The following is a 288358-nucleotide window of genomic DNA, read 5'->3' on the forward strand; positions in this document are numbered from 1 at the left end:
CCCGTAATACCAGAGTGTTCCATGAGAAATTAATGGACACAGCGGCTAGCATGGGAATAGATATTGGTAAATCTAAAGTGTTGCCAAAGCCCTACAGAGCAGAGTTCTCAGACAAAGATCTGGAAAACATGAATGTGTCAGGAAAAAAAGTACAGATCAGGGAATTATTAAAAATGGAAAGCCAGGTGGGCAAAGAAAAAAGAAGAAACTAGATCTAAACAGATGGTTTCAGAGTATGTCTTAAAAGAAGCAGACAAGGCTGAAAAATTATATCCTATGTGAGAAGTGCCAGGTGGAAAGTATGTACATGTTCCATGGTCCCGACAGGATATTGTGTCCTTTACCAATGACTTCCCAAAATTACGAGAAAAACCTGTAGATTGGTACAGACAGGTCGAGAGATTTGTGAAAGTGCAGAAATGCCTCCTGAAAGATTTAGATTGGTTCTTCGACATTGTAGTACCTGTAGATCTGTGGACAGAATGTAAAATTGCTGTAGATTGGCCTAGTGAGGAGTTCCAGAGAGACCCAAACACAGGGGCACCTTCAGCAAATTTAATGAAAAAATACAATCAGGTAATGTTGTATCTGAAAGGAAAGGTGCCTGCAAAAGAAACTGATTGGATTCGAATAGACAGAACTACCCAGAATAGAGATGAAACTGTGCATTCCTATTATGAACGACTGTTACAGGTGTTCAAAACATACAGTGGATTGGATAACATTGAGATGAAAGACATGACCCACTTCATTTATCGATTTGTGCTAGGGTTAAGGCCTGAGATTTCACAGTGGATCAAAGACAATAAAATCTGCTGGAAGTCTAAACCAATTGATGAGGTCCTGAAGTATGCTAAATATTGCGAGGATGAATTGGCAGATAAATGGAAGGAGTTAAAAGAAAAAGTCATGTGGGCTCAGGTAAAATTAGCCGAGCAACAGGAGCTAAATAAACTGACCAGTAATCAGAATCAAGGCCCCGGGGGTGGGGAAAAGCCCAGAGTAAAGATGAGCTGAGAGGAGGCCAAAAAGAAGTTCCCCTGTCACGGGTGCGGACAGATAGGACACTGGAGAGACGAGTGTCCAGCTTTAAAGAATGGTAATATTCAAATTAATGATTTAAATCCACAGACGCAGAAAGAGACTCCACGAAAGACTCAGTAACAGGTAAAGCAAAATCAGTTGCCGCGTGCACCTAGGCCAAATTATAGGAGCAAAGCACAACAAGGAGAAGACACTGAAGTATGGGAAGGAAGGGACGATAGAAATGCAGCAACTTCACAATTTCTGTTAAATTACACATTTCTCTGTGATGACACCTACTGACGGTGCCTGAGGGGGGAGGACGAGGAGTGCGTGCTTGGCGCTACTTACCGGTGGACCAGGCAGGGCCATACATTGAAGGTAAGGTTGAAGGAAATGATGTCACCTTTCTGTTGGACACTGGTGCTACCCGTTCTACTGTGAGAACAGCAGACGTTCCAAACCTACCCCTCTCGGGAGAAGCAATCCAAGTAGTGGGCGTTTCTAATCAACTAATTAGTACCCCAGTTACTGAACCTATGGAAATTAAAATTGGGAATTTCAAAGAAATGCATAGATTTGTTGTGTGTGATTCCAGTCCTGTAAATCTGCTAGGACGAGATTTGTTGTGCAAAATGAACTGTACTATCTTTTGCACACCAAATGGCGTTGAAATTCAGACCCCAGACGAAGACGAAATATACAAATTAATGTTAGCAAGACCCGATTCAGAAATTAAAAGACTGACAATACAAGACTTACCTGAAGAGCTCCAAGAAAGAGTGAAACCAGAAGTTTGGGATTTTACTGGAAAAGATGTAGGATTAATGGAAAATGATGACCCAATTAAAATAGCCATAAAAGAAAATGCAGTATACCCAAATATTAAACAGTACAAAATTAGTGCAGAAGTAAAAGCAGGAGTTGCTATTGAAATAAAAAGATTGTTAGAAGCAAAAATCAACAAGAAGTGATGAGCTTGGGAGGGGGGAGGAGGGAAGGGATGGGGAGGGGGGGACGTTGGGGTCTTGTTATTCCAGTTTTGTTCTCTTACACTGCCTATCATTTGCCTTCTTGGTATCAAGCCGCTACTTTGGTATATTTATCTCACCTTCTATGCAATTTACAGAGAAGACATGCTTGTCTGTCTCGCTCGCTATGTTTACCTGATATATTTGCATTGTAGCACGATGCCTCTTTTTGCTCTCAAAAGCAATAAAACACATTTGAAATTAAGAAGTGATGAGCAGCCCATGTAATTCGCCCATAATTGGAATCAAGACACCTAGTGGTAAGTACAGGGTAGTACAGGACCTGCACATGGTTAACAAAATTGTGGTTCCTTGTTGTCCTGTCGTGCCAAACCCTGCAGTGATTCTATACCAAATTTCATGGAATGCAGGATGGTTTACCGTCATTGACTTATGTCATGCATTCTTTTCAATTCCATTGCATCCAGACAGCAAATTTCTTTTCTCATTTGAGTTCGACAGTCACGTCTACGTCTGGAATCGTGTCCCTCAGGGGTACACAGAAAGCCCCTCAATTTTTTATCAGATTCTGAAAAAGTGCCTTGAAACTCTAATATTGCCCGGAAAATCAGTGTTGGTGCAATATATAGACGACCTCTTGGTGGCATCTAAGAGTCGAAAAGACTGTGTGACTGACACAATTGCCTTGCTGAACCATTTAGGAGAAGGAGGGCATAAAGTATCACCAGAAAAGCTGCAATTCTGTACCACGTCAGTAAAATATCTGGGGCACCAGATAGAAAGAGGTATCAGGAAAGTCACCACAGAAAGAATTAGGATAATTCGAAACATGGAATTGCCAAATACTCAGAAGGAAATTAGAATATTCCTTGGAGTTGTAGGGTACTGTAGGCAGTGGATTGTGGGATTTGCAGACCTAGCAAAACCATTGATAAAAATGACAAAGAAAGGAGCAAATTACCCTGTGGAATGGGATGACGAAAGCATGACAGCTTTTACAAAACTACGAGAATGTCTGTGTACTGCTCCTGCATTAGGAATGCCTGACTATTCAAAGGATTTTGCACAGTTCTGTGACACACAAGATAATTGTGCACTTTCAGTCCTAACTCAAATTCATGGTTTGACTCGACGTCCTGTGGCATAGTTTTCTTCCACATTGGACCCAGTAGCAGCTGGATTACCTGGATGTTTGAAAGCTGTAGCTGCAACATGCATGAGTCTTGCACAGAGTGAGTCCATTGTTATGGGACATCCGGCAACTGTGTATGTTCCACATTCTGTTGTAATTTTACTGACAAGAACAAAAACCCAGTATCTCACACCTAGTCGGCTGACTAAGTATGAAAGAATCCTTGTAGGTGCAGGAAACTTGACCCTTGAATGATGTAACATTTTGAATCCAGCTACCTTACTACCTAGCTCATTCGCAGCAGAGGTGAGGGAAGAATTTGCACATGATTGCATTGATTTGACTGAGTTCAGTACTAAACCACGCCCAGACATAAAAGAGAACCCCCTGTTTAGTGAAGATTATGAGTTGTTCGTAGATGGATCGTGCCTGAGACTTGAGGAAGGTGGCCTAAGCGCTGCCTACTCCGTGTGCACACTAGAGCGTCCAGTGGAAGCATCCTATTTATATGGAGTCAAGTCTGCACAAATAGCTGAATTGGTTGCATTGACAAAAGCTTGTAAATTTGGGAGGAATTTGAAAATAACCATATACACTGATAGCCAGTATGGTTATGGGGTTGTGCATGACTTTGGCCAGTTGTGGCTACAAAGGGAGTTCCTGACCTCTTCAGGCACCCCTATCAGAAATGGAAAATACGTGCAAGATTTACTGGAATCAATCCAGTTACCAAAAGAATTGGCTGTGGTCAAGTGTGCTGCTCACAAATCTGGTGATGACAAAGTGACAGCAGGTAATCGATATGCTGACCAATTAGCCCAACATTGTGCAAAATACCGAATTTCAATTAATATAAAGGTTGGGGGAAACGGAAACAGCTGCCAACTTTTGATGCTAGAGGGAGTGAATACATGGGAGGAAGTGAGAGACTTGCAGGAAGCAGCAGAGCCACAGGAAAAACAAAGATGGAGAAACTTCGGTTGTCGAAGGAGAGGTGCAGATGGTGTCATTGTTTACATTGATGATACGCCTGTGTTGCCAGACTGTATGCTTGCTCCTATGGCGAGGTTAATACATGGAGACACACATGTAGGCAGAGATGCGATGATTCGCATGTTCCGCCAAATATGGTTCAATTCGAAATTCAGAAGCGTAGCAGAGGCACTCTGCCAGAGGTGTTTGACCTGTCAGCAATTTAACCCTGGAAAGAAAACTATAGTGTTACCAGGGAAAATTGGAAAGGCAGAAGGCCCTTTTATTAGATTACAACTTGACTTCATTCAGTTGCCCCCTTGTCGAGGAATGAAATACCTACTTGTCATTGTCTGCCTGTTTTCAAAATGGGTGGAAGCATTCCCTGCACGTAGAAATGACAGCATCACAGTAGCCAAATTATTACTTAGGGAACTTATACCTCGTTACAGTTTCCCAGTCTTAATTGAATCTGACAGAGGAAGTCATTTCCAGAATGAAATAATAAAGCAAATCTGTGAAGCATTCAAAATCACGCAAAAACTGCACTGTGCATATCGCCCAGAGGCTTCTGGAGTGGTAGAACAGATAAATGGCACAATCAAATCAATATTGGGAAAGATGTGTGAATACACTCAGCTGGAATGGCCAGATGCTCTGCCTCTTGTGTTAATGGGACTCAGAAGTATTCCAGATCGGAACACGGGCTTGAGTCCACATGAAATCCTGATGGGAAGAGCAATGCGGCAAGCATGGGTGCCAGGATACAAAATAATAAGCATATCTGAAGATTTGGTACTAGAATACTGTAAAGAGCTGGCTGACCAAGTACGTTCGATCTCTCGCCAGGTTGGGGGAAAAGACGTCGCCAGGCCAACGACTCCAACACATGACCTGAATCCAGGTGACTGGGTCGTAATAAAGAAGCACACCCGGAAGAGTTGCCTTAAACCCAGGTGGGGAAAGCCACGACAGGTGATCCTGGTAACCACCACAGCTGTAAAGTGTGCAGGAGTACCTCGCTGGATCCATGCCAGCCACACGAAGAAAGTGACTGAACCTGACAAAACTGAGGCTGAAGGTTGCGCAGCTGAAGGATCCCAAGATATCGGTCCTGAAGTAGCTGAAGAAGAACAACTGAGCTCCAGTCAAGAAGATTGGGTCCCGATAATCGATCTGACAATCAACCCTATACGAACCAGAAGTCAGACTCAGCTAGATAGACAGTGGGATAGTGAGGACGAGACAGGTGAAGAAGAAGCTACTCAGGTTTTCGAAATCCACGTTAAATCTGATTCTGAGGAGGACCAGATAGGGAGAGAGCAGGTAATAGACACTCCTCCAAGGACACCTGCACCAGAAGAGGGACAGATAGAAATTAGGGCGAAAGTTCAAGCGGAAGAAAATGAAGAGCTCGAAGAGCTTGAACAGGAACAGGAAGGATTAGACAATTGTGTTCAGGAAGAAGAGATCGAAACAGATCAAAGCCAAAATCAGTATATACCTGAACAAGGCCAGTTTAGGGACCAGGCAGAAGAAACAGATGAAAGACCTGGACCTAGTCAGTTAGGGAGCAATACTGAAGACGAACTTGATCCCAATGTGCCACAACTGAATAAAAACAAAAGGGTGTTTGAAGAAGGCCAAGACACAGTGCCAGTTAAAAAACTCAAAAAGGGTGACTCAGTACCTAGATTTGTGAAAAGGCTGAGATTGCGTCTGAAGACGATAACCGAGGAGCCTGAACAGATAAATGAGGTCTCGAGTCAAACTGACCCAGTAGTGACAAAGCCAAAGAGAAGAAGTGCTCGAATCAAGAAACTGAATAACAAGTACTCGAGCCCTGAATGGACTTACTTTGTATTGGAAGAGTTTGAGAATTTGGAAGTAAGTGACGAAAGTAATGAAAGTGATGAAGAATTGATTGCCGAACAGACTGAAGAAGAAGCAGAAGCAACCTGAAAAGTTACTCGAGTAAGCAAGCTGTACAGAGTTACAAAGAGGGGTTGAAGCTTCTTTGGATCCAAAATGTCTGATTCTTCTGAGGATGGGAGACCGGGACGAAGTTGTTGTAAAACATGCTGCCAAGTATGTTTATGTAGTATAGCGATAGTACTAATACTTTGGATAGGACTAACCATAACTATTCCTTCGATGATGAGTAAAAACCCAAGTCTGTACCCAAATAATAACCTACCTGATGACACTGTAGAATCACACACTAGAATTACACCACGGAGAGTAGACGCATTGGACAAACCGCTTAGCCTGAAACAAACAAGCATAGATTTAGAAGCACCAGATGAGGGAGGATTACACGTTAACAAAATAAAGAACAAAACTCATTTAAATGTATTCGCAAACCTATTAGCACATTATGTAGAAACTATGGAAATAGACGATTGTTATGTCTGCATGAAGCTACCCACTTCAGTAGCTGAAGGTGTGACTTACCACCATTTGCCCTTAACCTATGGAATTTCCTGTAGTATACTAACTAGTTTATTTTATAAAAGAGTACCTTTACAGTACTATTATTCAAATTCTGATGTGACATTTTCTGAACTTCCTATTCGAAGAAACCTGAACCCTGTACATACAACTAGAGACGTAGCTAAATACATGAGTGATTATTTTCTAACTGTAGGAAAAATAAATGTAGATGACGCACACAAAAATAACTTGACCTGTTCTTTACATGAAAAAGAAAAGGAATTTCTGGATATGGTAGAAAAGAGAAGAGAAAGTTTCCAAAAGAAAGCCAAAGTCAAGAACAGAAAGTTCCCAAATGGGCAGAGAGTATAGGGAGCACCTCAAATGGCGGAGCTAACACTGCGATGTTGCTGGATTTCGAAAAGAAAGGGAAACTTTGTCTTAAAAGAGAGAAAACTAGTTATTATAACAATATTTTCATTAGTTCCAGTGAATGCGAACATAATTACAAGGTAATTGGAGGTTGGGGTTTCAAAGATGGGTCAGAGCCTGTGTTTCCGGGAATTTACTTTATATGTGGGAATAAGGCTTATTTCAAATTGCCCGACCATTGGTACAGAAGCTGTTATTTTGGTATTGTCTTCCCAAAGATATACCATGTGGGGAGAATCACTGGAAGCACTGAAAAGACTAATGAATTAGTACGCACTAAAAGAGAAAGTGCTGGTGAAATTGTAGGAGATATTTTTAGTGCACTGATACCTACAGTGGGAGTGGTTCTGAATACACACAGAATTAGCAAATTGTCAACAGTAGTGGATCGGTTATCTACTGACACTGCTGGAGGTTTCCTGATGGTCAATACCGAAATGGTTGCGGTCAGATCAATGGTTTTACAGAATAGACTTGCTCTTGATACATTATTGGTGAAAGAGGGCGGAGTCTGCAGAATGTTGAAAGCGCAACATTGTTGCATTTACATACCTGACAAAAGTGTACAGATCAAAGGGTATGTGAGGAACATTACAAGTTTGGGAAAAGAGCTTAAACCACTTGAGGTTGACAGTGCCTGGAAGAGACTTACTGATGGTCTCTCCGCCGTAGGTCATTGGTTTGCTAACCTAGGTAAAAGTTTTTTGATTAAAATACTGATGCCAATTGCGGGAATAGGTTTAGTAGTATTCATCATATTCATCTGTTGTAAATGTCGAAAGCACCAAAAGAAGTACACAGTGAACAAGGGAGGAGTGAAGAGGAATGTGGATGAACTTGAATTAGAGGAACTGAATAATCAGATTTATAAAAGGGTGAAAAATTCTCACCCTAATAAAGAGACTAAAGAAAAGCTGAACAGAATGTTTGAAGAGATTGAACTGGGAAAAATTTGAAAAGTTGGTTCTATGAATTTGTGATGATATAAAATATCATCAAAGAGGATTGATGGAGCAAGGAATCGCACGTACAGCGACTTGCTTGGATCAAGAACCTCAAATAACTTTAATAAAATGTAATCAACATATTCGTGTTACTAATATTGCACATTTTACATTACACGGGGTGTCCCAGTGACGCTTGCCTATGTGTTTACTTATCCTAAAACACTTGCCTCTAAAATGGCCGCTGCTTAGCGGGAATTTCTTCTGCGCATGCGTTGGTCACACTCACGTGACGTGACGTACTCGCAGTTCTCGGGGGGAAATCTCTGCACTTGCGCACTAGCTATAAAATGGCCGCTTTGTGTTCTCACATGCCGATGCTTGCCCTGCAGCTTATGCAATGCTGTTCGTTTTGCACTAATCTTAAATGCTATAGTTAGTATAAAGTAAGGGGAGTTATATAGGGATTCCTGGTATACAGTGTATTCATTTATTTCTATGTTCTAAATTGTTTTCCTTTACTTTTCATGTGGCGAGTCTTTTGGGCCTGGGAGGCGCTTAGTATTCCATCTTGAAGTCCCTACTGCGCATGTCACCCTGGCAGAGGGAAGAAAAACCTTGTACCAGTGGAACTCAGCCAGCTGGCAGCCACAGTGAAGATGCTCCTGGGAATCAACCTGTAGCCCAGCAAACGGAGACGAAATGTACTGCATTTGAAACAATTGTAATAAAAATCTGTGTATGCCATTGTTAGGTGGAGACCCATGTCATGGGAACCCCAAATCCAATGGGAGGTCCCTGAAATGCTAATATTGAGCTTAAGAAAGTCAAATCCTGGTTGGTGTGTTGACCTGTCCTTTATTTGGACCAATCGAAATTGGGAATTCTTACACTTGCAACATTTGGGGGGTGGTACACTGACCCGAAAACAGTATAACTAGCCTAGGTTTAGCTAGAGAAATTGTCCGACTTGTCCGAATAGCTGACCTGTCACTGACCCAACGCACTCAATAGGTGACTGATACAGAGAGCTGCGGAGCACTCTGTCCGTAATTTCCAGAGACCCAATCGGGGGTTAGGAAACCTTAAGTGTTGGCGGAGCACTTTGCTGGGAATTCGATAAACCCAATCGGGGTTTGACAGATAGCTGCAGAGAGGGTGTAGCACAGGCGTTGCTACCGAACTGCGGGTGCTGGTCTTTCCTTGGTGGTCCTGTCCCGAACCTAATCTGGTTTTCCTGTCCTATCCTGGGTGTCCATTCTGCACCTGCTGGCCTACCGGCGACTGTCTTTTCCTTGGGTTTCTCCTGTCCTTAACTGACCCGTGGCCAGGGTTGGTCTCCACACCGTTCTAGGTAAATATAAATCTGAGGGAACCCGATTTGCATTCTCTATTTTCCTTGCTTTGAATAAAATCGTACTTGCCCTTTATTCCTTTTTCCTTACCCTCTTTTGCTGACAAATGATAAAGTCCTATATTGTAGTTGTTATACTAGCATGTTCCATTTTTTCCCATCCTTTATGAAACTCCTGATATACTGTTCATGAAATATAGATGTTCCTTTTCTTTACCCATCCTTTAGTCGATTTAAAGTGATTATACCGACTTATTAGTGTGTTCCATTCTTACCTTTCCTATAGTTACATGGTATCTCAAAATTTCCGTAGTACAAATTAAAGTTCTATTTTCCTACCCTCTTCAAGGGGTAATACTCCACTGTGACATTCTAGTATGTTCCATGTTTTCCCCGTCCTTTAGACACTCCATATCAAATATGGATTCTGAAAATTCTTGTTAGTATGTTCCCTGTCTTTACCTTCCCTTTAGAGTCCTAAATGGGTGGTCTTATTTACTTCCTATATGGATATGTACTCTTTATAATCTTAGTTATTGACAGTTTACTTGCTGTGAACCTTATGCTTTCTGAATCTGATGAAAACTAGATAAAGGTTTTAAAACTTCCTGAGTCTGTGGTTATTACATAAATACAAAAATAGTAAATGGTATTTTGTATTTTGTGTCTGCCTTTCTTTTACAGCTAGCTCCCTGATCCATTGTGATCATAGGTACCCGTAACAGTGGATTGGTAAGTCGGGTACAGTGGAAATAAATAGGAAGGAACTGGGTTACTGATAGTAGAGTGTAAGGTTACCCGATTATTAAATATGGTGAATTTAATTTATGGGCCCCAAATGTGCATATGGTAAAATTTATAGTCGGGTGACCTGCGCGCTCTATCAGTCTTCAAATCGGATAATGGCTTAGTCCCTCCAGACATAACATAACATGTGTATTTGTAAAGCGCACGTTCACCACTACGGGTATCTTGGTGCTGAATAACAGATGTTTGTTGTTACCCAACTCAATGATACTCATTTTATCGTCCTCAGATGGATGAAAGGCCAAGTGGACCTATCAGGATTTGAACCTGTGACCATGAGGTCAGACACGGGCCCCTGAAGTAGATGCATTAGTCCACTGAGCCACCAGACCCAGATATCACCCAAGTGTTCTATGCCCAGCAGTTCCCACTTCATAAATCCCTTGACTCCCACCACTTCAGACAAAAAATGACTGTGCCATTCTCGCGGTCCAGCCCAGGAATCTTGTGGCAGCCCTCCAAATCCTGACCACCGTCACTGTATGCTGTGGTATGTCTCTGTCACTCCTCGCCCTCGACCCATCGCCTCTCTATCTACCCTGTATGCAGGGTTTTGCCGGTCGGCAAAGAACCACTCATTAATCACAAGGAGTTATGAGGCTTGGAAGCTTCCCTCCCCAGTGTATTTATTGAATTGTCCCCGACTGAAAATAAAAACTATCATTACAACTTGAGAAAAAAACCAGGCATTGACAGTTAAAAATATATAATTTTTATTAAGTGTTCAGCACTTTCTGGTCGTGTCCTCATGGTTCTACTCGGTCACGACAGCCCTCCGGCGGGCATGTTTGCTCTCCACTTTGGGGACCTCAATATCCTTTCCATGCTCCATTTGGATGATGTTTTGCAGGAGCCGCTGCCTCAAGGCTTCACGCTCATATGGCACCTCTGGGGAGAAAGAAGAGATGAGTCAGCGAAATGTAAGAGCCTAATACCTAAGGCAGCACCTGGACAGAGGTAGACTGGTCAACATATTCATTGAAATGCTCCTATGTAGTCCTAAGGATAGATATACCACCCAACAGATGAGTCAACAAAGAGAATGAGAGTGTCTCTTATGCAGCCCCTGTGGAATGCTGAACTACCCTATTGATGAATCAGCAAAATAATATAGCCTGGCTCCTATGCGGCATCTGGGTGATGGTTGGACTACACTTTAGATGACTCATCGAAATGAAAGTTCCTTATATCTAAGGCAGCCCCAGGCAGAGGAAGGCTGGTCCATAACTGAGTCATAGAACTGAAAGAGCCTGGCCTCTATGCTGTACCTGGCTCCTGATAGATGAGTCATCAAAGTGAAACAGTCTGGGTCTTATGCAGCCCGTGGTGGTGACTATTCTATTGATGAGTCAGCAAAATGAAAGAGCCTGATAGTATGCAGCCCAGGGAGAGGTTGACTACCCTATAAATGACCCATCGAAATGAAACTGCCTGGCTGCTTTGCGGCACTAGGGCAGAAGTGGCCTGGAGTATGGCTTGGTCAGATTAATTAAAGCAACGGGCACCACTGGAGCACCTTGCGAAAAGGAGGTGAAGAGCCAGACTGTTCGAAAAGTGAGTTGGCGCAGTGGAAGGGCATGGATCCTATGCAGCAGCGGAAGACAGGCTGGGTGGACTATCGTGGGTCAGTGAAATGAAAGAGCCCCTGAGCTGGGCCGGGTTGGCCTATAGAAAAATCTTATTTACTCCACACTCCGGAGTGTCAGAAACTCCAAGGGCAGAGCAGTCTTGTGAGAATGTAATTCCTTGATTTCACCAAAGGTCTACAGCTGGATCCCCACCATGGAATTCCATTCCGAATAAGCATTTGAGGACATAAAATTAACCGCCATGGGGTTCATTCCGTTTATTCCAGCAGCATCTTGGAACTGGGTATTTGTTCCTAAAGAAGTCATATGGTTTGATTTGTCATTTTTAATCCAACCAGTAGAATTCCCCTTAGGGTTTCTAATGGACCCGTATAAGCAGGTGATGCAGTCAAGCCTGACAAGCTACATAAGGGACTCCAGTTTGAATTGCCCCTGTCACTCACATTCTACTGCACAGTTAATACATCCCCGCACCGTGCTACCCCTTGAAATGCCACAGAGCATGCATGGTTTAGTCTTTAAGTGTGTGCACTGATAAAGTGTATTATGGTCCAATAATGCCATCCTGGGGTTCTGGTGGTATTTGCAAATATCGCCTTATCATTTATTATCGAGTCTCGTTTTTTAAAAAACGATAAAATATATAGTTAGCCATTGTGCATTATATAGGTCTGTAGGCTTGATAGAAGGAGAGATATTCGGATGGATGGATTAGACAGGCAAGAAGAGAGATAAATATCATGTATTTTCCAAGAGAGATAAATATCATGTGTTATACATACAGGAGGCATGTTGGCCAAAGAGAGAGATGGAAACATGTACAAGCATTTTCAGAACAAATGCAGAATGCTGAAAATCCCTTGAGTTGTAAGATTCTTTAAGGGCAGAAGAGCTAGTGGCCAAATTCCAGGCTTTACTGTATTTTTAGAGATCTGGGATTTTCCTCATGTTGAAGTAGGGGCAATCTTGCAACGTACAGAGAGAGGAAGCCCTCTGTACCTCAGGTTTTTAATGCAAGAAATGTTTGCACCAGGCACATTTTGAGATCTTGCGGCCTGATCTGGAGTTTAGCCGATGGTGCTCTGTCCGTCAGGATGGCAGAGGACATTAAATCTGCCACCCTGACAGACTACTGTCTGCCAAATTTAGAGATCACTGCTGGATCAGTGGTGATATCTGGACCTTGAGATGAACTAATGTCATGGCGGTTCCTGTCAAGGTACAACATGTTTTTGGGATGTCCGCCATCACTTTTCAAATGCGTACTCCAAACGTTAACAGAGTTTTCATCTGTCAACATTTCATTTGTTATTAAAAATAAAAACCTAATGATCCCACACCTCAGGGAGTTTTTGCTTGGGTGTGGGGAATCCTTTTTTTCTGTCTGTCTGGTGATAGACAGAAAAAAAGGACATCACAGCGTCCATCCTAAATAGGGCAAGCAGTGTAATGTCCTTCCTCCGATAGCCTCTACTACTTTGGGCCTCCAGAGGAAGCTTTCTGTGGACAAAGCCAACGGGGGCTCCATTGATGAAAAGGTGGCAGTCTTCTCAACCCATAATTGGGTGGGAAGACCATCAGTTTGGCGGAAAGGGTACCCATTTGCGACAAAGAACACAACCCTTTAACTGTATTTCAGCCCCTTGGACTCAGTGTTTTATCCGAGCTGGTGGTTGTCCGTGGGGGCCAACAGCACTCATTTTTGAGGACCGGCACTTATTTGTCCTGTTCGGACATTCCCAGGAGCAAGAGAGAGAGAAAACCACACAAACAGGAAAGAAGAAGAAAGAGAAAATGGAAAACCCTCCCAAATAGAGAAAGCAGAAACTTGCAAGAGTAAGATAAAGGGAATGGGGTGCCTGACAGTGGATTAGAGAGGTGTGAGATGGTTTGAAGACTACACAGCCTTGGTATTTGGTGGGTTGACGTATTAGAGCAGGCCTCGGAATTCTGAGCAGAGCTTTGGGCACCAGCACTCTTTCTATTACAAATTAAGTACTGCTTAGACTCTTGTTCTGGGATTACTCAAAGTAGGGCCCAGGGGCTGCAGGTGGCCCTCTTAAACGTTTGATAAGCCCCCCTCCTGAGCTGCAGCACTAAGCTGCTGCTTACTTGATAGAGCACAAACATTCAGAAAGCTATAAAATAGGCGAGCAAAAGATGCAAAGACGATGGCCTGCACATCTTATTGCTAGTAACACCTTAAACACCATAGTACAGCAGATTAAATCGCAGCACTGAGAGCCATTTATTAGAAGGGCTGATTTTCAAACATGAACTTAGAATCATTCATGCCTCCCTTTCTGGACAACAATGCCAGAAGTGAACCAAAATGAAAGACATTTGTCAAGCGCACCCTCTGTGTGGCCTAGGTAGTTATTATTATTGGAACAACATTACCATTCAAGAAACCAAAGACAAGAGAAGGTTTTGTACAGACACATCCTGAAGTCATGCCTTTGAAGGTGCTCTCATATGTGGTAATGAAGGAAAAGGAGGCTCAGTGAAATAAAACATTTGCCTAGAATCACACAGCTTGGCCAAGTGGAGAACCTGGGATTGATCCCAGGTCGTCTGGTTTCACACTGTGCAATCCACCCTCAAAAGGAGTATTGCTTTCCTTCTCACGTTTTACTTCAAAAGCGAATTCCTTGTCTTTATTTCTTGCCACATGAGGTTAGAGTATGAGCGGCAGACAGAAGCCACGTGAAGGCTTTGCGTGTTGTCCGCACCATGTACATGTTTCACTTCCGCCTTAAGGCACCCGACTCTCGGGCATGCCACAGACCATACCTTTTGGCCCCTGGGGAAATGTTTACTTGTACCAATGCTCTAGTTAAATCCCCCTCCCTTCCTCCCATCCTCTTCCTCCTTCCCCACACGCACGCTGACGCAAGCTCAGCTCCTGCTCCAGGAAGTTTGACTGGCAGGTACTGCGCTTCGTGAGAATAATTATGCCTTCTCCGGCTTAGGAGGGGGTGTAATTGCACGGTACCAAGCGTGGGCATGGATTCTAAATGTATCCTGGCATACAGTGCCAAGGGAAAGCTCTGCTATGGCTTGCTGGGAGCGCGCACTCATTTGCATATTCATGTTATTGGACTGAACATATGAACAAATAGGTGACATCCAGTCGAAGTACACGCTTGGTGTTTCCTGGGGATTCCGCAATATTTTATTTTAATGTAAGTCATTCTGCTATATGTGTCTAAACCACGGTCCCAATACCGGCCTGTTCTGGGTTTTATGATCACTATTGTTTACATTATTTAGATTGTTTATAAATGTATCAAATGTTGATGTTGCGCCATGGAACCGGTTTCGGTATAAGAGCGCTTTACAAATATTTTAAAATTCAAATTTAAATTCAAATTGTGAAAAGTTGGCATGGATGCCCATCAATATTGGATGTGTTTATGATTATTTGCAATCACTGTGTTAAGACTTCATATAGCATAACATGGAAAACCAGAAAAATAACTCAGTGGCTTAATGCGTCTCACAAGAGCAAATTTGCACGTACTATTGAGCAGTGCGGGTTTAGACCAGCCATCTAAGGCATGCATTTTGCACCATAGAAAATCCGAAGACGTCTGGATCCTCTTTGACATGTTCAAGAGCAAATGGAATTTGCAAAGATACGCTCCGTGCATCTTCAAATTGCTCTCAATATTTTCAGGTTTGCTCAAGTGCAAATCCTGGCAAAAACAATGAGATGTTTGCAAACATGACATATCTCGACAGCCAGTCTTAGGGAATTTGGTCCTTTCTGAATAAACAAAAGACAATAAGTTCAAATCTCTGCAGTGCCGACCCCACTGTTTGTTGTAACAGCCTGGCATCCAAAATATGTCCAGGAGGGTGGAATCCATGCCAGATTTTCAGTATAACCTCTGACTGTATAGATGAGTTCTATTTAGATTCAATTGATGTGAATTGATCTTATGTGGTAAGCCTGAAAGCTGGTAATGGGTCTATGGCAGATGTTCCGGTACTAGAATTTATGTATACAATAAGATGAAGGTAAAAAGATAAGATAAAATAGGTTTATAAAACTCTCGATTGCCATGGCATCTTGGCGCAGGGGAGTGTGAAAAGTAGGCTGCTCTATTATATAGCAGTAGTAGTTCTAAAGCAAGCATGCATCGCTCACAGCACTCCAAGAGCAATAATGTGAACAATATACATAATAGATTACCTGAGGCAGTCGCCACGGGTAGCTTTTCCATAGGAAATGCCTTTTTTGTTTTGCTAATTACGTTGGCACAGTTTGACAAACCTTCATGAACCTTTCCAAAAAAACGGATACTTTTTCAGGGCCGGACTGGCTACCGGGAGTTTTGGCATGCTGCCGAGCTGGGGGCTGATTTTGTTCATGGGGACCTGTGTGTGCTGAACGAAATTCGTTTTGCTTTGTATATTTCGAAGCACACGCAGGTCTCCATCAACAAAATTAGAACTTTTAAACCTTTAAAAGTTTCGGGAGGTATACTTGATATTTAATTTTGAAGATGTCACTAAGTCCGGAGTAATAGATTATCATAATTTGTTTCTTTTTCCCTTTTAATGTAATTTTTATCCTTAGAACTATTGGAATGATTTTTAAGAGTTTTGCTTTCTTATATTAGAATATAATGTTTATTGATAATGTGCTTATGATTCCCTGTATGTTGTGCGTCTGAACTTTTGGATAAGAAATACCATTTGTGAATTTATATATTAAAAATGTACACTTTTATCACAATCAAAGAAATCTCAACCGCGGTCAAATCACTGAAAAATAATAAGGCACCAGGACCGGACAGATTTACAGCTAATTTTTATAAGGCATTTGAAACCTCCCTCAACCCCGTCCTTCTAAACCTGTTCCAATCCTTCCTTTCGAAAGGTAGAGTCACCCCCACGATGAGTGAAGCAACCATCATAGTTATACCCAAAGAAGGGAAGGACCTGTTACTAACGAAAAATTATAGGCCTATCTCATTCATAAACCTGGATTGTAAAATGTATGCGAAAATATTAGCTGACAGACTAAATTGTATCTTGCCAACTTTGATCAGTAGCTGCCAGGTGGGTTTCCTAAAGAACCGTCTATCCAACGACAACACAAGACTCTTATGTCACGTATTAGAGAACTCCAAAATCTCAGACTCACCCGCGGTGGCAATCACTCTTGACGCAGAGAAGGCGTTTGATAGAGTGTCGTGGCCTTTTCTGCGTCAATGCATGCAAATATTTAACTTAGGGGATGAGTACATTAACATGGTCATGGCCTTATACTCCTGTCCATCCGCAAGAATCGCCATTAATAGTTCCCTATCTGAACCCTTTCAATTAGAGCAGGGGACTAGACAGGGCCGCCCACTTTCGCCTGCACTTTTCCTACTGGCTCTGGAACCACTCCTTCGGGAGATTAAACAAAATCAAAACATTACTGGCATATCTTTCGGCGCCACAAATATGAAACTTGCGGCCTATGCAGATGATATCTTGATAGTCACAGAACAACCAGATATCTCTATTGAGGCACTGATGTCATCTATTGAAACTTACTCCTCACATTCAGGCTACAAGCTAAACAGGGATACATCCGAAGTAAAACCTATGAACATCTTTACCAACAGAGAGGTGTTAGGCACATCCGGACTCTGCTGGCAGAGTAGCTTCATCAAGTACCTAGGTATAGAATTTGGTAGCTCCACACTTGAGACCCTCCAACAGAACGAAAACGCGACCCTTGAGAAAAACAAAAAACAACTAGATGGTTGGTCACCCCGTTTTATCACATGGTGGGGTAGAATCGAATCCATTGAAATGATGACTGTGCCTCTGATCAAATATTTAATATCTATGCTACCCCTAACGCTATCCCACGAGTTCCATTACAAACTTGATAAGATGCTCTCAAATTTCATTTGGAAAGGTAAAAGAGCAAGGATCAGTTTACGGAAACTAAGGTTGGACAAGTCACTTGGCGGTGTCAACCTTACGGACTGTAAAATATATCAAACAGCCTTCTTAGCCAAACAAGGCTCATATTGGCTGTCCCCCCCCCGACGGGTACTCACCTGTGTGGCTAGATATAGAAAGGGCCCTCCTGGGGGATATCCCTCCACTCTCAGCACTGTCAATAAAAACGAATCAAATCTCGTGCTCTAAATCCATATTTATTAACACTAAGTTGGCCTTATTTAAAATTGACAAACTGCTGAACGCGTCAGAACGTCGGTCTAGATGGGAACCAATTTGGAATAACCCTAGGATTACCTATAAAGGCAAACCACTGCACAACCACTCCTGGATTGAGAAAGGCATCCACTTTCCGCACCAACTTTATAAAGGTGCGTACTCCCTTCCTTTTTCAGAAGTTCAATCGAAATTCGGGATGAAACCCTCCGACTTCTACACCTTTCTGAATATAAAATCGTTCTATGTTATGACTGCGCACTACGTGTCTGTAGGGAACTTTTAGTGTAAATGTATTCGTGCTCCACAGGTGTACTCCCTGCACTGGAGTATGTACTTAAATAGATAAAGGTTGCACCTACACAATCAGTATGGGTGTCTCCTGGGGCACAGAAACGTGCGAGAATTCTGCTACCACAAATTCTTCAAAATTAAATCAGAAGGACTATGTGAATGAGTCTTCAAAGTATTTCAATCATACTTCTTTTTATTTCCACGTAATCATTTTCAATTCCATAATTGGACATATATTAAGATGATCAAAAGCAATTTAGATAAACATCATTCCATGGTTTGATTTCATAACTTTATATTCCAATGCATTTTGGCAATAAATGCCTTCATCAGGGAAATCAACAAGGGAGAAATAAATAAACATTCTAATGTTCTACCTCTAGAATTCATAATGTCAGGTATGTACTTTCACATTCGTAAATATACAATTGAACAGTAGAAAATGCATGCACATTAGTACTATCGGTTTCCGTGCCACAGTATTCTGATATATAAATTATAAATTAAACCTAATAACATAAATGAGTGATAACAAAGACATATGTTGAAATGTATTCAACCTGTACACGAAGGAAATTTAAACTAAATCAAAATGAGGCTTTAACACAGTGACGGGTATGGTTATCTGATTCAGATTATTAACATTTCATTAGTGGAATCGTAATCGCTGATGGCGTAAAATCCTAACTCACTCATACCTGGTAACACAGAATCGCTTCACAAACGGAGGACACGGTATAATGTTACGCGTAGCGCTTAACTCGTGAAACGATATTCAACGAAATTTCTTCGTGCTGTATTATTAAAGCCGCTCGATGTGTGCTAACGCTTACCGCTATGAATCAATGAGTCTCCAACACGCCTGGATACGTGCCGTACGTTGATCCAGTCTGCACAGGCGAGTAACCGGCAAGGGTTCCCTTGTCGTTTGAAGTTAGCGTGTGACGCAAGAGGGGGAGTGGCTAAATACATGATACTACGATGCTCCGGGTTAATTAAAGGGGAAGTGTGGAAAAACGGGTGGTGTGTTCTCTGTGAACGAACAATAAAGTGAAAAACATTCAAAACGTTGCTGCAGCAGCGTGGTATACACATTCTAGGAGATGAGAAGAAGATTCTCTACATGTGAATCCTCACGGCTGACTAAATATAGGTAACTAGAGTGTAACAGACTAAATTAAGAATAAGTATGACATAGTAACTGAGTGATCAACAACAGCGCTGAAAGGCAATGGTTAGTAAGCACAGGGTATAACCATTGCCTTTCAGCGCTGTTGTTGATCACATGTAGAGAATCTTCTTCTCATCTCCTAGAATGTTTATACCACGCTGCTGCAGCAACGTTTTGAATGTTTTTCACTTTATTGTTCGTTCACAGAGAACACACCACCCGTTTTTCCACACTTCCCCTTTAATTAACCCGGAGCATCGTAGTATCATGTATTTAGCCACTCCCCCTCTCGCGTCACACGCTAACTTCAAACGACAAGGGAACCCTTGCCGGTTACTCGCCTTTGCAGACTGGATCAACGTACGGCACGTATCCAGGCGTGTTGGAGACTCATTGATTCATAGCGGTAAGCGTTAGCACACATCGAGCGGCTTTAATAATTCAGCACAAAGAAATTTCGTTGAATATCGTTTCACGAGTTAAGCGCTACGCGTAACATTATACCGTGTCCTCCGTTTGGGAAGCGATTCTGTGTTACCAGGTATGATTGAGTTGGGATTTTACGCCATCAGCGATTACGATTCCACTAATGAAATGTTAATAATCTGAATCAGATAACCATACCCGCCACTGTGTCAAAGCCTCATTTTGATTTAGTTTAAATTTCCTTCGTGTACAGGTTGAATACATTTCAACATATGTCTTTGTTATCACTCATTTATGTTATTAGATTTAGTTTATAATTTATATATCAGAATATTGTGGCACGGAAACCGATAGTACTAATGTGCATGCATTTTCTACTGTTCAATTGATTATTTACGAATGTGAAAGTACATACCTGACATTATGAATTCTAGAGGTGGAACATTAGAATGTTTATTTATTTCTCCCTTGTAGATTTCCCTGATGAAGGCATTTATTGCAGAAATGCATTGGAATATAAAGTTATGAAATCAAACCATGGAATGATGTTTATCTAAATTGCTTTTGGTCATCTTAATATATGTCCAATTATGGAATTGAAAAAGATTACGTGGAAATAAAAAGAAGTATGATTGAAATACTTTGAAGACTCATTCGCATAGTCCTTCTGATTTAATTTTGAAGAATTTGTGGTAGCAGAATTCTCGCACGTTTCTGTGCCCCAGGAGACACCCATACTGATTGTGTAGGTGCAACCTTTATCTGAATATAAAATCAGCCATTACAAAAGCGAATCTGTCCTCCTCTCCACCATCGCTGCCATCATAATTCTCCAGACTAAATAGAATAGGTCACCAAGTCTCGAAGATCTATAAATTGCTAGGCCCACAGCCATCTAGTCTGATCGAACACACTACGCAGTTTTGGTCCTCCCTCGCCTCCTTTAATATTTCTGAACAAGATTGGGCCGCGGCGTGGAAGTCTTGCATGTGTCACAATATAAGCCCTACGCTATCACAAACCAAATTCTGACTCATGCACAGAGTCTTCTGGACGCCAGCTCGCCTCTATGCACACAAAATCAGCCCTGATGCCTTTTGCTGGAACTGCAAGTCTGCGGAAGGGGATTTGAACCATCTCATACTCCAATGTGAGTGCGTCTCTGCCTACTGGAAGAGTATTTTTGAATTCATACACAAATTATTCGCCATTTCAACTCCCAAAGAACTTCCCTTTCTAGTTTTTGGCTTCATCAAAGCTGAGCACCTAAATGAATCTGACAGAGCCCTCTTAGACCTCCTACTCATAGCGGCTATTAAAGTTGTACTTAACAACTGGAAAGATACAAAGAAGGCCAACTTCGCATGCTGGTTGAACTGGGTGATTAACCTCTAGGGGCAGACAATATTACCCTACAGCAGTCACCTTGGCGCCCCGCACGAAGGAAGATTTGGATCACACTGGATAACTACTTCAGCGCTCATAAACCTCCTTGCTCACTTTGCCACAGGATTCAAGCAAGCCGGGCTGAAGACGGCTGTAACGCCAGAAACCGGTCCTCGGAAGCTTGTTTCCGGTCCAGGGAAGGCATCGCTTGGCAGTTCGGGCTGGACTGTTCCCATGAGGCACAGGGTCAGACTGATTTGCATATAGCCATGTCTGAACTGGGGTGGCAGAGTGGGCTAAAGAACGGTGATGGATTAAACCCAGATCTTTTGACTGGGTGTGAGTGTTTGATTGGTTCGGATGCTCCGTCCATCACCACCCCCTTTTGTACCGCTTTCAACTGCCATAAGTGTGGCAGGGTATGCTCAGACGTGAGTCCCTTGCTCACTTTGCCACTGGATTCAAGCAAGCCGGGCTGAAGACGGCTGTAATGCCAGAAACCGGTCCTCGGAAGCTTGTTTCCAGTCCAGGAAAGGCATGGCTTGGCAGTTCGGGCTGGACTGTTCCCATGAGGCACAGGGTCAGACTGATTTGCATATAGCCATGTCTGAACTGGGGTGGCAGAGTGGGCTAAAGACGGGTGATGGATTAAACCCAGATCTTTTGACTGGGTGTGAGTGTTTGATTGGTTCGGATGCTCCGTCCATCACCACCCCCTTTTGTACCGCTTTCGGCCGCCATACGTGTGGCAGGGTATGCTCAGACGTGAGTCCCTTGCTCACTTTGCCACTGGATTCAAGCAAGCCGGGCTGAAGACGGCTGTAATGCCAGAAACCGGTCCTCGGAAGCTTGTTTCCGGTCCAGGGAAGGCATGGCTTGGCAGTTCGGGCTGGACTGTTCCCATGAGGCACAGGGTCAGACTGATTTGCATATAGCCATGTCTGAACTGGGGTGGCAGAGTGGGCTAAAGAACGGTGATGGATTAAACCCAGATCTTTTGACTGGGTGTGAGTGTTTGATTGGTTCGGATGCTCCGTCCATCACCACCCCCTTTTGTACCGCTTTCGGCCGCCATAAGTGTGGCAGGGTATGCTCAGACGTGAGCCCCTTGCTCACTTTGCCACTGGATTCAAGCAAGCCGGGCTGAAGACGGCTGTAATGCCAGAAACCGGTCCTCGGAAGCTTGTTTCCGGTCCAGGGAAGGCATGGCTTGGCAGTTCGGGATGGATTGTTCCCATGAGGCACAGGGTCAGAATGATTTGCATATAGCCATGTCTGAACTGGGGTGGCAGAGTGGGCTAAAGAACGGTGATGGATTAAACCCAGATCTTTTGACTGGGTGTGAGTGTTTGATTGGTTCAGATGCTCCGTCCATCACCACCCCCTTTTGTACCGCTTTCGGCCGCCAAAAGTGTGGCAGGGTATGCTCAGACGTGAGTCCCTTGCTCACTTTGCCACTGGATTCAAGCAAGCCGGGCTGAAGACGGCTGTAATGCCAGAAACCGTTCCTCGGAAGCTTGTTTCAGGTCCAGGGAAGGCATGGCTTGGCAGTTCGGGCTGGACTGTTCCCATGAGGCACAGGGTCAGAATGATTTGCATATAGCCATGTCTGAACTGGGGTGGCAGAGTGGGCTAAAGAACGGTGATGGATTAAACCCAGATCTTTTGACTGGGTGTGAGTGTTTGATTGGTTCGGATGCTCCGTCCATCACCACCCCCTTTTGTACCGCTTTCGGCCGCCATAAGTGTGGCAGGGTATGCTCAGACGTGAGTCCTTTGCTCACTTTGCCACTGGATTCAAGCAAGCCGGGCTGAAGACGGCTGTAATGCCAGAAACCGGTCCTCGGAAGCTTGTTTCCGGTCCAGGGAAGGAATGGCTTGGCAGTTCGGGCTGGACTGTTCCCATGAGGCACAGGGTCAGACTGATTTGCATATAGCCATGTCTGAACTGGGGTGGCAGAGTGGGCTAAAGAACGGTGATGGATTAAACCCAGATCTTTTGACTGGGTGTGAGTGTTTGATTGGTTGGATGCTCCGTCCAACACCACCCCCTTTTGTACCTCTTTCAGCCACCATAAGTGTGGCAGGGTAAGCTCAGACGTGAGTCCCTTGCTCACTTTGCCACTGGATTCAAGCAAGCCAGGCTGAAGACGGCTGTAATGCCAGAAACCGGTCCTCGGAAGCTTGCTTCCGGTCCAGGGAAGGCATGGCTTGGCAGTTCGGGCTGGACTGTTCCCATGAGGCACAGGGTCAGACTGATTTGCATATAGCCATGTCTGAACTGGGGTGGCAGAGTGGGCTAAAGAACTGTGATGGATTAAACTCAGATCTTTTGACTGGTTGTGAGTGTTTGATTGGTTCGGATGCTCCGTCCATCACCACCCCCTTTTGTACCGACCTAGGTTCCTGACCATACACACTCGGAGTAGAGTTCCCAGGACGGGTGGAGATAATAGTTTTCTAGTCACTGAGACGTGGTGCACTCTCTGCTTCTTCTCACTACTCTTCCTCTTACTCCTCTTCTTCCTCTTATCTTTATCTTCTTCTCCGTATCTGCTACTTCTCCCTCTTCTTGACTTTCCCCTTCTCATAGCCTTCTGTTAGTAATTAGGGTGCTTGTATAATACTCGGACACACCTGAACGTGCTAATACCTAATCTGACTGCCAAGTTACTTATCAATTGTTTTACCATGTTATCAACATTTCGGATCTAGACTTAGATGTATGGACACCTGTCCACTGATTGTACCCACATTGCATCCTTTTGTCTTGTATCATTGAAATAATTCAATAAAAACATTTGAGATAAAAAAAATGTACACTTTTATGATTCTTTTCTAATCGAATAAAATTATTTATTAGAAATTAGTCCCCACCGTAGAGACATCAGTACCCAGCTCGGCAGCATGCCAAAACGCCCGGTAGCCTGTCCGGCCCTGTACTTTTTGCCTAGTTTGGGCGTGGAAAGTTTCAGGGTGATCTGTCAAGGAGTCGCAGCAAAAAAAGGGGAGTTTCAAAATGCAAAATCCTCATGCATTTTCTATAGACTTTTTTTGAACAGCGTTACCACAAAAATTGCTAAATTAATTATACCAAATTTGGCAGAAAGCATGCTATTTGTAATTTGGTGTAAATCCGTTCAGTAGTTTTTGAGATATTCAGCAATAAAAATATTTTTTTATCTGGACATGTGGTTTCAAGGGACTCTCACGAGTGTCCAGAGTCCCTAGAACCCAATAAAAAAAACAGATTGTTCTGATTGATCATGGGGTCTTTTTTTCCCTTCAGACAATTCGCTCCCACAGGAGACACACTCTAGTGAGAGCTCTGATTGGCTGCCAAACACATGAAGAAAATTGTTGCTGGCAGCCATTACATGACTCAAGGACTTAGTCCCCTATCCTGCATTTTTTATTGAAAAAAACATAAGACAGACGAATAGGGATACCCTGCCCCCACCTGGCCCTTATGGCAGGGTCCTACTGAGAACACCCACAACTCCAAAAACAAATTGCAGGTGTTTTTTTGCCACATTCTTGTGAAACTCCTCTGGGATCGCAAATAAAAAAGAAAATGGCCACCAGTCACTTAAAAAAAATGTCTTTAGGAAAGAGGGCGTTGGTGGGGGCTGCCTCCCTGAGCCCATTCTGGGCCCTGGGATCGCAACCCCAGAGTCAACTTTTAATGAAAGGGTAGGGTGGCAGCAAGCAGAAGAAGCTGCTCCCGCTAAGCAGGAGCAATGCTGGTCCCATGCGGGAGGCGGCTGAGACCGCAGGGGCTCTTCCCGCGAACCCCATTGTTATGTTTTGTGAGGTCCGCTGGGCTTCTTTAGTTTTGGGAAAGGAGGCCGCATGCATCCTCCACTCTAATAATTTTGGCCTCAAGGAATGGGGAGGGGGCCGCGCGTCCTGCCCCTAATATTAATGTCTTTGGCTCCGGGGAATGGTGTCCCTGGGGTCTTCTAAGGCTCAGGGAGGGGAGCCCTGTGCCCCACTCCCCTATAATGAATCTATACCCCCAGTGAATGAGGTCCCCAGGGCAGAATTGACCTGGGGGTGCAACCCCTCCCCTAAAAGGAATGTTTTGGCCCCAGGGGATCTGCAGCAAAAATTGAAAAAAACTTTTCTTTTTAAACATACCGACCCCCGAGATGCGCCAGAACCCGGGGGGTGACAGTAGCTTTTTATTTTGGAGAGGGGGATGCGTGGCCCTATTCCACAGGGTTGTGGTAAAAAAAGATGGGAGGGGTGCGTGGCCTCCCTCATTTTTACTATCCCTCACTGCCAGTATGTTCCTGACAATGACAGACGGTAAAAAAAAGCAAGAGACAGCCCACTCTAAATAGGAACTGCAGGTGGATTGCTTACCTGTAATGGCCAGTACTCCCTTGGGCCGTCGGAGTAGGTTGACCAAGAGTTTGGCAGACAAGTTTTTCTTTCATCGTTGTGACAGAGTATCCTGTCCATCAAACTATAATTCAGGCCCCTACTATAAGACCCTGTTGTTTTATATTCAACGTGCACTAAATAGCACAATACTGTTTAGAAATATCATTGTTGAAATATCAGAAATACATTTGCATGGTGACATTTGCAGATGAGAAAAACATGAGAAGAAAAACGCAAAGGGGACCTGGCTTCTCTATCTGGAAAGTGATGTAAATAAATCTGCCAGAAGGGGGCCTGGACAGAGCCCAACTCCAAATGTTCCCTCTCCTTGTCTGTTGGAAGCTACCAGATGGATGGGGCCAGGAAGAGCTGCTAGGCAATGTCACCACTAAAAACAAACAAACTTTCTCTTTCAAAATAATTTCAGTTTTCTTGGAAACGTTGAATTTTTCTAGGAAATATAAAGCTATTCTAAAAAAACTCCAGACTTACACTGGAATGAACCAGTCGCAGATGCTAGTGAACGGGCATGGGAGGGTGGGGTAGGGCAGGGGGTTCTAGCAGAGTGGGGAGGGAATTAAAACATTTTTAAAAACCTGGATGCGGCCGGCCAGCCAGCCAACCGCTACCTAGCCTCCATCCTCTCTTTTTCTTCTGGGGCAGCAGTAATGCAGCCTGGGTGGAGAACAGGCAAAGTGCGGCCAAATTGTCATGCGCACTTAGGAAGTGCCTACCACTCCTCCCCCAGCCTCTAAACATCCCCGCCAGTACCCCAACCAACTGAGCCAGTACGCTTCAATAAAATGATAATAGCATTAAGTTATTATCATTTTATTTTTCTGTTTTTAATTGCTCAGTGGGGCAACGCTCCTCTGCCTGAGCGGAGGAGCCGCCACTGGATTTAAATAATGACTTCACGTCTCAGTGGACCGCAACTCCTACAGTGACCGTTCTCTTAACCACAAAATCACACCCCAAATGTAGCTCTTCTCCTAACTTCAAAATTGCACTTCTTAGGCAAGTCCATCACATCAAACTCTACAATGAACAAGTGTAATGGCAGACTTGGTTAGACAATTTTCTCATCTGCCATCACCTCCCAAACCTGAAACACCCTCATACACCACAGAACCCAATCATTCCAACACACTGCAGGCAGATACTACAAAATCATCAGCACTGAGGAGCCGGAGGCAAGCTATAGCTCAGTAATGGCAATCACCTCAAATGTCCTCTGGAAGATCTCTACGGTGACATCTCAACCACGCTAAGTCACAAACAACACTTTTATCATGGACCCAGTCAAGCAAAGGTGAAAAACAGCCAGGAGCTTCAGCACCAAAAGACACAGAAGGAACTATAAAGTGCTTAATTTGTAAAAAAAAAAAAAAAAAACTAGAAAGACACCACCAGTGCTGCTGAGTGCTGGGGTTTGTCAAATACCAGGGCCACCCAGTCTTGATTCCATCTCATGCCTCTTTCTGCCACCACACTACACTTACTGTCTATCAGCCGCGGCCGAAAGTGGGAGTACCTGCAGGGCGGTGACGTGGGGAGGGGGAGGGGCAGGGTGCGGGTTAGTAATGTATGGATTACGGAGCTTCCCAGGTAAGTAAATATTTAAATAAATAAAACGAATTTCGTTGAGTGCACTGCATCCCCAAATGCGATGCAGTGCGCGCAACGAAATTCGTTTTATTTATTTAAATGTTTACTTACCTGTAAAACTCTGTAATCCATACATTACTACCCCCACCCTGCCCCTCCCCCTCCCCACGTCACCGCCCTGCAGGTACTCCCACTGCCGTGGCTGCTGTCTATCTGTTGTCCATTTTTTTCTCCTTGATCTCTTTAAGGAAAAAGTATAATGAAAAAATAAGCCCAGGCCCCCAAAAATGTCTGAGCCACCACCAACAGGCACTTACACATATTAAGCACTGGAGGTGTGTAAACAATGTTTAGAGTGGCAACAGTTTGCTATCATGCTAAATGCGTTAGCAAAGCCCCACAGATGCCACGCTGAAACTGTATTGGGCGAGGCCTGAAAAAGTGGCTATAGAGAGGGCAAGGCTGTGTGGCTGCTGCTAACAGACGCAAACTTCAACAGTGACAGACAAGGAGCGTCAGACAGCAGTTGGCTCTGGCCTATCATGTAGCCCCTGGTGTAACACTGTTTAAATAACTATTATCCATTTCAGAAGACCCTCGTCCCATTAATCGGGCCAAAATCAACCGGCCCTCTGCTACTGGTTGAGATGAGTAACCCCCTTCATCATGCCCAGGTGAACGAGGGGCAGGGGAAACCTTACTTGCGGTGGAACTGGTTGAGGTGGCGTAGCAGTGTGGATCATCATGACATTATGTGGTGCAAAAAGGCATCAAAGTAGACGTAGCAGGTAAAAATGGAGAGCTTCGCCTTTCTGAGGGATATAACAGAAGGAAGAAAGCGCAACTTTAAATGCTCGATCACAGGAAAACCCTGTCACAGAGGAAGAATCCATGCTGAGACAGCCCATGTTGGTCCTGAAAGACGCCAAAGTTACTCTTGAATCAGAAATTGATACTGTGATGATAAAAGTTGTGCTTTTGAAAGACTTTAGAAAGGTCGGTGAGACAGGCAGAATCCTTGCTCATGACACTTAAGGAGGAAGTGACAACATTGAAGTCTACAGTGTTCAAGAAGGAAAACGTACTGGCGCAGGCCCAACTGGAAGACTTGAAGGGGGCTCCCGCAGAAGCAACATCCATCCGGCGTGGGCCCTTAACTAGTAGACGGGTCAAGCATGGACTTATTGGTTGAAGACTCGGTTTTGAAGCACCTGTGGATTAAAGAGCTGTCTGACTTCTTTTCTGTTGATGGTGGGTACAGTTCGTCGATGCCCCCATCGAAGTCATACGTATGTTCATAGGGAGAATGTTGAACTACCGTAACAGAGATGTTATCCTGCAAGCGGCCAGAGAGCATGGAGAGTTCAGATTTGATGAAACCACCATTAGAGTTTATCCCAGACTTTACCTTGGCTGTTCAAAAGCAAAGGCTATCCTTCGACATGGTGAAGAAGCACATAAGGGACCAGGATAACAAGTATATGATGCTCCTCCCCGTTAAGCTCTGGTTCATGACAGATGGGAAGTTGTGGACATTCTTCTCACCGGACGATGCCTGGAGGGCAGGAGGCCGGTGTAACAGAGGGCCTCAGCCAGTACAGCAAGGGGTGGACAGACCAACAAGGGAACCCTAGGGGAGATGACACTTGTGGATGATCCCATGGAGGCGAGGAGGGAACAAATCATTGGCCCCACCTCCCTGCAAATAGAAGGCACCATTAACATTGACAAGCTGGAGGCAGAAACAGCTGTCAAGGTGGATGATCTGGTGACAAGCAGGAGAGCCCATGTCGTATGTGGGGGGATGCCAAAGGCTGGGCATGGGAACTGCACACCAATGCCATTAAAATCAGAAATATCCTACCACTCACACACATGGACAACACTGAATCAAAAAATATGGGTTTCGATCTGTGGTTGACAGCCTCCGACCAAATTTAAGTGGTGGATAGTTTCAACATGTATTGTACCGAAATGCAATGCTGAGCTGGGAAAAGATGGGGCAAATAGCAGAGATAAAATGCAGAGGGAAATAACCCAGAATGACGTCTTCAGTTGCTTGCGGCTAGAATGATAGGGGATTTAAAATTATATCCTGAAAAGCAAACGGACTGAACTGTAAGATAAAAAGGGGTATAGTCTTCCGAGTTTTAGGCGCTGTTGCCCTGATGTGGTCTTTTTACAAGAAACCCACCTTAGGGGGGGACAACTGTAGAATGCTGAATAGAGGTGGGTATAGGCTGTTGGTACATGTAGGATACACATCTGACTCAAGAAGGGTTGCTGCAGTAACAAAGAAATCCCACCCACTGAAGGTGGAAAAAGTAGTGAAAGATCAACACAGCAGATAAGCACTATTGGTGGAGCAGGGGGTGGTCTGATTGTGTGCTCTGTCTACCTTCCTTCCCACTTGCAGGTTGCGGGGCTGCAAGACCCATTTGCCAGCACTTTTCTTGCCTTGGGGGGACTTCAATCTAACAATGGATGAAGACATGAACAGGCAGCATCAGGGGACATCGAGTGAAGGAGCTCATTGCCGGAGATCTGCTGATGCCCATGAGTTATTAAATATATGGACGCAACATAACCCACTAGTCCGACAGGTCTTCTTTTACTCAGGGGCCCTCAACTCATGCTAATGCCTGGATTACTGATTTACACAGGTACTGAACATACATAGATTTTCAGATGATAGGTTTTTGGCTAGAAGGATTTCAGATCACTTGCCTCTGATGGTGGACATCGGCCCCCGCCAAAGGGGGGATCACCAGGTATGGAGATTGGATATGTGGTACCTGTAATGCCCTGAGGTGTTGGAGGAACTGTGGCACACCACAGAGGACTGCTTCTGTGAAAACCAGGGCATGGTACATTTTGGGGAGGCCCTTTCGGAGGCATAAAAACCAGTACTGCGGGGTCAGGTGATTTTTCTCGCCTCGGCTACCCAGAAATGTAGATGGAGGGATATGCAGACTACTGAAACACAACTACGAACCATCGAACTAAGACATGCAGAACAGTCAGCTACTGAACTGCATCATCAATTGGAATTAAAAAAAACAGGAATACCAAGCATTGTCAACTGATGCATTGATCACAAAGATAGATTAGGCCCTGTGTACCCCATGCCCCATGGTGTCTACTACAATTAAAGGGATGTTAGGTGCGTGGTTCCCTTCCGCAAGCCTTCTTAGGCCCAGAGCACTACTTAAAATGAAGGAGAGGGAGGGTACACTGCCCATCTCCCGGAGCCTGGTTAGGCCCTGGGGAACCTATCCCCCAAGGCCACTATTACAATTAAAGGGGAGGGGGCTGCGTCGTCCATCTTCTTGAGCCTTGTTAGGTCCTGGGGACCCCATTCCGCAGAGGCCACTCTATTAAAGGTGGGTGCCCTTTTGGCCTACCCAGGGCACCCACCATAGGATCGTTGGAGGTCGTGGGGGTAGGCCCAAGGCCCTCGAGGCCACATCCGGCTTCCCGCATGCAGCGGTAGCCGGCACTGCTCCCTCCCAGAAGGAGCATCTATTTATGCTGCTTCCTCCAGGCCGGAACAATATTTAGATCTCTTTTGCACAGATCAAAAGTCTGCTCCCAGCTGGTGAGTGCATTTTCAAAGCTCCCTTCTGCTGGGAGCAGACTTTGTTTGCTCCCTCTTGGCGGGAGATTTAAAAACACAGGGTTCCTTGCCCGCTCCAGTGTGGGGAGAAAATCAATATTTCCCACGGATGGGCTCCCCAGGACAAAGCATATGAACAGGCCCCAGGCAATCGGGTCCCCAGGACCCTGCCTATATACATTCATTTTGGCCAGGGAAGGCTCCCCAGGGCCTGTTATGGCTCAAGGACGGAGCCTGGCGGGCCCCCTCCCCTTTATTATTGAATTCAGCCCCCCGGGGATGGTGTTCCCAGGGCTTCTGGATGCTCGGGGTGCCACACCTTTCCTTATAGAAATTTCAGCCCTGGGGCCATTAATCGTCTTTTTTCATGATTTTAGCCTAGGGATGGAGAGTCGTGTGGCCTGTCTCCTCTTATTGAATAAAGCCCTGGGGGTGGGCTACCCGGGTCCTATAATTTATCAGTGCACCCCAGTGTTTTTTTATCCCATGGGATCGTGTCAATTTTTGCTGATGTATTTTTTGTTTTTGGTCTCAAGCGGGTACTTCAGGTCCCATTCCATGCGGCTTGGGGGGGGGGGCAGAGTATCCCTACCCTGTCGCCATATATCTTTTTTTCCGCAAGTTCAGGACAGGAGGCTAAGTCCCAGAGTCCTGTAATGGCTGCCAGAAACATTTGCCACGAAGGGGTAAAAAGCTCAGTGGGCCAATTACAACACTCCATTTTAAAATTGGTGCTCCCGCGAGAGTCTCACTAACCTCTTGCGGCACACAACTATCCAGATATCTATATTTTTTCTAACTTTAATTTCTCAAAAATTTTTGAACATATTTACATCGATTCACAAAAAGCACAATCTGCAAACCAAGAAGTCTATGGGAAATGCATGGGCATTTTGTGTTTTAAGACTCCCTTTTTTTCTCGGCACCCACTTGCCGGATCACCCCAAAATTTTTAGCGCACAAACTAGTCAAAAAGTAGCAACTTTTTGGAAAGTTTAGTGGGGATTCGCAAACTAGCCAAAGTTATTAGCAACACAAAAAATGGTTGACCTAACTATATCTACAAAGGGGCGACCACCACTGGGAAATATACATACACCCACACACACACACACATATATACGTATATATATATATTTATATCCATAAGAAAATCGCTCCCAATGTCTTCACCTTTTTATTGGTAGGGAAACGGAGCGTACAGCATTGCCCATCCAGCACATTAAAATTCACCAAACGCGTTTCGGGCTTCCATTACCCCCTTTTCACTGGCATCTTAGCAGAGGAACAGCTGCAGAAATCTTCACGCATTTGCTGCAATTGTTTTATGTCCCACCTCAGTGGGCGTATGCACCAATGGCATTGTGGTCTTTGAAGTTCTTATTGTTGTGCTGCTGTGCCCCCAAGAGTCTTAATTCAGTGTGTCGCTGAAACTAGGCAAGGATGGGGCCCCGATTTTTTTTAACTCCTCACCAAATGTGTCCGTCCAGCACATTAAAATTCACCAAACGCATTTCGGACTTCAGAAATCTTCACCGCACTCGCAGCGATTGCTTTATGTCCCGCCTCAGTGGGCGTATGCACCAATGGCATTGTGGTCTTTTGGAAGCAATTTTCTTATGGATATTTACATATGTATGCACCACCCCGGTACCCTTGGGGTCACTAAAGTGAAGCAGCAGTCGTACTTGGAATCGAGGACGGGCCCACTTGTGGAGTCCATACAGGACTTGATTGTGCGCTTTCCGGACCACACTTCCCAGAATGCACAGTCTCATTTGAGCCTCCCATCGGTGGGTGTGTTATATATAAAATGGGGAAGTGGGTTGGCGGTTGCGCACACCGCTTCCGTTAAAGCCCCTAAAGAGAAGCATATGGAGCTTCGAAACGCGTCGGGCAGATCCCGTACGGAGCGGCGTCTACGAGTGGATCCCCGTCCTCACCTATACATAAACCAAGCTGCTGTTCGCATGCTACTCAAAGGTGGACACCTTCGAGCATTGATTTATACGCGGCCGTCCAGCCGCAGAGTATGCACCACCCCGGTACCCTGGGGGTCACTAAAGTGAAGCAGCAGTCGTACTTGGAATCGAGGACGGGCCCACTTGTGGAGTCCATACAGGACTTGATTGTGCGCTTTCCGGACCACACTTCCCAGAATGCACAGTCTCATTTGAGCCTCCCATCGGTGGGTGTGTTATATATAAAATGGGGAAGTGGGTCGGCGGTTGTGCACACCGCTTCCGTTAAAGCCCCTGAAGAGAAGCATATGGAGCTTTGAAACGCGTCGGGCAGATCCCGTACGGAGCGGCATCTACGAGTGGATCCCCGTCCTCACCTATACATAAACCAAGCTGCTGTTCGCGTGCTACTCAAAGGTGGACACCTTCGAGCATTGATTTATATGCGGCCGTCCAGCCGCGGAGTATGCACCACCCCGGTACCCTGGGGGTCACTAAAGTGAAGCAGCAGTCGTACTTGGAATCGAGGACGGGCCCACTTGTGGAGTCCATACAGGACTTGATTGTGCGCTTTCCGGACCACACTTCCCAGAATGCACAGTCTCATTTGAGCCTCCATCGGTGGGTGTGTTATATATAAAATGGGGAAGTGGGTCGGCGGTTGCGCACACCGCTTCCGTTAAAGCCCCTGAAGAGAAGCATATGGAGCTTCGAAACGCGTCGGGCAGATCCCGTACGGAGCGGCGTCTACGAGTGGATCCCCGTCCTCACCTATACATAAACCAAGCTGCTGTTCGCGTGCTACTCAAAGGTGGACACCTTCGAGCATTGATTTATACGCGGCCGTCCAGCCGCGGAGTATGCACCACCCCGGTACCCTGGGGGTCACTAAAGTGAAGCAGCAGTCGTACTTGGAATCGAGGACGAGCCCACTTGTGGAGTCCATACAGGACTTGATTGTGCGCTTTCCGGACCACACTTCCCAGAATGCACAGTCTCATTTGAGCCTCCCATCGGTGGGTGTGTTATATATAAAATGGGGAAGTGGGTCGGCGGTTGCGCACACCGCTTCCGTTAAAGCCCCTGAAGAGAAGCATATGGAGCTTCGAAACGCGTCGGGCAGATCCCGTACGGAGCGGCGTCTACGAGTGGATCCCCGTCCTCACCTATACATAAACCAAGCTGCTGTTCGCGTGCGACTCAAAGGTGGACACCTTCGAGCATTGATATACATATATATATATATATATATTTAAAAATATGAATGTATATATATATATATTTTTTTTTTTTTTAAATTTAAACTTTACACATATTCGCAATTTCTTCCTGCCCCGTGGGACAAATGTGGTCACTCCAGACAACGTATAAATTTCAAAATTCTTTATGGCAGTACGTCCATCACTGACGTGTATCAGATGATCACAGCCTTTCTCAAAGTCTGCATATATATATATATGGCCACACACTTTGCCAAACATCACCAGAGTAATCCCACTCTACTAAACTATTCAGGTATCAAATTAAGCAAAATCTCAGAAAGGGGTGGAGATCAAACTGCACAACTGAGAAGACTTGAATCAAGAATGATATTGAGCATGGGAACTGAGGTGCCGTTTGGGCACAACCTGGATGCTGAACTACATGTACATCTGTAGATAACATTTGAGACTGTGTAAATATGAGACTGAGATCTGTTCACAACAGAGAAATGTAACTAACATACATCATAAAGATGTTGAACTATGTAAAAAATTGAGGAGAATATTGGATACAGCATATAAACCAGAACCCAAATCATAATATCATCCAACCCTATTGTAGCCCTGTATAAGATATAACAAGGGTAGTGAAACGGAGATAACCATAGAAGTCAAGGGACCACTGGGACGGGTACTTAATTGATACAAGGTACTTTACGGATATCATGAATAGTTAACCCGCGAACCCCAACATGAAATTGCCATAGAAATTAGAACCAACGAAATATGTACATACTTGTAAATACATGATTTTTTGCATTGGTTATGATTTGAAAAATTGTACATATATTTGTGGGACTGTAATATGGTGATAAACACATGACAATATGTTTAGAAATTAGTAAACCCTGAAAATGTAAATAGTGGTTTATAAAGGTTGGACTGAATATACGTACTTTACGGTAATTTGGGAATGCAAAATGGCTATGAGTATATGCTGGCCAAAAAATACTGTGTAGGGTTGCTGGTCTAGATGACCATGGAAAGGGAAGAGGGTACTTACACATAACACTTATTTAAAAAGAGGTCTAGACTCGAGGACTCTATGGTCCAGTTGAAGGCAAGGAGCCGAAACGCGTAGACCGTCCGTTCTTGATGCACTTTATTTTGCACAAGGTGTGTAAATAAATCTGTGAAAACCAACCTGTTGCTGTGCCGTGTCTTCATCTGCGGGAATCATGGGAAGGAGAAACAGAAGTTATATATATATATATATATATATATATATATATATATATATATATGATCAAGACCCTCTGGGGTTGAAACGCGTCATGCTGCTGTTGTTTGTTGGAATCAAATAAAAATTGGAATCTGCACCTATTCGTGGTCCGTGCTCCTGTTCCTGAGAGTTCGAGGGGAGGTTGAAGTTCTGTATATATATATATATATATATATATATATATATATATATGTATGTATATATATATATATATATATATATACACTTCACAAAGATGGTACCGATAAACAATGAATGCACACCAGGAATATCATTATTGCTATTTATTACGCTTACACGTTAAAAACCCCAGACAGATGCGTTTCGAAACGTTCGCCTTTCTCAATGTCGGTGTGGCTTCATTTCATTCAACCTTTTAAAACAAATGAAACAGAAAAAGAAAGGCAAATACATTGTTCATTGAAATCGACAAAGGGCAAAGAAGCTCACAATAGCATTTACTTGTGTCGGCCATCTTTGAGTGGATCAAATTATATCATTATCTCTCCACATTTTGAGATACAAGGTTCCACATCCAATATATCCATATTTATCATAACCATTTTATGGTGCCGAAATGCGTCTATCCGGTATTTTTAACATATTGGCATAATAAATAGCAATAAGGATATTCCTGGCTTGTGCTACATTGTTTGTGGTCACAACAGAACCATCTTCGTAGAATTGAAGCATGTTTCACCAATGCAGAAGTTTGCACCCACGTCGGGTGGTGCAGCAGCTGGTAGCGACATAAAGAAAATAAAAAAATAAAAACAAAAATATTTATATATATATATATTTATTTTTTATTTTTTTTTCACTGAAAAAAACCTAGGTTTCAGGACTTATATAGTTAGGAATTAGCATTTAAAAAACCTTTAAAATTCACTCAAAAAACTAGCTGGCGCGTTGCAGAGGGGGGACTAATTCCCTGGGTCATATCTGCCCAAATGCCGAAATTCCGAACAATTGAAAATGACTTTTCTTGAGAAACATTTGGATTATCATGTCCTATACTTTGCAATTTTTGAAAGACCGACTTTGAGGATGCTATAAATTACTCAAGTCTGCCCGAATTGTGTGGGTAAAATGGATACCTAGTCACTTTGAATAAGAATGTACTTACGTCTCGTCTAACATTTGGAAGAAATATCTAGTTAAATGACAACAGGATACCGACATAACTTGAAGGAAATAAGAACGCCCTGAAGAAGTTCTGTTGTACAGAACGAAACGCGTCAGCTGGCTGTGGTACATAAACTTAAGGAAAATAAAAGCATTTGAATATACACCAAGATTCAGCGCTTCAATAAGGACTCTAAGTGATATGATTTGATTGGACTTATTGTGCAAGTGTTGCTGTGCCAAACTTTGGAATATTCTCCACTACTCTCTACTAATTACTCTCTACTACTCCACTACTCTCTAATACTCACTCTCTACTACTCATTCTCTACTACTCTACTACTCTCTCTCTACTACTCACTCCCTACTACTCACTATCTACTACTCTCTACTACTCACTCTCTACTACTCACTCTCTACTACTCTCTCTCTACTACTCACTCTTTACTACTCACTCTCTTCTACTCTCTACTACTCACTCTCTACTTCTCACTCTCTACTAATCTCTACTACTCACTCTCTACTACTCTCTCTACTACTCTCTACTACTCACTCTACTACTCACTCTACTACTCACTCTCTACTACTCTCTACTACTCACTCTCTACTACTCTCTCTCTACTAGTCTCTACTACTCACTCTACTACTCACTCTCTACTACTCTCTACTATTCTCTCTCTCTGCTACTCACTCTTTACTACTCTCTACTACTCACTCTCTACTACTCACTCTCTACTACTCTCTACTACTCTCTACTACTCACTCTTTACTACTCTCTACTACTCACTCTCTACTGCTCTCTACTACTCACTCTACTTACTCTCTACTACTCTCTACTACTCACTCTCTACTACTCACTCTCTACTACTCTCTACTACTCACTCTACTATTCACGCTACTACTCTCTACTACTAACTCTCTGCTACTCTCTCTACTGCTCTCTACTACTCTCTACTACTCACTCTCTACTCTCTACCTCTCTACCTATCTCTACTTCTCTCTCTACTAGTCTCTACCTCTCTACCTCTACCTCTACCTCTCTACCTCTACACCTCTACCTCTCTACCTCTCTCTACACGCACACATATACACATATATATGCTTATGCATTTATATATATGTATGTGTATATATATATATATATATATATATACATACATATATAATCTGTATATCTATATAAATACAAATATAAATGCATGCATACATATACATATATGCATACATATGCAGGTTATTTACATGAAAGTTTAAAAAACACTAATAAAAGCAAAGCTAAAAAGCCACCTCATTACAAACAGAATGGCTTTAACTTAAACGAGGGCGAGATCTATTGTATTTTCAATGCTTGTTTACTTTGGTTCCATCAAGAAGGCATTCAGATGTGTCACACATTTGCCATAAATTCTGAATGTTAGCACTCTAGTTGCTCATTAGATCACTGTAGTAAAGCTACTGCTCACCAGGGAAGTCTGCTGCTGGTATTCAAAGTGCATGTTTCAGTCTGCATGTCAGAATTTTTTTTATGAAATAGAAGAGGACTTGAGAAGTCACTCAAAATGTGCCCTAATTTTTCTTTCTGACGCACTAATCATACTTTCTATGGCAAAATGAGCCCCCTCATTTTGTTCCTTTTTAAATTAAATGTTTTCAGACTTACCACTTCATTCCAATCAAGATGGCTTCTGGTGTGCCATACTTTTGTCATAAGTAAGACTGTTAGCGCTCTAGTTGTTCTTTAGAACACTCTGGGACATTCTGTCATTGGGCTATACTTGGGCTACATCTGGGTGATATTTGGGCTACATTTGGGCTCTTTTGTCTCTGGTGGCCATCTTGGGAGACTGCATGTCAGAATTTTTTAATGAAATAGAAGAGGATTTGAGAAGTCACTCAAAATGTGCCCTAATTTTTCTTTCTGCAGCACTAATCATACTTTCTGTGGCAAAATATACCCCCTCATTTTGTTCCTTTTTAAATTAAATGTTTAAGAGTTACCACTTTATTCCAATCAAGATGGCTTCAGGTGTGCCATACCTTTGTAATAAGTAGGACTGTTAGCGCTCTAGTTGTTCTTTAGAACACTCTAGGAGGCTGCAGTAGAACACAAAGGAATCAAATGACAGTCTCTGTCCTTGTTGGATGTACATGTTTTACTGAGAATGTCAGAATTCATTCTCACATGACTGAGAAAGATAATGTGAATTTACAGAAAATATGCTTTCAGTTTAGCTTATATATCCCCTTCCAAACCACTGTGGGAAAAGCATGAGATAATAGTTTTCTTTCAAACATGATTCATGATATCACAACAGAAGGTTTTTTCACATGGTAAAATCACCTTAGAACACACCACAATTCCTAAAATGAGTATGGTACCAACAACAAATGATTTATAATGTAACTAAAGTCCTAAAACCCTCTATTAACTACAATGCTTTTTAATGAGGTGCAATCATGTATATTGGTCCCAAGATGGCTGCCAACACTTCTTGGATGAAGTGCTGACAGCCAATCAGATCAGATGTGTGGTTAGGCTCCGCCCAGATATATATGTGTTTTTGAAGTTCATTTTCATAAAAACCACTGGAGCAATTTTCACCAAATATAGCAAAGGCACTTCTGCGTACCAGTCCCTACAATTTTGCCAAGTTTGGTGTAATTCCGTTCAGCGGTTCGGGCTGTAGACTTGTCAGAACGTCCTACGGAAATTAACATGGGGAAAACACGTTTTGGGACCCCCCTTTTTTCTCAGCCCCCGCTTCACGAATCCCCCCGAAACATTCAGGGAAGGAGCGCAGCAGAGCTGGCCAAAATATTGGAAAATTACACGCAAATTCCTCAACCGGCGCCAAAGTTATTCCCAATAGAATGTTGCGGATTTCCTATGGTAGCTAGGTCCTAACTATATATACCTACTGGCTATCGCCAGTAGGTAATATATATATATACCCTATTCTTTATAAAGATGCAACTTCAGAACCCACCCTCCGCCTCCTACTCAAGGATTAAAACATAAGACTTAATTTTGTGCACCATATTACTCCGCCTACTCAAGGATTATAATTCACTCACCTTTGAGAACTACAGTAACCAGCATGCCTGGGGACTAGACTCTGTTAGTAACAAACACCCACTTAGGGCGTAACCGTTTCATATAAATTGCATTTGAAGCACAAAAGGTGAATAAGGAGTGATGTACTGTCCATGAAGAAGGGGCGTTTCCAGCCCCGAAACGCGTCGGACTCCTGTAATGTTTTGGAGGGAGGAGATGAAGCTGCTTGGGTGCTAGCTGTTAGACCGGATGGTCGAATGCCGTGGTGAGCTCTCCTACAAGCGCTGGAGCGCATTGCTTTTTACATTTACCCACACGGTCGGTTCCTGTCGTGGGGAGAGGCTCCACTTCATGAAGCGTTCAGGAATGCTGCGCCAATGAAGACTGAGGTGAGATGACTTCATCTCCAGTGCCAGCGCGACATTCTTTATAAAGATGCAACTTCAGAACCCACCCTCCACCTCCTACTCAAGGATTAAAACATAAGACTTAATTTTGTGCACCATATTACTCCGCCTACTCAAGGATTATAATTCACTCACCTTTGAGAACTACAGTAACCAGCATGCCTGGGTACTAGACTCTGTTAGTAACCACACCCACTTAGGGCGTAACCGTTTCAAATAAATTGCATTTGAAGCACAAAAGGTGAATAAGGAGTGTGTTGATGTACTGTCCATGAAGAAGGGGCGTTTCCAGCCCCGAAATGCGTTCGACTCCTGTAATGTTTTGGAGGGAGGAGATGAAGCTGCTTGGGCGCTAGCTGTTAGACCGGATGGTCGAATGCCGTGGTGAGCTCTCCTACAAGCGCTGGAGCGCATTGCTTTTTACATATATATATATATATATATATATATATATATATATATATATATATATATATATATATATATATATATATATATATATATATATATATATATATATATATATATATATATATTAAGGCTCCACAGTCAAAAAATGTATTATATTGTATTATATTATGTATGTATATATTATTATGTAGAACTAATATAAACTATATTTCACAAAACACCAAAGGCTGATTTGACCGAAGATTTTTTTCCAAAATATACTTGGAATCAGCCCCTTCCATTGAATTTGTATAATTTCAACACTGCCAACGTGGCATAGCCTTTTTCGGAGCAGGGCATCGATAGCTTTATCGGCTGATTTCTCTGATGACAAACTTGGAACACATGGGGGGGTCAACCCTGCTCCCACTGTCACGCACTTCAAATGTCATGATTCACAGTGAATCCAGCAGAGAAGTGCTTTTTCCTTTGAACAAAAGGTAATGCAGGGTTTGAGAATGGGATGACAGGATGTCAAATCAGGCATTGATATGAGTGGGAGGGAAAGAGAGAAACAAGACAAGGGGAGAAAGGAAGGCTCTAAGACAGGGAAGTGTTTAAGGTTGCATAGGGTTGAGTGGGTAGAAGATAAAGGATCATTTTTTGCACATTAAACTATTAAACTGTGCAAAGTAGAGGCAAAGTGAAAAGTATTTGAATGTAAAAAAGTTGTTTTAGGATTTCCAGACCCTAGAACACTTTGAGGGAGGCACTGCATCCATTTTTAGCTGTGCATTCTTGTTGGCAGCATGTTATTACACAAGGGACCTTCCAATGAAACAACAGACATCCAATGTTGCCTGCCCAATCCTGCATCACCAACCATCAACAATAGCTAGGATGAATTGTCCGAAAAAGCCACAGGAATTTGCGGCTGGGCTGCAGGAGCCTGAGGCTGCAGTCATATACTGCCAATCCTGGTCAGGCTTAACAATTTGCATTACTGCATTCGCTATGCAGACACGCCCGGTAGGATGTGACACACTGGCGGTCCAGAATCTACAGCAGACTGGGCCACCTATGGGGAGGTTTTGTGCGCAGACGCATCACCACCCCTGCTGGACTGGATGGAAAAATGGGCAGTAACGAGTTTTTTAACTCAACTCTGTACTACTGAACTGTATCCCTAGCACAGAAGCAAATTCATCAAGGTGTTATTAGTAGCAATCTGGAAACTTGGGAAATTTCTTGGTGGCACTTGCATGTTGCGATCTATCACAGTGATCTCTAGGAATTCATGGATTTCACTTTATCCTCCTAGTACAGATGGCATTACTCTGGCACCGTGCAGCTGCTGGTAAACCATTTTTCAAGACTGAGCTCTGATCCTAACTTAGCCCTGAATGTCGGGATATTTGATGATGTCTAGTTTGTCTCTTAGGCCTACTTTGACACAACTCATGCAACGGATCTGTGCAGTAAAAGTGTTCTGAAACATTAAAAGTGAACATCCAGCACTTCTAAAACTCTGTTGTAACAAATTTGCCAAGCATACTGAATAGGGGTGCATACTTCTCTTCCTTGCACTTCCTGTCCAAACATGCAGTGTTCATGTTTTGTCATTGTTAATTAGCAGGTGTCTTTGTGCATAATGTTGCTGTTGATGTGAAAACGCAACACCTTGTATGTGGGCAGACACGGGACATGTAGTATTTTATTTCCAAAATAAAGCGCTATTCTTAAACCAGTAAAACGGGTTAAAATTGTTATTTCTGGTTATTCTGTTGGCAAGTCACTACGTGTCTAGAAGATCTTGGTGGAAAATTGACCAGACTATTGTGTCTTGGTTTATGAATGGTGGGATTCAATAGGCTGTATTCCAATAGGAGTATCAGACATGTAGGCCACATGCCCTCAGAAGTGAGGAACTTAAAATGGATACCTGTGGCAGCCATTTTTGTAGCAGCTGCAACATACATAAATGCTTTAATTGACGTGTATGGGCTACAAAAGTGAACTCTGTTAGGTCGGTACCCTCTTTGGTCTATGCTCCAGGTTCTCCCGAAACCTCTAGTTTATTTATTTATTTTTATTTGATGAGTTTTATATAGCGCTGGCTAGACCCGGAGGTATCAGAGCACTTTACATGAGGTTACATTGTTACATCAGGGCCAAGTTACAAACTGTTCCAAGTATAGACATATGAGAGAAAACATGAAGTTACACAATAATACGAGTTCCTTAAGAATTAATTAATAACGTAAGGTACATCCTGCAGATAGAGTGCCACAACCCCTTGTAGACCTTTCACACGTTGCCACAGAATGACACACAATACCGGCTCTCCACCGTCACCGGATGAGGAGGCGATATCACACTATGGCAGTGAAAACGAGCTGAAAAACACTTTAAACTATGGATTTTCAACACGTATTCATGGGCTTTGAACTGCCAACATTCATTAAGGGGTGTGAAAACACCCCACGACATAGACACCAGCCTCAGCAAGGTTTTTTAGGTTGAGCCTAGTGCAGCACCTATGCGCTGCCCTAGGAAAACGACCTCTTGGAATCACTCTGGACTTTTCACATGCTCGTGCGCTTGTTTTTTTTAAACATTTTTTTTATTGGGCTTTGCGTGCGTCTTTCTAAAAAGACAGCACACAATTGGGCAAAGGCAGGTGCACGACCCACCTTTCCCAGGAACTGTATCCACCCACGGCCTACAGCTTGCGCTTACGAGCAGGGGCACCATCTGTTCGGGGTCATGTCACCATCTGTTTTTGATTACTCCTTCGTTTTGCACCCTGTCTGCTGAACTCGTTCCCTTTTCCCCCCTCTCTGTAAGTAGCATTCTCTGCGTATAGATCTGTTGCTTTTTGTACTTTGCTTTTTACTTTATAAAGACACAAAGGCTGACCCCCCCAAATGTCCTGCTTTCAACTTCGTAATGCTGGGGAAATTTGAAAGGTGTGGAAAGGGGAGCACCCCCACTCAAACTCAATTCGCATTCTTCCAGAGCTTATTTTGTTCATGTCTCAGTTCTGAGCCTTTCTTCCTTTTTCCCTACAAAAGGCTTTGCTGAGCTAAGCAAAAAAAAATCCCTCTCTCCCAGCACGGGCAAACCCCAGATATGGCTTTAATAATGAATGGGGCAAGTCTTTGCTCTCCTCGGCAGGGTGGAGGCTGCTTTAGAAGTTACTTTAAGCAATACTCAGTGCCTGGTAGGAGAACACATTTAATAATGAACTGGTTACTATGGTTCTGTCCGACTGTGGGGCAGCGCACTGTTCTCGGCCTGTTGATAGCTGTTCATTGTAGAAATGGTGGGATGTGATCAGCTTTTCCCAAACAAACATAAATCCGGGTTCTCTCCGCAGCCTGGAATGTCCCTTTGTTGTAGCTGGAGCCATCTTTGTCTGTTTTTTTTTTTAGACCTGCATTGATTTGTGCTGCATGGCTACACATTTATAAGGTTCCAAAGGCGAAACCTATTGGCTATGCCAATGCTTGTTTCTCTTTGTTTTGTAGATTGGGTGTAGGACGGGGCTGGGGCAAAACAGCCCTTGTAGGTACTTCTCAGCACCAGGCCCCGCCCTTCCAAGGTCCGGCCCCCTCCTCACACAATGAGTATTTTGTTTGGTTTGGCAGGTCTGCCCTTGATCACTCTAACACTGATTAGAACTGTGGCCAGCCAATTAGAAAGTCCCCTTTTCATACTATATGTACTGGTACAGGCCCTCAAATGAAGCAGGCAACTTAAATTGTCAAGCCATCCTAAAATGGCCTATCAAGGATTGTCACAATGCAAATCCTCTACCCCCATCCGGAATGGTCTTTCGGGGGAGGAAGGGGGACTGGTTAGTTGGGCAATGTTCCAAGGCGATTAGGTGAGGTCTGATTGTGATAAGGTCAGGCCTTGTCGCCTTTTGAACCTCTTGGTCGCCCCGCCCGTCTCCCTGTTATTGGGCGGTTCGTCTTTCAAAAAGGCGCGCCCAATCCTTGACCATCTTTTTTCGTGGGGCTTTTGCCCTTTTCTCTTCAGGTGTCATGCCGCCGTTAGGGTTTCCCCCGCGGGTCCTTATCTGGTCTGGCTTTGCCGGCCCGCGTCACGTTCCATGCCATAGGTCTGTTCTGTTTATTATGAAACGTTAGAATAGAGTCAGTAGGCCGGACCGGGCTATTGTGAAAAGCATAAGTTAGAGGCAATTTCACTTTTAGGGTGGATTGTTCTTGCACTGTGTTATTATAGTTAGTAAACAGGTATTTTGTTACATGGAGTATCACAATTCACCATGTTTTTGTTGGTGGTTACTCCATCACACACACGGGGGTGGAAGATTTGCACTAATACTATCCATGTTAGGCCCTCTTAGAAAGGACTGTGTTTAGCTTTGCCAACCCTAATTTTTGTAGATATATTTGACAAGTCAATGATTTCACCATAATGAAGATCCCATTTACAACCAGTTCTGAGTAACCGGGATGGGATGTCCCACACAAAAAGAAGAACATCTGGATAAGATATTTTTAAAAAACCTGTACATGTGCAAGTGCGACCACGGTAAGGCTCCTTTGAACTTGCTGGGGGAATGAGCTTAAATCATTTTGTCAACAGAAGCTGTACATCTAACACTACTGTTCCCATTTCTCATTCTGTGGTTTGGTTTTACCAGTGTAAAAAGTGGTAAGAATGAACCTTACACGTCAAAGTATGTATATTTTTCAAAAAGTCCATGAATAGCTGACAGGGCATGCATAGGCAAAAGGACAGCAGGGCACCTGTGCAAACATCTGTATGTGCCCTGGGTACTCTGAAGTGTTTGTTTATTTTCTGTTCACAATGTTCCCAATGTCCCAATGTCTGCAAACATTGGGAGAAAAAAAAAAAAAGGAAAGATAAATTGTAACCAAAAAAGTAAACAGAAAGTAGCTTGGCGGCAGAGCAAATGCTGCATGTTACATAACAGTGTAGGCAAGCCTGCCAATCTAGGAGGATCTCTCCTGGACATGTTTCACAGGCCTCGTAGAGATAAAAAAAAATTATTAAGGGCTGTCTCCTGAACTCTCCTGGCCTGGCGAGGGTCAGAGAGGCTAATTACACTCTTCCCCTTCTTTGTTCAAGGACGGTGATTTCATGAATTTCCTACCAAACTTTGCCTACGTGCCAGGGAGCACGTTGGCACCCATACCTTACCTTCTTGTCTCAGGGCGGCTGGGCAATACCAGGATATCCTAGAACCACCCCTGTGTCTCCTTCCCAGGTGCAAGAGGGGGTTTATTATACTGCCCCATCCTCCCAACGACACTGCCAAAGAGCGAAGAGGGGGTGACTTAAACCCCCCTCGCTTTGCAGGGATCATTGCATAAGCTCCCCCTCACCTTTCCCAATGAAGAGGTAGTTTATTTACTCTCTCCCTTGATTCTGCATAAGTGCTGTAGAGGATTATCGATTAAAAACGTTGTTTATCATCCCTAAGAATGAGTTGCCCCGGCCCCATGCGTTCGGACACTGGCCATACATTGAGGACAGGGCCTGAAATATGAACTCTGGAGATCATTGGAATTATTGGAACTTTCTAATAAAAAAATCACCCCATAATTTCTATTTAAATCTTATGATGAAAATAATAACAGAGGGCCTGATTTATGAATCGGTGGGCGTAGTAATCTGTGTTGGCCTAGAGGAGGACTCAACGTCCACTGGGTCGAGACGACTCCGCATGCCAAATTTAGAAATGACAGACCAAAAAAAAATGGTAATTTCTAAAGCATTGGCAGAAACTGCAGTCACAGCGGTTCCTGTTAATGTTGTGTACAGTTTGGTGCAGGGCTTCTCAACATGGCAGAGCCCCAACATGACTGATCCCTGCACAAAACTGTTTCCTTTATTTAAAAAAAAAGAAATCCTGTAGCAGGATTTTCTTTTTAAAAATTCCTCTCTTGGCCAAAGTGCTGGAAAAGTGTGTCCAAACACAGCTAAGTCACCACATCAACAACTTTCATCAACTCGACGACTGCCAATCCGGATTCAGACCGGGTCACAGTACTGAAATCACCATGCTCCACATTGTTGATTATGCTCTTCTAGCCCTTGACCAAGATAAAACCTGTCTCCTGATCCTCCTCGATCTATCCTCCGCCTTCGACACGGTCAACCACGAGATGCTACTCGAACGCCTTAAACTGAGAATGGGATTAGATGGTACAGACCTCGACTGGTTTAGTTCCTACCTTCAAAACCGATCTCAGAGATTCTTAATCAACGACGAACTGTCCGTCCCCTCCATGGTCACGGTGGGAGTCCCGCAAGGATCAACATTGTCCCCCACCCTCTTCAATCTCTATTTTGAACCCCTTGCCGAAGTCATTCGCACTGCAAATATCTCCTTCCATATGTACGCTGATGACACTCAGATCTACATAAAAATCTTTCCTTGCGGAGATCCTCACCTTGAATGAGGCCCTGAAGCTGACCGTCAGATGGCTCTCCTCAAACCAACTTAAACTCAATGCTAAGAAAACTGAGTTCCTTTTAATCTCCCCGCCCAAGAACAACCCTGAGATCCAGACATGGATTAAAGCCATCACTGCCTTAAACTGTTCTCCAACCATTGTGGATTCAGCCAAATCTCTGGGAATTACCTTGGACCACAACTTGAACATGCGAGACCATGTCAACGCAATGGCCAAATCTGCCAGATTCCACTTGAGCTACCTATGGAAATTGAAACCCTTTCTTGACGCTCCTGACCTAAAACTAGCAGTCCAATCATTAGTTATTTCTCGACTGGAATATGGTTGCTCCACCCTCTCCGGCTTACCTAAGATCTCGCTGGCCCTATTAAAAGCCTGCCTCAATGCAGCCGCCAGACAACTTACAGGCTCGAGAAAATTCGATCACATCACTCCTCACTTGAAAGCTTTGAACTGGCTTCCCATCGAGGCTAGAATCCACCTCAAACTGGCATGCATCACGCAGAAGGCCTTACACTCTAACTCCCCTGCGTATCTTGCACAGAAGCTTGTGATATCTGGAGGAAGCAGAAACTCACGATCGGCTTACACCCTCCTCCTCCGGCCTGCACGTTTCAGGAAAACAAAAACCTACAATCGAGCCTTCGCTGGATCTGCACCAAGAATATGGAACTCCCTCCCTCCTGACATCAGAACAATCCCCTCCCTTGCACGCTTCAAAAAAGAGGCTAAATCCTTCCTCATGGGTAAATTCCTTGGCTAAACCTGCTCCTCAGCTACCTAAGAGACTATTGCCTCATCCTGCGACCCTGTACAGTACTCGTGTGATTTCCTGCCTATTGTATGACTCGTGTCTCTGTAAAATACCCCGATGTATAGTTTCTCCCTTCCCAAATGTACAGTATTTGTTGGAATCTCCTGCCTACCTTATGACCCCGCAATTCTGTAAGCTCTATGATGTACAGGTCCTGTGATATACTGCGCTCTATACTACCCTTTGAATATGTAAAGCGCTCTGATACCCGCACGGGTCAAGTTCATGCTCTATAAAACCTTAAAATAAAATAAATAATAAATGAAAAAGAAAATGCTCCCAACGCCATGGTAGTTCTCTTCCATGTCGAGGAGAGCATTTAGCAGTTTTCTCTATCCCTTATCGCCCGGGATTTCCTGGCAGTGACAGGCAGTGCAAACTGACCTCTAATTCTGTCCATCTAAATTAGGTGGGTGCAATTAAAGATCTACCTCTGACGGTCCTTACTACACAGAGCCATCAGGGTGGTTTAATCACGGCGGAGACAGATTGGTCTCCACTATGATTAAACCTAAGGTCCGCCGGCATTTAAATCGGGTGGGCAGACCTTTATCCGCAACAGAGTACACATACAGTCAAGATATTAATCAGGCCCTGAGTGTTTAAACTTAAACCAGACTCATTTGATTTACCTTTTCATCTCTGTGTTCTAATAAGCAGTGTTAGGCAAGGGATATTTCAACCACAGGTCAAATTAACCGGTCTATTGCGTGGTGCCATCCTGCCTTTTGCCTCTTGTACTGGTGAATGCATGCTCATATTCGGGTGCTTCTGCAGTCAGATATGAAGTCAGGTTGATGGCTGGATGATTATAGTTGTGTTTTCAGATGATGTTGGCGGATGCAGTTATGAAGGAGGGTAGGCTGTTTGGGTGAAGGAGGTAATGATGATGGGGTGTTGGTGGATGATATACATTTGTGTGATGTACTCATTTTTGTTTGAAGACGTGTGTGATATACCAAACACTGTCTGCTGTGGGTAGGAGTTACGGTTGACTTGGTACGGACGTGTTCGGGCACGAAGTAAAGATACCACCTTACCTCTTGTATTTCTTAAGGTTTTTGTGGCAAAGTCAACATAAACACAATCATCAATCTCAACTCCCTTACAACTTTGGTTTATTAAGGGAATTTCTTTTATTTAGTTTGTTTCCCCTATATAATTAAAAAATATATGCATTAACCTAGTGTTAGAGCTCTGCCATCACGTCACTTACAGTGAGATATATTTGAGAGATTTATTGATTCTATCTCACAATTATCACCAGCTTAAAATATTTACACAATGGCGACCTAATCCTGCCCAAAACATTATAAGAGATCTTTGTGTTGCCAGGAAGAAAGGTAAAGGAACAGTATTGATGTCAGAGCCTTGCACCCCAAAGCTCAAGTAGACTCAGCTAAAAAAACACTCAAAAGACGCTCCGTGAGGTGGTAAGAAATGCCTTTAATCAGAATCTCATGAACGCTATAGCTAGGTCTACAAGAAATCTTTTGCAGGGTCGTTTGCTGACAAAATCCCCCAAATCAGACTAGACATCACCGCTAACACAGTCATCACGCCCAAGTTGACATCACCGACAAATTAGAAGAATGTCCTCCCCTCGCTATGCAAACCTATGCAAAAGTGGTCACTGCACTCAATCCATCATGATACATACGAGATTATATATCCATCCGCACTGGATGAGAACTTTCAAAGTATACTCCTAATAACCCACTCATCGAATGGAAGTGGTTATTTGTGCTGGCCTTTGATTCATTTTGAATGTAGAGGTTATAAGGTATACAAAGAATTTTTTTGTTATAGAAAATAAAAATATTTTTTAAGCTGTTTTATCATTTCCTTATGTTTGTTTAATTTACAATAAAAATGATTTGGAAGCCAGTGCATGTTCAATCTGAAAGACACAACTACTTATAACATGCAGTGACACAAGCAAAAAGAGTACAAATCTGTTTATTTTAGATAAATATCAGATCTGTATATAAATTGATTTCTGAGCCTCCAAAAAATCCACTCGTGTGCATTTAAAGCAAAGATTAAAAAGTACCCGTGTCTATCAAAATATTTCTTTTTTAGTATGAAGGTGGCATGAAGTGACAGAGTTAAGGTGGAGGAGCGCCACCCTATTGCTCTTTGAGCAGTGCAAAAAGGAGAAATAAAATAACACAATGTTATTGTAATTTTATTTTTTCCGCTCTGAGGCTGTCTTACAAAGCGGGGCTGTCGTCACAGCCAGCAGGGGGAGAAGCGGGCGGTGGACTTAAGTGCACATGACAGTTTGGCCAGCTGTCTTGGGCCGGCCAAACAGTCATGTGCACTCAGCATGTTCTCCACCCGGCTGTATTGCCCAGCCTGTGTGGAGAACATGCACTGGCTCCATGTGTGAGCGCCGAACCATGCCACTCAGACTAATCACAACGCGCCTGTCATGCTGGTGACAGTAGCATCGTGATTATCTAGGGGAGTTTGGGAGCCTGTGTGCTTCCTATTAAGCTTCAATCAATCAATCAATCAATCAAGAAATTTATAGAGCGCGCTACTCACCCGTGGGGGTCTCAAGGCGCTGGGGGGAGGTGGGCGGTGCTGCTACTGCTCGAACAGTCAGGGTTTGAGGTGTCTCCTGAAGGTGATGTGGTCCTGGGTCAGACGTAGGTGGGCGGGGAGGGAGTTCCATGTCTTGGCGGCCAGGTAGGAGAACGATCTTCCTCCGGTGGTGGTTCTGCGGATCCGTGGGATGGCGGCGAGGGCGAGGGTGGCGGAGCGGAGCTGGTGAGTTGGAGTGTAGAACATGAGGCGTCTGTTGAGTTATTCGGGTCCGGCGTTGTGGAGTGCTTTGTGTGCGTGGGTGAGGAGCCTGAACTTGATTCGTTTGTTGATGGGGAGCCAGTGCAGGTCTCTCAGGTGGGCGGTTATGTGGCTGTGTCGGGGAATGTTCAGGACGAGGCGTTCGGATGCGTTCTGTATGCGCTGGAGTCTGTTCTGAAGTTTTGCTGTGGTTCCTGCGTATAGGACGTTTCCGTAGTCCAACCGGCTGGTGATGAGGGCCTGGGTGACCATCCTTCTCGTTTCAGTGGGGATCCACCTGAAGATCTTTCGTAGCATGCGCTGGGTGTTGAAGTATGAGGATGAGATGGCGTTGACTTGTTTGGACATGGTGAACGAGGAGTCCAAGATTAATCCTAGGTTGCGTGCGTGGTCCGTGGGTGTCGATGGGGAGCCCAGCGCGGTGGGCCACCAGGAGTCTTTCAGGCAGATTGTGATGTTCCCAGGATGAGGACCTCTGTTTTGTCTGAGTTTAGCTTTAGGCGGCTGTATTTCATCCATTTCGCGACGTCTTTCATTCGTTCCTGGAGGTTGATTCTGGCGTGGCTGGGTCTTTGGTGAGGGAGAGGATCAGCTGGGTGTCGTCGGCGTAGGTGATGATGTTGAGGTTGTGTTTGCGTACGATGGCGGCGAGGGGGCTCATGTAGACATTGAAGAGGGTCGGGCTGAGTGAGGAGCCTTGGGGTACGCCACAGATGATTTTGGTTGCCGCGGACCGGAAGGGAGGGAGGCGGACTCTCTGGGTTCTGTTGGAGAGAAATGAGGTGATCCAATCCATTCCAGGGCCTTTCCTTGGATCCCTGCGTTGTGGAGGCGGGATCTTAGAGTTCGGTGGCAGACGGTATCGAAGGCGGCAGAGAGGTCTAGAAGGATGAGGGCGGGGGTTTCCCCGTTGTCAAGCATGATCCTGATGTCATCGGTGGCTGCAATGAGGACGGTCTCGGTGCTGTGGTTGGCTCGGAAGCCGGACTGGGAAGGGTCGAGGGAGCCATTTGCCTCGAGGAAGTTGGTCAGCTGTTTGTTGACGGTCTTCTCGATGACCTTCCTTGGGAGATGGGCCGGAAGTTTTTGACATCCTTTGGGTCCGCTGTGGGTTTCTTCAGTAGGGCGTCGATCTCGGCATGCTTCTAGCTCTCTGGGAAGGTGGCGGGCAAGAGGGAGTTGTTCATGACGTTCCGGAGGTGGGGTGCGATGACGGCGTCTGCTTTGTTGAATATGTGGTGAGGGCAGGGGTCTGATGGTGAGCCGGAGGGGACGGTGTTCATGACGTGGGTGGTGTCCTCGATGCTGACGGGGGTCCAGGTGCTGAGGGTGTCGGTGGGGGGCGTTAGTTCGGTGGCTGGTAGTGGGGTCTGGGCGTCGAAGCTGTCGTGTATGTCGGCGATCTTGCGGTGGAAGTAGGTGGCGAAGGAGTCGCAGAGGTCTTGCGAGGGTGGGATGTCGTTGGAGTTGGCGCTGGGGTTGGAGAGTTCTTTCACGATGCTGAAGTGCTCCTTGCTGTTGTGCGCATTGTTGTCTAGGCGTTCTTTGAAAGCAGTCCTTTTGGTGATGCGGATCAGTTGGTGGTGTTTGCGGGTGGCGTTCTTGAGAGCTGTGAGGTTCTCTGTTGTTTGGTCGTGGCGCCAGGTCTTCTCGAGGGTTCGGCATGATTTCTTTGTGTTCTTGACGTCGTCGGTGAACCAGGTGGCTTTCTTGTTGCTGGGCTTGCCGGAGGGTTTTTTTAGTGGTGCGAGGGCGTCGGCGCAGTCACTGATCCACTGTGTGAGGTTGCGTGCGGCGGCGTTGGCGTCAGTTGTGTCGTTTGTTGGGTTCTGGCTCAGTGATGTGGTTAGCTGGTCTGTGGTGACTTTGCTCCAGCATCTGCGGGGGATCTGTTGTGGGCTGTGGTGGGATGTGGTTTTCTGGAAGGTGAAGTGGACCAGCTGTGGTCTGTCCAGTGTAGGCCGGTGGTGTGGCTGAAGGAGACGTTGCTGCTGGCGGAGAAAATGGGGTCCAGCGTGTGACTGGCGAGGTGGGTGGGATGGTCACCAGTTGCTTGAGTCCAAGGTTGGCGAGGTTTTCAAGTAGGGAGGTGGTGTTCTTGTTGTTGTTGGTCTCCAGGTGGAAGTTCAGGTCGCCCAGGAGAATGTAGTCTGCGGAGGTGAGGGCATGCGCACTGATGAAATCGGCGATGGCTTCGCTGAATTGTGGCGTGGTCCCGGGGGTCTGTAAATGAGGGTTCCTCTGAGGGTGGTCTTAGGGTCAGTGTGGATCTGGAAGTGTAGATGTTCGGCGGAGGGGAGGGCGTCCTCGGTGTTGGTCGTGACGTTGATCGAGTTCCTGTGGATTATGGCGATTCCTCCTCCGGTTTGGTTGATGCGGTCCTTCCGGGTGATCTTGTAGCCGTCCGGGATGGCTATGTAGATTTCGGGGGCTGAGGAGGCATTCATCCAGGTTTCCGTGAGGAAGGCGACGTCCGGTGCAGTTGTGTTGAGGAGGTCCCAGAGTTCGATGGCGTGTTTGTGGACGGAGCGGGTGTTGAGAAGGATGCACATGAGGTGGTTGTTGTTGCATGGTCCAGGGCAGGTGAAGTTGCACGTTCGGCAGGAGGAGGGTCCGTGGGTGCGCTTTGGGGTGGCTCGGTAGCAGGTGGATGCTCGGCCGGTGTTGAGTGCGTGGAGGGTGGCGGTGTCGTAGCTCAGCCTGGTTGTATGGCTCCGGCGGGGGCCAGGGGTTATTGGGCTGGGCGTGGTCCAGGTGCGGACGGGCGCAGACGGGCTTGCCTTAGGCGCGCCGTTGGCGCGCCAGCGGCGCGGCCGCACATCGGCCTGCATTATGACGGGTCGAGGGAGGGAGGAGCAGCTGGGAGGGGGGAGCGGGAGCGAATCGGGGCTCGGTGGGCGGGGCCGCAGGGGAGGCAGCGGCGGGAAACAGACGCGGGGCAGACACGGGATGGGGCGAGGGGAATGAGCGGCACAGACCAGGCAATACAGAATAATGGGATACAACAGTGGGTAAAAAAAACGGCACAGACAAGGCAATACAAGTCGGGAAATAAAACCAGTGGGAAGAGCAAAGAAATATAGAAATCAAGCCAGCACAAAGAAAGACAGACATTAGGGAGAAGAGGCACAGAGAAACAACAGGTACCAATGAAGGAGACCCACCACTGGGCCACCAGGGATCGAACCGGCAGGCAGCAGGTCTCAGGGGCACGACAGGAGCAGGGTGTGCTACCGCGTTGGGGGAGCGACCTGGCCTGAAAACAGGGTCAATGGCCGCTCCTGTGCATAACGGACAGAAGGACGGCGGAGAGGCGTCAGTCGGCGTTCTGCAGGTAAGTCGTCTTTTCTTTAGTTTTTTTTCTAACCTGAATATAAAGCTGAACTTCCTGTGCATAATTTGTTGAAATACCTGGTTTTAATATCGGCATTAACCCTATCCATTCTCTTTTGCTTCAGCCTGCTTCATGCTAAAGACATTACATCCCAATGCTCCTATTCCAGCAAAATGGCGTTCAGAACTGCTTAGTATTGTCTTTGATTATAAAATGTTAGCTTTCTAGTTGTTCATAAGAACTCTACGGTGAGGCCAAAGTAAAACACTGGGGAATTGACGGACAAGCAGCTGTTAGATATCCCTTTACTCAGTGTCAGACTTTTTTTCTCACAAGTATGAAGCAGATATTTGAGATTTGATAGAAGTATCTAACTTCACTTATATCACTAACCATCATTTCCATATCATGAGAGAAAACTGTGATTGTTCATCAAAGCATAGGATCAGCATTTACCTGGGACTGCACCACCCCCATTGGATAATATTGCTTCAGTATCAATAACACCTTAAAAAAACAATAATAATTTTTTGGGGAAAAACACAAAGTGCAGCTATAGTATTCTGCAGCAGTCTGGTGAGCAAGTCAATTAGTAAGAGAGGGAGGAGAGTAAGGCATCCACCGGGGACCTGGAAATACAGGTTCATCAATGTGCGTACATTTGACCCAAGAATGAGTGTATCCTCTTGGCTGTGCTTATTACGCTTCCATACCATGTGTGCCCTGAACCATATGGCAGGTCCAGTTCGGAGGGGGGGGGGGGGGCATGGGGCTGCTGGGTCTCAACCGTTGGGCTTGTGGCTATTTGCCTCTTGTGTCCCAGGAGTTTTCTGCTACAGCTCTGAAAACTTGGCCTAGTACTTCCCTCCAGCACTTGACTCTCAGTGGTAGTGATGGTGAGCAAAGGTTTCTCTTTCTCGGGAAAGCAGTGCGGTGGTGCTTGAGCTTAGTCGTCAATAAACACTCATTAAAATAATAACAGATTGTCCATCCCAGTGCTTGTCTTTCAAGAAGAAAAGGACTTTTAATTTACATTAGAAATTAATACTACACATAGAGATCGCATGTGATGTAGTTTAGTGTCAGGCCTCTCAGAGTGGATTAGAGCATCCTCTCACTACTGACCCCACCTTATGGTCCAGTTGTTACCTTCCTGGCTCGGCTACCTAGCCGAATAGCCTCAGGTGCAGATTATCCCCGTACTCTAGTGTAAACTCATCACAATACTCAAGTGTAAGCCCCTCACATTGCGTAATGGTGGCAAGCGTTTTTTTAATGACCGCCCGGCTCCTCTAGGGCTTGCTCACTTGGTTCTAGGCTGAGATCAAGCCTGCAAACATTCTTGTCCTCTTGGTGGCTGTCTAGAAGAGAGCTGGATACATCTTCTGATGGGTGCTCGTTGCAGCCCCTTTCGGACTATTCAGGTCCAGTTCAGTGTAGCCGAAAGGGCACATCAGGACTCAAGCAGCGGTCAGTCGGCTGGGACCATGCTGTGTATTTTCAATGCAGGTGCAATCTTCACATCTCCGGCACAGTGGTTCAGGTCATGCAGCAGACTTCAACAATTCAGGCACAGCAGCACAGGCTATTCCACAATGTTCACTATTACCTACAAGAATCGCACAAGGGAGTCTGGGGGTCTCTGAAAGTAGGGCATGCAGATCGCTCTCTGCAGTCCTTCTTTTCTGCCACCCAACCCTATTGGGGCTCAGTGCACTTTGCTCCTTCTGGACAGTCACTCCTCCTGCAGGGATGGCAGGTTCCTTCTCTCTCCCTCTCTCTCGCTTTCTCTCAACAGGCAGGCTGGCTTCTAAGCATTTCAGGACAGGCAATCAGCTCTAGCAGCAAAGGATGTCCCCTCAGATCTTGGAAGCTGGCTGGCAAGCAGACACCACATCAACTTTCCCAGCAGTCCTCTAAGTACTCTGTGGAGAACTGATTTCCTTGGTCATAGACAACTTGGAACTGGAACCACAAGTGGGTCAGTTGGTCCCACTTTTGTACAGCCAAAGCAGACAGGAGATGTGGATCCACTGTCTGCATTTTTAGAACCAGTTTGGATTGGTTCCAAGTGTCCCCTTCAGACTACTCTCCAGACACAGGCTAAGATACTCCTCATAGAAGGGTAGTCTCCAGATTAAAGCATCTGCACCACATGCACAAAGAGGTGTGAACGTCTGCACCTGGCTGTCCTCGGCCACGCTGAAGTGAGATCAACGGAAGACAAAAGCATGGCCTTAGCTAAAGGGTCCCTTTCACCTTGAACAACAGAGACAGCAGCCCTTTCCTTTAGCACCCCCCCACCCCCACCCCCACCCCCTTCTACCAATTGACAGGGCTACAGGAAGACTAATCAGCAGCTCCCCTCTGCAAAAGGACAAATGGAATGTGAGCAATACACTTTCACTGTCTAGGAAAAGAACCAGACCTCCATTTTGTGCACAAGGCCAGATTTGGGGTATCCAAATGGAGACAATATACCTCCATTACTCTGGCTCACTTGTGCACACCATGCAGATATTACACACACAATATACACTTGGGATGTTAGTGCTAGGATCCATGTTAGCGGATAGAAGCAGAACCTTCCAAAAGTGGGCAAAAGGCCTAAACTCCAGTGGCACAGATAAAAACGTCTGACCACAACTATGGATTCACAAATCATGGTACATTGCGACCACCTCTCCATGAATTAAACACATGACAGGAACAGTAATCCATCATCAGTACAATGGAGGCATTTTGGTGCACCCCACAAGGTCACAGGCCAGGTCTAGGACCCCAGTCACGTCAAGGTATAGGCCTACGCCCTTGAGCACAGAGCTAGATTAGTGTTAGGCTAGGGACAATATCGAAAACCTGGATATCAGGTACTTGCAGCTGGGCACCCAAGGAAGGAGGTCTTATCAGCACACCAAGCAGGGGACATGCCAGTGCCAGCACCTGGCATGGAGCCGCAAATGTGTTCTCTGGGTTTGCAGTAAGTAAGTAGAGAACTAAAAATGTAGTTAATAAAATGGTTGTGGGAACAAAAAAGGTAAAACAACGATATATACTACACCACTAAGAGATGGCTGACTCATAACAGGTTAGCATAAGGGGTCTCTTAATGACCACAGGTGGTGGCCACATTGGCTGCAAAAGAGGATAAGAGAACACAGGCAGGTGAATGAGGTAAAAGAATGGAAGGAAAATTCCTTTTTAATTCTAGGAGGGCCATGTAGGAGAAGAAAATAGAAAAAAGAAAAAGACACGACTTGCAAGGAAGAGAGAGAAACATGGTGGAAGGATGCAAGGGGGAGAGAAGATGAGGGTAGGAGGGATGACAATGCGGAAGAAGTAAAGAGAGGGTGTTGAAGAAGTGTGGCAAAGGAGTGAGTAAGGGAACTCCGTCCATAAAATTGTGGAAGAGGTATATTGAGATTACCATATCGAATTACAACGGAGGAAAAATATACATAAAGTTAAAAAAAATCATTTTCTCACAGCAATGTTTTTGCAAATGCCTTATGACACAACGAATACCTCTACGTTTTTGTTTACTGTTTTGCAGTCTATTGATATAGATACAAGAACAGGCTCTTCAGTGGGGACTGAACAGTATGTATCTGTGTGTAGCAGTATGCATGATAATACATAACAGAGGCTGCAAGACAGAATACGTAGGTATCAGCTCAAGGCCAGAGCTTGAATCAGCAGTGAACTGTTTGAAAGATACATTTATGGAGCTGCAATTAGTAGTTACATTATGCCACATTTAGGGAATGTCACTGTAGATGCAATTTGTTGATCTGAACGGACAAGCACTTTGGTCCACACTGGACCATGCATAGGACTTTGTGAAGTGCATCGCTCATGATGTCAGCACCAGATTCAGTTTTGGTTTTCACTTATTGTCCAGAAACAATCTAAAGCCCTGGACATTGCATTATATTATAGATACAAGGGAGCATATGTACGAAGAAATGACGCAGCACAGCGCTTCACGCAATTTAGCAGCGCCACATTGCGTCATTTAAAATCTGCAGGGATGAGCCATATTCAAAAGAATACGGCACACCCCTGTGTTTTCCCTTGTGCCGGCGCTAAAGAAGCTGCCTAGCACCAATGGAGACATCGTTGCACCATGGTACAACAAGGGTGCTTGCGTTGCAGGGATGATTGTTTATGTGAGGGAAGGGACACCTTCCTGCACATAAACAATCATTAAAGGCGATTTGTTCCTTCTATGTGTGTGCAGAATCCACCACGAAAGAGCAAACAACGAGGAGATATAAAAGTCTTTCTCTTCGTTGCGACATTGTAACGCCTGCTTTTCAATGGCATTTGTTTTGGTGTAGCATCAGAATTACAGATCCTTGTAAATCTGGGGAAGAGTCCAAAAGCAACAGGTGTTGCTGTGGAACGCCCACACATCACCCATTGCATGCCCCTTTGGCGCAGAAAACAGCATGAAAGGGTACGATATTTACAATGCAGCGTTAAGCCACGCAAAGTGGCTTAGCACTGCATTGTAACTATGGAGCAGGGTATTAACTCCACTGGAGCGTCATAAAAAGTGACGCTCCAGTGGCACAATGCCCTTGTAAATATGCCCCAGGGTATACAAGGCTGTCCTATGTTATTCAGTGCTTGCTGCTATGTCACTGCACTGCGCGCTTTGCTTTTGGGTTCAATGTTAGTCTCTGCTGTGAGGTGACTCACTCTTCGTTAAAGAATTAAGCTTAACTTTGAGCTGTTTCAGGGAGCCTTTGTAGACTTCTCTCTGACAGTCTTTTCAGATACCAACCATGAAAGCAATATAGGTACAGGCCTGCCTCTCATGGGGGACACACAGGCTCAAATACTATTGGTGTTGTCTTTCTGGAAAGTCCTTAGGGCAGTTTGTGTCCCAACATCCAGGCCAAGGACAATTTCTTCAGGTTACCTGCCTGACAGATAGAGCTACCCTGTCTGAAGAGTGGATCATCAGCTTCTGAGTGTCTCAGACCCAGAAATATGATTCTCAGAAGAGGTTTCTATAGATTGCATTTTAGTAGGGATCCCACCTGCCTACTGCATTACCTGTTTTCACCCAATGAAGTTTGTCAAGTACAGAGGAACAGAACTTCAAGTTACCTGTATCATCCGTTTCTTCAGGTTCCGCTTCATCAACGATGATGGGTAAGCTAAATTTAGCGGGTGGTGTAACTTTAAGGAGTCCTGCAGCACCCAAGAAGGGGTTCAGGGAAGCGTCAGCCATGTCTGGTTCTTCTAGATCTTTAAGGCGTTGGAAGGCTTGAATTCTCAGAAGCTCATTGGCTTTCTCCTCAATGACACCTAGGAAACAAAGCCAAAGCTTAACAATCACACAAGAAGCATGCAGGACATATTATAATGATGGACATCTTCTGAAAGGAGAGTATATTAGCCAAGGGAAGGTGTTGACCTGCTAATCACAGTGAAGGGACGTTAGTTGTGTGAAAAGAAATCAAAGTTTAGCACAGGGAAAAATGTAAAAAATATATCATAAGTGATATGGATAAATCAATCACTCATGCTCTACATGCACTGCACTGGGGGTAGTTCCATGCACATGGTGGTAAAAATATGTGTTTGATGTGCCAATCTCTATTGGGAGAAAAAAAACCTGAATGGTAAAAAGAGGATTCATTTGGCGGGATCAATGGCGGATGACCGAGATGGGTGAGGGGTGGATGGAGAAGATGGTCACACGGTAAACAAAATGAGATGTAAGAGGGTTTTTAAATCAGCGCTGTTGCTTCTCTTTTTCATGTAATCTGAAATTCACCTTTCAGCAGTGTGCTTATTTATTTAGTTAGTTAAGTATTTATGTGTTTGTTTATTTATTTATTGTGCAAGAATGGAACATTTAGGCACGAAATGCTGTACAAAGAAACAAAACAATGGTCCTTAGGAGGCAAGTATAAAACAACAACAGATACAATGTAGACCTGAATGGGTGCTATAACATTTACGATGTCCAGCCGGACAACGAGTTTAATATGGAAATAAGAACATAGATTACTTTGATACTGGAAGGAGGAACAAATACAACGGGATGCAGTCCTGCACCCGATCTGTGAGTCAGAAGAACGAAAAAACATTCAACATAAAACATAAACACAAAATAACAGGCAAAATTTGGAGCTTTGGAAGCTTGCGCTATTAGTTCAGTGAATCAAGCTAACCAATTATACCATATTGAACATACATAATAACAATAAATGGCACTATTTAACATGTCGACGACGTTTCGATCCCAAGCTCATTAAATAATAGGGATCATCATCAGGACTAAACAATTTAATTGCCTGGTTTTAACCACACTGCCTATTGGGACAAGACATGGGAAGAATAAAACAGTTGCATATTAAACTCGTTGTCGGCTGGACATCGTAAATGTTATAGCACCCATTCAGGTCTATCTTGTATCTGTTGTTGTTTTATACTTGCCTCCTAAGGACCATTGTTCTATAAAACAACTGATACCCGAGGTCCTTAGTTACTTTTCGGGTTCCCTTGTGTGTTTAAAATAGTACAAAGAAACAGAATCACAGTAGATAAGGTCATAAACACCTTGGTGGGAGAAAGAATCTTGGAGGAAAGATGCATGGTGAACAGTGGATTTGGACATTAAGCAGAATAGACACAAAAGTGCTGCAGCTCCTTTGTGAACATGAGGGTTGCTTCCTCCCAGGTCTGATATACCAGGTATCCATCAGTATCCTTGGATTGTTCAGGAGAAAGTGCACATATTGCCACAGAACAAAGCTCTAGTACTTACTAAAATACAGCATCATGGTTGCATGTGTGATGCCTTCGCTCACTCCCAGCAATCTATTAATCACTGCCGGGTCACAGTCTATGGCCTTGAAGAGATGCTCAATGGAGAGCATCAGCTGGTCCAGGGCCTTGCTGCTCTCTTTGTATTGTTTCTCGTAGCGGTTGGCATCTACTGTGATCTTCTCCAGCTTGGCCTATCCATGGAAAGAAAGGATGACAATGTATTTGGACAACAGAAGGTTTGCGGAAGTCCTCAGAAGACGTTGCAGGGGTGGGCTCTAATTAATATGCCCGAAGAAGCAAAGCACAGTTCATTATGGCATTAGCTTTAACCAATTTCAAAACATTATAACAACCCCAAAGATATTGCAGCTCAAGATGTGTGGAGCATGACGGGCTGCTGAAGGGAGATGGGGACGGGAGCGGTCAGCGAGCCATTCAAGATCTAACGCCTGTGGACATGATATTGTCTAAGGTTTGTCAGACAAAAGTTGATACACCGGGTGCAACCCATAACATGGACCCCTATTTGTGCTACAGTATGTTCTGTTATAGGGGTAACACGCTGGGTGGTACTCCTTTTTGAAGATGCCACAAAGAACCACCCATTTGAGGGCAGCAGGTCCCTTCCTGCTCTAAGTGCAGAAAAAGAGAGCAGCGTGAAGGCTACAGCTACAGCTTTGAAATGAGCAACAGGAAAAACACCCCTTTGCACAATTTATATTTGTTTAAATCTTTGTATTGACATTTTTGGTTCAAACATTAACCATAGTGCAAACAACATCATACTTGTTTAGTCACAATAGGGGTCTGAGGATGAAAACAATATGTTCCTTCGCGCGTTAACGTATTACACATGTAGAAGCGCCACTGCGCTGTTCATAGGGACCGAGGCCCTGCAAGTCCGATACCATGGCCGCCCAGTTACTGGCCATTGGAGACTTTTTTTTTTTTAATTATTTTATTTGTGGCATAAAAAAGGGAAAAAACAAAGTGTTTTACAATCGATTTGGCATTAACATCGACAAACACATCAGATTAAGGCAGTTATACTTTGTAGTCTTTGTTATACTTGACAACAAAAGTTATCCCACATACAACATGCGCAGCAGTCCCCAACAAATCAGTTCTACATGTGAAATGCAAGAAGTACAGTGTTAATGCACAGCCCTCTCGCCCATCCGCCTGCGGCCAGCTTCCCACTCTGCCATCCCAACAAGCAAGTGCAACCCATCACAGATAGTGTGACGTTATTTCCTACGGTAGGGGTCACTAAATGTAGTCTAGGCCTATTCACTCCTGAAACAGGTGTGTCAGCGTGTTCGGTGTTCGTCTTGTATTGTCCTCTTGCGCCTCCGTCCCCAAGTCAGATCGTTTGTCGTCAGTGTCAGCAGTGTCCGTCACGGGCCTCCTCTCTAGATAAAGCGCCCAGTAGTTTTTTGGTCGATTTCGAGGGGGTAACAATTCACTGTACAGGCCTGTTTGTGTGCAACAATATATCTATCCCTAGTCCACCTGCTTAATGTCGGAGCGGGCCCTCTCATCCAGGTGAGTGCTACGCACCGCCTAGCTACTAGGAAGGCTATATCTAGCAATCGGCGAAATTCCGGTGTTATATCTTTGGAATATCCCAGTAGCGCAAGCAGCAAATCAGGGGTTAATAATAGCTCAGTAACTCTGTTTACCTCTGAGTAGACCTCTTGCCAAAAGGTAACCACCTTCGGGCACATCCAGGCCAGATGTAAGAAATCAGCAGAGGGCGCCCTGCATCTTACACAACTGGGATCGTCTCGTAACCCATATCTATGCAGGCGCTCAGGTGTGTAATATACCCTGTTCAGAAATTTAAAATGCAGTAATCAGTGTCTGCCATTTAGAGAGACTTTCCTGACATTGGCGCAGCAATATTTCCATTTGTCCTCTGGGAGATCAATCTCCAAATCAGACTGCGATGCTAGCCTGGGTTTAGCATAATGTGATGTTCTCTCCGCCAGTGTGTCACGATAAAGACGTGATATTAGGCGCGCCGGGGATGTAGCCGTGACCACATAGTCATATGTCTGTACTGTAGGTGGCTCCTCCATGTCTTCCCCAAGCAGCATTCTTAGGGCGCTCCGCACCCTGTGGAACTGGAACCTAGCATGAGGACCATCCTCCACAATTGCCTCCTCTCCCACGTTCGGACCTTGCCGTTAAGGAAAAGATCCCCAATGGTGGTTAAGTTTAATTTTGCCCGTGCTGATATAACACCTTTATCTCTACATGGGCCCAGCCATGAGCACCATTCTAGTTTTGCCCCTGGTGCATACAATAACGAGCAGGCTTGAGCGTCCATTAGATGGTGCCAAGCATGAGTTACTGCATTAAGGGAATCCAATAGGCCCGTACGTCTGTCTCTGGGATGAGCCATAAGTGCCGGTAACGGAGTTGGGTCAGCCACTATACCCTCAATTAGGATGTGGGGGGCGTTAGCAGGGCCGTGCATCCAACTGTACGCATGTGCGCCCTGAGCAGCTCGGTAATATAGCTCTAAATCAGGAGCCTGTAAACCACCGTCCTCATAAGGTCGAATAAGGATATCCCAAGCTACCCTGGGTTGTTTACCGGCCCAGACTAGTCGTAATACCAGTGTATGCAGCTGTTTAAAAAACGTGCTAGATAACACCATGGGGATATTACTGAACAGGAATAAGAAGCGAGGGAGTACAATCATTTTCAGCAGCGAGACGCGGCCCACTAAGGAGAGGGGAAGGCCGATCCATTTCTCTATATCGTCTTCCAGTTTGGAGACAGCAACGCCGTAATTTTCCATTAGGACCACCTCCGCGTCTGTGTGGAGCTTTATGCCTAAGTATCTGACCGAGTCCGTGGTCCATTGTATAGGGTAATCCGAGTCTACTCTGCTAGTGGCCGGAGTGAGAGGGAACATCACCGTTTTGTTCCAGTTCACCTTGATCCCGGATAATGATCCGAACAAGACTACCTCCCTCAAAACGCTCAAGAGGTTCGTATCTGGGTCTCGCACATAAAGGAGAGTGTCGTCCGCGTATGTAGAGACTATCAAGTTATAGCCAGGGAAACGGATACTTCGGTGTCTGTGGTATTCCCGTAGGGCGCACGCGAGGGGCTCCGCCACTAGGGCGTACAGGAGAGGGGAGAGGGGGCAACCCTGTCTGGTGCCACGCTCAATGCCAAAGGGTTCCGACGTGAATGATCCTATTCGGACACGCGCTGTTGGTGAGGTATATAGTGTGTTTATTAGTTGTATGAACAGCTCCCCAACCCCCATGCGTTGCAATACTGCACGTAGAAAAGGCCATTCGACAGAATCAAATGCCTTCTCCATATCCAGAAACACCACAACTGCATGCACTTCCTGTCTCGTGAGTTGAAAGGCCGCAAACACTGTGCGCAAATTGTAGGTTAAAGTACGGCTGGGGACAAATCCCGCCTGTTCGGGAGCCACCAGTGTCGGTATCAGCGGACTAATACGATTCGCGACTATTTTTGCAAAGATCTTGGCATCCACATTAATAAGAGATAATGGACGATAGGAGGCACAGTCCTCCGGAGGTTTACCCGGTTTAAGGAGAGCAATTATGACCGCCTCACACATTGTCGGGGGCATCCGCCCGTCTTCTGCGACCTGTTCCACTAGCTTCAGCAGCTTAGGAATCAACAGCTCAGAGAATGTCTTATAAAATGAAGCAGGGAAGCCGTCACTTTCCGGCGCGCTACACGCCCTCATAGACGACAATGCCCAGACAATCTCCTCCCTTTCGAATGGACGCGCCAGGAACTCGCGGTGAGTGTTGGTGAGCCAAGGTATTTCCCAGACTGTAGGGAATGAGTCTACTGAACACTTGTTTCTATCAAAAAAGTCTTCTATAGTGGTGGCCACCTCTTCTCGAAAAGCGTTGTCAAGCAGTGTATATGGAGGTAGTCGCCAGGAAAATGGAGGCGGTCGGCGCGCCGGGGCGCAATCGGCACCGGGGAATGGTCTGAATAAGTTCGTGGCAGTGTCTTACATGCTCGCACACTAGAGAGGAGGCACGCAGAGAAAAGCCAGTAATCAATGCAGGTATGTATGTCTTGTTGTGACGAGTAGTGTGTGTACCCCCCTAGTGTCGGGTATTTAGTCCTCCAGACGGCCTGAAGTCCCAATCTAGTCATTTCCGCATCTAGGATGCGAGAGGAGGCCAAGGGGCATCTGCTAGGTCCATCTGACCGGTCCATGGACGGGTCCCTTGTCAAGTTTAAGTCACCGCCCCACAGGAGCCATGGGAAACTTACGAAGACCCAACATGTCTTCCCTATTCAAGGCTAATCCCTCTGCCCTAGCCCAGTTGAGAAGTGATCGGTTCAAGGCTATTGCATGGGGGACTAGTGGGGAATTCCACTGCTTGGTGATGAAGCGTTTCGCTGTAACCAGGTCTAGGTCTTGAAAACAGGAGGTGGCCCTGTGTTTCTTATTCCTACTAAAGAGATGCAATATGTATACCTCCCAGCAAAAAGGGATGTTGCGTCCTGTACAAATGACCAGTGAAGTTGCTATGTTAGTCCGGTATTCTCCCAGCGAGAGGCAGTGCCACAGCATGTGTAGGAGATCTCCGTTAAGTAGCCTGCATCTAGGACAATCAGCACCCGTGAGACGAAAGTACTTGTTAATCTGGGCTGGGGTTAGGTATGCCCGGTGCATAATGAAGTATTGTATTCGCTTAAAACGTTCATTGCGCTGGACAAATGTGGGGCTCTCTAATACAGCCATCCACTCTTTATCTGTGAGCGCGTGCCCTAGGTCATCTTCCCAATGTAGCTTTAGAAAGGTAAGGGTGATCGCTGTGTGTTGTCCGAGTGACGATGCAAACCATTGGGTCAGATGGCCCCCATTATATGTAGATATTGCATCATCTGGTGTGTGGGCAGTTCCGTGGTGAGGGTGGCCCATCTAGGAGACAGGGAGGCTATGAGTGCTCTGTGCATTACACTTTGTACGGGGTGCAGGTTCTCCTCCAAATGCCCCTTTGTACAATTAAATACATTTTTGTAATGTGGTTCAGCAAACTGTCCCTGGACACAGGCTTGAGGCATTTCACAGACTAACGGTTCCCCAATATCGCTCACTTTTTGCCCTTTTTCAAGCCGACCCAACACTTTTCTAGTTTCTTGAAAACTGCTCAATAGATTTACACCAAACCAATCACCCGATTCTCACCTGAGTGGGATTTACTACTGCAGATTTCTCCACACTCTTGCTGGAGTAATCCACAGTTGTAAAGCCATTTATGCTTGCCTGGGGCTCTTTAGTAAATTCATGCAGGTGTAAATAAGGTTTCTCAAAGTTCTAAGATTACCTCCATTGGAAAAAACCCCATCAGCAGAAAGAGGGACTTCCTCACACCAACCAGGTGCAGGATAAAAAGTCACCAACAAGAAAGCAAGTCAGCATTGGGGAGGGAAAGAAGCCTCTGTTGTGTTACACTGATCTACTTCTATAAGATACTGCACTGGGAACTCAGCCCTCATGGAGAGGTGCTAATAGACAATGTACATCTCGCCCAGAAATCAGATTTTTTTAATGGGGCCCAGTATAAGGTTTTTTCCCCCCATATAGATCCCGAAAGTCATTATGCAGTGACTTACCTCTGACTCCTTCAGGGTGGAGCGCTTGCCTTCATCAGTGAGTCGTTGCTCAGTTTGCAAGTTAGTGAGGTCCATCTGCAAAGAAAACAAACATTCGGAAATTCAAAGGCTAGTTAAGCAACTTCATAATAGCACAGCTTCAGTAAATATGTAAAATATATTTTATTGCCAAAACCTGAAATGCTCCGGTTATTCTAAAATGTAATCTCACTATTTTTAAGGAATTTAATTAGGCAAAGAAACTGGAAAATTGTTGCTAGGGGTCATGCTTGCAAAGCTTATAGGTTATTTCAAGGCCATAAAGGAATTTGTTTATGAGGGTACATCTTGCAAATGTCCATTTTGAGCCACACAAGTTAGAAAAACATTTTTAACTGTAAAGCCAATAATGTCTACACTAGTATTTGATGCTTTCTGACACCCCCTATATGAGATTTAGAAGAACCTTTAGTATCCTACCAGCTCTTCTTTCTCGGATCACAGGTCCCATGTGTCTTACTGGTTTAGAGGCGGCCTGGGCTGGACATATGCAAGGTCAAGATCTCAGGGAATAAACACTGTGAGAACATTGCTCTGAGAGGGGAAATAACAAACACACGTGGCTTCCATGGCTTGGTCACCAGATACTCTAAGGTTATGTGACGTCTGTCTCTGGAGTGCCTCATTGTTGACCTGATCAAATTGGAGAACCAGGCTAGGCACCACGTGGGACAGTGGTTTAGTCTGTCCGCTCAATACTCATTCCCCGGAAACAGTGGGATTTCTGCTTCAAATGAGGACTGGAATGATGGCTTCTGCCAAGCTACAGTCAGATGATAGCCACATTTTAGGACAAGCAGGTGTCTCACTTTCTTCACCTCAAGCTTGGTACACCCATAATGCAGCAACTGACACCATGCAAGGAAAACTGAAAGGTGTTTTTGTGTATCCCTTCAGAACCTGAAAGCTAAGTTGCAGAGGACGGCTTTTGACTGACAGAAGTACCTCGGTCTACCGTCCATTTCCTGCATATGTGAGTAGCTGTACTCCACTGATAGAACCCGTCAATAAGTAGTGTTGTTTACCTGTGCTCTGTGTTCAATGATAGTGTGTAGAAATGACATAGAGCATACAGAAAAAGTTGCAGTTAGACTTTTTATGCCTCTACGGGGAAGACAAAACAGTTACTTATCTTTGGTGACAATATTTCTGGTGGAGACATAATCTTCCTGTAGATTCCTCACCTTTAGAATATTCACCTGGATTCAGAACAGCTATTCCCAGCAATAGTTTTACAGCACAGCTAGGTGGCGCCAAGCAGCTCCAGCCGCATCGCCACCTGCCAGACATGCCGGCACCTGTGTATAACAGGCACCAACCTGTGCGCTGATGTCAGTTCCTAAACTTCATTCTCGCTTTAGCAAGGCTTACAGAGAAGACCCTAGAATGCAACAATGACTGTAACAGAACAAATATGTTTGGATACCTTAGGAACTTATTATATATGCCTCTGACTCATCAGGGGAGGAGGAACAGAATCCACAGGAAGATTATGTATGCACCAGAAATGTTGCAACCAAAGTTAAGTATCTTTGACTTCTGATGGATGCATCTTCCTACAGATTTCACACCTTTAGAATGAGTCCCAAAGCAATACCCTCCAGGAGGGGCAATGAGTAGTGCCAATTACCCAAGGAAGTCATGCAGCACTGCCTTTGCAAAGAATGTAGCACTGCTTGCTTGGGCTGTGAAGAAGTAATGTTTAGCAAATGTATGCAAGGCGACCACATGCTACCCCTTCCCCCCGGCAGATTTCAGCCACCAAAACACCTCCGGTGAGAACCGTGGAAGCAATCATGGCCCCAGTGGGGTAGGCCTCAAGAGGCTCTTCCTTGGCCATGGTGTGCAAGATCTTAATATATAAGATGACTTAATAACAAATAGTGCATTTTGACAACACCTTTTCTTTCCTGACTGAGTACAGTCAATGTAGCAGGAGACCACATGCCTGGTATCCAGTCTATGAAGTATCTCTTCCTCATTGGTGGGATAAGGGTGAGGAAAGGAAGTAGGTAGAACGATGGACAGGGTCATATGAGAGGCTGAAACCACCCCAGGCAAGATGGCTGAAAAGGTACGCAGGACCGACCCGTCCAGGAGATAAAAACTGTGAAAGGAAGAGGAACTCAGAGGGCCTAATGTTCATGGACCTCACATGGAGAAGTTATTGCAACTAACAATACTGTGTTCAAAGTGAGGAGTCAAATTGGACAGTTGGGCATTGGCTCAAAAGAAAAGATGTCAAGAGATCCTAAAAGATTCAAATACAACTGAAGAACAATTACTGGAGTGAGAGGAAACAAGTAGAGCAAATCTTTAAGGAAACGTGGTGTCTAAACAACTAAAGATAATCAAGGAGAGACATAAAAGCTGACAAGGCAGCCAGGTAAACTTTGACTGTAGCCCTGCTGTGCTAGAGAGAGTGCAAAATGCAGGATGTTTGAAAGATGTGAGCTTAAAAAGATCCAAGCACTTTGATCCACATCACTGCCCACATTTGTGTAAGTTAAATGGATATTGCAACACGTTTCCTGGAAGCCAAGAGGATGCCTGAAACTTCATTAGGAAGGCAAAAGGACTGTAGATGGTACTGCTCATTTTCCTTGTGTGCCGCTGCAGTGTTTGCGAATTAGGGGATTGTTTGTGAATTAGAGTGGAATTAAGATGGAGGACCTCCTCATCATGCTGCAAGAGCAGGTATGCCCTGTGTCGGAGGGGAAACGGCCACTACAACGCGGCCGTTTCCACGAACACCATAAACACGCATGCATTACAACGCATGCGTGGTTACAACGAGAAGCCCTTACTACGCATACTTTTACTACAAAATACGCAGTAAAGAAATGTGTGGTAAAGTAAAAAAAAAAAAGGAGGGTTTGGGGATGTCTCCCCCCCACATGAAAAAGCATGGGTTTAAAAAGAAAAAAACACACCTGTTTCTGGAAAAAAAAGAAAAAGATGTGAAGGCGATCGGCGTAATAAGAGGAAACAGAAAAACACTATCCCTCTTAATGACATACAACGTCATCACGGAAAAACAAGGAGAGGAGAGGTAAGGAGGAATGAGTGGGTGGTGTAGCGGAGAGTTAAATAAAAAAAGTAAATTTTTAGGGTGAAAATCCTTTAACCCCTTCCACGCTCATGACGAGCTGGGCTCGTCATGAGGTAGCCTCCTCGCACGCTCATGACGAGCCCAGCTCGTCATGTAAAGTGCATTTTAAAAAATCTCAGCGTGCAAGCGGAATTCCGCCCGCACGCATGCGGTTAACATGAAAATACCATTTACATGCATACTTTTACAACAAAAATCGTTGTAAAAGTATGCATGTAAAATGATATGCTTGGTGATTGCATTCGCGTTGTAACGCATGCGTGGTAAAGGCATGCGTTACGACGGAATGCTTGTAAAATCATACAACCGTGTCGTAGATTAGCCTACCAGATCTTCATCCCCGCTGGGGTGATGAGAATCAGCTGTGCTTGATACTCCAGCAGCTTCCGCAGAATTTTCAGAAGGTGCAAAATCAATAGAAACATGAACAGACCCGGCAACCAGCTAAATATGAAGGCATCCACCAGGGAACCATTCAGAGGGAAGTGCATGGCACTTCCTGCACTGAGCTGAAGGTGAAGAAATCCATAGAGATGAAGAAGATCACTTCTGTCACGTCAGGATCTGGGTCCTACTTATCGTCCTCATGTAAGAGGCGTCTGAGAGTGTCTGCTGTTAGGTTGAGAAATCATGCCTGTTAGACTGTTACTGGGAAAATACTTCTCCACTGTGCAAGCTGACAAAGGCAAATCTCCTTCCAAAACAACATCCACTAACCCACTCTACCCTACCTGTTAATTTATTGGGCGTTGGTGGTATTATACAACCCAGAATGAAAGATGCTCTTTGATAATGAAGGGGGAAATGCCTTCCTGGCAAGGCGGACCACCTACAGTTCAAGCACTTTATGTGAAGATGCTTCTCTGACAAGGACCAAACTCCTCATCTCATTTTGTCACCCAGATGGGCACCCCAGCCCAGCAAGAAGGCATCCGTTACTGCGGTAGCCTATGCCTGTGGAGTTCTGATTGAATAACCCATGCACTAGCGCAAGTCCAGATGAAATGACTTAAAAATCTCTAACTGAGCTGAGAGACTGACCTCAAAGACACCACATCTGGCATGTGAAACCAGCAGAAGGCAAAAGCCCATGAGACCTTGTATGACCAGAAGATGCACTTGAGTCAAAAATCTCACCTGAATATACAGAATCCTCTGAGGAGAAGGAAAACCACTTTAACACCATGCCTATGAAGGTCAAGCACTGCATTGGAGTTAGGTTACAATCTTGGAACGTGCTGGTACAGCCTAAGTCACGGGTCAGTCATTGTGCATTGAATATGTTCCACGACCAGCCTGGGGGACTCCACCTTCACCAGCCAGGTATGGAAATACATGAACTCACAAATGTCTAAGAGAAGCTGCCACCATTGCCAGCACTTCTGTGAAAATACAAGGTGTGGCTAACACCCAAAAAGGGCAAGTCCACAAACTGTAGTGCTGGCACCCCGCAATGAACTTCAGGTAATGACCGGCATCTTGAAGGCACAGGGATGCCAATCAATCTTCTGCGTTCAGGGCTAGCAAGACTTGGCTCAGGGACACAATCTTGAACTTGACCTGCCAAATGAACAGGTGCAGAAGATGGACATCCAGGATGGGTCCCAATTCTGTTCTTCTTGAGGACCAAGATGTAAAGAGAGTAACATCCTGTGTGTCTTTCTTCCAGAAGCATGACATGTACAGTCACTTTGTTTAGTAGGGCAAGGAACTCTCCTTCCAAAAGTGAGGTGTGAGCCAGAAATCATATACAGGTGGAGGGAGGATGGTCTGGACAGGAAAGGCAGGATGTAACCTTTGCGAATCAGTTGGATGACCCAGCATCCTTCACAATCAAATCTCAAATGGTGGAAAAGTGGGTGAATCTACTCTCAACAGAAGATGGTGGTATAGGGGAAGTCAAAGATCTGGCAGAGGATGGATTGGACTGGATCTGTTATTGCTGATGCTGACCTTGTGATCCACCTTTGCCAACAAAGGATTGGTAAATTTGCTGAGGTGTCTACACTGGTTGAGAGGGCTTTCTCCACTTATCCCCCTTTATTGCTTATGGAACAGCTTTGCAGACAAGGCGAGTTCCAGTGAGTGGGCTTATGAAGCACTTCAGGGAGGAGTCAGCCTTTTCATTATAAAATCTGCTCACCATTGAGGGGCATGTCCATCAGAGTGGCTTGAATATCTCATGAAAAGCCAGTAGAATGCATCCAGGAATGTTGGTGTAAAGTGACAGCTGTGATCAGGCTACGGCATCCTCAGAATCCAAACCGCATTTCAGAATCTGTTTTCAGGCAACCCATCCATCACTTAACAATTCAGAAAATGATTCCTGTATGTGCTCCTGTAGGTTTACAACCTCTAGTTTTGCCAACTCCCACAGGGCATAGAGATAGCACCAAGCAGGCATATTGCACTCACCATTTGTACAATGAAACGGCCTGATGCAATACCTTTCGGTGCATGGCATCAAATATTTAGATTCATTGTCTGAAAGGGTTGTAGGGAAGACATTTGAGTTCAGTTTAGAAGGTGAAGTCAGAGCCATTATGGTCTGAGGGGATGAATGTGATAACAAGAATTTGAGGTCACCCACAGCTGGCCTAAGGAATCTGACAATGTCTCTAAAATGGTGGATCTGAGGAAGGCTTCTCCAAAGCAGGCAGTTGACTGTAGAACCTCGTTTAATGGAATCAAAGGCTTGGCAAGAAGTAGACTGTGCGATTTCTATCTATAAAATAGACTTTGGTACCTTGGAGAGCACAGTTAAATGCAGAATCCCTGCAGCTTCACACACCACTTTGGTTAAAGAGGATACCTTCCTTGTCATGGCTCCAGAGGGGTAAGGAATGGTACCTTCAGGTAAGGTGTGTGGATCGCTTGCATTTTGCAAATCAAGGTAAAGACCTACCTCAAAATAAGAAGGAGGCAGCAGATTACCGTCCTTTGACTCCTTATCGATCATTGTCATGACATCAGAGCTGAATATCTCCTCCATTTAGAAACATGTCTGGGCTGCAGGAAGAGGTTGTTCTACAAAGCAAGTTTTAATTTTCTCTTCCACTACCAGGACGATTTCAGCTGGCTTTCAGGGTGATGCCAGTAACCACTTTAAATATGGTGTCAAAACAAGCTCAGTTGGAGATGTCATGGGTGGCTTCATTTTAGATGCTAGGTCCTCCTGAGTCGTTGGAGGCATAGAGTCCGAAAGCAGTGGGGTCAGCACCCATAGTTGCCGCCCTCTCTGAGTGGCCCAGAAAGTATCAGAGTCACCCTATTAATAATAGCCAGCATAGCCTACCATTGCAGCCTGTGTGCAGTTTACAACTGCCAACTCGACCTGGCAAAATGACATTTTGCCAGGCCTAAACCTCCCTATTTAATAGATACCAGTCAGCCCTAAGGTAGGCCCTAAACAGCCTATAGGGCAGGGTGCAGTACATTAATTTTTTACACATAAACAAGGGAACCCAGAAGGTATAGTATAGGGACCTTGGGCAGTAGCATATTTTATAAAACAGTGGTCCCTATTTTAGAAATGAAATAGTCTGTGAGGACAGACAAAACAATGTTCATACACTTGATAGGTGAAATGACTTTTGTCCAGCCGGACAAGAATTTTTATTTTTATTTGATTTAGAACGATAATTATGAAAATGGAAGAACCATTTAGTATCAAGTGGGCACAGCCGTGACCCATACAATACAAGACAAGACAAGACAACAAAACAACAGTGGCCAATCAGTTGTTACAGATTTTAAATTTCATTATAACACTCCACTGCAAATGATAATATTTCAGTATTTTAATCTAGAGCGGTACCTGCAAACACAACAATGATTTGTGACATTGATCCACATTCTGTCCATCACTGTTGTGTTTGCAATTACCGCTCTAAGTGTACTGGGGATGCTCAGACGTGAGTCTCAGGCACTCCACACCACTGGAGTCAAGCTAGCCGGGCTGATGAGAGGTGTTACCTCGAAACCGGGCCGGTCCTCGGATGCTTGTTTCCGTTCTGGGAAGGGCATGGCTTTTGTAGTTCGGACTGGACTGTTCCCATGGGGCACAGGGTCAGCGCTGATTTGCATATCGCCATTGTCTAACCCAGGGTGGTGTGGAGTGGAAAAACAATGGATTTGGGCCCAGATCTTTGGACTGGGGTGAATGTGTGACATTGATCCACATTCTGTCCATCACTGTTGTGTTTGTATTTTAATCTAGGACATCATCATCAGGACAGGAAATGACAGTTGTTGTCTTAACCATTATATTTAAACTAAGCCTTTAGTCACAATACTAGGTGGAGGCTTAATGTGGCCGTATTCCGTGACGAGGTCGGTCAAACTGTTTTTCTGGAATCTCGGGTAGCAAGGCACACTGTTGCCCCTGCCAGAATAGGGAGGAGAGCCCAATGGCTCGAATAAAGGTCTGCTCAATGGCGTTTGTTCACCTTTCAGACCGAGCAGCAATGGCAATCAATCGGTGCGATTGATTGCCATTGCTGCTCGGTGTGAAAGGTGAACAAACGCCATTGAGCAGACCTTTATTCGAGCCATTGGGCTCTCCTCCCTATTCTGGCAGGGGAAACACTCTCTTTCACAACATGCAGAGGGAAACAGTGGAGGACATCAAGTTAACCAATCAATGGTACTATAGCCTCAAAAAAGCCTATGCTACCACGTCCTCTTCCTCTTTTTTTTCCTGCTCTCCGGCAGTTAAGTTACCTGTCTTACTATTCACTGGATGTTTCATTGTTTGCTTTTCTCAAGATTCAGTGCTCCCGTTGACTTTATTCAGGCAGCGGGAGCCCTCTTCAAACACTTCGCTCGCTGCCGTGTCTGTGAGTTCGGGCCAGGCAGTGGGCCACCTGAGGGCCCCTAGCACTCTAGCGTGTCCGTTTCTCCTCAGAGACGCGCTTCTTCCCTGTGGAGCCTGCATTGAACAGCCTGACGCCCGCGAGGTAGACTCCCTTGCGGGAGTGTTTTTTGTCAATTTTCACCGCGCTGTAAGAGCCGATCCAGCTGTTCGGGCCCAGCCCAGGTGTAACAGTCTCTCACTACATAGGGTGAGCCAGCCCTAGCGTCACCCTGCCTCTCAGTGCACTTAGCGCATCCTATCTAGGCTAGTCCCCAGCAGCCATACTAGCCTTTGGCTGCCTAAATTCAGTGTTTTTAACACCTCATGTGTTTTGACTGAGACTGGTCCCCAGTCACCGCATTATCCTTTGGCTGCTTAGTTACAACTATTTAGCCAGTGGGTGGTCTATATCCCTTTCTTGCTTTCTTGACCTCCCTGTGGGGTTGCAGCTTCTTTCCAGCCTAGGCAAAATGGATGAGGATTATGTTGAGAAGGAGTCACTCCAGGTTGTCCCCCCAGGATGATGATTTTTTCAATGCTGTGGATGCCTCCATCCACCAGGCTGTAACGGCAGCAATGGCCCCTTGGAGCACCGTGTGATGGATATAGCGTACGCCTGTATACCCCCCAGAATGCTCTTGACTTCCCTATGGGTTTGGTACCTAAAAAAGAGCTGAAGCACAAGCAGGAGTCCAGTATGGGCCTCAGCGCTTTTGAGCTCCTCAAGAAGGCTTTCCTAGCCCGACCAGCGCCTATCAAGGAGCCTGAGACCTTAATTGATGCTCCTGATGACCTGTCTCCCAACCTGGAGACAGAGGATGACCCCGAATCTACCGCTGAAGCAGGCCCCTCTATAACCTGGCACCCAGCCCTAGTGGGGTCTTCGGGTCCCAGCAAACCCTCAGATATGCTCAATCTGTAGAACCTGATCCACCCCCGTTCAGCGGAGTAATTTCATTCCAAGAAAGTGGCCGCTTATGTGGCCGCCACATTAGGAAGCCTCTGGACAAGGAAGTCAGAGCTTGCCTTTGTGTGGAATGCCCCCAGCCCTCTCTCCCTTGCAAGGTAGAGCAGACCCCTGAGTTGGACTCAAGCATGGCCACCTTCCAGAAATATATCAGGGAACCCAAGAAGGGGATTGACAGGTCCTGCCGAGCATGCCAGGACAAGCTTCTCAACATCTGTGGCACCCCCATAAAACTTCTGGACCTGGTTGAGGAGGCCATGGTCTTGGGTAACCCAGTACCCATAGAGTCTTTATCATGGTGGGTGCAACGCGCAGTGATCTTCCTAGGGAACACAAACTGCACCCTGTCAACTGAGAGGCACTGATGGCTGCTTTTGAAAGCTGACCCCATGTTGGGGGATTTGGCTTCCACATACGCTGGTGAGGTGGCACAAGGCGGCTCTTTGGAGAACCGTTTATAAAGGAGCTTGGTAAGTTAGTGCCCGTGTTCAGTTTGTTGGGCAAGGCACAAGTTTCAATCAAGATCTTCAACCCTTTGGATTTTGCCGAGGCTGGCCGCAGAAGGGGGTGTGCAGCCAGCCGCATCTATACCCAAGGCCCTTCCCGAGGCTTCAAGGGACTCCTAAACGGCAGTTAACATTTTTTGGTGGATTCAGTGGAGATACCTCTGACCCTCACGACCAACACAATTTTGAAATTGACAACTTCTAAGTTTTGACAAATATTATTTAACACAGGGTGACAACATTTAGCTTTTTTATATATATTTGTAGTTTTTTATTACGCAAGGTCACCCAATAATTTCGCATCACAATGTGCGATCCCTCAGACGCAGAATAAGGAGTGAATGTAGTGTGAATGAGATAGTTTGCTTCAGGAAATTGTAAGATTTGTTTAGGTTTGTTGGTCTCTCCTGCATGGTATGGCTATGTTTTTTATTATTCTAATGAAATACTGTATGTTTTATTAAATGAATTGTGACAATTTGTAAGCAAAAAGAAGTAAAAGATGAATGAGATTTTGTACATAAAAAAATAATAAAAACTACAAATATATATAAAAAAAAGCTAAATGTTGTCACCCTGTGTTAAATAATATTTGTCAAAACTTAGAAGTTGTCAATTTCAAAATTGTGTAGGTCGTGAGGGAATATTTCTATATGTTATTTTTGTTGTTCCTCTCTTTCCCTGACCTAAAAATATATATAGAGGGGGTCCCATATTCATGTTGATACCTCTGACCCTGCCTCCTCCTCGGAAGGTGGCAAAAATGTGCAGGGACCTGAGGAGGCTGTTGTCCAGGTCCATGACCTCCCTCCATCAGGTTGCTTGGATTGTGGGCCATCTCTCCTCGTCTATTAAGGCGATCTTCCTGAGCCCCCTTCATTACAGGGCACTCCAGCATCTCAAGACCTTCCACCTCTAATGGGGCTTCAGTATTCCAAGCTGGTTCCGTTGTCCAACCAATTCAAGGACAGGATGAGATGGTGGCTCGACCACATGGAGGCATGGAATGGTCGGGCTATTTTCAGCTCCGATCCCGATTTGGTGATGCAGTCTGATGCCAGTATGCTCGGCTAGGGGGCATGTTGCAGGGACTCTTTCACAGGAGGAAAGTGGTCAGCAAAAGAGCGGCAGCTCCACATCAACTGTCTAGAGTTGATAGCCGGGTCCTTCGTGATCAAGTGTTGGATGAAGGACAGGGTTGCCTGCAGTGTCCTTCTCAAGATGGACAATGTGTTGGCTGTAAGGTATATCAACCACTTGGGGGACACCAACTTCAAGGTGCTGACCGATCTTGCCAAAGAATTTTGGACATTCTGCCTGTGCTGCAACATCTCCGTGATGGCTGAGTTCCTCCCAGGGGCATCCTATGTAGTGGCAGATTGGTGCTCCAGGGATTGGTCAGACATGAGCCTGTGGCAGCTGAGTGCCTTGGTTTTTCACAGACTGGAAGCTCTTTGGGAACCTTCTCTGTAGACCTGTTCACCTCGCGGCTGGGCCACCAGCTTCCCGCTACTTCAGCTGGAAACCGGACCCCTTAGCTATGGCCCTGGATGCATTCCTGCAGGACTGGGCAGTGGAGTCGGGGTATGCCTTTCCCCCCCTTCACCATCATCATGAAATTAATGGCACAGGTTGGCAGGCAGGTGGCAAGGGTGGTCCTAGTCTCAAGTATGGTTTCCAGTTCTTCTGGAACTTTGCTGGGATTCTTCAATCCTCCTACCCCGAGTCCCAGATCTTCTCCGGGATCTGCTGGACAACCACCACCCTCTGCTCCTCCAAGGTTGCATGTCTCTTATGGCGTGGCAGATTTCCAGCATCCTTGGAGAGTGCCAGGCCTTTCAGGAGAGGCTGAACAGATGCTCACCGCAGCCTTGGCCGATGGCACAAACAAACACTACAAGTTGGCTTGGGCAAGATGGGCTGGTTGGTGTCTTGGGTACAACCAGGATCCCATGGGGTGTGAAGTGGTCCATGTCCTGAATTTCCTGTCTTCCCTGGCTTCTCAAGGCCTGGCTTACCATACGATTAATTCCTATTGGTCTGCTATTTCTGCCGCTCATCTGTCAGTACAGCGTTTCCCTGTGGGGAAGCATCAGCTGGTGTGTAAGTTGATAAGGAGTATTTGGCTAGGTCTTCCTCCAGAGCCTCGATATTCCACCGTTTGGGACATCAATAGGGTTTTAAACCTTTTCAAGGCCTGGCAACTGAATAGATATCTTTCTCGTAAGCAGTTGTTGGCAAAACTGGCCATGTTGTTTTGCTTGGTGTCTTGCAGGCAAGTATCAGACGAGAGAGCCTCGGACATGGCGGGTTGGGTGTTCACACTTAGTGAGTCACATTCCACATCACTCGCAGAACAAAGACAGATTCCAGGTTGGTCTCCTACCCGGCTTTTGACAAAGCATCAAAATTGTGCGTGGTAAGGTGCCTGTGGGCTTACGAATCAATGACGGAGGAATTCCATCCGCATGGCGATTTTCAGTTACTGTTTTCCCTCAGGAAACAGTTCAAGGAGGTTGCTCCTCCAACCATTGCTCGCTGGATCTGCTGGGTAATGCAGGAAGCTGGTATAGATGTTACTCAATTCGGAGCTTATTCTGTCAGGGGGGCATGGCCTCCAAGGCTTTTGTCCTGGGAGCTCGCTTGGAGGATATTATTAATGCAAATGACTGGTCGCCGGTAATGGATATGGTGCCTTTGGTGGTGGACAAGCTTAGAATTAGCATAAATCTATAATCCTCGCCTCCTGTCCTGACATAGAATGAAAAATGTCGCAGTAAACATGAAGGAAAGTTTCAATTTTATTAAGGACATGGAGGTGAGGATTATTCCCACCCATGTTTCAAGGGGTCACTGTTCTCCCTACCCAGGAAATTAAGTTCTTTCGCAATTCTACCTTGGATGTACTCCAATTTTTTCATATCCTCTGTTGCTGCCTTGTTCAGTTGCTGGCTGCTGGTTTCTGCCTTGCTTTTAGGGTTGAGTTATTAGTCCCTGGGGTTGCTATTGTTGCTTGTGCCCTCCCAATGTTGAGTTTCATTTGGGTTTTCTCTCCCTTTCAGGTTCGGAGGGTTTGAAAGGAGAGTGAAAGGGTGATGGGGACAGCCTCATGTCACAGCCAAGGAAGAGGACGTGATGGCATGGGCCTTGTGGACTATGGAACCGTTACTTGGTTAGCCTGTTGACCTCCACTGTTTCCCTCTGCATGCTGGAAAAGAGAGTGTTCTGTCTTTATTGTTGAAAACTGCTGGGAGGAGGAATAAAGAAAATTAAAGCATAATCCTCACCTCCGTGTCCTTAATAGAATTTAAACTTTCCTTCATGTTTACTAAGACATTTTTCATTTTCTACATATTTATTTATTTATTTATTTATTATGAGTTTTATATAGCGCTGGCTAGACCTGGAGGTATCAGAGCGCTTTACATGAGAATCAGCAAGTTACATGTTACAAAATTACAACAGTTACAGGAGCGAAGAATAAACAAAAGGAGAAAAACAGTGATTAGGTAGAAAGGGGGGGTAGCCACAGGATCGTGGAGGGAGGAGGCGGGGGAGGGAAGGAAACACAACGGGGTGAGTAGGAAAAACGATGTCCAATGTCCAGATGGGTAGGTGATGGCCGAGGGGGTGAACCAAAGCCTAACTCCTCTGTAGCTAATCACCTAATCACCCGCAAACACCACCAGCTAATCCGCACCACCAAGAAATCAGCATTCAAGGATCGACTAGACAACAACGCCCACAACAGCAAGGAACTCTTCAGCATTGTCAAAGAGCTCACCAATCCCAGCGCCGGCAACAACAACATCACTCCCTCTCAAGACCTCTGCGACTCTCTAGCCTCGTTCTTCCACAGCAAGATGGCAGACATTCATAACAGCTTCGGCGACCAGTCCACTCCCCTCACCACTGAACCGAAACCCCTCACCACCACTCTTCATGCCTGGGCCCCGATCAGCACTGAAGACACCATCCGCTTGATGAGCTCCATCCACTCCGGATCGCCTACCGACCCATGCCCCCATCACATCTTCAACAAGGCCGACTCCGTCATCGCACCCCATCTCCGGGACATCATCAACTGCTCCTTCAACACCGCTACCTTCCCGGAAAGCTGGAAACATGCCGAACTCAGCGCCCTCCTGAAGAAACCTACAGCAGACCCCACCGAACTTAAGAACTACCGCCCCATCTCGCTCCTCACGTTCCCCGCCAAAGTCATAGAGAAGACCGTCAACAATCAGCTTGCCGCCTTCCTCAAGTCTAACGATTCCCTCGACCCCTCACAGTCCGGCTTCCAAGCCAACCACAGCACCGAGACCGCCCTCATCGCAGCCACAGACGACATCCGGACTCTGCTCGACAACGGGGAAACAGGGGCCCTCATCCTCCTGGACCTCTCCGCAGCGTTCGACACGGTCTGCCACCGCACCCTTGTACAACGCCTCAGGGACGTCGGGATACAAGATAAGGCATTGGATTGGATCATCTCGTTCCTCGCCGGAAGAACCCAGAGAGTCCACCTCCCCCCTTTCAGATCAGAGGCCACCGAAGTCATATGCGGCGTTCCACAAGGATCATCGCTCAGCCCCACCCTCTTCAACGTCTACATGAGCCCCCTCGCATCCATCGCACGCCAACACAACCTCAACATCATCTCCTATGCAGATGACACCCAGCTGATCCTTTCCCTCACCAAAGACCCAACCACCGCCAAAACCAACCTACACGAAGGGATGAAAGACGTAGCCGAGTGGATGAAGAACAGCCGCCTTAAACTGAACTCAGACAAGACGGAAGTCCTCATCCTAGGGTCATCCCCCTCTGCCTGGGATGACTCATGGTGGCCCCCGGCCCTAGGCAGCACACCCACACCAACGGACCATGCTCGCAACTTGGGATTCATCCTAGACTCCTCCCTCTCGATGACCAGACAAGTCAACGCCATCTCATCCTCATGTTTTAACATCCTACGCATGCTCCGAAAGATCTTCCGATGGATCCCCACCGAAACAAGGAAGACGGTCACCCAAGCACTTGTCACCAGCCGACTGGACTACGGAAACACCCTCTACGCCGGAACCACAGCCAAATTGCAGAAAAGACTTCAACGCATTCAGAACGCCTCCGCTCGACTCATCCTGGACTTACCTCGCCACAACCACATATCCGGTCACCTGAGAGACCTGCACTGGCTCCCCGTCAACAAGAGAATCACGTTCCGTCTCCTCACCCATGCACACAAGGCACTCCACGAACTAGGACCCAGATACCTCAACACTCGCCTGACCTTTTACACCCCCACTCGCCAATTACGATCGTCCAACCAAGTCCACGCCGCGATCCCTCGCATCCGAAGAGCCACCATGGGAGGAAGATCCTTCGCCTACTTGGCGGCCAAGACCTGGAACTCCCTCCCCACCCACCTCCGTCTTACACAAAACCACCTCTCCTTCAGAAAGCAACTCAAAACCTGGATGTTCGATCAGTAGCGAACTCCTCTCCCTTAAGTGCCTTGAGACCCTCTGGGTGAGTAGCGCGCTATACAAATTTTGACTTGACTTGACTTGACTTTGACTTGACTAGCTGCCTAAACAGCTCCACCAGGCATCAGCCATGTTGTTCTGTCTCCACGGTGAGTCCAATCTTCATGGTTTCTGCCCGGGGGGAATCGTCATAGATCCATCTGAAGCACCATTACCGGTGACCCTGAGCGTAGTTCAAACATCAAGGCAGCAGTAACGATGAAAAATTTTGGAGCAGATCTAATCCTAAAGATGTTAGAGCACTTGACAGTTTTCAAGAATAGGAGCAATAGTAGTTTTACATTTATAGTTATGGGGAAGAATGACGTTGCTGTTTGTATTTAGAATATTTTGTGCAATAAAGGTTTACATATAGTCAGAGAAGATAACAGTCTTGGAGATAAAAGTCTTGAAGATAACAGTCTTGAAGATAACAGTCTTCTCCAACTAGTGTTCCTGTATCAGTGGGTGGTGTGTATATAAGAGTTATAGACTATACAACAAGGGGGAGCGGTATTGTCATATGTATTATGATGGGTAACAGTGGTGGACTTGGAGCTCAAATAGCCTGGGGAATGTGTTCATACCAGCTTCATAATATACAGAGTGAGTGCAGCCACCTCCAAGAGAATTTAGGGGAGCACATTCTATACATGTTTAAAAGAAAATTGTGTGCATTCCTTTAGGGATGTTTGCCAGGCTGGCCTGCTGATGTCCCCTATGTGTAGCCAACACTAAAAGCAACAGGAGGTCCCCATCACCTGCCCGATCACCTACTATGGCTCAGGGAGAACACACAATGCCCCCCACAACCATGCATCATCCTCCCATTCCCTAGCTTATCCTCAACACCCCACCTCCTCGAACCACCCCGCACAGGCTGCCTCATAGACATCTACCACCTGCATCAAGCAGATGATAAATGTCTGAGTTAAACCCCAATCAACAAGGGATGCTGTATGGAATTCCGCTCAGCAATTCCAGGGCTGTAGAGTTATTCCCCATTTTTGGGGTTTAACTTGTATTGGTGTACATATGTGCAGAAGTCCTGGGTGTTAACAGAAATTGCAGTCACCCGAATTTCTACACCTATATCTACCTAACTGGTCTTCTGGGCCCGAGAATCGCCACATCAAGTTGCTAACTTGACCTGAGCATGTTTTCCTGTCATGTTTCCTAGAATATTACAATGGAGTCATGATATTCTCATGGGTGTTGCATTTCCAAGGCTTCTGAGAGCACAGAGGCTTTAGGACTGAGGATTGCCAGTGTGGCACACTGCTGCTAGAAAATGGATTCATGTATATGAGGGTTTGAGAAGATGCAAAACTCCTGGTCAAGGGGTTCGACTCACCGCCACGTCTTTGATCTTGAAATACAGCCTGTCCACCTCTTGGTGCATTTCGTTGAGGTAAGTGAAGGTAGAAAAGTTCTTCTCTTCCTTCTTGGTAAAGTCATCGATCAGAGAGTTGACATCTTCATAGCCACTCCCTGTGACCAACTGGTCATAAACTGCTTGGTAACTCTCAAAGAGGTCAAATTTCTCCTTTCTCTCCTTCTCCGCTGCAAGAGCTACAAAAATACAGATCAAGAACAGGATTAGTGACCGGTCTTTCTGTAGGACTAGAGGCAATGTTTTCTGGGAGTTATGGGTAAGGGATGGACAACTACACAGTGTGATGCTTCAGTTGCACAGAGACTCGAGTCCAAGTTACCTAAAATTGGAAGCTCAATGTGCATAAGGCATGTCAACCCAGAAATTTAGTACGGAAACTCCCAATTTGTATGACACAACTGCTGCTTCAAAGCCCTTCGGATGCCCTAAGAGACAAACGCTGTGCAAACAGGCCCATGGATAGGGTGATCTGGTCAGAGATTCCGGAGGCGAACATGATGGCCTCCGGAGATCATTTAGCTGGCTGCGACTGGTGTCATCATCATCAAGTAACATAGTAAATAAGTGGTCTGAGGGAATAGGAGGCTCCTTTTTGACTAATATTTAACAAAAAATATTGATATTTTTCATCTTTCTTACTTTCTCCACCCTGTAGGTGAAAGGCAGATACAATGTTTCCAGTTTTCACTCAATGAACTTGATTCACAATGGTAAACTTACACTTTTGAAAAATAGTAAAGTTAGACTTTTCTTGTACCTTTGTGAAGTTTACCTTTGTGAATACTGAAAAGTAGTAAACTTACACTTTTGAGTAAGTTGACTACTTTTCGGTATTCACAAAGGTAAACTTAGAATAAAAGTCTAACTCTACTACTTTTCGGCATTCACAAAGGTAAACTTAGAAGAAAAGTCTAAATGTATTACTTTTCGTATTCACAAAAACTTAGACCAACAGTCTAAGGGCCTGATTCACTAAATGAATTTGAGACAAAATTCTAACTTTATGACTTTCTGTATTCACAAAGGGCATTTAGGAGTAGTAAAGTTAGGGTTTTGTCTCAGTTAAACTTAAGTTTTACTTAAGTTAAACTTGAGACTGAGACAAAATCCTAACTTTACTACTCCTAAATGCCGTTTGTAAATACCGAAAGTCGTAAAGTTAAGATGTTGTCTCAGATTACTCAATATGATTCGGGCCTTATCTTCACTAGCAGTAACTTACCTTTATGAATACCGAAAAGTAGTAAAGTTAGACTTTTGATCTAAGTTTACCTTTGTGAATGCCGAAAAATTGTAAACTTACACATAAGTGTATGTTTACCTTTGTGAATCGGGCCCAATATCTTCCTCTTGGGTGTTCAAGTGGCACTTGCTAAATTTAGATATTTTATATTTGTATTTAAACATAATCCATAATTGACTCGTTACCCACTTCCACCTTTTACCTCCACAATCAGCGCACCTCAGGCTTCTTTATTTTCCGAGGGTAACACCCTGACAAGCTGATTCACCTTTGACCTTTCTCAAATTACACAGTGAGTAACAATGTCTAATAGTAAAACCCCTTATCAAAGCATAAATAGTTCAACTCACTTATGATGTGGTATAGGCATTATATTCCGATTACTTTCACGGATCGATGGTAATGTCGTCTTCATTCATTGAGCTATGGGTGCATGAATTTGGCCTTTACGGGTTTATTTATTTAATGATTGATTTGCTATAGCACCTTTATCTAAAGGTCTTTAACACCTTAGCCGCGGCGTGAATTTCACCGCGGCACGGGGGGATGGGGTGTGAGCGCGGCGCCACTGTGCTCGTGACGGAACTACGGCATCATGAGTCAAGAGCGGCGTGTGCTCATGATGGCGTGGCAGCCGCATGACGGAACCACGCCGTAATGAACACACGCCGCCCGTGGCTCATGACGGTGTGGTTCCGTCATGAGCAGGTAAGGGGTTAAGAAGCAAGGAGCAAGAAACAATACTAGATGGAAAAATGTAGGTATTTGGATCATGTTTAAATCCCTGACGCTGATGCACAAAGCATTGTTTGGTGTAGGTGCTGGATACCTGCGGCGAAGATTGGCCTTCTATCGCCCAGCCCGCTCACTGCGGTCCGAATCTCTCTTTAATGCTGTGGTTCCGCGTGTGAGGAAGGCCCGCACTGGGGGGCGCTCTTTCAGCTTCAAGGCCCCCCAGCTGTGGAACTCACTTCCGCTGGCGCTTCGCAGCACCTCCAATCTGCTTCAGTTCAGGAAGAGCCTGAAGACTTGGCTTTTTAATCTCTAGGCTTTTTCTGGTGGTTTTTTTTTCTTTTCTTCTTTGTATCTGTTATTTCTTGTTGTGTTATTCTACATCGAGCTGCCTGTGGAAAGCGCCGGGACACTCTTCTAGAGTAGCCGTGCGCTATATAAACTTAATATAACATAACATAACATAACATTTGCATAAGTACAACAATTAGGTATCTACATAAACACTACAGGGCTACACTCACTCTCCTACGGTCGAAAAAGTTATTTCAATCATTTCCAGAAAACAGAAATTGCAGGAACGCAAGTGTATAGGAATTGGGAAGTAACTCCATAAGTAAGGAGTGGGGAGTGTGAGGGAATTAACTAAAGAGAAAAAATTGGGACCCAGAACGAAAGGAGAAATTAGTGGTACATGGAGAAATGAAAGACATAGATAAGGTGGAGTGAGTGAATGAAGGCACTTAAAAACTAAGCAAAGGCAGCGGTATCTGAGCTGACACTCAAGAAGTACAGTGACGGGGGGCACGGATGGGGGGAGCTGGAAGCACCCATCTCCCAGGCTCCCTGTAGCCAATAATGTTGTGATCGGTCTGAGCACTGCGGTTCGGCACTCAGCCAGGGACTAGAGGCCTTGGCATGTTCTCCTCCCAGGCTGTAAAACCACTCCTCCTCTGCCCTGCCCCGAGAGCAGCCCCACCCACTAAGCCGCCACAGCAGGGAAACAAAATGATAATAAAAACCAGTTATTATCATTTTGATTCCTTTATTTGCGCTGCTTTAAAGCAGTGGGGCGAAGCTCCTCCACCTTAGCAGAGGAGCCGCCACTGAAAATGGAGCCAACGAAACTGATCCCGGAAGGGAGAAATACGATAGTCAAGAAAAAAGAAAAGCAAGACATAGGAGTTTCGAATAGATGGGGCCAGAGCAGATATTTTGGAAGGCCAACATGTCATGAGGAACAGTAGTTAATTTGATAAATAAAAAAGCACTGAAGCAGCAATTTGAAAAAGAAGAAAAATAGAAGAAAAACAATTCTGATGTGATGCAATGCATACAAAAAATCCAGAAAATTAACCACAAAAGTTGTTTGGAGGAAATCAATGCTAAAGCAACAAGCAGTGGCAAAGCCGAAAGGTTTCGCCTATGCGAGAGCTTTTGGCTATGTTAATGTTCATTAAGTTATGTTGCACTGCAGCACGGGCTGCTATGCAATATGCCTTAAAGTAAAGAAAAAAAGAGCTATGACGGCAACAGCATTGACAGCATCACAGAGATTTTGGTTTTTTACTTTAAGCCATGTTGCATGTAAAAAACATTGACAAAGTCAAATAGTATTCCGCTTTGTTATTTTTTTTTAAACATGTCGCACAGCAACCCGCGCTGCTGAACAACATGTCTTAAAAAATTTGCAAAACCAAATAGCATTTGACTTTGTTAATGTTTTTTAGAAACATTTCATTGATCCCTGTGGACTTCCCAACCATAAGTGGACTACTGACCGGTTGCAGCAAGCCATTATTATTAGATATTGCTCAGTATTTTAGGTATGGCTCAATATGACCCCTCCCAATACATTTTCTGGGAGAAACATTTATATTGATTACAATTGTGTTGGACACAATAATTTGTTATATATATGCATGATTGTTCGTTTAATTGTGTTGATTTATTTAAATTTTATGTGTTGTCTTTTTTTGTAGATGTTTTTGATGTAACATAAAAAACTCAGACCATCAATTAGCTTGTACGATGATGATACTGTCATTTGAATGGATCGAAACGCCATCAACTATATAACCTTGGGCTGTATTCATATTCATGTTATAGTGACAGAAGCATTGCACTCTCATTTCACATGTATCACACTTTTGCCTGAGCACTTTCCTCATTTCACTTGGGTTCACATCCCACTACAGTTTTGTTTTATTGTTTTGAGTACATTTCTAACTACAGATTGTGTATATTAAAAATACAGCTTTTTGATCTAGAACATTGATTATGACTTCAGGGCTATCGGTGGTCTTTAGGGGCCACTGTTGTTTCATAATACTAATAACCACAGGTCCCTATGGTACACGGGGTATCCCTTGTTCTTCATAACAATGCTTGTTACAGGGGCAGTCTGCAACATAATGGACGGAGTGAGGTGCAAGCAACACAAGGGAGGGAGGTCGGGGCAAGAGGATATGGCAATACGGCCAGAGCTGCAGACAACTGGGGAACTAGCTTGAATCTCTGTGTTGGCTCAACATCCTGTAATTTTGAGCCTCACTTAATCATTCCAATACCTAAAAATATTAAGGAACCTGACTTTTTGTAATGTAACTGGTGCACCTAAAAAAGCATTCCAATACATTTGAGTTGCGTCGGCGCACTATAAAACTGTAAAAATAAAAAAAGAACATGGACAGTGGATCAAGCAACATGAGAGAGGGATGGGAGAAGGGGACGAAGAGAGTAAGCAAATACATGGACAGAGGTGAGAGGGGGACGGACTGCAGACACATGCACTATTACAAGAGTGTATGAAGTAAATGAGAAAAAGTACCTGCAGGAGCCTGCGCCAGTGGAAGGACACTGGCCACAGACAGGAAGCTGTACTTGGTCCATGCTCCACAGCAGGACAAACTCTCAAAGCCCTAGAAGGCGAGCAGGAGATGCTGACCAATACGAAGCACTGAACAAGGGTGGCGTTGAAGACATTTATTGGGAAGTAATGATAAGTAACAGGTGGTCTCTAAGCCTGTTTTAAGCGTTTTTATATTTACAAGAGATTTCACAAGCGCGGCACACGCGATGTGCAGGCGAAACCTAAGAATGATTCCATGATTCCTAGCTGAGGCCGAAAATGGAAAAGGAGTAGAGGAAAAGGGAATAGGTGAAAGGTTAAGGGTAGGGGTTTGCAAAGCTTTTATTACGCAACCATAGTTTTGCAAAGTTTTTTATTATCGTTTGGGGAGTTTGATGCTTACCCTTTCCCTACAGCTAAGTGTAGTTTCTCACTACTAACTCAACATTCGAATGGAAAAGGTACACTAATTGACACTCACATACAAAATAATGAAAATAAGGAGTATTAGATTCAGAACAAACGTCCCAATTTTCATTCAAAAGGGTATTGTGTGCAACTTCACAATCTTTGCATATTTGCCATCTTTTTTGTGAGAAACATGGAATTGTAGAGAAAAAACATTGTACACCCCTTTATAATATCGGAGAATTAGACATTGCTTAAGCACATTCAATGTCAACAGGCATGCCAATTGGCCAAAAAATGAGTACTTTTGGGTTTTGTGAAAGCCATCTGGTGAAAGAGAGAAAAAGAGAAAGAGAGGGAGAGAGAAGAGTGAAAGATCGACAGCTCAAAGAGAGGCTGTGTGACTGTTTCGAAAAGAACAATATCGAATAACATGAATATCATGTCACAAATATTGTCTACAAAAATATTGCATTTACATACTTTTGCATGTAAACTAAAAAGTATTCTTTCTGAAATATCATGGAAAAAAATAACGCCAAAAAACGTGCGAGTTAAAAAAATTAGAATAAAAAGATATATAATAAAAATATATAATAATTAATTACATGAATAAAAGTAATATAAAATGAATTCACTTTCTATTACAAAACAAAATTTTACTAAAAATAATACAATACATTTTTTTTAAAAATAAAAACAAACAACGATAGCAAAATAATTAACATATTTCCAATTTAAACAAAAATAGGAAACATTTTACACCTTGCACGTACTACATTTACTATTTTCACTCAAGTGTAAGCAAAAGCACGGAAAGTTTTGGACTATGGAGCAGTTCGATTTACCATTCCCATTCTAGTCTAAGCAACAGTAGGGACAGTGTTGGACTTTGGAGGGGTTAGATGTACTATTCCACTCCAATTTAAGTAATATAAGGGAAAGTATTGGACTTTGGAAGGGTTAGATTGACTTTTTCGGCTCCAATCTAAGCAACAGTAGGGGAAGGGTTAAGTTCAGAGGGGTTACATATGCTAGTCCAACCCATAATAATTTTGTTTAAAAAAAGGACTTACTACATCATATATTAAATAAAAAATATATGCCATAAAAGTTTGAAAAAATAGAATTTTAATTACATTCTTTCCTCTCCCTAATACTCAAAAACTAGAGGTGGGCTCTGACCCCTTCAAATCAGACATTTCTATGGACATGTAACCAGACGTAGCTGGCCCTATATCTGCACATTGCCAGAAGGACTGATATGCTGCCAGGAGGGACTGCCACTCTGCTAACTGGTCTGCTATGCTGCCCTGCTGCTGTTAAGCTGCATGAAGAACTGCCACTTACTTTGCTGCCTGCTTTGTTAAACTGGCCAGCTGCCTGCTAACTTTTCGCTGTGCTGAGTAAAGAGTGTTCTCCAAGAGCTTGAACCCTGTTCTTGAAGTCTCAGGGCCATCAAAGACTTCGCTTTTTCCTCGATGCATTGGGACTCTGCCATCATGAGCCCGGCAGCTACATTTTGACCCAAGCAGACAGTGCCTGATCACCCGCTTGAGCTGTGAAAATCAAGCACCTGGCCGGGAGAAATATTGGGTGCCTTGCTGCCTGATTTCCGAGTATGTGCATTTCCAGCTTCACCTGCTGACACTGCAGTGCCGAGAGAAGCTTCTGTGCTGAATCAGAGGGATGCCGGGCAACACTGTGCCCCACCTCCTCTTCAACAGAGAGATCCGCACAGCGGCGCACTTTGATTTACCCCGAGCAGCCCCCGAAAGAAAATTGCTGCACCAAGAGCCCCGACACCAGCGGCTCACCTCTTTTCAAGCACCCGGAGCAGGTATTGGTTCCCTGGAGGTCCTAGAGGCTTCCAGCGCTCCAACTAACAGGCATTTGGGACTGACTTTGTAGCCCGGTCTCAAGAGACCGTTATGGGCCTTGCTGCGGTCATCCATGCTGTGGAATGATTACCGGCTCAGTAGTAGCCATGTTATTTTACATTCCTCTGCTTTAAGTAAGGCAGAGTAAACTGGTCTGCGAGACCATAGTTACCCGATCAAACACAAGTGTTCCTTCAACACACGAGGAATTTTAAGCATTGCATTTTATTTACCTTTAAAAAACGGGAAACAACCTTTACAACGCAGTCATCACATCGCACTCAATTTACAGTGCAGTCATTACATCACAAACAACGCAACCATTATATTACATGTCACTACAATGCATGACATACAACGCATGACACTACAACGCAGGCATTACATCGCATGTCATTACAACGCATACCATTACAACGCATAGTACCCCTACACTATCCAACACTTACCCTACTGTTGCACCTCCTGGAGTTAGAATAGTCATTTTTACCCCTACACTATCCAACACTTACCCTACTGTTGCACCCCCTGCAGTTATAATAGTAATTTTTACCCCTACATTATCCAACACTTACCCTACTGTTGCACCCCTGGAGTTAGAATAGTAATTTTTACCCCTAGACCATCCAACACTTACCGTACTGTTACACCCCCTGGAGTTAGAATAGTAATTTTTACCCCTACACTATCCAACACTTACCTTAAATGCAATGTAATGGTATGCGTTGTAATGGTATGTGTTGTAAAGGTATAATGTGATGTAATGGAATGCGTTGTAAATGTAATTTAAAAAGATTTGTTGTAATGGCATGCGATGTAAATATATGCGTTGTAAGGGATGTTGCGGTGTAAAAACTGTGTTGTAAAGGCATGCACTGTAAATGTATGCGTTGTAATGTCATAATTTTTTTTTTTAAACGCTTATAACTTGATAAATACTTATGTGTTTTTTATTGTTTTGGTCATGTTTTGTTCAGAGTTTAATACGTTATTTTTTACAAAACTGTGCAAAGCCTTTTTTGTGTAGTATTCATTGTGTTACTGTTTGTGTTACACAAATACTTTACTCACCGCCTCTTTTGATAAGCCTGCCTTATCTGTGCAAAGCTACCAGAGAGAGAGCACAAGTTATCTCAGGTGTATATCTAGCTTATCCTGACTAGAGTGGTGGGTTCTCCCTGGCCTGGGTGCATACCTTAGCCAACCAGAAATCCCATTTCTAACACTTAAGATCACACAATTTAAGCAAGAAAGCTGCGATTTATCCAAGTTTTCTAGTTTCACTTTGTACAAATCAGTCAAGAAATGTGTCTCTATTTGTCTTTCCATACAGTAAGGCTTTGTTTTTACCTCTTAGTTCATTTTCTGTAGTTTTTAAATACAGTACAAACTTGAACCAAAGTAGAAGTGATTTACATGAGCAGTAGATACATTACACAAGGTCATATGCATTGTTTAAAGCCAGGGGAAAATTAAGTGATGTGCCAAGAATCACAGGATGTTGAGCGGATGCCGAAACTCGAACCTGATTCCCAGTTAGCAGCTTTGACAGTCGTGCCACATCCTGGGTAGAGGGAGGAAGGCAGGCAGGCAGAATCCACATGAAATCTCGGCTCATTATGGGCTCATTATGGGCTCGGGGTTCCAAGAGGACCTTGAGTTGAGCCAGAGCCAGGCTCCACGCTCGAGCCTGGCTCAAGCTTTCAGTGGCTCGCTGTCACGGCTCGCGGCGTTGCCGCGGCCGGCCATTTCCGCAAACACACACGGGAGGCCGGGATACTCACTTCCGGCGGAAGTCGAGTACCCGGTCTAGTCACCAGGCAGCAAGGCTCAGAAGCACTTCCGGGGGAAAACGCATAAACCTCGCGTTTCCCGCCGGCTGAGTGCTTTGGATTCCAGTACCTTGCTGGAACACTCGTTTGCCGAGACCTGCATGCCCTTCCAAGCTCTTTGTTTCCGCTGCCTTCCCGGAGAGCCGCGCTGAAGGGATACTTTGTTTCCGCTGCCTTCCCGGAGAGCCGCGCTGAAAAGATACTTTGTTTCCGCTGCCTTCCCGGAGAGCCGAGCTGAAGGGATACTTTGTTTCTTACACTTCTAGGAGGCAAACTTCCCACGGCGGCCGACCTGGCCTTGATTTCGTACAAGAGGTGGTTCGTCTCCATGGCATTCCGTCCGTGGTCATAACGGATAGGGGATCGCAGTTTGTGTCCCATTTTTGGAAGGAGACATGCAGGATACTCGAGATGGACGTACGTCTCTCCTCAGCATACCACCCCCAGACCGACGGACAGGCCGAAAGGACAAACCACACCATGGAACAGTACCTCCGTTGTCTGCTGCTGTCAGTCGAGAAGGAATGGTCCGAAGTGCTATGGATGGCAGAGTATGCGTACAACAACAGCAAGCATTCGGCCATCGGCATGTCCCCTTTCTTCTGCCTCCATGGACGCCATCCCCGCACGTCGGCATGGGAAGAGCCTCAGGACTGCCCCTTGCCCTCCGTACGTTCTTACCATGCGACACTGCGCGACCTGTGGCAAAAGGCACGGTTTGAGTTGGCAAAAGCAAAAGACAACTACAAGGAGCGAGCAGATGCTCATCGACAACGAGAACCCGCGTATCGCGAAGGCGATAGCGTGTGGCTTTCTATTCGGCACCTGAATGTGCATGGGCCCAAAAAACTGTTGCCACGTTATGTGGGCCCCTTTCTTGTGGAGAAGGTAGTCAACCCTGTGGCCATGAAGCTGTCCCTGCCTCCGCACATGAAAATCCATCCGGTCTTCCACGTCTCCCTGTTGCGGGCGGTTCAGTCTGGCGGTTCTCTTCCGTCTCCCCCTTCTCCGGTGGTGGTGGAGGGCCATGATGAATATGAAGTCAGAGCTATCTTGGGGTCCCGTCGTACCAAGGGCAAGCTGTTCTACCTAGTGGACTGGAAGGGGTACGGTCCAGATGAACGATCCTGGGAGCCCTTGTCCCATGTACGCCATGCTCCTGTTCTGGTCCGTGCTTTCCATCTACGTCATCCCCTGTGTCCTCGCCCTGTCTCTCTTTTCTGACTTCGGGGGTGGCTTTGGAGGGGTTCTGTTCTGGGGGTGGGTACTGTCACGGCTCGCGGCGTTGCCGCGGCCGGCCATTTCCGCAAACACACATGGGAGGCCGGGATACTCACTTCCGGCGGAAGTCGAGTACCCGGTCTAGTCACCAGGCAGCAAGGCTCAGAAGCACTTCCGGGGGAAAACGCATAAACCTCGCGTTTCCCGCCGGCTGAGTGCTTCGGATTCCAGTACCTTGCTGGAACACTCGTTTGCCGAGACCTGCATGCCCTTCCAAGCTCTTTGTTTCCGCTGCCTTCCCGGAGAGCCGCGCTGAAGGGATACTTTGTTTCCGCTGCCTTCCCGGAGAGCCGCGCTGAAAAGATACTTTGTTTCCGCTGCCTTCCCGGAGAGCCGAGCTGAAGGGATACTTTGTTTCTTACACTTCTAGGAGGCAAGCCGCGCTGAAGCGCTACCTTGTCTCAGAAAGCGCCATTCAGGAGCGCTTGTGCAATTCTTCACCTGGGGGTTCCAGGAAAAAGCTCATTTTTTGTTTTCATGACCCTTGGTGCGCAGGAGCGCCCTAAGGGTGTACATTGAACCTAGGATTGTGTTTTAGGTGTATACTTTAGTTTTCCCACCGCGCAGGAGCGCTATTGGGAATAACTCTGCCTACAGACCCTGTCACCTTACCAGGGATACCACATGTTTGGTGGTGGTTTCCGGTTGTCAGCTACCCGCGCAGGAGCGCTTTCATTTTGTTTTAGCTTGGGTGAACGCGCAGGAGCGCTTTCTTTAGTTTGCACTTGGCGATATCGCGCAGGAGCGCCTTCCTCGCTATTCACATCCGGAGCTGCACTCATCGGGGACCCTTCGTTTCAAGAGCCTTGGTGAGTCCTCAAGGGTAACTGGTCCTGTGTGTGTGTATGTGGGGTGGTTCCTTTTCGGGTCTGCTTCACTTTCTGATCTTTCTTGTTCTGGTTTCCAGTGACACCGGGACGCCCCACCAGCTCCACGCCATCCTTAACCCTACACCCTGGCTCCCATCCCTGCGTCCATCTCATCCCTGCTGGGTATAATCGTCCACGAGGGTCAGGTGGGTACAGGGACGGGTGCTCTTGTCGCCTCTGCGGAATCGCGCCACAAGCAAAGGTAAGACTTGTGGGGCAAACCTGACACTCGCCCACCTCTACTAAAAACCACAAACACAAAAAATAAATTCAGTAATACATAAAACAAATGTAAATTTTAAATAATACTTAAAGCAAATAAAATTGGAAAAAAAATGGTAGTCAGAGCTCATATATTTTAAAGTACTTTCATACACGATAATGAAGAAAAAAGAGTTTTGGTGCATTAAAGTATTTGCTTAAGATCACACAATTTATGCGAGGAAGGTACGATTTAACCAGGATTTCTTGTTTCACTTTCTACAAACCAGCCAAGAAATGGATCTCTATTTGTCTTTCCTTACATTAAGGCTTTGTTTTTACCTCTTAGTACATTTTCTGCGGTTTTTAAATACCGCACAAACTCAACCTGTTGGCCGAGCGCTTTACATGAGCCCCAGTAACAGTACACAAAGTCACATGCACTGTTTAAAGCCAAGGGAAAATTAAGTGATGTGCCCAGAATTACAGGATGTTGAGCGGATGCCAAGACTCAAACCTGATTCCCCAGTTAGCAGCTCTGACTGTAATGCCACATTCTGGGTAGAGGGAAGATGGCAGGCAAACAGAATCCACATGAAAGCTCGCCTCATTATAGACCTGAGGTTCCAACAGGACCTCGAGTTGAGCCAGGTTTAATGCTCGAGCCAGGCTCAAGCTTTCAGTGGTTCACCCACCTCTGTCTAAAACCACAAACACAAAAAATGTATTCAAAAATGCATAAAACACTTCAAGCGTGGGGCTGTGCTACGATGGGGGAAGAGGGAGATGATAGATGTGCTGCTGCTTCAGGAGACCCACATGCTGGGCTCCAAGGCCCTTAGCCTCCCGAGATATGGGTTTCAACAAGTATACCATGCCGGTTTTACAAGGGGCTCGCGGGGGGTGGCTATCCTGGTGCACCGCAGAGTGGCTTATGTGCATGAGAGGCAATGGATAGACCCTCAGGGCCACTTTGTTTTCATCAAGGGCCAGCTGGGTTCTGAACAGGTGGTGTTTGGTAGCGTGTACGCCCCCCCCCTCTCCAATGGGCCCTGTCTGAGCGGCTGTTCGCGCTGTGGGATGAGATTCCGGAGGTGCTGACCATGGTGGGAGGTGACTGGAATGAGGTTATGGATGTGGGCCTGGATCGTCGGAGGCAGGCGCCGGCTGTGGTGGATCCCCCCCCCGCTGCTGCTCCCACCAGATTGAGCGCGACTGCGAGTGGTCTGGGATGGGTTGATGTGTGGCGCCACTTTCATCCTGCTGAGCGTGAATTCACATTTGTGTCAGCGGTGCATGGGTCCTTTTCAAGGCTGGACTATCTGTTTGTGCCGGGTGCCTGTCTGAGTCGCGTCAGGGATGCGGTGATACTCCCCAGGGGCCTGTCTGATCACTCCCCGGTCCTGGCGACTATGACCCTCCCTTCCCGACGACAGCCGTTTAGATGGCGGATGTCGTCCTGGCAGCTGCAACGGCCCGAATACGTGCATCACCTGCGCGTGGCGATTGATCTTTATTGGCGTGAGAATCTTGTGGGTGATGTGGATGCAATGGTGGTGTGGGAGGCGCTGAAACCCACGGTACGGGGTATTGATATTGCATGGTGTGTGGCTGCTAGGCGGAAGCATCAGGAAGCCATTGTGACCGCTGCCGCCCGTGTGGAGGAGTTGGAACGGCGTGGTAGTCTTGGGAGCGACGAAGACGTGGTGCGGCGGCTCCTACAGGCCCAACAATCGTATGCCTCCGTCTTACACGATGAAGCCCGGCAGGCGTGGCTCGCCACGCGCAGCAGGGTATACCAGTGGGGCGACAAATCCTGCACTATGCTACACAGGTTGTGCCAGGCGACTTTCCAGCCTCTTGTGTTGCCGGGCCTTACGGCTGAGGACGGCTCAATTATGACTGACCCGGCCCTATTGGCGGCCAGCTTTGCCCGCTATTATGAGACGCAGTACGCCCCTTGTGACCAATTGGAGGAGGCTGGGATCTCCGCTTATCTTGACGACCTGCTACCGCGGGCCGTTCCTGATGAGACCAGGACCGCCCTGGACGCCCCGCTCACGGCTGAGGAACTCGGGGAGGCCCTTGGTCAACTGAATGCCGGGAAGGCGCCCGGCCCGAGTGGCTACCCGTGCGAATTCTATAAACAGTTTCACGTCCAGCTGGGGCCCCACTATCGGCGTGCCCTGGAGGCGGCGCGGGTACAGGGGGAGATGCCGCCGGACTGGCGCCATGCCGAGATCGTGGTCTTTTTAAAACCGGGCAGGGAGCCGGACAGGCACGACTCCTACCGGCCTATTTCCTTGTTAAACATCGAGGCTAAGATCCTGGCTAAGGCCTTAGCGAACCGCCTGCTACCCCACATCTCTGACCTGGTCCACCCGGACCAGGCTGGATTCATGCCTGGGAGGGCTACCCGACACAACATCCGACGGGCACAGGCGGCAGTGGATGCTATGGGAGCTAGCGATGAACAGGCGGCACTCTTCTTGGCGGATATGGACAGGGCCTTTGATTCTGTGAATTGGGTTTATCTGTTTGCCCTCCTGGCCCGCCTCAACCTGGGGCCGGTTTTCTTATCGTATGTCCGTCTCCTCTACACTAACGTGACGGCCTCGGTCCGTGTGGCCGGTGCTACCTCTGGGCGTTTCCATATAAGACGTGGCACTCGGCAGGGCTGCCCCCTGTCCCCGTATCTGTTTGCCCTTGCCATGGAGCCCCTGGCGTCGCGGGTACGAGTGGATGCCCGATTGTGTGGCTTTGTCTGGAATGGGGACCTGGCGGACAGGATTGCGCTGTATGCGGATGATGTCCTCTTCTTTCTCACCGACCTGCAACGCTCGGGCCCCCGGGTCCTGGAGATTATGCGGGCGTTTGGCGAGGCATCGGGCCTCCATCTCAACCTCAACAAATCGACCCTGTGGGTGCTGGGCGGCGGAGTGGTTGCCGACCCCTGGGCTGCGGAGTTGCGGGTGGCGACGGGAGGCCTAAAGTACTTTGGGCGTTTTTCTATCGTAGTCGCGGGCTGTGGCCTGGGCGCGTGGAGTCCTGCCGGTGTGGGAACGGGTACAGGCTGATGTCAAAACTTGGTCCAGGATGCCGCTCACTATCTTTGGTAGATCGGCCATCTTCAAGATGGTGGCGCTTCCGCGTCTACTGTACCAGCTCCAGAATTTCCCATACCCTATCGGCCTGGAGTGGTTCCGTCAGGTTAACTCTGTTTTGGGTCGTTTCCTGTGGGATGGGGGTGCGGCCAGAGTAGCACTGAAGACGTGTTTTCTGTCCACATACTGTGGCGGCCTGGCCACCCCGGACCTCCTCTCCTACTACCAGGCTTCCCAGCTACTTGTACTTAATGAGTGGTGGTATGGAGATAGAAGCGATCCAGCTTACGCCCTGGAACGGTCACTCATGGGTGACCATACGCTCCACACCATTCTGTATTCGGCTCGCCTGCGTCGCGGGTTACCCTCGGTCACAAGGGTGGTCTTTGCCGTGTGGCGACAATCCTTGCGCCGCATGGGATGGTGGGGCAAGTTGACGGCTGAGACGCCGCTTTGGCATAATGGTCTGCTCCCTGAGCTAGCGGCTCTGGCCGGCTTTGAGGGTTGGGAGGCCATAGGGGTTACACAACTGGGACAGGTCGTGTCTGGCACCACTCTCAAATCCTTCGAGGAGCTCCGCACGGAATTCCAGATGCCTCAGTCCCAATTCTTCCGTTACCTTCAGCTGCGCCATGCCCTCGCCCCGAGCGTCGCCGGTCTCGACTCCCTGCCAGAGTTTAGCCCGATCGAGGCCAAGGTGTTTATGGGAGACTTGGGAGACAGGAAGGTCTCCAAGATATACCAGACACTTGTTGTCCACTGCTCCTCCACCCTGCACTCCCTTCGGGAGGCGTGGGAGGTGGACGTGGGTCCCCTTGATGACGACGACTGGAGGGAGGCGCTGGAGTCCCCACGTGGAACTGCCATTGCTATCCGGCTCCGGCTCATTCAGTTCAGGTACCTGCATCGGGCATACTATACACGTGAACGTTTGTGGAAAGCTGGTTTGATTGCATCCCCGGAATGCTTGCGCTGTGGTGCGGTGCCTGGGTCCTTACTGCATACTGTGTGGACGTGTGGCCGGCTGACTGGGTTCTGGAGGGGTGTGTGGAGTTGCCTGGCTGAGGTGCTGGGCTGGGACCTTCCTCGTACCCACCGGTTGGGCCTACTGCACATCATGGAAGGGATTGGGGGTAACATGTATAAGCGCCATTTACTGCTCTTGGGGCTGGTTGTGGCCAAGCGAGACCTGGCCCGGGCATGGAAAGCGGTGAGGGCCCCCCCCCTTTCTGCTTGGAAGGCGGGGCTGGATTACTTCATGGGTCTGGAGAGACCGGTCTTTGAAGCAAGGGGCTGTCCCCACAAGCACTTCAAAATTTGGAAGCGTTGGGCTGACTATCGTGGTCTATTCCTGGACCCCCCAGCGGAGCGTGAGGAGGACATTTGTTCACAGTGACACTGTTGGCCCGAAGTACCATTGCCCTGGCGGCGCTGCACCTACTTGCTTTTCTTTATTGCTTTCTATGCACGTGTGGTGGGGGGGTGGGGGGTGTCCGGGGCGGGGGGGTGGTGTTGTGGGCTAGGGTGGGTCACTGGGGTGCTTCTATACTGAGCATATTTTCTGAGTCTACTCTCGCATTTGCTACCTATGTAATTGCTGTTTTGATGCTGTCGTGGTGTTCTTCGGTTGTGGAGATACCACATTCTCAATGCTCATTTGCTCAATAAAATTGGTTGTGGGAAAAAAAAAAAATGCATAAAACAAACATAAAATCCTACTTAAAGCACATACAGTTTAAAACAATAATAAATATAAATTACATGTTACAAATATTATCCATACATTCATAAATAGTTCAAATATAACATAAAATGTACACAATAAATAATCAATTTGAAAATGAAATATTTAGTTATCAATTGAACATTTAAATAACATAAAGAAAAAAAGAAAAAATTACCTCTCAAATAACTTCCCACCTTATGTGTCTACAAACCCAACTACCTGCTTCTAAAATATAAATTAATAATTAAACTATACAAAATCATGTAAAATTAACAAATTTGACTTAAAACAACAAATGAATAATTTACATAATTAATCATCATTAAATATTAACTGTACACTAAATATTAGTATTAATAACAAATGGTCATTTACTTAACTAATAACCCTATTCATCAACAAATCCAACAAAGGTATAAGTTACTAATTAAACTTTTTTTCAGATGCAGCCACTGAGCACACCTCCATCCACAGGGCACCTGGCAAGGCTTTCAGCTCATAATATAGCACTGGAAATTCATCTAGGTTTAAGGTAGCATGGTGCAATTGAGCACCCTTCTATGTTGAAAGTCTGGTGATGCCATTAGGCAATTCACTGTGTTAAAAGCCACATGATGCCATTGGTGCTGATTGACCTGCACATCACCCTACAGCAGTAAGGCATCTGAAGTACCTTGCACCAAAATGTGATGGAATTAGTAACAAGTTCCCCGGGGGAAATCAGTCTTACCCGCACCTCACAGGATCAGAGCGACCGGAGTTCCTGAGAGCCCCTTCCACACCTGCTGGAGCGGCAGCATCCGATTTAGGTGAGTTTGCTGCACGCGCCCAAGTTGGTAGCACTCAGTGGTTAAAAAGTCCTCACACTCGGTTGCACCTTTGCAGCAACAAGAGGTTCTCACAAGCTCCTCTTTGCAGTGTACGTCTCTGGTTCCTCCCAGGATGGGGTGGGTGATGATATGAAGCTCCTGGTGTGAACCCTTTGTGCAGGGCAGGTGCCTAGGATCCCCCAGTGGCCTCACTCCTCTCTGCGACGACTCTGACGAGATCACACAATTTGCTGGTCCCTGTGACCTCCTGTGGCAAACGGGGTGATCCTTTCCTCATGCTACATGGGCTCTGGCCCAATCAGCACAGTTTCAAGAGCCTTGGTGAGTCCTCAAGGGTAACTGGTCCTGTGTGTGTGTATGTGGGGTGGTTCCTTTTCGGGTCTGCTTCACTTTCTGATCTTTCTTGTTCTGGTTTCCAGTGACACCGGGACGCCCCACCAGCTCCACGCCATCCTTAACCCTACACCCTGGCTCCCATCCCTGCGTCCATCTCATCCCTGCTGGGTATAATCGTCCACGAGGGTCAGGTGGGTACAGGGACGGGTGCTCTTGTCGCCTCTGCGGAATCGCGCCACAAGCAAAGGTAAGACTTGTGGGGCAAACCTGACACTCGCCCACCTCTACTAAAAACCACAAACACAAAAAATAAATTCAGTAATACATAAAACAAATGTAAATTTTAAATAATACTTAAAGCAAATAAAATTGAAAAAAAAATGGTAGTCAGAGCTCATATATTTTAAAGTACTTTCATACACGATAATGAAGAAAAAAGAGTTTTGGTGCATTAAAGTATTTGCTTAAGATCACACAATTTATGCGAGGAAGGTACGATTTAACCAGGATTTCTTGTTTCACTTTCTACAAACCAGCCAAGAAATGGATCTCTATTTGTCTTTCCTTACATTAAGGCTTTGTTTTTACCTCTTAGTACATTTTCTGCGGTTTTTAAATACCGCACAAACTCAACCTGTTGGCCGAGCGCTTTACATGAGCCCCAGTAACAGTACACAAAGTCACATGCACTGTTTAAAGCCAAGGGAAAATTAAGTGATGTGCCCAGAATTACAGGATGTTGAGCGGATGCCAAGACTCAAACCTGATTCCCCAGTTAGCAGCTCTGACTGTAATGCCACATTCTGGGTAGAGGGAAGATGGCAGGCAAACAGAATCCACATGAAAGCTCGCCTCATTATAGACCTGAGGTTCCAACAGGACCTCGAGTTGAGCCAGGTTTAATGCTCGAGCCAGGCTCAAGCTTTCAGTGGTTCACCCACCTCTGTCTAAAACCACAAACACAAAAAATGTATTCAAAAATGCATAAAACAAACATAAAATCCTACTTAAAGCACATACAGTTTAAAACAATAATAAATATAAATTACATGTTACAAATATTATCCATACATTCATAAATAGTTCAAATATAACATAAAATGTACACAATAAATAATCAATTTGAAAATGAAATATTTAGTTATCAATTGAACATTTAAATAACATAAAGAAAAAAAGAAAAAATGACCTCTCAAATAACTTCCCACCTTATGTGTCTACAAACCCAACTACCTGCTTCTAAAATATAAATTAATAATTAAACTATACAAAATCATGTAAAATTAACAAATTTGACTTAAAACAACAAATGAATAATTTACATAATTAATCATCATTAAATATTAACTGTACACTAAATATTAGTATTAATAACAAATGGTCATTTACTTAACTAATAACCCTATTCATCAACAAATCCAACAAAGGTATAAGTTACTAATTAAACTTTTTTTCAGATGCAGCCACTGAGCACACCTCCATCCACAGGGCACCTGGCAAGGCTTTCAGCTCATAATATAGCACTGGAAATTCATCTAGGTTTAAGGTAGCATGGTGCAATTGAGCACCCTTCTATGTTGAAAGTCTGGTGATGCCATTAGGCAATTCACTGTGTTAAAAGCCACATGATGCCATTGGTGCTGATTGACCTGCACATCACCCTACAGCAGTAAGGCATCTGAAGTACCTTGCACCAAAATGTGATGGAATTAGTAACAAGTTCCCCGGGGGAAATCAGTCTTACCCGCACCTCACAGGATCAGAGCGACCGGAGTTCCTGAGAGCCCCTTCCACACCTGCTGGAGCGGCAGCATCCGATTTAGGTGAGTTTGCTGCACGCGCCCAAGTTGGTAGCACTCAGTGGTTAAAAAGTCCTCACACTCGGTTGCACCTTTGCAGCAACAAGAGGTTCTCACAAGCTCCTCTTTGCAGTGTACGTCTCTGGTTCCTCCCAGGATGGGGTGGGTGATGATATGAAGCTCCTGGTGTGAACCCTTTGTGCAGGGCAGGTGCCTAGGATCCCCCAGTGGCCTCACTCCTCTCTGCGACGACTCTGACGAGATCACACAATTTGCTGGTCCCTGTGACCTCCTGTGGCAAACGGGGTGATCCTTTCCTCATGCTACATGGGCTCTGGCCCAATCAGCACAGTAATCTCCTTGTGGCAGCCTCTCCTGCCATACAGACTTGCAGGATACTATCGCATACGAGCAACAGCCCTTACCACATGGAAATTTCACACTGCATCCCTTCCTGGCACACAGGGTTGCCGCTTCCCTCTACACATGGTCTTCGGCCGGATTTGCACAGTGATGCTTTTGGCTCAGTTCACGGGGGCCCTCCTCTGGCATACGAAGGTCGCTGACTTCGTTCTGCACACGGGCAATGACCTGATTGGGACAGCAGCCGTCGTCTGACACCTCACAAAGGGAGTCCATTCAACATGGCTCTCCACTGGACCTCGCTCCCTCCAATGCTCTCCTCCTCCTCACAGAGCACAGTGGTCTCGGCAAGCAGGCCAGCACTGGTTCTCTATGCTCCAGTGCAGGTAATCTTGGTTTCCTAGGTGATGTACCCTCCCCAGCAGGAAACTAGAAGATCTTTGTCCCCAGTGCTGGTCACAGGCAGAAGTCTTTAAAGTCTGAGTCTTAAACGTTTATGTTGGGGGCCTGCTTCATTTTTACAGCCCACTCCTCTGCTCTCTTCTTCCTCTTGAAAGCAGTTTGTCACAGCAAAAGCGACTCCAAAGCTGATATCCCCACAACAAAGGCCATGGGAGTGACTAGAGTTCACACCTGGATGTCAGTCACAGTGATTTGTGTATCAAAAGGTTAGCCCAGGGCCCAGCCTACTCCATATGATTCCCTTATCAGCCCCATCTCCTTTCTGAGATGAGCCCAGACCCCTCCCTTGTGACAGCTCACTAAATAAAGAGCGTCCTATGAAGTGTACTGGGGAAGCCTGGCTCTCCCCTATTCAGTGTGTGTCGCACCCAGCTTACACAAAAGCATCAGTACACAAATCTGTCTGATGGGATTTCTCTACCTTCTCTCTCTCTGTTTCACCATACAGGCCTGGGTCTCCCAAAATGGAACCCAGGGCCTTCCATGTAGAGCACAATCCACGGGCAGACATACAACCAGTGCAAGCATACAACTTACACGCACTACACAGCACTGTATCCTTCATGTACCGGACCACTCACAGGCACACATACATCCAGCACATGCATTTACTATGCATGCACTGCACAGCATGACATCCTCCATGAATTGCACCACTCATGGGCACACATCCACCCAACACATGCACTCACCATGCACACACTGCCCAGTACTGCATTATCCTTGTCTTGTCCTCTTCCCAAGCACATATACACCCAGCGCAGATACACTATTCATGTGCTTTGCAGCACTACACACCAAACAAATGTCGGGCAAGGGTGACTTAAGCACATAGCAGTGAAACTTTAAAATAAGTGAGCCTGTCGGCCTCACTCCAGTGACAGAGATTAAATGGGACCTGTTCACTCCTACTGATCACTACGCAGTATGCTGCCACCGCTGCTTTTGTGCAACTAAAACCCTGGTGAAGGCAGAAGCCACTCAACACTATGAGTGTAGAGCTTTGGGCTCCCCTCTTGGTACAGCAAGACCACAATCTGTTAGACAAGCTTATGTCATGGCCCACATGCATCATCCTTGTTTTCCTATAATTCAGCATTAGGAATCTAGACATCAACACAATTGGGCACTCAGGGCAGGGGTGCATGTCCATTATCGTTCAGAGGACTTTTCTGCCCCAACAGTTAGTGTCTTGTTGCAACTCACTAGTATATAACAACAGCACAAACAGGACTTTGCTATGCATAAAAGAACCCCAAGTCTTACAATTGTTTTATCTACTCTATGTACATGTTCAATACCTTCTCTTTTCCTTCGTATTTCTGGTTCTCCAAATTCTAAGCGCTCTGAAGTTTTGATCCTCATGAAATCCTTTAATTTTTTCTCGTGGTCCAAGTTGCGTATGAGCTCTGTAAGTTCGATGTGATACATTGCAATTTCTTTGGCATGCCTCTCCTTTATGGCTGCAATCCTTGCCCCTGCCTCCGAACTAAACAGAAAGACATATTGATAACATATTCATTCATTGCAGTATACCATTACTAATGCTATGAGACACACAGTAGACACAGGTTTAACAGAAAATATAGTATGTGTATAAGCACATGGAAAATTTGCTAAGCATGCTTTAAATCTCTTACGTCAATTAGAACATTGGTATGCATAGAGCTCTAATGCAACCAACTGAGCAGCAGCCTTGTAAGAAATTGGGATATTGTTTGGGAGAGGTAGAAGCCCCACTCAAATAGTAAACACAATACATATCAAGGCAAACAACAGAAGTCATTAAACTAACCTGTGCTAGGTAAGTTGGAACAAAGTAATTAGGCTTAACTTAGCGGCAAAGTGTAAAGTAGTTATTCATCACACAAAAAGTAATAAAGTGAAAACAAAATATAATAAAAATCTCACATTAGAAAATGAAAGTACATTTTAATAAATAAATCGACACCACCATGATCAAAATCCAATCAGTAGAACCAGAGATTTGTAAAGTTTTAGGTATAAAAAGTGTCCAAACGGTACAAAATGCATCTGTGGGTATCTGGTCTCATTGGACTAGGACAAAGTGAACAAAGTGACAAGTTTAGGCAGACTGAGATGGAGCACAGGTCAGGTCCAGGGTGAAGTTCAGGCTGCTGAGAGTGGTACCTTATGTCCTTAATGCAAAGTCTGTGTGTAATTGCTTTGCAGGGCCTTGAGTCGCTCGTCGTCAGATCCAGTGAGACCTTTGGGTCACTGCTGCAGAGCTCTGCATTGCTCTGCATTGGATCTGGTGTAACCCTTAAAATGGGATTGGCGTGCCGCTGCTTTGTAAGGCTGTGCATCACTCTGCATCTGACACGGTGAAGGCTTCGATTCGGAGTGGTGCAGCTTTACAGGGCCCTGCTTCGCTTTCTATCAAATCTGATGGAACATTTAGTTAGGAATGCAGGATTAGACTCTGATGCCAGCCAATGGCCCTGGACCTGAGGGCACCACTTGGAGATCAGGACTCACTCCAGCAGGGGCCAGCAGGAGGGCTCAGGCAAGTCAAGTTAGTGCTAGTCAGATAGGCAGTTGCTGGGCAGGCCCCTAGAAGCGTTTTGTGACCTTGTAGCTTACGCAAGAGGCCCTTGGAGTCCTTCTGGGTAGCCTAAGATCAAGGGAAGCAGGCCCAATATTCCTTCTTCAGACTGCAAGGCAGCCCGTCAACAGCTTGACAGTCCTTCTTCTGAACTTTCCACAGGTTCAGGAGTGTTCTGATGAGTGGGTCTGAAGGTCCCATGTTCATGTATGGTGCCAGCCTTTGTGTGGGGGCATTCCCTGACCTACCCTCAAAACTGGTTGCGGTCAGTTCTTCCCCCAGTCATGGCTCCACACTCTAGGGTGACAATGGCAAGGGCAGATCTGGTGTCAGGTTCCTTTGTGTCTGACCTCGGTAGGGCCCTTTGATGTGTATTCTGGGTGGGGGCAGCTCGTCTCCAGCAATCTTGTCAAGGAGACCTACACCACTCACACCTAGGCCTTCTTTGTTCCCCATCAGGGCCAGACTGGCCATAGCGGGCACTGGGCAATCCCCCAGTGCGCCGCATGGGTGGGGGCCGGTTTTGGGCCCCTGGGGGCCGTTTTTGTTACAAGAAAAGTTTTTGCAGCATAGCTGCAAAATCGGCCCTGTACCAAAATCGGCCAAAAATCGGCCCCGGCAAAGAGCTCGGCAGCAACTCCGGGCATGTTCCCAATACACAAACCTCAACATCAGAGACATTCACCGTCATGTGACCCAGGACACTGGAAGAAAGGCACAGTTGGTTAGGATCAGAAAATGCCAACTTTCTAAAAGTGGAATTTTCATAATTGTAACTGAAATCTGACATTGCCATTAAAGAGGATTTTAAATAACAATTCATTAGAGTGTAATCTGTATAACTCTATATCCTCCCAATCTGAAGCTAGCACTTATCAAATTGAATAAGGTAGCCCAATGTTAGTGTATGGGAGTGTTAGCCATATGGAAAACCTCCTTTACCCCCTACTCCACATGCCATTAACCCGCATTTTTTACTCTGCAAAATCTTTTACAATGCAGGGCTTTACACCGCAAACTATTACAATGCATTCCCCAAAGTAACACCCCAGTGGAGTTAGAATAGTAAATAACGTTGTAATGGGGATTGCGTTCTGATGGATTGCATTGTAAAGCCCTGCGTTGTAAAAGATTTTGCGGTGTAAAAACTGAGTGGTAATGGCATGCGGAGTAAAAGTGAGCGGGGTAAAGTGTCCTATTCTAGCCATTCACCAGCGAAAAACGACCACAGGAGTTTTTCACTGTTAGGGCATGTAAACCCTAAACCCACATGTCCTACTTTTTTTAATACCACATACCCTGTCCTTTGAACCTTTGGGACTTCCCTCGGGAGTCACTTGTAAGTATTAAAACGTATGGTTAGGGCCTGGCAAAAGGTTTATTTTGCCAGGTCAAAATGGCAGTTTAAACTGCGCTAAACGCTGCAGTGGCAGGCCTGGGGCATGATTTAAAAGGCTGCTAAAGTGGGTGGCATAATAAGCACTGCTGCCCCCAGTAGCATTTAATTCATAGACCCTGGATACATATAGTACTACTTACAAGTAAATTAAATACTCCAGTCATGTGTAGGCCCATTATACAATGTTTTCAAGGGAGAGCACACACACTTTATCACTGATTAGCAGGTGAAAAGTGCACAGAGACCTAAAAGCCAACTATAACTCATTCAACGAGAAAAGGCAGAGGCAAGAAAACATCCGGGGTCAGAAAGGGCCAGATGCAACAAAGCAGCTATTAACTTTGATATATGCATTTGAAATTCAGCTGCTCTAAACTACTATTTCTCCCCCTCTTCTCAAGATCAGTGGACATTCAGGGGGAGGGAAGAGGCTGAGGCAAGTAAGAAGCAGTGGTCGAAGTGGGTGGGAACGGCAGGGCACGGCGTGCCCCTACTTCTTTAATTCTGTAGATTCCGTTCCCCTACTTTTTTATTATGAACATGCGTCCCTGGACATCAGAAATATTCTGTTCGTGGACGGGCGGTGAGCAGAGAAGGAAAAAGTCTCTGTCTCTTACTTCCTGCCCAGACAAGACAAGGAAGGTGTCGCTTCTGCTCTGCCGCTGGCAGCTGCCCCCTCTTTCTTACTCTTATTCCGTCTCGTTCTGTCTAACTCCTCACTTTTCCGAAAAACATGAATCAAGAAATGGTTATCACCGTCTCTTCCTGTCGTCCATTTGTACCCCCGTGAAATGGATGCAAAAAAGAAAAACACTTTTGCTGGAAATGCCGTTTTGACATTTTTCTATTCCAAAGTGCAGCCTCGGAAATAAAATATTCAACCTCTGAAAAATAATTAAATAAAGCAAGATGGAGTGTTCTTAAAGTGGCCAGATAATAATTTTTTTCAAACCCCAACACATTAGCGCCACTTTACAGAGTTTGCCAGTAAAGCGCTACTTTTGGTTTCTTGTCTTTCTTTGAACAGCATTGTTTTCCTCCAATACCTCCTACATGGAGGTACTGCAATACCTGGCTGATGGGTGGATTGGAAAACAAAATGTGTACGGCGGCTTTGTGTTTACAAATGTGGTCTTTTGAAACCATACTGCTTACGTTTTGTAAGCATATAAGCAGTGGCCATTGAAATGGGTCCTTTCTGGGACCTGTAGTTATGTCCTTAACTTTTCAGGCAAAAATACTTGTTGATTTCTGAATAATGACTGTAAAAGTGTTAAGTTCACCATGTTCCTGCTTACATTTTACATGCTTTATTAAATCTTTCATTCCTTATGAGTGTTTGCTTTTTCCAGGATGTTGTTACCTTTTCTTTTAGGCAGCATATTGCTCTTTTTTTTTTTTTCCTTTAGTCCTCATTGTGCAACGTTTAAGTAAGGAGATATCGGTGTCCCACTTTCCCTTTATTCCCTTCCCATCCCACCTTCCTGGTGGATTCCGGGACTTATCCTTCTGGGAAATTTTGGGGCCCCTTACTTCCAATTACTATTTTGAAGGTTACTCTCCGGGGTTGGTTGAGCTAGCCATTTTGGCTACTCTATTTGGCCTTCAACCAGTTGGATTGTTGCTTGCACTAATCATAGGACTTAAGGAAAAGAGAAAAAAAAAAAAAAAAAACATATACAACCAAATTAGAGAGGACAACCCCACTTCCATTAGATCTTTAGACGCCAGAATGATGATTCTCCCATAACTCCCAAAACCTATATTTTTTAGAAAAGGGTTTCTTCTTTTTGTCTAAACTATACATTTTTAGAATTGTCGTACGCCACTCACCCCTAGTCGGTGGAATTGGGGTGATCCACTTTAAACAAATCTCTCTCCTAGCCAAGAGAATCAAAATAAACACCAGATTTTCTTCATGTTTTGTTAGCTTGACTACTGGGGGAGAGCCAAATACCCCAAATAATACTAAGCCAATACTCACAGTTAGCTGCTTTCCCAGTACCTCTTCAATAGTCTTACCCACTTCCTTCCAGAAACCGTCGAGATGGGGGCACTGCCAGAACATATGCAGGTCATTGGCCTTCGTTAAACCACATTTTGGACAGGACTTCACCGTAGATCCGCTGAATTTGGATAATTTTTCCGGCGTCCAATAAGCTCTGTGAGTGGTATATAAATGGTTTCTTTTTAATGCCGCAGATGTTACTATTGACCAGCATTTGCTCATTGATACTTGCCATAGGTAGGTCGTATCCAGCGTTGGCAGATCTTTCCCCCAAATTCTCTCCGGCATCCGAAATTCCTCCTCCCCTGCAGCTATGAGAGCCCAGTACCAAAATGATATTTCCTTCTTGAAGGGTTTTTCCAACATTTTCTTTTCCAGGAGTATATTGCCAGTCTTGGTTTCCTTCACGGACTTTGTCCAGCTCAAGAGTTGGTAATACTTGAATTTGGATAATGAGGAATTCATGGTCTGATTCAGAATCTCCCACTCCATGATTTTGTTCTGATATAACAGTTGTCCCCATGTTGTTATTCCTGCTGTTTTTAGGGGAGTTGAAAGGGAGTCCTTAAGGCACTCAGGTGTAGAAGGTGAGTTCCATATTGGGGCTTTATCACTGTGGAGTGGGATATTCACTGTAGATCTAATACAGTACCAAGATTTAGCGGCCGCCCTCAGAGTCTTCAGTTTAATTTTTTTGAAGAATTTCGGGTGACCGAATTTAAAAAGGAAGTGGCTGGTGTTCTTTGTTAACTTCTGTAAATATAATGGGTAGTCTTCATAAGGGCCTAGCATAATTCTTATATTTTTAAATTGAAATGCTCTGCAATATTCCAGGATATCTGGGGTAGCTAGCCCTCCCTGGTTTTTCCTTCTCCTTATTTTAGTCCAAGCAATTCTGGGTTTTTTAGATGACCATATAATGCTTGATAACTCTCCCTGGATTTTCTTTATGTGCTCCCTATTGAATTCCAACGGAATTGCACCAAAAATAAAAGTAAACTTAGGCAAGATTGACATTTTTAGGATGTTCGATTTCCCCAGGATCGTCAAGGGTAGGCCTTTCCATACATTCAATAATCTCTTAACTTCCACCTGTACCTTCTGTGATCAGTTTTTGAAACCCATCGTTCAAAATACACCTACATATTTGAAGGACACTAAGAGTTTACTCCACCAATTACAGTCTATGTCCTTTGACACTAACTCGATAATACTGGCTACCCTAGACATAGAGAGTCTGTATACGAGTATTCCTCAACATGAGACGATCAAAGTTCTAAGTTCAGCTCTCAACTCAGTCTCTTGGGAGTACACCACCCCCAAAGAATTTATAATAGACTGTGCGACCATTGCACTCAAAGAAAACTTTTTTGCATACAAGGGACAACTGTTCCTCCAATGCTCTGGCACCTCGATGGGCAGTACTTTTGCCCCGAGCGTGGCGGGGTTATATGTGTCTGATTTCGAAGCAAAGAATATCCAATCCATTACGAACCCCTTCACTGGAAATATATTCTTTTGGAAGCGCTATATAGATGATGTGCTGCTGATTTGGAAAGGGAGTATGGAACGTCTAATGGAATTTCTCGGATGGATCAATACCATCAACAGATATCTGAAATTCACTCACACTGTAAGTACCACTGAGGTGGTTGTCCTTGACATACTGATAACTAATAGTGGAACAACTCTAACCACGAAAACTCACTATAAAGCGACTGCAAAAAACAACTTGCTACAATTTTCCAGTTTTCACCCACGCCCATTGAGGGAAAATCTGCCCTATGGGCAGTATCTCCGTATTCGGCGTAACTGCAGGAGTACACATGATTTCAAAGAACAATCAACTGACTTGACTAAGAAATTACAACAAAGAGGTTACCCTAACCATATCCTGAATAAAGGATTTAAACGGGCACGTAATCAGCCCCGTGAAGTCCTCTTGGAACCACAACTGAGAACTGTGGAGGAACCTCCCCTTACATGTGTTACTACCTACAGTACCTTGTCCAACTTGATGAAAAAATCTGTGAACAAAAACTGGAAAATAATTTCTAGCACTAAGAAGGATTGGCAGAAACCCCTTTTCTCATTTAGGAAAGGTCGTAGTCTAAGAGACTCCTTAGTGCATACCAGACCTAAAGAACCAGCTCCCTTGCCAACACGCAGTATCACTGATGCATGGAATCTACCTAGGGTCACCGGACATTACCCATGCTCCAATTGCTCCGTGTGCCATCTGACAACGGCCACGAAATCGTTGTCCTTGGAACCGGACAAAACCTGGTGGCAAAGATCGCACACCAATTGTAACTCAGCCAACGTTGTCTACCTCATCATGTGCCCCTGTTCTTACCGATACGTGGGCATGACCACGAGGAAGGTCAAGCAGAGGGTGTGTGAACACAGGAGTAATATAAGATGCAAGAAGACCACCACCAAGATGAGTGATCATTTCTTGCAAGCTAACCATACCACCAACGATCTAAGATGGACTGTAATTGAACAGCTCTCTGAAGGCCCAAATATTGCTGAAAGACTATTTGAAAAAGAGCAGCGATGGGTGTATCGGCTTGGCACCCACCTTAGTGGTATGAATGATGACATTCCTTGGGGGACTATCAGAAAATAAACATTCCCATGTGCATGAACTCTGTCCATTGGTTCGGCGGTCATATTATACCAGGCATCCATGCTATGTATCAGCTTTAACAGATGACCTCACTCTCATTCGTTATTGAAGGGATTTAGCCTAGCTTCGAAATATACTTCGAAATATACTTCGAAATAATACTTCTTTAACACCTGCTAATCAAACTAGTAAGCTTACCTTCAACCAAATTAACCCCCACTGTGACCCTGCTGTTTTTTTAACTTGTTTTTGCTTTTCGAGCTTGTTCATTGTTTTTCCCCCGAGATTAGACTTATTATGGGAACTTCTGCGGAGGGTCCCTGGGTGGGTAGATGAAACGACCCATTCCCCGTCCTCATAGTCGATAAGAGAATTTTAACATACTGTAGTTTTTCTCTTACAGTTTTACTCTTACTGTTTTATTTAATTAAAATTACCTCCTCAGTTTGACTCGCCTTTTCAGTCAACTGGATAGTAGTTGAGACGTCGCAGTCTCTCTATGTCTATGACTGAACGTTTACGCCGACCGCCTTTCCTCATTGGTCGACTACACGCAAACGCGCCTTCGGCCACGCCAATTCCAGGAAGAGCGCGCGCTGTTGACGGAGCCCCGGCTTCATATACAGCTCAACCACATCGGCTCTTGATCGTCGAGACGCGGTCTTGAGGGCTGGTCAGGTTTACACACGGGTGCCTGGCGTAGTGGGCGTGAGTGTGGTCCCGGTTTTCTTCTGCTTCCTTCGGTATGAGCTAAGTACCTTCGAGGCTTCTCTACTAAGTTTGTCTCGTGTTTGTTTGTCTCTCTACGTTACAGGATGTGCCAAATGCGCCGTCACCCCCCTCTCGCAGTCTATGGGGTGATATTTTCTCTCCTTCAAAGTGAGAACCATTAAACGAGCATCTCGTTTTTCTGGGGATATTGGTCACAGGCCTTTGGCCCATTGATCGCTTAGTTCCTATCAAAGAACGCGTTATAGATTGAGAAACGCCCATCCCCCACCATACCACGCAGTTTCCACGCGCTGCATGTAATGACACATGCTCACTGGTGGGCCACATTTGTGTTCGCCCATCAACACTGGCACAACGTGATAATGATATTTCACCGATAACGCTATCATGTAGTACGATAAGATATAGCACAGGCAGAACCACACACCTCTGCGAAATAGTCATGTGCTGTGCACTTTCCTGTACATTTGAGCACTAGTCACCATTGTGTGTCTGTTGGTCTGCAGAACAATAACTAATTGTGCATTTGTCTGTTCATGTCTGTTTGTACCCTTTATCTTTACAGGTGCATCTGATTTTTGAGTCTCTCATTTTGAGACCAGAAGGGTTGTGCCTCCCGTTTTTTGATCGGTGAAGCCACCTTCACAGAGCACTCCGACAGATATTTTAACTTTCACGTCCTTTGGTAGGGTGGGCCTTAGCGTGCCCATACCGCCGGGGTTTAGTCACTTTAGGTCCTGACGAATGCCAGGTTAATTATACCAACATTGGCAGAAACATGTTGACCGCTCACGTAATGTTATTGGAAACAGGCCATCCAAGTTAGTTGACCTTGTTTACCAACACATTTTTTAATATGTCCTTGGTGATCAACCATTAAATTAATTTTTGATACACTCAAGCCATTTTTAAATCACCACATCACTCTATTCACTTGAACTTGTCACTTAGCCTTCACACCTTCACATTACCCGCTCCGCAGTAAATCTGGCGTTGAAGCACACTGGGGTGACATTCGGTCACACCCAGTGGGGCCCGATGATGAAGCATGTCACCGACCAGGTCGGTGAGTGAGGGCTTTCTTAACACACCTAATGGGTGTTGTTTGATTTCTAGTGCTCAGCTATCTTTGTGTCCTTCACTAAGTAGCACTCTTTTGTTGTTAGTTTCCTTCTGGAGATTAGCCTGTGCTACCTTATCTAGATCTTTGAGCAAGTCGATACCCAAGTATCTGATTTTTTCCTTATTATAAGGACTTTGATAGTTCTCGTTCCAAGTCATGGTTTCTGTCTTAGACTTGTTTATTAGGTAGCCCGAGATTTTCCCAAACTTCGTTAATGTTTCCTCAGTAGCTTTGAGGGCCTCCTTAAGATCAGCGGTGAAAATCATGAGGTCATCGGCATAAAGAGACACTTTTTTATGCCAATCTTGATATGAAAAGGGGGCAATATCGGGGTGGTTCCTAAGACATTCCGCTGCAGGCTCAATGTACAGGTTGAATAGTAATGGGGATAAGGGACACCCCTGGCGTGTTCCCCTCTTAATCGAGATTTGGTCAGTCAGCTCCCCATTTATTAATATTCTGGCCTTAGGTAAATTATAAATATTTTCTACCATCTTTGAGATATTAATTCCTACATCAAACTTTTTCAACACCTCACTTAGATAGATCCAATTGACTCTGTCGAACGCTTTTGCCGCGTCGACAGTAATTATAGACAAAGGTAGTTTCTCACTCGTAGCTATGTCCACTGCTCCAATAAGCTCATGAGTTAGTTCTTGTAAGTTTCTTCCCGCCACAAACCCTTTTTGATTAGAGTTAATCAGAGTGCCCACTACTCGTCCAAGTCTCTTCGCCATTACTTGGGTGAAGATTTTGTAGACACAATTTAAAATAGATATAGGGCGATACGACTCGCATTTCTTGGGATTTTTACCTGGTTTTAGGAGGACTGTGATAGTTGCATCGTTCTAAGACTCTGGGAGGCTGCAATTTTCAAGAAAGATTTTATTAAAGAGGGAAGTAAGAGGTGTCACTAAGGTGTCCTTTAGTTTGATATATAGCTCGTTTGGAAGGGCATCTGGACCTGCGGCCTTGCCTCTTTTGAGATTTCTTATGATTCCCTTTACTTCTTCCGTAGTGATTTCAGTGTTTAACTCATCTTTCATCTCTTGTGATAAATTAGGAAGATTTTGTGTATCTAGAAATGTATTTATCTCTTCCACTGTTGGGTTACAATCCTCAGAGTAGAGTTCCCCGAAGAAAGCTGTGAATTCATGCCTTATTATTTCTTCTTCTGCTCCATTATGCGCTGGATTACTAGGGTCTATGTAGGCGATTTTATTTCTGGACCTTTCTGTTCTTGTCTTCCACGCCAGTAGTTTTCCGCAGCCTTCCCCGTATTCATAATGGGCCCACTTACTGCAGTCCCATCTTTCTCTGATTCTATCTTCCAGGATCTCAGAAAGTTTGTCTTTTTGCTTAGTTCTTTCTAATTCTAATTCCGGCCCCCCAGAGTCTGTTAAGATCTGTTGGTCTATTACGATGATCTTATCTTCTATCTTTTGGATCTCTTTTTTAAGCTCTTTTGATTTATGTGAGGCAAGACCCAAAATCGCTCCTCTGATCACTGCTTTATATGAGTCCCAAACTATATGAGATGGGGCGCTCTCGTTATTTATCTCAAAAAAGCTTTTAGTTTCTTGCCTAAGTCTAGTGACAATATCAGGATTTAGGAGAGTCGTGCGATCCAATGTCCACCTTGGGGGTTTCATTACTTCTTTTAGTGATAGTGTCAATTGGACCGCAGAGTGATCTGAGAGATGTGCTGGTAGATGGACCACTTGTTGAGTCTTTTCCAACAGGCCTTGGTCTATTAGAAAAAAATCTATTCTAGATTGTATCCCTAACTTTTTGTTCTTGAACGTGAAGTTCTCTATCTTATCTCCCTTTTCTTTCCAAATGTCAATTAGAATTAGATCCCTTTTATACATTTTCAGCCATTCTCTCATTTTTGGCAGGTTTGCTTGTTTCCCCCTTGGATACCGATCAGCTTTCGGGTCTGGGATGATATTAAAATCCCCTCCCATAATAAGCGAGCCTGGTACAGAAATTAAATGGTTAAACAGAGTCTGCAGAGGAGCAGGGTCATCTAGGTTCGGGCCGTAGTAGCCCACCACCGACAGAGATTGATTGAGCACTCTGATGTTAGCTATCGCCCACCTTCCGTTAGGGTCTGTTTCTACGGATTCTAACCTAACTTTCAAGGAATTCTTAAATAAAATAGCAACTCCCTTTGTGACACAATCTTGATTAGTACATACATATGAGTCCACCCACCTCAAGTTTTTCGCAATCTCCTCCCACTCTTTCTTCAAAAGGTGTGTTTCCTGTAGTATTATTATCTCACTATCTATTGATTTTAAGTATTAGAAGATCTTTCTCCGTCTACTCTTCGTACGTAGCCCATTTATGTTCCAGGAGGTTATCTTTACTTCTTTCACCTTCTGAATCATTTCTTTTTTCTGTATCGCCACCCCCCGGATTTCTCCTTCTTTTTTTTTCTAAAGTGTTTACGGGGACATTTTTTTCTTTTTATTTTTACCCTATCTTGCTCCCCACCCCCGTGTGTTTCCACCCCTTTTTGTTCCCCCCTCCCTTTCTTCTTTTTTAGAATGTGAATATTAAAACTTAAGTAATAGTGAAAGAAAAGAAACAACAAAAGTGGGGAGACACACCCACCCTCCCAGGGGAAGCCTCCCTTTCCTCCTTTGGGCTCTATTTCTGGCCCCTTTTGAGCTCCTTACCTTAGTTCATATTTCTTGAAGTACGCTACTACTCTTTAGATTACGGAGATAAACAACTGCTCTGCATTCAAATTTGTGTTACAGACTGAATCTTTATCTGGTCACGCATAAGCTCCATGAGTGCTCCCACTTCCTTGGGGTCTTTGATATTATGCATTTTATTCCTCCACATTATTCTAAGAGAGGCAGGAAATTTCATCTGGACGGTTGCGCCTAATGATTTTAGTTCTGGCATCAACTGTCCTAGTTCCCACTGCCTGTACTGGGTAACTTTTGCGATGTCAGATCGAATTTTAAACGACCAATTGTCTTTGCTGATATCTCCTCCTTTCAATGCCTCACTCAGGAACCTTTCTTTAAGAGTATATGTCTTAAAATTCACTAGAATTTTCCTCGGGTTCTTTCTCTCTTTTGTTTTGCCAAAGGGGTCTCGGCGTACCCGTTGGATGTCGTCTCCTAGCCCAAGTGATTTACTCCATGGAAAATGTTCTTCCAACAATGCGACCACAATTTTTTTTACATCTGAGCCCTCTTGGCCTTCCGGAACATTAAGAAGTCTGAGGTTGCATCTTCGAGATTGGTTTTCTAAAGCCTCCAGCTTCTCCTCAATATTTTTGTCCTTGGCTTTCAGGGACCTAATTTCCTTCTCAGTTGTTTCCATCTTTTTGTTCAGTCCCTCCACCATTACTTCCACTGTAGTGACTCTCTCTCCCAGGGCATTAAGCTTAACATCCAACCTCTCAAACTTTTCATGCATCTTGTTTTGGTTACTTTCCAAAATCTCAAATCTTGCTCTCATCTCTTCCATCATTTTTTCTAAGAGAATCTCTGTGCTGTTACTAGGAGTAGCCTCTGCAGGTTCTAAATCAGCAACCTGGTTCCAGGAAGCAGATTTAGGCAGATTTTTAAAAGAGTTGTTACCAGGACTTTGTGTCGGACTTTGGAGTGGGCTCGAGGTTGGGCTAGGGCCCAAATTAGCTTTTGGACTAGTGCCTTTATTATACCCAGGACTGGGAAGCTCTGGAATGGGCGAGGATACCCGACTCGGAGAGTGAGCCGGGACTGGTTCCTGGATGAAACAAATGTCCTGTTCAGTTGTCACCCCTCCCGAGCTTACTAGGTCAGGTACTAAGTCGGTATCTAGGCTGTTTTCCACTTCCATTTCCACTCCCACTTCACCTTCAGACGCGAAAGATGTGTGGTTGCTTTTTTCGCAGCTTTCTTCCTAGCTACTATTTTGGAGCTCAAAGTAAGACCTCAGTAACGGGGTAACTTTAACCTTGGGAGCTTTACCCTCTATGCCTGCCTCTTTGTTATCCCTTAATTGTCCTTTTTTATTGTTAGATTTATTTACTTGAGGCTTCAGAGCTTTACGAGTGATTCTCCTGGTGATTTTAGGAACCACCGGTTGTTTAGTAACTGACGGGAGGCTTGCCTTAAGGAATTGTCTGTTTCTAAGGCAATAAGCAGACCTACCCTTATTGTCAGAATTACCTGGGATTGGGGCTAAACCTAAGTCTTTTTTAATTATAGCCTTTTTCTGGGTCTCCTTAGCTTTTTTCTCCACAACCCCCGGGGGAGTCAGACCAGACCTTACCCCTTTCTTCTGGGTTAGAGCCACCCCTACCGGTGCCGCAAAACAATCACTAGCTGCTGGCAAAGGGAAGACTGCCTCATCAAAACTCAAGTTTAACCCCTCCACTTTTGCTGAGGGGACACTCACTTCACTTTCTTTTCTCTGATAGGAAAACGTATGTAAAGAAAACTGGGCTATTAGCAGGTCTTTTGTGATTTTGTCTGAGGTAAAACAGTTCAAGCCCTTTATTGTTGTTTCAAAATTTGAGCCCCTCTGTAATACGTCAGGCAGTACTATTATTTCTCCTGAAACTGTTCCTTTTTCTGTTTCCGAACAAATACCTTCTCTTCCTACAACTAAGCGTGGAGCAGGGAAGCCTCTTGCAGATCTCCCAGCCTTTCCTCGCAAGTAGACAGCAACGTGGCTCGCAGCCCTCCGACAGCACCGGTGAGCCTCTGAAGCCGCCTCCCACCAGTTAACAACTGAGTGGGATGAGTGGGATGAGGTACTGATTCCGCGGCAGCCTTGCTTTGCCGGATTCACTCCCACTCCCTCTCCCTCCTCAGGATATGCCGCCTCCTCCGTTACCGCACCGAATGCCACGTCAACATCAAGATCGGTGTCAGCCCACGCCAAGTTTCCAGGCTGTTCCCTGACCACCATCTCATTTCCCGGTATGCTCCGGTAAGAACCGACGATTCGAAACACGATTCAAACCCGTCCAGGAGCCGTCGGGAAACCGCCGCAGGTGTGGGCTGTAAGGGTGAAATGCTCATTCACTGAGTCGGAGGGATGCTGTGAGGTCCGTATCTTTTTTTTTTATCTACTGGCTGGCCGATACTTGCAAAGTTCCTTTAATCTTTACTTTAGGCACAATGATGTAGTCGTATATAGTTACATTAAGAAATTAAGCCTTAGCTTTGCATTGCAGAGATTCAGCTCCGTTCGTAGCAGCTTCTTCCCATGGTCTTTCCGAGAGAAAGGTGCGGAGCTCACGACCGGCGTTAGCGTCCGGCCGCCATCTTCCCAGCATATTGCTCTTGCCTAGTGTGTAATTTGAATTGAGTCGCATCCAGTTATTTATAGCAGGACAAATTGGATTGTAGCTGAAGGCAGTATGAGTTTCTCTCAGTGGGGCAGTATGGTGTTCAGTGAGGGAGCAGATGTAGCACTGGGGGCAGAGCTGCTAAATTTAAAACTGGGGATCCAATTTCAGCCTTCATGAACAGTCCCCCAGACCACTCTCCTGAGGGAGCACATTCCCATTCTCCCTCTGTCTCACTCACTCTGACTGTCTCACTCTCTCTCTGTCTCTCTCTCTGTTTCCCTCTCCCTCTCTCTGTTTCCCTCTTTCTCACTCTGTTTCCCTCTCCCTGAACTCTATTTCCCTCTCCCTCTCTCTCCTTCCCTCTCTCTTTACTTCCTTCTCCCTCCTTCCCTCTGTCTCCCTCTCTCTCCTTCCCCCTCCCTCACACCGAGGTCTCCTTCCCTCACTCTGTCTCCCTCCCTCGCTCTGTCTCCCTACCTTGCTCACTCTGTCTCCATCCCTCCCTCGCTCTGTCTCCCTCACTCCCCCTCTGTCTCCCTCCCTCTCCCTCGCTCCTCTGTCTCCTCCCCCTCCCTCGCTCTTCCTCGCTCTCCCTCGCTCCTCTGTCTCCCTCCCTCTCCCTCTGTATCCCTCCCTCGCTCTCCCTCTGTCTGCCTCTGTCTCTCTCCCTCACTCTCCCTCGCTCTGCCTCGCTCTCCCTTGCTCTGCCTCTGTCCGCCTCCCTCGCCCTCCCTTACTCTCCCTTGCTCTCCCTCGCTCTCCCTCTGTCTGCCTCTGTCTCCCTCCCTCGCTCTCCCTCTGTCTGCCTCTGTCTCCCTCGCTCTCCCTGTCTGCCTCTGTCTCCCTCCCTCGCTCTCCCTCTATCACCCTCCCTCTCCCTCTCTCTGCCTCTCCCTCGCTCTCCCTTCCTCTCCCTCTGTCTACCTCTGTCTCTCTCCCTCGCTCTCCCTTGCTCTGCCTCGCTCTCCTTTGCTCTGCCTCTGTCTGCCTCCCTCGCTCTCCCTTACTCTCCCTTCTCTCCCTCACTCTCCCTCGCTCTCCCTGTCTGCATCTGTCTCCCTCGCTCTCCCTCTGTCTGCCTCTGTCTCCCTCGCTCTCCCTCTGTCTGCCTCTGTCTCCCTCTGTCTCCCTCCCTCGCTCTCCCGCAATCTCCCTCTCTCTGCCTCTCCCTTGCTCTCCCTCGCTCTCCTTCTGTCTCTGTCTCCCTCCCTCGCTCTCCCTCGCTCTCCCTCGCTTTCCCTCTGTCTCCCTCACTCGCTCTCCCTCCCTCGGCCTCTGTCTCTCTCCCTCGCGTTCCCGCCTTCTCCCACGCTCTCCCTCACTCTCCCTGTCTGCCTCTCCCTCGCTCTCCCTCTGTCTCCCTCCCTCGCTCTCCCTCTGTCTGCACCTCCCTCGCTCTCCCTCTGTCTGCCTCCCTCGCTCGCCCTCCCTCGCTCTTCCTCGCTCTCCCTCTGTCTGCCTCTCCCTCGCTCTCTCTCTGTCTCCCTCCCACGCTCTCCCTCTATCTGCCTCTGTCTCTCTCCCCCTCTACCTCCTCCCTCTCCCTCTGTCACCCTCTTCATCTCACCCTGCCTGTGTGTGCCCTGGCTGAGACAGCTTCCAGGCACACACACAGCCGCACCCGAGCACTTCACAGGTCTTTAAAAGACCACTTGCATGTTAATGAGGTTTTGTTCACCTCTTAGGCCCCTGCAGCTCCACTCTGACTATGGCGGGATTCGCCCGCCTCCACAAGGCAGCAGAGTCTCTTGAGTCGCGCTGCCGTAGGGGTGTTTGCTGACACACTGTTTTATTAAAACACGGGTACGATGTTTGGACAGTCCGCGGGCCGCCAGGGAAGGCTTTCCGGGCCGCTGTTGGCCCGCGGGCCGTACTATGAGTACCCGTGCCCTAGAGCAACACTGACTCTGTCACTGAGGTCACAGGACCCCTGAGAAGAGCTGGCTCTAGGGCGGTGCGACTGGTGTGACCGCATTGGGCGCTGACTATGAGTGGGGGTGTCGTATATTATGGTTTTAAAAGCACTTGCTGCCTCCTTCCTGGCCGCCAGCTATTTTCGGCAATAATAAAAATGTCATGATAACTCTGATGAATAAACTTCTTCCTAGAGCGAGATCAGAGATTTGTCTAGTGGAAGTTTTGACTCATGGAAAGATAGTGCAGAGGGTTAATGTGCCTGCTGCAAAGACAATGGACCAGGCCCATCACAAAGTGCACATATTGTAAAAAGGTCAGTGGGTTACTGCTTTTGTCAGTGAGATCCTTTTACTACTTGCAGTTTATAAGTTAAAATCCTAACAAAGAACAGTGAGCTATTAACTTTCAACTAAGAGCTGCATACAAACTGCAAGGTATAAACTAGAGCGTTATGTTTTTTTCCCCTAAGCCTTTGATTATCCTAATGTTGCAAAAAGTGTTATTTTTTATACAAATCAATAATGATTTTTAAAGAGAACTCCCAATCATGGTATTAAGTTTTAAATTCTGAGTTTGTGTTTCTCCAAGCCAATCACTATTAAACTATACTGTCTACTAGTATGGTTATCATGTGACTCCTACACCTTGTAGTCCTTTGTCTTATGTAACATTTCCTATACAGTCATTTACACACGTAAAATTGATTGTCTCTGTGTATATTGCTGACGACAGAAACCCCATGGCTCGGAAACAAATGGCTCGTGCTTCCACTTTTAAGCATTTTTGGGACATTCTGTGATTAAAATAAATTCACAAAGTGGAATATGTTTCATATGTCAATAGCTCATATTAATCGTTAAATAATCATGTGTATCCATTGGTTGAATTACATAACATAATAAGCTGTAACTGGTCAGTGAAATGCCAAACAAATACTAAAGATTGGGATGTTTTGCGCATCCTGGCCACACCTCTAACTCCGCCCACTGATCCAATCCTCAGGTTATTCCCGCCCTCTGATTCTCCGCCCACAGTTCCCCAACTTTTTTTCCCCCACTTCGACCACTGGTAAGAAGAGACGTCTTTCTACCTCAACACCGCCCCCACCCCCACTGTCATGCAAAGACAGAAGAGGCACTGCAAGATTGGGAAGCCTCCACAGCTTCCACCTAAGCCTCTCCATCTGCCCTGCAGGCTACAGGAGCACAGTAGTTTGGCAAAGGGAGAGGAAGGGGATGTAGAAGACTTGCTTTGAGCCCTTCTGGGGCCCTCGCCTTTGCTGAATGACAGTTGCGGAAGAGTCTGAGCATGCCAGCATGCATGGTCACTGATCAGCTTTCGTTCACTGAGTGCACCTAGTCCATCCATGCTCGGAATCTGAAGCCTCATTAGGGCCACCTAGTCCATCCATGCTCGGAATCTGAAGCCTGGTTAGGGCCACCTAGTCCATCCATGCTCGGAATCTGACGCCTGATTAGAGCCACCAAATCCATCCATGCTCGGAATCTGAAGCCTGATTAGGGCTGCCTACTCCATCCATGTTCGGAATCTGAAGCCTGATTAGGGCTGCCTACTCCATCCATGTTCGGAATCTGAAGCCTGATTAGGGCTGCCTACTCCATCCATGTTCAGAATCTGAAGCCTGATTAGGGCTGCCTACTCCATCCATGCTCGGAATCTGAAGCCTGATTAGGGCTGCCTACTCCATCCATGCTCACCTGCATGTGGCCGTGTTTACCACAATATTGTTGCCTAAACATCGTCTGACAAAAATCTGCAAAAATATAGCCCATTGGGAGTGAATGATGGGAACTCTACGCACATGAGAGTGATATGCTTGTAATTGATATTTATGACACAATATTTTTGTCAGACAATATCATGCAGTGATATCCTGACATACACTCCTCGTGGCACACAGACCTTACATGGCGCCCAACTTTACACGTGTTTACTAGTACAACCATTGTCCGCTTTGTGTTCCATTCTCTGTGAACTCAACGCCCCTCTTATTAAAAAACATGTTACTAACGCATGGTGCGGAAGGGCACTCTCTTTTACGGACGCACATTTCCCATTGGAATGGCCACATAATTCGCACTGACAGGCAGTTTTACTGATAAAACTGTATAGCGCACAAACGACAATGAGTAGAAATCGGGTTTCAGTAAATATGTATTACTGGCACACACAAAGGCCATTAAACATCTGGCGACGATGCAGCACAGCACAGGAGCAACCTTGGTCAACCCTTTTTATGTAGCGCTGTGGTTAGTTTGATTCTGAGTGCAAGCCACCCGCTGCCTTGCCACCTCTAGATTTGATATGTTTTACTTTTATTTGTTCTTGAAACAGCACAGATTATGTTACCACTTGCAGAAGAGGTAATATCTACACCTCAGAGCCCTGTGTGCCTGCGGGTGTGTTTCACCCAGGCTGGCATGGGAACATGCAGTTGTTCACTATACAGCTTTTGTTTACATTTCAAATATGTACAATATAATGCACAGAGAGATAAGTGAGTTTCTCAGAATCGTCCTAACTATTTTTGGTCAAGGGCCGAAGCCGGGTGGGGCAGCTCGGCCACTAGTCCACCCGATAGAAAGATTTCGTGGCTGGCAGCCTTTCCCTAAACATCGTTAAAATGCGACGCATTCTGGTGAAATGTGCGTGACAAGGGCCCATGTGTTTACTGTCAGCAGTGTGTGTTAACGAGTTGTATACACTGAAACTTGGCAGTTGTTCAGGGCGTGCTGCGCAGTGGCGCAGCAAGGAAGGGGGGGGGGGGCAGCGTTCCCTCCCACCCCCCTCTCTCACCTACGGCCCGCGCGGGGGGGGGGGGGGCTGCAGGCATTGCCAGCACCCCTCTCCCCCCGCCCAGCTCGCCACGGCTGGTCTAAGCAGCCGTACTATCGCCTCCTTCACTGCTCGTTTTATCAAAAAATATTGTCTCTTCTGCATGGGTGCCAGAATCACAAAATTATTTCTGGGGCTTGGTCACGTGACTCGATTTTGAATATTAATTGGGAAGAACTGCAGGTGGGAGAGGAATGTGGCCGGTTTAACCTCTGGTGAAATGTGAGCGTTTTTTTACCACTTGAAGTTAGTTAGATACAAGGTAAGGGTTAAAACAGAATTCAGCAGAAGGATCAGACCCGTTAATTAACACACTGGCAAACACCAAAACCACAGCAACAAGTGCTGCATAAAGTTTCTTTTAATTATTTATTGAATTACGACATGCATATTTGGATGGGTTTCCAAATTTATTCATGTAATTGGTTAAAACAAATCCTGTACTTGCATATTCCCACAACTATAGGGCTGACGTATTTGAACAGAGTGCTCATGTGCCTGTATGGCATCTGTTTGTAGGTGCTGGTGTTATCAAAAAGGCAAGTTTGGCTACAATGGGAACATCTGCAAACTTCTCAAACTAAACGAATTACACAGGGTATTGAGAGAGCGCAAATCGAGAAAAAAAATTAGAAGTGCACCATATTTACAAGCACGTTGCATCAGTTTAGTAAAGGTTACATAAGAGTGTCGAATTTATAGAGTGAAAATACATAAGTGTTTAATTAAAATAGAATGCATATATCAGTGTGAAAAGCTAATGTAGAAGTGTGTAGAGATGTTAGAATGATGTTGAAATCCCATGTTATGTGGCTGTTGTAGAGGAGAATGTAATGCTGCTAAACGTAGAAATGTGTAGGCCACATGGCAGTTCACAGAGAATGAAAGGGGTTGTTACCTTCTCACATGATATGGATTTTAATGTTGTTGTAATTCAAAGCATTATTGATCATAGAACTGAAATATATGTTTTATAGAAGTGTTTCATATAACCATTGTGTGTAATAAGTTAGAATACTGTTTAGACTAAGAAATTAAAGGTTTGCAGAGTGCACAGGCCCGTTTCATGTAATTCTAATAGGCCTGAATAGATAAGGTCATTTCTTTTGATCTGCATGTGTTAGTTAGAGAAATGTCATGTTAAGCATAAATTGCGGAGCCTGCTCGAAGGTTTACGACTTAGAAGATACGGTGGAGGCCGGAATTTGGGGCCCACTGTACAAGTGTCTGTTTGCAGGTGCGAGGAGGTTCCAATCAAGAGAGTGATGAATAGGGTTTTGTTCAGAGAGCCAGGCACAGGCCTGGAGGAGGCTTCAGGAATTTCCTGGGGGGTACCGTCCTGCCGGAGAAGAGCCTGAGAAGCAAGGTCAACGCTAACGATGGGCCCAGAGGAGTATCAGCATGGAAAATGCCAGAACCAACACCACGTGAGGGGCGTCTCTAAAGGGCGTTTCTATTGTAAATGTGATTTTTGTATTAGGGACAGCACCCCTGGGTGGAGTTAATGCAGATGGTCTGAGGAACCTAAGAGAGCGGATGGGTAGGCAGATAGGTTAACTGCGAGACACTGATTCACGACGAAGACTAAGGGAAGTGAGTGATCTTCTTTGGAAGTCACCACTGCTGACACCTTTTTAGGTTAAGATTCTACTAAGTAGGGATGTCACTTAGTCTAGTGTAGGGACAGTCTAATCTGGATTTTCTTCCTTTCTGTAAATGACTCACAAGCTACAGCTTGTGTCTATTCTTGCAACTCTGATGATTTTCGAATTGGTTTTGGTGATATTCTTCTGCCGACTAAGAGCATTTAGAAAATTTATGTTTGTATTGTTACCAGTATATCTTTTGAACCTTATTTTGAGATGTTTGTATCTCCAGTTAACTTTGGCTTTATAATAAACTTTTAAAACTTATTCGTAGTAAGTGGTTCTTTAGAGTGGTGTAAGTCCTTAACTGATTGACCTAGTAGTGGATTGCCTTTTACTCTATGACAGGTATCAACGGTTCAGTCGACCTGAGTTGGGATCTAGACCTATAGAAATAGATCAGAAATCCCGCCGTAACAGTTGGTAGCAGACAAGGATGGTTACCTTCTAGAGGAAGGTGATCTAGACTAGGTTAAGATTACCCCAAGGTCCCTAGAGATCGAGAGATGAGCAGCGGAAGAATGGCCTGCCGAAGAAGGTGCTGACGGTGCGAGAGAAAAGCAGCAGGGTCGGACGAGAGTGAGTATAACAAGGGTCATGCGTTGACAGATTGCGGTGTTTTGTGTTGTATCTGTATTGTAATGTCATGCGGAGTTGAATGTCTGTAGTGTGATTGAGAGAGGGTTGTGAGCGCTCGCAACCTGGCAAACTGGGAAAATCTTAAGTTCGGGGAAGAGCTTAAGTGGTTCGGGTGTATCGAACATCCAGAGTAGTTGTCGACCAGAGTAAAGGGGGTCATGAGGTACCATTGATCGCCCGCAGGACCGAGATAGGGGGAACGCAAGAGTGAGTGTGTGGGTAACGGACGCAGGTCGAAAGTTACCGTGTGTAAGTAACCTATCAGTTAAGGTGATTGTCTGGACGTACACGGAAAGACATTTCGTCAGTTAAGGTGACAATTACAGTTAGACTGTGGGCGTACAGTCAAGGAAAGTGATCGCTTGGTCGGAAGTAATCATTTTTCAGAGTATGAATGGGACGCATGCATGACCGGGAGACGAGCGGAGAAAGGAGGGGAACTGCTGCGAAGGGGAGACGAGTGACGTCAGCGAGAGCCGCGCTGTGATAGGCCGGTTGGTGTGAAGCCGCGCTGTGATAGGCCGGTTGGTGTGACGTCAGCGAAAGCCGCGCTGTGATAGGCCGGTTGGTGTGAAGCCGCGCTGTGATAGGCCGGTTAGCGAGAACCGTGCTGGGATTGGTGGATTGTCATCAGGAAGTAAACGAACGCGGAGAAAATAGAAATTTTGTAGATTTGAACATGAAGTGTTTTAAATGTTTGAGAGCGATCTTTAAGAGAAAAAGAAGAGAATCCTATCACGGGGAAGAGGCACCGCCAGAGGGTACACCAGCTCACTATATGGCAACGAATGTTGGGTTGCATACTATACTGTGGCTTGATACTTGGAGTAAAATTACAGAAGGGAATGAGGAACTGACTTTTCCGAAATACGGAACGTTTAGATTAGAAGTGTTGCATCAGCTGAAAGCAGTTATGTCCTCATTGAGACCTTTGCCTAGACCAACACAGTTTGAGGCGCTTAATGCGTGGATTAGGGCGGCGCACAACAGGAATCAGAACAGGCGCCAAGAAAGGGTAAGGCGATCAGTAAGGGCAGTGCAAGATGCCAAGTGGGATGCGGAAGCTAAGAAATGGAGGGTACAGACGATTGAGGTGGATAAGTTGTACCCAGTGAGAGAGGTTACAGGAGAAAAGAGACCCATAGAAGAGGATGACGAGAGCGAGTCGGAGGATGGCCTAATAAATAGGTTGTTGATAGATAGACCGCCTCCGGACAATAGGGAGATAGAAGGTACTGAGCTCCCAAGGGAAGATAGGGTTGACATAGAAGGGAACATGACACTCCCTATAACGAATTGGGTACCTACCAAAGGTGAGGAGACACCTCAACATAGTACGGTACAGAGAGTAGTCGGAAGGGTTGTGGTGCAGAAGATGCCAGCAACAGAGAGGGTTGAGTCTTATGGATTGCCAGATGCTCTTCAAGTACCCGTTACCATAGGTCCTATAGTGTCGGTTTATCACCCAGAGAAAGGGAGAGAGGAAGAACAGGTACGGCTAGACAGAGATAGAGTTGAGATGGAAAGAAGGAATAACACGACAAATGCCTGGAGGCAATTGCCAGGACCGATAACGTGGAGCACCCCATTGGATTCAGCAGTGGATCCCGTAACAGAACAGGGGGGTCAGAGAGGACCGATGGACCTGAGGGGACCACGACCGAAATCCTATAAAGAGTTGAGGGCTGACTTGAAGGAATGGGATAGGTCCACAGAAGCACCGAGCAACAGGTCAAGAGCAGAAGCTGAATGGGGAAGTCGAGGCAACAGGACATTATCTCACTGCGGGGCTAGCGAAAGCAGTCAGGAGCGGGACGGTAAAAGTCAGGAGAGTAGAGGAGTTACACGTCATATTGACGGTGGAAATGGGCAGGAGCAAAAAGGTAGAAGTGCGGAGTGTGGAGAGACGTCTCGTCTCATTCAAAGTGAGGGAGACCAAAGGACACAAGAGTACAGGGATCTTAAGTGCACTCTCCACGCACCTGATGATAACGTACAGCACTGGAATCGTGGGAACATGGGGAACCGCGAAGGATCTTGCCATGCGTCGAGTGATCAGAGATCACAGACAAATTGCGAAGGCATGGGGAATAATGGAATGTCTTACCATGCACCTAGAGAAACCAGGCAGAATGGGAAATGTGGGACTATGGGAAATAGAGAAGTGTTTCACTATACACCCAGAGAGGATGGAACTGCATGAGACCTGGAGAGATGGGAGCATGGGAGGACTCCCCATAACACGCCTGAGCCCAGACGTAGGACTCAGAGCTGTGATGGGAGAGATGTAAATGGACTCTCTAGAGATAGCATACTGAAAGCTGTGATAAAAGCCAAAAGACTCGATGTGACCAGCTTAAAATCTAACCTGGACGAGATAATAGATGGTGTGTTGCCTTTAGAAAGGATTGACATGTACGAACATGATGAGCTGCTGTTTATAGCAAAGGATATTACTCGAAAGGCAAGAGCAACTCATGAGAAACTGTTTGAACTGGCAGACAAGTATATGGTAGATTTGTCCAGAACAAAGGCATTGCAGGGTAACCATAGGTTGCATTATTCAGATCAGGACTTAGAAGAGAGGAGGACAACTGGATTAAAAACACACATAAGGGAAATGATCACAGGAATAAGAGCATGGAGAGATCTGGACAAATGGGAAGAGAGGTGGTCCAAGAAGGGAACTGTTAGGCGGAGCGCAAATGTGATGTCTCCGGAGGGAAGGCTACTGCAGATGGAGGCATTCCCTTTGCGAGAAATAGCGAATGGGAGTTATGTACACGTGCCCTGGAGTAGGGGAGATTTGGCTGCATTTACCAATTCATTTCCGAAGTTAAGGGAAAATCCCGTAGAGTGGTACAAGCAGGTAGAGAGGTTTGTCAAGATTTCAAAAGTATTGTGGATTGATTTGAACACCTTATTTGACATTGTGGTCCCAGGAGACTTGTGGATAGCATGCAAGGTTAGTGTCGAATGGCCAACTGCAGAACCAGAAAGGGATGCTCGTACCAATGGACCGTCAGAAACAGTAATGTTAAAATATGAAAGGGTGATGACATGGCTGAAGGAGAAGGTGCCACCACAAGATATAGATTGGGTAAAAATAGACCGAACAAGACAGGAACCCAAGGAGACAGCCATGAATTTTATGAGCGATTGCTGAAAGCGTTCAAACAGTACAGTGGATTAGATGTAATGGATCCCAAAGATATAGGACAGTTTGTATCGAAGTTCGTTTTGGGGTTGAGACCTGATATTTGTTTGATGATTCAGCAACATTTAATTTCTTGGCAAAACAAACCATTGGATGAAATCTTGAGATATGCAAGGTATTGCAGTGATGAAATAGATTCCAAAGCAAAGAAACTAAAGGAGAAACTGATGATGGTGCAGATGCAGTCGGCTGGAAGGGGTGGACAGCAGCAACAGGGAACAGGGACAATGGGACGGAAACCAAATAGTCAGAATAAGGACAGCGAGGAAAACTCAAGACTTAGAATAGACATTGCTACATTGAAAAAAACGACAAAGTGTCACCAGTGTCACCAGGTGGGACATTGGAAACGCGAGTGTCCCTATAACCCTGAAAACGGAGAACTAGAAGTAGAGGAGGAGGAAGTTCGAGAAGTTCCAGTTCAAAGGGGGACAGTGGCAAAGAGTAAGTTGGCCAAAGGGGGGACTTCGGCTCCACGAGCCCAGTTCCCGCAGCCACCAAAGATTACGACAGGGGGAAAGATCTATAGACAAATGCCTCTTTTTATAGACGAAGAAGAGTGTTACTACGTTGATCCATTGACGGGACGACGTGTAAGTAGAGAGGAGGACTGTACCCTCGGGGCAGTTCTGGAGGTGGATCAAAGAGGACCGTTTGTTGAGGCTGAAGTGGCAGGGTGTCCTACAACATTCTTAGTAGATACCGGAGCTACTCGATCAAGTTTGAGATCGGCAGTGGTTCCAGATCTACCAATGTCGGGGGAAACAATTCAAGTGGTAGGAGTCGCAAATAGGAGAATGACTAACCCTTTGACGGAACCAGTGCTAGTGAGAATAGGAAACTACACCGATGAACATCAGTTTTATAGTATGTGATTCTAGTCCTGTGTGTCTGTTAGGAAGAGACTTATTGTGCAAACTGAACTGCACAATATACTGCACACCTCAGGGAGTGGAGGTACAGACTACAGACGATGATGCTACCTTTAAAGTTGCAAATTCGAGAGTATGCGTAGAACTGTATCCTACCCTGACTGTGGAGGAGCTTCCTTGGGACTTACGAGTTACGGTGTCATCAGAGGTATGGGATTTTACTGGAGAAGAGATAGGATTGATCAAAGGAGTAGAACCAGTGAAGATCATGGTAAAACCAAATGTTGAATATCCAAGAACGCCTCAATACAAATTGACCCCGGAGACGATTGCAGGAATAAAACCCGTAATCGACTCTATGATTCAACAGGGAATACTGAAGGAAATCGTGGGTAGTCCAAGCAACTCCCCGATTATGGGTTTGCAGAAACCTAGTGGGAAATTTAGAATAGTGCAAGATCTTCGAAAGATTAATAACATAGTTGTTTCATGTTGTCCAGTGGTACCGAATCCATCAGTGATATTGTTTCAGATACCATTCCAAGCTGAGTGGTTCACCGTGATAGATCTTTGTCAGGCTTTCTTTTCAATTCCATTAGATGAGGAAAGCCAGTATCTTTTCGCTTTTAAGCTGGAAAATCGTGTCCTAACATGGTGTCGTATCCCACAAGGGTATACAGAAAGCCCATCAATTTTCAACCAGCTATTGAAGAAAAATCTTGAAAGTCTAGTACTGCCACAGAACTCTGTTCTGGTCCAGTACATAGACGACCTACTTGTTGCGTCAGGAACGGAAGAAGCTTGTAAGATTGATACCATCGCTTTGCTGAACCATTTAGCTGAAAATGGGCATAAGGTATCTCCAAGCAAATTGCAGTACTGTCTGACAGAAGTACAGTACTTGGGTCACCGGATAGAAAAAGGAAAGCGCAAGGTGTCACCAGATAGGATAGAGGCGATAATGAAGATGAATGCGCCTACGACACAGAGAGAAGTCAGGATGTTCCTAGGAATGGTTGGTTATTGCCGACAGTGGATAGCTAACTTTTCCCTGAAAGCAAAACCCTTACAAAAACTGACGCACAAGGAGGTGAGTGATCCGGTACCATGGTACAAGGATTGTTTGATGTCGTTCCTACAGCTGAGAGAGGACTTGTGCCGTGCTCCAGCTTTGGGGATGCCTGATTACGAAAAACCATTTTCACTTTACTGCTGCGAAAGAGAGGGTTGTGCTTTGTCAGTTTTAGTACAAACTCATGGAAATGCCCGTAGACCAGTTGCATACTTTTCGACTACATTAGATCCGGTAGCCGCAGCGTTGCCCGGATGTCTCAAATCCGTTGCTGCAACAGGTGTCAGCATTGAAAGGTGTGAAAATATCGTTATGGGACACCAATTAGTGGTGTATGTACCTCATTCTGTAGAACTGTTAATGACCAGGACCAAGACACAGCACTTAACCAGCAATAGGCTCACGCGCTACGAGCAAGTTATTCTTGCTGCGGAGAACGTGACCATTAAGAGGTGCTCTGTTTTGAATCCTGCTACATTGATCCCACTTCCTAATGATATAGAAGGCGAAGAATGTGAAGATCACGATTGCCTTGATGTGACTGAACTATGCACCAAGCCAAGACCAGATATTGTGGATGAGCCGTTGACTGACCCTGATGAAATTTTCTTTGTTGATGGCTCATGTTTAAGAGACGATACTGGTCGGTTGAGAGCAGCTTATGCTGTTTGCACCATTACTGGAGTTGTGGAAGTCGCTTGCCTGGAAGGAGTACACTCTGCTCAGGTAGCCGAAATCATTGCATTGACACGTGCCTGTTTAGCAGGTAGCAAAATTAGAGTCACCATTTATACCAATAGCCAATATGGGTTCGGTGTAGTTCATGATTTTGGGCAATTGTGGTCTCAGAGAGGTTACATGACCTCCTCTGGTTCGCCTATTCGAAATGGGGAATTTGTGCGACTGTTGTTAGAAGCATTACAAGGTCCAGCAGCAATTGCGATCGTTAAATGTGTAGCCCACACCAAAAATACAGATTTTGTGTCGTAAGGTAATCGATATGCAGACGAAGTTGCTCGCTACTGCGCGGAGCAAGGATATTCTTTCACGGAAGTGGAAGTAGATGGGACTCAGGAAAAGACAGAGTTAAACATGATGCTAGAAACAGTTGATACTTGGGAGGATTTAAAAGACATGCAAGAGAACGCACCTGATTCTGAGAAAAAGGCATGGGAAACAGCAGGTTGTGTGAAAAGTGAAATGGGTTTGTGGGTTTCAGCAGATGGAAGGGCAGTATTACCTGATGAACTAGTGAGTCCAATGGCACGACAGATACATGGTCCAGTACACTTAGGAAGAGATGCCATGCTGAGGTTATTTAGGCAGACTTGGTATAATCCTAGGTTTAGGATTGCAGCAGAAGCAGTGTGTCAAAGATGTGTCACATGCCAGCAATTGAACGTAGGGAAAAGAACACCAGTTACAATGAGTCACATTGGGAGGTCTGGGGGGCCTTTCAACAGAATGCAATTAGATTTTATTGAAATGCCAAAAAGCAACCGCCTCAGGTATGTTCTGGTGGTTGTATGTATATTTTCCAGATGGGTCGAAGCATACCCTACACGCAGGTGCGACACACTCACAGTAGCAAAGCTGTTGCTTAGAGAGTTGATCCCGCACTTTGGGGTGCCGACCTCCTTGGAATCAGACAGAGGAACTCATTTCAACAGCTTAGTTGTGAAGATGCTTTGCTCTGCATTAAACATTGATCAGAAGTTGCACTGTAGCTATCGACCAGAGGCTTAAGGTATCGTGGAGCAGATAAACGGAACTCTAAAGTCCCGAATAGCCAAAGTATGTTCATCGACGTCCTTAAGCTGGCCTGATGCTCTGCCCTTGGTACTCATGAGTATGCGTAGCACACCAGACAGGAGGACAGGTCTCTCTCCACATGAGGTTTTAATGGGGAGGGCAATGAGACTTCCGTCTGTTATAACTACAGCCTTGTTGAACATTACAGATGACCTGATCCTGGATTATTGCAAGGGACTTTCTGATGTCATTCATTCTGTGTCTCTTCAGGTGCAGGCTGCTGAAGTTCCATCTTCAAGAGACCTATGTCACGACTTGTGCCCTGGTGATTGGGTCCTTGTGAAGAAACACGTCTGGAAGAACTGCCTAGACGTGCGTTTGAAGGGGCCCTACCAAATAATCCTGACAACGAATACTGCTGTAAAGTATGGAGGGCTGCCAAACTGGATTCATGCTTCCCATACTCGAAGAGTTCCAGCACCCTTAGAAGAAACAGCTCCTCTCACAGATGAAAATCCAGCTGTGGACGGCGAACCACTAGAGGGGATCAGTCAAGCTGTGGGGGTGTCGGAAGAAGTTGGGAGTGCTACAGATCCAGAAGAAGAAAGACAGGACGACAGTGAAACTGAAGTTGCCACCGTAGGAGAAAGTTGCTGTGAATACGGCTCAGACACAGATCAAGACAAGAGTGATCAAGAACCGAGTGTGAGGACAAGAAATAGGAGAACAAGGCGTGGAGAAGCTAGTTGGCCTGAAAGAAAGAAGAGGCCGAGCTTGAAGCCAACTCCAGAGAGAACTCTTGCTCCTATATCTGAAGACTCGGATCTGGACGAAGGTGCACAAAGACAGGAACAGGAAGGTCCGAGAAGATCGAGGAGGGTGCGAGTGCCCTGCAGAAGATACGCTACTCCTGAGTGGACCTACCTAGCTGCAGATGTCCAGTGCACGGAGATCCGGGAGGGTGAGGGAAGTGACATTGACCAGTACTGACCCAATCATAACATTGGAAGTAGTGTTGTTGATATCCGGAGTGGAGGTCGAAGGGTTGCTGACACTCACTATTCCTAATCCTCCTTATCTGAGCAGGATAAGAGAACTGGTTTTAAACAGAATAGAATTTCCGACTTTTTGTTCAATGAGGCCAACACCCGAGGAGATCATTCTTCGTTTGGAAATATTAGAATACGTGATTAGAGCCGCTGGAACACGTATCATTCCAGATTGTTAAAGACTTTGTAAATAAACAGATTGAAAGGTAACCTAGCGCCAAGTGGAAGAAGAAGAAATTTAGGGACTTCCATTTAGTGGACGGAGAAGGGCTAGGGTTGTCTGTTACTATAAGAACTCAAAGACTGATCTTGCAGAAGGGATTATCAGCTTCCAGGTGTGGTTCGGAAAGGCTGAATAAGCAAAGAAAAGAGACTTTGTGTTGTGAAAGAAAATCAGAACTACACTGTCTTGAGATCATGGAGGCCGGCAACCCAAACCGCAAGACAAAATGCATAGTAGGCACACTTTTAGTGGGAGTAATTTTCCTTATAGTTTTAGTAGTTACTATATCATATGTAGTGGGACATGAAAATGAAGAGAAGGCAACAAAGGAAGCAAAAATTGTACCGATACAGAAACCTACTACTGCTGGTCAAAGGGGGGACAATACAGAGAAAGATAAAGCTTTACTAGCAGCAGAGACTCGTAGGTTGCATGTGGATGAATCACAGGGAAATTTCAAATCAAATGCATATGCTAAATTGCTTTATGAATATATTGATGCTATGGAGGCAAAAGATTGCTAAGTGTGCATGCAATTGCCAGCCTCTGTAGACGAAGGTATTAGATATCATCATCTTCCATTGACTTATGGAATCACATGTAGTTTGTTGCTCAGTATATTCTATGAACGTGATGGTTTTGAATATTATTTTTCAAATTTTGATGCTGTTTTACCAGAAGTTCCAAATTACAAGCACATGAACACGTGGGATTATTATAAGAGTGAAGATAGATTAAAGACATTTTTCATTCCTTGGAAAACGTTGGATACTTCACATGCCCGAAGAAATAATTTGACTTGTAAAGTGTCAGAAATTGAGAAAAGGTTTATAGGACAGGTGGATGATCGGTATAGGAGACAGAAGATCTTAAAGGCTTCAGGCCAATGGAAAACAGATTGGACCGAGGAGGAAAGGTCACACAAAAGAAAGGGTAGTAATGGTCCAATAGCTTTAGATCGAGAGCAAAAAGGGAAACTGTGTATATATAGGGGTAAAACCTATGATGAGAATGTGTTTGTGGGAGAAGTAAATTGTGAACATGCTTTCCAATTAGAATATTATACCAAGGATTTCTTGAAGGGAATGCAGGTGATCCCGAATGTATATTTTGTTTGTGGAAGGAATGCATACGTGAAACTACCGGATAATTGTTATGGATCATGTTATTTAGCAATTGTCTTCCCCAAAATATACCATGCTAAGCATTTAGAAATTATAGAGGGAGGAACTCAAGCTAGAGGAAGAAGGGATGTAAGCGATGAGGAGGTAGTTGGAGACGTATTTGGTGCTATGTTTCCTCTTTTAGGGATAGTACTGAATGATGTCAAGATTAGAAGATTGGCAACAGTTGTAGATAGGTTGTCTGCCAGTACTGCTAGATCATTAATGCTGGTGGAGGGAGAGATGCAATCGATAAGGGCAATGGTTCTTCAGAACCGACTTGCTCTAGACGTTCTGTTAGCCAAAGAGGGAGGAGTCTGTAAGGCTTTGAAGGTTCAGGAATGTTGTACTTACATTCCAGACAATTCAAAACCTCTAGAAAAGTATATACGGAACATCACTGAGATTCATCATGAGATTGAGGATTTGACACAGGTAAATGTGTGGGAAAAAGTAGGTCATGGAATGGGTAAAGTTGGAGGTTGGTTTGCCAACCTAGGAAAGGGTTTCATTTGGTACATACTGAAACCTATCATCATAATAGTGATTTGTATAATCACCTTGTGGGGATTGGTGCGGCTGTACCAATGGTATAGATCAAATAGGTTGCAGAGATCCATGAGAGAGCAGGAGAGGAGATTAGCTGCGATGCAGGATAATCAGTACAGGAGTCTGAGGGCTCTAGAGATGATGAAACGAGAGAGTACTGCAACGAGTTCAGTTTGATTCAATTCATACCTCAGGGATGGTGTTGTTATGGTGATGACTACTAAAAGTCATCAAAGGGGGGAACTGAGAGAGCGCAAATCGAGAAAAAAAATTAGAAGTGCACCATATTTACAAGCACGTTGCATCAGTTTAGTAAAGGTTACATAAGAGTGTCGAATTTATAGAGTGAAAATACATAAGAGTGTTTAATTAAAATAGAATGCATATATCAGTGTGAAAAGCTAATGTAGAAGTGTGTAGAGATGTTAGAATGATGTTGAAATCCCATGTTATGTGGCTGTTGTAGAGGAGAATGTAATGCTGCTAAACGTAGAAATGTGTAGGCCACATGGCAGTTCACAGAGAATGAAAGGGGTTGTTACCTTCTCACATGATATGGATTTTAATGTTGTTGTAATTCAAAGCATTATTGATCATAGAACTGAAATATATGTTTTATAGAAGTGTTTCATATAACCATTGTGTGTAATAAGTTAGAATACTGTTTAGACTAAGAAATTAAAGGTTTGCAGAGTGCACAGGCCCGTTTCATGTAATTCTAATAGGCCTGAATAGATAAGGTCATTTCTTTTGATCTGCATGTGTTAGTTAGAGAAATGTCATGTTAAGCATAAATTGCGGAGCCTGCTCGAAGGTTTACGACTTAGAAGATACGGTGGAGGCCGGAATTTGGGGCCCACTGTACAAGTGTCTGTTTTCAGGTGCGAGGAGGTTCCAATCAAGAGAGTGATGAATAGGGTTTTGTTCAGAGAGCCAGGCACAGGCCTGGAGGAGGCTTCAGGAATTTCCTGGGGGGTACCGTCCTGCCGGAGAAGAGCCTGAGAAGCAAGGTCAACGCTAACGATGGGCCCAGAGGAGTATCAGCATGGAAAATGCCAGAACCAGCACCACGTGAGGGGCGTCTCTAAAGGGCGTTTCTATTGTAAATGTGATTTTTGTATTAGGGACAGCACCCCTGGGTGGAGTTAGGGCAGATGGTCTGAGGAACCTAAGAGAGCGGATGGGTAGGCAGATAGGCTAACTGCGAGACACTGATTCACGACAAAGACTAAGGGAAGTGAGTGATCTTCTTTGGAAGTCACCACTGCTGACACCTTTTTAGGTTAAGATTCTACTAAGTAGGGATGTCACTTAGTCTAGTGTAGGGACAGTCTAATCTGGATTTTCTTCCTTTCTGTAAATGACTCACAAGCTACAGCTTGTGTCTATTCTTGCAACTCTGATTATTTTCGAATTGGTTTTGGTGATATTCTTCTGCCGACTAAGAGCATTTAGAAAATTTATGTTTGTATTGATACCAGTATATCTTTTGAACCTTATTTTGAGATGTTTGTATCTCCAGTTAACTTTGGCTTTATAATAAACTTTTAAAACTTATTCGTAATAAGTGGTTCTTTAGAGTGGTGTAAGTCCTTAACTGATTGACCTAGTAGTGGATTGCCTTTTACTCTATGACAGGTATCAACGGTTCAGTCGACCTGAGTTGGGATCTAGACCTATAGAAATAGATCAGAAATCCCGCCGTAACAGTAAGAGTGCGTATGAATGTGCGTCTATAGGAGGTCTGAGAAGGGCCTGGGGAGGAGAGCGAGCCACAAAGGGAAAATGCTGAATTTTCTTTCCCGGAAGGCACAATCCATCAGGAAGGCACAATCCATCAGCCTATGTAAATCATGTTATCTGTCTGGCTATTGATTTAAATATTTGATCTCATATTTTTATCACTGCTTAAGGATCTTTCAATGTTTGCGTAAAACGAGGTACATGTTCTGCTGCAAAACCAAAAGTCACATCAATTGCAAAATGTTTTGAACGGAAATCTCTGATCAGTTCGGAGTAGGAATTGGTGCCGACCTTATGTTGCTGCTTATACCTCCTGCGCTTTTTACAACTTGTTAATTCACGGATCTTTAAAAGGGAAATATGCGTATAGCTTTTGGTAAGTTTTGAATAGCTGGTTGTTTCTGTCTGTTAAAAATAACAGTTTATCAGAAACTCACGGCGACAGAATATTAATAATGATAATACAAATTGCTTAAAAACACCGACCTCATCTTTGAGGTCCAAGATTGTGTGATGTCACTTCCTGTAATGTTATATGGGTTAAACGGTGTTTAACGGCAGATAAAGTCACGTGTACTAGAGCAAGTGATTTTGGGGCATATTATCAAGACCAGCGATAAAATTATCGCCGCTTTAGCGGCAGGAAACTGCCGCTAAAGCGACGATAATGGGCTTGATAATAGGCCCTTGTGAATTCCCATTGCAGCCCAGGTTAACACGAATGTATGACGTTACAACGAATTCCGTTGCAACGCATGCCTTTACCACGCATGCGTTACAACGGAATTCGTTTACCACGCATAACATTTACCTCGAATGCTTGCGTGGTGACGTCATACGTCGTTAAGAGAAAGCGGAAGTTTATTTTCCGTTTTCTCTTAAACGACGCTGATAAAATACATAACCCGACGTGACATCAGGTGAGTTTTTTTATTGGGGGGGAGACCCCCCCAAGCCCCCCTTTTTTTACTTTTTACCTTTACCACATATACCTTTACTACAAACCTCGTAGTAAAGGTATGCGTGGTAAAGGCTTTTGTGGTAACCACGCATGCGTTGTACTGCATGCGTGGTTACCGATTTCTTGGAAACGGCTTCGTTGTAATGGCCGTTTCCCGTTAACACTAGAACCTGGGCTGCTATGGGAATTCACAAGGGCCTATTATCAAGTCCATTAGCGATAATTGTATCGCTGGCCTTGATAATATGCCCCCTTGTTTAGTTGACACCACTAGTTTTATACAAGCACTTTAAGTTTTTGCAAGAACATCAGCTCAACTTAAACAATTTTGTGGATTTTGAGAAATACTTTGCAGTAGCCATTTGTAATTGTAATTTTAGGTCTTTGAACATGTTGAGTTAAATTTAATTTAAACGAGTTTGAAATCAGTGCATTCCATAGAATGGTAGTGCCCCCTTCCGTTACCCAGGACGTACCTTTGTTCGAATGCGCGTGAGGACGTCTCGATGGCATTCGTCATCACGGCCTTGTGCTGGTTCAGCTCTCTCAGCAGCCTCCTGTAGTATCTGCTAAAAGCTGCCCTCTGCAGCCGGTAGTCCTCGATCAGCGTTCGAAGCCTGGCATTCTTGGTCAGCATGATATCAAAATTGACGGTTGTCTGTGAAAATAAATTCCAGTGTGAAATCGCATTTATTCATGTCACAGTGGAAGTTTTGCCTGTCACTTACGTTGCCAGTGCTTTAAAAAAAAAATTCTATTCTTTACACTTGATTTATTTTTTCAATATGTCTTTAGGTTACTGTAATTCAATGCCAATAGCACATTTTATTTGTGACTATAACAGTAATGGTTTTGAGTGATGTGCATTAAAAGTAAAACTTGCCTGCTAGGTAGCACCCTTACTAATCTATTAAAATAATATGCAAAAGCAATTTCCTTTCATTTACATTTTTTATTGCAAGGATATGACCAACGTGTTTAGGTGATGTGATACTTTCGTTTTTCTTCTCATTTTTGTGCCACGCGCACGCAAAAAACATCTATCTGCCAATGCCAGACCTACTGGCTTTGCCAATGCATGGTTGCTTAGTGGAATGACTACAGCAGTTTAAAGTATCCAGGTCGGTGACTGAGGGGCATATTATCAAGACAGGCGATACAATTATCGCCATTTTAGCGGCAGAAAACTGCCGCTAAAACGCCGATAATGGGCTTGATAATATGCTCTATGTGGAATTCCGATTAAAGCCAATGTTAAATGTGAAGGACATCTAACATGGGCTTCAACTGGAATTCCATAGAGCATATTATCAAGCCCATTATCGCCATTTTAGCTGCAGTTTTCTGCCGCTAAAACAGCGATAATTGTATCGCCTGTCTTGATAATATGTCCCTGAGAGTGGTAAGTGACTGAAAAGCGTAAAGAAGGAAGGATGCATTGAAGATAAACTACTGTTTTTTTGCTTTTTAAACTTCTATACACCATTATGTTTTTGATTTTTTACCATCTGAGCTTTCTACACTGAGCCTGAATGGATGTATGACGTTACAACGCATACTTTTACAACGCATACCTTTACAACAAATATTTTACAACGCAACATCCATTACAATGCATTCCATTACAACGCATGCCATTAAAACGAATTTTTAAAAACTACCTTTACACCGCATTCCATTACAACGCATACTACCTTTACAACGCATAACATTACATTTCATGTATGGTAAATATTGGATAGTGTAGAGGTACAAATTAGTATTCTAACTCCAGGGGGGTGAAACAGTAGGGTAAGTGTTGGATAGTTTAGGGGTAAAAAATACTAATCTAACTCAAGGGGGTGCAACAGTAGGGTAAGTGTTGGATAGTGTAGGGGTAAAAATTACTATTCTAACTCCAGGGGGTGCAACAGTAGGGTAAGTGTTGGATAGTGTAAGGGTACTATGCGTTGTAATGTTATGCGTTGTAATGGTATGCGTTGTAATGACGTGTTGTAGTGGTATGCGTTGTAGTGTCATGCGTTGTAATGGTTGTGTTGTAATGGCATGCAATGTAATCGATGTTGCATTGTAAAAGTTTCGTTGTAATGGTAGTGCGTTGTAAAAGTTGCGGTGTAAAGGTTGTTCCCCGCCTGAACTACAGCTCTCTGTCGGACCAGCAGCTCCCCTCTCTCTTCCCCATTTCCAGCGCCTTGAGACCCTTACGGGTGAGTAGTAGCACTTTACAAAACATCTGATTGAGGACATTCCAGGATATACCACAGAAGCTACTGTGATTGGCCAATGGTCAAACAATTCTGCGCAAAACAGAACATCCAGAGTTTGTCTAAATGATCAACCTTGCAAAGATAAATGTCTTTGTTCGTCTACCTGGTGCACGCTTGCCCAATTGTTGTTTTACTTTCTTCAAATAAATTGAGAACCTCAAATAGCTGAAAACACAAAACTAACTTGGACTGGATAGGCTTCCAGTCCAAACATGGGGAACTTTGAGAGATTCGCTTGCTCAAACCATTTTATGGGGGTTTAAAATGCCATCCAATGTTGTAGCCTACTGCAGTGTACTTCATCTATTAAGAGGGTCCGAGTCCCTGGTAGGAAGGAGTTTGCTTATTTAACCTTTTAGGGAATGAGGTGAAAAGATTTCCAATGCTGTTGTACCTGATAGCTGTACATGGTACATTGTTCCTGACACCACTGATGTAGTTACAAGTCAACAATGCTGCCAATCAAATCCTAATTGCCCCGCCCTCTCACCCCACCTCACCTGTCCTGGATGGAGGTTTCTCATGCCTTTACCTAGCAGCTGTAAGAATCTGTGGGAGTCTGTAACTCAGACAACCATTTAGATTCCACAAGAGCAGTGGTTCTTAACCTTTTGACTTCTGATAACCCCCACTTAAACATTACTGGAATGCCAGGACACCCACTGAATCATAATTGGAATCCGTGGATTCCCACTGAGTCATTAATGGAATCCGGGGACCCCACCATAAGCAATTTTGATAATCTGAACCACAAAACAATACACAAATTTACGGAAACTAGCATCATCAAACAGTAGTGTAACAAAGACCCCCGCCGTACGCGGGGGGGCTGAGCAGCAGGGTCCCACCTCAGCACAATATTCTGGCCTAGGAGCTCCTGAGTGAGTCCGGAGGGGGCTCCTCCATGTACTTTGCAGGGGCCCCCCATAACTTACTCTATGCCACTGTGATCAAATACGCAAATTATGTAATATTTATTTAATTTACAAACAAATATAAAAGTATCAAAATTAATTTAGATCTTATTGAGAAGGTCGGAGCTATTCTATTTTAAATGAGGCCACTCATTGTCCATACTATATTCTGTTTTGTGCACTTGTACTACTCCTACGAATCGATCTGAGGATTACAACTTACATTTTAGCCTTCAATTTCAAATTCCTCTCCAGCACGGTGGATTGGATTTATCTCATTTTGTTATTGAAGCTCATATGCCTAACTTTAAGACCAGATGAAGGAGGAGGCAGAAGAAAAGAAAAATATGATCTAGATAAAGGTTGTTTTCTAATTTCTCCAGGCATTTGTCCCCTGGTTGTGCAAACTCCAAGGCCAATGCAAGGTTCTTTTCGTAGGAAGTCAGAAGGCCTGGAGTGGTTCTTTCTCTGTCCGTCGTATCAAACTGTGCCTAAGTCATTCCTAAACCTTTCCCGATTGACAAAGGAAGGAGGGTTTGGTTAAGGGATGTAGTTCTCATTCCGTCTCAATATGGGTATGGTATGTGTCAAACTTATGCTCCTTAGATATTTAAAGGGTAGGCTCTCTTCACAATTCACCCACGTTTCAAAGAATATGTGACTCCAAGTCATCAAAAGGTAAATACTATTGAGTATACAAGGCTTACTCAATAATGAGGCCACATGTGTGGCTCCAAAGGGAAAAGAATCCAGGACTACTAATCTTTGTCTTTCTTTTGCAAAGGGCAATGGAGATTCCTGACCATTGGTGAACCGAAAGCTTATCTAGAAGACATCATTCAACAAGGAACAACTACAAATAATAACACTAAAAGTTGTCTTAGAAGAGTTTGTGGTATCACATGACCTACAGGACGGCTAGTAGCATGTTATGATTTATCATCTTCATCCGAAACTTCAAACATTTGCATAGGATGGGGAGCCATTGACACTTTCAGACTCTGCCATTTAATTCTTTGCAAAGGCAGCGACGTATATGGTCGAATGATCCCCATGTGCCAACGTCCAGACAAGTGGCTGTTGCACACTGTCTTAGCAGAAGAAACAATTTGGAAGTCACAACTCACTGATAAACCTAAAGAACCTGTATCTGAAGCTGACCCAGAGTCTTCCGTTCAGTGGGATGGTATTTTTGGATATGTGTTTTTACCTTAATAACACAAACATTTGTGCAACTTGCAAACTTTATCAAGCACTTCTCTACTACCAGAGCATCGCCTCCAGACCAGTGGAATGAGGAAACTGCAAGCCGGGACCCTAACACCCTTCACGTAATGAGAGCCAAGAAGATAGCACTATGATTAATGAAATAACCTCTAAAAAATGAACCATTTAAAATTATTATAATCCTTTACCCTAGGGAGCAAGAAAGGATCCTAGCCAAAACTTTAATTTGTTCAATGAAGGCATTAATCGGAACCTCATCAGTAATATCAAGGTGCCCACCTTGACAAGACCATTTTAAAAATTATTATCCTTGTATAAGGCAAACCTGGACTCTTGGCTTGCCACTTGCCTGTGGCCTCGAGTGCCTTCTTGTTCTAGACTGATCCAGTGACACCACACCTGCCTGGGTTTTATCTGACCAGGTTTTCCCACTCACCCTTCTTCCCGCCAACAGAATCCCCGACCACCCCAGGATCTACTTAATGCAGGTTGCTGTGCAGGAGATGTGCGGAGCGGGCACGCCGCTGGCATGCCTAAGTCAAGCCTGTCTGCACCTGTCTGCACCCGTCCACGCCTAGACCACGCCCAGCACCGTAACCCATTGCCCTTCTGCCCCCAGAAGATACACCATCGTCGAGCTCTACACCCTCAACCCTGGAAGCAGCAACAAACACTGCCACCACAGTAGGACCTTGCAACTACACCCACTGCCACTTCACCTGCCACAGTACACACACCAGCCCACAGGCCAGTTCCACCACAAAGACACCACAGACACTACCTGAACAAAAATATCAACTCGCATGCACCCTTCTCAACACAGGCTCACTATGCAAGCATTCCACTGAATTATGGGACCTCATCACCACCCTCACCCCGACATCCTCTTCCTCACTGAGACCCAGCTCAATTCCACAGCCGTTTCATACATTGCCCTAGCGATCCCCGACGGATATAAAATCACTCACAAGGACCGCACCAACAAGCCGGGAGGAGGAACAGTCATCGTCCACAAAGAGTCCATACTGTGTACCACCACCGCCGACAACACCACCACCTCCATGGAACATCTTAACTTCAAGCTCCACATGGAGGACAAGACAACCATCATATACACCCTCGCATACCGGCACCCAAGGCCGCAGTCCAGCTTCTGCAACACAATCTCAGACTTCATTGCACCTCTAGCTTTAGACTCCAAGTCTACATATTCCTCAGTGACTAAAATCTCCACAACGACGACCCCAACGACAAAAACACTGCACACCTATTTGACAGTATGAGCAGCCTCAGTTTGACCCAGGTCATCCACAACCCCACAGGCACCGCAGGATACACGCTGGACCCAATTTTCACCTCCAGCAACCACGTCAAATACAGCCATGTCACAGAACTCACGTGGACAGATCACTCCATTGTCCACTTCAGCATCGCCAACCCTGCACCGCCACCCCCAAGATGACCAATGCCCCCATCGGAGGTGGTACAAAATCACAGAGACCATCTGGGCAAATGCCCTCAACACCGTCAACCCTGCTACAGTCAGCAACCTTAAATAGGGAGTGAAAACTTCAACGCCTGGATCCCCAATTGCGCAGACAGCATCGTCCCCATCAAGAGCAACATCCAGAGAAAGCCCTTCTAAACGGCTAGGTGGTACACCCAAGAACTCAGAACAGCAAAACAGGACAGCAAACAGTTGGAGAGAAGATGACTGCCAGCAAGGACACCTCCAACAGGGCAGCCTTTAAGAACTCGCCCAACCTCTACCACCGCTTGCTGAGGGCAACAAAGAAAATAGCCCTTGCTGCACACATCGAAACCAGCACCAACAACAATAAGGAACTTTTCAACATCACTTGGATGCTAAGGCAGTTCCATATTTTTGTACTTCTTCTCCATTGAAATGAATGGCAACTCCATGACGAGTTACCCTTGTCATTAGCATCCAAGTGGTTAAGGAGTTGCTAGCGAAAACAACATCATACCCTCACAAGATCTGTGTGACAACCTCACCCACTTCTTCCACAAGATTGCAACCATATACTGAAACTTCAAACCCCAACCCACACCTACACACTTCCTCGACATATACGCCACCACCATAACCGACACAAAACCCACACTGACCACCTGAAACAAACTTTCCACCCAGGACATCACCTCCACCATGAAATTAATTTACTCGGGCGCTCCCACAGACCCATGCCCACACCACATCTTCAACTTCGGAAGCCAAAGGATTGGCCAGGAACTCACTACCCTACTCAACACCTCTGTCACCACCGCAACATTTCCCAATACCTAGAAGCATGCCAAAGTTAGACCACTCCTCAAAAAATACTCCGCCGACCTCAGCAAACTCAAAAACTACTGCCCAATCTTTCTGCTCCCATTCCAAGCGAAGGTGCTTAAAAAGATTATCAACAATCAACTCATGACACACCTGGAGCAGAACCAGCGACTCAAAGCATCCCAATCCAGCTTCCGCAGCAATTACAACACCAAAACCACTCTGATTGCAGCCACCAACAACTTCCAAACCCTCATCGACAGAGGAGAAACAGCAGCTTTTATCCGCCTTGATCTCTCAGCAGCCTTTGATACCTTATCCCACCACACGCTGATCGAAAGACTCCATCGAAGGAGACGCGTTCAGATGGATCCTCCTCCCACCTTTCACCTATGAACCCAAGGAGATCCCCTACGGTGTCTCCCAGGGCTCATTCCTCAGCCCCATGCTCTTCAATGCATATATGACCCGGTTGGCCAACATTGTCAGATAACACAGTCTCAACATAATTTCCTACGCAGACGACACCCAACTTATCCTCTCACTCACCGACGACTCCACCACCCCTAGAACCAACTTCCACAGATGCAAGACGACTAGATGAAGGACAACTGCCTGCAGCTGAACACAGACAAGATGGAAGTACTGATCTTTGGCAACAACAGTAATACATAGAATGACTCCTGGTGGCCATCAGACCTAGAACCCGCACCCACTCCCTCCAACCACGCCAGAAATCTTCGAATCATCACTGACAATAAGCTCACCATGAAATCACAGATCAATGCTCTCCTTCGCCTGCTTCCTCACTCTGCACATGCTACATAAGATCTTCAAGTGGCTACCTCTACGCACGAGATTCACCATGACAGAGGCCCTCATCATCAGCCAAATGGACTACCACACCTCCTACAGAGACTCCAGACCATCCATAATCCCGCAGGCAGACTCATTTGTGGCCTTCCCTAACAACCCCATATCACAACCCACCTCAGGCAACTCCACTGGCTCCCCATACAGAAGAGATGCCATTCAAGCTGCTGAGCCCACTCACACAACAAGGCTCTACACAACCAAGGACCCGCGTACATTAACCACCACCTGAACTTACATCAACCATCGAGAAGAGTTCACTCCACCTCTACTTCACTTGCCCATACTCCCTGCATCTACCGAAAAAGAAGTGGAGTACACTGCTTCTCCCACATTGCAGCAAAGACCTGGATCAGCTGCCCCACACACCTCCAAACCATCACCTCACTTCCGGATTTCCGAATGGCTTGCAAGACATGGCTGTTTGAATAAGCCTCTGGGACCTGCAAGCGCCTGGATACCCTATCGGGTGATTAGCCACGCTTTATAAATCCTGATTGATTGATTGATTGAAATGTGTTTAAAAAAAGAAATCAACCTGAGCAGCAAATGTTGCTACAATGTGATTCGCATGATGCTATGGTTACAGGGGAGAGGGAGTGTAAAACTGTCTTCTGCTTAGTAAATATCAAATGATTAATCATGAGACCTAGATATATTTATAGGTACCAGTGTCTCATCGTAAATGTCTTTCATGTCGGACTCTTTAGCGATAGATTCTAAGATATTTTGTAAAGAATCCATGGTTTTACCTGATTTAAATCCCAGCTAGTCCAACTGGCAGAAAATACTCTCCATCAATATACCCTTGCATTTATTCAGTCCTCTTATCATGGGTGAGTGGTGTAGGTGAAGGGATATTCTGTAAGTGACATAGAACCCAGGCAGAGCTGGATGATTAAGTGAATAACATGGGTGATGGGGAAGGTGTATGAGTGATGAGTGAATAGGAGTCAGCATGACTCTAGGGGTTTAGTGAAGGTCATCGAGCATAAGTCACATAACTAAGTGGTGAGTGAGCTCACGCAAGGGCCAGAGTAATGGTAAGTTTCAGCATGGTGGTTTAGTGACGGGGTGAGTATGTGACAGAGCTCAGTGATGGTCAGTTACTAGGAGAACAATGCTGATTAGTAGAAGGAGGCTGAGTCATGAAGAGCGAAGATGAGTGATGGGGCTAAGCAGTGATGACTGAGATGGTGTGAATGAGTATACCCAAGGGTTTGAGTGCCAAACGTATGAAGTAGTTGAGTGATGGTGAGAGGTTATGAGTGAGAGGGTTGAGTAACAGGGTGTGTTTATGACTGACGGGTCAAAGTGGTGGTTAGTGATTTTGAGAAAGGGTCTGAGTGACGGTAAAGATCAGTGAGGGGGTTGAGTGATGGCGAATGAGTATGAGCAAGGTGGCCGCATTGTAGTGAGTTTGAATAAGAGAGTGGGCTGAATGATATTGAACATAATCGAGGGAGATGAGTATTAGTTGTGGAGTTTAATTACGGTGATTGATGGTGGCAATCTAGGAGTGACGATTACGAGTGAAAGCAAGTTAGATGAAGAGTAAGAGAAATTGTTACATGGAACACTTTCTCATCAAACCTCATTGTCATCAGACCTCTAATTCATACCCATTCACAACCACTTAGCCCTCTCACTCATCTTATACAATCCCATCACCACTGGGCCCACTCACTCCTACACTCTCAAGAATGCCCTGCTTCTCATTCCTATGTACTGACCACCACTTGACCCTTTCACTGTTACACACCGACCCGTGCTCATCCTTTTTACTCCTACACAGTAACCACCATCTGACCCTTTCTCTCATAAATACTCACCACGATTTGGCTATCACTTACTCACACATTCTCTCTGACACTCTGCCCTCTCACTTAAATGAACTCACAATCATTCATCTCCTCACCAATAAAATCTCACCACCACGCGTTGACATACCTTGCTCATACACATCTACAGTCACTCAGTCAATTACTGAGATTCATCACTTGTACATACTTTTCATTACTCAGTCCCTTGTGCCTATACACATTCAATAAATCACCACACCCCTTACTGCTACATACTCACTGTCACTCACTGTCCTTCGGCCCCCAACTTACACAGACCTTCAGCCACACTTCTTCACGCATGTACATTCCCAGTCACTCGTCCCATCAATCTTCCATTGTCACATTACTGTGTGCCATTTTTCATATACTCTTACCAGAGCTCTACCCCACCACTTTGCTGCATTCCTTGGATGTAAGTCTGACATAAATGAGTAGTTCATGAATGATTTCATGTGCTGTGGAATTCCGCTGCATGCAACTACCAGTAGTCGGGTGTTCCCAATCGGTGTTTATGGGTGCAGGAACAACAAACTCCATTTTAATGGCATGGAATCCAGCAAGTAAAATCCCCTGCCTGCCACTCAGGCAAGGAGCCCAGGAAGCTTCTAAAACCCCAGCCTGCTAGCCAACATTCTCCTACTCCCACCCCCAACTATAACTTCCCACTCACCACTCCCTACTTTGTACCAGCCCTCCTCATACATTTACCTCCTGCTCAGATCAGGTGGCAAATCTATAAGCAAAGCCTCTCGATTTTGGGAATTCCATGTGGAAATTTGTCCAGTAAATCCAGGTCCATACAGTTACTCCCAATTTCAGGGGGGGGGGGGGGGGGTTCAATGTTACCGACAGGGTCTTACCATACAGTAGCAGTGTTTACCGGTGCAAAGTTTCTACCACACCAGTACTGTGCAACTGGTCACTAGGGCCAATGAGGAGAAATAGAGCCAGCAGAATACTATATCTAATGACTGCAATTTAAATATCCATTAAAGGAGGAGATGTGCAGACCACAATGGATGCCTGGAAGGGACATCCGACCTCCTTACAAGGTTATTTGTGAGACTTGCTTTTCACAGACTCACCCTTACAATTCTCTGCGTATATGTACACTGCGACAAAAAAGTTGCTTACATGCATGTTTCTAAGAACCATGTATGACTGTGTAAGTATGTGTTGCTACTTGTGGGACAGAGAGAACTGAAAAGGGGGCGCGACTCTGGATAAGGTACTATTATTGGCGGAAGGCCAAGGGTAGGCTCTCAGGTCAGGGGTAATGATCCTTGAAAAGGTGTGACTTCAGCTTTTTTTCTGAATTGTTGTAAGTGTTAATCTGATGTCAAGAGGCATGGTGTTTGGGTTCTTGGGAGTATGAACAGAGAGGGCTTGCCTTTATTTTGTTTTCTTCTTGGAATGTTTTGCTTCCAGTCTGGTGAAATCTAGGCTTCTGGTCTGGCTTTGTCCGGCAGACATGGCTAGTTTATTTGCCAGGTAAGCAGGGGTCTTGTTGTTCAGGGATTTATAGGTTACGCAGCTGGTCTTGAAGATGACCGGGGCCGGAAGGAAGAGCTAATGTAAGTCGTTTAAAGTCGGGGTGATTTGGATGAAGTTCTTCGAGCCCTTGATGAATTATGCTGCTGCCTATTGGATCGTTTATGGGATGCTACGGAAGTATCGAGAAAACCGCTGAGCAGGACGTTGCCTCTATCCACCTGAGAAAGGACCAAGGTGTTTATGGTTGTTCTAAAGTCTTCTTCCAATAGAAACAGCTTCACTTTCTTGAAGAGGAAGAGTTGAAACCGAACTTCCATGGTCTTCCTGGCAACATGTTGCTTGGTTATGAAACTGGTTTATAGAAGGGGGACATATGTTTCCTTTGTATAAATGTACTCACCATCAAGAGACAACACGGCTGCCATTTTCTTACATAAAACATATGGACACATCCATACAGAGACAAATTGTGCATATCTTTTTCTATTTACGCATTCCCCGTCTGCAAGAGGTGCAAATTCAATATGCTAACCCACGCCTACAAAACCCTGCACAATTAAGGACCAGCATACATCAACCACTGCCTGAGCTTCCACCAACACTCCCAACACCTTTGCTCCACTTCAAGGCATGGAACAGCCTCCCCATCCACCTCTGGACCTCACCATCCCTGCAGGTATTCAGAAAGGAACCCAAGACCAGGTTGTTCAATTGATGTCACCTGAGCAGCAGAACCCCCTGCACCTGGATACCCTCGCAGGTGATTAGCAGCGCTATACAAATCCCGTTTGATAGATCGATCATTCTGATTTGTACATGCACAAACTGTGTTTACACATATCTACAGTGGTGCACAGACATAATATCGACTCCAAAATATCGTCTGGACAGAATATCGAGTTTTAAATATCGTTTGGAGAAAATATCGACTAGACAGAATATCGACAGCCAAAATATCGTTTTTAAGGTAAGTGAAGTAATATCGACTGTAAATAATATAGACAGTGAAAATATCCAAGTATATAATCTAGATAGTAAAAAATATAGTTTTTTAAATAATATTTAATTATTTATAGTGTGTTTATGTTATAATATGTGTGAAAAGTGTCAATTTATTTTATAATTATTTTTAATTATTTTTTTAATTATTGTGTAATTTAATTCTGTAGCGGGTTGTGGGTTTATAGGGGAATAGGGTGGGAAGTAATTTAATTATAATTAATTAAATATGTAAATTTATTAATTGGTAGTAATAATTAATTAATTGGTAATTAAATAATATATGTTAATTATTTAAAATTTAATTGGTAATTAATTTTATTTAATTGATTAATTGCTAATTATGTCAATTAAAATAATGTATTTTCTCTAGCGGGTTGTGGGTTTATAGGGGAATAGGGTGGGAAGTAATTTAATTATAATTAATTAAATATGTTAATTTAATAATTGGTAGTAATATTTAATTAATTGTTAATTAAAAAATATTTGTTAATTAATTAAAATGTAATTGGTAATTAATTTTATTTAATTGATTAATTGCTAATTATGTTAAATGAAAGGGGTATTTTTAGGGTTCAGGGTCAGTTTTTAGTTTTTGGGTAAAGGGGTATTTTTAGGGTTCAGGGTCAGTTTTCAGTTTTTGGGTAAAGGGGTATTTTTAGGGTTCAGGGTCAGTTTTCAGTTTTTGGGTAAAGGGGTATTTTTAGGGTTCAGGGTCAGTTTTCAGTTTTTGGGTAAAGGGGTATTTTTAGGGTTCAGGGTCAGTTTTCAGTTTTTGGGTAAAGGGGTATTTTTAGGGTTCAGGGTCAGTTTTCAGTTTTTGGGTAAAGGGGTATTTTTAGGGTTCAGGGTCAGTTTTCAGTTTTTGGGTAAAGGGGTATTTTTAGGGTTCAGGGTCAGTTTTTAGTTTTTGGGTAAAGGGGTATTTTTAAGGTTCAGGGTCAGTTTTTAGTTTTTGGGTAAGGGGTATTTTTAGGGTTCAGGGTCAGTTTTTAGTTTTTGGGTAAAGGGGTATTTTTAGGGTTCAGGGTCAGTTTTGGGTTTTTGGGGTACATATACAATATTGCCTATTATTTAATTAAATTTTGTTACTATATATATATATATGTTTTAAGAAATATGATTAAAATTTTTTTTTTTTTTACTTTCATTAAATATTTAATTATTAAAAGTTATTTTAAGTATTGTTAATTATATTTTAGTAATTAAATTTTTATATTAATGTAATTAAACATTGTTTTTAGTAAAGTCGATATTTTTTACAACGATATTTTTGTAAACGATATTTTGTAGTCGATATTTTTGTACTTACCTGTTTGTACATACAAACTCGATATTTTTGTAGTAGATATTTTCTCCTCGATATTTTGGGTACTCGATATTGTGGTAGTCGATATTCTTTCAGTGATCCATCTACAGTCAATCTACCCTGAATGTTTTTATTAACGGCTGAAAACACATATATTGAAAACTTTGAAATTGAGAACGTCCAGAAATAGAATAAAGAGGTGAGATTTTTTTCTCTGGTGAGAATATAGCACAAGTAAACTGTAGGACAGTAAACACAGAACATACTTTAACAAATACATATCTTTACCTTTACAATATAGTTAGTGAATACGTCTTCCATTTTTACCATTTCTCCTACTGGCCCCTCACCACCATCATTCTGCATTCTGAGATTTCTTTTCATCTGAACCTCAATTATAAGAAACTATTTAGTGATGATTCTATGCAGTGCATATTTCGTTTAAAAGTAAATGCAAGGGCCCAAACCATTTTCTTAGCACTCTGACGAGTTTTCTGAATACCAAGGCTACCTATTCTTGATATTACCTCATTCTTGCTTGTTTCACTTGACACCCTCTGCAGAGTCACACCCAAATGTTTTCCTTTCACACACTTACTATTTTAGCTGAATTCGTTTTTTTTGGGCTTATGCACTTTACCAATGCTAACCATTGCTAAAGTGCTTCTTCTCACTCCCTAAAACATGGTAAAATGTGCTTACACCTAAATGGCATATTTAATTTACTTATAAGTCCGTAGTAAAATGATACACCATATAACCAGGACTCGTAAATTAAATGCTACTAGTTGGCCTGCAGAACTCATTAGTTTAGTTTAGTTTATGGCATTTGTTAAGCGCTTGGTTGCACAGAGAACAGTGCGTCCCCGCGCTGACGACCCTACCTTCATCTCTTCAGCTTGGCTCGCAGAGGGTGAACACAGGGACACGAGTGAACTATACTGAATTTAACGTAGGGAAAAGATGGGTTTTCAGCCTCTGTCTGAACCTGGTTTCAGACGGCTCCATCCTCAGTTCGATGGGTAGATTATTCCAGTCGTTGCTGGCATGGTGTCTAAATGAGCGTCCTCCCATTCTTGCTCTATGTATCCGAGGCACCACTAATTGCATGCTACCCATTGACCTCAACGGACGTGCAGGACGATAGACTGGGAGCAAGTCCTGAAGATATGGAGGTGCTTTTTTGTAAGCTATACGGTGGGTGATGCACATAGTTTTAAATTTGATTCTTTCCTTCATTGGGAGCCAATGAAGGGAGTGCAATGCATGTTTACCCGAGGCTCTCCTAGGGAGGTTAAGGACCAGCCTCGCCGCTGCGTTCTGGCGCGTTGGAGCTGTGTTAGGCCCTTTTTACTAAGTCCACATAGGAGGGAGTTCCCATAATCCAACTGGGAGGTGACCAAGGCGTGTACCATAGTTTTTCTGGAGCTCGGGGGCAATAGGTCCAGGATTTTCCTTAGGACCTTCAGGAGTCCATAGCATAGCATTGAGCAGCCCTTTAAAACATCTCAGGTCTGCCATTGCCACCTGCTAGATGTTAATTCCACTTAGCAAAATAACCCCCTTGCCAAGCATTAAACTCCCTTTTAATTACATATAAGTCACCTCTAAGGCAGGCCCTAGGCAGCCATAGGACATAGTGCTTTGCACGTTTTAAATGTTCTGGTAGAGAAAAACTCCTAAATTCGTTTTGAACTACTGGGAGGCCTACCTCTCCCATAGGGTAACATTGGGTTGCTTAATTACATTTAATAGGTGCTAACTTTGATTGGGAGCAAGTAGGATTTTCATGTTTGATGTCTGAGAAAGTGAAATTTAAAAATATTCTTTAGTGGTAAAATTGGATTTTAAGTTACAATTTAGAAAATGCTACTTTTAGAAAGTTGGCTTTTTCCTGCCCTAGCAATGGTTGCCTCTAGCCTTTTCCTGGGTCACATGACTGGGTGTAATTTGCAGTTGGACTTTGTTTATTCCTCTCACTCAGTACTGGGATTAGGTGTGCCTGGATGGACTATCACTGGCAGGATGAGGGGTGGGCGGAGCTTGGCACAGCCCCACTTGCAAATCAATAGCTGTGCCCTGCCTTCACACAAAGGACTTTCCAATACCTCATTGTATAGGTATTGGCTAGCCAGGATAGGGGAGGCAGGAAACTCCAAGCACTTCAAAGGGAAAACTCTAGAAACTTCTCCTACTTCAAAGAAGGCACCAGGTATCAAAAGAGGACCCTCAGACCCACTCTTCAGTGTACTTTTGGGGAATGCGGAAGGACTATCAGATGACTTCCTTTTGCTGTGACCTGCTGCGTAATTCAGAAAACTGCTTTGCTACACACTGGAAGTTCTGCTCTGCTTCCTGAAGCCTACCTTGAACTCTCAGAGGCCTGCCCTATTGCTTGAGCCCTGTTCCACTTCTTGATCCCAGGTCAATAAGAGTGGCTCCAAGTGTTAGTTGGCTGGCCTCCTGATCAGAGCCTCAGGGACAGAAAAGGCTCCAACCATCTTGAACCTGCGCCTGGACCCAGCTTGAGTGGGACCTGTGCCCCCCCAAGTGGCGCCTCTCCAGTCCTGGACCCTTGATAGTGGTGCTAAATGTGCCCAGATAGCCAACATCCAAAACTTGGGATTTTTTGTCTAAAAACTGTGCTGAGAACAACCAGAAGACCAGGCCCAACCTTCTACTCTATCTGCCCAAGGTGCATCGCCGGTCTACCTGACTTTGTGGCTTTCTCTGCAGCAATAATTCCTGATCAGTGGTTCTTCGTAGAAGGGGTGTCCAACCTCATTGCGCCCTCGTTGGCTACAGCCCCCAGCCTTGTTCCGCAGGAGATTTTCGACTTCCAATAAAGAGGCTGAAGGCCTGATTATGAGTTTGGTGGTCTCCCACCCACTGTATTATGAGGTTTCCGATGGGCCAGCGGCGGTCTTCCTGACGGCAGTGAATGGTTTTCCATATTGATCAATGCATTTCTGTATATTTTGACTGCACATGTGCCAAATATACACATATACATGACAGATATGAAAACATACCTACTACCCATTGCTTGAATCTGGACCATATGTCAGTCAATGGGTATATGTTCCAAAAAGGACGGAATTTCAGGGTTGTTTTCTTCGGGGTCAAGATGCTGCTGTGAAGGGGGAACCTGGAGAAAGGGATACACATCATAGACTGAAGCAAAGAAAAGGAAATGGGTGAATATGCACCCCAAATACTTCGATTCCGCCAACTCAAAGTAGGCAGTCCCACCGCCACCCTCTGCTTGTCGGACGACCAACTTGTAATATGGACGGCTGTGAATATCTCTGTACCGCCCTATGGCAGCTGTTTTTTGCCGATCACAGCACCTGCGGTCTGCGGATGGCTGGCAGTGTCAGTGGTCCTCTGACGGTCTTTCAAACAGCAACCTGACAACCTTGTAATACGGTGGTCAGACGGCCAAGGTCATGGAGGTCGAATCATTGAGGGCGCTGCGGTCGGCCTGCCAAGGCCCTAAGTCTTAATGTGGAAATCTTCACCGCGACTTTATCCAGTAACGTCCTGATGATCCTCAGACACCGCCTGCAGCCTTGACCCGCTGAACTTTATCGTCTCAGAAATGTTTCCCCACTCCAATGAGGTCAGTCATATTTTTTTTACTTTGACTATTTTTCTAAACTGGTCTGGAATTTTTCTTGTGTTGTGTTTTCCTTTTATTCCTGTTTGTGTGCTGCATAAATACCTTACACTTTACCTCTTTGTTAAGCCTGACTTCTTTTGTGCCAAGCTACCAGATGGTTAAGCACAAGTTAATTTAGTGAGTTTTGTGGTTCACCCTGACAGGGATTGTGGCTGTTGTTCGAACAGGGTTAACACCCCACTCAACCAACAACTCATTTCTCGTACTCCTTCTATCACTACCACACACTTCCTGTCTATCACTCTTTCAAATTCTTTTTCGTTCATGTTTCCCCCCTTTGCCACTATGTTCCTATTCTTCTTTATGCCTTTTCTGCCTTCCTTCCTATCACTTGCTCTGGGTCAGTCTGATGATGAAAAATCAATCCTAATTCCCAAATAGAAATGTGAGTGCCAGTGCCTACCATCAGCAAACTTCTTCACAAATTAAGCACTGATTCTATGTATTTCATGTTTGGAAACATAATTTGACCTGGAAATTACACTGCGGCTCAACCCTTTGTATTATATGACACTTGATACAGATATTAAAAATATTAAGAATAAATACTTCAAGTTTGTGGATGATCCAAGATGGAAAGATTGGGTATGAGCTCAAATATCTGGCTTGTATCAAAGCAGCATAATGGAGAGCTTCCCTGAAGGTACTACCATTGGTTTCTACGGTGACTTGTTGTGATGAATTACATGTGCCATGAAGAACAAACAAGACAAATTCGACTCTTTTCTCAAAATAGCAGTAGGTACCAATAGACACCAATCATCACTTCGAAGGTGCAACTGGAATATTAGCAGTTCAGTTAGTTGTCTCAAACACATATCAACCAGAAACCAGATCTAATACAAACATTTTGTCTCAGGTAAACTGTGATTTTGTCAGGGTTCGGAAGCACCCATTCCCGTCTGACAAGAAATGGACTGCAAGCATGAGATCTGAACCCTGGAAAGCTAATGTGTATGATCATTGATTGGTGCTGAGCAAGAAATGTTTGCTTACCAGGTTCAGCTGGTTCTCCAAATTCCGGATTCGCTTATGCTTCTTCAGAGTTTCCTGAGCGCTTTTTGATGCAGACATGAGACGTTTTTGCTTTTTGACTTTGTCCTCTAGCTCCATGATCTGAAAGAAGACACAACACAGTTTTTGAATTCTTCAACTTTTCCATAGTTGATATTTTTACCTTGCTTCCCCTAAAATTAATTTCAAGAGTTATACAAAGAATGACAAAACTTCAACAAACTCTTGGGTTTAATTGCATGTATTTAAAACTGGACCAATGGTTTTCACCACCCTATTAGAAAGGATCCAATGACCTGATGTATATGTTGGCAGTAAGCATACTCTGTCGCATTGGTAAGAGACTATGCCTACCTCCAACATAATGGTCCATCTACTGAAATTAGATGCATGAGGACCATATGTTGGCCACAATTCTTCAACAGCCCAACAAAGTAAGGGCCGTCAGAGAAATGGCTATATGTCCATCCACCCAATTTAGATGGGCAGACATATAGCTGTTGTTAATGTCCTTCACCGACAGGGAAACCATGGCGGTAAGGGGCAGTAAAAAACTAGAAATTCCTCCCCCACCATGGGAGATAACTCCCATGGTGAGTTGAGTTTATTGTTTTTTTTATAAACAAAAATCTACTTTGTCACATTTGACGCATCCATATTGAAAAGTTCCTACGAGCTGGAAGGAATACCCTTGACAGTGGTTCCTGCCAATGGTTAAAATGCCCATCTGATGAATATTTAAAAATTTGACTGGAGGTTACTCCGTCAGGGCAACAGCGTAATTTACACAGTCACCCTGAAGGTAAAAACCATCCGTCTGTCAAAATATAAACAGGCCGCAAAACCTTATTTACAAATGACGTATGTAGTATAGAACTATTATGTCAAAGCAAAGGGAATGGTGTAGCATTTCCACATTAGAGGTTTCAAGATCCTGGTTTCTTAAACAAGTGGGTTCTTTCTAAATGGGCTAGAAATAAAGCAGGGAGAAAGAAGACAGGCAATGTGGCTGAGAGCTGTATCTAGGATAGATAAGATAAAGTGTAGAAACAATGAGCTTATATGCCAGGTGCTATCCATTGTTGCTTCAGGAGACCTGGAACTGGGCCACATTTTCGGGATAACCACTGACTATGAAAATGATTCTCATAACAAAATGTGCTTGTAATTGTATTCAATGTTATCTTACATGTGAGGCCACAGCAAGTCCACTTATTCATTGCATACAACCTTGTGGTGCCAGGCTTACCCTGGTGAGGTTTTTCATCCTTAAGTCTGGACTTTAAAACTTTCATGAGGCCAAATCACAAACTTCTGTCCTAAAGCATTCCCTCACATTTTGGCTACAGTGAGTCCTCGGTCCCATTCAACTGCTGTGTGGACATTTAGAGGATCATTTAAGGTTAAGTTGAGTGGGTGACCCGCCGTAAATCAACACAGCTTAGGACCCAGAAAAACCAGCGTTCCCTTCCCTTTGAGATGGTGAAATCAATTTAAGTGTAAGTGTAAAGCAACGAAGTGAAGTGAAATAAAATGCAATAACATAACACAGAACCATCCCAAGCGGTAACAGCATATCTAATCACAGTGCATTATCCTCCATTGAAGGTGACTTCAAGATTCAGTAAATTTGTGAATACCATTACTGAAATGTAATGGTTCTGTGACCTCGTGGAGTTCAGCGCCTTCCCTATGTATCCACAAATGCACCACTACAAACAGTATCACCAGGACAAAAGACAAGGCATGCTCTTTCATTTACCACACTGTTGCCGCACACAGTATTACACTGTGTTTTTCATCAGCTGGTAGAGTACCAGAGTGGGGGCTATGCCCAGCTACGCGGGAGCCCCGACCAAGCTCAGCAAACGACTATAACACATCCAAAACGCCTCGGCACGACTGATCCTCGACGTACCACACCACGGCCACATCACCCCCCACCTGAGAAACCTGCACTGGCTCCCCGTCAACAAGAGGATATCCTTCAAGCTTCTCACCCACGCACACAAGGCACTCCACAAGACCGGCCCAGCCTACCTCAACAGATGGCTCTCCTTCTACATCCCCAACCGCCAGCTACGCTCTGCTGACCTCTCACTCACAACCGTCTCGCGCATCCGAAAAACAACCACTGGTGGGAGATCCTTATCCCACCTCGCCGCCAAGACATGGAACACCCTCCCACTGAGCCTATGACAGACCCAAGATCTGCTGACCTTCAGGAGGATACTCAAGACCTAGCTGTTCGAGCAGTAGCGACCCCCCAGCGCATTGAGACCCTCGCGGGTATGTAGTGCGCTTTACAAATGATTGATTGATTGATTGATTGCTAGTGTGGAATCAGCATGTTCCAGGTTAAGTTATCATCTAAGGGGGATTTATTCAATGCACTATCACCATCAAAGGCAGCCCTTTGCCACTGAAGTTTACACATAACAATACAACAATTTAATAAGCCAATCAGATTTGAAATAAGTAGGTTTTAAATTCACACCTGATCATGCAGAGCATGGCCTGGACACTGTCTCTTCACATACGCCAGTTCACAAGAAACATACAAAAAGAAAAGCCTCACAAACAACATGGAGTGAACACAAACACAAGACATCTAGAGTTGCCGACATGGCGTGCAACCAAAGATCTGCCATAGTACCTGTGCATCAAGACGGGCTAGGAGTGCCCTCAACTCCTCAATTTCAGCATCAATTTTGTCCTTCCTTTCCAGCAGATCCCTGAGCTCTACCACATTCACTACATCCTTTGCCATGTTTCTAGGAGATGTTGTCAGATTGATGGCGAATGTCATACTTCCATGTTCCTCATTTAGGGCATCGTATTCTTCTCTGTAAAAGAAGGGAGAATAGAACCAAAAGTTAACAAAATGTTGGTTGCACAGAACATCATTTGCTGCCATTTACAAAAAGTTTACTTATGTTGGGGGAGTCAGAAACAACCATTCTCTGTCATTCCAGAAGTTGGAAGACGTTTCCACTGCCCACAACGCTGGAAAAGAAAAGTGGCCAGGTTTTGCAACATATTGTGAGAGACAATAAGGACCTGAATTAAATGTTGGTAGCAAGAATACTCCATTGCAGTGTGCTTGCTGCCAACATTATGGTCTGCCCGCCAAATTTAAAAGCAGGCAGACCATAGTTTGACACACTGATACTTCTCCGTCATAGCCAAACTGCTCTGATGGATGAAGGGTCATCGGAGATTTGGCTATATGTCTGCTGGCCAAGGTAGGAAGGGCAGACATATAGCCGTTATTTACTGCCCGTCATCACCAGGCAAACCCTGGCTGTAAGGTGCAGTATAAAACCAAGCATGCCCCATCACCATGGGAGGTAACTCCCATGACGAGGGGGACATTTTCTTTTTGTAAAGAAAAAAGAAAACAGTTTGGCGCAGGGCTCCCTCATGTTGACAGAGTTCAGCACCAAATTGCAAAAAGCATTGACAGGAACCGCTGTTTGCTGATAAAAAATTTAAAAATTACAACTAGCTTAATGGTCATTTCATGTTTTGGCAGGCGGAGGTGCACTCAAGGCGAGGGAGTAAATTACTCTGTTGCCCTGACTGCAATACCTCTTACCTCCAATGTATGAATCGGCCCCTAATTTATTTCTATAACTTCACTAATGGCTGTAGATTAGCCCCCTAAACAGCTTTACTGCACACAAGGCATTCTGTTCCAAATCCCTATTTCTTAAGCACCGAGAAGAGCCAATGTCAGATTTACACTCTATACAAGTTAAACGTTGTGATCATTTGACAATAGAGATATGGTACCCGATTATCCACTCAGTAATAATGAGCCCTCATTGGGAAATCCAATAATGTTATGCAATAGGAAGAGTTAGGCCAATGCTCAATGAGAGATACCCACTTCTGCATTCCTTGGCCTTTGCCTGTTTAATCAGTTATGTGAGATCTGTGCCAATGTCACATTGGAGCTAGTTATTTGTGACTAATGGTGGCCATGAGTTTCAGATAGTGTGGTAGTTCTATTTGTCCTGAAGACTATCCCTAGCTTGTTCCTCTGGACAAATGTTATGCCCAAACTTCAATATACCAGAAGAAACTCATTTGTAACAGATTACCTGGTTCATCTACCTTATACTAGTCTGTAACAGCGATGAATAGATGCTGCTTCAAGGGCAGCTTTTCCCATCCAAAGCGAGATGTTCTTCAGCAAATTCAAGAATAACAACGGTACGTGACAGCTTCTTTACAGACAAGAGGATTCTAGAATAACCAGGAATTACCAGAAGTCAACCTATGCCACAATAGGACAAAAAACTTCTGCTGGAAGTTGGGACTCTGGCAAGCCTCAGAGGTAGAACTCCAAATCTGTGATTTGTTCAGTGAACCAAGCATACCCCAGGTTGTTAGTGTGAGTAGGGAATGCCACCAATTGGGGGTCACCCTGCAGAAGTTTAAACCAGGGAAGAGAGGATATAGAACCTGTCATAGTCATGACTAACCAAACCACTGCACAAACTATCTGTTGTTTCCTCTGCTTACCCAGACACCATCACAGTACAGATGCCAATGTGGTCAAACACATGACCAAGCCCAGTGCAAAGGCAGTAGGGGGAGAAAATACAGACCCAGTGAAGATGCAAAGCAGGCCCATTTAGGAAGCTGAATGGCATCCAGGCCTACAAGATTGCTGAAGACAGCAAGGAGAGAGATAGTTCTTTTCAAGTCCACCTATAATACGTTTGAGAATATAACATAGTCCTTCACCTGCCAATTTACAAGATATCTCCTTCCACTCATGTTTTCCTTGCTCAACATCGAAACATCTATTATGAACTCATTCAAAAACAATCTTCAGAACCAGGCAAATGTTATCTATAGAACTAATATGTTAGAATGCCAGTGCTTCAACTAATCTGCCAATTACACAGAGGAATCTGGGAGTAACAACTAACACCTTAGCGGCTTTGAAATCCCACAACAATGACATCATACGATCTGGACAGTTCGATGGTGACATGATACAGTCTGAACATTAATTAAGATACTAAATGTCTCTATAGCAGGGATGTTCCGTATAGGACCAGAAGAGTCTGATGCAAGCCAGATTTGTAGCACATAAACCAAAAAATACATTTATACACAATTAGTGAAAACTGATCTTTTTAGGGCTCGACCTCTGGCAATGCGCAAGCATTGCAGATGTCGAGACATATTGGGGCTTATCCAGAGCTTATCCAAAGGGCGATTTGATGCTGTGCCCGTGAAAAAGCGCGTGCACAGCATCAAAGCCACCAGCCTCCCTCCCACAAGCTTTCCCCAGCGTGCGCTCTGGCATTTCTCCTCCCCTAATTATTCACTGCCCACGGCCGGCCGGCACATCAAAGGCTGCTGCTCCCCGTGCGTCTCCACACCCTTACTCTCCCCTATTCTTTCCTTCTTGCCTCTCCCCTCCCCACCACAGCAACAGTTCTCATGAATGGTACTGCAGCAGAGGTAATTAATGGGCTTCATAGGGATTCGTGTTGTTTTTGTCGTGATAGGACGGCATCATTTCAGTTGCTGGCTTTTTGGAAAAGGACCGGTAAATGAAAAGCGTGCACTTACTTATTGGTTCAGGATTGCTTGCATAGCCCAATCTTCTCTTTTGTGCTGATACCCTTTTGTGAAACTGTTAATGAAGGGACCAAGACTGTGGGTCTGAAAAGCTCAAGAAGTATATCTTTGCTGCTTTAGAGGTTTGTTTGATTTCGCCATGTTTTTGTACTCAACACAATATTTTGCCTTCAAGCATAATAAATTATCTCATTTTTGTCCAAAATAAGATTGTGAGGTTAGAGAAATACATTTCCTTAAATGTTTCACATCACAATTCTAGGTAATTTTTTTGTTGTGCGAGTAGTTCCCAATGGTACTTTTCCTACTGTTAGTGTATGCCTTAAATGCGTACCTACCTGAAGGCCTTTCTCGTTTTAATACCGGTGTCCCTCAGTTCTCTCAGCACGTTTTGGTGTCAGTATTTATCTCAGGCTTTGCTATCAATTATTTTTTCAACATCTGTTGTGCCTATCTAAAGCAATCTCTCCGTCACTGTTTCTTTATGTGTCTAATTATCTCTTCCTCTGGCTGTACTTCATGGTGTGTTCTGATTAGTAGTTGTAAGTATCTGTTTATATATGTGTGTGTGATTCAGTCTGTCTTTTGGTCTGCCAGTTCTGTCCGTATGTTTTAAGCTCTCTCACTGTGTCTGCTGTTAAGCTGGCCTTTGGTCTTTCCTTGTATGTTTATTATTGCTTCAGTGGATAAGAGTATTTATTCTAAGGACTGTCTGTCTGTGATTGTCAGTCTGTCCGCTGCTGTCTAGGACTGTGTAGCTGTCCTGCGCTCACCCTGACCGGCTACCAGCCAGTCATCTCATTTGAGGGATTGTCTGCTGTGTCTTCCCCTCAGAGATCCCCGATGTCTGCTGCTCGTACAGACCGCACGTCCGCTGCCTTCAGTGGCTGCCTGTCTTTCTTCTGCCGGCGTCAAGGCCATCTGCATCCCTTTGGTCTGCACTCCAAGGCTGCCTGCCCCCCTCGGCTCTCCAGAGATGTCTCTTTGTCTGCACTCTGGTCTTCATGTCTGGTGTCTCTCTGCGTGTACTCTTCCACTTTCCTCTGCTCTCCAGGACTGTCTCTCTGCCGGCCCTCTTCTCGTTATGCCTGTGTCTCTGTCTGATCTCCGTGCCCGTCTGTCTGAGTGCCCTGTGCTCTCCGGGGCTGCCTCTCTCTGTCTGTCCTCTTCCTCTCCGTGACTGTCGGTTTGAGTGCCCTGTGCTCTCCAGGGCTGTCTCTCTTTCTGACTTCTGCTCTTCATCTCTGACTTTCTCTGCCTGTCCTCTCCCTCATTGACCGTCTGTCTGAGTGTCCTCTACTCTCCAGTACTGTCTCTCTATCTTCGCTCTGCTCCTCGTGTCTACCTGTCTCTTTGTTTGTCCCCTTCCTCGCCTCTCATAACAGTCTGTCTGACTGCCTTCTGCTCTCCAGGGCTGTCTCTCTGTTTGCCCTCTGCTCTTCATGTATGGCTGTCTCTTTGTCTGTCTCCTTTCTCTCCACTCAGTGACCGCCTGTCTCAGTGCCCTCTGCTCTCCAATATCTCTGTCTGTCCTCTGATGTTCATATCTGGCTGTCTCTCTGCCTGTCCTCTTCCTCAGTGACCGTCTGTCTGAATGCCCTCTCCTCTCCTCCAGGACTGTCTCTGTTTGCCTTCTGCTCTTCATGTCTGGCTGTCACTTTGTCTGTTCTCTTTCCCTTCTCTGTCCTCTCAGTGGCCGTCTGTCTGAGTGTCCTCTGCTTTCAAGGGCTTTCTCTCTGTCTGCCATCTGTTCCTCATATCTGGCTGTCTCTCTGCCTGTCCTCTTCCTCAGTGACCGTCTGTCTGAATGCCCTCTCCTCTCCTCCAGGACTGTCTCTGTTTGCCTTCTGCTCTTCATGTCTGGCTGTCACTTTGTCTGTTCTCTTTCTCTTCTCTCAGTGACCGTCTATCTGAGTGCCCCCTCCTCTCCAGGACTGTCTCTCTGTTTGCTCTCTGCTTTTCGTGCCTGGCTGTCTCATTGTCTGTCCTCTTTCTCTTCTCTCAGCGGGCGTCTGCCTGCCTGTCTTCTGCTCTCTATCGTCGCCGTCGCTTCTCTGTCTCTCGACTGCTTGACAGGGCCTACTCATTGACACTATCCCATCATTCACCGTTCCCCAGTCTTTCAGTCTGCTCACAGTGTTGCCCCAACATGGCACTTTGACATCAGCCTTACTCTGCCCCCAAGCTGCCTCTCACTTTTACCTTTTACTGTGGGCTCATTGGGAAGTGAAAATAATAAAGTCACCCCACTGCCTGTGGGTTGCTGCTCTCACATCACCTCCCCCATTACCCCCTTCATTCACCCGTGGCCAGCCAGAGTGAATGCCAGAAACCGGTCCTCGGAAGCTTGTTTCCGGTCCAGGGAAGGCATGGCTTGGCAGTTCGGGCTGGACTGTTCCCATGAGGCACAGGGTCAGACTGATTTGCATATAGCCATGTCTGAACTGGGGTGGCAGAGTGGGCTAAAGAACGGTGATGGATCAAACCCAGATCTTTTGACTGGGTGTGAGTGTTTGATTGGTTCAGATGCTCTGTCCATCACCAACCCCTTTTGTACCGCTTTGGCCGCCATAAGTGTGGCAGGGTATGCTCAGACATGAGTCCCTTGCTCACTTTGCCACTGGATTCAAGCAAGCTGGGCTGAAGACGGCTGGAATGCCAGAAACCGGTCCTCGGAAGCTTGTTTCCGGTCCAGGGAAGGCATGGCTTAGCAGTTCGGGCTGGACTGTTCCCATGAGGCACAGGGTCAGACTGATTTGCATATAGCCGTGTCTGAACTGGGGTGGTAGAGTGGGCTAAAGAACGGTGATGGATTAAACCCAGATCTTTTGACCGGGTGTGAGTGTTTGATTGATTCAGATGCTCCATCCATCACCACCCCCTTTTGTACCATTTTCAAAACAAAAACATAAATAAAAAATGTGTCATTTACAATACTAATACCTCTAACTTTACTAATGCGAGCCCTATTGCATTGCAACTGCTTATTTATATAGTCGGTGGTTATCCTATAACCTCACCTGGCTCCTACTCCCCTGACCCTGTGCTGGTCACGCCAGTCATATCCTCCCAACTTCACCCATATTCTTTGACCACCATATCGTACAAAAAGTGTGTCACTTACTTGTGTTGTTGCAAGATGAGCTGAATCTTGTCCGTGTAGGACTTATGGTTCTCCTCCATGACGCGGAACTGCTGCTGCACCCTGCGCATCTCGATCTCGGCTTGCATGTCGAGCTCCCGCTCTTTGGCCTTGGTTCTTTGCTTTGCCATCTTCTTCCTCTACAGTGGTACACTGCCATCAATTGACACAAAGAAAACATGGACATCAGTTTGGAACTGCCAAGGCAGCATGTGGGGGACAAGAACTATTTGTGCCACAAAAAATAGATATAGTGGAACTTGTAAAATACATTTTGTTTACTATTCAGAAACAATAGATACCATTTTGTTTAATACATATTTGCCAACATTTACTGACAACGCTTAGATTTTAAGGTAATTGTGGCTGCTTCCTTTTAACAGCTATTCTTAACTTTTATGGGAATAGAGCCCTCCTTACCCAACCCAGGAAGGGAATTTTTACCAATAGTATCTTGACATCTCTGTTATTAGTACTGTGTGAGGCTGTTTTAAATTGTGGCCTTAAACTGACATCTGGGACTCCAAGCTGGGAGACATAATTGATTAATAGGCACATTACTTCATTCAAGTCCATTGTATGCAAATTTAGTTCATGAATATTCCTTGACAAAACCTTGACTACCAGACGGGATCAGTTAAGGATGATCATCAGCCAATGCTTAGTCTGGGAGCTAACCATAGACAACATGGCTAAGATATAACAAAGAGCTTAGGCTGAGTCAAAAAATAATATTTGATATCCTGGATGGGCCAAAAGGTGCAACTGACCTACTGTTACTTTCAACCAAACCCAGAAGAGAAGCTCCCAGTAAAATCAAGGAGAGAGAGAATCTGCTCTTCCAAAGGTGGCAAGTCAAGGAAGCAGTTGCCCTTATGGTTGAAGAAGTGTCAAGCACTTCCTTGACTGGAAAGTGGCTAAAGCCCAGTTTAAACTATACCTATTAGGTCAAGGGTTGAGTACACTCAGGGTGCTGTGGTCTGGAAGTACCATTTACTGTTGTGCTGCCTTCACCATCTGGATTGTATTCATACTCAACTGTTGTACCGCTGAATATCGAGCCCAAGAATATCGAAATACAAGAATATTATAGATAGAATATAGAGGGACAAAGTATTGAACGGCAAGTGCATATACGGGTGTATCGATATCTATTCCTAACTTCTCATCTGTTTACCTTAAAGATATGTATATGATCAAGATACATATATGTGGAGTTCGGTATCAAAGATCTAGACTTACTTACCTTTCGATATTCTGGATTCAATATTTTGCCCTCAAGATTTTCAACATGAGATACAGGATATCCCTCAATGGCACTGATTTATAAATTTAGTGGAGAGCCTGAAAATCTGTCCTGGACCAGGTCTTCGTTACCGAATCATGGACACCCCTGGTAAACATTCAGGAGCAGGCGGATGTGTTCCCATGGGTCATTTTACGTTTATTTTGGGAGGGTACAGGGAAGGAGCTAGAACTGCTTTTGGGAACAAATGAGGATTGATTTTTCTAACACATACAGAGCCATGGGGCATTGACTTCACCTTTCCCTACTACCCAGTGAGAACAACACCCTGGCCACATAAGAATTTGAAAATATGAAAGGAACAGAAGTCAGAAGACCATGCTGCTGGTAAGGAGATAGGAAGGACTTCTGGGTCCTTTTTCACAAAGAGTTGGTTACCAGTGAACAGGAGCACTATAGGAGAGACCGTGCCAGCATCATGTAAAAAGAGAAAAGAAGGTGGATAACAGCTGTGCCCTGCTCACTTTGCCCATATATTACCTACTACCATCCTTCGTTCTAATAATTACTGGCTCACTGCAAGACTTGGCTAAAAATCGAGTTTTGTCATTTGCTCTTCTTTCATCCCTGACAGACACAGTTCAGGGAGGCTAAGAGTTCCTACATAATGCACGGGGCAGTTATGCAGTCTGTACAAGCATTCACATCCCCCATGTTAGCTCTAAGTACTAAAAATCCTTGATAAAGAATCCCTCAGTTAAGAGGCAGGGTGAGGCGGAGAGGGTACAGGCAAGTGAGATTCGAGTTAGGGCAACTCACATGGTCGGCCTTTGTTGTGTTTACTCGGCCATCCAAAAAGGAGCAGTGTAAAAAGGGGCGTAGCCCAGCTGCAATCAGAGAGACAACACTGCTGTCTAAGGCCTGAGCCTTTGAGACACCTCTGCTACCTCGCGCCTAAGTTTAATTCTGTGTTAAAAGGTTAATGCCTCTGGCACCTGAGAGTTGAATATTTCTGTTCTTTATCTTACCAAAGTGTGTATGCTTTAAATCATCTGAGGAATAATTCGAGAGAGCTATTCACAAACTGCATTTTGTAGTACGTTTAGTAGAACTACCACAATACTACTAACATACTACAAAATGGTATTCAATCAATCAATCAATCAATCACATAATTTGTATAGCGCACTGCTCACCCAGAGGGGTCTCAAGGCGCTGGGGGGGGGACGGGTCTGTCACTGCTCGAAAAGCCTGTAGTGTAGTTCCTATCATCCCAATAGGCTCTGCGCATTGGAATAATACCTACAGCAGTAAAGGCCTAGACCAGACGTTAACTAGGTCTACTACTGTCGATACTAGACTTAAAGTTTTGGGTTTGCCAGCTAGCTCAGAGTTCACTAGAAACTTTCTCGAATGTTCAGGAAGGACTTAACTTCCCTGATTAGACAAGAAGGGATTTAGTTTCTGACAACCATAGAACATGACAACTTTGCTCTCCCCTAATCAAGAGTATATCTCGAGAGTCGTGTGAACAAAAGGCAATTTATTTTACTCAGTCAGTACGTGCATTCTTAGTCTCATCAGATTGTAGAGAAAAGGAAGAGACGGGCGTGTTCAATAAAAAGGTGTTATTTATTGATCAGTCTCTTTTCTCATACAAGAGAAATGGATCGATATTATTGCAATACTTATAGCTAAGTAAAGTGCATACATTAAAAGCAATAGTATAAAATAATACTGTAAAAACATTGATATGGTTTCTAAGCCATAAGATGTTTTAAAATGAATAAAATATATTACATACACATATACATTTGACTAAACGTACTCAACTGGTGTTTCTAAATACGCCTACCCCGTGTACCTGACCTAAGCCTAATACGGGGGCGGGAATAGAAAGTTACAGTTTAAGTTAAGTTTGTTTTTGCCAAGTGAATAACTAAAGAATTCTCTGTGAGGGGTTATTCAGTTCTGTACCTGGAATCTAGGTTGAATGAGGGATGGTATCTCTCGTCTCTGGTCTCGATATTCCAGGCTGCCTGCGAGGGCTACCCAGAAACGCCGGTGCTGGATTTCTCGGCAGGAGAAAGCAGCTTCTCTCAGCGCGTCAGGAAGGCGGGGCTGCGCCAGCGGGGTCTGCTCTGCTCTGGGCTTCGGCAAGTATGGCTGCTCCGTCTCGTCACCACCGCGTGTGTTTGCATAGGGCAATATCGGTAATATTTATACCTTTAAGGTGCCGAGATTGACGTAAGGATGGACATAGATACGTCAATAAGGATGTCATACGACTTGCTCGTTAGCACATTCTTTTGCTGAAGTTCTCGGTGAAATCAAAACAATGGCCGCAGGGTTTTGCCCAGGTTGTCATAGGTTTGATTTGTTATGAGAACTCCGTATGCCTTATCAGGGGCTGGAGGAATATCGCTTGTCTAATTAGATCGCAAGCGTTAGGACCTAATCAGATAACACGTTTCTGTGCCGTAGTGTGACTGCGTCAGATAACGGTATCTGCATCATGGGGGTTTTCTGCCTCATGGGCTGACTGTTAGTTAACTTGTTGGTTTGTTTAACCAGAATAGGGTCAGGAATAGGGGGATCGATTCAGAACCTATAGGAATACATCACACCCACTCCACGCTAACTATGGTCATATTTACTAATCTATGCATAGTAAAACATAGTACAACATACTATAGAGTATTGTGTATACCTTACTGTGGAAAATTAGTACGGTCTGGTAAACATTATCTGTGCCATCTTGCCTTTTTCCCCTGATGCCACACTTTTTGTCGTGCGCACCCGCCATTTTAGGTGCCTCGATCAGAACAACCCTTTTGCATGCCACTGGCCCCCAGCATAGCCCTCCTCCCTCACAAAGCCCGCACTCTGACAACCCCCGCTCGCACATGCCTTGGGTCATAAACCCCTCTTCAGCGCAGCTCTGCCTCAGAACCCCATCCTGTCCCCAGCGCGACACCTCCCTTCCTTCCTTTCATGGTCCCAGGCCCTCTTTGATACAAATCCCCTTTTCCTGTGTGCCCGTTTGTCTTCCTCGTTCCCAGGCCGACACCTTGCTCTGCCGATACTGTTCCTTGCCCCTCCCCGTACAGTAGAAAGCTTCCCTCATCAAAGGACCCCCGAGTTGATCAAAGCCCTCACCCTATGAGATCCGACCAAACCCCCACATTCCATGAATCGGCGGAATGTCCAGCTGCGCGGTAGTCATCACCTGTTGTGACCGGGGTGAGGACTTCAACTGTAAATGTGTGTGGGAACGGGCCTGAGGGGGAGATTCGGAGGATATCCTTCCGTACATCAAAGCATTGCCAAGAATGTGTTGTATGTAATAAAGCAATAAACCTGTGTATAAGAGGCCAGGCCTCAGAGATGCGGTTAGAGCACCTCCTGACGATACCTGCTGTCTGAACTGATGTGTTCTCCTCCGGAGAGAATAAACCTTGTTTCCTGCCTTCCCGTCTCCAGCGCCTGCCTCTTCATTGATTAATAATTCGTGGGTTAAAGAGGCGATACCGCCGGGCAAATATAGATTGTCCCTTGACCTTAGATTTAACAATTGGCGTCCCAAGCGTGGGGCCCATCAGCGACTCATGGATCCAGTGGGAGAGGTCCTGACGACAGAGTGAACGACTGCGACGATCGGGAGAGCTCTTGCCCAATAGACCCTCGTCTGGCAGCCGATCATCCGAACTTCACTGGTTCCGAACAGACCTCTCCCGAGTGATCTACGGTCCTGACTGGGAACCATCAGGAGTGCTGCGAGGAATACAAAGAAAAGAGGACGATCGGGCGCTGGATTCGGAAGACAAGAAACTGTCCATACGGTCCGGGTAAGGTCGTGTAGACACGACGAAACACGAAATAATTGTTTAATTGTTCAGAAAATACTAGTATTACTCTTTGTTGACCTATTTGGAGATTCACTGTCTGCACACGAAGAAACAGTAGGCTCTTTCTCTTTGCAAACAGTGAAGGATAGGTAACGCAGCCGTCGCGCCTATCTTTCTCCCCCACTGAATCGATTATTTATTAACGGCCACTGATTAACTGTTTTTGACCCCGAGCTACTGTTCGCGGATTGTTTTCTGGAGATTCTCTGTCTACAAACAGGAAAGAACAGGTTCCCCTTTGCAGATAGTGAAAGGGTAGAGGACGCAGATCTTTTACGAATCTACTTATTCTTCCCACTGGTCCTCTTTTTGTTCATTTGATATTGGTTCATGAGGTATTCACTGCCTGCAAACAACGTAGAATAGAAATATTCTGTCTAGTCTTTGCACACAGTGATAAGATAGGCAGTGCTGACTTTTGTCCCTCGTTGTGAGCTGTCATGTCTGTCTTCTCCCCACTGGTCGATAGCTGGTTCAGCCCGGACCGTTTATTAGAGGTGTATCATCTAGCTCCGCTGGAAGGCACCCCTAATAAAGACATGTTCATAAACTATGGATTAGTTACCATAGCCTATAGTAAACTGTGGCACAGGTATACCAAAGAAAGTCAAGAGAAACAGTGGCCACTGATAGGATCCTTCGATCTTGATAAAATAGAAACGTTAGAAATAGCCCTTCGTGATAATAAGACAACGCCTATTATGCTCGACTGCCTCGGTATGTGGCGCAAAGAAGCAATGCAACGAAAGAATAGAGACGAGGACAGAGCAGGTAAAGGAACATATCGACAGGACGACCCCAGGACACAACGTCCCGAAAGTAATCCCCCGACACTACGCACAGGACGGCCAGACTTAGGGCAAAACCAATGTGCTTTTTGTAGATATGCCGGGCACTGGAAAGCCCAATGCCCGACTCTACTGAACGTGAGTAGGAGCAGAGGACCGACAGGAATAACAGGCCGGCAGAAAGGGAAAAGGCGCGAGACAAAGATGAATCAGACTGACTTGGACAGGCCAGATAGAACCACCACGTTCGATTATGCCCGATGGCACAGATTTCGCCAAGCCGATTTCAGCGACATGTTCGAGTCCTCATAGATCAAACAACGATAAGACGGGAAAACCCAGTGTAGCTCTAAATTGACAGACGACAAACCCCGAAGAAACCAGAAAGAATAATGTACACACATGATCAAGCATCCTTACGTTTAGCCAAGTAGGGAAAAGTTTAGGGTATTTCGAGGTAAGGGTTACACAAGTATCCTTCGCCGAGAGGACTAGGGATATTGCCAATGTCTGAAAACCTACTACCTCCTTTCTTCCGCATCCTTATAGGCATATAACTAAAGCCTGCCCCATTGCTCTAACAAAAAGTATGCGCAGCATATAGAAATAAGATAATTATGGCCAATAACTGTTTTATGTTTGTCTTGGGTCTTTTTATATAATATTTGTACTGTCTCCCCGTCTGAGTTTGTGTGTACGGAATGCATGAATCTGCGTCATCCCTCTGCCTGTGTTACCGTGGTACTTAAACTTCTGTTAACAGAAGCTTTAGCATGGAACAACCTGGAAAGAAAGGAATGGGAAAACGAAATCCGTAGGCCACTGATGAACTTGAACTTTTATTTAACATAACGAACAAGAAACAAATAACAGTACGTAATAATAACACCTATCAATGCCCTAACAACAGAAAACGTTTGAAACAAGAATGGTAAACTAGAAAATGAAAGTCAGCAGAACATTCGCCCCCCCCCCCATTCTGGAACCTTCCAAAGTAGGGCAGGGTTACGGCTACGCCCAGCCGGCAGCAACCCATATAAGGTGGGTCCTGCTGCCAACAGTCGGCCAGGAAATCGTAACATAGGATGGAGCCGGAGGAGAGACAAGGGCCAGCGGGACCCAGCCAGGGGATCACCTTGACCACACCGGAGAGTTGTAGGGGGGGGGAATGTCTATGTCCTCGACCCCCCTCTCTCTCTCCCCCAGTCCGGCCACGGTGGCGCGTGGGAGTTTCAGGTAGTCCCGCCACATGTCTTCCCGGTCCGGCCACCAATGGCCGGGGACTGGGGCCAACTGGATCCGGCTGCAGCCGATGAGCCAAGGAACCCGTTCATGGGGCCAGAGCAAGGGGCGTCCGGCCGACATCCACCGGAAGCCCGGCCCAGAGAAGGACGGGACACTTCTTTCTTTTCTCCTCCGTAATGGCCGCAGCAGCACGCCCGGCGCCACTTGAATAATGGCTGCGACAACTCTGGGGGGAGGGATGTCTTGTACATACCTCCGCGAAAATTAGTCCAGGTCGGGCTGGGAGGGAGAGGCGACGCGGACGAGCCTCTCCCACCTCCACGGATAGGAGGTTTCCCAGCCCCCAGCCCAGCGCCGAACTCCTCCAGCCAGGCGGTGGTGCCAATACCTGCGTAGCACCGAACATACCATGGTGGCGCCCCAGTACTTGCGCAGCACCGAACATGCAACGGTGCCGATACTTGCGCAGCACCGAACATACAACGGTGCCGATACTTGCGCAGCACCGAACATGCAATGGCTGCGCCAATACCCGCACAGCACCGAACATGCACCGCAGGTGGCCATACTTCCGCAACACTGGACATGGGTTCACTCCAAAAGGTCTCCTCCACTCTTGCAGACTCGACGAAGGGCGGCTGCTGCAGGCCTCAAAATGGCGTCTGGGCCCCCTGGAAGGCGGGTCTCGGCCGCTAGAGTAACTTTGAACAACAACGTAACTCGGGCGCTTGCCCACCGGGGCACGAGCCCCCACCTCCGACAGCACCCCCACAGCCTTGAAGATTCTACAAAAGTCCCAGGAGCCCTCGGCCCCTGCAGGCTTCCGGTGAGGAACAACTGCCTTGATCGCTAACGAAATAAGCATGACATAGCCATTCCTTCTGTTAGCATGAATTCTCGAACTGCCGAAAAGGACTCTGGTCCAACTGCCGGTTGTAGGAGACATTTTTTCCCTGACGCTACTTCCGGACTAACCCGGCCCTGCCCAAAATGGCGCCGGTATCAATAGGAACTCACGAACACCTCGTGGTGTTTTTTTAGCTAAAAAGACTCGATGTTCTGAAAAATATATATGATCCTTTGTACACTTGACGAAAAAGAGGGAGGGTTCACTCGATGAACATGTAGAAGGGCCCCGTGAAAACTGTTTTTTCAATGTACGATTCATTATGATATTATCATGTAACCTCGCTTATAACACACACCCATGGCATACCTATAGGAATTTGATTACAACTAGTCCAACTGTGTTTCCAATTATGAAATGAATGCCCCTTGGTCCCTCAACTATTCGATAGACGTTTTTAGTTCCCTGCAAATGAATGAATGAACCTTTTTAAACATGTTTTTAATCCTACAAGATAGCCCCCCCCCCTCTACTGTACGCACTTTAGCCATTGCCGTATCCGGCCAACCCCGATCACACTATCCTATCAACATGCTGAACGATTGTGCAAATAAAGGTTTTCGAAACTATGAACGGGTATTGCATGCTTTATTTAAAATGTGGGATCGGCGGGAGAGTTTTTTTCTGTGCACCCTACTCTGCTCTCTCTTTAAGGTTAATAGAAGTGGTTGCCCAGCCCCGGATGGAGGATCGAATCTAAGACACGACACTCTGCCGTCAAATATGCGACTGACTCAGGGACTCGCGCATGGAGAAAGACCTCGATTTCTGGGGTTGGGTAAGGCGAAACGGTGTAAAAGATGGAATATAAAGGATGGGTAAAGTGAAACGATGTAAATGATAGAATATTATAAAGATACGACACTCAAAGGTACTAGGGAACAGAGTTGACCGAAGAGCTGATAAACCTTAGAACATCACAGCGTTGGAAGAGATTTAAGGACCCCGATAGCTAAATACACCTACCAACTAGAAACCTCGCGCTAAGTGCTTCTGATTCTCTAACGTTTTCCTACTCACAGCCTATAAGGACACACTGCCCCCCCCCCCCCCCTTGGCTCCAGAAACCACAACCCCAGGGATTCTATCCCGAGGAGATAAGACGAGTATGAGGTAAGTAAAAGACCTTCGTACCCGTGCTCTTGATATGCTCGAATGTTGTCCCCCTCCCCTCCCCTCTTTTCCCCCCCCCCTTGCAGGCCACATCGGAATCACGACCAAGGTATGGTGAAGATCTGAAGCCTCGCCATGTCTGATACACGAAGCGGACTAACACTGCCTGGTGGCACCTAAACACACCCACAAACTGCTCTTGTACCAAAAGAGCCAATAAATTGTATGACATGATGAAAGCGATCACCCTTAATCCGTGTTGCGTGAATGGACACCTGTCACGTATGTCTGAAACTATGAGATGATGTTTGTGTATGACTGACGCGTTGACTTAACTGGTTAAAGGACCGAGAATGCAAGAAATACGACACAATGGTGCCCTTTTTACTCGATGCATGTCCCCTGTACCCGGCCTAATGCTCGTCCATCCCAAACTGCATGCTTTCAACATTCTAACACAGACCCGTAATGTCTTATGTTGTATAATGCGCTGAATAGCCTATCTTAATGCACGGCCACTCCCCATGTCGCACGTGTACTATTTAGCCTGTTGTTGCACATCTCTCTCTGTCTCTCTCTCTCTCTCTCTCTCTCTCTCTCTCTCTCTCTCTCGCTCTTCCGAACGACTAGCACCTAAATTGGCAAACCGCCACCCCTAGTGCACCACCAATTGGCTCCAAATACCACAAGTATTTGCTCAAAATTTATCCTAAATAAAAATCACCCTGACGCCGTGTCACTACCTCTCCTTTCTGCAAAAAAATTGATGAAACCGAGATTTGGCCATTAGGGAAAGGACAGGTAAGACGACTGAGGTTCCCTAATCTGACCCAAAATAAGGGAACTACATGTCAGCGGCTCCTGTGTTATAAAAAGATGCCTCAGATAACGCGACCTTCCCCGTCCCGAATTGTCGCAATACCCAAACAGTAAAGGTGATCGAAACATCCTCATGTTCCCGGAACGCCCCCTGTTTCGTATCAGCTGCCCCAGACGAGGGTTATAAAACTGTCCCTCACCCCCGGTCGTAAGAGATGGGTCTATTTACGCCCTTACCACAGTTTTCTATGTCCCTAGTTGTTTCCCATAAGACCCCTGTCTTTTCTAATTAAGTAGTCAGGCCGTAAGAGGCTACGTAGGAACCAGAATGATGTTTTACAAAGTTAAAGATTAGACCGAAGCGAAGAAATCATTGCAATGAACCCTGTTGAAAGCGAAAATGTTTAGTTGAAAGGCAGGATGCCTTGATAGAATGAAAAATGTTTAGCCTATGTTCGTCCCTCAGCAAGATACCTGTCAGACCATGGTGATAGCACACAGCACCCTTTTTAAATATAAAGCCCTGGAGAACGGTATAGCTTCGTAAGGCTCATATTAAGAAGGTGGGTCTCCGTCAGAAGAACTGACGTAACTGTAATGCAATAAAAGGTGCCAGATCTCGTCCCACGACCAACAAACACCAAAGAAATAGCTGTGAAGGAAAGTTATAGTAAATCCAGCAGGCCCATCATCAATCATTTATATGTTAGTTGCGAACCCTAATATAACGGACGTTTCCATTTTTGCCTGGAGCTGGGAGAGAAATGTGATTACCTTCCTCTGCCAATTCTCTAAAGACTGTCTTTTCAAACTCATTTAAGGGTACGACTGTCGTAGGAAAGAAGGACCGGATGTGGGAGCACGTGGCCTGACTACAGATCGTGGAACATCTGCGACATTGGCCAAGGCGAGACCGCGACAGAAAGGAGTTGCAGGACGAGGCACTGTTTCCGTCAAAGTGAGAGGAAAGGGCTGACCTGATGCCCCTGCTCAATGTTCAACGTGTGCCGAAAAGTCCCCGCTCTCTGAATTCGGTCATGAGCCCGCCTACCTGAAATTTCCGCCCCCCTGATCTGTTCCCGATTTGGCCCAGCTCCATCCCCCCTTTTTTCTCCGACCTACCCTATGGACTACACACTCTTCTTCCATCTGAACCTTTTTGACAATCAACTCGAAGGACACAGGGCGAAAAGGACCTTTTTGACCAGAAACGCGAGGAAAAGGTCGTGCCCTGCAACGCGGGACCTAGAATAGAGCTGGACCTGTAGCTCCACCGCCGGTGCTCCACAGCGCCAACAAAAGACGACAAAGAATGCTGAGAACTCATTAACTTCGAACATTGACACCCTCAATTATCGTTTCTACTACGTCTCATTTCTCCCCCAGCCACCATTGTATTAATTATGCTCCAACCAAACATGAACAGAACTCACATATGTAATGACCTATCAATTTACATTCCGAACGACTATAAGTAGCTATGAAATGTACCCAATGCTCTCACTACAGAATCATCTTTGTCTGTTATTGCATTACTATGGCTTTCCTGCAAACGAGTTTTTTTTATCGATAGACCCGCCTCCTAAGATGAAAGATTTTAAAATGTAATGTTTATAACTCCTTCACCTGGGTACCTACTTCTTTTCCTATGACCACCACAGTCGACATGAATTGGAAATAGGCCAGCAAGATGTCTTGGATATGTTAAAGGGAGGACTGTGGAAAATTAGTACGGTCTGGTAAACATTATCTGCGCCATCTTGCCTTTTTCCCCTGATGCCACACTTTTTGTCGTGCGCACCCGCCATTTTAGGTGCCTCGATCAGAACAACCCTTTTGCATGCCACTGGCCCCCAGCATAGCCCTCCTCCCTCACAAAGCCCGCACTCTGACAACCCCCGCTCGCACATGCCTTGGGTCATAAACCCCTCTTCAGCGCAGCTCTGCCTCAGAACCCCATCCTGTCCCCAGGGCGACACCTCCCTTCCTTCCTTTCATGGTCCCAGGCCCTCTTTGATACAAATCCCCTTTTCCTGTGTACCCGTTTGTCTTCCTCGTTCCCAGGCCGACACCTAGCTCTGCCGATACTGTTCCTTGCCCCTCCCCGTACAGTAGAAAGCTTCCCTCATCAAAGGACCCCCGAGTTGATCAAAGCCCTCACCCTATGAGATCCGACCAAACCCCCACATTCCATGAATCGGCGGAATGTCCAGCTGCGCGGTAGTCATCACCTGTTGTGACCGGGGTGAGGACTTCAACTGTAAATGTGTGTGGGAACGGGCCTGAGGGGGAGATTCGGAGGATATCCTTCCGTACATCAAAGCATTGCCAAGAATGTGTTGTATGTAATAAAGCAATAAACCTGTGTATAAGAGGCCAGGCCTCAGAGATGCGGTTAGAGCACCTCATGACGATACCTGCTGTCTGAACTGATGTGTTCTCCTCCGGAGAGAATAAACCTTGTTTCCTGCCTTCCCGTCTCCAGCGCCTGCCTCTTCATTGATTAATAATTCGTGGGTTAAAGAGGCGATACCGCCGGGCAAATATCGATTGTCCCTTGACCTTAGATTTAACATTACCACCCCAAAATACATAAATGCATTTTGAAATTTTCAAATATACGGAAAAGTTGCAATCATATGTATGGTATGCACTCAAGCTGTATAATAATGCTAAGGTAATCACGCATTTGTATACATTATTGCTATTTGGTATATGAGAATTTACACATGAAATGGCTCTTAATACAGAAAAAAAAGTTCGAGACCATTCCATCACAGAATAAAATATTTATGAACATACCAGCGGGCAGCTAATGTCTATAAGCTATCTAAAATTTAGAAACCTTAGTTCTTTAAGAATAGTTCTTACTTTAAGCAGAAGATAGTGTCCCGAAAAATATGAAAAAATATTTTGGGGCTGCTGAAAAATTGCTGTCCGTGAACTGGAGGAAAAATTGTTCATGTGACTTTATTTTTAAAGTTGAAGGCCGAATTCAAGGAACGCCGTGTGCGAGCTTGTTCAAAAGTCTCTATTTCTGCTCTGGTGAGAACATCATATCATTTAGGCTTTCGAAAAAACTGTCAACAGCTTCCTGGGAAAGTTCCACTAACTCGGAAATAGGTGTAATCATGCATTCGTGCGCATGATTGTTTCCATTGACATTCTGATTTGCATTGCTGACAGAAGGTCGTACCTGATCGATGCTGCTTTCATCTTGAACTTCACTACCCATCAATCGTAGTGGTGCAGCTTCCACGAATGCCGTCATCAGGATTGGTAGCCTTTGAGGGCAGCACAAAGCATGAACCTTGATCGGGCTCAACAATCTTTCTGCATCCATTGGCGCATCCGATTGTAGCGTCAGACAGGTGTCTAACACGCATTCTTCTCCGCATAGCAGACACCTTAATACAGGTAAAACACATCTTTGCCACATTGGTCGAAATGATAGAAACCAAGTCATGTTCAGGTCTCTAAGCCGGGTGAGTCCCAGGATTTTTTATATCCGGTCCCGGTATCCAATGGCTAGGATTGTTTCTTCCCTTGTCGCAAGAGTTTTGTCTGTGACATGGGTTGCCATACCGAAAAATAAGGACCAAGAATAGGATTCCTGCAATTAGTCCTAAGATCAGGGGAAGTCCGCCAAAAATCGAATGGACGAAATCTGGAAAAATACCCAGTATGGCTTTGAATGGTGTTAATGCCATCGAAAATACTGTCTTAAATACCTTTGAGACCCCATTGGTATCAGAAATATTTAAGATTTCGTTTAGTATTTCTGCGAAATGTATGGGGGAATTAGTTGATAACAATGAATGTATCTCTGCAGTCGTCCTTGCGACTTGTAGATCATACGTTTCTTTTGATGACGTGAGCCTTGTAGGCGTCTGAAGAAGCACTGTTTTCATTCTGCTTAAAGTATCTATTCGAATAGAAGTAATTTTCAAATTGGGCCATGCCCTTGCCTCCCTGTCTGGAAAGGAGCTGGGGAACAATGAGCGTCCACAGCACTTGACCTTCGCAGTCGTAGTGACTAGATAAGGAGTCCCGGGCATAAGACTACAACATCTGCGGTCTACAATTAGAATGTAACTCCCATTATAGAGTCTTTGAAAGAATGGTTCTATTTCTGTTGCAGGTGCGCCTTGCTGGTGATATGAAATGTTGTATGAATTCCCTTCACAGGCTCCATGCAAACTAATTCCGTTACACAGAAGCGTGCCGCTTAGTGACATCGCACAATTATTGCCACTAAGAAACACTTTCTGTCCTTTATTACTGACACATGCATGTGAATAGGGCAGGTTCCATGATGTTTTAATGTACCCCTTTCCCAATTTCTCGTACATGCCAGCCTGTATATATTTTTGGCAGTATTGAAACCTGAAGGTTGAGATTGGAATATTTATTATCCCATGTATTATCCATTCACTGACAGGTCGTTCTGACATTGTCACTGGTAATCTTTCGAGTTTTTCAATGCTCAAGATTGTATAATCAGCACCCTTTTGTGCCATACTGATTTGTCTATCAGTAAGGTTAAAGATTTGGAATAGTGACGTTGTGTTGATTAAACGCCAAGGCACATAGCCTTAACGCAGATTTTGTAACGTCCAGCCAAGCTGTACAATAGAGCGCAATTGGGACTGACCGTGTTGTAATAACAGTAAGTCTTGCGACAATATGTCGATTGCTGAAGACACAATGTTGTTCAAAGCAAAAATTCTGGAGGACAGGGTCATTAACCCATTGTCCACTACAGAAAGTGATTTTTCCAAATTAATACGGTCAATTTCCCGTATTCTCTCTGCTGTTTCAATTTGAGTAACCTTCCAGGCCTCATTGTATGCTGCATATACAGAGGCTGCTATGAAACGTTTTTGACGCTGTTTGCGCGGTCCCATAATGAAATCACGCAAGTCAGCACCATCAGTAAGTAAAGTTAGGTGTTGTTTAATTTCTGCCAGTGTGGAAGTTTGTAGCCATTGAAGGCATAATTTGCCCACACTGTAGGTGGTTATTATCCCTGGGTGATGTCGTTGGGGATATCTAGGGTCAGGCCTGGTCATTTTGAACCCCTGTGTTTTGTTCAGGAATCTATCTTGACAGTTATTTGTATCTGTGGGCCAGATCAACCACTGTTTCCAATCAGGATGTGTTCTGTTTTGGTTTAATACATAAATTACGTCTATCTCTTCATCTGTAGAGCTATTGCTGAACATTGTTGGCTTTGGAATTGACGGTTTATTTAAGTCTTTGATTTTGGCTAGGCCAAGACAGGTGGTTTGTTGAACAGTGTCATTTAAAAATATCATTTGTTCTGGGATCATGCAGGCTCTAAACATAGATTCTATGCCCTGCACTTGCCATTCTTTTGTACCCCAAACACTTTTCAATTCAACATTCTTGTCCCAATAATCAAAACCAAAAGTATTCATTTTTTCAAAGAATGAGTCTGAATATATCAATTTTGTGTTGGTTATCATGGTCTTTGTCCCTGTCTTGTTTGACAATTTAAAATAGAATGCTTCAGCATTACTTGTGTTAAAACCTGAAAAGTATGAATATTTGTCATAGAAGGTCCTTGAGCTTCCTTTTGGAGGGGTTGCACAATGTTCCCATTGATTATAATTTAAAACATTTCTAGGTTGTGCAGATCTATGTAAAAAATGATTATCATAGTGGTTATAACAGTACATACTATCATAATTTGTAGAACCCTGCAAATAATCATGTTTGGTAAATTTAGCAGACATTACTAAGTCAGACATCATATTATTAATGCTTTCGAAGTCCCAATCATCAGCAAATGAGCTTGGTTTTGCAAAGTCACTCAATGAGATCTTAATTTGGTGTGGATATTTCAGGATTTCGACCGGACCATACATTTCATAGTCAGTGTTGTCCCAGGCTACCCCACCAGGTATCGGATTGGCTGTGAAGTTGACTGAAGAAAGTTCTCTTTTCTCGATGTGTGAAGATGTGTGTGGTTTGAGGATCAAGTTGATTTTCTGACTTGCTGTGTCCATTTTTGCATATTTTCCCTCAATGAAGCGTCCCAAAGTTAGTATCATGATGAGCCAAAGTATGAGGATAAATGCACCAAAACCCACCCAAAATTCAATCCATGGAGAAATCAGATATGTTTCTTTCAGTTGTTTCAAAAGTTCTTTAGCTTTATCTTTAAAGGTTTTTGATGATGGCTGTGTCTTTGATTCACTGAAGCCTTCAGAGGAATCATCGAAGTTTATGAAGTAGCCGGATGCAGTTCTGTCAATTGTTCCAATTGGTTCAGGATTTCTGTTTCTTGCATTTTCACTTGGTACTTCATTATAGATTGGTGTGTCTCTGCTAAATGTTTTTATTTGGGTTTTCAGAGGTCTGAGTTCTATTGCATTGTTGCATAGTCCTTGTTGTTCTTCTGTAGGCGTTTCGAATGTGATGAGCCTCTTCGTTAGGACCTCTGTACTGGTAGCAAACCTTGGTGTTCTGCTACTTATTGGGAGTCCACTTGGCCTACTGTTTGTTATCGGCCACATGTTGTGGTTTTACCAGGTCGATGGATACAACTCGGTTCTCCTTTTTACCAGCAAGTGGCGGTAGTACAACTGATCTTGTCCCGTTGACAGACAAGACAGGAACTGCTTTTCTGCAAGAAGGCCCAAATTCCTTCTTTACCGCGATCTTTTCCCTGACTAGATCCCCGACTTTTGGAATCCAGACAGGTCTTGCTGGGACAGGTGGTGGTTCTTCAGTGGTTGTTGGCTGTTGTTTCAATTTTATGTTGCTCAGGTCTTTTCTTGTTTTGTTTAAGTCCTGCAAAATAGCCAAACGGTCTTTGATATCAAAGCTTTTTTCTTTCACCACTGAAGTCTGACTATCAATGTCAGAGATCAACATCCTAGTTCCAAATAATAATTCGTACGCACTGAATCCCTTCAGAGAATTTCTTGGCAAGTTATTTAGACTACGTTGGACACTTATTAGATGTTTGACCCACCCAGCTCCCGAACCTAATACCTTTGCCGTTATAGATTGCTTTATGTCACGGTTTTTTCTTTCAACAATTCCGTTCCCCTCAGGGTGAAATGGACAAGAGTACCGCAATGCCACGCCCATGCTGACCATGGCCTCCTTATAAGCTCTAGAGCTAAAAGCAGGACCGTGGTCCGAATGCAGCATGCCAATTGCGTATGTGCCGATAAAGACTCGCAAATCTTTTATAACAGTTCTGGCGTCAGCCGTTCGCTGGGGCCACATCCATATGAATCTCATGCATGAATCCACTGCGACCAAGATATATTTATAGTTACCATCCCTTTGTAAGGGACCACAGTGGTCTAGATAAACACAGGCTAATGGTTTATCCGAGATTAGAAGGGGCGTCTGTGCTGGACGTCTCACCGTTGATACTTTCATTTTTTGACATATTTCACATTCTAGAACATAGTTCCTTGTTTGTCTTCTCATTTGTGGCCACCAGTATCTCTGTTTTAATAATGATACTGTGGCTGAGACGCCAGCATGGATCGAAGCAAGCCCTTCGTGTGCCGCTATTATTAGTCCTAACCTGTGTTCCATGTTTGGAATTGCCCTATCCCCCACTCCAGGGATTCGAGCAAAAGGAACATTGTTCGCATCAGTTATGTATGAGTATTTTACTGGAAAGCCTTTCGGGAGTGTTTCTATCGAATCCTTTTCTGAAGCGCTGACAGCTTGTAATATTTCGCTGTCTATTTTTGTTTTTGACCGGGTGATGGCAGCTACGGAAGCCGTTTGCACAGCTGCCTTCGCGGCCTCATCAGCCAATGAATTCCCTGCAACGTGAACGCCATCACGTTGATGACTCAGCGTATGAATCACGTGAGTCTTTGGTAGTTCTTTTTGTAAAAGAACTACTTGTTCCCAGAGCATTTTATGCTTGATTGTGCCTCCTTTTGCATCCTTAAAACCATTCTGAAGCCAGATCTGCAAATATTCATTATAAGACTGAACGCAATAATACGAATCGCACACTATGAGTGTGGGGAATTCTCGATCGGTATTTTCAAGCGCCATCTTGAATGCCAGTAGTTCAGCTCGCTGAGCTGTACAATCTCCTAAAGATTGTGTTTTAGTGATTGCTGGTTTAAATTTTCCTTCGTGCCAGCGACCTTTAACGATCGCGCACGCAGCACTGTAAGCTTGCTTACCCCCCACCGCGGGTTGTGCTGATCCATCTGTATATATTATACAGCCGTAGTGTTCTAGAGGCAAAATTTCGGTCGGCGGAGGACATTCAAATTCATATTGGAGAAATTCTTGTGTTTTTAAATAAGGATCAAATTCGTACGCCACGTCTGTTGCAGCAAGAGAATTAGCCCATTGTATCCATCTCGGATGGAGAGCCTTAGCATTTGGAATGCTTGCTGTTGTTACAGCCTCTAGGGCTGGTATCGGTGTCACGATTATTATTCGTTTACCTTGTGCCAGGGCTCGTTCTTTTGCTATAGCTGTCTGTGTTGCGGTAAGAATTTTTTCCGTTGGGCTAAATTTCATTTCAGCCTTAGTGTACAAGTGTGATTTGAATGCAATTGGTACCTTTTCTCCCTTATTAGAGGTCAGGTATGTGAATCCGCATCTCCCTGGGATGACTCGAATCACAAGATTGCGTGTGTTATCACGTGTTTCTAATTTTGTTTTAATTAGCATGTCTGTTTGTAGGGATCTCAAAATTTCTGTGTGTATTTGAGTCCAATTGGATCTTTTAAAATCGGGTTTTATCAGATCATAAAGGGGTTTGACCCTTTCTGCGTAATTTGCAATGTATGTTCTTCCGAAATTTAGGAAGCCTAGAATTGACTGTAAGTTTTTTAGTGTTCTAGGTGCTTGGAGTACGGCACATTTCTCTAGGAAATTGTCAGCCAGGCTTTTGCCTTCGCTTGATAATTCATATCCTAAGAACAGGACTGTTAGATGGGCAATTCTGGATTTTTTAAAGTTGAATTTGTAACCCTCTGCTGCGAACCCAAGTATTATGGTGTTCACTCTTTTCAAGTGAGTCTCCAAGTCATCATCTGTTAAGTATATGTCATCGACATAAGATAATGCTTCATCATCATATAGTTGTAGTAATTCTGTTAGTCTCGCTGAGAATACCCCCGGGCTGTTCTTGTACCCCTGGGCTAACCGACAGAATTGTTTTTGAGTGCCATTTATTGAGAATGCAGTTAAATATCTGCTCTCTGGTGCTATGTTTTGACAAAAGAATCCATTAGAGATGTCTAATGTTGTTTTGTATTTTTTGCGCACTATGTTATTCATTAGTGCAGCACTATGTGAGTTTTGCACTGCAAAAGTTTTGCAACATGTGTTAAGGTGTCGGTAATCCAAAACTAGACGGTATGAATTGTCTGGTTTGGAGACCGGAAACAAAGGGTTGTTCATTTGTGAGGTGCAAGTTTCAATCACCCCCTGGTATTCTAGCTGATCTAGTATTTCATTTACCTGTTTTTTAGCTTCTTGCTTAATTGGGTACTGCCTTTGTGCAGTTGGTTGTGATTTTAACTGGATTTTGTGATGAGGAGAGTCCTCATCCCATCCCACGTGATTTTTATATAAAGCAGGAGCTAGAGCCACTGCCCACTTTCTAGCAAGTGTGTATTTTTTATGAATTGGAATTTGATTTGAGAAGGCAGGCATAATTATTTCTTCGCCATGAGGGCACTCCCTGACAAACTCTGGTGGCCAGTCTTTTTCAGCTAGAAGGATATCATAGCCCTTGGAGAGATTATCCCAAAATAGTCCCCTTATTTTTCTAGTCTTATCCCCCTCTATACGCAATGTTATTTTGTATATTTTGTGAGGTTTGCTAACTCTGGTGTCCGCAGTTTCCACTTGAAGATATTCATTCGTGTCCACTGTCTCCAGATGATTCATAAGGACTTTGCGAGCTATGCTCACTTCTGCTGCGCTGTCTAGCATTGTCTGAGCCCATTCTCCGTTTTTCAGTTGTGTCCTCAGTATTCTCGGCATTGTTAACTACCTTGATACTGGCTACCTTCTTTTTTGGAAATTGTAATTTCTTTTTTAGCTGAGCAGGTTCCTTGTCTTTGGACTTGGCGTGCTCTTCTCTTTGTTCTGATCGTCCTTTTCTTTCCGATTTCTGCGAGGAAGTCTGAAAAGATTGAGAGGGACGTGTATCAATGTCTTGATATCTATCAGGTTTTTTAATATTATCCCTATTTCTAAGGTTATATCTTTTCCCAGAGGGGTCACTCTGAGGTGACCTGTGTCTTTGGTTCGGAGATTTTTCTCTTCGCCTAGGAGACCTTCCTCGGGACTGGAATTTCTTTTCTTTAGGATTGGATTGTTTGTTTCCATCCCAGTTCTTTTTTGGTGATGTAGAATTATTATTAAAAAATATTTTTTCAGGACTTTCAATTAGTTGCGGTTTTACTGGTATTCCACCTAAACTATCTCTACCTAGTTCCTCATAGGATTTTTCTATGATTCTGGCAATTTCTGCTGGTTGGTCTGCTATATCTGTCTCTTTTAACCTCTGGCGGATCGCCACGTTTGCTGCTTCACCTTTTATGTTGGCTAATAATATAGCCGAGACCTGCTTGAAGTCTTTCAGTAATTTCATACCAAGAGTTAAACCGGGTTCTGGACCATATTCATCTTGAATTTGTTTTAGCACATCTGGTATTACCGAAATGGATGGAACACCGTGCGTTTTTGTGTAGATGGAAGCAAAGACTGTACCCCAAGTGTCACAGTCCTCAATGTGTGGTGCGATTCCCATTGGAAGACAGATAGTCAGAATCCTGTGCTTTTCTAGCGGGGTAGTGTCTGGAAACACCGCCTCTATTTGGGTGATTTTCTGCGCTAGCCAGAATGGTATTTGTTCCCGTTTAGCCGGTACTTTACCTAGGCAGGACTGGATGTTCTGTGGTGTAATTTTATTTGTGTTCCCCTGGTGAGGGGTCAGCTGTGGGAGTTTAATCGCTGGCTGAATTGTTGAAGTCCGCATCACATACTGGACTAATTGTCTATGTATTTTTATTAATTGTTTTAGCTGTGTTAACAGGTTAGCTGCAGACATCCCGTCGATGTCTGGATGTGGTGTGTATCCGGCTAGGACCGGCCACGTTGCTCCTGGTCTACCTAAAGGACCGAGCCTGGTGATGTGATTATTATGTTTTAGGGCGCCATCAAATAAGAGCAAATGCTCTTGAAATTTGAGTGGTACTTCCACCTCCTCGAAAGGAGTGTACGTTTCAGGAGGTTCCTCTATTTTGTAATAGTGGAAGTACTTTGTTACAGGATTTGCTGCTGGAAAATGTATCCATGAATAGTATACCTCTGTCTGCCGATATTCGTGTGCCTCAATTACGAATATGACTGTACCACCTCTAGGTGTCAGTCCATTTTCTATAAGTTTTATGGTTATAGATTTCCTTTTGATGACCGGAATGAGTATTATATTCGGGTCTGCTTCCTGCATGGTAGCATCAGCTTCTGCGAGTTCAGTTGCTAATCTAACTGCCTCTCTTTCTTCATCACTGTCTACCATTTTACCGACAGGATGGTTATTCTGTTTGTTTGCAGATCAGGTTTCTTATGGAAACAAAGATTAGATGCACAATATTTTGGAACAGTGTATCCTTCAACGTTGACTTATACCAAGAACCATACATAGGAGTTCCCTCCTGCGAGGTCTGGCGGATATAACCTTTCACCCACTCCAGACGTCTTTGGAGTATTATGGGAAAAGGGGTCTGAGTGAGAAAGCACGACTGAGTTACTCTAAATGTCTTACGTTAGTTTTATCGCCCTTTCCAAACGCGTTGGGCGCCATGTAGTGTAGTTCCTATCATCCCAATAGGCTCTGCGCATTGGAATAATACCTACAGCAGTAAAGGCCTAGACCAGACGTTAACTAGGTCTACTACTGTCGATACTAGACTTAAAGTTTTGGGTTTGCCAGCTAGCTCAGAGTTCACTAGAAACTTTCTCGAATGTTCAGGAAGGACTTAACTTCCCTGTTAGACAAGAAGGGATTTAGTTTCTGACAACCATAGAACATGACAACTTTGCTCTCCCCTAATCAAGAGTATATCTCGAGAGTCGTGTGAACAAAAGGCAATTTATTTTACTCAGTCAGTACGTGCATTCTTAGTCTCATCAGATTGTAGAGAAAAGGAAGAGACGGGCGTGTTCAATAAAAAGGTGTTATTTATTGATCAGTCTCTTTTCTCATACAAGAGAAATGGATCGATATTATTGCAATACTTATAGCTAAGTAAAGTGCATACATTAAAAGCAATAGTATAAAATAATACTGTAAAAACATTGATATGGTTTCTAAGCCATAAGATGTTTTAAAATGAATAAAATATATTACACATACACATATACATTTGACTAAACGTACTCAACTGGTGTTTCTAAATACGCCTACCCCGTGTACCTGACCTAAGCCTAATACGTGGGCGGGAATAGAAAGTTACAGTTTAAGTTAAGTTTGTTTTTGCCAAGTGAATAACTAAAGAATTCTCTGTGAGGGGTTATTCAGTTCTGTACCTGGAATCTAGGTTGAATGAGGGATGGTATCTCTCGTCTCTGGTCTCGATATTCCAGGCTGCCTGCGAGGGCTACCCAGAAACGCCGGTGCTGGATTTCTCGGCAGGAGAAAGCAGCTTCTCTCAGCGCGTCAGGAAGGCGGGGCTGCGCCAGCGGGGTCTGCTCTGCTCTGGGCTTCGGCAAGTATGGCTGCTCCGTCTCGTCACCACCGCGTGTGTTTGCATAGGGCAATATCGGTAATATTTATACCTTTAAGGTGCCGAGATTGACGTAAGGATGGACATAGATACGTCAATAAGGATGTCATACGACTTGCTCGTTAGCACATTCTTTTGCTGAAGTTCTCGGTGAAATCAAAACAATGGCCGCAGGGTTTTGCCCAGGTTGTCATAGGTTTGATTTGTTATGAGAACTCCGTATGATTTATCAGGGGCTGGAGGAATATCGCTTGTCTAATTAGATCGCAAGCGTTATGACCTAATCAGATAACACGTTCCTGTGCCGTAGTGTGACTGCGTCAGATAACGGTATCTGCATCATGGGGGTTTTCTGCCTCATGGGCTGACTGTTAGTTAACTTGTTGGTTTGTTTAACCAGAATAGGGTCAGGAATAGGGGGATCGATTCAGAACCTATAGGAATACATCACAAGCCAGGTCTTGAGTTGCTTCCTGAGGGAGAGATGGTCCTGGGTCAGCCGTAGGTGGATGGGGAGGGAGTTCCATGTCTTGGCTGCCAGGTAGGAGAAGGATCTTCCTCCGGCAGTGGCTCTGCGGATGCATGGTACGGCGGCGAGGCTGGTCGATCGTAGCTGGCGGGTGGGCGTGTAGAAAGTAAGGCGGTTGTTGAGGTACTTGGGGCCCAGGTCGTGGAGAGCCTTGTGTGCGTGGGTGAGAAGTCTGAAAGTGATCCTCTTGCTGACGGGGAGCCAGTGCAGGTCTCTCAGGTGGGCGGAGATGTGGTTGTGTCGGGGGATGTCCAGGATGAGTCGTGCGGAGGCGTTCTGTATGCGCTGGAGTCTTTTCTGTAGTTTGGCTGTGATTCCCGCGTAGAGGGTGTTCCCGTAGTCCAGTCGGCTGGTGACGAGTGCCTGGGTGACCGTCTTCCTGGTTTCGGTGGGGATCCATCGGAAGATCTTGCGGAGAATGTGCAGGGTGTTGAAGCACGATGATGAAACGGCGTTGACTTGTCTGGTCATCGAGACGGAGGAGTCCAGGATGAAGCCCAGGTTACGTGCGTGGTCCGTTGGCTTGGTAGTGGTGCCTAGGGCAGGGGGCCACCAGGAGTAGTCCCAGGCGGAGGGCGATGATCCCAGGATGAGGACTTCCGTCTTGTCTGAGTTCAGTTTCACTGTTATAAAACAGGGGTAGACCCAATATAGTCAAAGGACCTGGGTATTCATTAGTATAGACAACAAATGGTCCTCGACATCATTTCACTGGTAAAAATACTCATAGCATTTGATCAATCTTATTAACTCCACAATCAGACTTAATCTATAGTCTTTCTGACATGAATGATGTTAGCCCACAACTTCAAAGAACATTTACAGTATGTGCCAATAAATCAATAAACTCGAAAAAGGAGGAGGTTCAGCTGACGTAAGTAATTTAATATATCATGTATTAACAAATGGAAATCAATATTTCTATGTACATATATTTACACAAATCCTAAGACGAAATACATTTTTACTCTAAAACAGGAAAAAAAGGAGAGAACGTGCACAGAGATAGATAAAGCGTGTGCTCAAGTGAATGATCAAGAAGATCAGGAAAACAGTGTAGATCATTTATATACAGGGAAACATTGAGCCTGTCCTAGGTATAGCTTGTAAAAAATACTTCTTTTTTACTCGCTAAGTGCTATCTACAATTCCTTGGTCCTTGAATTGCCCCGTTGGCAATAGGATTACCAGGGAGAAGGGGATGGAAGGTGGACTGGGGACAGGGGTCAATAGGTACAGGCTCCCACAGGGGAATGTCGTCGACGTTTCGACCCAAAAGAGAGTGGGCGGTTTAAGTCCTCAACAGCGGGTCTTCATCAGGACGGAGTGACAAGGAATATCTCTCAAAGTGCACGTCAATTAAAACCATTTGTGTGGCACCCTCCCGTGGTGCCTTGATACGTCCAAGTGCGACGACTGGTCCGCACTTGTAATATGCAAGTGTCCAAAATTTTTTTTACCAATGCGTTTGTCACTGGTGTACTTAATTCAGAGTTGTATGCTGTTAACTCAGCACGTCTGGTGCCTCACGCTCGTGTGTACAATCAGCGCCGAGGTATCTGGTTATTTAGCTTCGTTTCGCGATGTGCAGCCTTCCGTCTTGCACCGCGTTTTGGAATGCTTTGGTCCGCATTCCAAAACGCGGTGCAAGACGGAAGGCTGCACATCGCGAAACGAAGCTAAATAACCAGATACCTCGGCGCTGATTGTACACACGAGCGTGAGGCACCAGACGTGCTGAGTTAACAGCATACAACTCTGAATTAAGTACACCAGTGACAAACGCATTGGTAAAAAAATTTTGGACACTTGCATATTACAAGTGCGGACCAGTCGTCGCACTTGGACGTATCAAGGCACCACGGGAGGGTGCCACACAAATGGTTTTAATTGACGTGCACTTTGAGAGATATTCCTTGTCACTCCGTCCTGATGAAGACCCGCTGTTGAGGACTTAAACCGCCCACTCTCTTTTGGGTCGAAACGTCGACGACATTCCCCTGTGGGAGCCTGTACCTATTGACCCCTGTCCCCAGTCCACCTTCCATCCCCTTCTCCCTGGTAATCCTATTGCCAACGGGGCAATTCAAGGACCAAGGAATTGTAGATAGCACTTAGCGAGTAAAAAAGAAGTATTTTTTACAAGCTATACCTAGGACAGGCTCAATGTTTCCCTGTATATAAATGATCTACACTGTTTTCCTGATCTTCTTGATCATTCACTTGAGCACACGCTTTATCTATCTCTGTGCACGTTCTCTCCTTTTTTCCTGTTTTAGAGTAAAAATGTATTTCGTCTTAGGATTTGTGTAAATATATGTACATAGAAATATTGATTTCCATTTGTTAATACATGATATATTAAATTACTTACGTCAGCTGAACCTCCTCCTTTTTCGAGTTTATTGATTTATTGGCACATACTGTAAATGTTCTTTGAAGTTGTGGGCTAACATCATTCATGTCAGAAAGACTATAGATTAAGTCTGATTTGGAGTTAATAAGATTGATCAAATGCTATGAGTATTTTTACCAGTGAAATGATGTCGAGGACCATTTGTTGAGTTCAGTTTCAGGCGGCTGTTCTTCATCCACTCGGCGACGTCTTTCATCCCTTCGTGAAGGCTGGCTCTGGCGGTGTCGTTGGTGAGGGAGAGGATCAGCTGGGTGTCGTCGGCGTAGGAGATGATGTTGAGGTTGTGTTGGCGTGCGATGGTTGCGAGAGGGCTCATGTAGACGTTGAAGAGGGTTGGGCTGAGTGATGATCCTTGAGGTACGCCGCAGTTGAATTCGGTGGCCTCGGATCTGAATGGGGGGAGGCGGACTCTCTGGAATCTTCTGGCGAGGAACGAGATGATCCACTCCAGTGCCTTCTCTTGGATTCCGATGTTGCTGAGGCGCTTTACTAGGGTGCGGTGGCAGACAGTGTTGAACGCTGCGGAGAGGTCCAGGAGGATGAGGGCCGCTGTTTCCCCGGTGTCGAGCAGGGATCTGATGTCATCGGTGGCTGAGATCAGGGCGGTCTCGGTGCTGTGGTTGGCTCGGAAACCGGACTGCGAGGGGTCGAGGGATCCGTTCGTCTCGAGGAAGGTGGTGAGCTGTCTGTTGACGGTCTTCTCAATGACTTTGGCAGGAAAAGGGAGGAGCGAGATGGGGCAGAAGTTCTTGAGGTCGGTGGGGTCTGCTGTCGGTTTCTTCAGGAGGGCGCTGAGCTCGGCATGCTTCCAGCTCTCCGGGAAGGTGGCGGTGTTGAAGGAGATGTTGATGATGTCCCGGAGTTGGGGTGCGATGATGGAGTCGGCCATGTTGAAGACGTGGTGGGGGCAGGGGTAGGTTGGTGATCCGGAGTGGATGGTGTTCATCGTGCAGGTGGTGTCTTTGGTGCTGACCGGGGTCCAGGCGCAGAGGGTGGTGGTGGGGGGCGTTGGTTCGGTAGTTGGGTGCGTGGTAGGTGCACCAAAGCTGTTGTGTATGTCGGCGATCTTGCGGTGGAAGAAGGAGGCGAGTGAGTCGCAGAGGCCTTGCGAGGGGGTGATGTCGTTGTTTCCGGCGCTGGGGTTGGAGAACTCTTTGACGATGCTGAAGAGTTCCTTGCTGTTGTGGGTGTTGTTGTCCAGTCGTTCTTCGAGTGTTGTTCTTTTGGTGGTGCGGATCAGCTGGTGGTGTTTGCGGGTGGCGTTCTTGAGGGCAGTCATGTTTTCTGTGGTCTGATCATTGCGCCAGGCTTTCTCGAGGGTGCGGCAGTTCTTCTTGGAGTTTTTGAGTTCGTCTGTGAACCAAGAGGCTTTCTTGCTGCCGGGTCTGCTGGGGGGGTTCTTCGGTTGTGCGAGGTCATCTGCGCAGTTGGTGAGCCACTGTGTGAAGATGCGGGCTGCTTTGTTGGGGTCCGTTGTGCTGGTGGGAGGGTTCTGGCTGAGGGATGTGGTGAGCTGGTCGGCGGTGATCTTGCTCTAGCTCCTTCGGGGAGCCTGTTGCGGGTGGTGGTGGGTCGCGGTTCTTCTGAAGCTGAAGTGGACGCAGCTGTGATCAGTCTAGTGTAGTCCGGTGGAGTGGCTGAAGGAGATGTGCTTGCTTGAGGAGAAGACGGGGTCAAGCGCGTGGCCGGCGTAGTGGGTGGGGGTGTTCACCATTTGCTTGAGTCCGAGGTTGTCCAGGTTGTCCAGGAGGGTGGTGGTGTTGCTGTAGTTGTTGTTCTCCAGGTGGAAGTTGAGGTCCCCTAGGAGGATGTAGTCAGCGGAGGGGAGGGCGTGCGGGCTGATGAAGTCTGCGATGTCTTCGCTGAATGGTGTACGTGGTCCCGGGGGTCTGTAGATGAGGGTGCCTCTGAGGGTGGTCTTGGGGTCGGTGTGTATCTGGAAGTGGAGGTGTTCAGCAGCGGTGAAGGTGTCTTCGGAGTTGGTCGTGACGCGGATGGTGTTCCTGTGGACGATGGCGATGCCTCCTCCGGTCTGGTTGACGCGGTCCCTCCGGGTGATCTTGTAGCCTTCCAGGATGGCTATGGCCATGTCGGGGGCTGAGGAGGCGTTCATCCATGTTTCTGTGAGGAAGGCGATGTCTGGTGATGTTGTGTCGAGCAGGTTCCAGAGTTCGACGGCGTGTCTGTGGACCGAGCGGGTGTTGAGCAGGATGCACTTGAGGTGGTTGTTGCTGGTGTCTGGCTTGGCGGGTGCGGTGTAGGTCCGGAGGCAGGTGAACTTGCAGGCTTGGCAGGTGAAGGGTCCGTGGGTGCGTTTTGGGGTGGCTTGGTAGCAGGCGGGGTTCCTGTCGGGTTTGAGTGCGTTGATGGTTGCGGCGTCGTAGGTCCGTCGTGTGGGCTGGCATCATCGGGGGCCAGGGGTCCTGGCACTGGGTGCGGGCCAGGCGTGGACGGGCGCATACGGGCTTGCCTTTGGCGCGCAATTGGCGTGACCGCTGCGCTTACCTGCGGACTCTGCCATAAATGGAGAGTCGGGGGGAGGATGGAGGGAGGAGCAGCTAGGAGGTGGGAGCGGGGTGGCGAATGGGAGATGGGAGAGGGAACAGAAGGAAAGGGGGCAGGGCCGCGGGGCAGCAGCGGCAGGGAGCGGGGTGGAACAGCGGGAAAAGGCGGCAGAAGCGCGAAATACAGAAATACAGAATCAGGGGCACAGCAGAATTACAGAAAGACAAAAATCAGGGGCACAGCGAGAAAAGGCGGCAGAAGCGAGAGATAGAGAAATACAATAAATCAGGGGCACAGCCAAAATACAGAAGTACAAAAATCAGGGGCACAGCAGACAAATACTGGTACTATCAGGGGAGAGACCAGGGGGAAGAGGAGAACCTCGTCTGCAGGGGCAGCGGCGAGCAGGCGGTGGCAACAGGGGGACCGGGTGACCTCAGGAGGAGCCACGCGGCGGGTTGAGCGACCGGCACTGACGAGGTCAGGTTGGGTCACCACATATGTGCAGAAATCTATGACTCATCGTAGCCTATCTTTTATGTACGGAGATCTCCGCACAACAGATGACTTGGGCATAGCAAAGAAAAACACACCTACCACTGTCTCCTAAATATTTAAACAAATAAAGTAAGACAACTTGACATAGAGAAAGGTACACAAGCATGTGGGTTCAGCCACCATAAGCCCTCAATCAATAAAGAATCCTAATTTTCAACAATAAGAAACTGCTACTCCACACAATTGTACTCAAATGGACAAACCATGTTTATAATCACGTTACGGATTAATGTCTTTTCTGTATAGTCTCTAGATAAATAAAAGAAATGGTCCTTGATGCAATATGTGATCAAACCTTTATTGTTAAAATTCTTCTCATGCAAACACCATTCAATTGAAGCCAAAATAAATGGCGAAAACAAGTTTTTTCCGCTTGGGACTTCTTCAGGGCTAAAAAATTCTGAACAAACAGTGTAGTGGTACTGCAATATTCCGTATATTTCCTGCCTGTTGACACGGCTATAACATAGTAATACCTGTTGAGTTTTCAATTGTGAAGGGTGGTAGTGGAAAGAAAATCTTCGAACTCTAAGTACAGCCAAGTGGCAATCAGTTTGGTCCCCTGAAGTGAGACAAGTTGTTCCCTCCGACAGTGTCCTCTGTGGCATGCTCTTTGCACTTTAGTTGAGATTTTTTTTATTTTATTATTATACTTCAGAAAAATTATTTCTTGTAAATATACATTTATGTTACTAATGCTGTAACTTTTCATATTATTTTACATTTTAAAAAAAACATTAATATTTAAGGACACATTCATTTTTTTTGTCATAGGGAAATTAAGTGATTTGCCCAGAATCACAGGATGTTGAACCGATGCTGAGACTTGAACCTGGTTCTCCAGTTCCAAAGTCAGTAGCTCTGGCCGAAACTCTACATAGTCTCCCCTTCCCTTGTCTCCCATTGTGAGCCCTGGTGGCAGAGATCTCCATCTACGTGTCAAAGATTACAAGTAGTAACTTTATACTTGTAAAATAGGCTTGATCCTGTGAATTCAAGTGGTGGGGACAAGTCTCCACTTTTGAGTAACTTTACACTCAGAAATGAAGAATAGCCCAAAGTAGTAAAGTTGGTCAAAAGTCAAAGAGTAAACTTATACATGTAGATTTACTTATGTCAGGACCGCTGGAATTTTATGAATGCGCGGCACAGCATTTTTCGCATAGTTATAGATTTACTTCATTTATCACATAATCTATCATCTGCTGCATAATCTGTAGTTTTTTACAAAACTAATGTTGTTTCTACCTCAAATGGTTCAAAATTTACGATAATCGCAGCAAGACATGTTGCTTTGAAAAGGTTGACTGATCACTTTTCTGTTCCTTATTGCTATACTTGGGTTTTAAACTGGTATTAGTGAGGTGCAGCTAATGACCAGACAGTGTAAACTAGTGTAAGATTGATAAAACTATGAAGTGATACTATCACAAAATGTGCCGCATTATGCCGCATAATTTGCCTTTTCTCGCCACATAATTTACTCAACCTTGCCGCATAATTTGGCCCTCCCTTGCCGCATAATTCCAGTGGTTCTGAGTCATGTGTAAATTTGCCCTTGTGAATAGGCCCCCTAATGTCTAGAGTTAGAATTTAAGAGTCTTATGTATCCTTTGGCGGACGGCCCAACATCCCACCATGTCAGCAGACGGATGTCCTCTGCGGCCCTCGAGGAGAACCACCCACTATAGCTATAGATCCCTACCTGCCTTGCGGGCATCTCTCTGCTATGAAGGGAGATACCTAGCCAAGGTTGTCAAACGAGCACCTTGTTTGACGCGCCGTTTTGGCAAACTTTTTTGTGCTCAAAAAACAAACTCCCAAAGCAGAAGTTTGTGTCTTGAAATCAAAAATCTAATGACCCTGACATGCAGGGACTTTGCTCCCTGCACGTGGACCCATTATTCATTTTCCCTGCTCGTGCCCACCATAGATCATACAGCGAACACAGGCGCAGAAAATGAGTGATGATCGTCTTGTGCTCAATAGGCCTGGACCACCATCGCCGTGATTGACGGCCCATTGGTGGATACGCCGCCAGGGCAAAGGTTTACACCAAAGGACTCGTGGATGATTATCCAGTGGTGTAACAATAGCCCCCATGGGGCAGGGGGCCCTGAGCTCCAGGGGCCCCCTAAAAACACAGTATACTGACTGGGTCTGGGACCAGTTAGTTTGATACGCGTGCAGGGCCATCTTAGCACCACTATAGGTCACTCTGCAAAGCAGTGCACTGAGCCCAGCCTACACAACCAATCACTGGAATAAAAATAGTTAACGGAAAATTTTGTTACATTCTGGTCTGCTATGCTTATGGGGCCACTGGGCACCTGCCCAGCATGCCCATGTGTTAAGACGGCACTGTACGCTAGAGCACGGCTGCACGCAGTCGCACACACCACTGTGCACGAGCAGCGCACCCCTGGCCTGAGAGCTCCTGACTGGATCGGGGGGTGACTCCATATACTTTGCAGGGGGCCCTCTTCAAGGTTTGTTACACCACTGTGCTTACCCGGTGTAAACTTGGAGCTTCCCTGACTCTAAACAGAGCAGGGGAGCTGCATGTGTGGGGAACTGCACGTGTGGTGGGGAAGGAGCCCCGCTCCGCTGCACCAAATGTTCTGTATCACTTCAGGAATAGTTCTGCTTTTTAGGTCGCGCATGCAAGACCTCTTGTATTTACTCTAGTATATACTTATATGTGTATGTACTTTGTGGGCTCTGGAGATCAGCCCTAGGACTTGTCTGCTTCCACTTAGGGACTTTTTTTCGTGTTCAACTGCCTCTATTTAACTGTCTTGAGGAATTATGACAAGCAGAGGTCAGTAAAATACCAGAATTGCTTTCTGCTGAGGGAATTCCTTTCTTTAAATATTTCTGGCAACTGCCTCTATTTAACTTTCTTGATAGAAAACGACCAGCAGGGGTCAGTAAAATACAAAAATCACTTAAGCATTCTCTAGATTCCAGTCCATAGAAATTGTCTTCCACGAGCACCCGTATTTTTTTCAAATCTTGTATTTTCAGTGATATGACCACTGAAGGCCCTGATTTTATGTTAAAAACAGAGCTTTGGACTATACCATTTCCTGCTGAAAGGCAATGTTTCTCTCCATGCGTTCCCATACCTGGCATGTCACACAGTTTGGTACCTACTTTCCCTCCATGTTAAAGAACAGTAGATGTTTCAGCACCCAGGTTAATGTGCTGCATAGCTAAATACATATACGGTTCCAGGGCCGGACTGGGTACCAAAACCGGCCCTGGCAAAGTGCTCGGCAACTCCCCAGCCCCCGGGGGTTGGGGATTCAGGGTGCGGCCGAGCTGTTTGCCACGGCCGGTTTTGGCTATGCTGCAAAAATGGCCTTGTAACAAAATCGGCCCCAAGGGGCCCAAAACCGGTCCCCAACCCTGGCTGCCCACCGAGGAAATGCCTAGTGCCCGCTATGGCCGATACGGTCCCAAAGGCGAGACCGATTGCATTGCAAATGCTTGTTAAGACCAGGGTCCTGTGAGGTTTGTCAACCTCCACATGCACATCTGTTTTGTGACTAAGACCTGTCAGACCTGTGGAAGCTGGGAATGATTCTGCTGTCTATAGTTAATACCTGTGTAACCTATGGGTGTGAGGCAGAGCTTGTAAATTCTGTATTCTCTAAGAGTTAGGTTTGCTGTCTAAAGCCACCACCTCGAGGTTTGATAGCAGATAGTTTGCCTAATGGCTGTACAAACCCCCAAAAAACACTGGAAAACGATAAAAGTAATAAAATAAGGAGCAAAAAAACACTGCACCCTGGTCGTGTCCATCCAGTGCCTCCCACCCTTCATGACCAATTAAATGAGTTTCTGGCTGGGGACATTTCCCACTTTTCCACGGAATGTTTCCACATCCCTGAACGAGCTATGAATCTCGCACTTAGCCACCTTCTCTCTCAGCCCTGCCTCATGATAAAACAAAAAACATCTTCGTCAGCAGTGCGCGCGTGCGGGCTGGCAGTGTTCCCTGGGTTCATTTTTGGCACGTGACCACTATATTCCAGATGGCTGCTGATCGCTTTGAAACTCGTCAACAGGTCTGATGGCGCAGCCTGACACATTTTCTTTTCGCTTTGCTGAGCAGTGGGCAGGGCACCTACCAAGGGTTCTGGGCAGTGCTGGGGCTCGCAGGCTTTCGCCGGACACCGGAGGCCGCTGAACTCTGAAATGTCGGATGGGCTGGGCCCTAGTCAGTCGAGCTGGTACGAGCAAGCCTTCTGGTGAACTTGAAGAACAGATGCCGCTGGTGGAAGTTAATGTTCAGATATAGGCACACAAAAAGCGACAAGCTGTATCCTTAAAACACGTTGTCTTGTGGTCGCTATGGCGACAGAATTCAGCTAGTGCAAAATACTTTTATAATTGCATGCTGGATAGATGTTTTCCACATTTGAGGGGTACTCACATTCTAACCATTGTACCAAAATATATGGTACAAAACGAATTTCCCCTTATTTTGTCAATGACTGGGGTGGGGTTGTCAAGCTGGCCTTCACATTAGGATTCACAAAATCTCACATTTGTTGTGTTGGATTGTGTGGTATGGAACTGTGTGGCAGTGTGCGAAATTATGCTTATTGGAATTATGTGTTATGGTATGGAGTGTATTTATGTGGATTGCTGGTATTCCATCTTGTTGTCCACCTTGAATTCTGTGGGTGTCGGTGGTTCCGCCCTGGCCTGGATTGCTAATTTCCTTTCTGACCGCACTTTTCAAGTCTTCTCCTCCACGTCAGTCTCTTCAACACTCCCTTCCCCTCACGGTGTCCCCCAGGGATCTATCCTGAGCCCTCTTTTTTTTTAATTTATATGTGAGACCTCTTGCTTTTTTGGCAGAACAAGCTGGTCTCAGAATTTATTCGTATGCTGATGACACTCAAGTCATCTACTCACTCTCTACCAATAAAAATCTTCCTACTTCCTCCCTACAGCTCGGACTGAAACAGATATCTGACTGGATGCTCAAACATAAATTAAAATTAAACGGGGACAAAACCGAACTGCTCCTGTTTGGTCCAGATACCTTGCTCTGGGGCCCGCAGCATTGGCCTCCGGAGATGGGTCCTCTACCGACCCCAACTGTGACAGCCCGTAATCTCGGGGTCCTCCTTGATAACCAACTCTCTTTTAAGCAACACGTTGTGAAAGTCTCCGCCACCTGTACTACCATCATCAGGTGGCTGAGGAAAATCACGTGGATGCTTCCTACCGACACCATAAGGACTGTAGTCCAGGCTCTCGTCACCTCACGCCTGGACTACGGGAACATCCTACTCCTAGGTGCTAGTAAGGAGGTAACCAGGAAGTACCAGGTGGTACAGAACATGGCAGTTCGCCTTATATGTAACCTACCTGCCAGATCCTCGGCCGCTTCTCATATGCGTAAATTGCATTGGTTGCGAACTGAGAGCCGAGTCAAATTCAAAGCACTCTGCTTAATGCACCGGATCAAAACTAACAAAGCCCCGAACTATCTATCCTCTTTGGTGCAGCAATATGTTCCCCCCCGTACACTTAGGTCTTCCACTCAGAACAAGTTCAGGATACCGCGTGTTAACAGAGCCAAAATGGGAGGTCGCTCATTCTCCCTGTTAGCACCTTCCTTATGGAATTCTCTACCCCAATTCCTGCGTTCTGAAACGTGTTATTTGACATTCCGTAAAGGTATCAAGACATGGCTTTTTGATAATTAGTCTCTGTGTTCATGTCCCTCTCACCCTGTTTACCTTCTGTTTGCTTTAGCGCCGGGAAACCTCCGGGTAGCTGCGCGCTTAACAAATGTAATTATAATAATAATAATAATGTGGTATAGAGTTCATTTATGTGGGGTGTATTTAAGTTGTATTGAATATAGTGTAATTATGTGGTGTGTAATTATGAGGCATTTAGTGGTATTACGTGGAGTGTAATGATATTGTGTGGTGCGGAATTGTGTGCTTAGAATTGTGTGGTTATGTAGCATAGCTTAGAGTGGTATTAAGTGGCATGGTGTGGAGTAGTATTATATGGTGTTTAATTATGTGGTATTTTACGAAGTTATTTTGTGGAGTGTAATTATGTGTTTTGGATTTTAGTGGATCTATGTGGAGTTGAAATATGTGGCGTGAAATGTAGGTTGGTGTGTAATTACGTGTTGGGGAATTAACTTGAGTTGAATTGTATTGTGTGGAGTGGAATTTAATGGCTTGGTGTGGAGTGGAATTATGTAGCAGAGCGGTATTATGTGCAGTGAGCTTCGGGAAGTCGCTGACAAGAGCAGATGTCATTTGGCCACGGAGCTGGGAGGGTTGGGAGCCCCTAACTTTGAGGTTTATCACCTGGCGGCACAATTGCAGTGGCCCACGCGCAAGCTGGCGGGTCGTTTTACGGAGGAGCTGGAACTTCCTGACGATACCCAAGCTCAGCAGGTGGTACATCACTCCTTTCTACCAAATGCCAGTCTCCTGTGCAGAGTGAACAGTCTGTTTTGAATTGTCTTTCTCAACTTCCAACGCAGCGTACGACTCATGCCACGCATCCCCAGATATTCCTCCGAGGTTCCATTATGTTCACTGGAACCCTTTGCGCGCATGCTGGGTAGTGCGGGGATGGAAACCTGGGTGGCAGCGGGTGTGTGCACGTTAGGTGATTTGTTCCGTGACGGCGCCCTCTTGCCTTACAAGCAGCTTAGGGAGGAGTATGATCTCCCGGTGGGACATTTTCTGGCGTATGGTGGTCTCCTGGCATGGCTGGAGCAATACTGGGGTATTACAGACACTGAACCTTCTCAACACCCCTTAATACGTACACTGTATATTACGGACGTGGGCAGAGAGTTAGCACAGAAAGAATGAGAGAAAGTGTTATGCTACCATAGGAAAGTATCGTGGATCAGAAAGTTCCAATATATCCAGCATAAGATGCTCCATAAGGCCTACGTCACTCCCGCTCACCTGTATCGAGCATTTGATTCCTCCTCAATGTGCATTCAGATGTCCACAATTGTAATTGGACACGTTACAACGCAAACTTTTACAACGCATGCCTTTACAACGCGGTTTTTACATTACAACGCATGAGTTTACAACGTATGCTATTACAACGCATTATTAGAAACTACACTTACAACGCATTCCATTACAACGCGTACCATTACAACACATAATACTTTAGGGCAACAGTAGTGTAAGGGTTAGATAGTGTAGGGGTAAAAATCACTATTCCCACTCCAGTGAGTGCAACAGTAGGGTAAGTGTTGGATAGTGTAGGGGTAAAAATTACTATTTCCCATTACTTACCTTATAATGTGTTGTAGTGGCATGCATTGTAATGGCATGCAATGTAAGGGATGTTGCGTTTAATGACTGCGTTGTAAAGGTAGTGCATTGTAATGGTTGTTTCCCTCCTGCACATGTTCTGGACTTGCCCGGCAGTGGTATCTCTATGGGGGGAGGTTTCTGAGGCACTAAGGGAAGTGACTGGTTGTTTGGACGTGTGCACGATGGAGGGATACCTTTTGGGCCTGTTTACATGTCCTAAGAGGGTAAAAGCGACTGACAAATTTATTGTTTTAGCTTTATTGATCACTCGCCGACATATTTCCATGCATTGGAAGGCACAGGCTTTCCCAGGACTGTTGCACTGGTGCAGTGCGATGCTCGAATGAGGACGCGCAGAAGTGGCGCCGCTCAGGGGTGAAGAGGTTCGAGGACTGCGTAAATACCAAGTTGCAGCTGGCTGATTTTTGCACTTACAGCGAAAGCCTAGTTGCCTAGCGTCCCAGTACCTGCTACCTGTCGTGTACTTTACCAGCTTTGCTCAGTTAGAGGTTATCCTCCCGTCCACGCAGGGTCCTAGCGCCTTGCGTTGAAACGCCCTGCTGGGCTATAGTCGCTGCATGTATATTCGCTGTGCCCACGCTGCCATATCTTAGTTGTCCATCTGCAAGTATGGAATAGCCTTGCAAAGCCCGCGTGGGCATCTGCAGGGGCTCCCTGGGGACTCAATGATCTACTATGGCAGGATGTATCGCAATGGAGGTTTTTAAGACTTCCAGTGATTGAGTATTGTCACTGCATTTTATTATTGGTAATTGCTGTTTTTTTTCTTTCTATTGGTGTACTCCCAATTGCACTGGCTGATCGAGAACTCCTATTGATATCGTACTTATTGCATACTTTGACCTCATCGATGTAATGGAAGCGCTATATGTACGTAATTATCAGGAGACAGTGCTGTAAACTGCCTATGTTGTTTTTGGTAAAAATAAAAATTGTTTGAAAGAAAAAAAAAAGAACAGGCTATTTCATACATAAACCAATGCAGGATCTACAGCGTGTCGCTCTGTCTTTACAGGTGTGCTTTGCTGCCCGTCCAAGGCACACACACGCCAAACACAGTAGCCCCATTTTATCGGTTATTTTGGGAGTATTAGAGTGACAATAACCAAGCAGTAGTGATTGACACCCACAGTTTAGTATATTCTAATGACACTTGGCTACATTGGTATCACGTTGCTTCCAAATAGACCAATGCATCTTATTATGCAACTGGTGCGATGGATTGTTGCCAAATATTGCACATAAATTAACCTTCTCTGACGCATTCAATGGCCCTGCCTGCATTACAGATGGCCCCTTTTATCTTTATTGTACACACTTTTAAACTAGGGGAAAGCAGACTGCACAATGTTTCCTGATTGCAACGCAGCTATATTTTTGGCAGGCCACTGATTACGCTAAAATACATCTCCCGACCATCTGCAGCTTATGAACCAAAGAAGAAATGAATCTGACTACAGTATAGAGAGTAAATACGCATGCTTATATGTAGCTGCATTTGTGTTCGTGCAAAATAGATGGTTAGAGATTTTCTAGCATATAAAAAAAAGCAAAATGGTTATTGTCATACTGTTGGAGCAGAAAATAGTCCTAAAGGGAAGCATACCAGATAATCAAACTCCGATTACCCAATTTGCAATGGAGTTTACACTCTTTAATAACACGACTGATAAAGCAGCGCGAAGGTTTATGTCAATGGTAGAGAGGTGAAGGTCGGTTCAGAGGAGCGAACAGCCTCCATAATTACAGAATGGAAACAAAATGGCTGCCAGGCAATGACATTCACACTGAAGCAGTCCCTATCTGTCCAGAACAGATAATTTGTCGTGCCCTGAAAACAACACCATTGTGTGATGCAAACCCCCCCCCCCACCCCCTTTTTTTTATATGGAAACAAAATCTTAGTGGGGATCAAAACATGTTAGGGAGTTGAAAAAGGACAGTGGAAATGTTTACATGTGAGATGAGAGGAGTTTAAGAAAACCTATAAAGTGGAGTGCTCGGCCCCAGTCGGCAGTGTCTTAACCCCTTCGACGCTCATGACGAGCTGGGCTCGTCATGTGGTAGCCTCCTCGCACGCTCATGACGAGCCCAGCTCGTCATGTAAAGTGCGTTTTTAAAAATCTCAGCGTGCGAGCGGAATTCCGCCCGCACGCATGAAAGCGGGAATTGTACATGCATTCATTTACTGAAAAAGACTGCATTTTTCTAGGACTCCTCCACTGCAACTCTAGTCCAAATAAAACAAGTTATGCAGAGTAAAGACATTTCTCCAGCTGAGAAATTGCAGAAAGACCTCGGAGACACTTGCATAGAAAAGTAACCAAGCTTACCACCTGTCCACTATTTACACCAACAGTAGGTGAACTCAGCCCAACATCAGCTGTCTGCTATTGGTCATTTTAAGGAATACATTTGCGCATAATTCAGTACTTCCGGGTCGCATGGCAGCCAATTGCGTGGCTTTACATATTCCAGGCCCAGTTTTGAAAGTGGGTTGGACTATTAATGTGTACGGCCATATAGAGTTGAAGACTGTTTGTGCAGCCCTGACTGTACCTCAGCCAATCCTGAGTAGAATAGCACAGTTTCTGATTTGCTAATTGACTTTGGAGTCGGAACGCGAGTCTGCATAGTTCTAAAACATTGTCCAGCCACTTAGAGGGTTCCACTGAGATATGAATGAGCTTTACTTTTCTGGTGGATGACCCCCAGGCGAGTCAGATATGATCTTGGTCGTAAAATTTGAGCACAGTGGCGACAACCAGGCGAGGCCGAGATAATGCCCTGCTGCTACCCGATTCTGGGTGGGATGAAGGTGGGGAGTGGGTGGTTGCCGGTTGTGATGGCAGAGGCATCAATTTAGCAGCCAAAAGTAGGATTGACTAGTTTGAAAGATCGGTGTTCGTTTGGATAGCCATGCTGCCATGTGTAGCCCTGCCGAGTGCACACGTCTCAGGTACAGTAATATATGTTACTAATTTCTTATAACCCCCACAAGGATTGGAAATTGTCACGCACAATGTTGGCAGCAGTTAAGCAACAAGTAACATGGCGGGAGGGGTGGGGGACCAGGACTGGAACACCAAGTGGAGTGGGAGGTGCTGAATGTGGCACAACATACAAAGCTGCAAACTTTGGGACTGGGGAACCGGTTTCGAGTCGCAGCGTCAACTCTCCCCGATTATAACAAATAAAATGAAACATTATCGAAATAAAATAGGAAAGGAAACAATGACAAACTACGGCAGTGGTTGATCTCTCTTCATGAAGCATTCAGGGTGAACAAAGAAGCCCTTCATGAACGTGTACAGGATCGGGTAAACAAAGAAAAAAAGAGTGTGCCAACAAATCATATATAAACAAAAGAGTAGGGGGACAAGTAACTGGGGCAGGTGACCTGAAAGTGAAAAACACTCCCAAAGCAGGCTAGCTTGAATCCAGTGGCAAAGTGAACAAGGGACCCACGTCTGGGCATACCCTGCCAGCTTGGTGGAAAGAAAAGGCACTGCTTTAATTGAGCAGGTTCTGTCTGGTACTGAGTGCCTGCACTTCTTTAATTTTGAAAGGGGGTGTACCTGCACTGCTTGGTATTAAGGTGTCGCTGCTGACATCGCGATGTGGCATACCAGGTCACTAGAAAAAAACCTGGCAGGGCCGACACACACCTTCATCCTTCCATGGTCTATATTGAATACCATTAAACTGAGCAATACCCACACCTCTTAATTACAGTGCTACATAGTAGAAAATCCTAATGTTGTTTATAGTCATTTAAGAACAATGTATTACTAAAAATAGTTAATCCTTTAATGTTTTTCTCCATTATGTCCTAAAAAGTGGCGTATCTCTCCTAATGCTTAGCTAAAAATCCTCAGTCGCTCTATTTTTAATAAGCAGATTTGTCATGATGTGTAAAGGGAGGGGTTTGCAAACCACGTAGGGTTTAGGAGGGTTACTGCGGTTAAATGGCCTTGACTAGGACATAGTCAGTAGCCATGACTAGTTTTCAATTCTTTTCTACGTCAAGTTATTGAGGCCTGTTCATTGTGTTTTTTTCGGTCTGCTGTAATTGTGACAAAGGGGTTTTCATTAGATGCACAGTAGGAAACATACCTTTGACTGGAGACCTCAAACCTCACTCATTGAGAGTGAGACTCACACATTTGGAGGGCGCGGTGAGCTGTCACTCACAACATACTTAATGTTACACCTGGTAAGAAGGGCTAGAACTTGAACTCAAAATGCAACTGTTTTCAAAGTTTTGCTGTGCATGGAGCGTCTCAAAGAAGCAGTAAGTGCTTCAGAAGGAAAGTGCATCACAACAGAAACCCTTCTACAGGTCCCTTTAGTCGATGGGAGGCGCATATCGGTCACATCAGAGTGTTTCTCCCTTATTTCTCCCCTATTTCTGGAAGCTGGGAGTCTACTTTAGTCAAGATTTGCTGTTGTTTTAATCATTTTACATTTATTTTTATTCTATGAATAATTTTATCGTGAGCTCTTCGTGTTCTTCATCAAAGTTTGCTCACGTCATTTCCTGTGGTAAACACAAAAGTAAGGGTAGCCGCTTGGATTACTCTCCAGTCTGGGGTTGCTTTTGTTCCCATTGGGAGGGGCGTGACCTGACAGTTCAGACTGGACTATTCCTATTGGAGCAGAACCTAGGCTGATTTGCATATGACGGGTTGCTGTCTGAGGCTGCAAAAAAAATTATGGACTGGGATGCGGCCCCAAGTAATATCATAACATGTGTATTTGTAATTGTAATATAAGTTTGTAGCCGGGTCTGGAGGTTTAGGGGACTAATGTAGGGCCTGTTTGACCTCATAGTCACAGGTTAAAAACCCAGGGGATCCAGTCAGCCTTTCATCCTTCTGAGGTCAATAAAATGAGTACCATCGAGCTGGGTAAAAATAAAAACATCTGTTATTCAGCGCCAAGATGCCCATGGGTGAGCGTGTATTTACAAATACACGATATGTAATAAGACCTCAGTTTGTCCCATGGCCAGATTAACTAGTATTTCATTCAGTCCTGCTTCAACTCTGTGTACTATTTTGCATTTCCCTCAAAAAGTAAATGCTAGATCGTGATTAGTGCTGTCAGTTTTATGGTATTTTTTAGATTTCTGTCTCTATTCATATTTATTTTTTCTAACTCACATGTATGTCTAGTATATTTCCATATTTATTTACCTGACATGTTCACTCGCTCAATGAGTTCTATACATTTTTGTGCAAATAGTCGCGAGCAATAAAACAACACCTAACCTGAAACCATTAAAACAAGCACAGGAGCAGACCTGCAGCTGCTTAAAGGCGCCATAAGGTGATTGTTGTCACAATAGGTGTCAAACCCAAGCAGACCTAATCAAACAACACAACAGCTGGTGAGTGTTAGAAATGAAGGGCTGGGTACAGACCTCTCTTTCTCTCTGGCCCGGAGAGGTCCCTCTAGGGTCATTAGAGAATCTCCAACCCCTCTCTATAGGAGAGTAATCGCTGAGAGCACCGAGAGATAGCTAAAGAAAGCATCATTTCTGTTTTTAATGTGTTTGATAAATAAATGCTGACAGATTACGGATTGCTTTCTGTCTGAATATATATGTAAAGATCAGAAAAAGAGAGAAAACTGGGTGGGGGAGGCGTAATTATAGAGTACAAACCAAGAGGACAGAAAGTCTTGCCCATGCATGAGAGGCCATTTTATGATCTCTCTACCTGCTGAGAGTCAGTGCTGTAAATATACCCCTCAAGCCTTCAGAACAGCAAAGAACTGCCCCCTTTCACCTCAAAGAACACTGGATCACAACTGTTTGAAGATTTAAAGCTGTATTATCTGTAAGTACAATGTCTCTATTATCTGGATTATTACTTTATCATAGCCATCTAGGCTCCTATCAGGAGTGGTACACCTAGTCACAGGGCCTTTTAGTACAGCCCCCGTTACAAGGGCCATATTGCTATCATAACTTTCTATCCACTATGGGTAGAATGTTATTAAATCGGGAGAAAAAGAAAGGCAAACATTGGAATGCTGGATCAGAAGGTCCATGCCAGCCGTTATGGCCTCCTACCTCTAGCTAAGCCAACTTATTGACTCCCTACAATAGCTGGTATAGGCCGAGGCAGTAGGGCTTTAATGCCAATAGAACATACTGCCCAGAAAGGGCGGAAAGATCTAAAATAGGGAAAAAACTTTAATATAAACATTGGAACGGAACAGAAGGTCCATTCCATGCATTATTGTCACTCTATTGTCTTCAATGGAGCTCTCAACATTCTAGTGTTCTAATTACTAACACATAGCCCCCCTATATTCCACACCCCATGCTTCTAACCACAGAGCAGGCCATGGAGGCCCCGCCCTGCAGCTGCGGGCTCTGAAGCCTAGGTTAACCCCCTGGGGCAGAGCATTAATATGGCTCCCTGACTAGCACAGGCTGGCATGAGGCAAAGCCCCAGCTTTTGCTGGGAAACATTCCTAAAATAACATCTAATGCTAGCCTAAAAACAGTTCTGACGGATGCTCATCCCCGGTTCAAAGAGTAGAAGCTATTTTGGTAACTTCATAAAGGGCTGATTAGCCAGCAAGTGTTGACTCATATCACAACAGTTTGTTTCTGATCCACTCAAAAACAGCTGCGAGCGAAATTAAAGCCAACACTGCAGATTCAGAGTAAAAAAATCAAATGTTTACTTGGAGGTCACTGATACCATGTTGCAGTGCATTTCGCACGACATGCAGCCATGTTTCAGCTATGGCAATTGATGCAGAGGAAGGAGAACCCCACTCATTTTTAGGTCTGGTGACAGATTTAGCTGCCTCACCATCATCATATATCAGAAACAAATCAATAAAAAAATTCACAAATATATTCTTACACAGAGGTACTTTGAGTTAGCCCTCTTCATCCATTGGTCTGTTCAGCAGTCATTCAAATTTTGTTTCCACCCACCACAGCATACAGCATGGGGCAATGAGACAATCCTTTTACTTTGAGATGTGGCATTTTATTGATCATGTGAAGTGCACTCCGGCGCCAGGGCTGACAGGCAAATTCTTTTCTTTGCCAGAACTTTCTTATTTCTATTCCTTTCCTTTATTTTATTTAGTCATCCTCGTGTGTTTTAACTATGTTTTCAGGTTACAGCAATTCAAAACCAATAGTCGCGTTGTTTTGCACCAATAACAATTATATTTTCCTATAATGTGCATTAACACTCAAAATCATTTTTACAAATGTTCTTAGTAAACCTGCCTGTTTAAGCACCTGAACTGTTCTGTAAAAATCATATACAATGTTAATTATGTTATTTCTTTTTTAATTTAAAATTGTATTCCAAGCATGTGACTGCCACATTTGCTCAGTGGAATGGCATGATTTATTTTTTTCTTATGTGTGTCATATTTGTTTTAAAAAATTTGCATGATCAAGTTCGCACTATATAAAACTTTATAAATAAAATAAAATAAAATAAATTGCACCATCTTGTCAAGAGCAGACCTATTGGCTTTGCCAGTGCTTGTACTAAAATTAAGCATGATCCTCTTCCCTCGGCAACCTCACCAGAGCTTCGATGCATGGCATATCAACAGACACAAAGAGTAACTGACACAATCTTTGCTTGCTTCCCTCCCATGCATGGGAGCACTCTACTTTTTTTACCCATGTGTACCAGGGCATCACGGTTGTGCATGCATGCGCTCGCACACACTTCATCGCCAAAAAATTGGCTGCCTTTTACATGTCACTCTCCCAAGAACATAAGAGCAAAACCAATGGGGCAGTGATATCTTGAGGTTCAAAGATGATTCAGATAGTTCCAGAGCATGGCTTGGAGCCGTGGCTGGAGGTGGTCATGAGGACGCACCATGCTGAGTCACATAGTGAGGACTAAGGGCCTCATGACTAAGGGACACATGTATCAAAGGGTTTTACCCATTCTGTGTCTGTGGGAATATGTGTTAGTACATATGGGCCCATGAAACTAGGGCTATCCAGTGCATAGGGTGTGGCGTAGAGGGAGCTGGGATAGGCACAATCTCCCCAGGGCTTTTGGGGAGAGCGGGGCAGTCCAATGGAAGCTTCATGGTGAGATTGGCTAGTTAGTCCAGGGACCAGGATCAGGGTGGGTTTAAAGGGTGGTGGGGCAGATTGTAGATCTCATGCTCTGATAGGAAAGGAAGAGAATGCAAGCTAAGAGGGCGAGCACAGGATAGAAATGCACTTACGGGGGGATGAAGCTGGGCGCTTAAATGGAAACTATTTAGAAAGAGGAAAGATAGGAGTTAAAAAGGTTTGAGGCTGATAGGCTCAGATGGGCGACCCCACGGACCTAAACAACTACCGCCCTATTTCCAATATTCCTACCCTGGTCAAACTTCTGGAAAAATGTGTTCACCACCAACTGACAGAACATATTGATCACTTCAACCTTCTTAACAAACACCAATCTGGCTTCCGAGCAGGTCACAGCATGGAATCAGCCATGACACACATTATTGATGATGCACTACAAATACTTCATCAGAACAGTACATGCCTACTCCTCCTACTAGATCTTTCCTCAGCCTTTGATACGGTCAAACACAAGAACTTGATAGATCTGCTGATCCACAGAATGGGTCTATCAGGGTCAGTGCTTAACTGGTTTACTTCTTTTCTGCAAAACCAGACAAAAAAATTCAAGGTCAACAACACCCTGTCCAAACCCGTTCCAGTTACGCTAGGAGCCCCGCAGGGGTCCTCGCTATCCCCGACATTTTTTAACTTATTCATGGAACCACTCACCGATCTGCTACAAGCGTCCAACGTGCAATTTCACATGTACGCTGACGATACCCAACTATACCTAAAGATCCACACCCTTGAAGACATTAAATTACTTAACACTACGCTTAAGAGCACCCAAACATGGCTGGCAGAGAACCTCCTCAAATTGAACCCTCTAAAAACTGAATTCCTCCTAATTTCTCCACCCGCCAAAGTCCCCATAATGCACGACTGGGTCAAACACCTTGCAGCACTCAACGTTCAACCAACCATTGTGGATTCAGCAAAATCATTGGGTATAACGCTTGACTGCAACCTCAATATGCAGAAACACATTAGCAACGCAACTAAGGGAGCAAACTTTTAGATAAATACATTGAGGAAGCTGAAACCCTTCCTGCCCGCCAATGACTTCAAGATGGCGGTTCAAGCTCTAGTTTTACCTCGGTTGGACTATGGAAGTGTCTCTCTATGCGGCCTCCCCAAAGCTACTACAGCTCCCCTAAGAGCCTCTACTAATGCTGCAGCGAGACTCATCACTGGCTCGAAAAGAAGGTCCCACATCTCCCCTGACCAAAAATCTTTAAACTGGCTACCATTTGAAGCCAGAAATCACCTGAAAATAGCGTGCATGACGCATAAAGCCATACATCACAATGCACCCAGCTATCTCACACAGAAACTGACAATATCTGGTGGGATAAGATCCGTAAGCAGTGCGGAAAACCTACTGCTGAAGCCACAAAGATTCAACAAGAAAAAAACATATAAACGATCCTTCTCAGGAATGGCGCCTAGGATATGGAATGCCCTACCCCTAGAAACAAGACTGAACTCCTCCACTGCATCTTTCAAAAAGGAAGTAAAAGACATTCTAATGGCAAAATTCACTTGTACACAGACGTAGGAATTTGTGAGAACATTCATACCCGATATCCAACTAGTCAACCCAATCATCCTATTTGCCTTAGTCATGACTCATCAGGACTCTCCTGTTCTGCACCTTATTGCTTTGCTTTATGTTTGCTCAAGATGTTATGAATATTTGACTTACTTGTTTTTAATGTATTATATAATTAACCTCACTTACTGTAAAGCGCTCTGATACCCGCAAGGGTCTTGTCTGCGCTCTATAAAACTTTCAAAATAAATAAAATGGTTGAGGGTTTGCTTGTTTCTTCACATTAATGAGGTGGGATGCCAAGTTGGGTATCTATGCCGTGCAGACCTGTCACAGTAAATTAACTTTTCACACACTAAGGGCCTGATTCACAATGGTAAACTTACACTTCTGTGTAAGTTTATGACTCTTTGGTATTCACAAAGGGATTTACGTGTATTATCTTTACGAGTGCGAAGTCTCAGCACATAGAAAGATAGGACAGTCCCATCTTTTATGTACGGAGAATCCACACTTATGAAGATACTAGTAAATCTCTTTGTAAATACCAAAGAATCATAAACTTACACAAAAGTGTAGGGTTATCTTTGTGAATCAGGCCTTGAGGCCTCAATTAAGGATCCCGGGTTACTGATGCAATATTTATCACACCTAATGAATAACAATACCCTGGGAATTATTATTTATTGGGTTAGATAAATACCACCAATTGTGAAAATTAGACATGACATGCAGATTTCGGTGTTTTCTAAACTAGAAATCCAGATGTCCCAGTACTTAATCAGACCCCCCAGGATATAGCGGCATGGATTAGCAAATTTAGCGGCATAAAAAAGGAAATTTAGCGGCACAAATATGGAAATTTAGCGGCAATTTTGCGGCATTTTATGTGGCCATTTTTCCTACAACAAACACAGATATCTTCGTTTTTTTAGTTATTTAACAACATGAAGCTATGTATATTTGGTTTATTTACAATGTAGACACTTTGTTTCCCTCGAGCGTGTGCTTCACAATTATGGGCTGCTGCAGTTTCACAGCAAATCTACAACTAGGAAGGAATATTTCTTTCCTGTCCATATTTTATTGTATCTTGCTCCCCGTCTCATCCTTCCCCTGTTGTTGCAATAACACCTCCTCACTGTACAGGAGTTTTTCCAGCTAGTACTGCAGCCACTACGTCTGGTGCACTACGTGATTTTAACATGGCAGCTCCCAGTCTATGATATTGAGTATTGTGAACCACTAGTAACTCGATTGCTCTTGACGTTCACTCACACATTTGTCTATACCATACCTAGGCATCCTACTGGCCCCCACACCGGTGAAAACACTTGCAGCCAACTAAGGCCCATTCTCGCCCAGACCAACACAACTCTCTCTGCATGGAACCGCTCAGGGCTGTCATGGTCCGGCCGTATTGCGGCTGTCAAAATGACCACGGTATTTCCAGGCTAAACAGTTATGCTTTATTATGCAGAACCAAGAACAGGGAAGAGGTGTGGCGCCGCGGCCAGGGCGACTGACGCTGGAATCTGGGGACCACGGTTCGATCCCCGGCTCCGGCGGCAGGTTAGCCCAGCACCATGTGACTCTGGGCAATAGCTCGCTTAATCTTCCCGACGGCCCCCAGCGCCTAGAGACCCTTACGGGTGATTGTGCGCTTTACAAATGTGGACTTTACTTTTTACTTTACGGGGAAAGTGGGTGGTCTAAAAAAAGGTAAACATTAAAATGGAGCCCGAAAGACATGAGGACATGAGGCCGTCTGCCGCACAGACAAAGCGGACCCATGGAAACAGGGTTGGTGGTAGAACAGGCCTTGGTGGTAGCCCTCGCAGAGTCGCAGCCTAGCATTGAATGGCGCGTCCATACTGTGCGCTGAGATAGGAGGGTGGGCGGGGCCTTGAGAGGAAAGGGGGCCCTTCTGGAGCTGGTGAGGCCCATCTACCTGTCGGCTGATGCCCGCTCTCCTGCTGCGGTGGGTGAAGGCTCACACCTATGGTAGGTTTCATGTCTGGCTGCCGCTAGCCTTTCCATGACCATTAAATGACATCACTCGGGTCGGAGGCTAAAGATAGATCGCCATTCACGAAACGAGAGGCTACGTGTGTGTCTGGCCATCACGTGTGGATTAATCCCTCCCCCCTCAGCCCCCACCCGTCTCCCACCATGCCCAGAAGTACAGTCCCTGAGGGAGGTGCAAGTCTGCGGGACAGCAGTCTCCAGCTGATGGAAGTTTAGAATGGGCGACAGGTGGCGCGTGGTCTCGATGTTGCCCCTCCTTACTTTCTAGGCATTATTGTTTCAGATAGGATTGCGTTCTTTACTGCGTAAAACTGCTCTATTTGGTAGAAATTTTTTTTTTCCAGTGTTACTTTGTAGAACCAACATGTTCCTTCAATCCTGCAGTGTTGGTCTCACCTGGAGGTTTCTCTGTCCACAAAGAGCTTTCCCAGAACCTTCTTTGCCAGACTGGGGTGGGACTACATCCTCCAGTTCTCTGAGCAGCAGGGCGGGCCAAACAACATCGTGCTCTTAAGCGCACCATTAATCCTGCAGCGTGGGTCTTTATTTCTTTCACATTTGTAGCTGTTTCAGAAAGATGGACATTACTGATGGAAACTAAATTATTGTCTTGCTTGGAGGTTTCCCTGCCTGCATACAGCTTTTCCAGAACTTTCCTCACTAGTCTGGGCTGAGACTACTTCCCTAGTCCTCCAATTGGTCCTCCAATTGGCATAGCGGGGCCAAGCAACAACATTGCACTCCTGAGCACACCATTAATCCCATAGTGCGAGACACGCTGCGCCGTTCCCCTGGGCGAATCACCCTAAAGAGGCAGGCCGGGCCTTCTCTCTTTAACCTACGCCCTTTGAACTTGGCTGCTGTAGTTCTGTAAGTGCACTCTTATTCAGACCCCCCAGGATATAGCGGCTTTTGTAAAAATGCCGTGCGATTTCTACAAAAGTGCCGATTTCGCGGCAAACCACGCAATCGCAAAATCGCGATATCCTGGAGGGTCTGCTTAATAAACTTTTTTCACCCAGTATATTTTATCATGTTTTACCTGCCAAAATGTATCAGGGTAAAAACAAGCAAACTCCTTATTCCAGTGCCCAAGGAAGCATGGGTGTGAACTGGTATATGAATTTATTGAGGAACTCATACTCAAGGCTGTGAGTGTGTGTGTCGTGATTGCACTCGCCCTGTCCAGTTGATGGTTGCTGTTCGTCCTCTGTCTCACTCTTGGAGCACTCCACCGGTGTTGCTCCGTCAAACATACCTAGTGGGTGGTCATGCTCTGGTTGTTTGGTCTCCCAGAGCAGCTATTGGCGCAATGCCTGTCTGAGCAGAAACTGCAAAGGGTTGAGTTTGGAGTAACATCCTGAAGTTGCTGCTGGTGCCTTTGATCTCTTTTGGAGGTACGTGCAGGTCTCTTGCAGCTCATGTGGACATTTGTAGCTGCCAACTGTCCCCATGGAGGGCCGGACTAGGAACCCAAAGCAGCCAGGGGAGGGGCATGCAGGAGGCACTGCTGATTAACAAAACCAGCCAACCAGAACTGCTACTTTTGTTACTCTGGTAGATTTGCAGCATCACTGAAAAACCGCCCCCAAGTAACAAAACAGGCCCCACCAGCTCCAAAACCGTCCCACACCCCCTTCCAGCCACCTGGGCAAACGCCCGATGCCCGCTACAGCCAGTCCAGCCGTGCCCTCATACTGCATGTGACACCGTCTGCCAGTCCTGACTTTTTAGCCAACAGCACTTTTCATGCCTGTTTATTGACCTCTTTTACAATATTAAGAATGAAACCCTAAAACCGGTCCTAGGATGCTTGTTTCCGGACCAGAGAGGACCTGGCTTGGCAGTTCGGGCTGAACTGTTCCCATGAGGCAGAGGGTCAAGACTGATATACATATGGCCAGGTCTAAACTGGGGTGGCATGGTGAGCAAAAGAATGATGGATTTAACCCAGATCTCTTTACTGGGGGTGAATGTTTTGATTTGTTCTGCATTACATCCATCAATTGTGTGTCTTTTGCTCATATCGCATGTGACACCGTCAGCCAGTCGTGACTTTTTAGCCAACAGCACTTTTCATGCCTGTTTATTGAGCTCCTATTTACAATGTTAAGAATGAAACTACATATCTAAGAAGGCAACGTGTTGGTTGATAAGGTAAACATCCTTTACAATGCAACTTTTACCACGCAGTGCCTTTACGACGCAACTGTTACAGCGCATGTCATTACAACGCATAGCGCTGGGGGGCGCTCTAGCATAGGGAATAGATTTAATTTACTATCCAACACCTTCCCTACTATCCACGGGGACTGGAGTTGGAATAATAAATTAAACTATTCACTATCCAGCACCCCTTAACGCTTTTGCGTTGTAACAGCATGCGTTGTAAAAACTGCGATATAAAGGCATGCGTGGTAAAACCATGCGTTGTAATGTCGTACAACCGGTTGATAAAAATGCAGGACTTGCTGAAGGTACCACATATGACATGAGGCCATTAGGCAGCTGTGGTCATTAACCTTCCCTTGACTACCTTCGACTCATGCTGGGCCAGGTGACAAGGACAGCCAGGTGGGGTGCTGAATCACTCACAGATCCAGATTTCCTTTGAGGCAGTACGAGAGGGCCATTGTCTGTCTGAAGTTCCTCTTGGATACCGTAGATGGCTATTATCTTCTACAGGTTGAGTCTTACTGCATCATCCTCCATTGCGCCCATGATCTGGCGCCATGACTACCAACTATTTCCCATCTGGCGATGGACAGAGTTCTCAGAGTCACAGCCTCACAATTCTGGAATTCTGTCCCCATCACTTGACAGCATCGCACTCTGTTTCGTTTTCAGGAAACTTCTAAAAAAGTACCTTAGCTCATCTGATTAATTCTATTAATTTTGTAATTCCACTACTTTTTATAATTATGCTAATGTCATTACATGAGAAGTGCTTTTATATTATGCTTGTTCTATTTTTCTTTTTTCCTGTTTTCTACATGTGATTGCAAAAATGTTCCTGTTCTAGCTAATTATTAATATTCAAATGTTTTCAATACATTGTTATTATGTTACATTTTTAACCTGCTACTTGTTATTTCCCTTTTTCCTTCATAATTAACTTTACTTTTAAAACTTTAAAAAAAAGCCCTCCTTGGTGTTGAAGTAGACAGTTACTGCACAAAGCTCCTCCATGGGCTTTGCAAGGTTTGCCAGGTTGGGTGTGAACCTCCCACAATGTTTTACCCTTCCTAGAAAGCTTTGCCCTGGGACCCTGTATGGAACAGCAGCCATCTATGCCCTGCCCTTCTTACTGTGATACCTGAGACTCCGGCAGTAGTGATGAATGTCAAACTGAGCTTTATAATTTCACCTTTCACACTTGGACAAAGTTAGGTCACAGGTCTTCTGACAGTCTCTATGGGGCTCTTCTTACCATCCTTGCAAAAGATTCTTTTAGAAGACATCAGATGTCTAAGGCAGCCGGACTTGGAATAATATGTGACACTGCGTGAGCTACCTAAGAGTAAGATTCTCTATTCCTTGATGCGGCGTACCCAAGTATAAGACCGAAAGATCCGTATCACCCAATTAGATCTCATGGTATTGCCTGTAGAACAGTCATTTGTGTTTGCTTTTGTATCATTGCTTCAATACCTTAATACTCGTTTAGAGTTGGACTCTAAATCCCAGAGAATACGGTGTGCTGCAATGATTTTAATTGTTCAGTGGTTGCAATTCCAGGAAACGATTTAGAGGCCATGTGCAAAAAAAATTTCAAAACAGGCAGCACATAAGTTGCAAATACCATACCTGCTGTGTTTGTGCTTCAATACCACCAGCCTTGAACTGGTGATAATTTAGTGTTACTGTTGGACCTGGCCCTTTCTGCAGGGTCATCCCCTGACTGTTGCCTTTACCCTCCACCTTTTTGCTGAATTCGTTTTTCTTGGCTTTAGGAATCTGTGAACTTTACCACTGCTGACCAGTGCTAAAGTGCTTGGGTTATCTCCTTAAAACATGGTAGAATTGGCTTATGCCAAATTACTTATTTAATGTACTTATAAGTCCCTGGTAAAGTGAAACTATATGTACCCAGGACCTGTAAATTAAATGTTTTTAGTTGGCCTGCAGCACGGATTGTGCCATCCACTTAAGTATGCATTAGGCCTGTCATTGCAGAGCATGTGTGTGAAGTTTTAAACCTTTTGCCAGGCCCAACTCTTCCTTTTGAATACATATAAGTCACCCTATGGGTAGACCCTGGGTAGCCCAGAGGGCAGTGTGCAATGTATTTAAAAAGTAGGACATGTACTTCTAAGTTTTGCATGCCCTGGTCCCGTGCTTCTCATGCCACTGGGCCCGATTTATATGTTGGCGGTAAGCATACTCCGTCACAGCAGGGATGGAGTATGCTTACCACCAACATAATGGGTCACCTGCTAAATTTAGAAGTGGGCGGACCATAGTTTGGCTACGCCAGCATGGCAGAGACTACTCCGTTTCTGCCGTGGCCAAACTTCCCCAACAGCCCAATGAAATAAGGAATGTCGGAGAATTGGCTACATATCCATCCACCCTATTTGGATGGGCCAGGAAAAGCCTGGTGGGAAAGGACAGTAAAAAACAAAAAATGCCCTCTCGCCACGGGAGAGGAAACCCATGGCGAGGAGGGCATTGTTTTTTTTATTTTCAAAAACAAAATCCCACTTTGAGGTTTTGTTTTTTAAAAGAAAAACCTTGGGAAACTTTGATGTATGGCTCTGTCATGTTTTACAGAATCGTATGGAAAAGTTCCAATGCATTTACAGGAACCAATTTGACATTTCCTGTGAATGCTAGAAATGTCCGTTGGGCTGAAGGACATTTCATAATTTGGCAGTCAGGAGTAAATTACTCTGTCGCCCTGGCGGATGACGGCCCGACCACCAAATTATAATTTGGGCCCTTAGTTTTTTACCCTCGTGATGAACATAGAGTTACACAATAACTGCGTATAGCATAGACACACTGCATCCAGGCCGTTAGTTAAGAAATCCGTGCATTGTTATCAGCTTCGTTCTTTTCAACAGGCCTGATTAGAAGCAGGGCTGGAAAACATTATTTATAAAAGGAAAGCCAAGGACTGGAAAAGGAATCCTGGTAAACTTGGGTGAATGGACCCAACCCACTCGGCATTCCTGGGGGCAGAACGCTGCCCCTTTAAATCCTGTAGTTCCTTGTAAGTTTAAACAAGCATTGTCAATGGCATTCGGCCTCATGTTGACAATGTTCTTCGCTTACTCCTTTTGCCTTTCTGGATAAGCAGCATTGAGAAAAGAGAGTGCGGAAAGTTGGAGACATCATCATGCACCCCCATGGAGTGCCTCATCACAAATGGCATTGAAAAAAAAAAAAAAAACTAGTTCCCTTCAGTGGAGGTATAAAACTAATCCAATCAAAAGAGAGGTCAAAAAAGAAATTGTTCAGGGGTGGGACAAACACAATAGGGAGAAAAGCAATTCAGTCAAGATCAAGGAACTGTGATAGACAAGAAAGACATCACTTCTTGAGCAAGGGGCTGACGTAAAGAGCACTGTACAGCATTGTATGCCGTGCTGGCTGCAACAGACAGCTGAAACAGCAGAAACTCACTGTAGCGAGAACAAAAGAAGAGATTAAGAAGTAGCTATTGCAGGGGGCGTGGCTTGGATGGCAACGCAGGCGGTTGCCTAAGTTCGAGAGCTCCGTGACCCCGGGGAAAAGAACGGCGAGCAACGCGGCGAAAAGACCCCTAAATCCCACGCAAACCAGTGCAAAGGGTGTGGGAACACATGGAGCAGAAGGAAAAAGGTTCCTAAGCAAGCGCGGCTCCTGAAAGAAGGCGGAAAAAGCTAAGTGCCCTGAGACAGCGGGTGAGGAGTGAGGCGGACCAAGATGGCGGAGCAATAAAAAGAAGACGCAACTCCGAGACAGACACCAGGCTCGTCCGAATACCAGGAAACGCTGAAAGCAAGAGCGGAGGTAAGGACGGAGTCTGCAACGAGCGCGGAGGGCGAATCCCGGGCAGGAAAGCAGCCCAAGCCACGCTGAAAAGGGAGAAGCGAAACTGAAAACCAAGAGCCGAAGGCGGCCATCTTAATTACCCCACCGCAGAAATACATCAAGCAAGCGAGCGCTCAAGAAGCCAACTACACAAGAGCGCAGGGGGTGCAAGGCAGATCACTCGCCTGATCCAAATAGCCACAGACTAAGGAGCAAGGCGCAAGGCGAGGCGGCGAAGGCGGCCATCTTAAGTAGAGTGGCGAAATCTCCGCAAAAGAAGTCAAACCGAGCACAGCTGGCAGTACAGGCTGTACAAACGGAGCGTTTAGTTCCTGCAGGTGCCAAACACATCCTCGACCAAAAAGCGCCCAGGGAACGCGGCGCAAACCTAACGCCGTGGCCATCTTAGAACGGGAAAAAAAAATACTACGGCGGCCATCTTAGAGGAGGCAGAGACTAATCAAACGCTCACTAGCCCAAGGGCAGGACGGCAGACGGCAGAGAAAGCGAACGAATAAGAGCCAGAAAGAGCCAGAAAGGTCCTGGAGAAGAACGATCTCCCCCACCAGACCCCAAAAGAGACCGGCGACGAGCCTAAAAAACAGAAGGCGGAGATACCCTAATTGGGGCAAACGGAAGGCGGACACTCTGTTCGGGGGAAAAAGTGTGGCGGTCACCACAGAAGAGACAGAAACCAGGCAGAAGCCTTGAGGTGCCTAAGGCTAGACGGCAGAAGGATCAAACAAACAGAAAGCCAGAAGGCACGAGCAAGGAAACAGGAAACTGTACAAATAAGCGCTGAAAGAAAGAGGCAAGTGAGAACAGGACAAAGTCTCAAGGCAGCAACGAGCCAAAAAGAACCAGGTAGCAGGCGCAAGCACGCAGCTACTGAGAAGGGGGACAGCGGAGGAAAGCGGTGGCGGCCACCTTAAGAAGGGCACGCAGTAGGGGAGAAAGTTCCAGGGGAAAACCAGCAGAAGGTCAGTGGGCAAGGCGCAAGGTGATAGAGGCAAGGAAACAGATGCAGGGCCGGTGAGGCGCTGTTCATTAACGCACGTCGCCCCAACTAGCCGAAGAGTGCTCACACCCCCAGCCATCTCAGAAACTCGAGAAGGTTGCGAACGCTCGGCCCACAGCGCCAAACAACGCCAGTATCCGCATCCTAGGTGCAGACCTTAGCCTAGGAAGGCACAAAGCAACTAAAGCAAGCAAGCAACCATCGAACAGGAGAAGCGGGAGGGACAACAAGAATAAAAAGCGGTGGCGGCCATCTTAAGTAAGGCACGAAGTGATGCACTGTGAACTCAACCAACCGCCCCCTGCTCAGATATAGAAGCCCTGGCGTCCGAGAAAACCAGAACAAGAACTGTGAGGTGGCCAAGCAGGTTCACATTCGGTGGCACCACAAAGGACAAAGATACGGACAATATAAGCAAAAGCCCACCACAAGGAGCCCAACAGGCGGATCAGCAAAAGAAAGACAGGCTTGCCATCTACCAGGGAAGAAGAGGTTTTGGTAGGATGTCGGTCAATGACAACAAAAAAATTAGGAAAGACCTGGACTCACCAATTAAATTGAAGACCATTCAGAACACGGAAACAGCAATGGACCTGCTCGTCAAAAAAATAACGGAAGCCAACGACCTGGCCAAAGCCACCAAGAACTCCATGGACAATGTTCAGTTAGAACTCACAGCCATACGCGCTGACCAGAACAGAATAGCGAGCAGAGTAGGGGAAGCAGAAAGAAGAATTAGCGAAATAGAAGACAAATCAGACACCATGGATAGAGATGTACGCTACATCTCCAAGATCTCAAGTGACATGCAGAGACTGCTGGCGGAACAAGAGGACAAAAACAGGAAAGGGAACATCAGGATCCTAGGGGTCCTAGAAGAGGAAGAAGAAGCGGCGGGCTCATGCGCGGCGCTACTTGAGGAACTAATCCCCAAACTGACTGGCCTCAACTTCGAAAGAACCTTCGAGATCGACAAAGCTTACAGAGTACCGGCCATAAGACAACAGCACATGAAGGGCCCAAGAACAATCATATGCAAACCCCTGAGAGCAAACCACACCGATGCCATCTTCGCTTTTGCACGTAAGGGCCAATCGCTCAACTGGAAGGGCAAAAAGATAATCATCACCCAGGACTTCTCAAAGGGTACGGTAGAAACAAGGAAGGGCTTCCTGGCGCTAAGAGACACTCTGAAGAAGGCCAAGATAACGTGTAGCTTTGCGGGACCAGCAAAAATGAAAATAACAGACAAAAAAGGCACACGCTTTTTCAACAACCCGGCAGAGCTATGTAGGTACCTTCGGGATCCAGAGCAGGAGGTGATGGAACAAAACAGCCCGGGAACGGCAAAGAGAAGGGCCTCATCGGACGGCTCGGAAACAGCTGGCCGTGGATAAAGTACTCTGACAGGAAACCAACCGTTAAAAAAAAAAAAAACGCAGACAACAACTACCTCAAAAGGAAACGGACACCTACCTCAGCATAAACGGAATGAAGAGCTAAAGACTACCAGACAAAGTATTACGAGACTCTCAGGAATGTTCACTGTTCACTGAAGGGCAGGCCCCAGTATATATCCTTTCATCGCATGCACAGCACGGAGGTAGCGGGGGGGGGGGTTATTTTGTTTTTTATTCTGTACCCAGGGGGGCGGAGGGCGGAGAACCGTTGCTGTTGCACGTTTACAGTACATTGACAGGGGGGAGGGGGGCGGGGGGGGTGAGGGCCGGGGGGTAGGCCATGAAGCGCGGACAATCACACCTTGGTGGAGCTATTTCTTCTTCTTTTCCTTCCTCCTTCTATACATACACATATCCACATTCCTACCCATACCCCGGGGGGGCAAAGACTGGTGGCGGGAGGCGGTGAGACACCAGATACAGAGGTACAATATAGTAACCAGCACAGCTAGCAGCGAGATAACGAAGGCACCATGACCACACCAGACACTCAGGCCCTAGCACAGATAGCCGCAGACATCAAGATCGTTTCACTAAACGTCAAAGGCCTAAAGCACCCCGTCAAGCGACGGAAGACATTAGATTACCTAAACAGACTCAAAGCAGATGTATACATCCTCCAATAAACCAGAGTATCCATAGAGGACGCAAACAGGCTCAAGGCAAACTGGATAAGTGAGATCGTATGCTCTCCAGCCGTTAATAAAAAAGGAGGGGTGATCACCATTATCAGCAAGAAAGCAAAGTGCAGGGTCCACGACAACGTAGCAGACACAAAAGGGAGGAGACTACTCACATGCATCAAAAGAGGCGGGGAAACCATACACATAGCAAACATCTACGAGCCGAATGCAGCGGACAAAAAGGTATGGAAGGAGGTAGAAAGCGAGCTCAGCAAAATCCCAGTGGGTGAACTACTTATCACAGCGGGAGACATGAACCAGGCGATGGACAACGCCATAGATAGACACCCACACAGACCCAGCCATGCCATACAAGAACAGAACACACTTAAAAACTTATGTACCAAACTGGCGTTAACAGACCCATGGAGACTACAACACCCCAGCGCTAGAGAATACACGTTCTACTCGAACCCCCACAACTCATATAGCAGAATAGACTATATACTCATGTCAAACACACACACACACCTGACGGACACAATCGAAATAGGACCCATAGCAATTTCAGACCACGCCCAAATCTCCCTCTCCATAAGCGGGAAACACAACGAGACTCCAAGCAGAAGCTGGCGCCTCAACAGCGACATACTAGAACACCCCGCTAACATCACCGAAATAGAAGAGGCGATCAAAGAATATCTCCAATTCAGTGACACAGAAGACACAGAAGTCATGACACTGTGGGAAGCACTAAAAGCCACAATAAGAGGGAAACTCCTAAGCATTAAGGCAAGAATGAACAGAGGCAGGAACAAAAAAATTAGAGAGCTAGAGGATCAGATAAAAGAACTAGAAGGGAACCACACTTTAAATTTAACGGACAGGAACACACTTACGACACTCACAAAGAAAAAGTATGAACTCAACAGAATACTAAGCAAGAGAGCCTCCACATGGATCAACAAATACAAATCCATAAACTTATGCTCAGCAAACAAAGCAGGAAGGGCACTTGCAGGATACCTAAAAGCCAAACAGAGGCAGCACTCAGTTGCAGCAATCACAGACATAGACAACAAAACGCACACGGCGAACAAACAAATCCTCGAAACTTTCAGGAGGTTCTATAAGGAACTATACACTGCCGACACATCACTGGAGGCAGACGGGGGAGCAAGCCTGCTAGAGACACTAGACCTACCTAAACTAAGCAACGATCAAAGAGAGGCGCTAGACCAAGACATAACCAGAACAGAAGTAGGAATGCCATAGACTCGCTAAAAGCCAACAAAGCCCCAGGGCCAGACGGCTTCACGGCAACATTTTACAAACAGTTCCAACCGCTGCTCAAAGACACACTGGTCAGAGTCTTCCAGACATGTGCGGAAAAGGGGAATACGACAGACTCAATGGCGAAGGCAAACATTATTGTCATCCCCAAAGAAGGGAAAGACCCTCAGTTCCCACAAAACTACAGGCCAATCTCCTTAATAAACGTGGACTGTAAAATATATGCAAAAGTAATGGCTGCGAGACTAAATGCATATCTTCCCTCTCTCATAAACAAAACGCAAGTGGGCTATCTGAAAAACAGACTATCACAAGACAACACCAGACTGCTCTGCCACTTAATAAACCGCACTGCAAACAGTACGGAGAAGGCCGTTATGATCGCGCTAGACGCAGAAAAGGCCTTCGATAGAGTCACTTGGCCTTTCCTAGACCAATGCATGCGCAAATTCGGACTTGGGGAGAGATACAGAGGCATGATCATGTCTCTGTACAAAAACCCCCGGGCCTGAGTGGTGGTCAATGCGGCCACATCAGAAACATTCACCCTAGGCAGAGGGACAAGACAAGGGTGCCCTCTATCACCAGGACTATTCCTGCTGGCACTAGAGCCACTCCTCCACATGATCAGGTCAAACCCGCGGATCACAGGTGTGCAAGTGGAGGTTCAAGCCTTCAAGCTAGCAGCATACGCGGATGACATCCTGATCACCACAAGCAACCCACAAGAGTCAATAGAAGCGCTCGTACAAACAATAGAGGAGTACGCACAAGTCTCAGGGTACAAACTTAACAGGCAGAAATCCGAATGCAAACCGATGAACTACCATACCACCAGAACAGTCCTAGGAACGTCCGGACTGGCGTGGCAAACAAAACCCCTAAAATATCTTGGCCGCCTCTTCGGGAGAGACCTTAGATCAACCTTAGACCACAACGAGGAAGGGATGTTGAAAAAGATTAAGACCAAGCTAGAAACATGGGGCCCCAAATGTATTAGCTGGTGGGGGAGAATTGAGACAATCAAGATGATGATCACCCCTATGCTAAACTACTTGCTGTCCATGCTGCCACTTACTCTAACAACGGATTTCCACAAACACATAGACAAAGCTATCAATACGTTCCTATGGGGGGGGGGGGAAGCCGAGAATCAGCCTAGCAAAACTTAGACTTAAAAAAGAACAGGGTGGACTGAACCTCACAAACTACAAGGCATTCCAAACGGCATGCCTTGCCAAACAGGGATTGCACTGGGTTGCCCCCACACCAGAGTACATGCCGGTATGGATGGACCTGGAAAGGGGCATTCTAGGGGGTGCAGACCCGATCATGGCGCTTATGGCAAACAGACACCCAGAAGTCAAAAATGCGATACTCCGGAACACAAAAACAGAACTACTGAGAGTAGATAAGGAACTGGAAGTAAGCATCAGAGGTACCAAATGGGAGTCAATATGGCACAACCCCAAAATCACATACGGAGGGAAGGCACTAGATAGCAAAGAGTGGTACAGCAGAGGAATTACGACGCTGGCACAACTAGAAGTAGGAAACAATCCACTCACCTACAAGGCACTGTAGCAAATGACCAGACTACCAAACAAGGAATTCTATGAATTCCTAAGAATCAAAGCAGCAATCACCAGGGCAAACCTCTCCAAACATAAACCCACCATCATACAGTACGCACAGAACCTCAACAAGACAGGCCACCAAACAGCGCAGATCTACAAACTAATCACACCACGCACCACAGCTCTAAACAACAAAACAATAGCCTTCTGGGAGGAGATTATACAAAGACCGCTAAACGAAGAGGAAAGGGCTAGAGTATGGATATCGGCGTCCAAAAACAAAGTAACACCGCAGTTGGCACAAACAAAATACTGGATACTACACAGACTACACTGGACACCAGCGAAACAAGAAACAGTGGGAGCAAGCGGAAGTAGCACCTGCTGGAACTGCCATAAAGCGAGGGGAGACCTAGCCCACATGGTATACGAATGTCCCAAAGTTAGAACATTCTGGAACAAAGTATACAACCTCATAGACACGATCACAGGAAGCCAGACACAACGAGGCCTAGCGGGTATTGCCACTGCCTTCCTAGCACCACAGCTTCAGTCCAAAGAGGAACGTGAACTAATCGACGTTCTGCTGACGGCAGCGGTGAAAACTACCCTGAGGAACTGGAAGGACACTAGCAAAGCCACCTTCAAATGCTGGTTTAACTGGGTGACATTCCTTAGGGGGGCAGACAACATTACCGCCAAACACAAGGCGGCAAACCATACAGCCAAAGAAGACATGTGGGAAGCCCTCGACGCCTACCTGAGGCAGTAAACCGCAACACCCCCCACCCCCCCCGCCTCTCTCTCTTCTCTCTTCTTCTCTCTCTCTTTGGCTCCACTGTACCAAAGCACACATTGTAAGAGCTGCCCAAAGTAAGACAACTGTTTTGTTTTGTATATGTAAGAAATTTATTTTCAATAAAATATTTTGAAATAAAAAAAAGAAGTAGCTATTGCAGATACACACGAGCTCACATGTATTGTATTGTATTTGCGATTATATAGCGCTTACTATCGCTGATGAGGATTCGAAATAGCACGCTACTCCGGAACCCATAAAGGATTAGTGGTGAATTAGTATAGTGAAATAAGAAATTAATTTGAGCAGTGGCTATGTTAGTCTGTTATTTGGATTGAGAAGGATAGTGGAGGGTTAGAACAGGGAATATATATAGCACTTGCTACCCTTGATGAGGTGTTGAAGCACTTTCAGGCAAGTAGCAGGCTACTCAAAAACCAAAAAATGATTAGTGGTGAATTAGTCTGGGGAAATATGAAATGTGTCACAGTGAGTTCAGGACTGGAGTAGAACGAGGCTCATGGGTGTCCTCTGGCCCTCTGCAGTCGTAGCATGTTTCACAATTACTACATTTTTAACGTTTGAATGGATAGGTGTTTGAGTAATACTAAATACACATACCTGTAATAAACGTCACTTCCTACACAGATGGCGCACTTTCCGCCGACAGACCCGCCACCTCAGAAGCACCTCTGAAACGGGAAACATCATTTACCACGAAGGCATTACCACTACTCACGTTTACCACGTGACACTTACCAAGCAGGGTGCCTTCCACGCAGGGTACCTTCCACGACGTCTTTACCACGGGCTAGGGGGGAGACGTGGTATTCCTTCAAGTCGATCTGCGTGGGCATGGGGGGGCAGAGGGAGGGGGGGGGCTCGGAGGGGGGCTGGGGGGGGTCTCCCCCCCCAAAAATAACAAGCAGGTTACTTTAACAAAAAAACGAACATAAATTTAAAAGAAAGAGGAAAGAGCCTCCCCCAAAGACGTGCCGTGTACGTCAAAAAAGTAGTCCTTTTTTTATTTTGGTATACGTGTTTTGACGCTTGTTTCAAAGGAGGATGGAAGTAAGGGCTCGTGGAGAAAGACGTGAAGGTAAGACGTTGCAACGCGTAGTAAAATGCTACGTTGTAAATACCAGCGTGGTAAAGCCACTTGCGAGGTAAAATTCGCGTGGTAAAGCCATGCGTGGTAACTGAAATCGTGGTATAATCATATATTCCTCTGAAACAAGGATGAAGACAGAAAACGCGATATTCGAAGGGGATTTTTCCAATCCTGACTCCTTCTTATAAGGCCCATGCTATATTATATTGATAATATTCAGTGTATAAATTCTTCCTTTTTGTTTATACAGCTCGAACTCGACCCAAAGGTATAAAGTGGTGTACACGAGCATAGTTGTGTTACAGACCAACGCATTCATTTTGTTAGATACGGGGAGATTACGTTATTTTCCCAGAATCACAGGATGTTGAGCGTCCCTGTCGAGCTTCGAACCCAGTTCCCCAGCTGCGAGGTCGATCGCGCGAGCCATTAGGCCTCCTTTTATATTCCTTGCACATAAAGTTATCAAATTTGAGCCTCTACCTGTTATACAAACATGTATCTTGTGGCTGTTGTACATACATTTATCTTACTTGAATCGCCCAAAAGTCTGGCCTGGATTGGAACTGCGACAGACATCAAAACCTAACAGGTTCGAGACTTAACATGCCTGGCGTGGTGGCCCATCTTGCCCAGATGGACTCTGTGCCAGTGGCCACTCATACGGACTTTTCCTCTCTCACTTTCCCTTGTAATGTCATTAACTTACCAACAGTCCTGAACTCGTCCCGTTGCCTGAAACTGACGCAGGATCGACACGTCCAGTTCCTGCTTGGTCCCTCCCTGAGTGAGACCTCGGATGCTGGCTGCTTGGCCGCCTCCCTGGGTGAGACCTCGGATGCTGGCTGCTTGGCAGCCTCCTTGGGTGAGACCTCGGATGCTGGCTGCTTGGCTCCTCCCTGGGTGAGACCTCGGATGCTGGCTGCTTGGCCGCCTCCCTGGGTGAGACCTCGGATGCTGGCTGCTTGGCCGCCTCCCTGGGTGAGACCTCGGATGCTGGCTGCTTGGCCCCTCTCTGTGTGAGACCTCGGATGCTGGCTGCTTGGCCGCCTCTCGGGGTGAGACCTCGGATGCTGGCTGCTTGGCCGCCTCCCTGGGTGAGACCTCGGATGCTGGCTGCTTGGCCCCTCTCTGTGTGAGACCTCGGATGCTGGCTGCTTGGCCGCCTCTCGGGGTGAGACCTCGGATGCTGGCTGCTTGGCCGCCTCTCGGGCTGAGACCTCGGATGCTGGCTGCTTGGCCGTCTCTCGGGGTGAGACCTCGGATGCTGGCTGCTTGGCCGCTTCCTTGGGTGAGACCTCGGATGCTGGCTGCCTGGCCCCTCTCTGGGTGAGACCTCGGATGCTGGCTGCTTGGCCGCTTCCTTGGGTGAGACCTCGGATGCTGGCTGCTTGGCCCCTCTCTGGGTGAGACCTCGAATGCTGCTCCCCGTTGCTATGCACTGCACTGTGGGCGTTCGGAACAGAATGCCTGCACTTATGAAGCAACCTGGGCCGCGAGCACACACAGTGGATGTCTGCCGGTGACGTCACAACGGAGGGATGAGTGACGTCTCACTGACGTCTCACTGGAGAAAATCTGCAGACATATTTTTAAATGTCTCTGCCCAAAGGATGTACAATTGAGTTGCAGAGAAAATCTGTTACTTGGACAGCGCCAATTATAAAAAGTAAAGTACATCAAGCAGCTTTGACTGCATTTATTTTAAACTATAGAATAATATGCTAATTAAAATATGTGGGGTCTTTGTGTCATGAAGCTGACGCCTGATGGAAAATCGTTGGCTGTGACTTGATCCAGTGGCCCAGGTTTTCACTGTCTTAGTCTGCCAGAGGTATGGGCGACCCCCACCCCCTTCCAGTAGCCATTTTACTGCCGACACTAGGGAGCGCATAAGGACAAGGTGCTTCGCAGAACAGGCATGGAATGGTGGAAAAAAACAGAAGGCAACACAACCTCAGAAAAGACAAAGAAGTCCTGGACTGGAATACTGACCGATGCTGAGCAGGGCACGAGTTCGGAGACACAGCTGGAGAAGAAGCAATCCTTCCAGAAGAATTCTATGGAGGAACAGGAGAGAACTGGGGGAGCAGCACATCCCAGAAGGAAGAAGGATGAAAACTAGCAAAACAATGGGAAATACCTGACATTCAATCAGGAGCGCTGGAACAAGACAAGACTGCACAAAGTCAGATAAGCTATGTATGTGTTGGTTCCAAGGGGGAGTCCACTGCAATATCATCGGAAGGGAAACTCCCCTAGCACACTCGCGTTTTGGGGCAGTGCTGGTACACTCATTGAGAGGCTTGAACCCTGGGATTCCCAAACAAAACATAAAAATCGCAAAATGAGGATATAAAAAAAAAAAAAAAAAAAAGACTGCACAAAGCGCTGCAACTCAAGGAATTAACTAATTTCCCTTCTTTTATAGGCCAATGGAACAGGAAATGTCTAGGAGTCCATATTGAATTAGGAAAAAGATTTAAGACTTCAATCATGTAGCGTCCATCTTGGATTGGTGAAAATATTATTCCTCTGAAATCCTGTCAAGGAATTCTGGAAGAGAGAAAGGACTGGATTAACAGAGGGACTAATGGCGTCTCCTGATAGAGATTCCCAAGGGAGAGGAAAAGTATTGTTGGGAAACAATACCCGCTGGCTGGTCACCTCATGTTAAGTTTAGATTGAGAGCCCAGCGGCCTGGCAGCACTCTCACAGGCCTCCCAGCGCTATTCTGGTTCGGCATAGCCTTGGGCACTGACAGTGCAAAACTCTGCCCCTTTGCGCAAAACCATTCAGCAACAGGTTTTGGGTACTCATCTCTGGGAATTCATCTCCCTCAAATATATCTTCCCACACACGCCTGCAGTGTTTTTGTGTCCTTCTACCAGGGGTCTTCATCCTCAAAAGCACCCTATTCCTCTTGTTTCGGAAAGGTTTGAGTCTAGCGTGATGGGCGTCACTCAAACGGAGTGTGAGGAATCCCAATTAGCTGGATTCTACAACTTTCTCTTGGTTGGTTACCACAACACGTTGATGCATGAAATCGGCTCATGGCAATGCTGCTAAGATAGAGCTTATTGTGGTTGGATCTGGGGTTCGTGTTACAAAACTGAGCAAAATTCCTGAGATCTGGCCTTTGGGGGGGTTAGAATATCACAGTCTCCGATAAGTCATACCAATCAACAAACACATACATGCTGCTTTCAGGTATGTATGCATGAGGTCTTTTTTTAGTGTGAACCTAGATGAAAAGCAGCAGAGCACTGAGCACGATCACTGGCAAAGATGAAGGCGATGAGTGATTGGAGGCTTAGCTGGGTTCTGAGAGTGTAGGTGCACTGTTGCCCTGCTGTGATGTTGTGTTCTTTAAAAAGGTGTGTCTTCAGCTATTTCCTAAATTGGAGCAGCATTGGAGCAGCCATGATGGATACAGTGGATATTGTTGCAGATCCTGGGTGCATTGATGGAAAAGGCCTGCTGCCTTGTTTTTCCTCTTTTGCACTTCTTCGTCTCCAATCGTCCTGGCTCAGAAGCCAATTTAACGTAGAAAGAGGATGATCAGTACTTGAAATGGAAAAATAGAAGTGCAGGTAACCCATACCATACCTCCTTGCTTCTGAGAAGGTCCTGTACTCTCCAATTAAATGTAATGCACCGCTCAAGTAAACACGTCCAGGTACTCAGTACCAAACGGTACTGGGGAAGGCCACAGTCTAACTAACCTACAGGAAAGGGGGTAAGCCCACAGACACACACACAGCTTGCTCTGGACCAGACCGGACTCTCGTGGTCAGGCTGGCTCACAAGTTGGTCCGGAACAAGACTTCTACTAAAGCAACAGGGTGTAGGAAGAATAAAATGTCAAACGTTTGATGGAGGTAATGAGGGTGCCCGCCAGGCAGAGTCTCTACCCACTTTACCTGTTTTTAGGTCTAGCTTGACAGTACATCTATCTGCAAGACCTACTTTTACCAATTCTTTAGGATATACGTAGAGTTGCCTTTGACTCCGCCTAGAGGAATATTCTCACTCACCTCATGCTATTGACTGTTTGGTGTATCATTCCGCCTGCTATGGAGTGCTTGATATGCAGGTCATCAGGGAGAAGGTATTCATCTCCACAAATTCCTCACATGCTTCTTCAGCCTTTGTGTATCCTGTAAGCAGGCTTCTGCATCCTCAAACACACTAAGATCCTGTTGTTTCACAGAGGTTTGTGTCGAGCACGATGGGTGTCACACTGATGGGGGCATGTACAGTTCCAACGAGCAGGGTTCTAGAACTTTCTCTTCATTGGTGGCAGCAACACATTCATGGATGCAAGAAAGCTGTCTCATGTTGATGACACTAAGATGAAGGTTATGCTGGTTGGCTGCAGGGTTTGTGTTGCATAACTGAATGAGAATCATACGATTGTGAGACTAATCTGATTGTGTCTTAAAGGACACAGAAGCATCACAAATTAAATTATTTACTTCCTAGTTGCATTTTATACAGAAAGATATTTTTTTCATTGCAGCAGACTTTTTATGTTTTAGTTAGTCTCAACAAACCATCTGAAATGCTTGCTGCAAATGCAGTTTCTGAAGGTAGCATTTGTCCGGTCTCTCATGATGGGCAAAGAAGGTCCTCTGTCCAAGTCTCTGGACTGATTTCAGACATTTCACTGTAGGGCAAACACCGACACACTCTCGACACCCGCGTTTGCCCAGTGATGATTGTCATTTTTTTATTAGGCATGCGCTGCTCTGGCGAGACATTTAGTGTGTGGGCTTTTAAAAGTCCGACCACACGCTTTTGGCTGGCATAGAGCGTGCGGTTATGCGCACATTGACGAGCAGAGGCGCCATCTGGCTTTCCTCTCTCATCATGGTGCGCCTACTTCGCACACCACTCGCCAGCCTGCTTCCACTTTTGCCGTCGTGCTCGCGTTTTACAAAGCTCTCTACAGCAACATCGCATCCTACCACGCTCCCCTACTTCAACAATCGTGTGGCATCAGAGATTCAAGAAGCAAAGAAAACAGGCCTCGAAAAATCATAACAATGTTACATGGCCTGTATTTTTTCCAATGAAAGGTTACTACCCTACTTACAAAAACATGATGAAGATGGACCTGCACTTCCCTAGCATCCTTGTTAAATTGCAAGCCGGCTATAGCCGCAACTCCTGCAATGACTATCAGAACTCGCCCAACAACCGACGTTACAGGCGAATAAAAATGCACTTTCGGTCTACCAAAGACGAATGCGGTTTCCCGTTAAACGTTACAAGTGATGAGGATTCGCCTGATCTTAACATGGCTGCAAGAGTGACACAAACACAGTCTAGCATTTCAATACGTCTTGTCCTATATATACGAGGCACATGTGCTCCTCTTCCCTGTGGCTAAAAGTAAGCAGACTCTTGTGACACCAAGAAAACTTACTGTCTCCTCTTCTTCCATCCCCGCTACTCCTGAAGATCCACATTACACGGCTTTCTTTCACTAACTGTATTTTTTTTTATGAGAAGATGCCCCCACAAGGTAGCATGTTCAAACCATGACTCTGGAGAGCAGTCAAGGATATAAAAGACAGACTAGAAGGGTAGTGTGCCAGTAGTTGTCATGGATATAAAAGACAGACAATCAATGCTGGGGAAATGCGGGGCCATCTTAGAATGGTAGTTATGTTTTTTACTCCCTGGTTTACTGTATAGACGGTAGTAACCCTGACCTTGTTTTACATTAAATAAGATATTTTTTATTTTATTAGAATAATCAGGATTTGGATTCCATGACTGGAAGGCAAACTGCAGTGTCACGTGCAGTGACGGCTCCCATAACTCCAAGGAGTGACAAACACGGAGGGGAGGACCTACGGCTTTAAGTGGGCCGGGTACTGCCGGTGCTCAGCACCCAAAGTTCTAATAAGCAGCGCTGTGACGGGGCCCTATCGGGCTGTCCATTTCTGTCCTCACCCTCAGGCTGGAAAAAAAAATCTTAACTCTACAGCAGTACCACTCTTCACTGACTTTGATGTAACTTCAAAGAGGCTCGTTATAGTTCTTTTACAGTCTCATCATGTCAGAACTGTAGCATTTTCAATATTATATACACCAAAGCCATAGTTGTTACTCATTAATCTTATACAACTAACAACCATTGACACAGCCAATAGTCCTGGCTTGTTGTAGGTGTTATCAAGTAATGTTACTTGTATTATATATATGGATAGGGTGACCTGATTCTCAAAACAAGCATTGGCATAGCCAATAGGTCTCGCCTTTGGGACCTTATAAGTGTTTAGCCATGCAACAGTTGATGTTGTTGCACAAACGACATTGTGCTGCATAACTAAATACTAATAAGGCCCCAAAGGAGACTTATTGGATATGCAAATGCTTGTTTTTTTATGGAGTGTGCCCCCTATATGCCTGCTCTCCTCCCCACCCTGCCCTATGGCATTTCCCCACCTCCAATTGCAGCCTTTTTTAATTAGGTGCTGCAGGGCAAGCGGCAAAATATTTGTCAGGAAAAAAAACGCATACCTTCTGGACTCCACGTAGGAAAGACGGGTTAACAGAGCTTCAGCTGGGCCTTCAGACTTGTTCCGTGTGAAAGGGAAACAAGCAATGCTCCAGGTTCAGGAAGCACCAAGGGCTACAAAGTCCACTCAGGTGAGGGACTGAGTGATATACAGAAAGCTGGAGGGGAGGTCCAGTTTACAGTAACAGTTGGGCAGCAACTCACTTCCTATCAATTTCTGTGCATACCTCAAAGTAAAAAAAAAGTCCAGTCAAACGGCTGAGCCAGAGTATTCTTCCTGAAAGGGGATTCTGGGAATAGCATACTTTCTTCTCCCACCATAATGCCCTGCAGCGGTTAGTGGCAGAAGAGACTCAATCCAGAGACCTGCTCTGGTGGGAAAACTTTAATATTCTCTCCAGATGGCCCTGGGAAATAAAGGCTCTCATTTAGATCTTGAAGGCAAGAGGCTACATACACCCTGTGTCAATGTACCACCACCATCTGCCAGTTCCAAGACAAGGTGGGCATAGCACTAATAGATGATGTATTCCCCGCCTCTGCCAGTGGCTTCCCGAACCCCTGTAGTGGCAACTGCCAGCCAATGCATCATATAGATTGGAGGAGCAGGAGGAAGGCATGGTGGTGGGGTGGCGTGTGGCCCCCATCACCACCTCTTTTGAGCTCAGGAAATCCCTGGGACTCCCCCACTACCTTTGCACACATTCCTGTCATTACCGAAGGATTACCTTCCCTGGCATGTACGCACTGTACATGTGCCCAGTGCCAGCAAGGGAATGCCAAGATTCTTCTTTGGTAAGAGGGAGATCACACATCCCATCAAAGGTAGTCCTTGCAATAGCAGAGTGCTGGGAGATCCTCAGCTCTAGGGATTCCCTGGAGATCCCTTACCAATAATGGCAGCATGCATCATTGTGGCAAAAGAACCATGGGGATTCCCTTACTGATACTATGGGCATATGTGAATCTAACAAGACAATCCCAGGCGATTCCTTCACCAATACTGTGTGTATGTGCCTCAACCCACACCAATCAGGCTTCCGAGCAGGGCACAGTACTGAAACCGCTATGACTCACATAATTGACGACGCCATCGAAATCTTAGATCAGAATAATACCTGCCTCCTCATCCTTCTTGATCTCTCTTCAGCATTCGACACAGTGAAACATGAGAACTTACTCGAACTCCTAAAGACAAGAATGGGCTTCTCTGGGACTGTGCTTCGTTGGTTCACTTCCTTTCTACACAACAGGTCTCAAAAATTCAAGAGCAAAAACCTGATGTCTTCCCCAGTACCGGTATCGTTAGGTGTCCCTCAAGGATCCTGCTTATCCCCTACTTTGTTCAACCTAGTTATGGAACCTCTCACCACCCTGCTACAAGCGTCCAATGTACACTTTCACATGTACGCTGATGACACTCAAATATATCTCAAGTTACAATCCCCCAAAGACATCATGAGTCTGAATTCAACGATCAGAAGCACCCAATCTTGGCTGGCCGATAACCACCTCAAACTCAATGCTATGAAGACTGAGTTCCTCCTAATCTCACCTCCCACGAAAATATCTTCCGCACAAACATGGCTTAAGCACCTAACAGCACTCAATGTCCAACCGACCATCGTGGACTCAGCAAAATCCCTAGGCATAACACTCGACACCAACCTCAACATGCAGCAGCATATCAGCAAGGCTACTAAGGGGGCGAACTTCCAAATAAATACCTTGAGGAAACTGAAACCCTTCCTCCCAGCAAAAGACTTCCAAACAGCAGTACAAGCTCTAGTCATCCCTCGCATAGACTACGGCAGCGTGGCCCTCTGCGGCCTCCCCCTAACGACAACTGCACCCCTCAGAGCGTCACTAAATGCGGCAGCAAGACTCATCACTGGATCAAAAAAGCATTCGCATATCTCCCCTGACTTCAAATCCTTGAACTGGCTGCCTCTTGAAGCCAGAATACAGTTGAAAATTGCCTGCATGACGCACAAGGCCATACACCTGAAATCACCCAGCTACCTCACTCATAAGTTGACAATTTCCGGTGGGTCCAGAACTACCAGGAGCACAAACAATCTTCTGCTGAAACCGCGAAGATTCCGGAAGGAAAAAACTTACAAACGCTCCTTCTCTGGAATGGCGCCCAGGATCTGGAACGCACTTCCTCCTGAAACGAGGCTCATCTCTTCCTCCCTTCTTTTTAAGAAAGAAGTCAAAAGTATCCTTATGGCTAAATACACTTGAACAATTCATTGCGAACAGTATTACCAGTTTTTTGTTATGTTATAGCCTATATATTCCTATGCACGTGTGTTTTGACTTATATTAGTCTAAAGTGCTTAGATCCCTGCTCCCTCATATCAGTTTTTCTCTATTTCTGTAATATTTACAGCGTTTTGATGGCCTACGCTCCAACTATGCCTTGCTACCTCATACCTGTACTATACGTAATATTTTTTATGATAATAATATTCTGTAGTATTTACAGCGTTTTGATGGCCTACGCTCCAACTACGCCTTGCTACCTCATACCTGTACTATACGTAATATTTTTGCTATGTACATGAACTTGATGATCTACCTCCCTACTATGCCCCCTTGTTCCCCTACCCCTCCACTTGCCTTTGTAAAGCGCTCTGTTATCTGCAAAGATCCTGTTCGCGCTATATAAAACTCTCAAAATAAAAAAAAATAAAAAAAAAAATGTGTGATGCTTCCATGAGAATCCTCAGGGATTCGCTTACATATACTGTGTACACATGTGATTCAGGTAAGAGAATGCCTGAGCTTTTATCAGGCCTCTGTGATGCATCTTTTCTGACAGTCGGCCTTACAGGGCTTTTGCGATTTACAGGGACATCAGTATGCCCGCGAGTGTACCATTACCTGGCTGTCCACCACTACCTTCCATCCTCCAGTCATGGCCGCTGCAATCAAGTGCAAACACTGTCAGTGAAGATTTTTGGGGAATGGTAGACCAGTGAGAAGATGGTGCCAAAGGAAGTTGAAGAGAAAGGGGGGATAGAGATGTCTTTGCTGTCCTCTGTCAGCAGTATCTATTAGCCATCTTGACACATTCAAGCCTACAGATGTTAACGAACAGCTAAAAGTCACCCTAACGACAGCTGCGCCAATAGTGAAGGCAAGCTATCTCCTTTTCCACGCGTTCTGATGTTTGCTATCATATACTTCAAAAGTGATGCAGGCTGTACCAAAGAGATTTCAAATATGCGAAGAAATAAACATGAAGTTCCCCTCATCTGATACAAGCCTCTGGACTTGAGCTAAATGGGGAGGCCAGTCGGCTTTACACCTAACTGCATCTCCTGCACCTTAAAACCAATAAATGCTGCCATCAGCCATGGGGGGTCTGGGGAAGGCACCCCCTTGTGTCTAAACACATAGAAGTTTCAAAACATCATTTCAGATTGTTTATGTGCAGGAAGGGACACCTTCCTGCCCATAAACAATCATTTCCCTCAACACACTATCGTGCAAGGGTGCCTGCGTCTGCGCATGGCAGCTAATTGTGCGCCAGCGCAGGGGAGAGAAAAGAACTCTCTCATATCGTTGTAGATATGACGCATCCCTGTGCTACAGAATTAACGCAAAACGAAAACGAGCTATATGTGGAGGCCAGTAGGCTTTACACCTAACTGAATCTACTGCGCCCTAAATCCAATAAATGCTGCCATCAGCCAGGAGGGGTTTGGGGAAGGCACCCCATTTGTGTCTACAGGTTGCTGCCCCCAATGGAAGATCTCCCATCTTATGGCACATCAAAGAGTGTCTCTGAGGAGCAGGTGCAGGTGTCCATCAAAGTCAGGAGACCCACATGCGTTAAGCAATAGAGAGAAAAAGCCACAGAAGCAAAGGAAAAATGGCGGGATGGCATGCCTTCTCCTTGTACCCGGGACTTTAAGTGTCACAGCCAGCATTAGGATTGTGGACAATGTAAAGAATTAAGATTGATTGAGTTTAAAACGAAATAGAACAGTATCCGATAGTAAAAACAAAATGTGGCTAATGTTTTAATGCAAATAAAAACTCAATAAAATGTACAAAAGTAATTGATGCCATGTTTTCGTCATAATTAAATTTATTTTTGGCACCTCATTGTTGCCAGCCTAATGTAAAATGAAACATGTATTGTTCAGTTTAGCATGCTTCAGCTCCCTGCTTGTCAACAGATCTGAGTCATGGGTGAAGAAAGTGATGCCAGCTCAACCCATGATGGAGCCGTGGGTGGTTCAATTTACCAGCCGTGAACAAGATGGAAAGTGCACTTCCGCCAAGGCGAAAGTGTCAGGCGATGCACAGCGCCATGTCAGATCCGCGTTACATGACATATGATCGCACCACATTAAAAAACAAAAGAGTGGAAACTGGAGCAGAAAATCTTTGAGAGTTGGCACAGAGCTTGAGTGAAGAGAAAGCAGCGAATGGTGCTGGGAGCAGACAGAGCGACGAGCAGGTGGCAGAGTAAAATCAATACCAGTGACCGGGCCAAAGAGCGTGAAAGGCGATCAGCAGGCCCCTGATGCGAGAGCAGAATTAAAAGCACAGCAAACAGGGCAGGTGACGAAGCGTGAGGAGCAAGAGTGCAAGGGAGGTAAACAGCCTGCCAAAGCACCAGGGAAAAAAGGTGACTGTAATTGCAAATCTATTTATATAGCGCTTACTACCGCTGACGAGGCGTCGAAGCGCTTTCTAGGGGACTAGCACGCCACTCCAAAACCCAAAACGGATTAGTGGTGAATTTGTATAGGGAGATATGAAATTTGTTTGAGCGGTGGACATGTGTGTTTGTTATTTGGATTGCAGAGGATAGTGGAGGGATAGAAGAAGGAAGGTTTTGCATTTATATATCGCTTGCTACAATTAATGAGGTGTCTAGGTGTCTTTCGGTGGGTAGCATGCTACTCCAGAACCCAACAGGACTAGTGGGGAATTAGTAGAGGGAAATATGAAATTAATTTGAGCGGTGGACATGTTAGCCTGTAGGAAGCAACACCAACTCACATCTCAAGGCTTCCGTCTGTCTGGACCAGCAAGACTGTTAAAGGCATGTGGGTACTGTTAAAGGCATGTGGGTACTGTTAAAGGCATGTGGGTACTGTTAAAGGCATGTGGGTACTGTTAAAGGCATGTGGGTACTGTTAAAGGCATGTGGGTACTGTTGAAGGCATGTGGGTACTGCTGAAGGCATGTGGGTACTGTTAAAGGCATGTGGGTACTGTTGAAGGCATGTGGGTACTGTTGAAGGCATGTGGGTACTGCTGAAGGCATGTGGGTACTATTGAAGGCATGTGGGTACTGCTGAAGGCATGTGGGTACTGTTGAAGCCATGTGGGTACTGCTGAAGGCATGTGGGTACTGCTGAAGGCATGTGGGTACTGTTGAAGCCATGTGGGTACTATTGAAGGCATGTGGGTACTGCTGAAGGCATGTGGGTACTGTTGAAGGCATGTGGGTACTGCTGAAGGCATGTGGGTACTGCTGAAGGCATGTGGGTACTGTTGAAGGCATGTGGGTACTGCTGAAGGCATGTGGGTATTGCTGAAGGCATGTGGGTACTGTTGAAGGCATGTGGCTGGGCTTGTACCATTCCAACACAATCCAAAAAGTTGTGGCATCCTGAGCATACAATGGGGTTTATTCACAAAGGCAAAGATACACATGTATATTTACTTATGTGTGCATTTACTACTACATGTAGGTGTAGCTCAAAACTTTTTTTGCTATTCACCATTTCTGGGTGTAGATTTACACCTAAGTGTAGACTTCATGTCTCCACCCTCTCAAGGGGTAGAGACAGCTACAACTGAATTTACGAGTGTCAAGTTATTACTAGTAACTTTTCGCAAGTAGGTGTGGTCTCTGCCACCATGTAAGAGATCTTCGTTTGCGAAAGTAAAGGAAAAAGGAGTACACTTTATTACCCTAAAAACATATATTAAAATATTTTAATGTAAAATAAATTACAATAATAAAATAAAACCTTAACGCACACTAACTTAATAAAACACATGTTTATTAAATGATTTAAAAAAATTAAAATACTTATATATTTTCTAAATATCAATTTTAAACAAAACAATAAAATACCGCTCTCAGAGGCATATGAGAGGCGAATGCAAAGGACTCCTCCTGTAGGTTAGTGACCAGCATTTGGTAATATGTATGTAGAATTGCAATAGTATTAATTCACGTACTACAAAGAGAAGTTTGCAAATAGTCTCCAAAATCAGGCAGTCTCACTGCGTGCACTGAATGACGATCTGACAGAACAGACGGGAACAACATGAAGTGTGCCTCTCCTCTGTAATATGCTCTCTCCCCGTACAGCCCCTCGGCATAAGTGAGGTTTTCCATGAGGCAGAGCTGCTGTTTCTGTGCAGCACAATTCACTTTGGGAAATATGTGCCTTTTTTAATCATACTCAGCATATTTTTTTCAGTTTCATGTGTCATTCATCTCAAACTGATTAATGTTGGGCTACCTTTCTTTTCATTGACCTTCAGGCTGTTTACCTTGGGAGTGCTAAAGTTCATCACATAATTTATTTATTTTGTAATCAACTGGAAGGAGGCAGACCCCCCACCCACCTATCCTTCCTTTCTTCCCTTGGCAATACAATTTATCCTTTGCACCATTTTACCGTATCTCTTGGTCATTTCTAATAAGTAGTTGTTCTTTTTCCCTAATACTGACCTCCTCCTTTGTCCTTTTTTTGTTTTCAGTATTTTGTCTTAGGACGACCTCACGGTCATGTCCAGCTTTGATGCCTTCATGCCAGGTCTTGAGAATATTCTCACAGACTAGAGTAGTTTGTGTGAGTAAGGTGATCACTGGTGTTGGTGTGGTGAATGTTCCATGTGGATGTTTGTTGTGTATGGCCGGAGGCTGGTACCAGCTTGGGTTGAGCCATCTATACGGTTGGTATGAGCATTGCCCAGGTAAATGTATGAGGTAAATCAGACTATAGGGTTTGACCTTTTTCTGTTGTGTTTGGTGCTGTTGTGAGCTCTGCCATTGCAGGCCGTGTGGAGTGTTGTGAGCTTTGATTGCTGGCTGTGTTGAATGTTGCGAGCTCTGCCATTGCTGGCTGTGTGTAATGTTGCAAGCTGTACCATTGCTGACTGTGTGGAATGTTGCGAGCTCTGCCATTGCTGGCTGTGTGGAATGTTGCGAGCTCTGCCATTGCTGGCTGTGTGGAATGTTGTGAGCTCTGCTATTGCTGGCTGTGTGTAATGTTGCAAGCTGTACCATTGCTGACTGTGTGGAACGTTGCAAGCTCTGCTATTGCTGGCTGTATAGAATGTTGTGAGCTCTGCTATTGCTGGCTGTGTGGAATGTTGCGAGCTCTGCTATTGCTGGCTGTGTGGAATGTTGCGAGCTCTGCCATTGCTGGCTGTGTGGAATGTTGCGAGCTCTGCCATTACTGGCTGTGTGGAACATTGTAAGCTCTGCCTTTGCTGGTTGTGTGGAATGTGGTGAGCGCTGCCATTGCTGGCTGTGTGGAATGTTGTGAGCTCTGCCACTGCTGGCTGTGTGGAACGTTGTGAGCTCTGCTATTGCTGGCTGTGTGGAATGTTGCGAGCTGTGCCAGTGCTGGCTGTGTTGAATGTGGTGAGCTCTGCCTTTGCTGGCTGTGTGGAATGCTGTGTGTGAGCTCTGCCATTGCTGGCTGTGTGGAACGTTGTGAGCTCTGCTATTGCTGGCTGTGTGAAATGTTGTGAGATCTGCCATTGCTTGCTGTGTGGAACGTTGTGAGCTCTGCTGTTGCTGGCTGGGCGCAACGTTGTGAGCTCTGCCTTTGCTGGCTGTGTGGAATGTTGCGAGCTGTGCCAGTGCTGGCTGTGGGGAATGTAGTGAGCTCTGCCATTGCTGGCTGTGTGGAACGTTGTGAGCTCTGCCATTGCTGGCTGTGTGGAACGTTGTGAGCTCTGCTATTGCTGGCTGTGTGGAATGTTGTGAGCTCTGCCATTGCTGGCTGTGTGGAACGTTGTGCGCTCTGCCTCTGCTGGCTGTGTTGAATGTGGTGAGCTCTGCCCTTGCTGGCTGTTTGGAATTCTGTGAGCTCTGCCTCTGCTGGCTGTGTTGAATGTGGTGAGCTCTGTCCTTGCTGGCTGTGTGGAATGCTGTAAGCACTGTCATTGCTGGCTGTGTGGAAGGCTGTGAGCTCTGCCATTGCTGGCTATGTGGAACGTTGTGAGCTCTGCCTTGGCTGTTTGTGTGGAATGTGGTGAGATCTGCCATTGCTGGCTGTGTGGAATGTCGTGAGCTTTGCCTTTGCTGGCTGCGTGGAATGTTGCGAGCTGTGCCATTGAAAACTGTGTGGAATGTTGCGAGCTATGCCACTACTGGCTGTGTGGAATGTTGCGAGCTGTACCAGTGCTGGCTGTGTTGAATATGGTGAGCTCTGCCCTTGCTGGCTGTGTGGAATGTTACGAGCTCTGCCATTGCTGCCTGTGTGGAATGCGGTGAACTCTGCCATTGCTGGTTGATTGGAATGTTACGAGCTCTGCCATTGCTGGCTATGTGGAATGTAGCACGCTCTGCTTTTTCTGGCTTTGTGGAATATTGCATGCTCTGTCATTGCTGGCTGTGTGGAATGTAGCAAGCTCTGCCTTTGCTGGGTGTGTGAAATGTTGCAAGCTTTGTCATTGATAGCTGTGTGGAATGTTGCAAGCTCTGCCACTGCTGGCTGTGTTGAATGTTGCCAGCTTTGCCAGTGCTGGCTGTGTTGAATGGGGTGAGCTCTGCCTTTGCTGGCTGTGTGGAATGTTGCAAGCTCTGCTATTGCTGGCTGTGCAGAATGTTGCAAGCTCTGCCATTGCTAGCTGTGTGGAGTGTTGCGAGCTGTGCCATTGCTGGCTGTGTGGAATGTTGCAAGCTCTGCCGTTGCTGGCTGTGCAGAATGTAGCAAGCTCTGCCATTGCTGGCTGTGTTGAATGTGGTGAGCTCTACCCTTGCTGGCTGTGTGGAATGTTGCGAGTGCTGCCATTTCTGGCTGTGTGGAATGGTGTGAGCTCTGCCCAGCGTCGGATTGGTAACGTGGGCATTCGGGCAATGCCCGAGGGGCCGGTGTCCAAGTGTTGCTGTGGGCCTCTTTTTTTAGCAGTCTGGGGGGCCATTTGGGCGCTGTCTCTATTGTTCGAATACAGCCAGCGGCCCTGTAGGTGTCTGAGTGGCCTTTCTAGAGGCAGATGGGCGTTCATTTCCTCCTTTTAGCAAGAGGTGTCACTCCCTTTGTCTCGCTGGCCGGCCCATTAATGTGTGCACATACTGAGTGGTGGCAGGGGGCCTGAGTAGAAGAAGCCTAACTTGTTTCACCGCTGTAAACTAACGCGTGCATTCTTTTGAACCCCCCTCCTAAAGTTTTTTTATAAGATTATGCCAAAGCAGTGATTTGAGGAGTGATTATGCAAATGTGGGCCGATTTTGTTTTGTTGCGTGCACGGGCCTATTTTCAATCCCAATCCAACCCTGGCTCTGCCATTGCTGGCTGTGCGGAATGTTTGAGTTCTGCTGCAGGGGTGCACAGTGTTCTGCTATATTGTTGCAGTTTAACCCTCTACATGTTTCGGACGGCCCCTGGCCAGCCGGCGTCACAGTGAGCGTGTGTGTCGGACGGCCAGGGGCCATCCGAATTGCGCATGCGTGGAATTCACCCGCACGGCGGGTGAATTCCGGCCGCGCCAAAATGGTTAATGGCATCTGCAGAGATCGCTGTGAGCGCAACAACCTTTGAGAACTAGTAGCATTCACACACCTCTGCATTCCCTATTGCAGCACGCAGAGCTATGCACAGTTGTGTATTTTGTTTATTAAAGTGGGTGCAGTTCTGCACTCATTGATGCTCAACAACATGGGATATCTGAACTGGGCTGGAAGGGAGTGCCAGGTAGAGTGTAATGTGTGGAGCTGATTGTTTGTTGTTGCTAAGAGAAGAGTGCTGTTGTGGGCACAGTGATTTGCTGCTATGTGGTGTATCTGCACTCTGTTGGATGAGTTATAGGTGTTTCTATTGAATGTTTGCTTTAGAGACAATTGTAACCATGCAGTTGTCTAACCCAGAACATTTATCATCCATATACGACAGTACTGATAAAGGAGATTTATTTAACCAGTTAATGTGCACTTGTGCCTGAACGCCTGACAGGTTTCAATGATACATACACACTCAGGTGGTAAAATATGCACTTGTAAGAAAATGTGTACATTTTTAGCATCAAGGATGTGCAAATCTGCTGTTTAAGGCTCTTTACTAAAATCCCTATATATTTTGTAATCCCCTTGCCTGCAAATCCGCACAGCTATTGGCCTGGCAGTCATGATTGACAACATTCAGAATCACTCAATAACAACCCAATTTCCGTATTTATCCACATTTAAAATCAAACACAGACAGGAAAATAATTGGTTTTCTGTATGTATTTATCTGAAAACAGGGAGCCTAACACGGAAGCTCCGAGGGGGTGGGATAGAGGGGACAGAGGTAAACATTGGTTAATTTAGACAAGTTGTTACAGGATTTATTTATGTAATAGAGTTTTATATAGCGCGAACTAGACCCGAAGGTATCAGAGTGCTTTACATGAGCACCGGTTTCGTTTACAGAAGGACACATTCATTTTTGTTAGGCACAGGGAGATTAAGGGATTTGCCCAGAATCACATGATGTTGAGCGTCGTTGCTGAGACTCAAACCTGGTTCCCCAGATTCGAGGTCGACCACTCTAGCTGTAAGGCTACATCCTCTCCCCAATTTTGGATTGAGGCACATGTAGGTCTGATTACTTTCACTGTTTATGTTGGAAAGAACATAAATCTTGTTCTATCAACTAATAAAAAGAAACAGAAATAATAAATTAGAATCACTACATACAGTACATATCTACAAGGATAACACGTGTTGCCAATTTTCTTTTGTGTCTGTACATGCACTTGTTATTCTCATGTGTCTTTTATTTTATTGTTTTCAGCATAAGCCATAACAATTGCAATCATAAAATACAATAAAAGAATAGCCAAAAAAAGATGAGAAGCGCAATCAAACCATTCTTAATAACTCACCCTTTCAAACAGCACCTAAAACCCGCATTCCCCCCTCTTGTTTATCAAGTACTGCAGTGGCAAGACTAGCCATGGGGCTAAGACCCCAGTCTGAAGCCTGGGTTGGTCTCGTCATGATCCAGGTGACCAATAGGCATAGACATGTAAATCAAGGGGTATCCTTTCGGTGACAAAGTGTAAGTGCATCCTTGCACGTTAAAATTGAAAACAGTATAAAAAGGGGCACTAGCCATTCACAGCGCGGGTTTGGGGGGTTTGTCCAAAATAATAAAAAGTTTAATATATTCGTGTCCCCCAATCTCACAATCACAGAGTTCACTAGTAGATTGGTTAGTTGAAAACCTAGGCGTTTGCATTCTAGCAGGGAAACCCCCAGTCGGTATAAAGTGGGACGTCCCTCTGGTAAAACGGCATTAAGATGGGTGTCTGCCCCCCACGCATGCTTGATAGAAAGGTATTCGGCAGTCAAGTGTGAAGTTTCTGAAAGTGCAATGCGAGATTTACACTTAAAAGCAAAAAAATGAGTCGTTGACGTCAGAGCTTGTGTCACTTGTTATTAACTTTCTAATGTGATTTCTCCAAAGGAGAACCATCTTTCCACGTGGAGAAACTGCTTCGCCGCAATCCATTAATATTTAGGGGGATTCGCCTCCAATCCCAGCATCTTTAGGGGGCTTCGTCGCAATCCTGGAGTATTTAGGGGGCTTTGCCTGCAATCCCAGAATCTGTAGGGGTGTACCGCCATCCTTTCCCACCCAGGAAGGAGATTACTGCTTCCCTGGAATACACTCTGACACTTTCTGAGGTAGGGAGTGATCGGAGACAAGTTTGTGAATACCGCCAAATATGTACGGGAGTGTTTTTTGGGGACAAGAACTCTATTTTCATCATCAGAATTTTACCCAGAGGAAGAGGGAGAAAGGCAGTAAGGGGGAACAAGGACTGAGTTGAAGGATAGAAAATTAAAGAGTGAGATAAAGAAACAGGAAGTCAGGGCTTTAAGTGGGCCGGGTCTCAGACATGGCATTATTTAAAAACGCACCTTGAAAGGGGTCCCTATCTGGCCCTACCTGCATGGTCTTAATGTTACTGGCAAAACACTGATCGATTTTTTAACAATTCATGTAAAAAACGTTAAGGTAATTCATGTCAGTGCTTATGTTTATGTTTTTATAGCACTTTTTTGTTATTCTTGCATTCCCTAAGAGCGCCAGAAATTATCAGGATATTGTGTTTATTTTTTTTCATATAGCATATTACTCTCAGATCGTGTATACTTTGAAATGAGTCGCCTCAAGGGGTTTATAACACAACACGGTTATGATCATCTCTGGAGTTGGGGCTAAAGGTGCAAGTTTTTCACAGTGCTCCTCAGAAGGCCAGAAAAAGATGTTCAGAACACATGCTCATCCAATCCTTGGCCACTCTGTCGAGTGCACAGCGCAATATTCACGTATCAAGATGCAACTGGGATCCTGTGTAAATGAGCGTGAAAGGAATGCAGGTGTCAAAATATTGACAAGGAGAAAGTAAAAGAAAATGTACTGTTTACGGGTGAGTGTGTGCACTAAGTGTTTGGGGGTGGGGGCTGAAGTTAAAGAGATCCGAAGAAGTGCATACCAGTCGGGTGGCCAAATATGGGAATCACAAAAATTAAGTTTACTTGTTTAAGCCACGGCCTTAAATACATAGGCCACGCCCCTTTAGAGCCCCAGTCCCACACTTTTTTCATCCCATTTAAAGCCCTGCAGGAAGTGAAGAAAGAGGCATGAGATGAAATCAAAACTAAACTATAGCAGCAGAGGGCAGAGGAAGACATATCAGCAGCAACCCCCGCTCCTGCCTGTGTTTATTTTTCCTTTTTCTCATGGATAACCCTTGCTAAGAAGCTTTTCGGAATCTCCGTCTGGCAGACAGCAGTAATCCTCCCTGACCTGAAATCTTCATTCGACTGACATCCTTGCTGTAAATGCATGCATGCACTTCCGCTTGCATTGTGGGGGTATCGGGTGTGATTTTAGGCTTCAAAAACCTCCTTCATATTAATTATGCAAACAGACGCAAGACTCACGTTAGGCCAAAGGTCATACTATAATTACCAATCCTGGGAGACTTAACTCGTGTTTATTTTTCATATAGTGGAACGAATAAATGCACAACGCAAATTTAGCGTCCAGTATACATCATGTACCTACAAGAGGCTCCAATCTAAAGTTTAAGGGCCTCATCCAGTGGTCGAAGTGGGGAAAAAAAAGTTGGGGAACTGTGGGCGGAGAATCAGAGGGCGGGAATAACCTGAGGATTGGATCAGTGGGCGGAGTTAGAGGTGTGGCCAGGATGCGCAAAACATCCCAATCTTTAGTATTTGTGTGGCATTTCACTGACCAATTACAGCTTATTATGTTATGTAATTCAACCAACGGATACACATGTTTATTTAACGATTAATATGAACTGTTGACATTAGAAACATATTCACTTTGTGAATTTATTTTAATCACAGAATGTCCCAAAAATGCTTAAAAGTGGAAGCACGAGCCATTTGTTTCCGAGCCATGGAGTTTCTGTCGTCAGCAATATACACAGAGACAATCAATTTTACGTGTGTAAATGACTGTATAGGAAATGTTACATAAGACTAAGGATTACAAGGTGTAGGAGTCACATGATAACCATACTAGTAGACAGTATAGTTTAATAGTGATTGGCCTGGAGAAACACAAACTCAGAATTAAAAACTTAATACCATGATTGGGGGTTCTCTTTAAAAATCCTTATTGATTTGTATAAAAAAACCACTTTTTGCAACATTAGGATAATCAAAGGTTTAGGGAAAAAACCATAACGCTCTAGTTTATACCTTGCAGTTTGTATGCAGCTCTTAGATGAAAGTTAATAGCTCACTGTTCTTTGTTAGGATTTTAACTTCTAAACTGCAAGTAGCTAAAGGATCTCACTGACAAAAGCAGTAACCCACTGACCTATTTACAATATGTGCACTTTGTGATGAGCCTGGTACATTTTCTTTGCAGCAGGCACATTAACCCTCTGCGCTATCTTTCCATGAGTCAAAACTTCCACTAGACAAATCTCCGATCTCGCTCTAGGAAGAAGTTTATTCATCAGAGTTATAATGACATTTTTATTATTGCCGAAAATAGCTGGCGGCCAGGAAGGAGGCAGCAAGTGCTTTTAAAACCATAATATACGACGCCCCCACTCAAAGTCAGCGCCCGGTGCGGTCACACCAGTCACAGCGCCCTAGAGCCAGCTCTTCTCAGGGGTCCTGTGACCTCAGTGACAGAGTCACTGTTGCTCTAGGGTCTGCTACTTCATAGGCCTGCCCGCAAGACTGGAGGTGAACTTCAGTATGGATTGTGGTGGGCAAGCCTTAAAGGTGAACCCACACTTGCCACTGTTAGGGTCCACCTGCTGGTGCTAACACACCAGGGTTTTTCTGGTGCCTTCTAAGGTCTGGCATGGGAATGTGCTCCCTCAGGAGAGTGGTCTGGGGGACTGTTCATGAAGGCTGAACCTGGTTCCCCAGTTCTAAATTTAGCAGCTCTGCCCCCAGTGCTACATCTGCTCCCTCACTGAACACCACACTGCCCCACTGAGAGAAACTCATACTGCCTTCAGCTACAATCCATTTTGTCCTGCTATAAATAACTGGTTGCGACTCAATTCAAATTACACACTAGGCAAGAGCGATATGCTGCCTAAAAGAAAAGGTAACAACATCCTGGAAAAAGCAAACACTCATAAGGAATGAAAGATTTAATAAAGCATGTAAAATGTAAGCAGGAACATCGTGAACTTAACGCTTTTACAGTCATTATTCAGAAATCAAGAAGTATTTTGCCTGAAAAGTTAAGGACATAACTACAGGGCCCAGAAAGGACCCATTTCAATGTCCACTGCTTATATGCTTACAAAACCTAAGCAGTATAGTTTCAAAAGACCACATTTGTGAACACAAAGCCTCCGTACACATTTAGTTTTCCAATCCACCCATCAACCAGGTATTGCAGTACCTCCAGGCAGGGCCGGTCCCAGGATTTCCGGGGCCCTGGGTAAAAGGGAATATGGGAGGCCCCTGAAATCTATATAAGTGACACCTTCTGATCTCAGGGAAGCTGCTTTGTGCAGACTCCACTTGGGCCGCAGCTCCTCTTCTCAGCCACCCCAAGCAACTCTTGTACAGCCCATTTCGAACTGAAGGTGTGAGAATTGCTTGGGGCTGAGTTAAACCTTTGTGGGCTAAAGTGCTGACAATGGGCGCCCTGCCGAGTCTCTAAACTGGCTGCCTGAGAGGTGTACCTGATGGAGCAAGATTTCGCAATATTACGCGACTTGCTTGAATTCAAGAACCTCAAATAATTTTAATCATGTAATCCAACCTGTCCGTCTTACTAATTTCCCTTTATTTTGATATTTGGGGTGTCCTAGTGACGCTTGCCTATGTGTTTACTAACTCAATAACCCTTGTTCCTAAAAATGGCCGCTGCTTGGCGGGTTTTCTTCTGCGCATGCGTTAGTCACACTCACGTGACGTGACGCACTTGCAGTTTTGGTGGGAGTCTTTGCGCTTGCGCACTTGCTTCTAAAATGGCTGTCTGTGTACTCACATGGTGAAGCTTTTGCGGATGGTTTTATGTTGTTGTCTGTTTGCACTAATCATTCACGCAATAGTATATTATACAGTAAGGGGTATAGAGTAGATGTTCATGGTATACAGTGAATTCATTTATATTCTATGTTCTAATTTGTTTTCGCTTACTTTTCATGTACCGCGATATTGGGGGTCTGAGGGAGACGCGAACCATCTTGAAAGTCCCTACTGCGCATGTCGCCATGGCAGAGAGAAGGCAACCTTGAGCAGTGGAACTCAGCCAGCTGGCAGCCACAGTCAAGATGCTCCTGAGAACACGACCTGCGACCCAGCAGGATGGAGTTGACTGTACCGAAATTGTAACATTTGTTATTTTTCCATTGTATTCCGAAGATTGTCTCATGAGAACCCCAAAATCACTAGGCGGTCCCAGAGCATGCAAATTTAGGCTTGTAGAATTCGAATATGATTGGTGTGTTGACCTATCCTACCTGGGGACCAATCGAAATTGGGGATTCTGACACTTGCAACATTTGGGGGGTGGTACACTGACCCGAAAACAGTATAACTAGCCTAGTCTGAGCTAGAGAATTTGTCCGACTTGTCCGAATAGCTGACCTGTCACTGACCCAACGCACTCAATAGGTGACTGAATACAGAGCGCTGCGGAGCACTCTGTCCGAAATATACCATAGACTCAAGAAGGTTTTACTAAACCTTAAGCGCTGGCGGAGCACTTTGCTGGGGAGTTCGATAACCCAATCGGGGTTCTGGCCGATAGCTGCAGAGAGGGTGGAGCGCAGGCGTCGCTTCCAAACTGCGGGTGCTGGTCGTGCCTTGGTGGTCCTGTCCTGATCCTAATCTGGTTTTCCTGTCCTGTCCTGGGGTGTCCATTCTGCACCTGCTGTCCCATTGATGACTGTCCTTCCTTGGGGTATTTCCTGTCCTTGACTGATCCGTGGCCAGGGTTGGTCTTCACACCATTCTAGGTAAATATATAGTGCTGAAACTCTATACTGCACCTTCTATTTTCCTGTCTTTTGATTTAATAAAGACACACCCTTGCGTATATTTGATTTTCCATGCTTTCGCAAAGCTACTGAATAAAAGCTCATACGTTATTGCTGTTTTCTAGCATGTTCCTATGTTACCCTTCCTTTAAGTACAATTCTTCATACCGTTTATGAAAATATAGATGTGGTTTATAATTTTCTCCTCTCGAATTGATTGAAGTAAGGTTTCTAGAACTATAGCGTGTTCCAATTTTTACCCTTCCTATAGCTGTATAGGATTTCTAACTTCTCACCTAACTGTTGAAGTATTTCCCCGTAGTGTAATTCTAGTATGTGCATAATCTTGCCCATTTTAGTTATATTTTTCTTAAGTTCCATTCCTGAAATCTGTTTAGTATATTCCTTTTATCCTCACCCTTATTAGACTCATAAATGGTTGCCCTAATATATTTTCTCTATGGTTATGTGCTTTTCGTCATTTTGATTATTGATTGCCGTTTGATGGTAAACTGTATGCTTTCCGAATCTGAATTCTAGATAAAATTTTAACACTTTCCAGTAGTCTGTGGTCATTTAATGAAAGTATAAGAGTATATGTTGGTATTTTGGTTGTCTGCCTTTCTTTCACAGCTAGCTCCCTGATCCATTGTGGTCATAGGTACCCGTAAAGGTGGATTGGTAAGTCGGGTACACGAGAAATAAATAGGAAAGGACTCAGGGTTACTGGTAGTAGAGTGTAAGGTCACCCGATTAATGTATACGATAAATTGAAATTAGTATACGGGCCTGGTACGTGTATGGTGAAATTATTGGCCGGGTGACCTGCGATCTCTATCAGTAATTTTCTGGTAGCAGAGCTAGGGTTAGGGACTAGTTAAAAGTAGGTAGGACTAGTTAAGATAGATAGGTAGGTCGGATGCTGCTAAAAATTTTATTGCTGCTAAAACGGTGAACATTTTTGTGACTTGATCAATCACGTGAAATGTTTGCTTTGAAAAATATGAAATGTTTTAAATTGTTTTTCTTATTATTATACTGATAAATGTATTAACCCACTCGTTAGTAATGTTAATGTTTGTCTGGAATCCCCGGGGAATTGAATAGCGAGTGGTGAAGAGAATCCACTTTGCTCTGAGGTCAGTGGCTCGAGGAAAATTGGTGCAGGTTAGGCAGAACTGGAAGCACTAATTAGGGTTTTTCTGAAATGTATGTTTGAATAAATGATAGCAAACGAGTTCGCTGGCAAAATTTCTATTGTGATATAACCTAGTAAGGGTCACATTGGAAAGAGTAGCAGGTTCATCGAAGCTTGAGTGACAGCAAAGGAGTTCGCTAGTGAAACTTTAGACTTAGTATATATCCCGGAAAGAAGTTGATGAGTCAAAAGGAGTAGTAGGTTCCCTAATGCTTGAGTGAAAGGTAGGCGGAAGAGATCTATCCGTAGTGTGTGAAAAGTAGACAGAAGGGGTTTACTTGCAGTAAAACGTATCTTTCTTTCTAGACACTCGAGTACAGTGGCGAATGTGTAATCGTTGTTTAATAACAAAAGCACTTGCACTTTAAGAGAGAAATTAAGTTTCCGTTACCTTGTGAGGGAGGGAGTCAGTTGCAGAGCTGCTCTGACGTCACTCTGTGCCGCGCTGGTATTGGTCGAAACAGCGGGTGAGTAGCGGAGCTGAAATTGTAAAGGAGGGGTGAGTGCCGAAGCGTGAGAACCTGTCTCGCGAAAGGCCGCGCACCCATTGGTCGGAATTTTTTGAACTCGTGCATTCTATTGGTTGCACGAAAATAAAAGGTGCATTTGGATTGGGAGTGATTTAGTAAACAAAGTTGCTCATAGAAATCGTATGTGGCATTCGTATAGACCTGCGACTAGACCTGATCCAAGACTGTTAGGGTTTGAGAACGATCAGTGGAAAGGTCATAAAACCGACATTATGTACGGAAATAAGAGAAAATTATCCCTTGTAAACAAAGTGAAGAATTATTTAAAAAAGGACAGACCGATTAAAACTAGAGAAGGTGTTGTCATTCCGCCACCTAATACTCCCGCATCGTTCATGATGTTTGATAAAGGGTACCATTCGTGTGTATGGTTGGAAAATTGGGCGGAATACACAAAAGATGACGGAATTTTGGCTTTTCCGTTAGAAGGTACATTTAATGGCAGGATTTTATTTAATTTGAGAACCCGAATGAATGATTTACATCCCAGACCTAGATTAACGCAGTACGAAGCATTAGAGGAATGGGAGATCGAGGCTTTTGAGAGAGACAAGCCCCGAATGGATAAGGGGTTAACAAAGTGGTATCCGAAATTGAAACAAGATACCCGTGATAAAAAGATGAAACAGTGGAGGCAGAATATGATTGTGGAAGGACTGTTTCCAATGATGCCAATGGGTGGTCCTTCGGGAGAGAAAAAGACAGAAAAATGCAAACATTGGGTGCCCCTTGGGGAGTCGGATGATGAATTATTAGATGACATGTTTATGAAAAGTCCGCCTCCTTATAATGAAGGACCCGGGTCCTCTAGTGTAGGGGATACCTCCCAACGTCCCCCGTGTCAGGAAGGGAGTGGATCTGGAAACCCAAGAGATAGCTGTCAAATACCTTCCTATAGTGAGGGCTTAGGACTTATGGGTGCCAGAGACACCTGTCTAAGACCTCAATTTAGTGGAGAATCAAGATATTCAGGCGAAAGAGACTTTGGGTCAAGACCTCCTTATGAGGAAGGACCGAGAGCCTTAAACACAGGAAGCTGTTTCCCAAAACCTAATTATGGTGAAGGACCTAGTATGACGCATCCAACAGCCCCAACATTGACTCCGCAAATAGTACCTGAAATAAGCTTGAAAAGAATGCTGCAGGAAAAAGAGCGAGAGGCTCTAGCCAAACAGAGAACCGAAATAATTCAGCAACTCTCCCAGTTAAACACAAGCCCCGAAGCCTTGACTATTCCCGTAACTATTGGACCAGTTGTTCTGTTATACGGGGATAGACAAGGGAGTCCACAAGCCCCAATTATTACCCCGAATATAGTACAGCCCCGAAGAGAGCCCTTAATTGTAGATGATCAGACAAGTGAATGTGAGTCTGAGGTTTCATTAATGGATTTGCCCATCAGGGATGTAGGAAAAAGAATGCAGAAAATACATAATCCTTTCAATACAAGAGAGATTCAAATGGAATCGACTTCGGGTACTAAGAGTGTCACGTTAGTGACTCCTGAAGAGATTGAACGATGGAGTCGAGAATTAGAAAGACAGACTCCTCAGTCGAAACCTTTAGACATCTACAAACTGAGAATAGAAATGGAAGAACTGATGGCAGCAAATGTAGGTCTAGACAGATTAAATACCTATTCTGAAGAAGAGCTGCTGTTTATCGGCAAGAGTCTTACCCGGAATACCAGAGTGCTCCATGAGAAATTAACAGACACTGCAGCTAGTATGGGAATAGATATTTCCAAATCAAAGCCATTACAAAAACCCTATAGAGCTGATTTTTCCGACAAAGATCTGGAAAATATGAATGTGTCAGGGAAGAAGGCGCAGGTCAAAGAATTATTGACTGTGTTGCAAAAATGGGGAGACGTAGAAAAATGGAAAGCCAGATGGGCGAAGAAAAAGGATGAGGCTATATCCAAACAGACGTCTTCCGAGTTCGTTCTAAAGGAAGCTGACAAGCCAGAGCAGTTATACCCTATGCGTGAAGTGCCAGGTGGAAAATACGTGCACGTTTCATGGTCCAGACAGGATATTGTGTCCTTTACCAATGACTTTCCCAAATTACGAGAAAAGCCTGTGGACTGGTACAGGCAGGTGGAAAGGTTTGTAAAGGTGCAAAAGTGCCTGTGGAAAGACCTGGATGGGTTTTTCGACATAGTGGTCCCTGTGGATTTATGGACCGAATGCAAGGTTGCCGTTGATTGGCCTAATAAAGAATACTCCAGGGAACCTGTTACTGGTGCTCCCTCGGATGAGGTGATGAGGAAATATGACCAGGTCATGTTGCACCTAAAGAAAAAGGTGCCTGCAAAAGAAACTGATTGGACAAAGATAGACAGAACCACGCAGGAAAGGGACGAGACTGTGCACTCTTTTTATGAAAGACTGTTACAGGTGTTTAAAACATACAGTGGTATAGATAACATCGAGATGAAGGATATGACCCACTTCATTTACAGGTTTGTAAATGGTTTAAGACCCGAAATTTGCCAGTGGATCAAAGACAATAAAATTTGTTGGCAGTCTAAGAAGATGGATGAGGTTTTATGATATGCAAAGTACTGTGAGGATGAAATGGCAGATAAGCGAAAGCCTCTGAAAGAGAAAGTTATGTGGGCACAGGTAAAGTTGGCAGAACAACAGGAAAAACAATTGAATAAAATGAATAAAAATTCCCAAAATCAAGGCTCAGGGGGTGGAGGGAAGCCCAGAGGGAAAATGAGCAGAGAAGAAGCTAAAAAGAAATTTCCCTGTCACCAGTGCGGAGAAATCGGGCACTGGAGAGACGAATGTCCATATTTACAGCATGATAATACCCAAACTACTGATTTAACTCCACAGACGCAGAATGAGAAACCAAGAAAGACCCATCATCAGGTAAAGGCAAGTCAATTGCCCCGAGCACCTAAACCGAATTATAAAGGGAAAACACTGCAGGGTGATGACATAGAGATCTGGGGAGGAAATGAGGATAGAAATGCAGCAACTTCGCAGTTTCTGTTGAATGACACTTTTTTCTGTGACGATCAATACTGACGGGGCCTGAGAGGGGAGAACGAGGAGTGCGTACTTGGCGCCTCCTTTGCGGTAGACCAGTCAGGGCCATACATTGAAGGAAAGGTTGACGGAAATGATGTCACCTTTCTTTTGGACACTGGTGCTACCCGTTCTACTGTGAGAACAGCGGACGTTCCAAACCTATCCCTCTCGGGAGAAGCAATCCAAGTAGTGGGCGTGTCTAATCAATTGATTAGTACCCCAATTACTGAGACCATGGAGATCACTATAGGGAATTTCAAAGAAATGCATAGATTTGTAGTTTGTGATACCAGTCCAGTAAACTTACTGGGACGTGATTTGTTGTGCAAAATGAACTGTACCATCTTTTGCACACCAAAAGGCGTCGAAATTCAAACCCCAGACGAGGATGGCATATACAAATTAATGTTAATCAGACCAGACTCAGAAATTAAACAAATGACTATACAAGAGTTACCCGAAGAACTCCAAAAGACAGTGAAACCAGAAGTATGGGACTTTACTGGAAAGGACGTAGGTTTAATGGCAAATGTAGACCCAATCAAAATAACCATGAAAGAAAATGCAGTTTACCCCAATACCAAGCCATACAAAATGAGTGCAGAAGTGAGAGCAGGAGTTGCCATTGAAATAAAAAGATTGCTAGAAGCAAACATCATACAAGAAGTGATGAGTAGCCCATGTAACTCACCCATAATTGGAATCAAGAAACCTAGTGGCAAGTACAGGGTAGTGCAAGACCTGAGAAAGGTAAACAAAATTGTCGTTCCTTGCTGTCCTATTGTTCCAAACCCAGCAGTGATTCTGTATCAGATCCCCTGGGATGCTGAGTGGTTCACTGTGATTGACTTGTGTCACGCTTTCTTTTCGATCCCATTGCATCCAGACAGCAAATTTCTTTTCTCATTTGCTTTTGACAGTCACGTGTTCGTTTGGAATCGTGTCCCTCAAGGGTACACAGAAAGCCCCTCGATCTTTAATCAGATTTTGAAAAAGTGCCTTGAATCCCTAGTTTTACCGGGAAAATCTGTTTTGGTGCAATACATAGACGACCTCTTGGTGGCATCTAAAAGCCAGAAAGACTGTGTTGATGACACCATTGCCTTACTGAATCACCTAGGTAAAAGAGGACATAAAGTATCTCCTGATAAATTGCAGTTCTGTACAAAGTCAATAAAACATCTGGGGCACCAGATAGAAAAAGGCATCAGAAAAGTCACCTCAGAGAGAGTCAGAATAATCCGGAACATGCAGTTACCCCGAACTCAGAAAGAAGTTACAATGTTCCTTGGAGTTGTAGGTTACTGCAGGCAATGGATTGTGGGATTTGCAGTCCTGGCAAAGCCTTTGATAAAAATGACCAAAAAAGGAGCAAAGGACCCCGTGGAATGGGATGATGAAAGCTTGACATCATTTACTAAGTTACGAGAATGTCTGTGTACAGCCCCTGCTTTAGGCATGCCTGATTATTCTAAGGAATTTTCATTGTTTTGTGATACACAAGACAATTGTGTGTTGTCAGTCCTAACCCAAGCCCATGGTTTGACTAGACGTCCAGTGGCATATTTTTCTGCCACTTTGGATCCAGTGGCTGCTGGATTACCTGGATGTCTGAAAGCTGTAGCTGCAACTTGCACAAGTCTTGAGCAAAGCGAGTCCATTGTTATGGGACATCCTGTAACTGTGTATGTTCCACATGCAGTTGTAATCCTACTGACCAGAACAAAGACCCAGTATCTCACACCTAGTCGGCTGACTAAGTACGAGAGGATTCTTGTAGGTGCTGCAAATGTAGTCATTACTCGGTGTAACATATTGAATCCAGCAACCTTGTTGCCTGAGTCGCTGATTGCAGAAGCAAAGGGAGAGGTCGAGCATGATTGCATTGACCTAACAGAGTTCAGTACTAAACCACGCCCAGACATCAAAGAAGTACCCCTGCCCGTAGAAGATAGCGAGTTGTTTGTGGATGGCTCATGTCTGAGACACGAACTTGTAGGCCTGAGTGCTGCTTATGCTGTAGTCACGGTAAAAGGCACTGTAGAAGCATCCTGTTTATTTGGAGTGAAGTCTGCACAAGTAGCCGAATTGGTTGCATTGACAAGGGCCTGTAAAATTGGGAAGAACAAAAGAATAACAGTATATACTGACAGTCAATACTGTTTTGGGGTTGTGCATGACTTCGGCCAATTGTGGCTACAGAGAGAGTTCCTGACTTCTTCAGGTACTCCTATCAGAAATGGGAAAGTTGTACAAGAACTACTGGATGCAATCCAGTTACCAAAAGAATTGGCAGTGGTCAAATGCGCTGCTCACAAATCTGGCACTGATCATGTGACAGTGGGAAATAGATATGCTGATGAAGTGGCCCAACATTGTGCCAGACATCGAATGTCTGTAAACATCAAATTGGGGGGATATGGAAACAGCTGCCAACTTATGGTGTTTGAGGATGTGCCTACATGGGAAGAATTGAGAGACTGGCAACATGCTGCGCCAGCAAAGGAAAAGGAAAAATGGAGAAAGCTTGGTTGTCGACAGAGAAGTGAGGATGGTATCATTGTGGGCCCTGATGGTATGCCTGTGTTGCCTAGATGCCTGCTTGCTTCTATGGCCAGACTGATACATGGAAATACACATGTTGGTAGGGATGCCATGGTTCGTGTTTTTCAACAAACATGGTACAACCCGAAATTCAGGAAGGTAGCAGAGTCGCTCTGCCAGAGGTGTTTGACGTGTCAGCAGCATAACGCTGGGAAGAGAACAGTAGTCGAATTGGGAAAAATTGGGAAATCGGGAGGTCCCTTTGTAAGGGTACAGGTAGACTTCATCACGCTGCCCCTTTGTAAAGGAATGAGATACGTCCTTGTCATCGTCTGCCTGTTTTCAAAATGGGTGGAAGCCTACCCAGCCAAAAAGAATGATGCATTGACTGTAGCCAAGTTATTTCTACGAGAGCTGATACCTAGGTACGGGGTTCCAGTCACAATTGAATCAGATAGAGGGGGGCATTTCCAGAATGAGGTAATCGATCAGCTCTGTAAAGCATTCAAGATTACACAAAAGCTGCACTGTGCATATCGTCCAGAGGCTTCTGGAGTGGTGGAACAAATAAATGTCACCATCAAATCAAGATTAGGAAAGATGTGTGAATCTACTGGCATGAACTGGATAGATGCTTTGCCTCTTGTTCTGATGGGAATCCGAAGTATTCCAGACCGAAAAACAGGCCTGAGCCCCCATGAAATCCTGATGGGAAGAGTGATGAGACAGGCATGGGTACCAGGATACAAACTGTTAAGCATTTCTGATGATTTGGTACTTGAATACTGCAGGCAACTAGGTGACCAAGTGCGTTCTATCTCTCGCCAGATTGGGGAGGACGCCGTCGCCAATCTAACAGCTCCAGTCCATAAATTGGTTCCAGGCGACTGGGTTGTAATCAAGAAGCATACTCGTTCAGATTGCCTTGCACCGAAGTGGGGACAACAACGCCAAGTGATACTGGTGACCACGACAGCGGTGAAGTGTGCTGGCGTCCCGAAGTGGATCCATGCCAGCCATACCAAGAAGGTAATAAGAGACGAAAAGAAGACTGACGCTGAAGGTTGCCCAGCTGAGGAGTCTCCAGACGTAGGTTCTGAAGTAGCTGATGACGAACAACCGAGCACCAGTCAAGATGAGTGGATACCCATAATCTACCTGACCGATGACCCAATCAGAACAAGAAGTCAAACATACGCAGACAGAGAGTCGAGACAGGAATAGGAGAAGACAATCAGATTATCGAAATCCATGTCAAATCTGAAGGAGAAGAAGAGCAGATAGGGACAGAACAAGTGAAGACAGGAGAAGACAATCAGATTATCGAAATCCATGTCAAATCTGAAGGAGAAGAAGAGCAGATAGGGACAGAACAAGTGATTGACACACCTCCACAAACCCCTGAGATTGAAAAGGGACAGACAGAAATTAGGGCGAAAGTTCAAGCGGAAGAAAATCAAAGGTTCGAAGTGCTTGAACAGGACCAGATAGAATTAGAAGAACGTGTTCAGGACACAGAAATAGAAACGCCCAAAAGCCAAATCCAGTATACACCTGAACAAGGCCAGCTTAGTGACCAGGCAGAAGAAACTGAAGAAAGACCTGGGACTAGTCAGCTAGGAAGGGAAGAAGAAGAAGAAGAAGAAGTGCCACAAACAAACGAAAATAAAAGAGCATTAGAAGAAAGTCAAATTACAGTGCCAGCTAAAAGACTCAAGAAAAAGAAACATATCGAACCAAGATATATTAAGAGACTGAGACTGAGACTAAAAACCGTAGAAGAAAAACTTGAGGAAAGAAGAAGAAGTTCTCGTATAGCAGAACAGTCTGGAGAAAGCTCCAAAAGAAGAAGTGACCGAATAAAAAGACTAAACGAAAAATATCAGGATCCTGAATGGACTTATTTGATATTGGAGGAATTTGAGGATCTTGATATAACTGACGAAAATGACGAAGAACAGACAGTTGATCAGTCTGCCGAAGAAGACGAACCAACCTGAAATTGCTCAGTGTCAGCTACCTGTGCAAAGTTACAAAGAGGGGTTGAGAAACTTCTTCTGAGCAGAAATGTCTGATTCAAATGTGAATGGAAGGCCTAGACGTAATTGTTGTAAGACATGCTGCAAAGTATGTATATGTAGTGTAGCTATAGTATTAATATTATGGATAGGACTAACAGTTTTTATTCCTTATATAGTGAGCAAAAACACTAATATCGACCCTACACAGACTGTGACAATGGACACTGAAGAACTGACAACACGAAGTGTAGAAAGACGTGAGAACACTTAGCCTCAGACAAACAAAACAAGACTTAGAAGCACCAGATGAGGAAGGACTACACTATCACGGAATCAAGAACCAGACTCAACTAAACGTATTCGCTAACCTTTTAGTACATTACGTAGAAACTATGGAAATAGAAGACTGCTATGTCTGCATGAAGCTACCTACTTCTGTAGCTGAAGGCGTGACTTATCATCACCTGCCCTTGACTTATGGAATTTCCTGTAGTATTTTAGCTAGCTTATTTTACAAAAGAGGACCGTTACAGTACTACTACTCAAACTCTGACGTGATATTTTCTGAACTCCCTATACGTGGAAATCTGAATCCTGTACATACTAAAAGTGACGTTACCCGTTATATGGGAGAATACTTTCTGACTATAGGTACCATAGACTTAAATGAAGCACACAGGGATAACTTGACCTGTTCATTACATGAACAAGAAAAAATGTTTCTAAACATGGCAGAGAAAAGAAGGGAGAGTTTCCAAAGAAAGGCAAATGACAAAAGACAGAAAACTCCTAAATGGGCTGAAAACATGGAAAGCACCTCAAATGGTGGGAGTGGTCCTGCTTTGTTGCTGGATTTCGAGAGAAAAGGGAAACTGTGTCTTCACCGCGAAAAGACTAGTTATTATAATAACATTTTCATTGGTTCCAGTCAATGTGAGCACAATTACAAAGTAATTGGAGGTTGGGGTTTCAAAAATGGGTCAGAACCTGTGTTTCCCGGAATTTATTATATATGTGGAAACAAGGCTTATTTCACATTGCCGGATCACTGGTATGGAAGCTGCTATTTTGGCATTGTCTTCCCGAAAATATACCATGTGAATGGAATTGCTGGAAGCAATGAAGATACTAATGGCTTAGTGCGTAGTAAAAGAGAAAGCGTAGGTGAAATAATGGGTAGTATTTTTAGTGCACTGATACCTGGAGTGGGAGTGGGTCTGAACACACACAGAATTTGCAAATTGTCTACAGTAGTGGATCGGTTAGCTACTGACACTGCTAGTGGATTTCTGATGGTCAATACCGAAATGGTTGCGATCAGATCTATGGTTTTACAGAACAGACTTGCTCTTGACACATTATTAGCAAAAGAGGGCGGAGTCTGCCGGATGTTGAAAGCACAACATTGTTGCACTTGCATACCGGACAAAAGTGTACAAATTAAAAAATATGTGAAGAACATTACAAATTTGGAAAAAGAACTCAAACCACTGGAGGTTGATAGTGCCTGGAAGAGACTTACTGATGGTCTCTCTTCTGTAGGTCATTGGTTTGCTAATTTAGGTAAAGGTTTATTGTTTAAGGTACTGATGCCAATTGGAGTGATAGGTTCCGTCATATTTCTCATATTTGTCTGTTGCAAATGTCGCAAGCACACAAAGAAGTACACTGTAAATAGGAGAGGTGTGAAACGGAATGTGGATGAACTTGAATTGGAGGAACTGAATAATCAGATTTACAAAAGGGTGAAAAATTCTCACCCTAACAAAGATGTGAAAGAGAAATTGAATCGAATGTTAGAAGAGATTGAAATGCACAAAGTTTGAAAAGTTGGCATCTGATTCCATTAGGTTTGTGATGATAGTAAATATCATCAAAGAGGGGATTGATGGAGCAAGATTTCGCAATATTACGCGACTTGCTTGAATTCAAGAACGTCAAATAATTTTAATCATGTAATCCAACCTGTCCGTCTTACTAATTTCCCTTTATTTTGATATTTGGGGTGTCCTAGTGACGCTTGCCTATGTGTTTACTAACTCAATAACCCTTGTTCCTAAAAATGGCCGCTGCTTGGCGGGTTTTCTTCTGCGCATGCGTTAGTCACACTCACGTGACGTGACGCACTTGCAGTTTTGGTGGGAGTCTTTGCGCTTGCGCACTTGCTTCTAAAATGGCTGTCTGTGTACTCACATGGTGAAGCTTGCGCGGATGGTTTTATGTTGTTGTCTGTTTGCACTAATCATTCACGCAATAGTATATTATACAGTAAGGGGTATAGAGTAGATGTTCATGGTATACAGTGAATTCATTTATATTCTATGTTTTAATTTGTTTTCGCTTACTTTTCATGTACCGCGATATTGGGGGTCTGAGGGAGACGCGAACCATCTTGAAAGTCCCTACTGCGCATGTCGCCATGGCAGAGAGAAGGCAACCTTGAGCAGTGGAACTCAGCCAGCTGGCAGCCACAGTCAAGATGCTCCTGAGAACACGACCTGCGACCCAGCAGGATGGAGTTGACTGTACCGAAATTGTAACATTTGTTATTTTTCCATTGTATTCCGAAGATTGTCTCATGAGAACCCCAAAATCACTAGGCGGTCCCAGAGCATGCAAATTTAGGCTTGTAGAATTCGAAGATGATTGGTGTGTTGACCTATCCTACCTGGGGACCAATCGAAATTGGGGATTCTGACACTTGCAACATTTGGGGGGTGGTACACTGACCCGAAAACAGTATAACTAGCCTAGTCTGAGCTAGAGAATTTGTCCGACTTGTCCGAATAGCTGACCTGTCACTGACCCAACGCACTCAATAGGTGACTGAATACAGAGCGCTGCCGAGCACTCTGTCCGAAATATACCATAGACTCAAGAAGGTTTTACTAAACCTTAAGCGCTGGCGGAGCACTTTGCTGGGGAGTTCGATAACCCAATCGGGGTTCTGGCCGATAGCTGCAGAGAGGGTGGAGCGCAGGCGTTGCTTCCAAACTGCGGGTGCTGGTCGTGCCTTGGTGGTCCTGTCCTGATCCTAATCTGGTTTTCCTGTCCTATCCTGGGGTGTCCATTCTGCACCTGCTGTCCCATTGATGACTGTCCTTCCTTGGGGTATTTCCTGTCCTTGACTGATCCGTGGCCAGGGTTGGTCTTCACACCATTCTAGGTAAATATATAGTGCTGAAACTCTATACTGCACCTTCTATTTTCCTGTCTTTTGCTTTAATAAAGACACACCCTTGCGTATATTTGATTTTCCATGCTTTCGCAAAGCTACTGAATAAAAGCTCATACGTTATTGCTGTTTTCTAGCATGTTCCTATGTTACCCTTCCTTTAAGTACAATTCTTCATACCGTTTATGAAAATATAGATGTGGTTTATAATTTTCTCCTCTCGAATTGATTGAAGTAAGGTTTCTAGAACTATAGCGTGTTCCAATTTTTACCCTTCCTATAGCTGTATAGGATTTCTAACTTCTCACCCAACTGTTGAAGTATTTCCCCGTAGTGTAATTCTAGTACGTGCATAATCTTGCCCATTTTAGTTATATTTTTCTTAAGTTCCATTCCTGAAATCTGTTTAGTATATTCCTTTTATCCTCACCCTTATTAGACTCATAAATGGTTGCCCTAATATATTTTCTCTATGGTTATGTGCTTTTCGTCATTTTGATTATTGATTGCCGTTTGATGGTAAACTGTATGCTTTCCGAATCTGAATTCTAGATAAAATTTTAACACTTTCCAGTAGTCTGTGGTCATTTAATGAAAGTATAAGAGTATATGTTGGTATTTTGGTTGTCTGCCTTTCTTTCACAGCTAGCTCCCTGATCCATTGTGGTCATAGGTACCCGTAAAGGTGGATTGGTAAGTCGGGTACACGAGAAATAAATAGGAAAGGACTCAGGGGTACTGGTAGTAGAGTGTAAGGTCACCCGATTAATGTATACGATAAATTGAAATTAGTATATGGGCCTGGTACGTGTATGGTGAAATTATTGGCCGGGTGACCTGCGATCTCTATCATACCCTCCCCTAGGCCTTCCCACACCATCCCTTAGAGGCCCCAGAGCCCGTTTGTGAAGCATTTCTTTCACTCTGATAGGCAGACATACAGGAGGACTAGTGGGGTGTTAATTGCCATTGTGGGGGGCCCCATCCTGGCAGGCGGAGTGCCAGGCCCTGGGCAGCTGCCCACACTGCCCAAGCCTAGCGCCGGCCCTGCCTCCAGCTAGGAGGTACTGGAGGAAAACAATGCTGTTCAAAGAAAGACAAGAAAACAAAAGTAGCGCTTTACTGGCAAACTCTGTAAAGTGGAGCTAATGTGTTGGGGTTTGAAAAAAATTATCTGGCCACTTTAAGAACACTCCGTCTTGCTTTATTTAATTATTTTTCAGAGTTTGAACATTTTATTTCTGAGGCTGCACTTTGGAATAGAAAAATGTCAAAACGGCATTTCCAGCAAAAGTGGTTTTCTTTTTTGCATCCATTTCACAGGGGTACAAATGGACGACAGGAAGAGACGGTGAGAACCATTTCTTGATTCATGATTTTCGGAAAAGTGAGAAGGAGTTAGACAGAACGAGAGGGAATAGGAGTAAGAAAGAGGGGGCAGCTACCAGCGGCAGAGCAGAAGCGGACACCTTCCTTGTCTTGTCTGGGCAGGAAGTAAGAGACAGAGACCTTTTCCTTCTCTGCTCCCCGCCCGTCCACGAACAGAATATTTCTGACGTCCAGGGACGCATGTTCATAACAAGCATTTGCAATGCAATAGGTCTCGCATTATTTAAGTTTAAGCTACTAGTACTGTAAATGGCAATGTTTTTATTTTTATTTATGCGCTATTTTAATTTTCTTTGCATAAAAAGGCGAATGCGCAGCATAAGAATATTCATTCTATGTTAAGCCAAGTGATGGAACACACATAGCTATAACCCGATCTATGCAAACCGAGACCTCGATGCTCATAGATTAGACATTCAGGATTCTAGGCGCAATGTTTTACTTGCGGTTACTTTCACTTTAAACCCTTGATTTGTTTCTTGGATATTTGATTGATATTACATAATTCTAGCGACATTCCAAAGTCCACCAATAAAAGCAGTTGTCGACTAATAGATAAACATTACAAAGAGCAGCTTTTTAAAATTCCCAATCTTGCAGATGAGCGCATTTTTAAAAAGGCTATTTGAAGACAAAAAAACGTTGGCACAAAATAATGCGCACTTACCCACAGAGATTCGTCACTCGTTTCCATTCAATTTACTGAAGGCGACATTCTACCGAACACTTTACTGCACCGTTCTGCATAATCTTTTCAACAACCATATCCAACTAAGTACATTTTCATTGATTGATGAGGTGTGCATAGAGGGCGTAGCTACAGCCGGGTCAAGTGATGGAACACACATGGCTATAACCCGATCTATGCAAACCGAGACCTCGATGCTCATAGATTAGACATTCAGGATTCTAGGCGCAATGTTTTACTTGCGGTTACTTTCACTTTAAACCCTTGATTTGTTTCTTGGATATTTGATTGATATTACATAATTCTAGCGACATTCCAAAGTCCACCAATAAAAGCAGTTGTCGACTAATAGATAAACATTACAAAGAGCAGCTTTTTAAAATTCCCAATCTTGCAGATGAGCGCATTTTTAAAAAGGCTATTTGAAGACAAAAAAACGTTGGCACAAAATAATGCGCACTTACCCACAGAGATTCGTCACTCGTTTCCATTCAATTTACTGAAGGCGACATTCTACCGAACACTTTACTGCACCGTTCTGCATAATCTTTTCAACAACCATATCCAACTAAGTACATTTTCATTGATTGATGAGGTGTGCATAGAGGGCGTAGCTACAGCCGGGTATATGCCCCTTGGTTCGGCCCCCCACTCCCCAGGGGGAGGGGGACAGTGGCTGGACCGGGGGTCTCAGTGGAGGCCGCCCCCGGGAGGCAGAGCCCGGGCACCAATGATTGGCGGGAGATAAGGGGTGCAAAGGCAGGGAAAGAGAAAGAGCAGGCCCACCAAGCATTAGGGCTGGGTCAGCTCAGCCATAAATTTAAGGTAGGAATGTGGTAGGGATGATAAGGGCTATTTAAGGATGGACACCGGGCACAAAGCCCTCTTTCTCCGGGGAATTTGGCAGGAGAAGAGGTGCGGCGTCGACAAAGTGCGAGGTGAGGTGGGGGAGGGGTGGGCTGGGGGGGTGATGCAGCATGGTGGGCATAGGAGAGAATGGGTGGTTGAAGGGCACGGGGCAGCAGGGGCGGTGAGTGGCTGGGGGCTGGGAGTGCGGAGGAGAGGGGAAAGATGGTGCAATGCAAGGAAAGGCTAAGAGTGGGTGGGATAGCGAGTATTTATGGCGGAAGGTAGGGCACAGCGGTTAGACTGCCCGCAAATTAGCTGACCATTGACGGCGCATGGGGGCGGCAGAGGATGGGGGGGAACACCATCAGGGGTTATGGGTATGCTGACTTTACTGGCTCGGGTCGGAGGGGGCAGGCTTGGGCTATTATGGGGATTGGTTTCTGGGCGGCTAAAGACATTCGTTCCTGGTGGCTGGAATACGGTGCTGTCTGAGGGGCTCTGGCCGCGCGCGGGCAAGGGCATCGCAGAGTTTCCAAGTAATGGTGACAAAGGCATCGCGCATAGAGAAGGTCGAATAGGCGTCTTGCGGGACAGTGGCGTGCGTCGGAATGGGGCAGGGTTGCCATGGTGCGCAGGCGACAAAAAGGACAGCAGAAGGGGTGAGGCCGAGCACATGTGGGTAGGTGTGAAGTCGGGGATAGGCGAGTCCTCGGGACTTGTGCCAGGGAGGAGCGCTCGGGAAAGGGTGCCTGCATGTAAAGTGTAGGGGCGCAGGGGCGGGTCGTGGGTGCGTGGTGGGGGTCGGGAGCAGGAGGTGGCTTGGCCGAACAGTGGGCAAGGGTGTTCGGTGGGGGGTGAGGGGCGGGCGAGGGCTTGTGGGCGGAACTGCCGACACGGGGTGAGGTCGCGGGGTGCCGCGCAGACAGTGGCCTCAACAATAAGAAATAATTTTTACTACCTCATGTATTTTGTTTGATCACAAATGTCACTATTACCTTTTGTAACGTAACGTACGCTTTGGTAAGGTTTCTCATTATGTTTCATTTCTGTTCCTTTTGTGAAGCGCTCTGACACCTTCGGGTGGGGTCCGCGCTATATAAAAATGCATAAATAAATTAGATAAATAAATAAGGGGAAGGAAATAATTAACGGCGCGGAGGGTTGGTGGTCAGGGGGGGTCAGGATTAGGGGTGTGCTCTGCCACGGGGCGGTTGCTTACGGTTGCGCCCGGGGCGGGGGCTCAAGGACAAGAAGGGGGTGTATGGAGATGCAGGCCAGGTGGGGAAATGTAAATGCCGGTGGGGTATGCGAGACACGGAGGGTGTCAGGTTTGCAGGAGGTGTGATGAGAAGTACGCAGTCGGGGGGGGGGGAGCTCTCGAAGCAGTGGGGGCTCTGTTTCGAAGGGAGGTCTCGGGGGGAGACAAAAGGTGGATGGGCGCAGGGCGGGCGGCGGCAGGGACGGGACTGCGGGGGGTCAAAGGAAAGATATGCTGGAGGGCTGATTAGAATGACGGAGCGGTGGGCGAAAGTCAGGGGTGGGGGGGAAGGCTCTACGGCTAGACGGTGAGTGCAGTCTCAAGGGATGGGTATGCAAGCGCTGCTGAAGGGATGGGTATGCAAGCACTGCTGGCAGAGGGCTTAGTTGCGGCTACACGGAGAGGTAGCTCATTGGAGTAAGAGGGCGACGTCGCCTCTCAAACATAATAATAGGAAGGTAGAGAAGGAAGGTGCGGAGTGAGTATGGGATGAGCAGGAACGTGCAGTCAAGGATAGCGGAAAAAAGCGCCAACGAGATAGCCATGGAAGAGGCATAAGGGGGTCGGAGTACAGGGTAAAGGAGGGAGGCATGGGGTGGATGGGAGGGGGCCGACCAGGAGAAGGAACGCGGGGAATAGGGTTATGGGCGAGGGTTAGGGAGGCACAGTTTAGTGCCATTCGGAAAATAAACTCCTCCGATGCAAAGGGAACAGAAATAAGAAGGGATTTGTAGATGCGTAACAGGAGCATATAGTTTGGATGGCACTCGTGGTGAATAAGCACTAAAGGGATGCTGCAAGAAGTAGGCGTGCATAGAGGGCGTAGCTACAGCCGGGTATATGGGTTAGCGTGTGCCCTGTGCAAAAACTCACCGCCGCAGCCCGGCTCGAACAGGAAGCCAGGCAACCTGTGTTGGGACGGGGGCGGGGCCGCAAAAAGACAGGAAGCAGACGGGAGCCTACCCCGAGCTCCTGTGCCCGTCAGCCGGAAGATTGCCGGAAGATTTGCGTGTCAGCTAGCGGGGCTCCCGTGCTCGTGGAGAGCCCCGCCTGCTGCTGAGGATGACCCGCTGCCTGCCGCTGCCTGCCGAAGGAGAGAGGGAAGGAGAGAGGGACACACGAAAAGAACTCGGTGAGTGGGGTGTGAGGGGGGGAGGGGACATGTGCGCGCGCGCGCGTGTGTGTCTGTGTGTGTGCCTGTGTGTGCGTGTGTGCCTGTGCGTGCGCGTGTGTCTGTGTGTGTGTATGTATGCATGCATGCGTGCGTGTGTAAAAAAATCCGATGACTGGTGGGGGGGGTTGCAAAGTGAAAGTAAGCAGCGCGTGTGTATGTGCGCATGCGTGAGTGCTGTGTATGCGTGTGCCTGTGATGTGCGCATGCGTGAATGTTGGTGCGCGTGCAAGCAGCTGAATCCAGCCGGGGAGAAGCGCGTGACAGTTTTTTGTCCGTCATTCCCCCGTGTCAGCTCGCTATAAGTCTCCGACCCTGGACGCATCCTTCGGATGCGAATTCCAGGGCGAGACCTAATAAAAAAGTAGGGGAACGGAATATACAGAATTAAAGAAGTAGGGGTACGCCCACTTCGATCACTGGCCTCATCTACAATATTTTGACCCATGGCAGCGCAGCAAGCCTTCCATCCTGCTGCGCTGTCCTGCATCAAAAGAAAAGAGGCTGTCGTGGGTCTTAAGTAAGGCTCCCTGTTATCCGTTTTTACAAATTTTTACAGATAAATACAGACAGAAAACATTTATTTTCTTGTCTGTATTTATTTTTAAATGTGGATAAAAATGAAAATTGGGTTGCTTTTTGAGTAATTCTAAATACTGTCCGCCATGACTGCCAGGCCAATTGCTGTATGGATTGATAGGTAAGGGGGCTAAAAAAGAAAGTAATTTTAGTAAAGAGGCTTTAACAGCAGTAGATATGCACAAAGTTGATACTGAAATATGCATGTTTTCTTATCAGTGCATTGATTTATCTGTGGGGGTTTACAACATTGAAACCTAGTAGGCATTCAAGCATGAGTGCATATTTACTGGTTAAATAAATGTTGAAATATACTCATTTCAGCTTAATTTTTCCACAAAACCCAAAATAAATATGGATAAATACAGGTACAATTAGCAGAAAATAAATTGGGATAAATACAGACGGAAATGTCAAAAAAATAAATACCATAAAACCGGGAGCCCTAGTCATAAGAAAAGGGCAGGAATGCACAAGACACAGAGCATTCCTGTCCTTTTCCCCAGAGAGTACGCACAATGGGCTACCATGCGTCAACGCAGGCTCCCTTGAGGTGTCTGAGTTGCAGGGGTGATTATTTTCGTGCAGGAAGGGACACCTTCCTGCACAAAAACAAGAACCAGAGGTGTTTTCGTTTTGCCACACACATGGAAAAGGAAAAAAGAGGAGAAATAAATATATTTCTTCTTGTTGCACCTATCTTAGCCTCCCCTTGGGAAGTGTAGGAATCTGACACATTCCCAGGTTTACGAAACTGTGTAAATCTAGGAATGCGTTAGGTTCCATGGATGTTGTGTGAGAACACCCACAGCAACACCCAAGGAACGTCCCTTTCACGCAGAGTAATTCGCGACAGGCGGGCATATTTACCAGGCCATGAAAAGCCACGCCGGGTGGCTTTACATTGGCTTGTAAATATGGGCAGGAACACTGCGCCCCCGGTGCGTCATAAAAGTGACAAACCGGCGGCGCAAGGGGCTTGTGAATAAGCCCCTAAGTGCGGCTGCTTGGCTAGTTTTCATCACAAAGAAGGCAATGGAAAGGTGTATTAAAGATACTGCAGGAAGCTGCCTTCCGGTCCCGCCATGAATGGGCACAAGAAAGTGCCAGATTTCAACAAATTGCCACAAAAGAGCTTCTTGTTAGAAAAGGCGAGCCCAAAATGCAAAATGTCATTTTGCCTGGGGCCCGAGAAACCCTTACACCTGGTCCGGAATAGTCCTGCACAGACTAGTAATTTATGTAGCATGGGTTGCAAACTGCACCTGTGCATCCTTATTGCTGGAGAAGCTGCCTCCTGCTACTGAGCTGGCAAAGGTGCACGATGCACAGCATGCACCCATTTTCCATAGTCACCATTAATTTGCATCAGTGCTACAACTGGTGCTACAAAGGAGTAAAAGAAAGGTTTTCCCTTGGCTGACACAGTTATAATTTCATGCCTATACACATGTGTTACTATGAAGACACTATATTACATACACTACAATCTATCCACACACAGGTTGTATAGTTTAAAACATTTATTTTTGTTATAAAAAAAAATTCGTTGGTACGAGATTTTATACACTTTTAAAATAATTTTTCATAAGCACAAAACACAATCACAATATGACATATTACAATTCATAAACACAATATTATACACTTGAATGGTTAAAAAGCGCAATAAGTAGATTTTTTGCACTAGATTATAAAAAAGAGAGAATCATATCAAAGGAGAGACATGCAAAAAGACACAAACAATTTTGATGTTACACATCTGAGACCCTAACGTTTTCAAAATCTGAACCTAGGCCCGTTATTTTCTGGACTCCAGGATAGATTTGTTCTCTTGATTGTGTATGTATGGCGTCGGCGCGTTTCGATGGCTACCATTGATACTCTGCCATCTTTTTCAAGACTACGTGATCAGTCTCTCCTAAATTCTGGGCACTGGGTGGTTGCCACTTTCAGGGATTTTCCTGATTACATAGCAGTCTTAATCTTGAAGGGTTTATTCACGATTTCAGACTTTGGACGGGTATTTCATCTCAATACTGCATTCTTGTAGCGGATATAATTACTCCTCGAGTCCGCCTATCTTTTGTCTCTTGAATTCATTCACCTTATTGCCTTAATATGGTGTAGTTGTTGATTTAGCTGTTGTCTGGTGGACTCTATTTCTTTGTTTTGGGGTTTCCGTCTTGTTGAAATGCCCAATACTTGTTTCGTATTGGAAGGGCGAGATTTTGATCGATACCTTATCACTATTGATCTAAACCCCGATCTGGTCGACTGAACCTTTGTTGCCTGTCATTGAAGGAAGAAAGTGCCTCTGCTACCAAGTTAGTACACCCAATAAAGGACCCCGCTCCAAAAGATCACAAACAACTTCTAGCTTTCAAAAGTTTATTGTAAGGATAGGATAAGCTGCAAATACAGACATCTCAGAATGAGATTCACGAGATACACAGGTCCAACTACATACATGTGCTCTCTGAAAGCCCTCAGACGAGCAACGGAAATTACCAGCACAAGCTCTAAGAATAATAAAGCTATCAGCATTGACGCATATCTCTCCTTCATTTAAGTTGGAGGAAAACACACAGGTTAGGCTGTCCCTACCCTGCTCTAGATGGTATCCCTACTTAACCAAGTCTCAACCTAACAAAGGTGTCAGCAGTGAATGACCCCCAAGGGAAGTCACTCACTCTTAGTCTCTTGGTGAAAACCTATAGTTCTCCAGTCATGACCCCTCTCTGCCTACCCATCCGCTCTCTAAAGGGTCCTCAGGCATCTGCTCTAACTCCACCCAGGGGTGCTGTCCCTAATACAAAACAGTCAACAACATTTGAGACGCCCCTCATGAGACGCCCCTCACGTGGTGTAGCTTCTGGCTTTTTCCATGCTGCTTTGTATTGGGCCTCATACGTTGGAGTTGACCTTGCTTCTCAGACTCTTCTCCGGCCCGCTGATACCCCTTAAAACATTCCGGAACCCTCCTCCATGTCTGGGCCGTCTACTGAACAGACCTCTATTCATATTATTTATAATCGGATCCTCCCTTTCTCTTGCAGACAGACATCTGCAGCCAAGAACCCAACTCTCATAGACTTCCAAAAAGGTTCGAAACATTTCTCAGCCCAGACATGTACGTGTAAATCAATGTTAAAACATTTCAGGCCTACAACATTTCTCATAATGATTATAGCATTCAACTTCTTCATTAATTAAAGCATGTTAATACTCTTATTCTATTATTCAGTAAACACATCTATAAATCATGGCCCATTAATGCAATAGCCAAAACATTAGTTCAATCTATGTCGTGAAAAGAAACACCTTCCCCTTCCCTTCTAGCTCTGGCCCTGAGGCCTACCACATTCTGCGTTTAACCACATGCCATCTTACATTTTAGCAGCTACACGACATGGATTTAGGAATAATCACATCTAATAAAATCATATAGTGTCACACATTTCTGTATTAGTTCCATTTCTACTTAAATCTCTACATTAGCTATACATTCAGAATATAATTGCAGATACTACTAGCACTCATGGCATTTCTCCTCATGATTTGTGCTTACTACAGGTAAGTGTGATGCACTCATACATTTAGGTCAGTTTGCGCTCTCTCAGTTCCCCCCTTTGATGACCTCTCGGGGTCATCACTAACATTTAAACTGCAGTTATTGCTAGCATAACTTGTCTCTGCGTTTCCAGAGCCCTCAGACTCCTGTACTGATTATCTTGTATGGCAGCCAATCTCTGCAGCTGCTCTCTTTGGGCCCTTTCTGACCTTCTTGCTCTGTACCATTTGAATACCCTCACCAATCCCCACAATATAATCCCACAGATCAAGATTATGATGATAGGTTTTAGGATATACCACACAAAGCTTTTGCCTAAGGTGGAGATCCACCCTCCAACTTCACTCATTCCGTGGCCCACCTTTTCCCAGACATTTTCTCTACTCAAGTCTTCGATCTCCTTGTGAATATCAGTTATGTTCCTAATAACTTTCTCAAGGGGCTTCGAATTGTCTGGAATGTAAGTACAACATTCCTGGACCTTCAAAGCCTTACAGACTCCGCCCTCTTTTGCTAGTAGGACGTCTAACGCAAGACGGTTCTGAAGAACCATAGCCCTTATCGATTGCATCTCTCCTTCTACCAGCATTAAGGACTGAGCAGTGCTGGCAGACAACCTGTCGACGACTGTTGCCAGTCGTCTAATTTTAACATCATTAAGGATTAGTCCCAAAAGAGGGAACATAGCTCCAAAGACATCTCCAACCATTTCTGCATCTCCTATATCTCTCCTTCCCCTCGATGATGTCTTGCCCTCGATGATCACTAAGTCTTGTGCATGATATATTTTGGGGAAGACAATTGCTAGGTAACATGATCCATACCAGTTGTCAGGTAGTCTCACGTAGGCATTTCTTCCACATACAAAATACACATTTGGAATCACTTGCATTCCCTTCAGGAAATCTTTAGTATAGTACTCTATATTGAAAGCATGTTCACAGCTGACTTCTCCCACGTATACATTTTCATAATACGTTTTGGCTCGGTGAAGACATAGCTTTCCTCTCTGCGCCTTATCTAAAGCTATTGGACCACTACTACCCTTTCTCTTGTGTGCCTTCTCTTCCTCGGTCCAATCTGTTTTCCATTGTCCTGATTTTTTCAAAATCTTTTGTCTCCTGTAACGATCATCCACCTGCCCTATGAACTTCTTCTCGACTTCTGACACTTTGCATGTCAGGTTATTTCTACGGGCATGTGAAGTATCTAAGGTAATCCAAGGAATGAAGAACTTGGCCAGTCTGTCTTCACTCTTCCAGTAGTCCCATTTGTTCATCTGCTTATAATTTGGGACTTCTGGCAACACTGAATCATAGTTGGAGAAATAGTATTCAAAACTATCTCTCTCATAAAATATACTAAGCAATAAGCTACATGTAATGCCATATGTCAGCGGGAGGTGATGATATCTAATGCCTTCATCTACAGACGCCGGCAACTGCATGCAGACGTAACAGTCCTTAACCTCCATGGCATCCACGTATTCATATAAGAGTTTAGCATAAGCATTTGACCTAAAGTCTCCTTGGGACTCATCTACGTGTAACCTGCGGGCTTCTGCAGCTAATAACGCTTTCTCTTGAGTGTTTTCCCTTTTCTCACCAGCAACAGTGGGTGTAAGCGTTTCTACAGATTTCACATCAGTTACCTTCGCCTCTTCCTCATGTCCCTTTACATAAGAAATTGTTACCACTAAAGCTATTAATATTATCACTCCTACTATTAGTGATTGATGCTTTATTTATTTCGATATGCACATATCATAAAAGCAGTACAAAAAATATAAAAACAGCATGTCGAAATAAGTAAGACTGTACAAATAGAATGGCAATTAAAACACGATATATCAGAATAAATTAGCTAAAAAGAGAATTAAATTGATATGGACAGTCTTCTAAGTCTTATCAACCAAGCCCATTTTAAAAATTTTGCAACAGCACAAACAATAGGGGGGGCTGTATTCGTTAAAAGAATCCGAAGGGCAACAGAGTGCTGACGAGTCCCCAATTCTCTGCAAATGGGGGCAAGCCAACGTGATCTGGGGCGACCATAGTCCGGGCATTCAAAAAGAAAGTGTGGCACCGTCTCTGGTTTATCCGAACAAGAGGCACAAAAGCGTGATGTGTGCTGGGCTTTATTCCACCTTGAGCAGAGATCCGCCAAAGGCAAAGTACCTAGCCGAAATTTTATATACAAGGACCTATCCATGGCTACTGTTATAATATCCATATATGGCTCATACAAGACAACGTCTTTAAACAACAGGAAAGCTGCGGTGGTTTTGCAATGCTGCTGGCTACTAGAGCGCTTCACGTCAACCCACTCCCAGAAAAGTTTTTTTAGAGTCTTCTTTGGTGGAGCGGAGTGACTATGCCAGCAAGAGGCCAAACCCAGTTCCCCTAAGAGGTGTTTTATGTCCTTCAGCCATTTGATGCTACTCCAGCCATCAGCATGCATCACTTCTGCCAGCCCATTGGCGTAAGATTGTAGCTCCGGGACCCTCCACAAGCGTGCCCAGAGCAGAAGGGGGCGAAGCCGAGCCTGGTCCCTTATGGCTTTACAACCAGTGTCCAAGAGCATTGGGACGGTCGGGCTGCTCGATGGAATAGCAAGAAGGTCCTTAATAAATTTATTTTCGGCCTTGCTCAGTGGATCGACCTTTCCCAAGCCCCACAGTTCCGATCCATAGAGAGAAGCAGGGACTGCACGGGCTTTGTAAATCTCGAGTATGGGAGCAACACAATGTTTTGAGGAGTTATTGTACTCCTTGAGAAGGGCGCCCCCCACCCTTTTATGAGCCAGAGTCATTTTATCAATGTGGGCAGTCCAGCTCATTGCATCATTCAGGCGGATCCCCAGATAATCAAATTCCGCCACTCTTTCTAGGGGTATAGAGTTCAGAATTGGAGGGAGACCAAGTTTACTGGGTGGGTGCATGACTAGGTACTTGGTCTTATCTATGTTTATGACAAGGCCTTTAGTGGTACAGAAATCCTGGAAGCGGTTCAGTAAGGACTGTAGACCTTGGGGGGTTTTGGAAATGAGGAGGGTGTCGTCGGCGAACAACAGAGTTGGAATTTTTACTCCACCCAATCTAGGAGCGTCTGATGGTTCGCCCAGAAGATAATCTACCACCCCGTTAATGTAGAGGGAGAATAAGGTGGGGGCCAAGACACAGCCCTGTCTTACTCCCCTCTCGACCCTGATTTTATCGGTCTTTTCCCCATTCAAACCCCATCTAACCTGAGCATAGGTGTTGGTGTGCAGGTTAATGAGGAGGTTCAGTAGGTACGGGGGCATCCCTAAACCATCAAGCACCCTCCAAAGTTCCTCCCTCGGTACCAGGTCAAAGGCAGTCTTAAGGTCAATAAAGGCCAAATAAAGACTGCCTTTGCCCAGCACCACCACCTTCCAGTGTATCAACAGAAGCCTAAAGGCCTGTTCAATGGTTCCTGTACCCGAACGGAACCCAGCCTGCATGTCGGACAGAATGTGATTGTCGTCCACCCATTGAGTAATTCTCCCCAAGATGGTTTTCCCGGCCAGTTTCTGACTGGAATCTATTAGGCTTATGGGCCTATAGTTCCCTGGTGAATCCCGACTGCCCTTTTTGAAAATGGGCACCACCTCCGCACCTCTCCAGGAGTCAGGCACAGGCCCTCCCCCCATGATTGCATTGAGGAGTGCAGAGATTAGAGCCCCCCATTCTTCCGGATAGGCACGGAGAATGTCCCCCGGTAGGCCGTCCGGGCCGGCAGCTTTCAAGGGGACCAGGCTTTTAATTTGCTTTGTTACGTCGAGGGGGGAAAACAATTCCTGGTCTCGGTCTAGAGTAAAGGATGGAATTTTAAAGGGATCATTAAGTGGGCCTTCAGTAGCAGAGTAAAGATTTTGGAAATGGGAAAACCAAGTCTGGGCATTGATCGCACAAGTCCTCCGGGAATCGTCGGGACGATTCCTTTTGCCCACCATGTCCCAAAAACCTTTAGCGTCTTTCCCACGGCTGGCCGCCAGGAGGTCCTGCCAGAAATTGTCCTCCCATTCCATCCTTGCATTTTTCTGGCAGAGTGTATAGTGTCTCCTGGCCTCTCTAGTCCTGAGTGGTAACTTGGATTTAACTGCCTCGATAAGAAGTGATTTCGCCTCCCTACACTTTTGGTTGTACCAGCCCTGACCCGGACGTGGGTTGGGTTTCCTTCCGCTCGGGTGGGCTGGGACTACAAAGAGGTCACCAATGGCCTGGATTATGGCACAAAACCTAGGAGCCACCTCCATCTGTCCTTCCTCTTGACAGTCGAGATTGGCCAGGGCTGAAGCCAGAAGCTGCCTGATCACAGAGGTTTTCTCCTCCGAAAGAGCCAGCCTCGCCCACTTCATCCTACGCCCACAATTCGAGACCACTGACAGGTCTGGAGCGGGGTTACAAGAAGCCCCACTCACGGTGCTATTGACGCACCTGTGTGACAGTGTGAGGGACAGTAGATTGTGGTCACTCTCCACAGAAGGTAAAACTACCATGTCCTCCACCATGCCCCACAGGTGTATGTCAAGGAGGAAATAATCAATGCGTGACGTGTGTCCTGGCCTATTGTAGGTGTGTGCCCCTGCCCTGTCGGACCTGGTCCTGCCATTGGCAGCTCTAAGCCCGAACTCCATAGCTAGGGAGTTGATCTGGAGGGCCACTTCCGTCCACTTTTTAACAGGGCCAAGCTCGAGGGGGGGAATCCCCCACCCATTATCGAGTTCCTCCTGATCTGCTAAGATATCCAGATCAAGAGGCTCGAAAGTGCAGTTCAGATCACCTGCCAGCAGTGTACAAGACCCGTATGAAGATGATCGGAGTTGCACCTCCAAACAAGCTATGACTGAGGATTCTCTTCCCCCCTTAGTGCCGCGGGCATAAATGTTAAAAATATTTAAGATGACTCTGCCCTGGGAATTGCGAAGCAAAATATTTAGGAGGTCAGGGCAGTTAGTGTCCTTCTCCTCCACCCTACAGTTAAGTTTGGTGGCTACCCAGATTAACAAACCGCCAGAGGGACGGCCCCTACCAGTTGCACTTTCTGCTGCCGGCAAAAAGTGGGTGGAATATCCCGCCTTATGAAGGGGCACCCGGCTCCATGTTTCCTGGAACAGGCATATGGAGTATTGCTCCACGCGCTCGTTCCAGTCCGGCAGTGCCAGCTTCCTCTCGAGGCCCGCAACATTCCAGCTGAAAACCCTGATCGGGATACATTTAGCTCTGCGGTTCTGGGTGCCGGCTTCCATTTCGTCAGACAATATGGCTCTCTCTTATCTTGGCACAAAGTTCCTTTCTTCTCGTTCCTTTACAGTCTCTTTTTACTCCTTTTGTCTTTAGAATCCACACAACTGGAAGCTGACAACCTTTTTCGCAAAAGTCCTTTAACAGTTCAATAAAGACAACCCTAGCCCTTCTCCATCAACTCAAGGGAAGTTCCCTAATATTCTCTGCTTCCTGGGCGCTAGGTAATCTTCTTTTTTTTTTTTTTGCTCGCTTTATTTACAAAGTCCTTTAAGCATCTACTATCAGGTTTGTACCTGCAGCTTCGATAGCAAAGTTCAGTATTTCCAAACGAAGATTGTGCTCTTCATGGGCTGTTATCGTTGTACCAAAGTCGGGGAATTGCAATTCTGAGAGAAACATGTGTTTTAACTTGCTGAGGCGGGGAGGTCTGGGGAGCATGAATGTTAGTGACCCTTCTTGTTCGACTCCGGGTACCAACAGTCGTATTTCCACGGTGACGATGGGCTCAGAACTGGACACCACCACCGCTCGAATCCTCCCTGTCTCCTGTTTCAAAGACATTTGTCGCCAGATATGTCCACTCAGGTGTGGAGTATCTTCTGTTAGGCACACGCACTCTTCTTGACCTTCTTCGGTCCGGTGCTTCAGCGCCCTGAGCACCTTCTTCCGGGTCTGAGTCTTCTGATATCGGAGGAAGGGTTATCTCTGGAGTTGACCTCAGGCTAGAGCTCCTTCTTTGCGGCCAATTAGCTTCTCCACGTGCCCTTCTACTCCTTCTCCTTCTTGTCTGTTCTCGCTCTCTGTCAGACCTGTCAGTGTCTGACTCGTACTCCCAGCTACTTTCTCCTTCTGTAGCGTCGTCTGTTTCGCTGTTGTACTGACCGTCCTCAGCTTGGTCAGACTCGTTCCCTGCTTCCGCTGGCACCTCTTCAGCTTGGCTAGCCCCCTCTATGGCTTCTCGGTCCTCTGCTGGACGTCTATCCGAGAGAGGAGCTGTTTCTTCCCGAGGTGCTGGAACCCTTCGCGTATGTGATGCGTGGATCCAATTGGGCAGGCCTCCCACCTTCACAGCCGTATTCGCGATCAGGATGATCTGGAAGGGCCCACGCCAACGAACATCCAAGCAGCTTCTTCTCACATGTTTTTTCACCAGGACCCAGTCCCCAGGATACAGGTCATGGCACGGGCCCTGGCACGATGGAACCTCGGCAGCCTGCACCTGAAGGGACACAGAATGAATGGCGTCAGACAGCCCCTTACAATAGTCCAGGATCATATCATCTGTGATATTTAACAGTGCAGTAGTTGGGACAGATGGCAGCCTCATTGCTCTCCCCATTAACACCTCATGTGGTGACAACCCCGTTCTTCTGTCTGGGGTACTACGAAGGCTCATGAGGACCAATGGCAGGGCGTCAGGCCAACTCAGGGTCGTTGAGGAGCACACTTTTGCAATTCGGGCTTTGATCGTGCCATTGATCTGCTCCACAATTCCTGAGGCTTCTGGTCGGTAACTGCAATGCAACTTCTGATCGATATTCAGAGCTGCACAAATCATCTTCACAAGCTCGCTGTTGAAATGCGTTCCCCTATCTGATTCCAAAGAGGCCGGCACCCCGAAGCGCGGAATGAGTTCCCTAAGCAGTAACTTAGCCACTGTGAGGGTGTCGCACCTACGTGTAGGGTATGCCTCAACCCATCTGGAGAATACACAAACAACCACCAGGACATAGCGGAGGCGGTTGCATCTCGGCATTTCAATGAAATCTATCTGCATTCGATTGAATGGACCTCCAGACCTTCCTATGTGACTCAGTGCAACTGGTGTTCTTTTCCCTACGTTCAGCTGCTGACAGGTTACACAACGCTGGCACACTGCTTCTGCTGCTATTCTAAACTTAGGATTGTACCAAGTCTGTCTAAACACTCTCAGCATAGCGTCTCTCCCTAGGTGTACGGGACCATGTATGTGTCTGGCCATTGGGCTCACCATCTCATTGGGCAACACTGCTCTGCCGTCTGCTGAGACCCAAAAATGGGACTCACCCACTACACATCCTGCCTTTTCCCATGTTTCTTTTTCAAAATCAGGAGCATTTTCTTGCATGTTTGCCAGTTCGTCCCGAGTATCAACAGTTTCCAATATCATAGCTAATTCAGTCCTTACATTTATTCCACCCACTTCCACCTCTGTGAAAGAGTACCCTTGTTCTGCGCAATACCGCGCGACTTCGTCGGCATATCTATTGCCTTTCGAGACGAAGTCCTCATTTCTGGTATGTGCGGTGCACTTTACAACTGCGATACCTGCTGGACATTGCAACGCCTCTAACAACAGGCGCACAAACTCTCCATTGCGAATGGGAGAGCCTGAAGAGGTCATGAACCCTCTTTGAGACCATAACTGCCCGTAATCATGAACCACCCCATAACCATATTGGCTGTCGGTGTATATGGTGACTCGAATTTGATTGCTTGCCAAGCAAGCACGTGTCAAGGCAATAATCTCGGCTACCTGAGCGGAGTGTACTCCTTCCAGGCACCCAGCTTCTACAACTCCAGTAATTGTACAAACAGCGTAAGCTGCTCTCAACTGCCCAACTTCATCTCTTACACATGAGCCATCGACAAAGTAAATTTCATCTGGGTCGGTCAGTGGCTCATCTACGATGTCGGGTCTGGGTTTGGTGCATAGTTCAGTCACATCGAGGCAGTCATGGTCTGTACATTCATCATCATCCTCGATATCATTTGGGAGTGGCATCAAGGTGGCAGGGTTCAAAACAGAGCATCTCTTGAGGGTCACATTCTCTGCAGCAAGAATAACTTGCTCATAGCGCGTGAGCCTGCTGTTGGTCAGATGCTGTGTTTTGGTCCTGGTCATCAACAGTTCAACAGAATGGGGCACGCACACCTCTAACGGGTGCCCCATGACAATATTTTCACATCTCTCAATGCTGACACCCGTTGCAGCAACGGATTTGAGACATCCGGGCAACGCTGCGGCTACTGGGTCTAAAGTAGCCGAGAAATAAGCAACTGGTCTACGGGCATTCCCATGGATTTGGACTAACACAGACAACGCGCAACCTTCTCTCTCACAACAGTAAAGCAAAAATGGTTTAGTGTAATCAGGCATTCCCAATGCCGGAGCACGACACAGGTCCTCTCGCAGCTGTAGAAATGCCATCAAACAGTCTTTGTCCCATGGTACCGGATCGCTCACCTCCTTATGCGTCAGTTTTTGCAAGGGCTTTGCTTTCAGTGAAAAGTTCGCGATCCACTGTCGGCAATAACCCACCATCCCTAGGAACATCCTGACCTCTCTCTGTGTCTTAGGCGCATTCATTTTCATGATCGCCTCTATCCTGTCTGGTGACACCTTTCGTTTGCCTTTCTCTATTCTGTGTCCCAAGTACTGCACTTCTGTCAGGCAGTACTGCAACTTTCCCGGGGACACCTTGTGCCCATTGGCAGCTAGGTGATTTAACAAAGCAATGGAGTCCTCCCTGCAAGCTTCTTCTGTTTCCGACGCCACGAGGAGGTCGTCTATGTACTGGACCAGAACTGACTTCTGGGGCAGCACTAGACTTTCAAGATTTTTCTTCAAAAGCTGGTTAAAGATCGATGGGCTCTCTGTATACCCCTGAGGAATACGACACCATGTTAGGACGCGACCTTCCAGCTTAAATGCGAAAAGAAAATGGCTTTCTTCGTCCAGAGGGATCGAAAAGAAAGCCTGACAAAGATCAATCACAGTGAACCACTCAGCTTGGAATGGAATCTGAAACAGTATCACTGATGGATTCGGTACCACTGGACAACACGAAACGACTATGTTATTAATCTTTCGAAGGTCCTGTACTATCCGGAATTTCCCATTTGGTTTCTGCAGACCCATAATCGGGGAGTTGCATGGACTACCCACGATTTCTTTCAGTATTCCCTGTTTAATCATGGACTCGATCACGGGTTTTATGCCTGCAATCGTTTCTGGAGTCAATTTATATTGGGGTGTTCTTGGGAACTCAGCATGCGGTTTCACTACAATTTTCACTGGGTCCACCCCTTTGACCAATCCAATCTCTTCCCCAGTGAAGTCCCATACTTCTGGTGCCACTGTCTCTCTCAAGTCCCAGGGGAGCTCATCTACTGTCAAAGTAGGGTACAGCTCCACGCATATTCTTGAGTTTGCAACTTTGAAGTCTGCGTCATCATCATTGGTCAATACCTCCACTCCCTGAGGTGTACAGTATATTGTACAATTCAATTTACACAACAGGTCTCTGCCTAGCAGACACACGGGACTTGAATCGCAAACCACAAACTGGTGCTCATCGCTGTACTTCCCTATTTTCACCTGTACCGGTTCTGTCAATTGGCTGGTTATTCTCCTGTTTGCGACCCCCACCACTTGTATGGTCTCTCCAGACATGGGCAGGTCTGGAACTGCAGCTGATCTGATCGTGGATCTAGTGGCTCCTGTGTCCACCAGAAATGTCGTGGGGCACCCTGCTACTTCTGCTTCGACATAGGGTCCCCTCTGGTCCACCTCCAAGGCTGCCCCGAGGGTGCAGTCTTCTCTTTCCACTCTCTGTCCGGTTAATGGGTCCACATAATAGCACTCTTCTCCTTCTACAAACAGGGGCATCTGTCTATAGGTCTTACCCATATTCCCTACTCGGGGAGGTTGCGGGAACTGGGCTCGGGGAGGGGCCCCCCCCCCTTTGAGCACCTTTCCCTGGTATGGCGTCACCCCTCTCGTAGGCGCTCTCTGGACCTCTTCCTCCTCTTCCTCTTGTTCTCCTATCTCTACATTGTAGGGACACTCGCGTTTCCAATGCCCCACCTCGTTACACTGGTGGCACCTAGTCGTTTTCTTCAAGGCAGCTATGTCTATTCTGGGTCTAAAGGTGGAACTCTCCTCATTGCCCTTGTTCTGACTGTACTGCTTCTTTCCTCCTGTACCTGTTCCTAGCTGCTGTTGCTGCTGTCCCCCCTTCCCTGCTGCCTGCATCTGTACCACCATCAATTTTTCTTTTAGTTTCTTAGCCTTGGAGTCTATCTCATCACAGCAGTACCTGGCATATCTCAGTATTTCGTCTAGGGGTCTATTTTGCCAACAAATCAAGTGTTGCTGAATCATTAAACTAATATCCGGTCTCAGTCCCAGGACGAACTTGGACACAAATTGCCCTATGTCTTTTGGATCCATTACATCCAAGCCGCTATACTGCTTAAACGCCTTCAGCAATCTCTCATAATATTCGTGGACTGTCTCTTTGGGTTCCTGTCTGGTTCGGTCTATTTTGACCCAATCTATGTCTTGCATTGGCACTTTCTCTTTCAGCCAAGTCATCACTCTCTCGAATTTTGCCATCACAATCTCGGACGGCCCATTAGTCTTAGCATCTCTCTCCGGCTCCGTTGTGGGCCACTCAGCGCTAACTTTGCATGCTGTCCACAGATCTCCTGGTACTACAATGTCAAACAGCGTGTTCAGATCTATCCATAGGACCTTTGAGATTTTTACAAATCTCTCAACTTGCTTGTACCACTCCACTGGGCTTTCCCGCAATTTAGGGAAGGAGGTGGTAAAAGCAGCTAAATCTCCCCTACTCCAAGGGACATGTACATAATTCCCATTTGCGACTTCACGCAAAGGGTATGCTTCTATTCCCTGCAGCCCTCCTGGTGTCGTACCAAGCGTGCTTCTCCTGACGGTCCCTTTCTTGGACCACCTCTCCTCCCACTTATCTAGTGCCCTCCATGTCCTTATTCCCGTGATCAGTTCCCTTATGTGCGTTTTCAGCCCAATCGTTCTCCTCTCATCTAGGTCTCGATCTGTATAATGTAGCCTGTGGTTACCCTGTAATGCTTTGGTTCTTGACAGGTCCACCATATATTTGCCTGCTAGTTCGACTAACTTCTCATGGATTGCTCTCGCTTTTCGAGTGATGTCCTTTGCCATATACAGTATTTCATCCTGCTCATACATTTCCATTCTTTCTAAAGGCAGGGTACCATCTATCATGTCATCCAGGTCTGACCTTAAGCTGGCGACATCGAGTCTCTTGGCTTTTATCTCAGCTCGCAATATGTCTTTCGAAGGGGGCTCACTGGTCTCCCTACCATCCCAACTCCGAGCTCTACGTTTGGGCTCGGGAGAGTTAATGAGTGCTCTCCCTTGCTCCCATCTCTCTAGGTCCCATGCTCGGCCATCCGATCTTGGAAGGTGATGGAACACGGGCCTGTTACCCCCACTCTCTCCTGCTTCTCTCCTTTCACCGTACGCCTCTCTGTTATTTTCCCTCTGGTCGCTACTCTCCCTTTGCCTAGTATCGCTCAGTATCCGATACGATCCTTCCTGGTTCCCCATATTCCCTGGGCTGCGCTCATTTCCGTCATCACAGGGACTATGGTGCGACCTCTCACAACTCCCATTCTGTTCTCTGGTGCCGGGCACACAGTGTGGACACTTAAAGCTGTTTCTGTACTCTTGCGCTCTCCTCTCCCCTTCACTGAGTATTGGGCACGCCACCCCTCTACTCCCAGGGCCCCCGTTTTCCAGGTCTGTTCTATCTCCACTCCGGGCCCAATGGGTGACTCCCCTACTATCTCTCTCTCTACAGTCCCACTCCGGGCTGCTCTCCCCAGCCCCGCAGTGAGTCCGAGCTCTGCTGTCCTGACTTTCCCTTTCAGCTTCTGCAGCTATGATGCTCTTGTGAGCCTCCACTGCCTCATCCCACTTCTTCATGTACTCATTTAGCTCTTGAAAGGATTTTCGTCCAGTTCCCCTCAGATCCGCTGGCCATCTAGGGCCCCCGGGATCCCCTCCTGGATCCCCTGCTGTGCGCATCGGGGTGCTCCACTCTCTCGGTATCGGCATCTGACTTGGGGAATTGATCGTATCGTTCCTCCTTGCCGTCTCTGCTCTTTCTCTGTCCTTCCGTACCCGTTCTTCCCCTCTTGCTCTCTCTGGGTCATATATCGATACTATAGGACCTATGGTAACAGGTACCTGTAGTGCAGCTGGTAATCCGTAGGATGTGGCGCACTCCGTTTCCGGCGCTCTTTGTACCACAAACCTCCCGACTACCTGTTGCACCTGACTAGGCTGGGACAGCTCTTTCTTTGCCTCAGGATCCCACTCTGAACTGGGAAGCGGTCCATGCTCTCCTGCATTGCCCCCCTTTTCTCTTTCACTATGCTCGACCTCTCCCCCTGCTCTATTATACGGGGGTGGCCTGTCTGTCAATAATCTGTTTATCAGGCTGTCCTCTGTTTCGCTCTCATCATCTTCTTCTAGGGGGCTTTTATTTCCGGGCACCTCTAACACTGGGTACAGTTTATTTACTTCCATGTTATGCACTCTCCATCTTTTAGCATCCGCATCCCACCTGGCATCCTGCACTGCCCTTACCGATCGTTTCACCCTTTCTTGTCGTCTGTTCATATTTTTTTCATGCGCTGCCCTAATCCATGCATCAAGGGCTTCAAACTGGGTCGGTCTAGGCAAGGGTCTCATTGAGGTCATGACTGATTTTAATCGATGTAACACCTCTAATCTGAACGTCCCGTACTTCGGGAACGTCAGTTCCTCATTTCCTTCTGTGATCTTACTCCACTCTGATATCCAAAGGATCGTATGCAGCCCAACATTCACTGCCATGTAACGAGCCGGCGTACCCTCCGGCGGGGCTTCTTCCCCTTCATCCGATCCCCGCTTCTCTTTTTTAAACGCCGCTCTCAACCATTTAAAACACTTCATAATTATGCGCACAATATCCAGCCTCGCTACTCTGTTTACTTCCTGATGACAATCCACCAATCCTGTCGCGGCTTTGCTAACTTGGCCTATCGCAGCGCGGTCTTTCTCCGGTCGGCCAATCACAGAGCGACACTTTCTGACGTCTTTGCTAGCTGGCCTATCACAGCGCGGTCTTTCTCCGGTCAGCCAATCACTGCGCGACACTTCCTGACGTCACTTTTCTCCGCTTCGCAGCAGCACCCCTCCTTTCTCAACTCGTCTCCCGGTCATGCATGCGTCCCATTCATACACCGAAAAATGACTACTTCCGACCAAGCGGTCACTTCCCTCGACTGTACGTCCACAGTCTATATGTAATTGTCAACACAACTGACGAAATGTCTATCGTCTCTCTGATAGGTTGCTTACACACACAGTAACCTCCGACCAGCGTCCGTTACTCACGCACTCACTCTTACGTTCCCCCTATCTCGGTCTTTCGGGTGATCAATGGTACCTCATGACCCCCTTCACACTATTTGACAATTACTCTGGGTGTCCGATACACCCGAACCACTTAAGCTCTCACTTAAGATTTCCACCGGTTGCGCGCGCTCACAACCTGTTCCACAGTCACTCTACAGACATTCAACTCCGCCAGACATTACAACATAGATACAATACAAAAACACCGCAATTTAACACGCATGACCCTTTATACTCACTCTCGACCGATACTGCTGCTTTTACTGTCTCACGTCATCCGGATCTTCTTCAGCGGGCGGTTCTTCCGATCATCGATTTCTAGGGGCCTTGGGGTAAGCTAACCTGGCCTAGGTCACCGTCCTCAAGAAGGCAACCATCCTCTATAGCTACCAACTGGAAGGGCGAGATTTTGATCGATACCTTATCACTATTGATCTAAACCCCGATCTGGTCGACTGAACCTTTGTTGCCTGTCATTGAAGGAAGAAAGTGCCTCTGCTACCAAGTTAGTACACCCAATAAAGGACCCCGCTCCAAAAGATCACAAACAACTTCTAGCTTTCAAAAGTTTATTGTAAGGATAGGATAAGCTGCAAATACAGACATCTCAGAATGAGATTCACGAGATACACAGGTCCAACTACATACATGTGCTCTCTGAAAGCCCTCAGACGAGCAACGGAAATTACCAGCACAAGCTCTAAGAATAATAAAGCTATCAGCATTGACGCATATCTCTCCTTCATTTAAGTTGGAGGAAAACACACAGGTTAGGCTGTCCCTACCCTGCTCTAGATGGTATCCCTACTTAACCAAGTCTCAACCTAACAAAGGTGTCAGCAGTGAATGACCCCCAAGGGAAGTCACTCACTCTTAGTCTCTTGGTGAAAACCTATAGTTCTCCAGTCATGACCCCTCTCTGCCTACCCATCCGCTCTCTAAAGGGTCCTCAGGCATCTGCTCTAACTCCACCCAGGGGTGCTGTCCCTAATACAAAACAGTCAACAACATTTGAGACGCCCCTCATGAGACGCCCCTCACGTGGTGTAGCTTCTGGCTTTTTCCATGCTGCTTTGTATTGGGCCTCATACGTTGGAGTTGACCTTGCTTCTCAGACTCTTCTCCGGCCCGCTGATACCCCTTAAAACATTCCGGAACCCTCCTCCATGTCTGGGCCGTCTACTGAACAGACCTCTATTCATATTATTTATAATCGGATCCTCCCTTTCTCTTGCAGACAGACATCTGCAGCCAAGAACCCAACTCTCATAGACTTCCAAAAAGGTTCGAAACATTTCTCAGCCCAGACATGTACGTGTAAATCAATGTTAAAACATTTCAGGCCTACAACATTTCTCATAATGATTATAGCATTCAACTTCTTCATTAATTAAAGCATGTTAATACTCTTATTCTATTATTCAGTAAACACATCTATAAATCATGGCCCATTAATGCAATAGCCAAAACATTAGTTCAATCTATGTCGTGAAAAGAAACACCTTCCCCTTCCCTTCTAGCTCTGGCCCTGAGGCCTACCACATTCTGCGTTTAACCACATGCCATCTTACATTTTAGCAGCTACACGACATGGATTTAGGAATAATCACATCTAATAAAATCATATAGTGTCACACATTTCTGTATTAGTTCCATTTCTACTTAAATCTCTACATTAGCTATACATTCAGAATATAATTGCAGATACTACTAGCACTCATGGCATTTCTCCTCATGATTTGTGCTTACTACAGGTAAGTGTGATGCACTCATACATTTAGGTCAGTTTGCGCTCTCTCAGTATCTACTGGGGCAAAAACTCGTAGCGGAGAGTGGATTCTCTGACAGACTTCTCAGGCGGTAATCAATCGGCCGTCTCCTGAAACCCGTAGCGTTCCACTCCCTCCTCTACCGTCCATCCTTACGTCTGATCTTGCGGTCCCGACATAAAAGTTTCTACAAAGGAGTACCAATGTTATATACTAATTCGATTCAAAATGGCTCGTTTAGCAAATGGCGGGCGGCAGTGGCGTAGCAACGGGGGTCGGTCCGCCCCAGGCGGCACGAGTTTTTGGAGCACCAGTCTCCCCGACACCTGCGCTCCTACCTGCGGCCGTCACGGGCAGCAAATGCAGGAATCGCCATAAAACCCCAACCTCCGCTCTTACAGGCGGCAGCCACAGGCCGTAAACACAGGGACTGCCACGGGCGCCAACAGGTCTAGGTAAGCTGTTCCATTGTGCTGTGAATGTTTATAGTGCACTCACAGCGTGAGTGCAAGTCGCTAAGCTCTGAAAGTGGATAAAATATACCACATAGATCACCCTTCCCATCATACGCCTCCCCCCCCCCGCAACGATGAAAGGCATAATCCAACTGTGTTTGCTTCCAACAAGACGTAGCTATTTATGTTTTGAAATATTTTTTATTGCACAATTTTTCAAATATTGAAGACGGAGCTATTCAATCCATTAAAATTCCAACAAGGAATGGAAGGGCAGTTACATAAATCAGAGATATGACAAGCAAGGAAGGCATCACACAGATTGCACGGCAAGTGACATTTTACCTATATAAAAACTAAATAGATTTAGCAAAGAGTTCACAGTGATAAGCATCTCAAAATTGAGGATCAAGGCGTCCAGTTGTATGGCCCAAATATGGGTGCAATGCTGACAGCAAATGATCTCCTTTAATCGTCCCCCACAGAACCAGGCACCTGGTGCCAACAATTTACATTCCCCACAAAGGATACAGTGGCAAATAACAAAACCAAAGGGGATGATGGACAGAGTGTTGAACAATGCAAGCGCTCACCCCCAGTCAACTGATCTGGGTTTAATCCATCATCATTCTTTAGCTCACTCCGCCACCCCAGTTCAGCCATGGCCATATGCAAATCAGTCTGACCCAGTGCCTCATGGGAACAGTCCAGCCCGAACTGCCAAGCCATGTCTTCCCTGGACCGAAAACAAGCATCCTGGGACCGGTTTCTGGCTAAACAGCCGTCATCAGCCAGGCTAGCTTGAATCCAGTGGCAAAGTGAGCAAGGGACCCACGTCTGGGCATTCCCTGCCAACTTAGGGCGAACAAAGCAATACCAAAGGGGATGATGGACAGAGTGTTGAACAATGCAAGCACTCACCCCCAGTCAACGGATCTGGGTTTAATCCATCATCATTCTTTAGCTCACTCCGCCACCCCAGTTCAGACATGGCCATATACAAATCATCCTGACCTAGTGCCTCATGGGAACAGTCCAGCCGAACTTCCAAGCCATGTCTTCCCTGGACCGGAAACAAGCATCCTGGGACCGGTTTCTGGCTAATCAGCCGTCATTAGCCAGGCAAGCTTGAATCCAGTGGCAAAGTGAGCAAGGGACC

At 45.4% G+C, this 288358-nt stretch overlaps 1 protein-coding gene across 1 annotated transcript; it reads right to left on the bottom strand.

The window, feature by feature from the left end:
- Positions 1 to 10832: 10832 nt before the first annotated feature.
- On the bottom strand, positions 10833 to 227263 carry CCDC63 (coiled-coil domain containing 63). Its single transcript, XM_078666129.1, has 11 exons — positions 226922 to 227263; positions 164432 to 164602; positions 158360 to 158549; positions 155686 to 155805; positions 138264 to 138445; positions 103662 to 103849; positions 82402 to 82619; positions 66041 to 66115; positions 60399 to 60591; positions 58730 to 58930; positions 10833 to 10977 (listed from the first exon to the last, which is right to left on the bottom strand). Exons 2-11 carry the CDS (start codon positions 164578 to 164580, stop codon positions 10844 to 10846), a joined length of 1650 nt encoding a protein of 549 aa, XP_078522255.1. The 5' UTR covers positions 164581 to 164602; positions 226922 to 227263; the 3' UTR covers positions 10833 to 10843.
- Between the last annotated feature and the right edge of the window lie 61095 nt (positions 227264 to 288358).

Source organism: Lissotriton helveticus, chromosome 11, assembly GCF_964261635.1.
Source record: "Lissotriton helveticus chromosome 11, aLisHel1.1, whole genome shotgun sequence".
Lineage (NCBI taxonomy): Eukaryota > Metazoa > Chordata > Amphibia > Caudata > Salamandridae > Lissotriton > Lissotriton helveticus.

Bases quoted from the DNA above. Each gene is read 5' to 3' on its own strand.
- CCDC63 (XM_078666129.1), bottom strand. From the start codon at position 164,580: ATGGCAAAGCAAAGAACCAAGGCCAAAGAGCGGGAGCTCGACATGCAA. The intron at 158,550-164,431 runs GTAAGTGACACA...CTTCTTTTACAG, and splicing joins CTCATCTTGCAACAACACAA to AGAAGAATACGATGCCCTAA. The intron at 60,592-66,040 runs GTAAGTCACTGC...TTCCATGGATAG, and splicing joins CCACCCTGAAGGAGTCAGAG to GCCAAGCTGGAGAAGATCAC.